Source organism: Dermacentor albipictus, unplaced genomic scaffold (genome assembly GCF_038994185.2).
Source record: "Dermacentor albipictus isolate Rhodes 1998 colony unplaced genomic scaffold, USDA_Dalb.pri_finalv2 scaffold_22, whole genome shotgun sequence".
In the NCBI taxonomy this organism is placed as follows: Eukaryota; Metazoa; Arthropoda; class Arachnida; order Ixodida; family Ixodidae; genus Dermacentor; species Dermacentor albipictus.
In genome coordinates this window covers 3,665,500-3,924,301 of record NW_027225576.1, presented here as the reverse complement: position 1 = coordinate 3,924,301, position 258,802 = coordinate 3,665,500, and the positions used below count along the sequence as shown (strand labels likewise).

The 258,802-nt window shown below is 46.2% G+C and overlaps 2 protein-coding genes and 2 long non-coding RNA genes across 7 annotated transcripts; 1 reads left to right on the top strand and 3 right to left on the bottom strand.

Annotated features, from left to right (window-relative positions):
• Positions 1–21,719: 21,719 nt before the first annotated feature.
• LOC135915745 (zinc finger MYND domain-containing protein 19-like) lies at positions 21,720–111,086 on the bottom strand. Of its 2 annotated transcripts, XM_065448866.2 has the most exons (6): positions 110,727–111,078; positions 95,812–95,871; positions 78,071–78,177; positions 72,686–72,935; positions 41,303–41,363; positions 21,720–29,416 (listed from the first exon to the last, which is right to left on the bottom strand). In XM_065448866.2, exons 1-6 carry the CDS (start codon positions 110,808–110,810, stop codon positions 29,217–29,219), a joined length of 762 nt encoding a protein of 253 aa, XP_065304938.1. In that variant the 5' UTR covers positions 110,811–111,078; the 3' UTR covers positions 21,720–29,216. The 2 variants fall into 2 exon arrangements, with proteins under 2 accessions (XP_065304938.1, XP_065304937.1); XM_065448865.2 differs by lacking the exons at positions 21,720–29,416; positions 41,303–41,363 and adding an exon at positions 53,799–56,475 and having other exon boundaries at positions 110,727–111,086.
• Positions 111,087–111,624: 538 nt separating this feature from the next.
• On the bottom strand, positions 111,625–139,001 carry LOC135915763 (uncharacterized). 3 transcript variants are annotated; one of them, XR_010568737.1, is made up of 4 exons: positions 138,807–139,001; positions 133,624–133,981; positions 129,763–129,937; positions 111,625–112,276 (listed from the first exon to the last, which is right to left on the bottom strand). It is a non-coding gene; the product is annotated as an uncharacterized lncRNA (long non-coding RNA). The 3 variants fall into 3 exon arrangements; XR_010568738.1 differs by having other exon boundaries at positions 129,763–129,805; XR_011509863.1 differs by lacking the exon at positions 111,625–112,276 and having other exon boundaries at positions 129,420–129,937.
• Positions 139,002–193,659: 54,658 nt separating this feature from the next.
• On the top strand, positions 193,660–196,434 carry LOC135915729 (uncharacterized). Its single transcript, XR_011509885.1, has 3 exons — positions 193,660–193,801; positions 194,671–194,703; positions 196,376–196,434. It is a non-coding gene; the product is annotated as an uncharacterized lncRNA (long non-coding RNA).
• Positions 196,435–197,028: 594 nt separating this feature from the next.
• Positions 197,029–213,012, bottom strand: LOC139052425 (uncharacterized). Its single transcript, XM_070529520.1, has 10 exons — positions 212,930–213,012; positions 210,876–210,902; positions 210,680–210,805; positions 210,009–210,168; positions 199,304–199,461; positions 198,759–198,973; positions 198,128–198,298; positions 197,945–198,059; positions 197,758–197,857; positions 197,029–197,094 (listed from the first exon to the last, which is right to left on the bottom strand). The coding sequence occupies exons 1-10, from the start codon at positions 213,010–213,012 to the stop codon at positions 197,029–197,031; spliced, it is 1,221 nt and encodes a 406-aa protein (XP_070385621.1).
• Positions 213,013–258,802: the final 45,790 nt, after the last annotated feature.

Genomic DNA, 258,802 nt, shown 5'->3' with positions numbered 1-258,802 from the left:
CATGGATCATGGCAGTTAGCCCGCCCAGTACACATGCGGCATGACGTGCTGCGCTATCACAGGGACAAAGAACTGGCGATAATCTGCTGCAGAGGGTCGCGCTTTCGCCGAAAGCCCCTGCAATTCCATTGAATAATTTGTAAGGAATTATGGTGCCTCGGAGGAGCCATGTTGAAGGGTGGCAGGGCGAATGAGAAGTGTAGAAGGTGGGACTGCGAGTGGAGAGGCCATTGAGAGTCCAGGAATAAGGTTAGCTAAACGCCCCTCAACCTTGGCCATGACGCCAGATATCACCCTATCCATTATACCGGTAATGGTAGTTCAATCATAGTCTGGCACTGTGCAGTGACCTGGGCAGTAATGCGCTCTGTGAACTGGCTTCTAGGTTTTGGGCGAAGTCCTGAAATTTGGATTCCAGGTCTATAGGTTGCGCTGGGCTCTCATCAGGCCTCCTCTTTTTCTGAGGAGGTTGGTGGGACGGGGTGGATGAAGTAGATGGGGGTGGTGGAGTGGGGGGTAGAGCATGGGTGGAGGTTGAGAGGGCTGCCTTGAGCTGCCTTACCTCATCCCGCAGAGCCTTCACGTCCGAGTCCTGGGAGGTCATGATGTTCGTCTTGGCAGTCTTGGAAGCCCATGTAGATAATATAATAATATTTGGGGTTTTACGTGCCAAAACCACTTTCTGATTATGAGGCACGCCGTAGTGGAGGACTCCGGAAATTTTGACCACCTGGGGTTCTTTAACGTGCACCTAAATCTAAGCACACGGGTGTTTTCGCATTTCGCCCCCATCGAAATGCGGCCGCCATGGCCGGGATTCGATCCCGCGACCTCGTGCTCAGCAGCCCAACACCATAGCCACTGAGCAACCACGGCGGGTAAGCCCATGTAGAGGTAGACAGGAAGGTCGTGCTAAGCGGGGGAAAGTCCTTCTTGGTAGGGCACTTTGTCTTCTGGGGCGGTGGGCTGCGTCGTTTGGTGGTGGCATTTCTCGCCTCGCACGAGCCGGTGCCCGTGAAGTGCTGCCCCCACAGAGAATGCAGATCGGGATGTAGGAGGGAAGATCTTGCGGCTCATGCTTGTCCCCGCACCGTGGGGAGAGATCACTCTTAGGGTGGGGGCACACGTCGTATTTGTGGCCCGGTCGACGACAGTTTGTGCACGCGTCTGGACTTCCCTTGTACGTCGTGCATCTATACACTACACACGTGTAGCGCATGGTGTGAGGGACTGGGGCATGCGCAGATGTGATCAATATGGAAAGGGTGCTACCCAATCTGCGGGCTGCGATGATATCAGCTTCCGGGCTGCGAACCTGGAGGTCCTGTAGCATCTCTTCCGGTGTTTCCGCCCAGTAGGCTTGCGAGATGACTCCGCGCGAAGCAGCGGGCGGCGGTGCGATGTAGGCGGCGACGCGGTAACTGGTCTCCCGGAGGACCACTTCCTTGAGTTGGACGAGGTGAAGGGCAGTTGACTCGTGAGGTGCAGCGACCCTGAAGGTGTTATTCGTAGAGCGGATCCGGAGGTGAAACTCTCCTAGGGCCCGGTCAGCGGCGGTGACTCGCAAAGCTTGCATGAATGGCTGCGCCATGGCTCTGTTCAAGGCGAGGCCCGTTCAAGACTCCCCTCAAGACCCCTCCCCTCTCCGTTCAAGACTACCCTTATAGTGCCGGGAGGGAGTGAAGCAAGTTGCTTACTTCGCAGTGCGATTGCATGCGTCACGCGCAGCTGTTGTTGAACGCGGTATGTCGGCTTGAAGGTCGCAGGGGCAGCGTCGGCCGGAGCACGGACGGCGGACGCGGTAGACTTAGCTCGAACAAGGGCTGCATGAGGAGGCACAACCAGCGTTTCCGGGCTTGGTTTGCCTCCCTTGTACGCGCGGAGTATCGTGGTCCACTCACTGGGTCTGAACGTTGTCGGGTCGAGGTCTTCACCCTGCGATTGCACCTCCATGGCTGCTGGGGGTCGGTGCGCTACCAGTGATAGGCCTAGCCTCTGGCGAGGCAAAACCCAGCGCGGCGGCTGGCCAGGAGCAGACTTTCCGACATCAATACGGTCCAAAAAAGGTTCGGATGTAGGTTTAGTGATCGGCAGCGGTCCAAACGGACGGGATTCGTGCGTGTTCCGTGGTGACTGGCACACACAGCGCACGGCGCCTCGGAAGGCCCAGGCAGTGGGCGATGGGCAAAGCTCACGCCTCGGGAGGTCCGGGCAGGGGGCGACGGGCAAAGCTCACGCCTCGGGAGGCTCGGGCAGGGGGCGACGGGCAAAGCTCACACCGGATCGTTTCGGAGTGCGCGCCGACGGCACGTACGTTCTGTTCGGGTAGATTTCGGGGTCTGGAGCCGCCGATGGCACGTCCGTTCACTTCGGGTGGTTGTGGTGTTCTCGGCCCTGACGTCACTCTCAGTGAAGCTCAACGACGCCGGAAGTTGGACTCCTCTATCTTGCTGGGGCAGATTGTCCTTTCTGGTTTTAATTCGGATCGGAACGGAAAAGATTTATTGGGCTCTAGAAAAGAGATCTTCGCGGCTTCAGACGGCCTCTTCCGTCTACTGATGGATTCTTCTGTCTGCAATCACAGGGTTGGTGCCTTAGTCCAAGGCTCCACTGAGTATGGCCAACCCGCGAGCTCCCTCTACTAGGCGCTTTTGGCCGTTCAAGCTTACGCTGGAAAGCATACTCTCCCACTGTTCCGCACTCTGGTTTTTAATTTTATAGATAGTTGGGGACTCAATATTTTGACAGGCCCATGATATGTGGTATAGATCTCGTTTCTCTTTGCACCATGGGCACTTAGCCTCATACTGTATAGGGAAAATTTTATTGAGAAGGTTTAGATTCGGGAAAGTACCCGTATGCAGTTGTCGCCATGCAACAGCATCTTCTCTGCTTAGATCCTTATCTGGGGGTGGGTACTTCAGTCTGACCCCTTTATAATAATTTAGGATATCTGAGTAGCCCATGGGTACTGACTCGGATTCCTCAAGGCTGGATGTGTCGGACGCCCGGTTGGTATGCCCTCGAGCTATCCTATCCGCCTCTTGGTTCCCTGTTATGATTATGGTTATGGTATGATTATGGTTTTAATTTCTCGCCTTCGGCGCGCAACCACGCCTGGCTGCGTTGACGTGCGCGCGCCTACGTGATCCGACCGACGGATCCAATCGCGGTGTATACCATCGCCGATACCGTTGCCTAACGTCCATGTATAGCGCTCTAGCGTAGAAAGGAGTAACTCCGCAAGTAAGAGTGTGAGGCCGGTCCTCCACTACTTTTGCAGGCTTTTGTGAAAACAAATCGTTAACCTCACTGAACTTCAAGGATGCACAGGCGATGACAATATATAGAGCCGCTACGTGTCACGAGCCAGCGCTGAGAAAGAAGCTGTGACTGGATCGCGCGCTCGGCAAGAGGCGGGCGCTGAAGAAGTGGAGGCTGAGGACGCTGGCTTGCGTTTTTGCACGTCATCTTGTACAACCGTCTGTCTCGCTGAGGCCGGGTACGCCTTCCATTGTCTTTTCGTGACAACATATATATGGGATTTTACGTGCCAAAACCACGACCTGATTATGAGGCACGCCGTAATGGGGAACGTGCACCTAAATCTGAGTACACTGGTGTTTTCATATTTCGCCCCCTCGAAATGCGGCCGCCGTGGCCGGGATTCGACCCCGTGACCTCGTGCTTAGCAACCCAACACCATAGCCACCAAGCAACCACGGCGGGTTCACAGGCCATGACCGGCAGCACACACTACGCACATCACAAACTGTGGCTAGCCCATCTGCAGTTTATGAGCACAAAGACGTACGCTGGTCTTGGCTTTGTAGGAATCGTTTTGCTTTACTTCAACAAGTTTCGGGCGGCCGTGCACCGCGGACGTGACGAGACACAGCGCGCCGACGAAGAGGCCAGCAGAGCAGAACGTCGTTACCCGTTTAAATACGCCGACTACGGCCTGAGGCACATTAATGCCATTGCAGTTATATTGTCACGTGGTGGTGACGTTGAAGAACGCAGTAGCAATACTGTGAAGGACAAAACTAACTTTTATTGGGCGAACCTGTGCCCACAAAAACAGGCTACACTTATAGCACAACGATAGCGGCGAACACGGTCGGCGATCGTCGAAAATCTGATCAGCGGGTCAGCGCGTCCGCTTTTATAGAGCAGTCGTCGAATATTCCAGACTAATCGTTGGGAGCCGCGTGCCTTCCACAAAGTTCGACACCATTCGCGTCAGGCGATAACATCAGATAACATAGGGTTCGGCGACAACAGGCAGCGGATAGAAGCATCGATAACTTTCCAGAAACTTCGGATGCATGCAGGCGCGTCCCGCGCTGTGCGATAACATTTGTTACGCGGCGAAACGTGGTTGCCCGATAAAGATAAGTACGCGTGTCATTACTCCCCCATAACTCCCCTCTTAAAAAGCATCGACCCGATGGTGCAAACAAACGAAATAAAGAAAAGCACTCGTAGCAAAGAAAACAACAAAATAAGGAAGTTCGTCAGCGTCCGTAAAAGGGTTCAAGGCGCACCACGTGGACCACTTCAGATCGTGCGCGGCGGCGCTGTAGGGGTTGTAGGACAGACTTCGGGATGAAAACCAAACTTGGGAGGGTTTATTTTACATTATTTACAAGAGGTGAGACGTCAATGTAACATTTGTACAGTCATTACGGGCCGGCAGCAACTCGGACGCTGCGGCCCGCGGCAAGAAGTTCGAGAGAGGTGAATCAGGGAATCAGGGAATGTCCTGGTCTCTCTGGAAGGCTTCTTATAAACCCTTCGAGCACTGTAAGTCACGTCATGTTTGACCAATACGAGAGTCCGCTCAGATGACGCCATTTTCAGCCAATGGTAGGCGCCCGTGTCGCGGTGTCACACCTGGCGGCTCTCTGCGGTCTTGCCTCACAGACTGGCAATGCACTTCTTCTAACGAGGAGAAGGAGGGGGGTGCTCATGCTCCATTGCACAAGGGCCCACCTGCTCCCGGTGGCTCGGCCCCTCACCGGTAGCAATTGCCTTCTTCAAAGGCGATGAAGAGGTACGCTTGGGCCTTCCCGGCATGTCTGGCTGTCACGGCGCATTACCGCCGTCTTGGTTTGCACCTGTCTTGTGGCCTTCAACTTGTTTGCCTGGGCGCTCCTCTGGAATGTGCTTTCCTGCTTCTGCATTCCTCAATTAGCTGTGCTGCGTTTCGAAGTGGTTTGGGGAACTCGAAGTAATCGCAGGAAACAGCTCCATATCTAACAGCGCTGTGAATGGGAAATGCCGTCTGGCACGACTTCATAGTCCAGTGCGCCAATACGTCGGATGACCTTGTAGGGTCCGAAATAGCGTCGCAGTATAGTTTCTCACTGAGTCCTCTTCGGCGTATCAGGGTCCATACCCAAACACGGTTGCCGGGCTTGTACTCGACGAAGCGTCGTCGGAGTTTGTAGTGTCGGCTGTCGGTCCTCTGCTGGTTCTTGATCCTTAGGCGGGCGAGCTGTCGGGCTTCTTCGGCGCGCTGGAGATAGGTAGTGACGTCAAGATTTTCCTCGTCAGTGACGTGCGGCAGCATGGCGTCGAGCATCGTCGTCGGGTTCCTGCCGTAAATCAGCTTACACGGCGTGATCTGTGTTGTTTCTTGCACCACAGTGTTGTAAGCGAATGTTACGTACGGCACGACGGCATCCCAGGTCTTGTGTTCGACGTCGACGTACATTGCTAGCATGTCGGCGAGGGTCTTGTTCAGGCGCTCCGTGAGACCATTCGTGTGCGGATGGTAGGCAGTTGTCCTCCTGTGGCTTGTCTGGCTGTATTGCGGAATGGCTTGCGTGAGCTCTGCTGTAAAAGCCGTTCCTCTGTCGGTGATGAGGACTTCTGGAGCACCATGTCGCAGCAGGATGTTCTCGACGAAAAATTTAGTCACTTCGGCTGCGCTGCCTTTCGGTAGAGCTTTAGTTTCAGCGAAGCGGGTGAGATAGTTCGTCGCCACGACGATCCACTTATTTCCGGAAGCTGATGTCGGAAACGGTCCCAACAAGTCCATCCCGATCTGCTGAAAAGGTCGGTAAGGAGGCTTGATCGGCTGTAGTAATCCTGCTGGCCTTGTCGGTGGTGTCTTGCGTCGCTGACAGTCGCGGCATGTCTTGACGTAACGGGCGACATCGGCGGTTAGGCGCGGCCAGTAATACCTTTCTTGTATCCTCGATAGCGTCCGGGAGAAACCGAGGTGCCCAGCGGTTGGATCGTCATGTAAGGCGTGCAGTACTTCTGGACGCAGCGCCGACGGAACAACAAGAAGGTAGTTGGCGCGGACTGGTGAGAAGTTCTTCACGAGTAGGTTGTTTTGAAGCGTGAACGAAGATAATCCGCGCTTAAATGCCCTATAGGGACAACGTCGGTGTGCCCTTCGAAATACTCAACGAGGATTTTTAGCTGCGGGTCTGCTCGTTGCTGTTCAGCGAAGTCTTCCGCGCTTATTATTCCAAGCTAGGCGTCGTCACCTTCGTCATCTTGCGGCGGCGGGTCAATGGGGGCGCGTGATAGGCAATCGACATCTGAGTGTTTTCGTCCGGACTTGTATATTACGGTGACGTCATATTCTTGCAGTTTGAGGCTCCACCGCGCCAGCCGTCCTGAAGGGTCCTTTAAGTTAGCTAGCGAATACAACGCGTGATGGCCGCTGACGACTTTGAATGGCCTGCCATAGAGGTAAGGGCGGAATTTTGCTGTAGCCCAAATTATGGCGAGGCATTCCTTTTCACTCGTAGAATAATTGCCTTCCGCTTTTGACAGCGACCGGCTGGCATATCACCCTTTGAAGTCCGTCTTTCCTATGGACTAGGACGGAACCGAGGCCTAGGCTACTGTTTGGATTTCAGTATCGGCGTCCTCGTCGAAGTGTGCAAGTACCGGCGGCGACTGCATGCGTCGTTTGAGTTCTTGAAATGCATCGGCCTGCGGCGTTTCCCACTTGAACTCGACATCACATTTGGTTAGATGCGTTAGCGGCTCCGCGATGCGTGGAAAGTCCTTGACAAAGCGCCTGTAGTAGGCACACATGCCAACGAATCTACGCACTGCCTTCTTGTCGATGGTTTGCGGGAACTTCGCGATGGTAGCTGTCCTCTGCGGGTCGGGGCAGAATCCAGATTTACTGATGACGTGGCCTAGGAATAGAAGTTCATCGTAAGCGAAGCAAGCGACACTTCTCCGGCTTCAGAGTGAGCCCTGATGACTTGATGGCCTCTAATACTGTCACAAGCCGCTTAAGGTGATCGTCGAAATTTCCGGCGAAGACGACGACGTCATCCAAGTAAGCAAGACAGGTCTGCCACTTCAATCCTGCTAAAACCGTGTCCATCACGCGCTGGAACATTGCAGGCGCCGAGCACAGTCCAAATGGCATAACCTTGAACTCATAGAGGCCGTCTGGCGTGATGAAGGCGGTCTTTTCGCGATCCCTTTCGTCTACTACTATTAGCCAGTAGCCAGACTTGAGGTCCATCGATGAGAAGTATTTAGCATTGCAGAGCCGTGCGGATGGACCCGCACCTCGCACATCTCTTGGAAGCTAAATCCTCTATTTTGAGGCGATGGAAAACACAAAGGCTTAACCAGAGGTTGCGAAAGAGGGTTGCCGCACTTAACAGGGAGATTGAACAGTACTGCACCGAGTTAGCTAGGCTACAATGGGATGAAATCTGTTCAGCAGTCGATGCGCGCATGCGCACAGGCGGAAAATGGAATCTCCTTAAACACATGCTAGATGACACGCAAACCAAAAGCAATCAAAGACAGACATTGTGCCGCCTGATTCACAGGCACAAACAAGGAGGAACCGAACAAACGCTCTTAGACGAGGTAGCCAATAGATATCTCCCCCTAGGCGCAGCACACTCAGAGGAATATCCCAACATCGAATGTGACACGGTAAAGGAGTTCGATGACCCCTTCTCGGAGTCCGAAATCAGAGCAGTACTTCACAACTTAAATAGCAGGTCGGCCTCAGGTCCGGACGGCATCTCAAACAGACTGCTGAGGAACCTGGATGATAGATCAATTGAGCTGCTAACGAAAGAGGTCAACAAAACTCGGGAGAACGGGTGCGTCCCGGACGAGCGGAAAGCGGCCTCGGTTGTGCTTATCCCGAAACCCGGTAAGCCCCTAAACCTTGACAACCTAAGGCCGATATCGCTAACCTCTTACTTAGGCAAGGTAGCGGAGCATGCGATCCTGCACAGGATATCGGATTACATAAAACGCAATGAACTGTTCCCGCACAACATGGTCGGCTTCAGACCCGGCCTTTCCACACAGGATGTAATGCTACTCCTTAAGAAGCACATTTTCGATAACAGCACTAGGGATGTTAGGGGCATCTTAGCCCTTGACCTGACCAAGGCCTTTGACACTGTATCTCATCGATTTGTCCTGCAGGCCACGACCAGCCTAGGTCTGGGAGCAAGGTTTCAGGCTTTTGTTAGATCATTCCTCATTAACAGAACAGCCACCATCAGGATTGCAGAACTCAAGTCAGATGAGTTCGCACTAGGGGCCAGAGGCACTCCCCAAGGAGCAGTCATATCCCCCTTACTGTTCAACATGGTCATGAAGGGCTTGTCGGAGAGGCTCAGATCCCTTCCTAATATAAGCCACTCGCTATACGCAGACGATATCACGATTTGGTGCCCCGGAGGTTCACTCGCAGAGGTAGAGCATTCGATACAATCAGCCCTAGACGCAACGGACTCCTACCTCGAAGACACAGGCCTCCAACTATCCCCAAACAAATCTGAATTGTTACTTTACAGGCCGGCCAGGCAAGGTGTTAGGGGGCTCACCCCCCTAAACGAACTTGCCATATCCCTCTTTGCAAGAAACGGGCAGCCCATTCCTCAAGTCGAATCTATCCGAATCCTAGGATTACTGATTGACACGCGTGGATGTAACGCCAAAACGCTCACGCGCATCACGGCGAAAACCGAGAGCATTCTGAGACTAGTTGCTTGAGTATCTGGACGAAAGAAGGGACTAGGTGAAGACAACCTCCTCAGGATCCATCACGCTTTCCTAATGAGCCACATCAACTATGTGGCCTCGGCCCTTAACTGGACCAAAACCGAAAAAGAATAAGCTTAACATTCTCATGCGCAAGAGCATCAAAAAGGTACTGGGGTTTCCAGTAACCACTTGCTCGGACAGGTTAAGCAAACTCGGTATGCACAACAACATTGATGAAGTGATCGAAGCGCAGGTCACCGCTCAAGTGGTCAGGCTCTCGTCAACCAGGGCAGGGAGACGCATCCTAGACGAGGCCTGCATGGCTCCAAGAATACTCAATGAAAGGAAAATCACCTTATCCAAGGAGGCACGGGCAACCTTTGTGGTCAGCCCATTCCCTCGGAATATGCACCCGCAATACAATGTAGGGAGGCGAAAAGCCCGAGCACGGGCGATTTTACAGAAGGCCAGCGAGAATCAAGATTCGACTGTCTTTGTCGACGCGGCTCAGTACGGCAACTCTAGCACGTTCGCGTTGGCAATCATTGACGGCAAAGGGGAATTACGCTCCTCGGCCTCAATTAGGTTTGCTTCGAGTGGAGTCGCGGAACAGGTCGCCATAGCCCTGGCCATGACCGACCCCTCGCGCACCAACGTTTTCACCGACACACGAGCGGCCATCAAAGCTTTCGAATCGGGTAACCTAGCCAAGAGGCTGCCTCCATTCTGGAAAAGAGAACAAACCCTGGTACTCACTTCATCTCTTGGTTTCCCGCCCATATGGGTGCGGACGTTCATCAGAACATACCTAACCTCAACGAGCTTGCCCATGACCATGCGTGAGATCTAACGCGCCGCGGCGGGATGGAGGCCTTATGGGGACAGGATGAAATCCAGCAGAACGATCCATTCCTTACTTTTCACGATATAACATCTCACTATCGGCTTAGCAGAAGGGCCTATCCTCTTCCTCACCCGAAGTTAGACAGGCCTCAGTCAGTTTCACTTAGAATGCTCAAGACGGGCTCATTCCCCTCGCTCGGCTTTCTCAGCCGTATCGACACAGACGTCGATTCGAGCTGTCCGGACTGTAATGAGTGCTATTGTTCCTTAGCGTACATGCTCTGGCAATGCCCCGCGTTACCTAACGGCCCTCTATCCAGCGAAGCCGACTGGGAAGAGGCACTCCGGAGCCCATCGCTCCAGACCCAACTAGAGGCAATCCAGAGGGCCCGAGAAAGGGCGGAACATCACGGTATTCCTGCCCCGACTTGGACGCGGCCAGCGGCTACCGCGGGTTCCCGATAGAGGCCTCCGCTGAAGCTCCTCAGGATCAAATAAAGTTCACTGCCTGCCTGCCTGCCTGCCTGCCTGCCTGCCTGGCCTGCCTGCCTGCCTGCCTGCTTGCCTGCCTGCCTGCTTGCCTGCTTGCCTGGCCTGCCTGCCTGGCCTGCCTGGCCTGCCTGGCCTGCCTGCCTGCCTGCCTGCCTTGCCTGCCTGCCTGCCTTGCCTGCCTTGCCTGCCTTGCCTGCCTTGCCTGCCTTGCCTTGCCTGCCTTGCCTTGCCTGCCTTGCCTGCCTTGCCTTGCCTGCCTTGCCTTGCCTGCCTTGCCTGCCTGCCTTGCCTGCCTTGCCTGCCTTGCCTTGCCTGCCTTGCCTGCCTTGCCTTGCCTGCCTTGCCTGCCTTGCCTTGCCTGCCTTGCCTGCCTTGCCTGCCTTGCCTTGCCTGCCTTGCCTTGCCTTGCCTTGCCTTGCCTTGCCTGCCTTGCCTTGCCTTGCCTTGCCTGCCTTGCCTTGCCTTGCCTTGCCTGCCTTGCCTGCCTTGCCTTGCCTTGCCTTGCCTGCCTTGCCTTGCCTGCCTTGCCTTGCCTGCCTTGCCTTGCCTGCCTTGCCTTGCCTTGCCTTGCCTTGCCTTGCCTTGCCTGCCTTGCCTGCCTTGCTTGCCTTGCCTTGCCTTGCCTTGCCTTGCCTTGCCTGCCTGCCTGCCTGCCTGCCTGCCTGCCTGCCTGTCTGTCTGTCTGTCTGTCTGTCTGTCTGTCTGCAAAGCCGATCCAATGCGTCGTCTATCCGTGAGAGGGAGTATACGTCTTGAACGAAAAAACCAGTCAAAAACACAAAGGACAAGAGAAGAAGTGCACGACACAACGACTGGACTATCAACTGTGGTTTATTAGAATCGGTGTAGTCCCAGCAAGGGCAGCAGAGCATGCGCAACCGCATCATCACTTATCACATAGCATGAAAAGAGAGCACCGTTTCTATCGGGACCGACTTAGAAATTCAAATTCTTTTTCTTGTAAGCGCACCGACGTTGTACTAACGCAATCATCACCTAATAAACTGATGAAGTACGCTTCCAAGATTTCACGCTCTTCTTTGCCCTTGCCCCTACCAAGAATCATCACATTGCTAAACAATGGATAACAACCACATTCATTGCAATGGCGAGGCAAGTTTGCACCGTTATCTGACCCCAGGGAGGAGTGGTGCTCACGCAGGCGGTCATTAATACATCGACCGGTTTGGCCTATGTAGAATCTTTCGCACTTGAGAGGGAACTTATAAACAACCCCTGCAGCACATGCCGTGAAACGATTTTCATGCTGCGTTGTGCAAACATGGTTCCTTGCCCTGCCTCGAGAAATGCGCGAACACAGACCCGAAAGCTTACAAGGGGCAGAAAAAACACATACTCCCTGTTTGGCGGCAACTTTCTTAATACTGTGGCTCACTTTATGTACGTAAGGCATAACTTCAAGTTTCTTACGTTCAACAGCCCCACCATCTACCGGCTCTGTACGTTCCTTCTTTAGCCTCTGAAGCAGCGATTCAGCCACCGCTTTCAAAAGAGGCGGAGGGAACCCTGCGGCTTCTAGACGTTGGGATTGTGCGTCAAAGCTACTTTTAATGGCGTGGTGACAGCTTCTTTCAAGTGCATTGCGGAAACAATTAATTGCAATTCCTCTTTTTACAATCTTTGAATGTGCAGATCCAAATGGTAAAAGAGCTTCCTTGCCCCTAGGTGAAAACATCCAGCACAAATGCCCGTCGTCAAAGAAAGTTAGTTGCAGTTCTAGGAACCTGATGGAATGATTGCTTCACTCATGAACTTCCTAGCAATCATTCCATCAGGTTCCTAGAACTGCAACTAACTTTCTTTGACGACGGGCATTTGTGCTGGATGTTTTCACCTAGGGGCAAGAAAGCTCTTTTACCATTTGGATATGCACATTCAAAGATTGTAAAAAGAGGAATTGCAATTAATTGTTTCCGCAATGCACTTGAAAGAAGCTGTCACCACGCCATTAAAAGTAGCTTTGACGCACAATCCCAACGTCTAGAAGCCGCAGGGTTCCCTCCACCTCTTTTGAAAGCGGTGGCTGAATCGCTGCTTCAGAGGCTAAAGAAGGAACGTACAGAGCCGGTAGATGGTGGGGCTGTTGAACGTAAGAAACTTGAAGTTATGCCTTACGTACATAAAGTGAGCCACAGTATTAAGAAAGTTGCCGCCAAACAGGGAGTAAGTGTTGTTTTTTCTGCCCCTTGTAAGCTTTCGGGTCTGTGTTCGCGCATTTCTCGAGGCAGGGCAAGGAACCATGTTTGCACAACGCAGCATGAAAATCGTTTCACGGCATGTGCTGCAGGGGTTGTTTATAAGTTCCCTCTCACGTGCGAAAGATTCTACATAGGCCAAACCGGTCGATGTATTAATGACCGCCTGCGTGAACACCACTCCTCCCTGGGGTCAGATAACGGTGCAAACTTGCCTCGCCATTGCAATGAGTGTGGTTGTTATCCATTGTTTAGCAATGTGATGATTCTTGGTAGGGGCAAGGGCAAAGAAGAGCGTGAAATCTTGGAAGCGTACTTCATCAGTTTATTAGGTGATGATTGCGTTAGTACAACGTCGGTGCGCTTACAAGAAAAAGAATTTGAATTTCTAAGTCGGTCCCGATAGAAACGGTGCTCTCTTTTCATGCTATGTGATAAGTGATGATGCGGTTGCGCATGCTCTGCTGCCCTTGCTGGGACTACACCGATTCTAATAAACCACAGTTGATAGTCCAGTCGTTGTGTCGTGCACTTCTTCTCTTGTCCTTTGTGTTTTTGACTGGTTTTTTCGTTCAAGTATGTACCAACTGGCCCAGATTTCAACCCTTCTGCAGAGTATACGTCTTTCTTCGTGATTTTGTTCAGTCGACGATAATCGACGCAGAAACGTAGGGTTCCGTCCTCTTTCTTCACTAAAACAAATGGAGACGCCCACGGGCTTTTCGACGGCTGGATGATGTCGTCGCGCAGCATTTCATCGACTTGGTGTCTTGCTTCGCGTTCTCGCGTCGAAACTCGGTAAGGGCTCTGGCGGAGTGGTCGAGCGCACTCTTCGGTTATTATGCGATGCTTTGCGACTGGTGTCTGTCGAATCCTCGACGACACCTTGTATCGTCGAAGTAAACTTCTGAGCTGTTGTTGCTTAATCATGTGGAGACTTGGATTTATGTCGAAGTCTAGTTCGGGAACTACGGTCGTCGGGGCAGATGCGACAGAATCCGAGAGAACAAACGCGTCGCTGGTTTCCTGAATTTTCTCGATGTATATGCGATCGTCGTGCCCTTGTTGATGTGCTTGAACTCCTGGCTGAAGTTTGTCAGCAACACTTTCGTGTTTCCTCCGTGCAGTCGAGCGATCCCTCTTGCGATGCAAATTTCACGGTCGAGCAGTAGACGTTGGTCGCCTTCGATGACGCCTTCTACGTCAGCGGGTGTTTCGGTGCCGACCGAAATAACAATGCTGGAGCGAGGCGGGATGCTCACTTGATCTTCGAGCACACTCAAGGCGTGGTGACTACGAGGGCTCTCCGGCGGTATCGCTTGATCTTCCGACAGCGATATTGACTTGGACTTCAGGCGATGATTGCGCCGTGTTAATTCAGGAAGTCCATGCCGAGAATGACGTCTCGTGAACACTGTTGCAAGATAACGAAGGTGGCAGGGTAAGTCCGGTCATGAATGGTAATTCTTGCCGTGCAGATTCCACTCGGCGTGATGAGGTGTCCTCCAGCGGTCCGAATTAACGGGCCTTCCCATGCAGTCTTAACTTTCTTCAATTGGGCTGCGATGGGTCCACTCATGACGGAGTAATCGGCTCCTGTGTCTACTAAGGCGGTGACTGCGTGGCCGTCGAGAAGCACGTCGAGGTCGGTGGTTCTTTGTCAGTTCGACGAACAGCAACCGCACCTCCATCGGTTGCTGCTTTTAGTTTTCCGGATATGGGCTGACGGACCGGCCCCGTGCTGGGCCAGTGTATGGTCGGCGCTGCCGCGACAGGTAGCGGCCTGGTGACGGCGAACGGTATGGTCGTCGAGGGCTCCACTGAGTAGCGGCGAGGTAGTCGGCGATGTCACGAGGGCGTTCACCTTCCCTCGGGCGCTGTGCGTTGACGGCGAAGCCTCGCAATCCCAGGTCGCGGTATGGGCATCGGCGGTACACATGACCGGCTTCGCCGCAGTGATAGCAGAGCGGGCGGTGGTCGGGTCTCACCAAATGTCCGTCTTTCTCGCGTAGGTGCGCTGGGCGACGGGTGGGCGTAGTGGCGGCAGCGGCGGACGACGGAATTGCGGCGTTACAGGGCCCTGGCGCGGTCGCGGTGGGGGGCCTTGACGGCGTGCGACGGCGGCGTAGGTCATCGCTTCTGGCTGGGGCAGCAATAATTGAGGTTGCACCTCAGGAACTCCAAGCGATCGGTGCACCTCTTCTTTCGCGATGTCGGCGATCGAGGCCACTTGAGGCTGCGACGATGGCAAGACCTTGCGCAGTTCTTCGCGCACAATGGCCCTGATGGTCTCGCACAGATCGTCCTTGGCCAGTGATTGAATTCCGGCGTAGCTTGTTGGCTTGGTGCGTCGGTCAAATTGCCGGTTCCGCAATTCCAATGTCTTCTCGATGCTCGTCGCCTCACGAAGAAACTCGTCGACGGTCTTCGGTGGGCTTCTTACCATTCCGGCGAAAAGTTCCTCTTTTACACCACGCATCAGTAGGCGGACTTTCTTCTCCTCGGACATTTCTGAGTCGGCATGGCGGAACAAACAGCTCATTTCCTCAGTGAAGATAGCGATCGTCTCATTCGGCAGCTGCGCTCTGGTCTCCAGTAGAGCTTGGGCTCGCTCTTTTCGCACGACGCTTGTAAATGTTTGCAGGAAGCCGCTTCGGAAGAGGTGCCACGTCGTCAAGGTGGCTTCTCGATTCTCGAACCACGTCCTGGCGGCGTCCTCCAATGCGAAATAGACATATCGCAGCTTGTCGTCGCTTGCCCAGCTGTTAAACGTAGCGACCCTCTCATACGTTTCCAGCCAGCTTTCCGGGTCCTCAAATGTGGAACCGCGGAACGTCGGTGGTTCCCTGGGCTGGCTGCAGCACCATGGGGGACACTGGGGCTGCCATTAGTGTTGCCTTGGTCACTATCTTCTTGGTCTTCTCCGGTAGAAGTCCGTGCTCCGGGGGCAGCTGTTGAAGACGGCGGCTTGCTCGATGGTCCGGGACTACGTTGGTGTTTTCTTTGCGGTCCGGGCTTTGATCACGGCTTGTCGGGGGCGTCCGGTACATGAACAAAAAGCAACTCCACAAGATGTCACGTGGTGGTGCCGTTGAAGAACACAGTAGCAATACTGTGAAGGACAAAACTAACTTTTATTGGGCGAACCTGTGCCCACAAAAACAGGCTACACTTATAGCACAACGATAGCGGCGAACACGGTCGGCGATCGTCGCAAATCTGATCAGCGAGTCAAGCGCGTCCGCTTTTATAGAGCAGTCGTCGAATGTTCCAGACTAATCGTTGGGACCCGCGTGCCTTCCACAAAGGTCTACACCATTCGCGTCAGGCGATGAAATCAGATAACATAAGGTTCGGCGACAACAGACAGCGGATAGAAGCATCGATAACTTTCCAGAAACTTCGGATGCATGCAGGCGCGTCCCGCTCTGTGCGATAACATTTGTTACGCGGCGAAACGTGGTTGCCCGATAAAGATAAGCACACGTGTCAGTATGGATACTCCAAGGTAATGTTTGCCGTCGTCGTCGCCGTGTGGTTCCGTATACAGGTTGTCCTACATAACTTGAGCCAAGAATTTCAGAATCAAAAGCGCGTCGGAAGCGAATTGAGCCGAACGCATACTATTCACAACAGCCTATAGTAACTCAGACAATTTTTTTTGTTTTCTCCGTAACTCACTAATTAAGTTTAATTACCAAAATTTGTAATTATTGGCTGAGGACCTCAAGTATGATGAGCAGATTTGTAGAGCACCTTCAGAAACCACCGACCGAGTTGTTTCCCTTTACGATACATCTCACGCAGTCTTTTCTTCCGGGTTGCAAAGAAAGCCCGCGAAATATGAAAAAAAAAAGCCGCGTAACGGAGTGTTAGCGCTGTGGTATTGCGCTGCTCTCAAACGTGCGTTCGGTGAACAAGGTCGGCGGCATCATGATTGGCGACGAGGAAGTGGCAGGGCGTTCTTTATCTCATCGGCAGCGCTCGGCCAGCAGCACGCATTTTCGCCATCATCCCACGGGAGCCGACCTTGTTCACCGAACGCACGCTTGAGAGGAGCACAATACCACTGCGCAAGTGCTCCGTCACGTGGCGTTTTTCGTATTTAGCGGGGTTTCTTTGCAACCCGGAAAAAGGGACTACGTGACAATTATCGTAAAGGGAAACAACTCGACTGGTGGTTCATGAAGGTGCTACAAACCTGCGTATACTTGGGGTCCTCAGCCAATAATTAAAAAAGTTGGGTAATTAAACTTAATTAGCGAGTTATGGGGAAAACAAAAAGAATTGTCCGAGTTGCTATTGGGACTAGTATCCGTTCGGCTCAATTCGCTTCCGACGTGCCTTCAATTTCTCAATTCTTGGCTCAAGTTATGTGGGAAACCCGTATATTTAGGTATATATGTATGCTATATGACACGCCATGCTATTATATGACACGCAGTATGTGTGGGCTATATTGCCACAACATTTCCTCAGAATTTTGATATTGGCACCCCACAACCAAATGTCATGAAACAAAACAACGACAGCGCATGCCCTTTATCTTAAATCTTCTCAGACTTAAATATCAAAAGTGCGAAACAACAACAGGGCTAAAATTTGAAAATTATGCAAATTCATTGGCGTGGCTTTGCAGTACAACCAGGATCGGCCCAGGAAGGAGGTTTGAAACATACTCATACGGCAAAGTGGTGGCAATGTCGCCACGAAAGAGTTTGGCTTTAATACATATAAATGAAATTCTCCGATACGGCAGAATCCTAACAAAGGAACCCTAGCAAAACAGCTCGTTTTTAGAGCGATGGCTCTACTGCTACAACTACACACCCAGAAAACGCCTGGTTCCGAAAATCTGACCGTCATGCTCGGCCAACGTCAAACTGAAAAGTCGCCCGGGCCTCGTCTTCAAAGCGATCCGCGATGTGTACAAAGTGCGCCGAGTGCTGGTAGCTTCGTATGCGCTGTGCTTCGGACGCTCAGTGCGCGTTGAAGCGAGACGCAGCACGAAGGTGAACTCGATCGCTGCTGCGCCGAGCATGCAGCGTTCGTGTGTTGTCTTGCGGTGCAATTGTAGATGCGGTAGTTGCTGATGGCACCGAGCAGTCTCTGTGTCCTTTCCCAAAGCAAGCAAAACCGCGCTGTCGCTCGACAAACTTGGTTTAACCGCGTTCAACCACGGCAATTTCTCTCCATGCTTCGAAGAATGCGGGGAAGAGGTTTGGTGTTGGCGTAGTATTTTCTGCTCCTCAAAAAGATAGCGCACATGATAAATCCGCAACAGTAGGTCTCTGGCTGTGCAATTAGGCACAATGACCCCTTTGCGCCATGTGCAGATGGCGTGGCGTGTCAGTTTCCTACCACGTGCGGAAAACATTTGCACGGACCTAACGGAACGCTGCATCAATACCAGAATAAATGAACGAAAGAGGTCGCTATCCAAATAGCCACCTAATCATTTTGTCGCAATGCATTGCAGTGACTGCAGCCCTTTGGTAAGAACAAAATTTAATAAAGAAAATTTTATATCGCCACAAATTTACGAGTGCGCGCCTCTACATAGGGCCATATCACAAAGAATGACCCGACTGCCTTAGTAAGCGTTCAACTGACCTCTATGAAAAAAAATTTGGGGGGGGGTTTCTTGACTTGAGATACTAACGCGATTCTTGCCTTGTATCTCGTGGACCTTTCTTACAGCGAAGCTGCTGAGGGCTACTTTCCCCACTATCGTGTCCGCGCGTAGAAAAAAAAAAAATCCCGAATATGGATGGATGTTATGAGCGTCCCCTTTGGAACGGGGTGGTGGGATGCGCCACCAAGCTCTTTCTACTGTACTGTCTAATGTCCTACCTAACTGAAACAATAAAAAAATAAACACTGTGAACTCCTACACCCTAATTTTCTGATCCCCCATTGCTAACTGTGCTTTTGTACATTTCCGCTTTTTGTCGTTTCCCTAATTTTCGTTCACCAATCCTCCAATCGCCTCTTAGATGGGGTCCCCCTTCTAGAACACCATACTCTTACTAATGCCTGTTGCGGACATGTTTACTTTTCCACTGCTCCCGCTGAACCCAAGGGCTTCAAGGAGGCCAGTGGTGCCTAAATCGACCGCTGGGTAGACGTCTTCACATTCTAATGAAAGATGCTCCATAGTTTCCCTAGCTTTACCGCACCAAGCACATGCTTCGTTTCTTCTTATATCTCGCTTCATAGGCGCGTGTTCTAAGGCATCCCGATCTCGCTTCGAAAAGTAATGAGCTTCCCTTTGAGTTATCATAAATTGTTTCTTTCCTGATTTCGTTTTTCCCTCTTGATCAGTTACTCATGGCAGGTTTCCTTTCCATTGCCGCCACCCATTAGATTATTTCAGCCTCTCTGACTTTCCGCTTGACCGTCTTTGTTGCTGCGTTGCCCACCCTACAGACCACATACTTGATGGTAAGCTTCCTAGTTCTTTTCCTCCACTGTGAATGAATGTTTTTCCTGTATAGATACCTGAACACTCTCCCAGCCCATTTACTTTCTTCCATATTCCTCAGGCGTTCTTCATACTCAATTTTACTGCGAGCTTCCCTCACTTCAAAACTAGTCCAGCCCATATCACCCTGCACAGCTTCATTTGTAGTCTTCCCGTGAGCGCCCAATGCGAGGCGACCCACTGACCTTTGGTTCCCGTCGAGTCCTGATTGTACCCCTTATTTATAGCAAACAACCGCATTTCCAAAAGTAAGTCCTGGAACCATTACACCTTTACACATACCTCGAAGCACCTCGTACCTATTGTATACCCATAGCGCTCTGAGCTTCAATATGGCTGCATTTCTCTTTCCCTTCACTGTTATTTTTTCCTATGTTTCCATACATCTATTGCCCTCATTTATCCATATACCAAGGTATTTATATTCTGTTATCCGAGGTATTTCCTGGCCCTGTATCTCCACTGTCTGTTCACCGTTTTCATTTAATACCACAACACCTCATTTTCTAACACCGAATTTCAAACCTAAATTGTTGCCTTCCTGTCCACAGATATTAGCCAGACGTTGCAAATCACTTTGCTTGTTAGTTAGCAACACAATGTCATCCGCATAAAATAAATCTGGGAGCTGCTGCTGTACTACTGTACCCGTCTGTTTGTATGAGAGATTAAACCCGATATTACCGTATTTTCGCGATTATAAGCACCCCCCGATTCTAAGCACCCCCCTCAATTTTCGCGAAAAAATTGGGAAAAAAGTTCGCATGCGAATCTAAGCACCCCCCTATTTGTTAGGAAGCGCGCGTAGCCAAGGCCGACAAGCGCGCTTGCGCACTCTTGTCATCGAGCCGGAGCCGTCGGAGTCCCGAGGTACGGCGTCCGCGGCGCGAGTACGCCGTACAGCGTGACTGTACGGCTGTACGGCGAAAGCTACAGAAAACGTACCCATCAACCATCGCAAAGTGGATTTCGGACGCTTGGAAGCGGGTCCAAGTGGACGTTGGAGTCAAATCATTTAAGAACTGCTCGATCACAAACCACTTCGACGGAACGGAAGACGACCTGCTATGGGATACCAAGAGCGGCGGTTCCAGCAGTGCGATGAACTCGAGTGGCAGTGATAGTAACTGAGCATCCGACACAAGCGGTGGGTTCACTGTGTGCACAGATGTTTCTTTTGAATGTTTGCAAAATAAAATGTGATTTCTCGCACCTGTCTCGCCGTGATATCGCAGCGAAAAGAAGGAGGCGGGGTCATCCTAGATTTTTCGAATGTAAGCACCCCCCCCCCCCCTCACTTTGTTCATCGCGATCGTGAAAAAAAGGGGGTGCTTAGAATCGAGTAAATACGGCACTTCCTTCTAGCTCCCTCTCCACCTTCACCATGTACATCATAAACAGCAGCGGGGATAAAGGGCAAGATATGAACTTTCTCCTCGCTTTTTATCCTTTCCCATTCAAGGCAAACGGTATTTTCTAGGTAAATCTCTCTCAAAAGCTGTAGACAATCTTCACCTAAGCCTTCCCCTTCCAGGATATCCCACAGTATGTTGCGGTCTACGTTTTCATAGGCTCCTGTAGTGTCTAAAACGGCCACATATAACGGTATGCTTTCTACTTTTTATATTTCAATACACTGAGTAAGAACAAATACGTTATCTAAACGCCTACCTATTCTTAAGCCATTCTGAAGTTCTCCCAAAATGCCATTATTCTCTGCCCAAGCTTGAAGCTTTAATTTGATTGCCTACATTGCTAGCCTGTATATTACCGATGTAATGGTCAACGGTCTACACGAGTGAATTCTTTCTCCCCCTTGCCTTTATAAATTAAATTCATTCTATTTTGTCGCCAACTGTCTGGTATTCGTCTATCTTTTGAAGATTGTTCCACTGCTTTCACCAGAGCTTCCTTACTAAGATATGGCAATGCCGGGCCGACCCCTGGCGGCGGTGCAGTTCGCCATTAAGGGGCCCACATACACTGCTTCGCTGGTCATCCTTCACAGAGCGGAAAAGCACCTTTATCATTTTTTTTTCAATTTTTGCTTTGTTCTGCTTCTTTTCTTTGCTTGAGAAGGGTAGACATTCGGCCTTGTTCGGAACCAGCGCGCCCATCCGTTTCTTGCGCTTTACGTTCACTATTTCTTCGCGAAATAGATGCATGATTTCATGTGCTATTTAACCATGGTTCTTCCAAAATAAAGGTTAGTTGGGAGCCAGTGCTTGTCTACTTCTAGTCTCACTTGTTTGCACTGTTCACATCCATCTAAAAGGCTCGAATCTGCTCGGCAACGAGCTTCGCTCACGAACAAGATTACAATGCTGTTGGTGTCAGAGTAATTTGATCACAAGCAGAAATGGAACAGTGCTCCAGTTAGATCCCCAGGTTTTCAACAAGTACAAATAACTGCATGTATGATGCTGGTATGGACAACATTTGTGTCCATGTGGATGTTGAGAATGTGAATAGCATTGAACATGTTGCAAATGGGCTGCATGTAGTTTGAGTACAAAACACTTGCACAAGCATTTGTGACCTGCTTTCGCTGCATCGCCTGTCTTGTGTGACAAGATCTCCTTGACGAAAAGGAAAGAAAAAAAAAAAGCCAACATTAGACCTGTGGTGACAAGGTTTATTTTTGTGGTCCACAAATCTAAGGATTATCAGTAAAATTCAAATTTTCCTTGTATAAAATCAAATTCAGGCCAGGCACAGGACAGTAAGTATTACAAGGTACAAAAGCTTGGACAAAAAACTGAACACAGCAATTAAAAATCCAGCAACACGTATTCACAACCTAAGGGGTGACGCCAAACATTCTTGCTCTCCAATGACGAAAATTGTACAACTGATGCAAAACTTTCAGAATGCAAGAAAAAGGGAGGAAAATACAATACAAGCAACATTATGACCACTCACGCCCACTGGATACTTTCACGGTAATAAATAAAAGTTTGTTTAGCAAAATTAAACAAGAACGGTACGAGAAGTAGAGTGAAGGAACTTAAGATGCAGATCAGATAAACAATGGAGGGAAAGGGGAATGCTCAAGGTTTGCACAAAGTGAGAGCTTCAAGGTTCTTGAGGGTGAAGCAACAAGACATCAGTAACAATAGCCAAACATTGGCACCACGGTGCTTGTTCTGTGAGCCACAGTCCTCAGACTTGTTAAAAATTTTGCTTGAAAATGGAGCATAATATTTTTAGCTATGCTGCAATTGAAGTGCAGATGACACTGAAGTGACATAGGAGCTGAACAACCAGTGACAGTCGGTTTAGAAATGCCACAATGAAGATGCAGAATACTGAAAATCGGACAAACGTACCCAAGGGCTTAGTGCACAAAGTATTTCAGTCTGTAAATTTCGCTCTACCTATGGGAAGCAAGCCTACGAACACGTCCAAGAAACTTTTTCAACTGCACTTAAACTTTGTGCAAGCTGCCCGAGAGAACAGAATGAACCTAGACTGGTGCACAGGAATCCTGTCCTGCCACAGCCCAATCCATTCTAGGAACTGGGGAAACGACGCAAAAAATAAAAGTGCGACAGGGGCCCCGCACTCCTTCCTTGCCACGATCATTTTTTTTTTGCACCGTCTTCCCACTTACAGAAAATGAACTAACTAGTCCAAACGTTCACCCTTTCACAGCCCATCTATTCACACAAGGATGATCAGACAGCTAAGAATCTAAGTACCATTTGTGCAAACCTTGTAAGTACTCTGACTTACGAAAACTTGGAAGAAGCAATGCGGGAATGGCAAAACAAAAACAGGCCAGTGCGTAGCAACGGACTAGATCAATCCACCACAGCAAAAACAATAAAGATCACACCTAAATACCGTGCACCGTAGCACAGCAGGTGGAAAACATGCCAGCGGAACCCTGTTGATGCAATAACTAAAGCGCCATAAAAGTGCCCTTAAACAAACAGGGGCGGGGAGGACATGTTGCATGAGAAACCCCAGAATGAAACTTTACACACAATGGTTGCAGCATTTTCAAAATCGAAGTGTGGCAGAGAGAGCTGGTTCTGGTTGCCACAAAGGATTTGCAGAGAGACAGTGCAGATTAAAAGGAAAGAAAGCACAAGAAGACGTTTTCAAGAGAGAACAGGGCTGCTGTAATGCATTGATTCCTTCAATTGATTCTATTCCTTTCTTATCATTGAGCGCTCGCAACTGGCAGATCTGAACAATAAGATAGATGGAGCACCGTTCTGACCACCAACAAAGCACAAAAAGGAAAGTAACATTTGGCATAGCATCATTACATCAGTCCAGCCCTGATAAGGGCAGGGCTCGAGTACATGACTTATTGCTCAAGCTTAAGAGAGTGGGCTCAATCCAGTGCAGTGGCTCACACGTGACGGTAGGTAGCGATGCAGAGGCAAGTCGCATTGTCGTTTTGGGAGTGGGCAACACCGAGGTGGATCAGTCTGCACAGTACAGACAGCTAGCCAAAAGGCCCCTCATACAAGGCATCTCTGCCCACTTTGGTAGAAAATTTGGAGAATACAGAACGGCTGCCACAGTTCTGTGTCATCAGTCTGACCTACCCATCACACTTTAAACATGAGCAAGGTTGTGCAATGTCAGCTCTACTGCTTGACAAGTGGCAGACTATGAAGTGCAATTCCAATGCATGTTTCACAACTGATGATTAAAAGGCGGCTCTTCACAATGAAGCAGCAGCACCTTACATCCCCTTAGAGATTGTTGTCTCGGCATCTCGCTTTATTCTCCATAACTCAATGTGTAAATCAGTTGCCAACCAAAGGGCAGAGTCACATGTGACGTACGTCACTCATTGTGCACTCTGGCTGGCATGTTGAGATCGCGCGCTCATTGTGTTCACTCAGCCAGACTAGAACGCAGAATACATAGGCCATGGTGCGACACTCAAAAGAAACAACTGGTTACAAAATGCCTATGTTTCCAAGCGATGTTTTACAGAGCCAAACAGTGGATGCAGTTGATTAAGAATATTGGGTATAAAAGACAATGTACCGTCATAGAATACTACTGCCCCCTTTGGCATACTATGAAACAAGCCAGTGCATAAAGCTCGTTGAGGGCATCTTACTGTGAGCAGCGAATGTTGCACACAAAACTACCTGTTCCTGGCATTCGCTGCAAAGCTGCTTTGCAGCCAATGAGAACTGTCGCTTGCTATGCAACCCTCTTCTTTTTTGTAACGACACGGAAAAGAAAAAAAATTTTGCACACATTTGGGTTATAGATGATGCACTTGCCAACGCAATGAATGAGAGCCCATGTTTAACAGCGCATGAATGTGCGAGCCATAAGCAAGCAAGCTACTAGGTTTCAACATGTTTCACAGCAATGTCAGCTAAAACCCAAGAGTGCCCACAGAAGCACACCAAGAACAGCCCAACATCGCAAATGGCACATGAGAGTTCACAGCCTTGCAAAAGAACATGCTGTATGTGAAACTATAAAACTAGGTCAGTGTCTTAACTGCTATGTTATGTGCTTCTTTTATTGCCCAAACAGCCTTCTAATACCTGCCAAATACTTCCCTTTATTTGACAAGTTTCAGAACTGTTAACGTGGTTTCATCAATTCATTCACACATACACACACATTGTTTTCTTGCTGCAGCATAATTTTAAAATTGGGAAGATATGAATCATGCTAACGTTACGTTTCTCATTCGAGTGTACGGATTGGCAGCCTCTAGATACATAGCAATTTCCGTGATTACGTACATAATTAGCAAAGTTACGGTAGTGAACTTTCTAATTATCAACAATAGATGGCTACAGCAAATGAGTACTTTGAAGCTCGTTCTCGACACTACCTATCCCAACAATTATTTCTCCTTGGCAGTTCCCCTTGGCCTTTTGTCACGTCTTTGAGGTCACTACTTGTCCGGCCCCGTGAGCAGCATGCGTTATCTCCTTGCTGTCTGCAGCGTTGGCCTAGCGCTTCAATGCTGGCCAACCGCCAAATTTACTTAGTCATTCCCTTGGGCCCCTGAAGCGGCATTTCGTCGTTGGAAGTGAACACGTGGCGCCCAACGGAATGACTAAGTGAAGCGCTAGGCCAAAGTCGCAGACAGCAAGGAGGTAACGCATGCTGCTTGCGGGGTCGGACCAGTAGTGACCTCTGAGACGTGACGAAAGGCCAAGGGGAAATAATTGTTCGTGTAGCTCCAACATGGAATCCGCTATTCAAAATTTAATCGCTGGGATAGGTAGTGTCGAGAACGGGCTTCGAAATACTCATTTGCTGTAGCCACCTATTGTTGATAATTAGAAAGTTCACTACAGTAACTTCACTAATTACGCACATAATTGCGGAAATTGCTCTGTATCTAGAGGCTGCCAATCCGTACACTTGAATGGTAAGCATAACGTTACCGTGATTTATATGTTTTTAATTTTAACAATTTGATGCAGCTAAACAAAAAAAAAACACCCTGAATGTATGTGTGTGTGTATGTGGTTCCATGAAGTTGGAATTAGCAAAATGACCAGCATTAGAAAATGGAAAACAAAGGGCAGTAGGAAAGCACAATTACGTGTCTAAGATTATCATTTTCTCTTTTACCAGCAGCCATGACATGTTAACTGGTACTGACAGTTGCCATATTTTTAAACACTATCCTAGCATAGTTGGTCACTGATAATTATTTCCGATAATAGACTAAAAGCAACCATGAGCAGTGAAGCTATCTAAAACGAGACAATTTCAGAACTCCATGTTAAAAAGCATTCACAAAGGAAACTATGATTTGAGTGGTCAAAAAGGATAAAAGGCATTGGCAAACATGTAAATGACAGTGTTTCACACCGGTCTGGGAAAAAGTTAACAGACCAGTATGTTAGTGAGCAACAAAGCTGTCCAGATGCATCTGCTCACTACTGTAACTGCTTCATATAATTTGCAGTTTGCACAAAAAAACAAATAAGGACTGCCAGAACACTGTTGCTGCATGAACGGCTACAACAGTGTCAATGCTAACAATCAGACCAAAGATATCTCTGAACTGCAACAGAGGGAAGATCCACAGTACAGACATGTTTACATAGCTCAGAAACTCCAGCCTCCAAACAACTCTGGCCTGTGAATTACAGTGGCTCTTGACATTTTTTGCCACAAACCTCTCAGCCATTAAAAAATAAATTGCAATGGAACATATGGAACCCTGTATTCCTTTTTTTTTTTTAGCCCCAGGGGTGCAACTACTGGGAAAAGAGATGCTGCTACCTTCCTCAGATACAGAAGAGAAAACGTGCACAAAGAAATTGTTGCAGTAGCCCTCAAAAGTAGGTTTGAATGTGAACAGGAGGGAGAAAACAACCACAGCACAGTCCACACCACAGGTGTGAACCACACATCAGAGAGGCCAAAATATTGCGGAACTGAAATTGTATGGATTGAACCAGCTGGTTCTAGGAGCACTTCTGATACCCAGACCTCATGTTTTCAGTGCTGTGTAATAGGCAAATGCCAAGTACTGTGAACTGCAATGAGTGGCAATCATACATGTAAAAGGTGCCTCAAGTCCAGCAGCTATTCTTGACCAATGGGTTCCCATTTCCTGTGGTTGCCAGGTTATGCTTGCAGTTGGTAAGGAGACAGCACAAACCTGTTACACACCAATGCTTCAATAATGTGTGTGACAAGAATGAAATCAGTCACTGCTGAAGTGTAGAAGGTTTTGGCTCATTTCAGAAGGCTTTGAACCTCTCGCCACATAAAACCAACTCCAACCCCAGAGTACAACTGGCAGTGCACAGGAACCATCGCCACACAAACATGCGCAAAAATTCTGAAGCTCAACGACAGATAACAAGGTGGTTCATCCCATACAACACCCATACAATTGTCGAATGTGCACTGCTGCACTATACACATTTCACCACCACCACCCCCCCCCCCCAACCCCCAAAGTAGAGCATGCAAAAGCTATCACACTATTCAAACTGCATTCTCGCCCAGTGTGCTGCAGACACAAAGCCTTGAGACTGCTAACCAAAAGGCCTGCACATCACCACCAAAAAGGCAGCAGTTGCATACCACGCCGCCACAGTGTTGCAAGTGAACACAAACAAAAGGCTTTGGCAAGAAATGTAGGTTACAAGGCCCACAAGAACAACAGATCTGTACAAGTTATGCGAGGGAGGTAGAAATCTCTGTGGTGCTCTTGCTCAAGAAAGCAGGCCTCACAGACCAAGTGTATGAGTAGTGCTGACAGAATTTGCCAGTGGGCACGGACGGCATGGAGGTGCAACTACTACAACAGAACTTCAGTGGGAAAGCCTGAAGCAACCGGATCCCTTCAAAGTTCCTTGCAACACTTGCATCTGGAGCTTCCGGTGGAAACAAGCGCCACTGATGGCACAAGCACGATTCTGGTGGCCTTCACTGGTACAGAAACTTTAAGGACGCTGATTCAATGTCACCAACAGCAATCTGTGCAAGCTCTTGCACCAAGCAGCATTAGCATGGCTACACATTACCAAACGCACTGGAAAGGGCATAACACCAAGGGCAAAACCTAAACATCTGCACCTTCCATGTTTCTTGTCGCATTACCCTTAGATTGGACTACCAGCTAGCCTGCAGATTGGTGTGTTTACAGTGGCAGTTGTGGGCAGGTTAGAATGAATATTTGAAAACACACTACCATCTAACACCAAAGGTGCAGAGACTGCAGATAGTCTTGGGGGCCCTGTTAAAACACTGTTCCTACGAAGCATAGTTGACTGGCTCCAGATACAATTGGCAGTGTACCCAACAGCTACATTGGGGCAGTAGTTAAATGCAGTTAATACTGCAAGGGAGTGATTACTCTTCATTTACTGCTTCATTGAAATAAGCTTGACATTTCCTTGGGTACTACAAGACACCTCTATATTGGACCCTCAAGAAGAGTAGGTGGGGGGGTGATACTCTGCTATGACAAAATACACAGCAAATTAACAAGGCTTTCTAGCAGCTAAACTTGGCACTTAGAACTTGGTGAAAATCACTCTTGCGAGGCCTCACAATGCAATTTTCAGTCAGTTCCAAGCGCTCTTGTTCTTCACATTAGCAGAGAACTAGAAGGACTGTGCTTCCAGCCACTATTTTAGATAAAATGAAGACAACTTCTCCTGACATGGAAACTGCTTGCAGTTGCAGGCTCAGATGCTCCAGCTTGAAATTAAACCTGGGAGCCACATCATGCCAATGTAGCATCCCAAGAAGTGTGAGCAGGTCAAAAAGAGTGCAGAGTGCATGCTCACACTAATGGATACAACAATAATTTATATTAGCCCACCTGACAACTGCAAGAAACAAAGCTGGACATATTGAAAAGAGGGAAGCCCCCAAGGAATGTCAACGACATTGGAAGAACATCTCAACACTACCACTCTCCTGCACAACCTTAAGTGAGAATGAGCCTGGGAACAATGCAACCCAAACCTTAGAAGTGCCAACAACAAAGCGCACTTTCGATGGGCAAACACCTGACAGCAAAACAGAGAACCAATGACAAACCAGAGGGAGAAGACATGGGTAGGTAACAGCACCAGTTAAAGAAAGGACAATAAGTACGATAGAGGCATTGACACAATTGAGCAAATGAGAGGAAGGGACAACACATGTGCATGCACTGTTTTAATAGCCAGCGCCACAGAGTACGAAAACACTCAGAAGTTTGGGCAACGGGCACTGCAATAAGCACACACATGATCAAGTGGTGGGAGCTGACGCCTCTACCATTCTCAGCACAACATGGCCACTGCCAAGAGCAAGCAGCACCCTACTGTTCGTGTATCATTAGCGAGACCTCTTCCCATGACGAGGTAGAGCCGTCACTGCCACCAAAGCTCACAGATGCCAAGTTCTGGAGACCTGGCATCGCCTTTGCAGTGGTCACACATGTGCAGCAACAGAGGGAGGCACACCCTCTGTCCCCCGCGAAACTGGGCAGACGAAACAGCACTGCTCAGTCGACAGGGCTCCCACAGGACTAAGCCTGTTACCACCTCTAGAGAGCAGGTCCCATAGTGCTCTTCTTTCGAACCGCAGCCAGCAGGTGCAACTGGAAATCCAGAGCTGGCAGCGAAAGAAGGCAGCGGTCCCCAAAGTGGAAAAGCGGTGCAGAGCTCCAATGACGGGCCGCCCCAGATTAACGTGGGAACAATGAGACCACGTCATCGCTCTGGAGGTTTCTCACGATGCGCTCGTAGCCGGGGGCGGCAGTGGCGCTTGTGCAAGGGCCAGTCGCGTTGCTGGCAGAAGAGGCCACAGTAGCGGGCTGCTTGGCAGCGGCCACAGATGCTGAACTCGCGGGGCTCCCGCTCCAGGCTACTGCAGGGTGGATAGTGGCACTCGTAGTAGCAGCCACCCTCCTCTGAAAAGAAAGGCATGTGAGTTAAGAGAAATGCCTAGAAATAAGTATGGAACTGCATGCAACATCAGTAGTACCAAACACCTGTTAGTACCAAAGGCCTAGCGCAAACTGCGCGAGCAGCACATGCCGTGCTTGTACTAGAAGGGAGGCTAGAAATGTATTCCAACCTTTCCAAACTTAGCACTTGTGAATTAAATCACTATCAGTGTTTTGCTCTTCACTCTTCACCTGGCAAACGCATCGAGAAGCGGCTTGTGTTTACCATTCAGTAACATTCTTCGGTGCGGTCACCGATTGTTTATTTTCTGCCTAATTGCTCAAGGGTGTGCTCAGTTGTGACAAATTTGCTCTTGCTGCACACAATGCTTAGAAAGTGGATCTCTCGTACTTTCTAATAGCTTATAGCAAAGATGTATTATCGCTAGTTACTCACTCACTCTGAGCCCTCGCGAAACGCCCAGCTCCAAAAATTCATGTGCTGTCAGTGTAGTCGCCGCCACCATGCTTCGGTCCATCGATTCAAGAGTGCGCCCATTCACTTATTCTTGATACGTTGGTAATACAGTCTACGCTCATTACAACGGACCCATATATGACAGGCTTTTGTATATAACGGACCATATTTCAGCCTTAGTTTGTTCTGCCTATTTCATTAATGCAACGAAGTTCCGATTTTAATGGACCATGCTACAACGGACTATCAGCTACAAAAGATGAAATTGAGGAATTTTTTTTTTTTTTTTCCAAAATCGGGTGTACAAAACCTACTTTTGCCTTGTCGACACGGGCTGACAACTGACTTGTGAGGGTCAGCTGATGCTCATGGCACAATATTGCATGCACGAGGGTGGAAGGCGGGTGGAAACAGTCTTCTTTTGTGTGCGAGGCATGGGTTGGGGTTGCTCCAGCAGCTGCTGCATACGGCGCGGCTGCTGTATCTTGAAGGTGATCTGCGATAAGCGCGCCCACTGCCGGTAGCTTTGTATGCGCTGTGCTTTCTACATTTACTTCACATTAAGCAAGAGACAGAACAAAGGTCAATTCGATCACTGCTGCTGCTGCACTTGTCTTGCCTAATTTGCCATCGCAATCGATGCTTCACCTTTTGGGCAAAACTGCGACTTTTTTTGTTCGTGTTTCCTCTGGATGTTAGTCACTCATTTTTGCAATAAAGTTGTTAGACGTTGCGACAAAAGTTTCAGAAGTGAGGTGTTTCGGACATTATGGGCTTCAGGTAAAACGGACGTTTCTTTGTCGGATTATCAGGGTCCGTTGTAACGAGAGTCGACTGTAGTGGGTGTAAGTTTGCACGTGTTGGGGTGAATGTGTGCAGATAATTAGAGAAAAGCTTTCTATGCCAGGAAGTGGCGCTACTCCCTATGTCTCTGTTTAGCAAGTGCTACAACTCTTGCCGACGTTCCGTGGTTGAAGTTCTTTCTTTGGGGGTTAGCAATCATGCTGGTGAATGAGAGAGGATTTTTTTTACCAATGAGGAATGCCGTGCATCAGGAAGGGCCAGCCGCACAGGCAGTCCTTAATGCAGCAGCGCACCGTGAACTTGGCCCCACAGATTCATTCTATTCAATGCATCAATCTTTGCAGCTAACTACTGCACACACTTTCGGTCTACCGTTCCCCATTTTGAGCATAAATAGAGAACAGGGATTTAGCGAACACCCAGTAGTATTTCCAACAGCTGATCACACAGTTGGAAGGCAGAAGCGGTAATGGTTTTGTTTTCGTGCGCTTCCACTGGGGCAACGTGCACAGCGCTGCCGAGAGCGCCATCTCGTTCCGATAGAGCAAACTGCTCAACAAAGAGGGTATGTGGGACTAAGCACTTGGCCATGAGTATTGAAGAAAAACAAGGCAACCCAGAAAACTGCATATTAAGCTCAAATGAAAGTGTTGACAACTAAAGCATCATGTGTGGTGTGTTGGGCTTATTAATTAGCAAAGAACTATTCTAAGCATGCCTATGCTTGCAAACAAGGGATCCACATGTGGTGCACAGAGCTGGCCATTTTGTGGCATCAACTGCAAGAAGGTCGACATATAATCAATACAGCAGGAATTGTGATTGTCCCCATCCTGAGCCCAGACAAATCAAGATGGCTGCAACTATGTACACAGCCAATATTACATTAAACACTGACTAGTACTTCATGCACACTTCTTATCGCCGACACATTGTCTTCCTGTGCAGCACGGTACCCGATTGTCTCGAATTGAGCCTACAAAGCCTGTTAACTCATTCTTTAGTTGCCATTTCTTTTACAGTCGCCGATTATAATGCTCTCTAGGACAGTGGGGGCACTGAAATAATTAGACCCGACAACCTCAATATTGGAAAAAAATACTGCAGTTGTAGCCATAAAATACTACGAAATAAAAATTAAGCTCTGGTGTTGTACATGCCAGAACCACAATATGATTTGAGGCAGGCCATAATGGAGGACTATGGATTAATTTTGACCACCTGAGGTTCTTCCACGTGCACCCAATGCATGGTACATGGAAGTTTTGCATTTTGCCCCTACTGAAATACAGCAGCCACGGCCTGGATTTGATCCCACGTCCACAGGCTTAACAGTGCAACGCTAAAGCCACTCAGAGTAGTAGAAATTTTGGCTGCCATTATACATTGGTTTTACAAAAAGCTGGCGCTGCTGCAAGTAACCCCACATAATACAGCTGATAAAAAAGTGACACTCAAAAGTTGGCTGGAGACTAACTATTCTTTTAAAATCTATTTCGCCCTTAAATGAACGCAAATCAAGCTTCTTACGATGAAATTGTAAAAGCTGGTGAGCAACTGTGCAGGTATAATATTGGTTAGGGGGAGGGGAGAAAAGCAAATAAAGGGTTTTTTTTTTTAGATCACACATAATTTTTAAAAATCGCATGTGGCAGCGAACGTAATTGTAGTCCTTGAGCTAGATTATTCGACATGGTGGACATTATTCATGAGCAATCAAAGTGCATAATTGAAAAATGTGAAAACATTTCACTAATTAACTTTTTGATCACAGTCCACTTCTGTTAATTCGACCCTGACGGGACCGACTAAAGTGATTGGCGGGGTGAATTAAACAATATGCAAGAATGTTAAAACGCACCACTGATTCATACATCCACTATTTGCTCGATTCTAAAACGAAACTCATGCCCGCTTTCTATGCGTCCAAAGTATAAATTAATGTAGAAATGATGTTAAAGCTCCTTAACAAAGTAGAAATCTAACACGTATCCAATTTATTAGCAAGAAAAATGGGCAAGGGTCTAATACATGCTGCACAATGGCGGCTCGTTTCCCAAGTCACCTTTACCGCAATCGGCTGCGTTATGTAGTAAAAAAAAATTCAATTTTCACTTGCCACCACGACTCACATTTGAGGCTCGCGTTCTCAAACTTGGCAAGAACGCGAGCCAGTTTCTCCATCAGCCTACACTTCTCTGAACGCTGTCATGACGGTCAACACACTAGCCGCGTTGGATATGGAAGAGCCATCATCCACATAGTAATCCACGAGGATGACGTGGAAGTGCTAGAAGGTATGGGAGCAGGAAACACATGGTTTTAATGTTTTGACGTCACCATCAGTGGCAACTGCAGTCTAAGAAAGGTCCGTGTGCTGCAGTTTCGCTATCTATGGTCTGCACGCACAACATTTTGGACTCCACACTTGTATGTGCCAAAAAATGGAGTAAATACTATGCACTAACCGTTTGGCATGCGTCGACTACGGCTTAATCTGTTAGCCAATACATTGGATTCAATGGTGACAGGGCAGGGCGATTCATTGCGACTATTTTTTTTTTGGTGCAACCCAGTTAGTGCAGTTCACTTTTAACAATCGGATTTCTTGTTCTTTTTGATATCGTTATGAAAGATCATTGCTATATCTGGACTGTAAAAAGCTACCAACCATACCCCTTTGTAGCTCCAAACCCCAATTTACTACTTTTGCTAAAAAATAAAACATAGAAAGTGGACCGTGAAAAATAATACAGTCGAACACGGATATATCAAACTCGAAGGGGATCGCGAATTAATTCGATATATCAAAAATTCGATATAAAAAATACAGGCCCAGAGAATTTACCTGTGGCGGACGATGACCTACCGATCGGCGCATTCAAGAATGACAACTATTTCCGCACACACTACGCAACGTAATGCTTTATTTGCGTGAAAAAAAATCGCTTATGTTGGTCTGCTTCTTCGCCTTGCAAATGAAATTAAAGACGCCAACCTCGATCTTATCGAGGCTGTTCAGGTGCGAAAGCCCGGTTCCTTCCATGTCGCCGCAACAACGGCGAATCAAGCTGAACGCTGCCGCTACTTCAGCGGCGGAGTACGAGCGTGTAGTCGCACCCTCGTCCGGACGATCTTCGTCGCCACTCGAGCTGTCAGCCTGGGTCCCTCCGACTGCAGCTACAATATCCTCGTCGGCGTGGCTCACAACAGCCTGAACATTGCCGTCAACGTTCACATAATCGTCAGCAGACACTTCGGCTGGAACGGCAGCCGCGAAAAGGGACGACAACTCGCGAAACGCGCGTCCATGCACTCGTTGTCGCCGTCGCCGTCTTCGCAGGTTTCGGGAAGTTTGGCTGTCACGAGGCCTGCCTTCCGGAAGCAGTTGGCCACAGTATCCTGCTTCACGTCTCTCCAGGCGCCCGTCATCATTTGAATGGCCCCCAGCAGGTCAACCTTAAGCTCGGTGCCCATGCGGAGGTTCACCAAAAGCCTATCAATGAGTCGCCTCCTGTAGCCGACTTTGAACGACTTAATGATGCCCTGGTCGAGCGGCTGCAACTTTGCTGTCGTGTTCGCCGGCAGAAACTTGAGTGCGATGTTTTCGAGCTTGCAGGTGGTGTGATGGGCCGAGCAGTTATCAACGAGGAGGCAAGCGTGACGCCCCGATTTGCCCAGTTCGGCGTCCCACGCTTGCAGCCATTCTGTGAACAGCTGACGCGTCATCCACACCTTCTTATTGAAGGCGTAGCGAACGGGGAGCTGCTTACAGTTTTTGAAGCAGCGCGGTGCCCTTGCTTTGCCAATCACAAAGGGCTGGAGCTTTTGAGAGCCATCCATGTTAGCAGCGAGCAGAACGCTCACGCGGACTTTGCTCATCTTGCCCCCGTGACACGTGCTGGCCCGCACGTCGAGCGTCTTGCTGGGCAGCATCTGCCAAAACAACCGGGTCTCGTCGGCGTTGAAGATTTCCGCGGATGAAAACTTCGCGCAAATTTCCGGCCATTCCTTCGAAATCCACTGCTGGATATCCTGGCTGATGACGGCTCCGCTTTCCCCAGAAATGGTTTTGCCAACTATCTTATGGCGGTTCTTAAACCTCTGCAGCCACCCTGTGTTGTCGGCGAAGTTATCATCACCGAGTGCAGCGGCAAACCATTTGGCTTTAGCCATTAGCATTGGGCCATCCACCGGAATGTTCTTAGCCCGCACCTCTAAAAACCACGCATAGAGGGCCTTTTCAACTTTCTCGTGGGCAGGAGCGCGCACACGACAAGCTCCCGACGTTCGTAACTCCGCCGCTTTCGACTTTATGTCCGCCTTGTTTTTTAACAAGGTGCTTAGAGTGCTCCGAGGAATCCCGAAGTCGTCTGCCACCGTCGCACTTTTCTCGCCCGCCTCAACATGCTGAATGGCTTTCAGCTTTGTCGCAAAGTCCAGGTTCTTGCGCTTCTTGACGCTGCTTGTGCTTGCTGCGGCCATTGCTTCCGCGTCAGCTCACCATGATCCAGTCACACGTGTCGTGAGACGCACGCAAAACAATAATGAACACGAAACACAAGTACGCGCACAAAACACAAGAATTCACGTGCGCAGCCACCGCCAACAAAGCGCTCGCGATGGCCACCTCCGAGGGCGACAGCGACGTACGAAAGGCACGAGCTGTGGTTGGCTGAGCAAAACTCGTGAAAAAGCAACAAGAAAAAAAAAAGGCAAAAGGAGGAGGCCACCGCCGCCTTCGTTCCTGGCTACCTTTTCCGAGCCGATCACTATGGTTACGCGGGGGAAGGATGAGAGACATTGGGAGAGAGAAAAATAAAAGCAGTTCCGCAAGCAGGGTGTTGCCGCAAGTCGGAGAGCATGCGCAGCGGGAGTACCGTCTGAGCCTCCCTCCCTCTCGCTCTCACATTTTCCGAGCCTTTCGGGGGAGGCGCGGAGCACGCGGGTGCAGCGAGTGCCGAGATCGCGCGGCGTTCTATATATCCAATGGCGGGTAAAAATATCGTTCAATATAAACGTACGCATTTCTATACTTTTACACAGAATTTTCAAGGGGATAATTTACGAGTTCGATACAGACAACAATTCGATATATGTGGGTTCGATATATCCGTGTTCGACTATGTTAATTTATACCTCAAAATAGTGTGTAGGCATGCCATAACAGTAAAAAAATCTGCATTGGCTTTCGCAGCAGTTTCAGATTTATAACTGTGGTGTGCATCGCGTCCAGCAACTGTGCGAACACTGGAGGCAATCCTTTAGCGTGCACGAAACCAATGAGAGACTCAAATAGACGACAGGACAACAGCGCACTTTGCGTGAACATGAGGGTCATGGTCAAAGACAGGCCACTGTCAATCTCGTCGTCACTGCCATCATCACCGCCATCTGTTGCGACAACAATCACCTTGTCAGAGATCTCTTTGCAGAACAAGGTAGCACTATCTGCACTCAGGAACTCCACCATCAAAGCATCAGCTGTTTCATCATCAATAGCGACATGCTCCCAGAGCTCGGTAATACCAGCAGCTTCTAGTGTTGGTTTTGTTATCATGGGGGGTTTTGCCCTGGCACACACAGCTTGCCTTCTTGAAGCAGTCGTTCATGGTGGAAAAGGGTCACTAACCCTTCTTCCCATTGATCGACAAGGCTACGGGCTCCAGCCTTCATGATCGCAGAGCTCCAGGTTTTCAGAATTCTCAATATCGTTGACTGCGAAAGCTCATACTTTTTTGAGTCTTGCAAAAATTGTAGCTTCGTCTCAAGTGACACAGCTTTGCACTTTGTCAGTGCCATCTTCTACAAGCTGGTCTGTCTGCTGCTTCGGGGCTGCTTCCACGGTGCATTTATGCGTTCGCTAAGAGTGATAGGGGAGGCTCCACCACACTGCTTTGCTTTTCTTTTGTCTCTCTCTCCTCCGGACGCGTATGGAGCAGACCACGATCGTAGGTGACGTGTACACGAAGCAGCTGGCACCATCTTGTGGCGCTCCTTGTGGTGTTCACAATCGGTGTGCAGGCAGGATATGCTCCACAGTAATGGTGGCAGATACAACTTGCCTAAGTAAACTTTTCACCCAGTCTGTGCATCGTTCGTTTAGGGGAATTTTGCAGTGCTAATTTCAAGCTAAGTCTGCATGGAAAATTGCCGTCCAGAAGGAAATTTTGGGTCATATTTGACATACAGTTGTAAGTTTTCTTGCATAGCCTTAACTGCATAAGTTCATACCCTTAAGTCGACTCATCACTACAGTCAAATCTCGTTAATTCGAACATGCTTATTTCGAATTTCTGGTTCATTCTAACTGATGCTGTGGTCCCGTCAATGTTGGGTGTATTCCAATGGGCAAAAATGTTTGGCCATTCGAACATACTGCGCTCCGACAATGCTCTCAGCAGTGCACCAAATCATGCGACTGTGCCTGTGACCAACATTGCTCTGACCCCACCATATAGGAGAAGCTTAGGAGAGCCCTCAATGCTGTGCGTGAAGAAAAATAAGTGTGGTGGAAATTTCACCCTCTCTCAAATGGCAAGGTTGCCATTTCTGCGTCACGCTGTAATGCCCCAGCCACACTAGCAGCAAAATGTGCGTCACGAGCATGTCACAGCGGCAAATGAGCGGCGAGCGGAGGAGACCAATGACAGCGGGGCCCCCTACAGCGACATACGTGCGGGAAATTGGTGTCATGCGGACCCACCCAACTGCTCTATTCATACTCGCGTTTGGTTCAGCCGGACCACTGGTTTTGCACTATTGTCTACTCACTTCAGCTCTGACTCACGCTTGTTTTTTTTACAATGACGAGTCTAAACAGAGACGTCCTGATGGAAACGTCGTCGGAGAGTGCGTTATCAGATTCTGTACTACAAGACAGGCCCTAAATACAAGGACACAGAGGCAACACCCAGTAAGTCATTCTCCTTGTCTTTTGAACACCAAAAGGGAGCACACCCACCAACAGGATTATGATCAGTGGCACCGACTTCGTCACCTTGATAGACTCGCATTAAAGGGACCCTGAAACGATTATGACGATTTCCTACAAACATACTGAGTCGTTAGAGTAAGTCCTTGTCCTTAATTGATGCATCTAAGTGCTCCGCGTAAAGCGTGTAATTTATTATAAGGTTTTAAAAATGTATATCACTGCCAATCGCAGTACACTGCTCAGCGGAATGTTCAGCCGCCCCTACCCATATGACCTACATCACCGAATTGATGTCAGTAGGGGGAGCTATCCGATTGGCTGCCCAGGGTGTGACATTGATAATTTTTCCAACTTTATGGCAAACAAATGATGTTCGTAATAGTTCGAATGTTAGTTAATTTGTTGCTATAAAAAGAAACAGAAAGAGAATGCACACGAACAATTTCTCACTACACTTAGGCACTTCTGGCACACAGCAAGCGTCATCTGCTTGTGTTACAACGGGCTCCGTTTCGACGAGAGCTCCGCGGTCAGAGTCGGTCTCGGTATTTTTGGAGCACTATGATTCGACTTTGTTGGGCTGCGGACTGCAAACATAGTGACTGGCAATATGTCAAGCTGTGACATGTCTCTCTGCGAGGCAGCAGATGGGCGGATTGGCTGCAGCGCATCGGACTGCTGCTATCCGATCGGGGCCAGGATTTGCGCGTTTGCGGCCGTCACTTTACACCAGAAGATTACCAACACAATAGCGTTTCGCGAGTCCGGTATTAGGGTAAATGCAAGCACAAGGGGACAGGGCCTGGCCGTTTCCCCTTGCATGTTGTTTCACGCAGGAGCGCAAATGTGAATGGTCTGCATGGTGCAGCCACCTAGTGGCACAGAGCTCAACCACACACAGTAGCAGTAACAAAATGTATTCTTTGCTGCTGGTGTAAATTTTTAGCAGGAGTGTAATCATTAACACATTGTTTTTGTAAATGTTTAAAATGTTTTACACTCGACTTCAGCAATATTAGCGCTTTGTTTGGCTAGTTAAGCTGTGTGCAAACAGGTGGCTGGACCGTGCAGACCGACCAGACCGCGCACGTACGTCTACGCTAAAGTTCCTTCATCAGCTTGAGTTTATGCCTCCACCCACCCGTCGAAAGGCCCAGCTCGCCTGTGGTTACCGGAATACCAGACACGTTCAGCACTGCAGCAGAATGCTCGCAACGCACGCTGCTTCGATAGCTCTCGCTTGGGGTCGACTGCCGAGCAGCTGGCGGAGAGTTTGGAGAGGCTTCGCGCGCTCACTCCTAGAGAACCGGAAGTCGACGACACGACGTGCCATCATGATGCAGAGCCAGTGAAGGCAGAGCTTAGCTCCGATCACTTGGCGAACGAGTTGAAGAGAAAATGCATGACTGTGGAGGAGGGTAACTTGTGATCGTCCGTAGCTCTCTTAATATGAGACGTTTCACACAAATTGTGGTGCGTATGATTAACTTTAGCTGTACCCTACGCGTCTACAAAATTTGTCCGTTTCAGGGACCCTTTAACCTGTTCACTGAAGTTTCGTTTTCTGCTGTTATCGGGAAGTGAGCGGTGGCCGGCATGGGCAGTTTCGTGGTCCTCGCTTGCTGCATGCTTGTGCACCGCAATATTTAATGACTAGCAACATTTGTGCGTTGTGCTATGGTGAGCGAATATTCCAAGAACAAGTCCTTTTAATTCAAACCTCTTTGAATTCAAAAAAATTTTCGGGCCCCTTCCAAGTTCAAATTATAGATTCAACTGTATAACCATGAATGTTACATGTGGTATTCTTACCAATGGGCTGCACTGTAACAATTATTGATTATAGTAATGGAATTTTCAAGGCACATGATTATTGTTACAAGTTCATTTGACTGGTCTTTCATAAGAGTTCCATGCTTTAAGTTGGGTTTTAACATTTAATTCTGTGTACAAGTTCGTAATGTACACCGTAATGTACACCACTTCCTGTAGACAAAGCTTCTGTGTGCACACATACCGTATTTACTCGCATAATGATCGCACTTTCTTTGTCAAAAAAATTGACGCAAATTCAGGGGTGTGATCATTACACGGGTTAAATTTCGCGTGAAAAGAAACATTTTCTTTTTTCATCCCACGTTTGCTGCGGGATCACAACGGGTCAACAAGCAGGTGGCTGTCGCTGTCAGTGCGGGGGCACCAATACAAAAATGGCGGCCGGCGGAGCAAGCTGAACACAACGAACGCGATTATTTTTCTTCTTGTGAACACATTACACACATTGAAACAGTTTCTTCCATATCAGTAACGAATAACATTGTTAATATCGGCAAGTTTGCGACAATAATGTAGCCATGTCCATTTTGAGGGGACAGAAACAGATGGGCACGCTTAGCTGCCAGTGACTTAAAACACATGCCTTTACAGCCACCGCAGTACATAACAGGCATTGCAACCCACTATACACGCTGACAGGTTTATAACATTGTACTGCACTACTAAACATCATTGCTGGCGCTCTTTGGCCGTTGTAGCCCTTGCGCCATAAATACTAATTAATTAATTAATTAACTTAAAACACATGGCAGGCATGCTGCTGAAACTATGGCATCTGTCTTCACTCCTATCTTAATATGGCACATTTCCACCAAGGGTGGGCGAATACCTTAGCTGCATTACAAGCGCCGGCATATGAATAGGGTACACTTGTAACAAATCAGCGTAAACGTGGCCACTATCGTTGCCGCTCACGATTTGTTGCATGCCCACGAGTGCAGACGAGAAGAATTGAAAGGCGCCTTTTATGTTGTTGACCAAAACCATTATGAAGCCTACAAATAATAAAGCCGAGGCAAGTTTGGTTGTAGCTTTTTTTTTTTCGTGGAAGTACGGAAAGTGATGAAAGGAATAAATGGGGCATCTGCTTAAGAATGTTGGGTGCATGCAGATCACTGGGTATGTCTTCAAGAGACGTTCGCATAGCATTTAACAGATGGTAAGCGCGATCATCATTAGCTAAACTTGGCACACGACATATCGCTGCGACAAGTTCAGGGTGCGATCATTACACGGGAAAGAAAAAAAAATCAAATTTTGATGACAAAATTCAAGGGTGCGATCATTACGCGAGTAAATATGGTATTAGAGTTGCTGTATATTTGGGAGCTTACAAAAATTTATGCCAGGATCTTTCACCAATATTAGTACTCGCACTCTTCATTAGTTGCCACACAATATATGCCTACCAGTTTATCTTTTGCTCAAAAAATTACAGGTGCCATTTTTGTTGTAAATGGGGTGCTACCAGTAAAAGACAATGTATTGTTTACTAATTTTTCACATGTTGGCGCTGCTATACAGTTTTAGAGCCCCTCCATTAATGGACTCTTTATGCTGAAAATCACACTGAGTGAAACAGTACATTATATTCGGGAAATCCAATGGTGGGTTTGTGAATCGAAGTGCATTTGAGAAATTATCATTTGACTCACATGTTTGGGTATTCCCACACCTTCCATTAGATACCCCTCCATTTCCAAAACACTGCTCTCCAATGCAACAATGTGGCAGTAGTGAAAAGGGGCCTGCTAAAGCTTCTAGCAGGGAGTTGACTGTTGGGCAAAGTGCTTCTGTATTATAAATATTCAGGTTTCTGGTCGACAATAACTTGAGTGGTCATCGCATTACTTACCGTCTTCCTCCATAACTTCGCCATTGGCGTTGTAATACTTGGTGACAGCAGCATCTGCAAGCTGACGAAAAAAAAAAAAAAAGTAACAATTATGCACCCTTGCTGTAGTGAACCTCTAGCAGTAAGCAAGTGCTCGTTTAACGGCTGCAGATAGCACTTCTTTTTTTTAAGTTTAAGTGCCACATGCCTTTTTCTGCAAAGTTAGACGCATCCATCATCACTGCAAAAGGACAATCCGTTGTGCCCTGTATTTAAAAGAATAAGAACATCGCTAGCACGTGCCTTGACTATACCATCATGCTTACTGCAATTGACAAGTGCATATATACATTTTTTTAAACCCAACAATTACCGCATTTTCACGTGTAAGGCCCAAACTTGCACACATTGGAGCAGGAAAATTTTTGAAAAAGTTTCACAGAGCGTGAAGCACATACCCGGGTGTGTGGCCTCAGAGTTCTACCAGCAAGCCATTTCGATCTCAGAGGCTGCACCCCCTGCAGATCAATTCCCACAAGCCACTACACATGGCACCAGTTACTGTCCTGCCATCGATGGCATCATCATCACTGTGTGCCACAGGATCACAATCATGCGTCATAGATTCGGCGTGCTTCAAGGCTATGCTGAGGAACATTGTTTAGCAAGCTTAGCTTCATTGTGCTTTCGAGTGCATTAAGAGGGCATTGCTGAAAGATGTTTGCATGTGAACTTTGGAACACCCAGTGTGCAGTTTCGTTACAGCTTCAAAGTGATGGGAATCTCGAACAGTAATGAATAGCATGAAGGATTACCAGCTTTGGGAGAGCACCAATAGGCAAGACTATCAATGTTTTTATTTTGACGACTAAAGAAAGTGTTCATAGTCAACTGCTAGTAGTTGCGTTATTCTGCATAGTAGTCTCAGCGAAGTTTCAGACTTCAGTGAGTAGTCTAAGCTGGTCTCGTGTAAGGCCTGCACTCTGTATAAGTGGAAGTGCGGGCCTTAGTTCCAATCAAATCAGTTTATTCGGACATGAACACGTCTACACAGACCATGCCCACGGAGTGAGGCAAAAAGTCAGTAGCATACTTCCCGACAAGGTCCCACCCCGGGTCCCACATCAACAGCAGAAGCAGTTTAGTTTTGGCGTGGTTGTATATTAATCAAGACACATGGCTTTATTAAAGTAAGAAAATGGATCAATAACGCTACAATGCATGATACAAAAAATAGAAAATAGCTTCTTCATTTTCTTTTTAAATTGAAATATAGTTTTACAGGTTACAGTGACAAATTATTGAAGGATACACATTGCATACTGTAACAATATGGTTATCCACGTGTTGGGCCATAGTTGGTCCAGGCGCGAGTAGAAATGAGAGAGGCAACCCGTAGACTATAGCTTATATTTCTGTTCAGGTATGTTTCGAAAAGATGTAATGCCCTGCTTAATTTTATTATAAATATGAACAGCAACAGAATAGTTATGGCACTGTTGGAATGGAAGAACATGAAAAGCCTGAAATAAGCAGTCACCCATGGGTGGATTTGGAGAACACGTGCACAAAGCTTTTTTTGTAATGACAATTATCTGGCTGAATCAGTTTTGTAGCATGTGACCCCGATTAAATTGCAGTATACCAGTTGTGAAAGCATTCGAGCGAAATACAACTGTGCACAAAGCTTTTTCTGTAATGACAATTATCTGGCTGAATCAGTTTTGTAGCATGTGACCCCAATTAAATTGCAGTATACCAGTTGTGAAAGCATTAGAGCGAAATACAACTGCTTTTTAATCTGCACGGGCAACAGTTACCTGATGCGATGGATTGCAATAGACCGAGCTACATGTAAACGGACATTATTTACATGGTCACCCCAACTTGGGTCACTACAAAAAAAAAAAAAAAAAACCCTAAGTATTTACAAGACTTTACGGATTCAATCAGAATCTGAATATGTTGAACTGGTGTTAGGATAATCTGCAGGCTTATTTTTAGGACGAACAAGCATAAATTTTGCTTTCTTAACATTCAATTTGTTCACCACAAGCCACATCAGTTCGTGTAGCCAGAAGTTGGAACGATGCTCGAGTTCGCGAAGATCAAAACTGGATACAGAAGTAAATATGGCAATGGTTTTGTGACCGAGAGTCCAGGTTCTTCCTCAGAATTGAATTCATCTACCTTATGTGTGGCAACTTGCCACATGAAATTCAAAGGCAGAGTCTGTTAGTTCAAACAATGCAGTTTGCCTGTCCATTTTAGGCTGCAACAGCGCAGCTTGAATGTATTCCAGGTACATTATGCATGTCAGCAAAGATGCCGTCACTCCCGTGAAGAGACAACACTGCTTTTGCAAACGTGCAAGGCATACAATGTTTTTGTTGCAAAAGAAGTATTTTCTGTTTTGAATCCACTGAATATGCGGAATCTACTTTTTTTTTGTTGTTACAAGTTCATGTTGCCAAGTTTAATAGAATTCTAGGATTTTATGCGCCAGAATACTGATTTGATTAAGAGGCACGCAATGTTGCAGTGAACACTGCTGCCACATTCAAGTGTTTTACATAAGGCAGCCTTGACAAGAACGCAAACTGACAGCGATTATACACTGTCAGGTTGTGTTTATGTCACCATCCTCCCTTCACGAGATACGTTACACGACTACTCGGATGTTTAGTGGCGTGCCAAATGGTTTGTACATGAACAAAGTGAACCATGAAAAAATTGTTTCACAAGCAATAGCACGCACTGCAACAGTTTTTCATTAAAAATTTATCACATACAGAAAAAACACCATCTGGAACCAGTTCCTGAATATTATGACAGGATGTTATCATTTACAACCTTGTTTTCCAGCACACAATACAGGAAGTTCTTAAGGATATACATAGCTGCTATACAAAGTTTATGAATATCGCCTGTGTCAGTAACGAGTCCTTGAACTGGATTACTCAGAGGCAGACATTACATGTGTGATAAATCAAAATGCAGAATCAACTAATTATCAAAATTTTGCTAATTTCTTCAACTTATTACTTTACAACCCATATTGAAATTTACAAATGGTAGCTGGTGAAGTCACAAGGTGCATCATACTAAAGCCCCTCCATCCACCACCGCGGACCAGGTTAAGTACCGCCAACCTACCCTCCTCCTCCACGCTCTTCTCCCACTCACCTCCTTAGCTTCCGGCGTCAAGTGGAACTTGCGTAGCTGCAGCTTCCTGTTCCGAGTGGAAGTGATGCTATGTTTTTTAGCCTTGTTTACTTTTGCGTCGATGGAGAGGCTTTAATTGCACTAGCTGCAGTTTAAACTGTGAATGCGATTCCATCCAAGAACCGCCACCTATTGCAATCAGCGATCTGGTCGTGTTCGCGTCAACCTGCGACGGGTTGTGCCACGAGAGACAACATACAGTGGAATGTAGTGCCTGGACGCTTGGAGACCACTGCAGTTTTTCGTGCATTTGGAAAACAGCAACCGCGAACTACTACTTCAGCGGAATAGAACAACTTTGCATTTTTCTTATGGCGACTGCCACAGCTCTGCTAAGCACGTGCGGGCATCTCAACAACGTCTCATCATCATCATCAGCCTAGTTACGCCCACTGCAGGGCAAAGGCCTCTTCCATACTTCTCCAACTACCCCGGTCATGTACTAATTGTGGCCATGTTGTCCCTGCAACCGTCTTAATGTCATCCGCCCACCTAACTTTCTGCCGCCCCCTGCTACACTTCCCTTCCCTTGGAATTTAGTCTGTAACCCTTAATGACCATCAGTTATCTTCCCTCCTCATTACATGTCCGGACCATGCCTATTTCTTTTTCTTGATTTCAACTAAGATGTCATTTGCCCGTGTTTGCTGCCTCACCCAATCTGTTCTTATCCCTTAACGTTACACCCATCATTCTTCTTTCCATAGCTCGTTGCGTCATCCTCAATTTCAGCAGAACCCTTTTCGTAAGCCTCCAGGTTTCTGCCCCATATGTGAGTACTGGTAACACACAGCTGTTATACACTTTCCTTTTGAGGGATAGTGGCAACCTGCTCTTCATGATCTGAGAATGCCTGCCAAACGCACCCCAGCCCATTCTTATTCTTCTGGTTATTTGAGTCTCATGATCCGGATCCGTGGTCACTACCTGCCCTAAGTAGATGTATTCCCTTACACTTCCAGTGCCTCGCTACCTATCGTAAACTGCTGTTCTCGTCCGAGACTGTTAAACATTACTTTAGTTTTCTGCAGATTAATTTTCAGACCCACCCCTCTGCTTTGCCTCTCCAGGTCAGTGAGCATGCATTGCAATTGGTCTCCTGAGTTACTAAGCAAGGCAATATCATCAGCGAATCGCAAGCTGCTAAGGTATTCTCCATCAACTTTTATCCACAATTCTTCCCACTCCAGGCCTCTGAATACCTCCTGTAGACATGCTGTGCATAGCATTGGAGAGATCGTATCTCTCTGTCTGATGCCTTTCTTCATTGGGATTTTGTTGCTTTCTTTGTGGAGGACTACGGTGGCTGTGGAGCCACTATGGATATCTTCCAGTATTTTTACATATGGCTCATCTACACCCCGATTCCGTAATGCCTCCATGACTGCTGAGGTTTCGACTGAATCAAACGCTTTCTCGTAATCAATGAAAGCTATATATAAGGGTTGGTTATATTCTGCACATTTCTCTATCACTTGATTGATAGTGTGAATATGGTCTATTGTTGAGTAGCCTTTACGGAATCCTGCCCGGTCCTTTGGTTGACAGAAGTTTAAGGTGTTCCCGATTCTATTTGCGATTACCTTAGCAAATACTTTGTAGGCAACGGACAGTAAGCTGATCAGTCTATAATTTTTCAAGTCTTTGGCGTCCCTTTTCTTATGGATTAGGATTATGTTAGCGGTCTTCCAAGATTCCAGTACGCTCGAGGTTATGAGGCATTGCGTATACAGGGTGGCCAGTTTCTCTAGAACAATCTGACCACCATTAACAAATCTGCTGTTACCTGATCTTCCCCAGCTGCCTTCCCCCTTTGCATAGCTCCTAAGGCTTTCTTTACTTCTTCTGGCGTTACCTGTGGGATTTCGAATTCCTCTAGACTATTCTCTCTTCCACTATCGTCGTGGGTGCCACTGGTACTGTATAAATCTCTATAGAACTCCTCAGCCACTTGAACTATCTCGTCCATATTAGCAACGATATTGTCGGCTTTGTCTCTTAACGCACACATCTGATTCTTGCCTATTCCTAGTTTCTTCTGTTTTTAGGCTTCCTCCGTTCCTGAGAGTCTGTTCAATTCTATCCATATTATAGTTCCTGATGTCCGCTGTTTTACGCTTGTTGATTAACTTAGAAAGTTCTGCCAGTTCTATTCCAGCTGTAGGGTTAGAGACTTTCATACATTGGCGTTTCTTGATCAGATCTTTCGTCTCCTGCGATAGCTTACTGGTTTCCTGTCTAACGGCGTTACCACCGACTTCTATTGCGCACTCCTTAATGATGCCCATGAGATTGTCGTTCATTGCTTCAACACTAAGGTCCTCTTCCCGAGTTAAAGCCGAATACGTACCTGTTCTGTAGCTTGATCCGGAATTCCTCTAGTTTCCCTCTTACCGCCAACTCATTGATTGGCTTCTTGTGTACCAGTTTCTTCCGTTGCCTCCTCAAGTCTAGGCTAATTCGAGCTCTTACCATCCTATGGTCACTGCAGCGTACCTTACCGAGCTCGTCTACATCTTGTATGATGCCAGGGTTCGCGCAGAGTATGAAGTCGATTTCATTTCTAGTCTCACCATTTGGGCTCCTCCACGTCCACTTTCGGCTAACCCGCTTGCGGAAAACGGTATTCATTATCTGCATATTATTCTGTTCTGCAAACTCTACTAATAACTCTCCTCTGCTATTCCTAGAGCCTATGCCATATTCCCCCACTGACTTGTCTCCAGCCTGCTTCTTGCCTATCCTGGCATTGAAGTCACCCATCAGTATAGTGTATTTTGTTTTGACTTTACCCATCGCCGATTCCACGTCTTCATAAAAGCTTTCGACTTCCTGGTCATCATGACTGCATGTAGGGGCATAGACTTGTACTACCTTCAATTTGTACCTCTTATTAAGTTTCACAACAAGACCTGCCACCCTCTCGTTAATGCTATAGAATTCCTGTATGTTACCAGCTATTTCCTTATTAATCAGGAATCCGACTCCTAGTTCTGGTCTCTCCGCTAAGCCCCGGTAGCACAGTACATGCCCGCTTTTTAGCACTGTATATGCTTCTTTTGTCCTCCTGACCTCACCGAGCCCTATTATATCCCATTTACTACCCTCCAATTCCTCCAATAACACTGCGAGACTCGCCTCACTAGATAACGTTTTAACGTTAAACGTTGCCAGGTTTAGATTCCAATGGCGGCCTGTCCGGCCGCCATCTAACGGCAGCCAAAGCGGAAATTCCCGCAGCGCAACTCCAGGAAGCGGAAACGCCAGAACCGTAAATTTTGAAACGGGAAATGGTGGGAGGGATTTGGTGGGAGGGAAAAAGGCGGCGCACAACAAAGGTTGTCGCTACTTAAGAAAGCAGCGGTGGCGCGTGGATGGAGGGGCTTTACATCATACGACTTCAACCAAATTCCGAGGATGACACGAGTTGAGATATTAATTCCCAATGTGAGCGACGAAATACACTGGCAGTCTAGTTACCTTTGTGGTTAAATGAATGAAAACATTTTGTTACAAAAAGTGAAACAAGCGCGATTTTTACTGCAAATTTGATGGCGCTTATCTAGAAAGCAGTGCCATGCTCAAAATTAATTCCAAGTCAACATGCCTTCAAACTCGCCAGCTAAAATTTACAATATGTGGTGTAAAGCAATCGGTAAAATACAGAATTACCGACAGTTTATTAATTAGAAAGTAATGTCTGCCTATTGAAGTAATTGAGTTAAAGGATTAGAATTGTGCAATCTGCCACAAGTGACATCAAAAGTTCTGTATGGACGAGGGGGAGAAGGGGAAGAGAAAAAACAACCTGTAGATGTACACAATTAACCGAATTTTGTTTATGACATCCCTAATGCAAGTTCTTATTCGGTATTTCACCAGAGGCCGTTTAACTTAATACGATTCCATTCAGATTTTATTCCGATTTCCTGATGTGATATTTATGTAACCGCAGACGCAAGCATCGGGTGGTGACCCACAGCGTTGTTTGATTGCCCTACCAAACGTGCTCATTGCTTATAGGAGGACACTACTGTTTGCTTTTAAAGCCAATAGCATTACCTACCATTAGAGGTTATTCTTATCTACCATATTCAAATCTAGGCCATCCATGATTCTAAGCTGACCCCTGAATGTCCGAAGCCAGAAAAAATAAACTTACCTCGAATGCTCACAAAATGAAAACGGCATTTATTCAATATGAACACGCCGAGCCCACTCTACGTCATCATTGTAGCTCGTGTCCACGCACCCACGGATACGCAGACAGCGAGGCAAGGCTCGTAAGCGCCTAAACGCGGTGTGATCTCGGTGAACAGCTCCCTATCTGTTATCGCACCCTTATCTTCCTTATCACTGTCATCTCCTCGTTGCAGCACACGCAAAAAGTGTCTTCCGTTGCCCCCTCCAATGATGGATGTTTTTCTCATCGATGCTGAAGTCTTTCCCAGCTTGAACGTTTGAGGATGCCTTTGTGGCTAGCACAACTTTTCGTTTGAAACCGGCACTACAGTGATTATGTTAACGCCACGGCGACGTCGCTTGTGTACTTCAGTTGGCTTTTGGCGCATCTAGTAGCAGCTGTGGTACAGTAAAACCTCGTTGAACCGTACCTGCTTGAACAGTAGGTTCTTTTTGAAAGTAGTAAAACCAAATCCCCTACTCAGCAGCCATTGAACATTATGTGTTTTGTATCCGCATAAACCATTTCAGCTTATTGCGTACGTATCGGTTAACAGGTAGCGTTTCTACTTTTCGTCGCGCAAACACGGCGGTGCGTCATCTTTACTGGGTAGCCTGGCAGAACAACGAGCATCAGAGATCAGAACGGCCTCCAAAGGCCATGTGCGTTTGTGCGTGAAGCCACATCAACATCACTTTGGCGCTGTGCCAGAGCATTGTGGCGTCATGCGAAGGACTCGTGTCATGCCGAAGCTTGGATAAAAAGGACGCCGGGTGCTCAGCATGGGAGAAAAATTAGACATCGCTCGTGCTATCGAACGTGACACAAAGGTTTCGGCGCTGGCACACGACAAGGATCTACTGTTAACTACAGTGAGTGGCATCTGGAATATGAAGAAATTGCTCGGCAGCGCTGTTGTGACCACGAAGAGATGTCGGCTATGAGGTTTGACTTTTCGCCATCATTGCCTATGTTGTTGCCAAAGTGTCGACTAGCAACAGTGATGAGGACGAGACGGAAAGCGACAGCCTGAGAGTGGCAGAAGTTGCACGTTACGTCAGCCTCACGAATGCAATTGTTGCAACGAGAACAGCACATCGCAATGAAAAAGGCGCCTCACGACTTCTGCAGCGCTACTGCCGCGTGCACGAAGAACATGCAACGCAAACAAGGAATCTGCCATGCAAGTGTTTGCCGGGAAGAGGGGGCTGGCTGAAAAGCTGGCTCACAGCTTCAGCAAGTTTGAGGCCGCTGCGGCATCAAACAAAAATAACACTTTTGTCGCGCAAAGTGGATAAATATTGCACGTTTTTTTCCCTGTCATCGCACTCTCTCTCCAAGTTGCATTTTCGGCAGGTAAGTCGGCAATGTCATGCTATTTCGGTTAAGAGGAAGCTTTAGCTCGGGTGCTCCTATCTAAATACATGTAAAAGGAGAATTCGTTTTTCTCGGCAACCACTGCACTAAATTTGACTGGGTTTGCTGCATTTAAAAGATAAACTTAAAATCTAGTGACTGTTGGTTTCAAATTTTTGAGTTAGGCCGTCAATATTTTATAAAAAATTTACAAAAATTGCAAATTTTCAGAAAATGAAACTATCAAGTTTACAACTCTAACTCAACAAGAAAAAATGATATCTCAATTCTGTGAATTGTATCTGATAGCACATCTAAAGCGGACAAATTTGATATGTTACACATGAACCTCAAAAAATGTAATAATATGTAATTGCAATTTTTGCAGAACCCACGTAAACAATGTAACAAATTCACGTAAGATGTAAAATGACATGATATTTGTCCGCTTTGAATGATCTAATGGGTGCCGTTTACAGAACCACGACATCTGTTCTTGATGCAGAGCTATTAGTTTGTAAACTTCATGCTTCTATTTTTTTCAAACTTCTGAATTTTTGAAAATCTTTGTAACAAAATTCAAGCCCTAAATCAAAATTCTGCTTCCATCAGTCACTAGAATTTATCTTGCTCTCTCAAATGCAACAAATTTCATCAAAATCGGTCCAGGGGTTATCTCATAAAAACGTTTTTGCGTTGTTGCATGTATTTGAATAGGCCGTGTCGGAGTTGGGCCCGAATTAAAGCTTCCTCTTAAGCAGTACTACTGTTTAGTACATACTTTTTACAAGCTCCAGCCAACTAAGGTTTAACGAGGTTTCACTGTACTGACTTTTCTAGATGGTGCTGGTTATGCACCACACTTATTTTCAATCACGAAATGGTGTGTTTTTTAATATCCCCGAACCTAAGCAGACCCTAGAGTTTGGGATACGATTATCTGAAAAAAAGAAAACTACCGGCCTAGATTCGAATAAACTCGGTAATTGGCTGACCAGAGGCGAGAAGTGCGAAAAAGTGATTGAGCCGAGCTAGCGCAATGAAAGCAAATAACTGGGTGAGGAGAGTGGTGCTGGCATCAGCAAATTGGTCCACTTTCCCTTGCTTAGCTTGCGCTGGCTTGTGAAAAAGCACTGCAGCAGCGTGTAACGGGGAGTTAAAGGGGCCCTATACCACTTTTCCAACTAATCATAGAATGATCTCGCTATTAAAGGACGTCAGCTCACGAATGTCATGCAGCAAAAATTTTTTGAATCCTTCAAATACAGTCGCCGACAGACAAATCGGATACCGACAATCCGGACATGTTCAATAATCCGCCTTTTTCATGGCACGACGGCGCATGCACCTTGCCCTAGCAAATGAGTCGCAAGCCACTAAGGCAAGGCGCATGTGTCGCCGCGCCATGAGAAAGGCGGATTACGAAGCATGTCCGGATTCTACGTATCCGATTTGTCTATCGGCGACTGTATTTGAAGGATTTTCCAGAAAGTCCCCTGAAGAAAAAAAGGGCATGCCCTGCTGCTAACACTCGTGCCATACATTGTGTTGAAACTCCTCTGGTAGCATGATGTCGTTGCAGTACCGAAAACGTGTGTAGCACAAGACTACAACTCCACTTTAAAACAAAGCAGCCAGGGCTTTGTCCGAGTCGTTTAGACTGCACAGTGAGCCAGGTAGTTGTCGCCTTTCATTGATGGCTAGAAAATTTACTATTCAGTACAGCGCGTCACTGAAAGAATTTTATCATACCAGCCCGGCAACGACGCAACTGACAAGCGCGAGTTGTTGACCTGCGACAGATTTTCTTGTTGACGGCACTGACAAAATCAGTGTGCTGACCATCGTTCGACTGAACCTTGAGCAATCAGCTGCCGAACCAACCACACCATAGTGACAGCGTCTTCACTTGCATATATATGGGTCATTCCACGCCAACTGTCCCAACCTTGGTGCTCAACCATCGGCGATTTCTTTGGAAAAAAAATTGAGGACTATCTATTTAAAGCAAGAAGTCTTTCTATAAAACATTTTTGCGAAAAAAAAGTTTTTCAGCACCGCTAGGAACATGTGAAGTTTTTTAGGAACATGTGAACCTCGAAAGGATGAGTCGTAAAATGCACTGTCAAAAAATGTTCTCTTTAATTAGGTGAGCACACGATTTGCCCATGAGAATGAAGATAGGCTTTTCATTTGAAAAGGTTCTATCGATCTTTACGCTTCCGTAAGTTTTTTATACGGCACTAAATATGCAAAATTTGGTGCATATTGGGAATTTTTTGCAGAAACATCACTTTTACCGAAAGGTTGGATTTCATAGTATCTAATTGCCAGCAAGTTTTACTGCAAGTGAAAAATAATTTCGGACGAATATAACATGAAATGGCCTGTACAGCTGGCGACAAAGTTGCAAAAAAGTTAGTTTTAGCCTATGTTTAGTCCTAAATGTAGCATTGAGGCGGTCGGGGTAAAAATATGCTAAATAGCGTATTTATTAGAAACATCCATTTTCTACAAACTGAGAAACATTTTATATTACCTTTTGTTTTAAGCAAGAAAGATTTTTGAATTTGTGTTATACTGGTCTCTGTGCTTGCACGTGTTTTCCCTTCGTAGGGAAGTGCCCTAGTGGCAAGTAGAACTTGCGCGGATGCAAAATTTGCCGAGTTGATGGAGGAACATCTAGACAAGATAATCAGCTCAGTGTTTGTTCGAGTGCTTTATTCGAAATTGGCCTAGGCAATAAAAAATGCAAGCCCCAACAGAGCGCATTTAACCGGATGTCAGCCTGCACATAGTGTCGTCACGCGGCATTGGAAAGTTACGCCGGTGAGTACAGAGTGCAGTTATGTACATGAAGATTTAGAAATGGGCGAAAACATTTGAATAAGAAAAGAATATGTTGCTTTATTACGGCAAATACGTAGCGAATATCAGCCAACACAATTGTGTTTTAGCGACCATGTTGGCAATGTTAGAGGAATGATGTCGACTCGTCATTAAATGCTTTGGCATGCTTAAGTTCAAATGATTGCATTTAAAAAGATGGAAAGAAATGCATTTAATTACTCGCCCTCTCTTTCTCGTTAAATGTTAAATTCATACCGAATGAGGCAGTCTGCTGACCTTTGTGAAGCGCAGGATTTAATATCCAGTCTGCGATCACGGAAGAAAAAATGGGAAGGCTCGTTCGAGCTATCGACTGTACAAAGGTTGCGGCTGCAATTCTAAAATGCACTATTTTTTTACACAAAACCTAATACGTTTAAATGCTTGCACTTCCCCTGGTGGTCTTCTTGCAGCAGTGTTCAGAATAAGGCAAGAATGACATCTCTTAGGCATTAACAGGCCAGAATAATTTCTTTAAATAAAAGGAGGGAGATTTCAAGTGCAAATATTTCCAGTACCTACAGCTACAATGTATTTCTGTAGTGGCTCTAGCAAGACATCAGAACTTTTATTGGCGATATCTGCCAGAGAAGTCAGACTATATATGTTGAAGCGTGGAAAGACTAATCCAGATCCGCCTAGAGGAGTACACTTTTGACTTACTTTTACGTTACAGAATAAGAAGAGCATCAGATACTTTCCTTCGCAGTTGTGCTTAATAGTCTGTGTATATGAGTGTTTAGAGTGGTCACACTCATTCTTTCATATGTCGGAACGCAGGAATAAAAAACACATGCTATTGATTTTGACACGTTTATTGCATCCGACATGGAGGAAGGAAACCCAGGAGAGGCTCCGACCAGCACGAACGTAGAGAGTGTGGCGGAAGTCATGTGCTGTTTATCGCAAAGAAGCACTGGGATGGGTATCCAAATTTCAACATTGCCATAGTAACCGCGCTCCCGAAGCTTTCGCTGCTGCTCTCGGTCTCTGAAAAGCGAGATAAGATTTTTCCGCCGGTATTTTTCTCGCAGCACATTTTATTAGCGAAAAAAGCTGACTTTGGAGTATGGTGTGTAAGTTTGAAAGTTGTGTTTGAGTCTGTAAGGGTGAGTGTCAGCCAGGAACATACACTCAAGCAATCACGGTGCGGGTCTTCGTCGTCATCTTCAACGTGCCACGGAAAAAAAACAGGAGCGCGTCTGTTTTACTAAAGCTGCTACACAAGTTTCGCAGGCTTTGTTTTGACGCACGTAGGCAGCACACCACTTCTGGCAGTTAGTAACAATGCAAGTTCAAACTTCGTGCCCATCCGCTGTCGAGCTGCAGAACCACTGATTGGAGGCGCAAACGAAGATAGCACACCAACATGGCTGCACTTCCTCCTTCGAAAACATGACGTCACGCCACTCCTGTTTTGTTTCTTTCCTCCATGGTATCTGAGGTCTTGCAATAACAAATGCACCTCCCAGGGTGGACAACTTGTCTCATTTGGAAACGAGAGCACAGAAAAAACGAAACTGGCCTGCGGTGTGCAGCGCATTTAAGAGCAAGAAGTGCAACAACGTACTCAGGCGATTGTGCACTGCTTTTGTTCATGACAAACTGCTCCTTTTGCAAACACGCTGAAACCATCGTGTGTGGACGATGAACAATTCAAGCAGTTGAATTTTACCTGGAGATAATGATTTCCTCAAGTTTTGAGCATGAAGTCAGACCAACTTGAAGAGCGTGGGAGGTGGGCTTGAAGTGGTGGTACTTGTGAGTATTCTTGATGGAAACTGCATGATTGTACCTTTAAGCAAGGAGCAGCTTTGTTGTATCGATAAGAGTTTTTGGTACCCATATTGCCCTGATGCCGAGAATATTATTTTGTCCACGTTAAGAGCTGGTGCAGTGTCAAGATCTGATCTTCGTATGGTTTTCGTAGGCTTGCTTTCGCTGCTAAATGTCTCGCTGTTCCTCCTACGCCGTCGTCACAAGCACTCTTTCCATGGGACGTTGCGAAAAAAGTTCCACTCGGCTGAAATTCCAAAATATGTTTTGCAGTGGCAAAGATTGATGAAGTTCTTTGTTTTTGTATTGAGAAGCAGCCCCATCGGAAAAATAGGGAATGTGTTTGATTGCAGGAAGATCTTGTCCGACTATTTTTAGTATTGCTTCTTGGAACGCAAAGACGGCAGTGGTGTCGTGATCGAGACTATCAGAAATCCCAACAAAGGACATGATGGAAACTGGATCACAGCTGCCTTCCGTGGCTCGATAATAAATAACTACTGGATGCAACGATGCCTGCATATTGGCCCAGTGAAACTGCTGTGGTGCATCCTGTACTACAACATGATAATGTTTGGCCAAATCCGTTAAAACAACTGCTTCATTGTTGGTTAAGTTTGCTTTCAACTGTCTGAAATAGTGTGCTTGTTTGTTAATAAAACGGTGACCTTTGAGTTTCTTCAGCATCTCCAAGAACCTTTCAAAGAACTCAAGTGAAAGCAGAAGTGACTCGAGACTGCACCGCGTGCCGCTCACCAACTGCTTAACCACTATGCTTTCGTTCTCTTTGGCGTCAAGATTCAAGCTGTTCCTGAGCAGAGTTTCGATGTGCTTTGTTCCTGGACAACTGCTGCAGTTGTCGAACATGCACGGCTCACTGTCCAGTTGGCACACTGTTCCCAGTAGCTCCTCACAGGTCTCTCAATCCAGAAGTGTGGAGCATAAGCTTAAAATTTTGATGCTGCATACAGACGCGTACGGTGTGTGTGCCACATCCCCCTGCTAACACGCAATGTGCGGGTCGAAGGCTGGCAAGAAAAACCACAAGTCATTGTTGAAGTTTCTTTCCAATTCTTGAACATTTCTTTTAAATTCATTAACACCAAACGCTTTTGACGACCAAGCAACAAGTATTTTTTTCCCGGAAGGCAGTGGGACACTGAATCATCCTCATAAAATTGTTGGATCGAACAAGTAACTTCTTTGCTTAGAGGCCGACCTTTCTTTGGTGGCGGCACGCTCAGGACTCCGGAATTGGACTTGAGTTTCAATGCCTCACGTACCCGTCGCTCAGACGTGCCAAAGAAGCTCGTAATTTTATTCCGCGACCAGAATTGTGGAGCCAATGTTAGAATCTGGGTTTTGTTTTGGCGGGGGGCATCTTGCATTAATTTGTTCTTTAGTTCATTCATTAATGACACATAGTCATCGAGAAGAATGTTCTGTTTTGTTTCCTTCACTGCTGTGGATGTTTCGCTTAGGCAAAGATAGGTCGCATTGTTTCCTTCAAATTCACCTGCAGTTGTTTTGCTTTGTTCTGTGCATAAAATTCTGTGCCCTTGTGCCCGCTTTCTTCTAAGAAGCTCGCGCCTACGGCTACGAGAGCCTCATTGACAGCGTCTGGAATTTTCGCCGGTAGGTCATCCGCTGGAGACTGCTGCCTGATCTTGAAGTTGCATATCAAGCCCCAGCGATTGTTGCTCTGGGGTTTCTCTTGGTCTTGAGTGGTAACGACGACGGAGACTGCGCTGACAGAGCTTCTCCCCTGTAATTAATCCCAAGGACGGTTGCATGTTCACAAGAGACATTGTGATCACTGAAGCCGCCAGAAAATTCATTGTATGGTCCAGAAATAGATTTGAGCACCATTTTGATGCTATAAACGACGTGTACTTCTTTAAGTACACCATGTAATGATGGCCACACACTGTGTCAATGCCTTGCTTCTACTTTGCTCAAAGAGTAAGTAAGCGGCGTTGAGGCTCGGTGAGGGCCCCGAACATTGACTAAGCACTTCTGCTTAGTCAGAGTTATTTTGAGGCATCCATTAGGTCCGAGGGAGCACAGTGGAAGTGAAACACCTGTGAAAAACAGTGACGTGTATAATTTTTATGATATATTTATCTACTCACTCTTGTTATTCAGCGAATACGAGACAAAGTTATAATCGCCTTTGACTTCAGTAGCACGCAAAGTCTTGTGACAAGACCTAATGAGTCAGCTTTGTTCATTCTGCTGAAAACCTTGCTAAAAGACATGGCTACATGCAGGAACGACTTGATTGTGGGGCGTGCAGTAGGGGTACTACTGAATAATTTTGACGAACTGCACAAGTGTTCATGCATACTGCCTTCATTGAAATGCGGCCTCTACGGCAGGGGGTCGAAACCAAGACCTTGATTGAGCTCAACTGGGCAATGCCATAGACACTAGGCTGCGTCCCTCTGCTATGGATACAACAAGTGCAATTTAACTACTCAGTTCATGTCATCTACATATACATTGAATGCTAGAATAATGTTTAGCACCTGGGTTCAGAAAGGTGCTCTTAGACAAGAGCACGTCTTCATTGGCAGGCATTCGGTCAGTCGCCGCTCGAGATAACAGTTTAAGCGATAGCGAGGACACTGTTACGGTGATGCTACTAATTACAGAGCCCAGCAATACATCTAATTGGGCTAGTTGTGCATTCGTTCATACTAAGAGGTGGGCCATGCACAAAGACGGTACGCAAATGTGCGTAATGTACTTCTACTCTGCGTTTTCTGTTCATGCACTGCACCCCTTCTCGTATTATGAACTAATCACGAATGGCTACGTGAGTAATTACATGTGCAATTACAGGTAATTATGTGTATAAGACTAGTGTACAGAATGAAACAAAAGTTCCATCTGTTTTCGCAACAGAATAGGCTCATGTGGATGCAGTACTTTCTGAAAATATAAACCATACAATAAATGCCACAGTGCAGAAAATTTAGACGGAGATGCCAATAAGCCTGGTCCTTAAAAGAAAACACGATTATTTGAAAATTAACTCTTAAATATGTTTTCAGGCTTCTACTTTTTCTCATTGGTCCACTGCTATGCCAGTCATAATTACTATTATTGAGCGTAACTATGTGATCAATACACAACATACTCCCTTGAACAAGTGACCGACGCCGTCCAGCAATATGCAAAAACAAGTGGACTCCGGTGCTCCCCCGAGAAGTCAGAACTATTAGTCGTTCGACAGAAATCATGAAAAAACTCAATGAACTGCCCCACATCACACTCACCCTCGACGACAAAGAAATACCCACAGAAAAACCGCGTCCGCATTCTTGGCCTCCACATACAACAGGACGGCAGAGGCGCATACACCATCCAACGTCTCAGGCAGACCACCTTCCAAATCATGCGAATGGTCAGCCATATCACCACCAAACAATACGGACTGAAAGACGACGACATAATACAGCTCGTCCAGGCCCTGATAATCAGCCGCATTGCCTACGCTGCCCTGCACTTGCCCCTCACTCAAAAGGAGATAGATCAATTAGACGTACTTCTCCGGAAAGCCTACAAGCAAGCACTCGGCCTACCACTGGGAACAGCGACACTCAAGCTTGAAGCCCTAGGAGTCCACAATACTATAAGAGAAATTATAGACGCCCACCTCACAAGCTAACGAGAACGCCTAGCCCTCACACCAACAGGAAGAACAGTCCTAGCGCGCCTAGGATACCCCCCACACACGGCAAAGGCCACAAACAAGCAATCCATCTGGCCCCCAACTTCCGGGAGCACATCAAGGTAGCCTCTATCCCAGAAGCATGCACCCGGAACATCATGTCGATCGTCACCAAGCTCACGCGAAGACTCTACAGACAAAATATGGCAGTCTCCCAACCACACTATACACAGATGCCGCACAGTGCCCCCAAAAAGCAGCCATGACGGCCAGCGTTGTCTACTATAACCTACAAGAGGTGGTCTCGATGACGGTCCGCACTGCCAGCGCCCTCGTAGTGGAGACGGCCATCGCCTTGGCCATGACCTCCAGTCTGACCAACGAGTACGTCACAATTATTTCCGACTTCCAGGCAGCTTACCATAGCTACGCGAGAGGCAGAATATCTTCAATCGCCCACCGACTCCTCAAACAAGCCCCCCTATTCCCGGACGTTGAAATAGTGTGGGCTCCAGGACACAAGTCCCTCCGTGGAAATCGATGTGCGCATGCTGTAGCCCGAGCTCATGCCTCCCTGGCGCCACAAGAGAGGGATACGGCCGCATCTATGGAGCCTGCACCTTTACAATACAACGCCATACTACAACACCACAGATTGAACAGACGACAATACCCGCCTCCACACAAGACCTCACGTGAAGACGCTGTAACATGGCGACAACTAGAAACAACACATACCCCCATTTAAGCAGACTACACGCAATACACCCTACACTATATTCATACAAATGTTCCCTTTGTAACGATTACGCCTCCCTATACCATACCACATGGGCGTGCCCCAACGTGAAAGCGACCCCGCAAATACCCAACCCCCACACCCAAGCAGTGGGAGGCTGTGCTGACTAGTTCGGACCCTCGTAACCAGCAGCAACTGGTGTGGCGGGCCCGGGAGACTGCAAGAGCCGCAGGAGCCCTGGACTAAGGACGCCGCACGCACAAGCAGAAAGACACCTGCTTGTCCTTTATTTTTTTTTAATAAATGTTCCTCCTCCTCCTCCTTTACTTATTTCTGTTTAATGACTTCATATTATGTCACTCCATTAACACGACGCTTTGATTTATTAAAAATGTCATTAGTGGACTCATAAAAACAACAAGCAATCAATTTAAAGTAGGTACTTAGTCTCTTTTGGGCTTTAGGCCATTCTGGATTTTATATGCTGGTTTCACAAAGTAATAGATAGGCGAATGCTAAAAAAAAATGAAACCTCGACGTTCGACATAGACCACTTCAAACAATAAGCAATTGTTTATGTGCTATTAAACAAAAGTCAGCGCAATGCCTTAAGACTTGAAGACCAGAGATTAAGCATAAATTCATGTACTCAATAGTGTAGGTTTCACCGAAAGAAAATACATACCTTCGTTAGCGACCTCATGGCATGGTGTTGAAGGACAAGTAGACGCTTCAATGAAAAATACAAGGGCCTCCACAAAAGTGTGACAAGTACAGGTAATGCCATGAATATAGCTTCTCGAATGGCACAACTGCTACATATTGCCAACTGAAGAGCCGCCTTTCCTCAATGTGCAAGCCACATAGGGGATATCCAGCACTTGTTTGCAAAATTTCACAGCCTTGCTTTGGAATGATCCAAGCCCGTCTGCTAGGACGTCTGCCTACTAAGGCATCGTAGAGTGCTTGTTTTTTGCAGAAGAAACATGGTCACTAAAACGTGATTGTGTTGGCTGATATTTGCTACATATTTCCTGTAATAAAGCAACAGATTTTTTTCTTATTCACAATGTTTTCACCCATTTCTAAATCTTAGTGTACATAACTGCACTCTGTACTCCCCGGCCTAACTTTCCGATGCCGCGTGACGACGCTGTGCAGGCTGTCTGTGTAGGGCGACATCCGGTTAAATGCGCTCTATTGGGGCTCGCATTCTTTAGTGGCTAGGCTAATAATTTCTAATAAAGCACTCAAAGAAACACTTGAGGAGCTCATTATCTTGTCTGGATGTTCCTCCATCGACTCGGCAAATTTTGCGTCCGCGCAAGTTCTACTTACCACTAGGACACTTTCCTACGAAGGGGAAACACATGCAAGCACAAATTCAAAATTTTTTTTCTTGCTTAAAACAAAAAGTAATTTAATAAACGTTACTCATTTTGTAGACAATGGATGTTTCTAATAAATGTACATCATTTAGACTATTTTTACCCTGACCACCTCAATGCTACATTTACGACTAAACATAGGCTAAAACTAACTTCTTTGCAACTTTGTCGCCAGCTGTACTGGCCATTTCATGTTATATTCGTCCCAAATTATTTTTAACTTCCAGTACAACTTGCTGGCAATTCGTTACTATGAAATCTAACTTTTCGGTAAAAGTCATCTTTCTGCAAAAAAAAAATTCCCAATATGTACTAAATTTTGCATACTTAGTGCCGTATAAAAAACTCACGGAAACGTAAAGATCGATAACACTTTTTAATTGAAAAGCCTATCTTCATTCTCAAGAAAAAATCGTGTGCTTGCCTAATTTAAGAGAAAATTTTTTGACAACGCGTTTTACGACTCATACTTTCGAGCTTTCTAAAAAACCTCACTTGTTCCTAGCGGTGCTGAAAAATTTTTTCCCGCAAGATTTTACAGAAAGGCTTCTTGTTTTAAATAGTCAATTTTTTTGACAGGAATCGCTGATTGTAGAGTGCCAAGGTTGGGACAGTTGGCGTGGAATGACCCATATATAATTATATGCTCTCAAAATGAGTCAAAACATGCCTATGAAGTTGAAATGCACAAGCTTCAACCCTGTCAAGCCATGCACATGAAGTTTGAGCCAATGTTCATCCTGTTCAGCAAAGGTTAAGCCTGGTGCCATCGTATTGTGCAGCTGCTACCAGCGGAAATGTAAGCAGTTAGGACAAAGGAAACTGCTGTGAGTTCAGTTCTGTCCTTAGCGATTTGGAATCAACTACACTTCACTTTGCATGGCGTGTACACAATTAGTGGCAAGTGGCGACACAGCGATGTGCCAATATCTGTATGTCACCATACCCGGCTGCCGGTCGCATTCGCCACATAAATAGGTGGGTCTGTACGTGTTATGCTGGCACACTTCTAAATTCCAGAGATTTACTGGTTACCTCTGTATCAAACAGGAAAGAAGAGACGAGTGGAGAACAAGAACAGCTCTACATTTGATTATCCGGACTCCGTCTGTGGATGTAGTGTATGCTAATTCTGCTGCCACTATCTTCTTTGGCAACCTCGACAAGACATCAAGTACAGCCTCAGACATTACAAGCTAAACGATAATTTCTGCAGCCTTGCCTTGGTCGCTGCTCTACACCTCCGTGATTTAACTGCAAATGCTGATCTTGGAGGCTTTGTCTGAATTTTGAGGTCACAGCAGCATCGCGATCACCACATCCTCTTTCGGAACCTCCATGCATTGCCCGCTGTGATCATTAATTAAATTATGGGGTTTTACGTGCCAAAACCACTTTCCGATTATGAGACACACAGTAGTGGAGTACTCCGGAAATTTCGACCACCTGGGGTTCTTTAACGTGCACCTAAATCTAAGTACACTGGTGTTTTCGCATTTCGCCCCCATCAAAATGCAGCCGCCGTGGCCGGGATTCAATCCCACGACCTCGTGCTCAGCAGCCCAACACCATAGCAACTGAGCAACCATGGCAGGTCTGCTGTGATCATTCTTTGTCAAGTTTGCATTGTGGACAGTGTTTTTTTCCACAGCACGCAGGTTATGCAGCAACCTGACGATACTATCGGAAGCTGGCAGAGTGCGCATGTGTTATGTTCCCGATCTGGCAACTCTGTGCGCCTCGGAAACAGAGTCGAGTTCGCTATATTCGACAGTGTTTTTGCCAGTCAAATTTGGCACTCAGTCTAGCAACATTCAACCCAAAGTCTGGAAACATGCTTCTACCACACCAGTCGGAACGTTGTCGTGCTATGCTGTGCTTGCTTGTTTAGTTTGCATTCCAGACAGCGCTCTGCTGGCTCCAAGAAGTCTTTTCCTGAAGTTATAAATAGGCTGTGTCAAATGGCACCAACGGTGCCCTTGCAGTCCGAATGAGCCCGACTCCAACAGGAGAGCCTGAACCGACGCCTACCACAATGAGCTCAAATGCAGACATCATTGACAACCTGCTAGGCTGTGGAGAGCCGATTCCTGCCACCGTTAGATATGAAGACTTTGCAGACGTTGACAGTATATTTTTGTCGTGTGCCCAACTGAATGATTAAATAATTGAGCTAGTTCTCCCACCTTCAAACAGCAACTTTGACACGGAAGATGATGTGCTGTGTGCTCCGGAGCCTTCCTAATGTGGATTTGACTCAAGCCTTTGCAGTCCTTGCATCGGTGTACAGCAAAACTCGAAACTGGCAGAAATACAGGGCGACTTGGTCACACATAAGCGGAAGTGCATGCAGCAACGCATCGAACGCTTGTTCCCTGCACAGGGGCCTTAAAGGGCCCCTGAAACGGTTCGGACAAATTTTGTAGGCGCATAGGGTACAGCTTAAGTAGAACATTCGCACCACAATTTAAGTGAAGCGTTAAGTATTAATGGAGTTACAAGCGATTAGAAGTTACCCTCCTCCCTAGCCATGCCTTTCCTCCTCAACTCGCTCGCCGAGCGAGCGGCGCTAAGCTCCGCCTTCACTGGTTCTGAGTCACGATGCGACGTCACATCGTCCACTTCCGGTTGTTGGAGCACGCCTCCTCCCGCGCGAGACCTCTCCGCTGGCCGCTTGGCTGTCGACCGAGAGCCATCGAAGCAGCGTGCGTTGCGAGCATTCTGTCGTAGCGTCGAAGGTGGCCGGTATTCCGGTAACCACAGGCAAGCTGGTCATTTCGGCAAATGACTGGAGGCATAAACTCAAGCTGATGAAGGAACTTCAGAGTAGACGTACGTGAGCAGCCTGATTGGTCTGCACTGTCCTGACACTTGTTGGCGCAGCGCTTAACCAGTCAAACGAAGCGCTAATATTGCTCTAACCAAGTGTAAAACATTTTAAACATTTATAAGAACAACGTGTTGATGATTACACTCCTGCGAAAAATACACACCAGCAGCAAAGAAGAATGCACTTCGTTGCTGCTACTGTGTATGGTTGAGCTCTGTGCCACCAGGTGGCTGCACCGTGCAGACCATTCACATTTACCTTTCTGCTCATCTCATGGCTCATCCCGGTGCAGTCAAGCGGCCAGACCCTGTCCCCTTGCGCTTGTGTTTGCCCTAATACCGGACTTGCGAAACGCTATTGCATTAGTAATCTTCCGCTGTAAAGTGACGGCCACAAACGCGCAAATCCTGGCGCCTATCGGATAGCCGCAGTCCGATGCGCAGCAGCCAGTTCGCTCGTATGCTGCCTTGCAGAGAGACACGATTTCGCAACTTCACATCTTTCCAGTCGCTACGTCTGCAGCCCACAACGCAACAAGGGTGATTCATCGTGCTCACGAAAAGACTGATCGACACTGACGGCGGAGCTCTCGTCAGACTGCGCACGTTGTAACACAAGCAGACGACACTTGCTGTGTGCCGGAAGTGCTCAAGTGTACTAAAAAACTATTATGTATTCTCTTTTGGTTATTTTCTTTTTACAAAAACAAAGTAACTAACATTCCAACTATTACGAGCATCATTTGTTCACCATAAAGTTGGAAAAATTATCGACCACGCACCCTGGTCAGCCAATCAGATAGCTCGCCCATGTGACGTCATATGGGTTATTTGCATCATATGGGTAGGGGCGGCTAAAAATTCCGCCGAGCAGTGCGCTGCGATCGACAGCGATGTGCATTTTTAAAACCTTATAATAAATTACACGCTTTACGCAGAGCACTTAGATGTGTCAATTAATGATCAGAAGGACCTACTCTAAGGACTTAGTACGTTTGTAGAAATTCGCCAAAATCGTTTCAGGGTCCCTTTAAAACGTAAATAAAGTGATCGTTTTTGGACACAGTTTTAAGACATACGATAGTTCGGACTAATTTACGTTCCCCGTGGAGTCAAAATTATCGGTCGTTGACTATGTAAGCGGAGTTATGATAGAGATATCCGGTTTCCTCTATTTTCGTCTCCGCTAACATGCTTGAAGCTACACAGTGGAGAAACCAAGAGGGCAAAACCCCAGCTAAAAAGTGTCACGGTGGTGAAAGGGTTCGTTGCAGCACCCCTTGGCAGCCACAGTAGACTACACCACGGCCACTGGATAAAAAAGAAAGGTGCGGTCTGCCGTGTGCATCGAAAACACTGTCATCCGCCGCGGCGCTACCAGTCGGGGCCTTGTCCTGGATTGGCATAGAAAATGCACAAGGAATGCGCTTCGAACGCTGTCACCCGTGGAAACCGATGTGTCCAGTCCCCGAGAGCTAGCGCCGTTCGGCCCAGCCAAGCGGCCGAGAATGCAACTACGGCTGAGACATTCGCTCTCATTGCAGCCCGCCTGACGTGGCAGGCCGCACCTTTTTTCTTTTCTTTTTCTTTGTCCAGCGGCCATGACTACACTATGCAGATCGCTCATGGCATCTTGGAAGCCACGCATAGCAGACCCAGCTACGCGCAATACAAAAATGAAATGATTTTTTTCTGCCTTTTTTGAGATCGCTGGCAGTACACATTTTTCATTTAATCCAGAGTTAGCAATTATGTTTTACTGAGAATGCTCTTGCAATAACAAATGAGCCAATAGCGTTGGTGGGTCCAGCTGCTTTCAATGATGCTGCATGATGACATTGTGGAGGCAAGAGCATACAATGTTTTGCTGTTTGACAGGAGATTGTAAATTCTATGCTGCATGCAGTGCCGTAATACTTGGCTTACATGTTCCCAGCAACCTGCGCGACAGATTTTTAGAAACGTTTTCTTACTATGGTCAAAATGTGTTTCAGAGTCCCTTTAAGAATGCCATTAAAACGAGTCCTCAGCGAATAAAAGTTGGTGGAGCAATGCCATATACATGCCGGAAGGGCTCAACATTATAGTCGCTGACCGTTTATTCGGACCTCACGGGGACTGCGAAAATGTCCGAATAAACAAGTGTCCGAAAAAGCAGATAAAGAAAAAAAAAATGAAATCCTTTATTTCCACGCACTTATTCGGGCTCGGCAGTAGGCTTGGAAGAAATCGTGAATGCGCCATTGCACGCTGTTCCGTTTACGCGCTATCAGATAAGCCCGAATCTCGGAGAGGGTCGTACGGTCACTACAGTGAAAGCTCGTTAATTCGAACTTCAATAATTCGAATTTATGGATAATTCGAACTGTACGATTTGGTCCGGCCAAGCTCCACAGAAGTCTATGTATAAAAAAAGTCCGTTAATTCGAACGCGAGAAGGTTCCCTCACGGATAATTCGAACTACGCTCGCCTTGCACACGGCCAGAGGAAGGCGCCTACTGCCTACACACAAGGCTGTATTGCCTCCGAAACGGAGAGAACGGCGAGAGAAGGCAAAATCGGACAAAAATCTAACCGATGCGGGGTCAGCCAAAAGGCAGCGGCGGCTGCCGCCTCTCCGTTCTACGTAACCTCGGAGACTTCTTGCCCGTTGCGAATCTCGGAGGCTTTGTAAATCTTGTACAGCTGCTAATGTTGTGCGGAGATGGCACGGAAAGCTCCAAAACACAGCGAATCAAGTACGTCGCAGCTGCACTTGCAATCAAGAACCAACGAATCAGTGCCTTCGCCACCTTCACATGTTCAGCGTCTTTGTCTCAGCAGTGTTCATTGGTTGTGCACCTCTGTTTTCAGCTTAGGAGGTATCAGCCGTCGCGATTCATTGGGATGGTGTTAAGCCTCGGCTAATGTTCGTTTCGGTGGACATCGGTGGTGTGGCACAGTCGGACCCAGAGCTTCGACTTGAAGATGGCGTGTGCCCGCGGCACACGCCATCACTCTGACACGCCAAATTTCTGACATGCCCTACTGCTTCCAAATCGCAGTGTACTGTTAACCTCCTTCACTTTCGTTAGTTCGAACTTTCGTTAATTCGAACTGAAGCGGCTTCCCCTTACGGTTCGAATTAACGAGCTTTTACTGTATTAGCGGCTGAAAGTACAGTCACTGTTTGTACACGCTCCGCATGCCACGGCAGCGCAGCACATGGTGCATCATCTTACGACTCGTCATCGTCCGGCGGTGCAGCAGAAACCTGACGAATGATCTTGCCGTCGTCAAGTTCTGCGCATGTCAATACAGCAGTGTCAGCACCTATGAAACCGTCAAATGAGACGGTGTCCGGAATAGCATTGCAGCCACTGCGCAGGCCTTGGCAGAACATTTCCCGCGTCAGTAGGGAGCACATCGGAAGGCGACAAGTCTTAGGCCTACCGGCACCCGCTTGCCGGCATTCCCCAGCGCAGTCTGCGCCGGCCCTGTCGACGCCATTAGACCCTTGACGCAATGTTTACGTATGCCGCATTGGATCACCGAAACCTCGACACAGCACACAAAGCAAACACCACCGTGCCGACACCAGTCACACAAACGAAAAACGCGGCCTGCTCGCAGCGTCTTGCACGAAGAAACAAATCCGCTGCTGGATTGTCTTGACATGGCTTACTAAGCTGAAACCGGAACTGCTGGAGAGCCACTCTATCTAACCAGGCAGAAACGATGATGAGCGGGGATTTCCACTAGCGCCACTTCGTGGGGCAGCAAGGAAGCTCCGTTCAAAATAAGAATGGCGTTCAGCAAGTCGAACCATGCACCGGTCAGAGTCGGTGCATGGTGCTCTCAACCGAGTTGGCTCAAGGAGTGTCCGAAAAATCAGACGAGAGGTTGCAAGGTGTCCGAACTTTCGGCAGTTGTTATACATTATGGTCTATGGGGAGAATGGCGGTGCCGCGAAGCTGACCGAATAATCTGGCATGTCCGAATTTTCAGAGTCCGGAAAATCGGTCGGCGACTGTACTGCCACATAAAGAAGTTTATGTGCGAAGAAATTCTTCCCAACAGCTCTGAGCAGTCAGCACCAGAGCAATTGGCGGGCAACCACCTTCTATTCCTTTCGAAACAGGGCATTCTCCAGTTTCCGAAAAAAAAAATATATAATAAAGTCAGCTTTGTTTGGCATAGTAATGAATCTTTAGTGTGTACACATTACTTTGATGTGGAGAATTTTAGCAGTCTTGCGACATCACGTGACAGACAGGTGAAGAGGGTACAGCCCAAAAAATTTTTAAAAATCAATAGCAGGGGCTAATGTTGAAGAAGGCGTAGAATTGAGAATACGGTATAATCTTGTTAGAACGGATCTGCTTACAACAGGCTGATCTTCCTATCTCTTCCACTGATCGAGCCTAGTATACAATGGATTCTGGTATAACATACATTCGGATATAGTTGACTAAATTATAAGGCCAGCAAGCTGAACAACACTTCTTCACAGCAGACTTCTGTGCCATGGACTTTCCAAATTCAATAGCTTGCTACTTCAAACATCGCTTGGCATCCTTTCGGGGCGGGAACGGCACCAGCGGGATCAACACAGGCAGCGGCCATTCTTAGGTGGCCTTATTTGGCTTGGATTCAACTGGCTTGAAATCAGACTGGCTTTGACTATTTTTGATATAATGACATACGATTTGCTATGATTGCAGTGTGATCAGAAAAAAAAAAAGAGACATTAAAAATTTGTAGCGCACAACTGCATACAAGCAGTCATTTGTTAATAGTGGATGTATTTAATACTTAAGAACCATATAGCTTCTTGCTATATTACCTAGAAGGAAATCTGGCGCTGCTGCGCTGTGGTATGCATGGGAATGCCAGTACATTGCCACTTCAAATCGGCATTGTTCTCGAAGAGCAGGACACCTGCCCGGGAAGCACTGTTCAGTCTGTCACAGCGATTCATTCTCTACTAAAACAGCATGTAAAAGCTTTATTACTACACAAAAACATGTTTTGTGCAACTATGAGAACTTGCTATTGCATGTACAATTACACGAAATGTAAAAAGTATCAGCGGGCTGCTAAAGTTGGAGGACAGACGACAAGATTCCTGCTTGCTTTGGAACAGTTTGTCGTCTGTTCAGCTTTACTTCGCTTGGTTATGTATTGTAGGTGAGTAAACTTCACCGGAAGATGTAATATGCATGAATGAACACCTCTTAGGAAGATATTACTTTAAGAACGCGTTATTTGTGTAGCCATATCCACATTTTCGACGAAGCCTCTTACAACACCAGCCAACAAGCCTTGCAGACACAGATACCGTCATTCCTATGACGGCACAGTGCCCCTTAGAAAACTCCCATAGACGGTGGAGCCAGATTTCCCTCTAGGTGTCGTAGTGAGAAACTATGTTAAAAACGGAGGCCACCGATCTCCGTTCCACTAATGATCAGCTTGTTGTCGGACAGAACATTTTCAAACAGTTGGCCATTGACTCAAATCGCAACAAAAAGCAGTATAAAATCAGTATTTACCGTATTTACTCGCATAATGATCGCACTCGCGTAATGATCGCACCCCTGAATTTTGTCGTCAAAATTCGATTTTTTTTATTTCCCGTGTAATGATCGCACCCCGAACTTGCCGCAGCGATATGTCGTGTGCCAAGTCTAGCTAATAATGATCGCGCTTACCATCTGTCGAATGCTACGCGAATGACTCGTCTGCACGCACCGAACATGCTTAAGTAGATGCCTCATTTCATTACTTTCATCACTTTCCGCACAACCAAACTTGCCTTTATTATGGGTAGGCTTTACAATGGTTGTAGTTAACAAAAACAAAAAAAGCGCCTTTCGATTCTTTTCATCTGCACTCGTGAGCACGCAACAAATCGCGCGCAGCAATGATAGTAGCCACGTTTACACTGATACGTTAAAAGTGTACCCTGTTCATACGCCAACGCTTGCAACACAGCTAAGATATTCGCCCACCCTTAGCGGAAACGTGCCGTGTTAGGATAGTAGTGAAAACGGGTGCCGCAGTTTCCGCAGCACGCCGGCCATGGGTTTCTGTCACTGGCACCTAAGCGCGCCCATCTGGTTCTGTCCCCTCAAAGTGGACATGGCTATGTTATTGCCGCAAACCTGCCGATATTAACGATAGTATTCATCACTGACACGGAAGAAACTGTTTCAATGCACGTATTGTACTCACGAGCAGAAAAAAGATCGCATTCGGCGCGTTCGGCTTGCTCCGCCGGCCGCCATTTTTGTTTTGGTGTCCCGCACCCGCATCCCGCACCAAATGCGGGATGAAAAAAAAATTTTTTTTTTCGCGGGAAATTTAACCCGCGTAATGATCGCACCCCTGAATTTGCGTCAATTTTTTCTGACAAAAAAGTGCGATCATTATGCGAGTAAATACGGTACTTACCACTTATACTTGCATAATACTTTTGCCGAAAAAAAAAAAGTGATCGCTCAGCGACTTCTTTTGGAATACAATGTTTCATGGTGTTAACGTTCAGCACAACGTGTGCTGTTTATACCATTTATCCTGTCAGCCTGCGCATGCAGACGTACTGTCGGGACTTCAGTGGTGTAATGGAGCCGAATGGATTGGCCAACGCCATGCATCGCAAAGCACCAGAAGTGACGAAGCATAAACAGATTACTCTGAAGGGCAAGCTTGACATCATCAAGCAATTAAGGGCAAGAAGCAAGTGGACGTTGCCATGGTCTTCGGCTTATCAAAGCAAACCATGAACACTATCATCAGCATCAAGGAGGCAAAGAAAGTCTCGGGCAACTTGCAACCCAAGAGGTTTCGATTCTGCGAGGCTTTATTCCCCGACGTTAAGGAGGCCCTACTGGTGTGGCTTCGTGACGGCCGTTCGCAATACAGTCGCCGACCGTTTATTCGGACCTCATGGGGACTGCGGAAATGTCCAAATAAACAGATGTCCGAAAAAGCAGATTAAGAAAAAAAACAATGAAATCCTTCATTTCCACGCACTTATTCGGGCTCGGCAGTAGGCTTGAAGAAATCGTGAGTGCGCCGTTGCACGCAATCAGATAAGCCTGAATTTCAGAGAGGGTCGTAGGGTCACTATAGGCGGTGCTTGTGCACGCTCCGCATGCGACGGCAGCGTAGCACATGGTGCGTCATCTTCCGACTCGCAGCAGAAACCTGACGAGTGATCTCGCCGTCGTCGAGTTCTGCGCATGTCAGTACAGCAGTGTCAGCACCTGTGAAACTGTCAAATGAGACGGTGTCCGGAATCGCAATGCAACCACTGCGCAGGTCTCGGCAGAACATTTTCCGTGTCAGTAGGGAGCACATTGGAAGGCGACAAATCTTACGCCTCCCGGCACCCTCTTGCCGGCATTCCCCAGCGCAGTCTGCGCAGGCAGTCGGCGCCATTAGAGACTTGACGCGATGTTTCCGTACGCCGCGTTGGATCACCGAAACCTCGACACAGCACACAAACACCACCGTGCCGACACCAGACGCACAAACGAGGAACGTGGCCTGCTTCGCAGCGTCATGCGCGAAAGAAACAAATCAGCTGCTGGATTGTCTTGACATGGCTTACTAAGCTGAAACCGGAACTGCTGTATGGCCACTCTATCGAACCAGGCAGAAACGATGATGAGCGGGGATTTCCAGTAGCGCCACTTCGTGGGGCAGCAAGGAGGCTCCGTTCAAAACAAAAATGTCGTTCAGCAAGTCTAACTAAGCGCCGGTCAGAGTCGGTGCATGATGCCCTCGATCGAGTTGGCTCAAGGAGTGTCCGAAAAATCAGACGAGAGGTTGCGAGGTGTCCGAACTTTCAGCAGTTATACATTATGGTCTATGGGGAGAATGGCGGTGCCGCGAAGCTGACCGAATAATCGGGCATGTCTGAATTTTTGGAGTACGGAAAATCGGTCGGCGACTGTACATCCCTGTGAATGGTCTGCTTCTAAGGAAATGTGCGGAGCAACTTGCCGTTGTTCTAAATCAAGAAGAGTTCAAGTGAAGTGAAGGTTGGCTCAACAGATTTAAATTAAGACACAGAATCGCCTTCAAGTGCCTTTCTGGTGAGTCGGCCAGCGTTGATGACATTGTTGTGGCCGACTGGAAAGCCAAGGTGGCAGCTTCCACAACTTCAGGTCAGAAAAGTGGCATATTTTCCACCATGCACAATGTTAAAAGCGCACGCCAGAGCATCGTGCACTCAGTGAAGTCCAGGTACCACGCACTCCTTGCCAAGCTTTTGCTTTTTGACATGCAAGCGAAGCGAGACTCTAACTGACCCGAGATTTGCAGTGGAGGTTCTTTCTTCTGTGTGCACAGATTCAACAAAATATTGCTTTAGGAAAGCTGGTTTTTCATTTGGTGACAGTGACTGCTCAGACCCCATGTTGCCACTGGAAGACCAACCAGATCCAGGTCTCCGGGCAGCTGTCGAAGAGGCCTTCGGGAGCCAGGAATTCTCAGTATGTGATTGCGGATGATGACCTGGTCAACACAGAACAGTTGAAAGATGAAGAAATTATAGCTCAAGTCCGCAGAGTGCCTACTGCAGGTCAAGACAACGAAGAGGAAGAGGAGGAAGGTAGCAGAGGGGTCGTAGCTGAGAATAACTTCTCAAGCCTTGGAATACATCCAAGGCCTAAAGAACTATTTTGAGCACGATACTATGGCAGCAGATGAAGTGAACAGTCTTGTAATAATGGAGAGACGCATAGTGTCCAAAGCTGTTCACCGTTCAATGCAGTCAAAGCTGACAAGCTTCATTCAGGAGACTTAGAGAGGAATAAATTCCTTCTTTGACAACGTTTGTGACTTGTAATTCACTATGGCTATAACAAACCCATTTAGTGCTTACATAAAAGTATGTTGTAACAATATTACTCTTACAACATACTTCTCTTACAACAGATTAAAATCATCTTCACTTTCAAGGTCTGTTGTAATGAGGTATTACTGTACTTTCTTTTTGTTTGGCCTAATGATGCATAATCAGTGTATACAAGTCATATCAGACGGGGAGTTTTCGCAGTTTTCACAATGTTGCATGACAGACAGGCAAAGTGGGTGCGGCCTCGAAATTTTTGACCAATCGTGGAGGGCTAATGGCAGAAATGGAATAGGAACAGTTAGGATTAGTTTTACGTTATAGCGCCCTCAGCCATGTTTTTTAGTTTTCGACTGTGATGCGCACTGCAGCGCACAAGATCTTCAGTATCTGCCAAGATAACGACCATGTTTCACGTATAAGTGTTGCATGAGAACTACCTTCTAATTCGTGAAACGAGCCTACTAGTGCAACCAAGCCACAGGGAGGAGACGCACCTCTTCAACCAGGTGCTCCGGTGGTAATTGCTGGATGGCAGCCCAGTAGAGCGACTGCTCGCGCTGCTTGTTGGGCTGGGACTCTGCCAGTGACGAGGTGGGGACAGCTGGCATGTGCACATCAGCCACATGGGGTGCCAAGGGTAGGCATATCCGCTCCAGTGCCAAGTTTTCCAGCCGGTTGTCCATGGTGACCCCATTCAGGTGCGCCACCCGGAACCCAGGAGCCACTCCGCCAAAGTGCCGTTCCCTGCACACACCACCAGAAAGTTGTCTCCTGCCTCGTTGAAGTCATGCCATACAATGCCACACTTATGCAGTGTGAAAGATGCACAAAAAGCAGACGGCAGCATTGACCCACCATGAAGGAATTTGAGGACGAATATGCACACAATAGATAATGCACATTGCTTCACATCAGCTAATATATGGGGCATAAAGTAGAACCATGACTAATATCATTTTCAGGCTGTGTGCGTTTTTTAATTCGGGGGTTAAAAATCTGGTGTTATATTTCAGAGGAATACTGGAGCAAACTCGGGTTTTTGTTATCTGGCAGACCAAAGCTTGGGATTTTTCTGGTAGCTGACAAACGATGGCCTCTTTTTGGAGACATTTAAACAAGCAGAATCACTTATGGGAACATGCAATGACAGAGAGCAGCTCGCAAGTAATGTGATGAACTCATTTATAAACATTCTTGTTGGCAGGCATTTATACATTTAAAAGAAACCACACAATTAAAAACAACAAATAGAGACATGCTTGGCGATCCCTTTTTTTTTACTTCGATCTGTGCGCTTTAACAAAGAAAAAATGAACACAGTCAATGTCCAATTTTTCGGACTCCCTCGGGGCCCCGAAAACGTCCGAAAAAACAAATACATGCCTTTTACTGCCCCCCAGGGTTCAAATCGCCACAGGCACGTCCGAAATAGCTGTGAAGGCGTGCCAGTACACTTATTAGGCGTATTGGTGCTTTCACTGTGACAGGAGAGAGCAGGTGCACACGTGCATAATTAAAGAATACATACTGTGTCTGGTGACAATTGCTCCTTCCCCTCTTGTTGTGCTTAACTGCAATACTTGGCATATGCTTCACCACATAAATTTGCCGTATTGAGGCAAAGCCGACTTTCGTGAACCGACATACAATGTGGCGTGCTTTCCAAGCTTCGAAGCCATCGGCAGGGATTGCATAGGCGGAGTCAATGCCATTGCTAACAGCGGCAAATTGTTGAAAAACATGGCACCAAACAGCAAGAATCTTGGGAGCGAACGTTTAAGTAGCTAGGCCTGGCATTGCTGCGGCGGTGGCTATGGCTGCCAGTGGATCTGCGTGCAAGAGCGCCTGTTCGAGGTGCCAAAATAATAAAAAGGCACTAATGGTGGCTTTAATCAATGCAGTTTCGGACCTGCGGTGATGGCGAAAGGTTCGGAAAATCGGATGGTGAAGAGTATTTGGGTCCGAAATTTCAGATGTTCTTGCACATTCACTCTGCGAGGTACCATGGCGATGTCGCAAAGGCATTGAATTATTGGGAGCTCAGAAAATCTGTTGCCAACTGTATGGTAGTGTATATGGGTATGCTTCGCAAAAAGGAGAGATGCTTTTTTCCTTGTCTCGCAAACCCTTGGTTGATGTACATTGTCATGCACATTTTGAGAATTTCTGTCCATCCATGACAGACAGGCCTCTTGTCCTTGCAGTCATGTTCTTACTGAGATGCTCTATTTACCATTGCAAGAAAATTGAATAAGTAACTAGCGTAATCTGTCACCATTCTTTTCACATACTTTAATGGGGAACATGTCCTCTCAATGTCACAGCTGCCGTATGCAATGAAGACGAACATGAGCATTGCATTTGCTTCCTAGCGCATCATGGCCATTTATATGTGCACAACGTGCGGGAACTGTGGTATGCGATTGTCGTATTCATGTACTAAACACAGCTGCTAAAAGGGCAACAAGCTTTCACTCACTTCAGGCCAGCAGGCACCGAGTGTATTATAAATGCAAGTTTTTTGCACGAGCTCTGAGATAAAGAGGAACAACATATATTCATACTCTAATAATAATATACTGTACCTTGTCCACTTGCACACACAAGTCGGGCAGCATTCAGTGGTTTTTAACACCTGCATTTCCTATTGCACTGGTTGATGAAAGGGTACAACTTTGGGGAGAAATCAGGTTTAACCCCATTTTCATAAAGCTTCAGGGTGCGAAAATCGGGAATTATCAAGTCCTGCCTAACTTTTGTAATGGCTTATGTTATACATTTTATAGCTTATATGGACTATTTTATGGAAGTGTTTAGTGCTGCCGTTTTCTATGTGACCTATCAGCTCATATCAAGAGAAAGCACTATCCATGAGGCTGAGGAAGTGAGCAGGGCATAGAACACCTTGAATACACAGTGACCAACATGAGCAGCCTATTTTATGTACACATTGCGGGACAAAGGTTTCTCCCGGAGATCTTAGTCTAGCGGAATGAACACCACGCGAGGTGCAAGTTTCCCAACCTCATTACGCCAACTAACCCTGTTCCACCCTCAACTTCCTTAACTGTGTTTTCCTATCTGCAGCCACTGAATGTGTCAGGCAAAAGATAATATTGGAAGGTATATTTGAACAGCAGCACTAGCAATGACATCCCAAAATTAAAATTTAATGAAGTGAGGTTTTATATGCCAAAACCACGATCCGATTACGAGGCATGCTGTAATGGAGGACTCCGGATTAATTTTGCCCACCTGGGGTTCTTTCAACTCTTGTTACCACGCCTACTGAAGTCAATCACCGGTGATCGATGCTTAGATCACCGATTTCGAAGTGTTGAAGCCGTTTCTTATTACTTAAGGCCATCCAGTAGTTAGTACAGGCACTGAACTTTTAAAATCAGTTTAAATTTTTACGCTCCGGCGACGATATTTTTGACAGACCTTTTCGAGAACTAATGTGCCTATATTGTACCAAAAAAAGGCGCGACTTCCACCTTCTGCCGCGCTTGAGAAAAAAGCATGCCGCTCACGGTTATGCTGCACTAGCATCAAAATTTTGTAATAAAATTACTCCTAGCAAGTCAAGAATTCAATTATATCGCTGGCTTTGCCGTCCGACAGTGCCGAGTGGTAATCGAAAATGATTATTACCAGCGAGCTTTGGTTTGGAGTCCGAGTCGTTTCATTTCGCGAAAGTATTTCTGGAGGTCTACCGCATGTTCAACAAGTGGACCTGGCATTTTCAACCAGTCTCAAGAGTTTTGGTTTCGCTTCTCTTGTAAAATCCAGGCAAGGGGCACTGCTGGTGTCGCTGTGCAGTTATAAGTTGCTCCCATGGCATTGTCCCGTGCGGCTGCATCGCGATAAAACTGTTGTACTTGAAACATGCTGCACCTGCACTTCAATTTGATAAGGACTCGAGCTTTGATTCCAAAGATGACAGCAAAGTAGATTCAAGCTCTCACGGTGACAATGTTTTCAGTCGGCATGGGACATCTGCAGCTCTTCAATGGAGAGTTTTCTTTATGGCCTTGAGCGGTCTCCTTTCTTGTGCTTGCTTACCTGGCAATCCTTTTGCACGACCTGAGAGCTCTACTGATTATCTTCAGGGTGCATACTTTGCTTGTTTACGATGTGCTGTCATTGGCAGCAAAGAAACTTCCGTTCACGCCAAGAAGGCCGCCCATAGCCCATCTCAGCCCGGCACTACGGATCAGCGGAAGACAGTTTACAACGACATGGGATTTCTTTCTACTCTTCTCTGCAGAGGTGATAAAGGCAATCTGCAAAAATGCAAACAGATATGCTTTGATGCATAATCTTGCAGTTGCACAGCTACGCTGAGAGCGATCGGTCCTGGAAGAGGTGCACGACTCTACACGAACTGGTAAGTACGTTCCTTGGACTTGTCATCAAACCATCCTCAAAAGATGCCAAAAAGGCAGAACTATAAAATGTGTTATGACGACAGCAAAGTTGGACAAAAAACTAGACGTTTTATGGGAAATGTGAAGCATAGGTGCACTCCGCACAAGATCTAGCAACTGCTTCACCGCATGGCAAGAGCGTTGAACTGGTCTTCGTTTCTTTTTTTTGTATCCGAAGAATGGCGGAGTACTGAGCATTTTCTTTTTCAGACGCTATTCCTGGGTTATTTACCTTTGAAATGTACAATCTGAATTTTTTTTATGTTTTCGCAAATGTTTTTATTGTTTTCATCAACTAGCAGCAAAAATGGCATTTTCTAGAATTTTTGTGTTTTACCTAATAATTTTTTTTTGTTTGGCAACATGTTTTTGGTAAGAGCATTTGATTATGCACAATATGCTAGGCTGCAATGTATGCTGGAATGTTATTTGTAGTGGTAAATAATTTTTTTTTCTGAGACCTATAAAAAATGACCATTTTCTTGCGGTAATGGAAGAGTTAAGATGCATCCAATGCACAGTACACGAGCATTCTTGCTTTCTGCCCTTATTGTGATGCGGCCGCTGCTTCCGGGATCGAAGCTTCAACCTCATCATACGATGCAATGATTAACTATATAATGCATTAGAATTGTCAGTTTTTTACAATGAGAAAACTGGCACAGCCAAAGCAAGGCAGCAAAGTAGAGACCAAGGCAGAAAAAGTGTTGTCTTGGTCCCTTGACTTTGTCCACTGTCATCCTTTGCTTGTACCACTTTCCTCATAAATCATGCAATAACTAGTCTAGCAAATATAGCTTTTAGGCATAGCTCTATAGCACAACACAGATTCCCCAAGAACATGCAAGAATACCTTTGCAATAACTATGCAGCTACTGAATCGCCTATGCAGTGTTCCTATCAGTGGAAAGAAGCTCACTATGGCAATGAGAGTGCTGTATACTTTGGTTGACTATGGCATCAGATGATGGTGCCACCAGCACTAATGTCAGTGACTGCCTTTTTATATACATGCTATCACTACTCTAGACTTGTATGACAGTGCGTTTGAGCCTTTGGCGAGATGCAATAAGCTTACCTCATGTAAAGCCTGCAACCAGCAAAAAAAAAAAGAAGTGTGGGCCTTACACGAGTAAATAAAGTAGAAATTAAGTGAAAATAAAGCTGATGGTTCACAATGTGTGCGCCAGGAATTCACAATTTCAGGCAATCCACAAGTCAGAAGTCTTGGGTTGATTCTACAAGTGGCATAGTGCCTGTGCTCACAATCACATACCATCATCCTTATTTTCATTGCATTCAGCAGGTCTATGAGTATCCCTCAAATTCCAAACCAGGCACTACAAGCTTAGCAGCACACAACTGAGGAATTTGCACAAGTGCCAGCAAATGCATGTGGCTTGCAAAAGAGAAACGGCAAAGGAAAGGACAGAGGAAAAAAGTTTTCACCAAAGCAGTTGGTGCAGGTACTGCCCAGTGCTCTTTCCCTGGTTCATCTCGTAAGCGTAGGCAAATATCTGGGCCCCATTGCCGTCCTTGTCCACTTCCACACGAGCCTAGAAAAAAGAAAGAAAAGAAATGGCACAAAAAGCTGAGCAGCTTGCCAACACACAGTAATACTGAGCTTTGCATCCAAAAGTTTCCAGGACATTGACCAGTTGCCACGCAGACAACACGTGCTCAAGTCCTCAAAAACTGCTATAGTATAGACTAAGTGCACTGGGACATCGCCCTTGCAGGAATGCAAACATGAATGATGCATAAATGGCAGACCTCCAGCCACAGATCGACATCAAATGCATAAGCCATGACATTTCTCTACCAGACAGCATGGCTGATGCAGGTGTGCTAGCAATGAATGTCTGCAGTGGTCACTGCAATCTATGCGGCTGCTTACGAATTCCTTTTAGCCTTAGATACGAGGTCAGTGCAAGAGTGGAAAGTTGGGCTTATGGGCAATTCATAATTAGACATACAGTGCAGGAGCAGGAGATAGGAGCAGACACATAGCCCTGACTTACAAATCTTATTGGAAAAGGCAAGCAGCATGTATACATGCATCATCACTGCCATGCCAAAACAACAGTGCACACACAAACAAGGCATGCCAAGCTGTAGAAGTTTTGCTCTTCTAAAATGTTTTGCAGACATGCATGCGTCTAGCACATGCACTGTCTACTGGAACTCTTCGTGGTGTAGTGCACCACGATTGTGACATGGGAGTAATTATGAATCCATATGCTGTACCCCTTTTCCAATACAATGTGTGTTTTATGTCAATGCTGTGTGTGTCTGCTCCTTTAAGTCTCATCCTACTGTGCTGTACAGGTAAGCCCACTGTTTGTGTGAACAAGCGAGTGCGTGGATAACGCTCAATGTAGCGCTAGGCGAAGAAAGCAGTAAAAAAGCGCACATATAAAATGCTGCAAAGGCTGCACTTGCCGTGTCTACTGTACCACCACTTCACTTCACACCAGGTGCATGGAAAACAAATTTTGTTCACGGCCATCCGCAAGACAGAAAGAACATAGGTACACTCAGTTCTCCTATGGTAGGAAAAGGAACAGTTTGATTGTGCTTTCTTAAAAGTTACTTTTTGGAGCTGGTATGGCATTTCAGGCCTGCTCCAGCAAGCCGCTGCTTCACTTTTTTTTCAACACTTCAAGCTTCAGGGATGCCCCGATTATCTTGGACAGAAGTGATGGGCTTATTGGCAGTAAGTACAACCATTTTGCAGTCTTGCTGCTATGTTGTCACTTAAGACCTAGGCTTGTGAGGAGCTCCTTTGCTTGCCTCTGTAGGCCTGCTCCATCCTACTGACTGCATGGAGCAGTCGATTCACCAATGCTGAAATGGCACAATGGTACCCTTGCAGTCAAAGCTTCACAATCTGCCGTGTTTGGTTGTAGGGCATCCTAGGCCACTGTGCCCATTTGAAATTTCGCACAGCAAAAAGGCCATTTGGCAACACACTCTCTCACTGGTAATTCGGCAGAAATAAAAGGGTAATACCTTCGAAAGACTCATGTTCCCAGTAATTTCACAGATTGCCCACGCCGGGATAGAAGTGGCAAAGTGAGTTTTGAAGCAGCTCTGGGAGCAAACAATTTAGCACCTTGGAGAGATAACTGACCCATTGTATGCTGACAGGCTTTGAAGCTACTGCTACTAAAGAGCTTTTTGTTTTGCTGATCAAAAGCAGCTAATATTTAAGTTTAATTAGGTAACGTCATTGAACTCGCTTATTGGATAAGGTATCGATGAAAAGGGTGGGAAGGACATTGAGAAGTAACCAATAACACTGTTTAAAGCAACCCACATATTTTTGTGTGGTCTTTTTTTTACGAGAGACACAATAAACCCAAAATTTTTAAAAATCTGAGGATGCTTAAGCACTTGGGAATGCAAAAGCATTAATGCCCAATTAAATACCACTGAGTGGTCCTTTGAGTTATGCACTCTTAATGGGCAAACGAGCACAGTGAGATGCTTGGCATGTTCCGATTTGACCTTACCGAGGCACAGTTAGAATGCAAGCAAGAGCTTGTGTGGACAAAGAATGCACGGATAACACAGGCTTCCGAGAGCGAGGGTGACATGGCATCGCGGTGATGCCCTCTCTCCTCGTGCAATACCACAGGTGCTCCCTTTCACCAGCTTTGCTCCGTCGAGGAGGCCTGAGCCAGCGTCCCAAGCCTGCGAGGCGCACCCTGATGCGGTGTCGCAGCCAATGTGAAGTTAGGCGCCGTTTCACTGCCACAGATGCCACCACCTTTCTTGCTCAATGGCCTATTTGATGCTTTCACATTAAAGAAAAATGAAAACCTAATGTGACAATGCGTCACCACGCCAATGATATATCAGCAGTCTCAAACACAAACGGCATCAAGCAAGTCATGTATATTACATACGTGCAAAGCAGGGATGCAGTCTTGTAATGGTTTGGAAGGCGAATCGTGGCAAGATGGCGCTGCTTAGAGATAGATACAACTCTATTGCCTGGATGAAGTCCAGGAGCAGCCAGTGCAGGGGTTCGTGCATCTAGCGTGTTAAGTCAGGTGGTCAACCCGAGTGATAGCCAAGGCCGTGAAGGTGGCGGGTGCGGGCCTCGCAAATATCCGAACAGGTCAACAGGAGGTGATCCAGCATTGCCTCAGTGGCTGGAGCAATGCAGAAGGGGGCAAACCAGTGGGGGAGGCTGTGCACCGGACGTCCAAGTGGCCCAGATGGCAGGAGTCAAGGCAGCGCCCACGCAGATCCTCCTGGGCACAACCTCCTCTTGGCGAGTTAAGCTGCCGGGAAGGTCCGATTCACGTGCAGGGATGAGTGCACGTGTGGAGCACCAGAGTGATTCTTTGTGCAGGAGCAAGTTTTCCTTTGAGGAAAGATGAAGTAGAGGCAGTGGGTTTTGGACTTCCACTGGATCGCAGGCGGCATTTGCGTTCAGTTGGGCAGGTGAAACCGACGGTCCACACTACCCGGACAGGACAGGTGCACAAGTCGATCAGGTGGTGTATGTCGGAAGCTATATCAAGGGAGCCGGTCACTTTTTGTAGCTTTCGAACAGCCCGAGTGGAGTCTGTGTATATAAGCAGTCTACTTGGCAACAAGTAATGTAGCTTAGGTATCATGGCTGCTAAAACGTCCTGCGAAGCTGCGGGCTCCGCCAATATAGGAGCATACTTGTTGCTCATTGGGTAGCATGGGGCATACGAGGCTGGTGTGCAAAACACAGCCATTGATTGATAGCTGCATCTACGTGTATCTCTAGTGAGTCGCCGGTGGCTATGAGGGCGGGCTCCTGTGATACCTGACGGACTGTCGAAGGAGAGTCAGTGGTCGGTTGTTCCTGGCCTGTACTTTAAGCCAAGGCAGAATTTCTGGCAAGGGTGCGACAGGCTGTGGCAGTGTTGGATTGTAGTAGTGGGCTGAAGGTGCCGCAGCAGGTGGAGCTTGACTAAGCGGAAAGCCATACGACGCTGGTGCACGATTTCATCGATCATGTTTAGCTGCGCTTCCACCTGGAAGGTCGGGACAGGAGTGAGGCGAGGAAGGCACGTGATCATCCGCATGGCGTCTTGGTTCGCGATTTTAAGCAGGTCCCAATCTCTCAATGTGAGGCGTTGAAACTGAGCTTGATAGACAAGACGAGGTTGACGGATCGACTGCACCAATACGTTGGCCATTCTGGAGCAAGCACCCTCGGTCTTACAAGAAATGCGGTGGATACGATGCAGGGTATTAGCACTCTTCTGACGTGCGCAGCGAACCCATGCAGTCGCAGAGACAGACGAGTTTAGTGATTCGTCGACACAGTGGCGAGTGCTTGACCGTTTAGGCTGCTGGAGGAAACGGCGACCTCGTCTGTTGAGGATGGACATGAATGCAGTCTTTGTAGCAGAAAATGTCAGTCCTATGCCGGCACACCTGTCTGAGGTCTTGTTGAGGGCAGTCTGGAAACCATCCTGCTGGCATTGCAGGTCTGTATCTAGTGTCCACACGGTCACGTCGTCCGCGTACAGAAGGTATCTGGAATACTGGCAAGTTGCCACATGAGGGGCAATAGGGCAATGTTAAACAGTATCGAAGCCTGCACTGAGCCCTGTGGTACGCCCCGCTTCCAAACGTAATGTCCGGTTCTTTCCTTGCCAACTCGGACACAGAAGGTGCGCTGTAACAAAAAGGGCATCACAAAGTCGCAAACATGTGGCAGAAGCTGGAGCCATTGCATTTTGCGAATGATCACTGAGTGATTAACGTTGTCGTAGGCTCTATGAACATCCATGGTGAGGAGGGTTTGCATGCTGCTTGTTCTTCCTCCTAGAAGCATCATGGACTTCAAATGGTCTAGGCCATCTTCCGTGCCCAAGTGCAGTCGAAAGCCAATCTGGGCCGGATGGTACCAGACATGCTTTTCCAACCACCAGGAGATGCGAGATACCAATATGCAATCAAGAAGCTTGCACAATGTACAAGTTAGAGTGATAGTCCGAACATTAGGCAGCTTGTCTGGCGACTTTCGTGGCTTCGGTATCGGCACAACTTTGGCAGGCTTCCATGATTCAGGCAGCACTACGGTCATCCAAATTACCTTAAGCAAGTCAAGCAGCCACTGCAGCTTAGGGTCATCAATGTTCTTGGACACTTCATAAGAGATCCCATCTGGGCCTGGTGCCTTGCATACTTTTGCCTGGTCAATGGCTGCCTGGAGTTCCACCATTGTGAACGGCGCTTGCATGACTTCGATGTCTGACTGGGAGTCGCTCCAACTTCCGGGGGGAAGGCAATACGGATGAATTCTGGAGGGGCCTGATCGTGTGCTGGGAAAAAGCAGGGTGTCTACCAAGTTGACATTTCCAAATTCCCTGAGTTTTCCAGGTTTTCCCCGAGTGCCTTTGCAATATTCCCTGAGTGATGCAGAACTAATTTTTATGTCAAGACGGGCTGAAACCACGTCACCAGATGCTGTCACTATCTAGTAAGGATATGAAAAATGCTTTTAAAAAATTGACTTAATTCAGTTTGAATACTAAGGAGTAGTGTGTATGTTATTCAAAATGAGGGGTTAGTAAAATGCACAGCAAATAAAATTTCTTCGAAAAAAATTGCAAATCGAGTCGGGCATCCTCAAATACGAATAAAAAGGAGATTCATACAGAAGCAAATATTTTCGAATAAGAGCTATTTCTATCAACTGATAGCAATCTCAGTGGTACGAGGCCCAAACTTTGTCACAATTGAGATTCTCTCCCAACAGCTCATAAGTCAACCACAACTGTCCCAACATACTCTCAGCACGCATACAACACCTCAGTGTTGGGAACATTGGTTGCGCTTACTAGACAATCACATGAAAGAAGACAGGACAGGCGCGATTGTCTAGTAAGCGCAACCAATGTTCCCAATTACAATGAACCAACTTGCCCAACAACGCATCCTGCTCAACCTCAGTGTTGTGTTTCACTGCTTTAAAGAGTTTATTTTGGTTGGATGAGAGACACCTGCATCTCAGCATCAGCCAATACTTTTTTTCTTCTGCGTTCAAGCTCCTTCAAAACAGCGGCAGCACGCTTCCTTTCCTGTTCATTCCTGAATATGTAGGTTTTTTATTTGTTTTTGTCCTCCTTCCGCCACTCGTTCGCCCCATGGACCATTTGAAGCATCTTCTTGGTCAGTTGCACAGTCCAAGCCAGATTTTTCGAACTCCCTAGAGGCTGTGAAAACGTCTGAAAACTCAGCCAGTTGGAAAAAATAAATGCATGTCATTTATAGCCCTTAAGGGGCTCACAAACTGCCACAGGCACACTCGAAAACGCTCTGAAGGCCTGCCGGTACACATATTAGGCATATTAGTGCTCTTACTGTAACAGGAGATACCGGATGCATGCGGGTATAAATAAGCAATACATACTGTGTCCCGTGGCAATAGCCCCTTCCCCCTCTTGTTATGCTTCACTGCAATACTTTTTCGTATGCTTCACCAAGTAACATTTCTGTAAAAAGACTTTCAGGAACCGGCACCATGCGACACACCATGCTTTCCAAGCTTCTAAGTCAATCGTGAGGACCACAAAGGTGCAGTCGGTACCATTGCTGACAGCAGTGAATTCTTTCCATGAAAAACACATCCCCCAACGGCAAGGAGCTTAATAGCGAATGTCGAAGCAGCTAGGTCTAGCATTGCCGCAGTGGTGGCTACGGCTACCAGCGGATCTGCATGCGAGAGCACCGGCTTGAGGCGGCGAGGTAATCAAAACGGCAGCGGTGGTGGCTTTGATTAATACCATTCGGACCTGTGGTCACTGCAAAAAGTCCAGAAAGTCAGATGGCGAAGGGTTCTTGTGTCCGAAATTTGAGACTTTCTGATACATCGACTCTATAGGGTACGTGGTGGTGCCACGAAGCCGTCGAAATTATCGGGCATCCGGAAAGCCGGTCGTTGACTGCACGTTGGAAACTCCTCCAGCCTTCGACAGGACGTAAAAGACGCTTCATTACGATTCCTGTATGTCACTTGAATTACCGAGACTTAACCCTTTCAACAAGATTACCGCTGATTTTCTCTGATAGAGGTACAAATTCCCCGAGTTTTCCCCGAGTTTTCCCCGAGTTTTTCCAGACTACTCAAAATCTCTGAGAATTCCCGGTTTTTCCGGTTGGTAGACACCCTGAAAAGGCCCTGGCTACTCCTCGTGCAAAGTGGCTTGGCGTACATCCAGAACTGGCTGCTCGGTCCGGCGTGTGACCACCTAATTCTACAAAAGGATAGACAGTTGGGCAAGTTGCTACGGTAACATGATCTTGGCTTGTAGCGCGAAGCGAACACGGACACAGAAAGGAGCAGACAGGACGAGCGCTCGTTTTGTCTGCTCCTTTCTGTGTTTGTGTTCGCTTCGGGCTACAAGCCAAGATCATGTCACCTCATTCTATGCTCCAGAATGTTTGCTAGATCGAGGCGGATGCAGACGATGGGCCCAGCGACGTGCACCAGTCCATCCACCGTTCCTGGTCGAGGCACTCCTCGCAGCGATGGGCTGAGGCGGTGGGCGAGTCTATTTAGGTTCGCACAAAGCTCAGTGGCGACCACTTCTCAGTTTAAGGCTAGTTCTGCACAACGGCATGCTGCCCACAGACACAACAGATGTAAATTCAGCGGTTGTCTATTCTCCAGCCAGTTGGACTGCATAGCGTCCTGCACAACTGTGGTGAACACCAGCAACAGGTTAGACGGTGTAGCTGCGATTGAGCCATTCAATTCCTTGCGGAATAAGTCCCAGAAGTTGTTTAATGATTAGAAAATGTAGAGAGGTCGGCCGGAAAATGGAGCATCTGGCCTGCTACTGTACGTAAGAGAAGGGGGAGAGGGGAAGAAGAAGGGTAACAATGGGGGATGATAATGGGAGGAACGAGGTAAAGAACACATTGCATAAATGTTACCACAAGCGTGACTCCAGGCCCGTGTCTCCTAAGAAACGTGGAAAAGCATGCATTGTCTCTATCGTCTGCCAACTCTGGCCATGCGCCTAGCAAGAGGACCTCTGACAGTGGTCCATTGTGTAAATGTCTCAAGGTATCTGCCATTGTCAGTATTTCACGCGCATACTCAGGGCACACCACGAGCACATGGTCTATAGTCTCTACAGCGCCACACACTGAACAGTCCGGGGAGTCTGTCCGTCCAATGATGTGCAAGTATTTGCACGTGAAGGCGACGCCTAATCGCAGTGTTTGTATCAGGCATGTATAAAGGCATGGAATTCCACGCAGAACCGGAAATTGCATATCGGGATCCAGCCTTTAAAGGCTGGACCCCATGAGCGTGATTTCATGCGCGACAGCGACGACCGCCGGATCAGGCCATCGCGTGAACAGATCGCTCGGTTCTACAAATCTAGAATTCGTCGTCCGGAAGTGCTACGAGTGACCAGCCAATAGCGCGAAGCCGGAACTGTATGCAGATAACTCAAGTACTTCTGATTGTCGCACGGAACGAGCAAAGGATTGAATTTTTATATGTGCAAGGATAAGAACCTACTGCATTACTTTCAGAAACATCTTATGCTGCCTTTTACAGTAAAACACATCAACTTAAGTTAATAAAGCACGCGTCACGCTAGTTTCTGCACCTATAATGCTGCCCTCATACTGGCAACACTGGGGAGACGTCGCTCAAAGTCATCGCTCGCATGGGGTACGACTTGTAGGCGACGAGCGAACGCGACAGCCATCCATCGCGTCGCTTGTCGTGTGCAAGATCGCTTGCATGGGGTTTATACATTAAGGCGGATGTGACGAGCGTCTGGCTGGGCCCAGTATCTTCTCGTCGCACTCCTCATTAATTCCGACAGGAGGCATGTGATGTCCAATCTGGAGAATGACACTACAGTTCGCAGGCCATTTGCTGAGGGCGTGCCTTGCTGCAGCATCGGCCATCTCATTACCATTGAGCCCACGGTGTCCTGGGATCCATTGGAACACTATGCGGTGTTTTTCTTGAGTGCGTAAAAGTAGCTCGGTGACCTGCAGTGCCAGAACCTGGTATGAGGTGTGGCGCAGGAAGCATCCCAAAATTTGCAGCGCGGGTTTTGAGTACGTGAAAATGCACCACTCGTGAGGTTTTTCCCTGCAGATGTGGCGAATTGCTTCCCGAATAGCCACAAGCTGTGCAGCGGTTGATGCAGAATTATGATCTAGAATGAAACCTTGAGTCACCTGTTAGGCTGGTATCACCACAGCTGCTGTCGATGCATTCGGCGATGTGGAGCCGTCTGTGTAAACATGAACATGTCTGGTATTCTGACCAGATGTACGCGAGAGCAAGTTGTTTTAGTTTACTGACGGGAACCAATGATTTCTTTAGTATGCCAGGGACATGTACGCATACGGAAGGTTTAACCATCACCCACGGTGGTTCGACGGGGTGATATGGAAGGGCATAGCCTGATGTTATGTGGGGTAGATGGCAGCGGAGTGCACTTGTGAAACTGCTGTCCGGCCGCTCATGTAGAACAGACGTCAATGGATGGCAATGGTGTGATGTCAGTAAGCGTAAATATACACGAAGTGGTTCGTGGGACAGGTATACTGATAATGGGTATATGCGGGCTTTCTCAATTGTGCCTTTGTTAGAGGCACGCCGTGGCAAGCCAAGGCATATTTTAAGTGCCTGCGCTTGAACGCTCTCTAATGTCCGTAAGCAGAAAATGCTGAAGTGTTAGGTTATAGAGAGGCTGTATAGAATGTAGCCTACGAATATAGACTGATAAAGTCGTAGTAATGAGCCTTCCGTGGGGCCCCATTTCATGCCTGCTGTGAAGCAAAGAAAATGGCAAAACAGATTAAGTTTTTGCTTAATATTATTAACATGCCTCGACCATGACAAACCGCGGTGAATGATAATGCCCAAGAATATGTGGTGGGAGACATAAGGTATTATAACACCATTAATGGAGATCGGGTAGCTGCTGAGGGATTTGCACGTGAATGCAACCACAGCACATTTTTCAGCAGCTAAGAGCAAACCCTGACGCCGTATGCATCATGAAGTAGATGACACAGCCTGTTGTAATTTCGCACGTAGTTGTGGGCGTGTTGTACCAGAAGCCCAGGTGCAGATGTTCTGCATATGCACTGATGTGGATGTGAGCTGGAAATTCGCTCACCAGGTCAATCAGTGCCACATTAAATAATGTTGGGCTGAGAACTCCTCCCTGAGGAACTCCACGGCATACCTCATGATGATTAGTCTCTCCGTCAAGCGTGGACATGTGAATGAAACGGCCGCTGAGGTAGCTCACAATCCATAGGTAGAGCCGACCGCCAATACCCAAGTCATCTAGGGCATCGAGAATGGCTTCATGAAGGATGCTGTAGGCCCCTTTGATGTCTAAGAAAACAGCGGCAACGAGTCGGCGTCTACATTTTTCATGTTCCACTATCGTAACGAGCTCAATGACGTCAATCGAAGAACGATCCCGCCGAAAACCGGTCGTCATGTTCGGATAAAGATCATTTCTCTCCAGAAACCATTCGAACCTCGTCTGGACCATTTGTTCCGTAACTTTTCCCACACAGATGGCTAATTCAACTGGCCAGTATGAGGCAAGCTCATAAGGAGTCTTTCTAGGCTTTAAGAGAGCAACCAGGTGGCAGATCTTCCACTGCTCCGGAACAATACCGGAGAGCCATCTGTCCTTGTAATAAATGAGCAGCGTAGTGTGACCAGCCCTGTTAAAGTTAGAGAGAGACGAGTACGAGATCCCGTCAGGGCCAGAAGCAGATGAATGCCGACACGACGCAAGAGCAGCCTCTAATTCAGGCATCGTAAAGAGCAAGTCGTAGCGGTCACTTGGGGAAGGTGGCGCAATCACTTCGAATTGGATTGAGGCTGGCTGAGTTGTGCCCACAATCATTTTGCAGAAGTCGTCCGCTACGTCTACATCAGTGTGGCGTTGGCAAAGGGCCAGAGCACTGAACGGGTACCTTTCTTGTGGGAGGAAAATGTAAGCTCCTGACTACATGCAAATAGGTGACAGCGGCTTGCGAGGATCCAGTGAAGAGCAGAACTTTCTCCAGCACTTCCTTCCTAATTTCTCGAGGTGGCGCCTTGTTTGCATACCTGCCAACCTGCCGGGATAAAAAAATCGGGAAACTGTATTCGCGCCAACAGGAAGGGGGGGGGGGGGTTGCATTTGCTGTTTCAACTTCCGGTAGGACCGAGAGGGGGGGGGGGGGGGTCGACGAGTCCTTTTGCTGGGACCTTGCAATAGCAGGCTTTGCTCACTTCAAAAATTTGTCCGAGTAGCGTTGCTCAAAACAGTCCAGACTGACGGCCCTTCACTAGCAGCAGGTGTCGGAGGGTTGTGTTGCACATTGATGAGTGGAATTCAGTCCTAGTTTTTCGAGCCACGCTAAAATCCTCTCACACTGTTTTGCTATGCGGTATCACGAGTAAATCGAGCATCACCTTAGCAACTCGGCGAAACATGTTTTCCATCAGTGTTTTTTCATTTTTACAACAATAGACCACTGAACGTCCCACTTTTCTTCATTCATAATGTGCTCTTGAAGACTGTATGCCTGTAGTGTGGCAAACTCAGCTTCGAGAGCATCTAAAGCGTCTTCAGCAGATTCATTGGAATCTTGGGGCAGCAGCTGAGCGAAACTGAATAAAAAAACAAAGACTCGAGAGCGATGCCTGTCAAATGAATTTCAAGTTCGCCACCTCCGCATTCTTCCGAGTTGCATTTCAGGGTTGCGTCGACATCCATAACGCTTCGCCTCATCGCATTTCAGAAACATTTTCCGTAGAAGCCCCCAACGTGGTCGCTGACACTAAGGGGTAGGTGCTGTTCGAAGAGGAATCCCATAAACAGGCACTCCACACGTATGACACTGTCGTTGCAGTTGTTCCGGAGAAAGTTCACTATGTTGTCTTGCTGCTCAGCCATGCACCATGGAAACGTGCAGTTTCAAGTCGCCTTTGCCACCATGTGCTGACGTCGCATCCGCACATTGCACAAATTCTCCTTTTCTTGATGTCAGAAAGCACGGAAATTCAGAAGTATAAGATCGCAAAAACTTCTGCAAGTACCTTTTCTTGGGGTTTGATAGCGCCATGGCATCAAGCACATGAGGACTACAACTTTACACGGTGCACCGCATACACACGGCCTAGCCAACACTAGTCATACACACAAGCAGCAACAAGATGCACCATGGAGGAAGGCCTGCATGAAATTCAAGAGCTACATTGGCTCTGGCTTTGGTCGGCTTACTAGGCACCGCAGTCGGCTGCTTAGTCGATACCGATAGTGCTAGTGCAGCCGTTGTTGGCGATGCTGACGATTTCGATGTGGCTTTAGCTTTCGCAGTGCCGGTTTCACAAAAAACATTACTTTGCCAACAGAGACCACTTTTCGAGAGATATAAGACAGCGACCGTACAATCGGAAAGTTCAGTAAAAAAATTGGGAGTCTCCCGGGCAAATAGGGAGGTTGGCAGGTATGTATTTGTCGTTGAGCTCGGCGACAAAGGGAGAGATCGTACGCCGATTTCGTCCTTCTGTATTTCCTTTTAGCGCGCCGTCAAAACCTCTCGAATTCCACGTCGATAGGAGACCCAGCTGTAGGTGCACATATGTTCCATGTGGCCTCACCGAGGGCGGACGTGATCAAGTCTTCTAATTGGGTTGGTGACTCGAGATCTGCACAGGAATTATCCACGAATGTCTTAAAAGTGGGCCAGTCTGTGCACCGCACATGAAACGAAGTGGTAGGTACGAACCACTTCACGCAGATATACATTGGTATGTGATCACTACCATGTGCTTCCACGTCACTGAACCAGCTAATAGAGAACTGTAGTCGTGAGGAAACAAACGTCAGGTTTAAAGGGAAGCTGAAACGGTTTTCAATTTCCATGAATTGCTGGGATTGAGAAGAACAGACCTAATAATTTACGGTTCCGAAATTTTTTTCTTCGTTTTGTTAATATAAGGGGCGGAAATCGCTTTCTAAATCACCTCCGCGGACACGCCCCCATCGCTTCCCGGAGCGCCGGGTGAGTTGGTTGCCAGAGGAGAGAACCGGCGAGAGTGACGTCACTGGCGGAGACCGAGCTGCCGGACCGGCGTGCTGGCATGCCTCTTTCCGTCCTGCGCTTTACTGAACGACGCTACGAGAGATTTGCCGCCGCCGCCGCTCACGTTTGTTTTACGATTTTCGTAAACTGTTCTTTCCTTCTGTGCTGCGTGAGTGCCTACAGCCAAGGGCGCCCAACATGCCCTCGTTCTGTGCAGCATTCGGCTGCGCGAACACACGCGGGCGAGACGATGTGGTGTTTCACAGGTTCCCGAAGGACAAGAAGCTTGCAGCGCAGTGCGGTGAGGAGAGATAAGTCCGTGCCGACGAAATCAACTGTGCTGTGCTCGGACCATTTCCGCGATAGCCGGACAGCCTTACGATAAATGCGGAAACGCGTTGTTCCTGGTGTTGCTATATTCCGTTTCATACATCAGGTGCAACGCTGTGGAGGCTTGAGATACTTCTTGCAGTGGCTGCGTTCGCACTTAGAAAAAAGTTCGGTGTTTCTTGACCCGATTTTTGAGAAACCTTTTCATATATAAGCTCAGTTCTGAATGAAAAAAAAAAAGAATTTACCCATAGAAACAATCCGTGTACTTATACGGCTGCTGACACGTTCCTTTAAATCAATTTTCTTTTCGGCATTCTTTAATTGCAGCCCATCGCGGCAGCTTCACGTGCATGCTCGCGCGAGCAAACGCCGCTGGTACGCTGCGAACCATAGACGGAAACGCGCGCAGTAATAAATTTTGGTAACCGGACTTCGTGCGTAGCTTCCACAGCGTTGCACCTGAGGTATGAAATGGAGTATAGGCTTGCCTAGTGACATTCGACGTACGGTTGCAGTTATGTTTACCACACGGCGGTGCTAAAACTGCCTAATATCTTTATGACAACACTAGCATGGAGCGCGCATACCTATTCTTGGTCGAGCCACAATCGCAAAGTCGTCGAACCATATTCTGAATATTGCACATATAATCCCCCTGGCCATCTCGATCTGGATGTGTATGATAAGCAACTTCCATGACTGTACCTCGCAGCACTGCATGTGCGCTCTTTGAAACGCGGCACTTATGTTCGCGATCGTGTATCAACGCTCTAGACAAGCAGCGGCAAGGTGCTTGACATCGCGGGAATTGTACCCGCGTTTACAATCGAATGAGAAGTTAGTGCTTCGGCATTCTTCCAGCAGCAAGTTCCCAGTGACACTTTAGCGCATTTTTTCTCCCGTCATTGGAACGTGCAGCTGCATGAAAAAAAAAAGCATACGTAACAGCTAAGATTTCCAACGCGCGAGAAGGTGCGCACATCGCTCTCGCTTTTGGCCCACTCAACATCGTCGTTGCCGCCGTTTTCCGTATCGGCTGTCGGTTAGAACATGTACGCCGAAAATACAAGCTGTCTGAGACAGCGAGAACGTTCCATAATGCATACAACTCAGCTATGAAGCCAGAACAGAACAGCGTGCTACGCTCTGAAACGGCGGCGCCGGCGGCGACTACCGCCATTGACGTCACAGCGGCTCCGACCAATCACGGGCAACAGCGGCGTTCGCGCGATACCCTGAGGCGCTGGTGCGCGTTTTCATGAAAAAACAGCCGCTTGCGCTTGTTTCCGCCCTTTTTGAACGTGATATTCGTGTTCAGGGGACTCAAAACTGTAGAATGCCGCAGAGAACTCATTTTTTTCGAAAAGTGTTTCAGCTTCCCTTTAAGCAGCTACTATAAGACGTGCCACTCAAATGTACAAGAGCACCGTTAATACTGACGAAATTCTGTGAGTGCATAAAGTCAGACAGGGCTTTGCCTCGGTTATTCATTACTGCACTTCCCCATTGGGGGTGATGAGCATTGAAGTCGCCCACAATAAGATGAGCTGTACAACACTGGATTGCTGAAGACAGGTATGAAAAATCAATGTGATCTCTGGGTGGAATGTAGCCGCCGAGTATCGAGAAGACCCGTCCTTTTAAGCGTTAACGTCAAGCAAATGTAGTGGTTCGTGTTATGGGGCTGGAGGACATGGCAGTAGTGTGAAATATCTCGGTGTAGGCGCACTAACACCTTGCTGGTTTTATCAGCTTCTCGAGACCATAGCAATACATATCCAGAAAGGCGGAAAGCAGAAGGTATGTTGGGCTCACATATCACAATCACAGGGAAGGGGTATTTCTGGACGTGCTGTCGGAAGTCACTCGGGCAACCACGCAGGCCTCGGGCATTCCACTGCATCACTACACTGCGACGTATGTGCATCGACACAGAGGAGGGGCTGTGTGGTAGCGCCATAAGGAAGTACTGCAGTGCCACCAACAGTCTGTAACGTAGCATAGGCGGTGAAGGTTGACCGTGGTGGCCGACCATGGTCAAGCTGATAAGGGGTGGTGATCACTACCCAAACAGTCCGGCGCTGTTCCAGGAAACAGCATGCGTACCCAGCCACCACGAAAGGTCCGGCACATACGGTGGGGCACTGGGATTTCAACAGTGAATAAGAGTGTCCGGGGTATTCAAAAGGGGCAAATTGTGCGTCTGTAAAAGTAACACAATTCTGGCATTGGAATGGCATTGTCCCTTCTATCTGGTGTCATTGAACGCTGGCAGTGCTTGCTGCTGCGGTGCGCTTTGATAGCCTTCTGTTTGACTGGACTTTCTTTAGATGTTATATCACGATTGTACGTTTGGCAGAGTTTGCATTTATATGTAGGCGTCTCGGGCAACTCCATAGAGGCGTCTGCGGGTTGTGGACACGAGGCTCGCATGTGAACGGGACTGAAACGCGAACAGCTGAGTACCATCCCGGGCTTATACACATGAAACTGCAGGATGTATCCACAGTACGTAATACAGATCAGTGGAGTACGAGGACCTGAACGAGTGACCAGGCACTTGCGTCCATGACCCATATAACGCACTGTCATGACCTTGTGTATGGAACAGTTAAAAGCGCCGATAAGGCTCTCCCACGACTCACCCCAGGTCAACATCCGAAATTACGTACCGACGCAAGTCCGAACCAGAAATCAAGTACGCTTGCACTTGTATGGTAGAATCAGTTGAGAGTGGCAGGGCTTGCAGGTGAGTGAGGCGGTCTACATCCGCTAAGCAAACGCACCTATACGGATATGCTGTTTCTGGGATGTTGAATCGAGAAGCCTTGAAATGCAGTGGTTACGAGGCAAGCGTTGAAGGATCACTGAAGGAGGTGATTTAGCAGTTTTGATACGTTGAAGCATTCTTTCACCACTACTTTATACTTCGACTCTGAGCCGGATGGTACAAAAGCTGCCGAGGAGAGGCATTACTGCTTGCTGGCCGGTGTTTCTGAAGCAGGCGATGCAGCTTCATCCATTTGTGCATCAGCCATGCGCTTCGCATGGCCATCGGTCTGGAGGCAGGTGGTGGTGGTTTCATCATTGGCCCCGCTGCAGGAACTGGTACTGTTACACGTGATGAGTGTGGGCATGTTGACGCCGCCAGACGCAAAGGGCGAGCCGCCGGGGCTGTCTTGGCGAGCGTCCTGCAGACAACTCTGAAGCGAGCAGCGCCAACGAGGAGACGAGAGCCAAGGGGCGACCCCACAGCCTCGTCGAAGGCTTCTGGCAGACCGCTCCTTTGCCTGCGGGGCCAGGCCTGCCAGGCAGCTAGTCTTGGTAACGTTCAGCCATAGGTGGTGCCGTAGATGACGCAGCAACGGCCGGTGCGGCAATGGCTTGCGAGCATGTCTGCTCTTATTGGCAGCTGCAAGCAAGCCTCAACACCAGACAACGTGCAGTATGCGCCACCTTTTCAGCGCGCTTGCATGTGCTTTGACCATTTCTTGCGTCTGGCGCTGTGCTAAGCATGAGCCACATGCCTACATATTCACACTAACCATTGGCTGACCTGTACACAAGTGAATCCCCATATTTCAAGCCGTACCTTTATTGCAAATACTACACCTATTTACTGGTAAGGGTCTGATAAATACAACCACACACATTATGATATTGCTGAAATAAATGGCCAGCCTTAGAAATGGAGAGATACAAGGCACCAGAAAACTGACCCTTTGGCCTGGGCACACTTTATGCTCGAACAGCCCACATTCAAAATTTTCTTCAACATGAAAGCACCTCTCATACACCCCTAGAATGCTTGGCCAACTTGGGGCCATAACAGCAATCTGTTTGTAGTAAAAGAAATTAATTGTGCTACAAGTTTGCTCATCATATTATAAAGGCTGCAGCTGCTGCAGCGAACTGCAGCAATAAGAGCCCCCACTTTTGAGGAGGTAAATAAGCAGAACCAATTGAGCAAGTTAGTAAGCATTCAAGCCAAAAATTTAGCAACGAAGACAAACATATAAGGAAGAAACAATACAAATGAGAAAAAAGGAACACTATATCGCTTGTATTTATCCATGACTTTCGCCTTGGTAATACTTCACTGAAATTGCTAGTGGGCTTTGGTAATGCCGTTGGCTCTATTTTTCTGTGCCATGTCATACTGTACAAAACCACTATACTCAAGTGAAAGTTGTGGGCTCTCAGCACTAGCTGCAACACACTGTCATGCCTTGGAAATTACAACACAAAATAATGTCTCGGATGAGAAGCAAAATGTATGTGCAATAAGCATTGTAATTTCCAAGCCATGAATCAGTTTAGCTAGCCCAATTTTCCATTTTGTTGCAACAATAAGTTTCACTGTCCTTGAGGATCTTGTATAGATCCCACACAGCATCGGAATGAATGTTATGCAAAGCATTTTGTGGGTATCTGGCTGTCTAGCCTTGCTGAGAGCCATGCAAAGTGTTACCAGATGGCAGAACGCGTCTGTGAAAGGGGGGAGCAATAGCATGTGTGACAATGACGATGGGATGTCTGCCATTATATGTGCCACACTTCACAATTGCCCCCAGCCCAGTTTTAACCCCACAGTGTTAACGATGGCATGGGCACTAGATTAGGATGACAAGACTAACAAGATCAGTAATATATTACGAGATACTAAAATCTTTCTTTGTACTAGGTGTAAATCGCGACATGACTGTAACATGCACAATAAAGAGCACACAGAACACAAGAACAGACGATGCCCAAGACAGCTGTTCGAGGCTTACCTCAAACGAGTACTCGTGGACCAGTGTGATGTCTCTCTCATCAAGTAGAGTATACTTTATCTGTGAAATAACAGAGTGAACACAATTGGCAAGGGCAAAACAGATGTCACACAGCAAATGCTGTAGCTGTAGTGACGCACGTTGCTGACAAGATGTCAAGAGTAGAACAAACGCACCTGGCAGAGGCACAGACACGTTACACAATACATCAAAATAAGAATCAAGAATTATTAAATTTTCCACATCTCGCCTGCCAGGTGGCTAAACTAATAAACAACTGCCAAGCAATTTTGCAAAGATGGTGCATAAAGTCAAGCTAGATACTCTGTGATAAGTGCAAGACATTTCAACAGGAGTCGCGGGAGTGAGTCAGTTGCAGCTAACTTTAATGACATTGTCACGCCATTTACGAACTGACAAGTGCGTTGGAACGAAATGAAATAAAAAAATGAAGAAAATATATATATTTTTGACCAGAACGAATATGCAACCAAAACACTGTTTTAGAATGAAACAAATATTTCTTATCAGTTTTAAGTTCAAGGGTGATGTCTGCAACCCGAAACAATCGACGCCAGGCAACGTCGGGCAACATCAGCATTAGCAAGTATCTCACGGCACATCTTGCACATCTCAGGCGGGGATAGTGCGAGCGATAGCCTTTCGTGCGCTCCACTAATCTAAGCCTGCCTGCCGCTCAGTGCACTAGCTGATCAGCATCGTAGCAAAACCCAGGGCTGTGTGCACGCTGAAGAGCTTATTGTTTTGGTTCCCACGGTACAACCCTGTAACCAAAGTTTCATCATTTAAGTTTGTTTTATCAGAACAGCAGTCTCGCATTTTTGCAAGTACACTCGGAATTGATAATTATGGAAGGGAAAACTTGTGATCCACCTGAATGTAGTACAAAGCTGCAAAGGAAACCCATATGGGTTTGTCAGAAAGCTTCGCAGCTGAACTAAAATTCATCCTGGTCTAGGATGATCCAGGAAAGTCGGTCGTTCACTGTACAATGGCAACTCCAGCAGACGACATGGCGTCAAAGACGATTCCTTACGATTCCTCTGCTACTCGAGCCACTATTACCGCGACTTTCACTCCCTTTCAGTAAAATTGGATAATTTTCCATGACAGAAGCACGAATTCTCAGAGTTTTCACTGAGTATTTCCAGACTACTAAAAATCCCTGAGAATTCCCGGTTTTTCCAGTTGGTAGACACCCTGTTAATAACTCGCATCTTATAGGAACTGAAGCTAATTAGGCCTGCCCATTTTCTAGGAATCCCAAAGACTAGCACCAGGTTGAACATTCATAAGAAAATAAGCGACACAACATTGTTTCATGCTTTGTATTGTAGAGATAAGGAAAGCTTTGCTTTGACTTGATTCATTGACACCTCAGGTTGCATGTTTGAATAATGGTACTATGCTCAGAATTTCTTCAAAGTGGACAACCTTGCATGTTACCCCGCATCATTTCCAGAATTGCATGTGTGCCTGATTCGTCAATGAATCAGGCACTCATTAGACAACTTTGTTTGGAAAGAGCTAACTGGCTACTACAAACCCAATGCTTACAGCCCATGAATAGTGCATTGACAAAACTTCACTGCACCATTTTCAAGTGCTTATGCACTAAATCATCTGTTCTCGTACCTTCCAGGAAACCTTGGTATCCCATACCAGGGTGCGCTGTATTGGAACAATAACGCACCATCAACAGTGGCATAAGCATACGGAAAGTTTTGGGGTCCAAACCACTCCCAAAATTCACCGTGTGCCTTGAGATGTTCATGCCATCCAGTTAAAACCTGTCCCAAATCAAAATTTTATTTTTACATACCGCAGCCCAGTCAGGGCTTTAGCAGGAGAGGGAGACGTTATACTTTAGTAAATAAAATGAAAAATAATAATTCTACAACACACATATCACGTAAGATTAAAAGTGCAGCAAAATAAATCACTTTAAAACATAGTTCAGGGTGTCTGCCAAGTTGACATTTCCAAATTCCCTGAGTTTTCCAGGTTTTCCCCGAGTGCCTTTGCAATATTCCCTGAGTGACACAGAACTTTGTTTTATGTAAAGACGGGCTCTCTACATCATGTCGCCCAATGGTGTCACTCTCCATAAGCCCGTTAGAAAATAAAAAAACAACTTAACCCAGTTTGAATAGTAAGGGCCAGTATTTATTTTATTTAAAAAAAACAGAAGGGAGGGGAGACCAACACGTCGAGTTGGATACCAAACTAGCACAAGAGCGCCTGGTTCATAGTTCATGGCATGAAGGCACTGGTCATAACGGCACTTCTGGTGTCTTTGAAGCAGAGAGACGAATGCGAGCAATCTGGCGTGCTTGGGTCGCTGTGGCTATGACATCCCGAGTGAACTCTGTCGGTGAGTCGAGTGTGGTCGAAAGGGGAGTCTCGAAACACAGTCAGCTCACGGCCGAAGAGGAGATAGAAGGGTGAATAGCCAGCTGTGTCGTGGCGCGAGGAATTGTAGGCAAACGTGACAATATCTTCGAAAGAAATAGTAAAACCTATTGCAAATTGAGTCGAACATTCTCAAGTACGAATAAAAAAGATGCATACAGAATATTTTCGAATATGAGCTATTTCTATCAGGTGATAGCAAGCTAACTGGTATGAGGCCCAGACTTTATCACAAGTGAGATTCTCTCGCAACAGCTGGTAAGTCAACCTCAACTGTCCTGACACACTCTCAGCCTGCACACGTCTCAGTGTCGTGTTTCCCTGTTTTAGATATATATTTTTTTTTGCTTGGATGAGGGACACCTGCATCTCGGTGTCAGGCAACGCTCTGCTTTTAGAGTGCAAGCTCCTCTAAAAAAGCAGTGGCATGCTTCCTTTCCCGTTCATTTCTGAATGCGTAGGTCCTTTGTCTTGTTCTACGGCTGCGCTTTCGCAACACGGACTATTTGAAGCATCCTTTTGGACAGTTGTACAGTCAGCATCCGATTTTTTTTACTCCCTCGGGGCCGCGAAAATGTCCGAAAAAATTAATGCATATCTTTTACAGCCCTTAAGGGCTCAAATCGCCACAGGCACGCCCGAAAAAGCTCTGAAGTCCTGCCAGTACACTTATTAGGCATATCGGTGCTCGTACTGTGACAGAAGATGGTGGGTGCACGCGTGTATAAGGAATAGATACTGTATCCCCTGACAGTTGCCCCTTCCCACCCTTTTATGCTTCACAGCGTAACATCACTGTATTGAGGTGAAGATGACTTTCGGGAACCGGCATTATGCAATGCGCAGTGCTTTCCGAACTTCGAAGCCAATCGCAATGATCACAAAGGCGGTGTCTGTGCCATTGCTGACAGCAGCGAATTCATGCAATGAAAAACACGGCACAGATGACAAGAAGCTTAACACCAAACTTCGAAGCAGCTATAGGCCTAGCATTGCCGCGGTGGTGGCTACGGCTGCCAGCACATCCGCATGCGAGTGTGCCGGTTCGAGGCGGCAGTGGTGGTTTGGATGAATGCCGTCCCAGACCTGGGGTCACGGCAAAAAAGTCCGGAAAATCGGACGGCGAAGGGTTCTTGAGTCCAAAATTTCAAACGTTCTCATACATTGACCCTACGGGGTACGCAGTGGTGCCACGTAGTCGCCTGAATTATTTGGTGTCCGGAAAGTCGCTCGTTGACTGCACTCTGGCAACTCCTCCAGCCGACGACGCGGCGTCAGAGACCATTCGTCATGATTCCTCTGTTACTCGGGCCAGCATTACCGCAACTTTCAATCCCTTTCAATAAAATTACAGCTGATTTTCCCCGATAGAAGCGCAAATTCCCCGAGTTTTTCCAGACTAGTCAAAATCCCTGAGAAATCCCGGTTGGTAGACACCCTGTAGTTACTTGTAGTGAAGTGTGGACACAAACTTGCAAAGCAGCACAATGAGTACTGCTGCTTAAGGAGTTCCAGAGCTCAACTGTTCGGGGAAAGAAGCTGAATTTGAAGATGTTAGTTTGTACAAACATAGGTATAACGTTTAGTCCATGATGACACCGAGTTTGATTCCTTCGCAAACTTAAGGTGCTTTAAGGCGATAAGAACAATTTGCAGTATAATGTTTTTGTAAGATTCGTTATCCTGATGTTGAGAAAGAGGGGCTAGATTCAGCGAGACTAGAGCTGCGGATGTAGAAAAGTCGTGTTGCCTTCCTTGGAATGGATTCATACAGATTCATTTCGTATTGCTTATGAGGAAACTAAGGTATTCTCCATCAACCTTCATCCCCAATTCTTCCCACTCCAGGTCTCTGAATACCTCCTGTAAACATGCTGTGAATAGAATTGGAGAGATCGTATCTCCCTGTCTGACGCCTTTCTTTATTGGGATTTTGTTGCTTTCTTTGTGGAGGACTACGGTGGCTGTGGAGCCGCTATAGATATCTTCCAGTATTTTTACATATGGCTCATCTACACCCTGATTCCGTAATGCCTCCATGACTGCTGAGGTTTCGACTGAATCAAACGCTTTCTCGTAGTCAATGAAAGCTATATATAAGGATTGGTTATATTCTGCACATTTCTCTATCACTTGATTGATAGTGTGAATATGGTCTATTGTTAAGTAGCCTTTACGGAATCCTGCCTGGTCCTTTGGTTGACAGAAGTCTAAGGTGTTCCTGATTCTATTTGCGATTAGCTTTGTAAATACTTTGTAGGCAACGGACAGTAAGCTGATCGGTCTATAATTTTTCAAGTCTTTGGCGTCCCCTTTTTTATGGATTAGGATTATGTTAGCGTTCTTCCAAGATTCCGGTACGCTCGAGGTTATGAGGCATTGCGTACACAGGGTGGCCAGTTTCTCTAGAACAATCTGACCACCATCCTTCAACAAATCTGCTGTTACCTGATCCTACCCAGCTGCCTTCCCCCTTTGCATAGCTCCCAAGGCTTTCCTTACTTCTTCCGCCGTTACTTGTGGGATTTCGAATTCCTCTAGTCTATTCTCTCTTCCATTGTCGTCGTGGGTGCCACTCGTAGTGTATAAAGCTCTATAGAACTGCTCAGCCACTTGAACTATCATCCATATTATGATGATATTGCCGGCTTTGTCTCTTAATGCATACATCTGATTCTTGCCAATTACTAGTTTCTTCTTCACTGTTTTTAGGCTCCCTCCGTTCCTGAGAGCTTGTTCAATTCTATCCATATTATACTTCCTTATGTCAGCTGTCTTATGCTTGCTGATTAACTTCGAAAGTTCTGCCAGTTCTATTCTAGCTGTAGGGTTAGAGGCTTTCATATATTGGCGTTTCTTGATCAGATCTTTCGTCTCCTGCAATAGCTTACTGGCTTCCTGTCTAACGGCGTTACCACAGAGTGCTATTGCGCACTCCTTAATGACGCCCATGAGATTGTCGTTCATTGCTTCAACACTAAGGTGCTCTTCCCGAGTTAAAGCCGAATACCTGTTCTGTAGCTTGATCCGGAATTCCTCTAGTTTTCCTCTTACCGCTAACTCTATGATTGGCTTCTTGTGTATCAGTTTCTTCCGTTCCCACCTCAAGTCTAGCCTAATTCGAGTTCTTACCATCCTATGGTCACTGCAGCGTACCTTGCCGAGCACGTCTGCATCTTGTATGATGCCAGGGTTCGCGCAGAGTATGAAGTCGATTTCATTTCTAGTCTCACCATTCGGGCTCCTCCACGTCCACTTTCGACTAACCAGCTTGCGGAAAAAGGTATTCATTATCCGCATATTATTCTGTTCTGCAGACTCTATTAATAACTCTCCTCTGCTATTTCTAGAGCCTATGCCATATTCCCCTACGGACTTGTCTCCAGCCTGCTTCTTGCCTACCCTGGCATTGAAGTCGCCCATCAGTATAGTGTATTTTGTTTTGACTTTACCCATCGCCGATTCCACGTCTTCATAAAAGCTTTCGACTTGCTGGTCATCATGACTGCATGTAGGGGCATAGACTTGCACCACCTTCAATTTGTACCTCTTATTAAGTTTCACAACAAGACCTGCCACCCTCTCGTTAATGCTATAGAATTCCTGTATGTTACTAGCTATTTCCTTATTAATCAGGAATCCGACTCCTAGTTCTCATCTCTCCGCTAAGCCCCGGTAGCACAGAACGTGCCCGCTTTTTAGCACTGTATATGCTTCTTTTGTCCTCCTAACCTCACTGAGCCCTATTATATCTCATTTACTACCCTCTAATTCCTCCAATAACACTGCTAGACTCGCCTCACTAGATAACGTTCTAACGTTAAACGTTGCCAGGTTCAGATTCGCTGATGATATTGCCTTGCTTAGTAACTCGGGAGACCAATTGCAATGCATGCTCACTGACCTGGAGAGGCAAAGCAGAAGGGTGGGTCTGAAAATTAATCTGCAGAAAACTAAAGTAATGTTTAACAGTCTCGAAAGAGAACAGCAGTTTACGATAGGTAGCGAGGCACTGGAAGTGGTAAGGGAATACATCTACTGAGGGCAAGTAGTGACCACTGATCCGGATCATGAGACTGAAATAACCAGAAGAATAAGAATGGGTTGGGGGGGCGTTTGGCAGGCATTCTCAAATCATGAAGAGCAGGTTGCCACTATCCCTCAAAAGGAAAGTGTATAACAGCTGTGTGTTACCAGTACTCACATATGGGGCAGAAACACCTGGAGGCTTACGAAAAGGGTTCTGCTGAAATTGAGGACGACGCAACGAGCTATGGAAAGAAGAATGATGGGATAAGGGATAAGGAAAGAGCAGATTGGGTGAGGGAACAAACGCGAGTTAATGACATCTTAGTTGAAATCAAGAAAAAGAAATGGGCATGGGCCGGACATGTAATGAGGAGGGAAGATAACCGATGGTCATTAAGGGTTCCGGACTGGATTCCAAGGGAAGGGAAGCGTAGCAGGGGGCGGCAGAAAGTTAGGTGGGTGGATGACATTAAGACGTTTGCAGGGACAACATGGCCACAATTAGTACATGACCGGGGTAGTTGGAGAAGTATGGGAGAGGCCTTTGCCCTGCAGTGGGCGTAACTAGGCTGATGATGATGATGAGGAGGAAACCAAACAACACAAGCATACACCAACACTGGTTGTGTCAGGAATGTTACAACAGTTTAAAATTCTGGCTATGCTGCTGATACTCAGTGTCAGATCAACTGTGCCGATTGTTCCACAGCAGGCTCACATTTAGATATTTATTTGCCTTTCCTTTATAGTTTATATAAATTGCCTGCATAAAAAGCTACAAAAAAAAGCAAAAAAAAAGTGCCGATTGTGAATTGTCAGATTCTGTTCACCATCACGTCTGCCATTTCTAAAACAAATTGTCACTGACATCAGCATGAGAAAAAGTATATGGAGTCACTGAAACCCATTTAAGAGGAGGAAGATCCACCATTCATTGCAGGATACACCTGGGTAGGGTGCAACAGGAAAGGGAAAGACCGCAGAGGAGGAGGCCTTGGGGTACTAGTGAAGGGACAGGACTGGGAACGGGTAAGGGAGAGCTGCAGTGAGCACATGTGGCTCAAGGGCAGCACAGGGAATGTAGAGACAATCCTGAGAGTTGTGTATATGAAAATGGGGAATCAGTCGAAAGAGGAGAATGCAAAACATTTCAAATGTATGGCCAAGGACATCAGAGAGTTAGCTATGAAACAGGAGATAATCATCCTAGGGGACATTAATGCACATTTGAAATACTTTGACGGGGCGACAGATGCAGCCGGGTAGATGTTAGTAGATTTTTGCGAGGCCCATGATTTTGTAATAGTTAATACTGAAATTAATTGCAACGGGAAGATAACATGGGAAAGAAATAACTCCCACTCGACAATCGACTACTGCCTAATGTCCCACAAGCTGTATGAACGGTTGGGAGGTATGGAAATTGATGAGGAAGGTACAAAAAGCCTGGGGAGTGATCGCAAACGAATCAAAATCAGTTTTGGAAGGACAGTACCACTGATAGAAACTAAAGAAAGGGCAGGTATGAGCCAACTGAATGACAGGCAGCTACAAGAAGTGGCAAAAAACATTGAAAACATGGTATCCAAGCAACCGCAAAGGGCATGGACATACGACGAGTTAATAGGTATATTTAAACGAGAGCTAGAGAAGGGACAGATTAGTAAACTAGGAAGTAAGCAGGGAAAACAAACCGAAAAGCTGGTGGGTGCAAGAAGTTAAGGAGGCCATAAAGCAATGCAAAGATGAGTGCAGAAAACATAGCAGCAAAGGGGAGCCCCACCAGAATAGGTGGAGACAAAATGGGAGAACTACCTTGGAATGAAAAGAGAAGCATCAGCATTAATTGAAGCCAAGATAGCAAAAGTTGGAGTACAGTGGTTGTTAGAGATACGAAAAAAAGACAGAAATGCCTCTAAGAAGTTTTGGGAACACATAAGGCAACAGAGTAAGAAGAAAGAGGTGGTTCAGCATTCACTGACCACACCAGAATGAACAAAGGTAGAGGGAGAGGAAGCTCAGGAATATATTAGGTTAACAATAGAGGCAGCATTTGCAGAGCCAGAGGGTAGCAAAATGGAGAACAATCACAACAGCAAGACAGAATTAGAGGAGGAAAACAGAGGGATGACAAGTAAGGAATGGGACAGAATTGAACACAAGGTCCCCATAGGAACAGCGACAGGACCTGATGACATACCTATGAAATTGATAAGCATATTAGGCCAGAAAAGTAAATTGAAATTACAACTTATTGAACAAATAGTTGTAGAGGGGAGATGTTCTACAGGACTGGAAATCAAGCAGAGTGATATTAGTTTACTAAGGTAAGGGAAGCAAGGACAACATTAAATCCTACAGGCTAATAACGGTCCCATCAGTCATATACAGAGTAGCAATGCAGATGGTGAAAATGAGAATGGAGGAATGGGCAGAACATGGAGATCTTGGGAGAGCTGCAGAATGGATTTCGAAGGAACAGAAGGCTAGATAACTTATTTGTTATAACACAGTGCATAGAGATAGCAGCAGCCAGGCAGAAACCGCTATGGATAGCTTTTTTAGACGTTAGAGGAGCCTATGATAATGTAAACTGTGAAAAGTTATGGAGCCAGTTGAAGGAATATGGTCTAGATAGAAAGGTGGTTGGATTCCTACAAGTTTATACAGATAATGAGGTAGAGATAACATGGCAGGGGTTAACTACAAAGCCAGCTAAAATAAGAAGTGGTCTCAGGCAGGGCTGTCCATTGTTGCCCCTGCTTTTTATGATTTACATGAGCCAAATGGAAAAGAGGCTAGAACAGAGCACAATAGGAACCGACATAAGCTATGTGCTGGAAGGGCAGAAGGTAGCTCAAGTACTAGCTGGACTGATGTATGCAGATGATATTGTACTGCTTGCTGACACCCGATTAGGGCTACAGGAACTAATGAGGATATATGGAGAGGAGGGAGAAAAATTGGGAATACAATTCAGTAGAGAGAAGTCTGGGATAATAGTATACAATGAAAAAAGGGGGGAACAATTGGAAATACAAGGCACTAAGATTGATCATGAGGAAAAATACAAGTATTTGGGCATATGGCTAAACGAGGGCAAAAAGTACCTGGAAGAAAATGAAAAAATTATGATTGAAAAAGTGAAAAGGAACTCAGCTGTAATGAAACACAAGGCACTATAGAACTATAATAGGTGCGAGGTGGTTAGAGGGGTATGGAAAGGGGTTATGGCACCTGGTCTCATTCGGAAATTCAGTACTGTGCATGAAATCAGAAGTTCAGACATGCATGGAAACAAGACAAGTGTAGGCAGGTTGGCCTTAGGAGCGCATGGGAACAACCCTAAGGAGGGAGTGCAGGGGAACATGGGATGGACATCAATCGAAGGTAGAGAGGCAATAAGTAAGCTAAAATATGAACAGAGACTTGCAGCACTGGGGGAAGGTGTGTGGGAAAAGGGTACGAATACCTATACATGAAAAGTTTGAATACAAAGTGGAGACTTAGAACTAGGAAGCTGAGGATTAGACACCTACAACCGAGGGAGGGGGTCCAACGTGGTTCTAGTGTGGGAAAGGAGGTGAAGGAGACGGAAAGAAAAAGGCGGGAAGAAAGAATGCTCGGAAAGCCAGCGCTATCTATGTATAAGGCAAAAACAGGAGATTAAGAGAGCTCTCATTTGATAACTCGCGAGGCAGCTCACTATTATTCGAAGCTAGGACGGGGGTTTTGAGAACGAAAACATGCAGGGCTAAATTTGAAGACGTGGACCTTTTGTGCACAGCTTGCGGAGCCGAAATTGAGACCACAGAGCATATAGTGCCGAGATGCACAGCCCTTTGCCCGACTCTGGCCGAGGGAACAGTGACAGATATGGAAGGGGCATTAGGTTTTCCCGGGGAACGAGGGCAAATAGACGAGAAAAGAGTGGCAGTAATGAAGGGCAGTAATAATGAAGTCATGGAAGAGATACCACAAATCGGAGAGCTAATGTTTTCTATACTATTTTAGATATTTATTTTGGGGGGAGGAGCGGAGTGAAAACTAGTTTAAGGAGAAGGGGATATAAAAAAAGGAGGGGGAGCAAAAGGCTAGGTGGCGCCAGCCACCGCCCGTTACAAAGGGTGTAGCCGCCATTCATCCATCCATCCATCCGTCCAGTTGCAGGCGTGTACACAGCAAGTTGTTTGCAACAACCAAAAAGTCATGTCATTTAATATCGATAGTTGGGAAACTAACAGAACCTGGGCGGTTCACCATCCTTTCTAGTAAGAATATCGGACTGTTCATCTGGCCCACCAACCACTGAAGGCCGAACAACCCAGCCGTTTATCTGCTCGGCTGACGATCTCTGCGTGGAGCGAGTTCACTGCTCAAAGGCTACAATGGTGACACGGTCCGCGTGACGGCACGTCTTCCGCAAGAGATTCGAATGCGAGAACCTGGCACACCAATGGTGGCTACACAACGACGTGAACGGCTTCGATCGCGAGCCCCAAATTCGCTAGAGCTTAGTACCACGCTAGAGCGTAGTACCTCCGCGGCCAAACGGACGCAGGCCAAAGCCAGCGCACTGGGTTCAACGGCGGCCGCTTGTATCGGAAAAAGACCGAGAACTCTTTAGGAGCGCGCCCCTTTGGGCTTACCGCTATCTTTCTGGTCCAACTGTGTGTGGAAACGACGGCAGATGTGCGTTGCTCGGCCGGCAACAAGACAGCGGCGACCAGTGGGCGAGGTTGCTGCTGCGGATTCCGGAAGTCTGGCGGCAACAAAAACCGGCCCGCCATGGATCAAGTGCTAGCCATGGCTGCCCGCTCGCGCGCTTGCTTGCTCTCTGCCCACGCGAAACAAGGGGAGGAGACACTGACGGACGAGCCCCAGCAGAGGTCATCGTTTAATCCGGGCCATGCAGCACCAAACTACTCGCCTTGTCCGCCGCTTTTATCGTCTCCCGCAGCGCGAGACGTCGGTCGTGCAAGACGCGGGGTGCTGATGGAAACGATAGGCGCGCTGTCTGCACGGGACTATCGATAGCGAGCCGCTTTCTCAAGACCTCACGCGTGGCGTCCGAAATTTGAGGCGCTGACCCCCCCCCCTCATCGGAAAGGGATGGGAAACAAGAGGAAACGGTCACGTCGGGCTAATTCTGCTGCATGAATCCTTAGCTCCCTGTGGCGTAAAAATTTAACCTGCAAATAGGAGCACACAACTGTCAGCACCTGTGATAGTCTGTTCGTTTATTTGACGTTGGCTATATTCTGCAGCTAGCCCTTGGTGTCCCGAACTGCAACAAGGTTCCAAACTGGGCCAGGCATTATTAATGGCACCAATGCGTTACGCAAGAACGTCGAAGTGACCCTCTCGCGATTTTGTACTGTGGAAAATACAGCATGAAATCGCGCGGAGCTGCGATTATCGCGCAAGCACACTTCGCTGGCGGCGACTTGGCGAGGCGGCCTCCGGGGGTCAGCTCTATCAGAGCGACCGCCCCGTAATAGTGATAATGCTGGTGTCACACGAGCACTTTCGATCGCGATCATGCTTGATCCGGATCGAAATTCTTGACCCCGATTGGCTCCCTCGCGTAGCTTGCGCTAAGTAACCAATCGCGACACAGAAATTCGACCCCGATCGGGCTTGATCGCGATTAAAACTGCGTCGTGTGACACCCATTTATCCTGGGTTTCCTTTCAAGCAAATTGTTCAACTGGAAAGCTTCGGAAAAAACCGTAAGGTCTGCCTTTGTAGCTCATGCGCCGCATCATGCAATGTGCCGATACAGTTTCGGCGTATTGATTCGCCGACGTCTCGCTACGGTTTGACAGCATACAAGCAGATAACATCACCCGCAATCCTATCGGGATCTCTGAAAACCGTGAAGGGGATGTGTGGCGCGCGTGCATCATCAGCGATGTGTTCTTGATTTTCGGCGCTAATGTGGGCACATACTCCTTTGTAGCAAATCCCATTGGTGTTCGGAGCTTGCATGTTAGTGCCGCATTCTTCTCATCGCAGAAATCGTAACCAACTACAAAAAGTGAATTACGCGTCCCAATCTAGAGCTGAACAATTTAAGAGACAACAGCCGACTTTCGGCAGAACCATAGAGTTTCCTACAAAAATCTGTAGGAAACTATGGGCAGAACGTACGGAAAGGAAAGCTGTAAACGCTGAATGTAGTACAAGTGAATAAATCGCTAGATTTGTCCAGAAACGACGGCCGGCTTCGAAGGACCAACAGGTGCGCGCGACCTCCACTGTACCACGACAATCCCCAAGGGCCCTCTCGACGTGAAAGCCCTCTTCCCCGATGTGAAACGATCCCCGTTCACAACCCCCCCCCCCCCCCCCTCGCCGCCGCCGCGCGCCACAAAAGCGTCGGGCCTCAGGAACCGGCTCACCCTCCCCAATCCCGAAAAGCGAACGCGGCAGTTGCTCAACGAGCCAGCAGCGTCATCGTGGGTTTCGTGTACACCCCGCCAAACCCCGGTCGCCGCGAGCAGCAGCTGTTCGCATGCGCGGACGGCGGGGTCGCGAAGGTGTCTGGCCGTCTGGCGATGAACGCAGGAAGAGCGCGCTCGCCTTTGAAATTGTCCCCTCTCCCCAACGCTCTCGAGTCAGCGAAGCCGCGCACACAAGAAACGGGCGCGACACATGCATAAACGAGAGACGCACGGAGCAGGGGGGAAAGAAGCAATCGAAGAAGCAGCGTGGCGGCGAAGGCTGAATTTCTTGCACGGGTGCTGCCTTTTGTTGGCCGGTGACCGGTCAGACGAGGGTGGAGGAGGAGGCCGACCTTCGGCTTTCGAAGGTGCACCGGCCAGCTGATTCACTCAACGCCGACGTCGCCTCCCATGCGAACGCTTTCCGCCCCTGTTATTCGCGTTCACATGAAAAAAAAAAGAAAGAAAAAGCAGATCGCCACAGTACGCAGACGAATACAAATACAAAATGGATGGATGGATGTTATGAGCGTCCCCTTTGGAACGGGGCGGTGGCTTGCGCCACCAAGCTCTTGCTACTATGCTGCCTAATATCCTACCTAGGTTATTAGGCAGATTATTAGCCAGGCCGCCCCTGCGCGGCTGGCGAGCGAACCGCCACCGCTAGGACGACTCGGGCCCTTATTGATTGCCGAAAGGCAGCACACCCTTGAAGTCCGAGTCGTTTCCGCGTTTCGATGATATCAAGGCTTGACGTCGCTCCTCGGTCCGGCGCTGACAAGGCAGGACCAACGGCCAGGACGGCAAGTAAATACAGGCACATCACATGGAGCGATGCAGACGCCGCCAGCTACCGTGCACTGCCGGCGTCAGGCAAGCTCACTGACGCCCTGATGGGGACTGGTTATAAGCAGCAATTTCTCTATCAACGCCGCTGGAACACGGCCAACCAAGAACGTGAAACCGTGTGCAGCTCAAATTAGACAGTGCCGGCTTCATCCACGCCGTCCGAACGTGCGTGCTTCGATTCCGAAGCTCTGGCCAGTCACCATTCAGGAATATCCCATCCACGGCGGAAACGCGATTGAACTAAATGGGGAGCACAAGCAACACCTACGGAATAAGTGAAACGCTTGCTCAGCGAAGGTCAATGCAGCTTTCCTGCAGTGACTTTGCTGATTGGCGTATGTCAATGCAGTACCGAATTGTGCATGCTCTCGCAACACGGCGCTCCGTCGCAACAGCGTGAACAGGGCGTTATGAGGGCGTTTGCAAAGCTACCGAGTCTTCTGCGATGGAACTACCTCGCGCGTCCTGCAAGAAACGCGTTGACGCTTCGATGGCCATGAACTACATGACGGGGGAAAATATTAAACAGTGAATAAACCCCCTTACCCGCGCCTTGAAATCGTGCATGTCCAGACAGCCCGGAAGGAGGAACAGTCGGTCCACTTTTCCTTTTCACTTCCTGACCGATAATAGCAGCCCTTCCGATAAGTGTCTTTTCGGCTTTTTTTTTTTTTTTTTCGTTTCTCCACTCTGCGGGAGCTGTACGCGCTTGGGGACTCGGAACTTGTGCCAAACCGCGGCGAAACACGGCAACCGAAGATTGCGAGAGCACGTGTAGTACACATAAAGGCCGTCCAACTATACCACGGAAATATTGCACCAGCGGTACCGAGAATATATTGGCAAAGCACGACAACCAAGACACGAGTCGGGGCAGCTGGAGAGCGCACCTCGTATACGATTCACACAGGCACGCGTGCGTTCAAAGTCTGCAGATTACGCGGAAACAATGAAACCACGCCAGCATTCGGGGCCCGTCGCAAGCTGCAGAAGGCAAATTGCGACGCGCCCAGAAACAACGGAATAACGATAAACGGAAGCGGTGGAAGCGGGAAGAGAGAGGGCCTTTGTCTGGCGGGGCCAGTAAAACGCGGGCTGGGGTAGACATACTGGAAACCGGAAGAGTGCGAAGCACTTTCCCTTACGGCAGTGCCCTACCTTTCCAGCTGCACGGCCCAGCCTGACGATGCCCAATTTGACGCCGGACACCCAGGAATCCGAAGGGCCCGCCTGGTCCTTCATTTTGTCGAGCTCGGTGCAGGCATAAAGGCGCCGCCGTAGGAACCGATGCGGCTCGGTGGAACGGGCGACGCTGAAGTGGTTGCAAGGGGCTTCGATTCGGCCGCGAGGAACAGGAGCACGAGCTAACCACGCGAGCTCACGCAGAAGCAGTACTGCTCACAAGCGCGCGAACCACGAAGGAAATGGAAAGCGACGGGCTGCGGCAGACGCACCCGCTACGCCTCCCCCGTCCGCGCGACACTGCGAAGAACACGTGAGCGACCGACCACCTCGAGAACGCTTTCATACGGTTTTCCGAACACCCACATCAAAATTGGATTTAACCGCTATTTCTGCGCATGCGCTGGGAGCAGAGGTTGCGAGCGAGAAATGTGGGGACTTTCGGCGTGCTTTCGGTCCTTGGGATTTGTCTTCGCCTAGGTACTACGGGGGAAAACCTTGGTTGCTGGGAGCACAAAATGGACCGAATGTGTGGCTGGCGCTGCGAAGAAGTCGTGCCCGTGATTTGTTGCAACGGTAACATATTAAATTCTGATAGTCGCAGGGGGATACGTTTGGAGGTGAGGTGTCTTCTGAGGTGACTTAAATGGCAAAGCATTACATTGTGCCGATGCATTGTTCATTACTGTCGTTGAGCAGTTAAGGAGATTCGCGCGGGAATGGATGCAGAAGCGTACGCATTTGGGCTGGTTGGTTCATGATTACGAGCAATAAAAACAGCGCTAAACGACAGGACGAGTGAAGGGACACAGACAGCGCTGTTGTCTGTGTCCCTTCACTCGTCCTGTCGTTTAGCGCTGTTTCTATTGCTCGGAATGGATGCAGTTTGAGTTAAACTGTATGTAAAAGTAAGAAAATTGAACGTCGCTGAGCACTTTATAAGCCGTAGGCCATTGTGCCGTCTGTACAGCAACACTGGCAAAGCCACGACCTACTGTATAAAGTAATACAGTAGGTCGTGGGCAAAGCATTACGCTGCGCCGATGTTTACCAAAACGCTTCGATGAATTGAAACACATTTCGTATCCTGTATGCCGAACCACAAAAACATGGACATCGCCATGTAACATTTCATAGCCTCATATAAACCCTTGTGAAAGCTGTAACACTGATGACTACTCGGTACAGATCCGTAGTCATTCTGAGGCGCATGCGCGCTTGTATACGTAAAAGCAACGCGTACCTAATTCCCGTTACGATCTTTGGCGTACTGTAGACGGGCGAGACAAGCGCTCAAATCACCACAGCCACGTGCGAAATATCTCGGAAGACCTGTCAGCACATTTATTAGGCGCCTCTGCATTTGCATTGTGACAGGAGACGTGGCGGCGAGCGCCGAGAGTATCACGCGTGACAGCAGCCCCTTTAATCTCTTGGTATGCTTCACCGCGTAACATAGGTGCATTGCGGCGAAGCTGACAGTAGGAAACCGGCATCGTGCAGCGCTTGAGCGTTCTTCTCAGTGACTGCGCATAGAAAACACACACACGTTCGAGAGATTTTCGTCGTTCTTTACAACTCTTTATTGAATGAAAAGAATAACGAACGCCTGTGTCCGTGAGTTAAAAGATTAGTAAAAGCTCGGGGCACTTACTTGCAGTGTCCACGCTCCTGTAAGATACAGCAATTCAGTAGTGACCCTGTGGAGCTGGATCCGGCCTTATGGAGACGCGGCCGGCTCATGAGTCACAAAGTAGGAGCTGAAGAGCACACTCTAAAGCTGATTGTTAGTGCTTGATTTGTGGTAAGCCAGTGACAAAGGCGTTGCACTAAACATTGAGACTACGTCTTAATACGCAGCGCTTCAGTGGTGAACAGGAGAGCAAAAGGTGAGAACGATGTTTTGAGACGAGGCAGAACTACCTTCATCTGTGTAGTGAAATCATGTTGATTTGTGTAACGTCGGTGCACCCACTTTCTTAAGTCTAACGTATACTGCAGCTTACAGCTTCTGTCGGTACAGGTGCTTCTTTACTGGAAACAACTTTTGATTTCTCAAATAAAGTTGCCATTTTGTAGTTTTACAAGTTTTCCTCTAGTCTTTTAGTCTTCTGAATCTGGAATATCTGGCAAAACGTAAGTGTATCACAGTTTATCCTCCATCATATTTAAATGTATATTTCACCTCAAAGTCGCAGACACACTTCCAGAACTACAGGATAGTACATGTGGTTCAGTGCAGATGAGCATCGCGAATTCAAATATTTTTATGAGACACTTACCTCTTCCTCCTGCTCGCTCTTGCTACTAGTGCATTCTGCAGCAGCTACTGAACGCGTTCCTGTGCACATGTATCCCCATGCACTGCCAAGCGCCAGAACAATTCATGTGATGCTGATGGCACAGACGCTTGGTGCGTCACATACTGATGAATGTGCTGTTTTGTGGCGCAAGGGCCAAATGTGGCCAAAGAGCGCCAAGTCGGTGGTAATGTGTTCGCAATGGGGGTCTGAATAACGAAGGGCAGATGTTACGGTGGCTGTAAAGGGGCCTAAAAACAGTCGGTCTAAAATGCATAAAACCTATACAAGATAAAATTATGCCGATGGTTAATGGGCTGTACAATGGACATGAAATACACATTGTGAAGTAATGATGATTTAGTGATATATCTCACAGATATACTTTTTACAATAAGCACTACTGCCTTACAGAGTCCTTGGGATGCAAGGGCCTGTAGGCATGTGCTATGCAAGACTACCATCACAGCGTCACATACTAGTGTGAGCAAAAGATGGACATGACGGCAATTGCTTCCTTTCATGCCATGTAGCACTGTGCCTGGCAGGCATGAGATATTTCTACTGTATAAAGGCACTTAGCCAAAGCAGTGTAGTTGGCATGACAGTACCTGGTTTTAGACTGCCCTGGCATCGAAGTCAGGCCATCCCTGCACACCAATGGATGTGCGAGCACGGCCTCTCTGCCTACCAAAGCAAGTGTAATATTCTAAGTGACATAACATTTTTAGTATTCTTCATTACTGTAGAAAAGTGAATTGCTCCACATCCTAGAATAACCCTAGGCCTTTACTTTGACACTGTAGGCCACTGTATAAAGAAAAAGCTTTTGAACCGAAAAAATTTATCGCACAAATGTTTATCACTTAAATAGGCGATGCAGTCTACTTGATTTTTTACAATGCTCAATTCCATTCGTGGTATCCTTGCACTATACCATGCACAAACCGAACAGCATATCCAAACAAGGAAATGGCTAGCACATCAATTTCGGGTGTCGCGCTACTTGAAAATTTGGGACACTTTACGTATGGGACGGGTGATGGTATCCCAGCTTATCATATCACCTTTGTAGTGGCAGCATTGATGCTATATAAGCATGTGGGAAGAGCAGTTTTATTGGACTTTGGTGCTTTACACGCCCCTTTGTTCAAGCACACGGATGTCTTTGCATGTCGCCTGTGTCGATATGAAGCCACCGCAGCTGGCGAGCAACGTGCATGCACATGGCACTGGCTACGTCCCTTTGGGAAGCCATCATATTGCACAATGTAGTGAAAGTGAAGGCCATTAAAGCAATGTCTGTACTTGAGTTTTTATTTACCTTTCACCTACTGTTGCTAACAGAAATGGGGTCTTCTGGTAAGCCTGTGAACGTTGCAAGGCAGTGTCGGGCAACCTTTCATAATCTTCAGCATAAAACTGCAGAAAGCTGCTTTCTGGTTTGTTTACATGAAATCAATAGGAAAGCAAGCTAGACAAATTAAAGACTGGCTGTTGTACAGCTCTACATAGTCTGTACTGCTTAGAGCAAGCTAGACACATTGGTCATGGGACATATAGCAGTGGCATGTGTCGTTATTACTTGATTTATTTATGTATACTGCAATTTTTAATAGAAATCACAGCAGGTGTGATACATAAAGAAGTGTTTACATAAAAATGCACAAACACAATAAAATAAAAACAATACGTATATAATAAGAAAACTAATGAATAACACAAATTATTTGTAGTATATTGTGTATCTATATAATCTTTCTTTGAAAATATGTTTAGTTACTTTTTACTAACTTTAGCTCATCAGGACATGCACAATCACATAAATTTCTTGGTCTTTCAATGAAACAATTGAACATTTTCTACATAATAACCTTTATTCACCAGAAATATGTAGTGATGATGATGATCAATTGAGTTTTATGGCACAAGGGCCACAGAAGGCCAAAGAGTGGTAGACAATGGCATGATGCATTGGATGTAGTGGTCAATGTCAAGTGGTATATGTAACATAGCTGTAAAGTGGCCTAAAAGCATTCACTGTATAATGTGTAAAATATACATTTAAATAAAATTATGACAGTGATGTATGGGGCATAACTGTGATATTTTGGCCGAAAATAAAGGATATGCTACAAAGAGGTGATATACTAAAATATGTGAGCTATCAGAAGCACTAGCCTCATCAGAGCCCTTCGAGAGTAAGGGCCTAGAGGCGTGCGCTGTACCAGATGCTACCATTACAACAGCATTTTGTTAAGAGAGGCTGCGCTATGAATTGTTGGGGCTGATATTGCGTAGCAAGTGGACTTCATTGAAAAATCTAATACTGTTTTCATGTTGAACAGTGGTTCCTTACCAAAAAACATTGCTGGAAGCAGAGAGAAGTGTTTTGTTCCTTTCAGCATCTGTTTCTTGGCACTAAAGTAAGACATGGATGGCAGTCAACCTCTCACTACATTTACCACAGATGGGAGGTCCATCACTGATCAACAAGTGGTTGTGTGCGCTGTACGTGTTTCCTATTCTCAGCTGACTTAAGAGGACATCAGCTTTCCGTGATTTTGTTGTTGATGGCAAAATGCCTAACTTTCGTTTAATTAGGTGAAGCATATTAGGCATTTCAGCATCCCAGAGGTGCTGTCCATAAGTGCTTAGTTTTCTTTGCAGGAAAGGTTAAAGTTTACTGCTGCGACAGCTACGGTAGTGTTGCGAGTTCTCGTTGCTGTGGGTGTAGCTAGTTCATCAGCAAGCACATTACCCCGAATGCCTCTGTGGCTAGGAACCCAGCATATCGCGATATCTTGCTCAGCTGCATAGCTTGTGCACAGAAGTGAATAAAGTTCAATTATTACAGCATTTCTGTGCTTTTGTAGGGACATTAAAGCCTAAACTATGCTTAATGAGTCTGTAAATATAATTGTCTTCTATAAATTTATTTGCACAATGTGCTTTACAGCCAAGAATAACGCATAGGCCTCAGCCGTAAGGATGTTGGTTAGTGGGTGTAGTGATTCCAAAAATGATAATCCAACTGCATGCAGCGTAGGACACGCCCGCATGTGACTTTGATGCATCTGTATAAAATTCCGTGCAAGAATAGTGTGCTCGCAGTTCTAGAAGTGCATTCAAATGTGTGCGTGTGGAGCATGCTTTCAGACTTCTACAAATGACGTGTCACATTCTATCTCCCACTGCCACAGCGGTAACGTCCAAAATATGTAGCAGTGTTGACCTGTAGAAGGGTACACAATATCGAAATCACTAAAGCAGAATGTTCAAAAGATGTTAAATTTAGGTGGACTGACAAACTGGACTGTGCAACACAGATAATATAAGGTATTTGCAAAAGACTTCCTTGATGACCTAGTTCCTACAAGGTATTCAGAACACAAACAGTGCAAACTGATTGGCAAAGGAAAGCAGACAGACACAGCAATGACTTGTGACTTCACATTTATTTTGTGTGTGGCAAAATATGTGCACGGAAAGGATTGGGTTCAAGGCAGGGGCAACAGGAACAAAATATGAGGTTGAATATGGGGCAGGAGTGAAATGTCTAAACCAAGGCAGCAAGCTAACCTTGGGAATGCCAGGGGAGCTTCCATGCCCTTCATAAGTGCATCTCACTCGAATGTTGAAGTGTCTTTTCAACGTCCCCTTAATTTCCTCTGTTTTCATTCTAAAAGGGCAAATGCATCTCCGGTCATTTACCAAATGATGCACATTTTTGCCAAAAGAGAAAGCTCACTAATGCTAGTTCTTTCTAGGTCACCAAAGCAAAATGGCATTTCGTTCAATCAGCATTGAAGCAAGCTTCCAATCACTCTCATCATGAAATACAGTAGTTCAGTTGTTCACCTTGAGCAAGGCAGTTATTAGCTGGTATAATGCCAAGATTTGTTTATCATTTACCGTTGATGACCTGCTGGTCCTGGTGATAATGTAGCTAGAATTCTGTTGCAACCACTCACAAAGCTTGAAAAGGAAAATAACTATTGCATTGTTTCACGCATCATTTCCTCAGAGTCTGAGTCTTTATTCCAGACATGCATACATAGGTACATGGCTGAGAAGGGGAAAAAAGCAGCTAATTTGCAGCTTCACAGTGCTCCCTTCCCCCATGTGTACATTGGTGCAGTGGTATGCACAAAAAAAGACAGCACAGGGCAAATCTATTTACAAGGAAGACTCAAAAACAAAGAACATGCGGTGCAGCATAAAATGAACCACACAACAAATACCATAACATCTCGTTGCAGACATTTAATACATACATATAAGAGAGAAATAGAGAAATAGAGAGAAAGAGAGAAATAGTAAGAAAAAATTAACGAAAGATGTCCCGAAGGGGATTATATGAAATTTCACGGACTGAGGTGTAAGTTAAAGCAAACTTGCTTAGTAAAGGCAAATTATATTTTAGAGTTTGAAAATCGTAGTTCATGCGTGGGTGAGACACACACCAGTATTCATGATGTCGTGTAGGGTGGTAGGGAATGTTGGTGTAGAAGTTAGCAACTTCGGATAAAAATAACATGCTGTGTTCAATCTGTGAATTGTGTAGCTGTAAAAGATGGTAATCGTACATGTTCGATAAGCACATGATGCGATAGCTGGTAAACAGTGGTTCAGAATCTGTTCCGTAAGGCACAGCAGCAATTGCTTTAAGCGCATTCTTCTGCATAACTGAGAGCTTCATGATGTTTGTCTGTGTTGTACTGCCCTACACTAAAACGCAGTATTTGAATTGCAATGCAAATAATGCGTGGTACAAAGCAAGGTTTGCTTTTATAGGTAATAACTACTGAAATTTTCTCACGATTCCAACTACATGGGAAAGTTTACCTTGCAGATGTTCGGCGTGAGCATCCCATAACATAAATTCATTGAATGTACTCCCAGCATTTTGACTGTTTGTAATTTCTACGGCATTTCTTCCTAAGGTAAGAGTAGCGCTGACAGAAAGAGCCTTATTTTTAGTTCTGAAAAATGTGGTTTTAGTTTTGTTCGAGTTTATAAGGAGAGAATGTTTATAGGCCGAGAGAGAAACTTATCTAAAAGATGTCCCCCTCCCCCAATTGTAAGCAACTATTGCCATTTGGTGGGCATGTTGGTAAACTGACTTGGAAAGCACATTTAGCGCCAGCGAACAAGGACAGAAGGGAGACAACACCACAGTGCACTTTTTGGTGTCGTCTCCCTTCTGTCCTTGTTCGCTGGCACTAAATATGCTTCATAAGCAACTACTCTTCTCAATATGCATATCTCGTCTGGTTTTTATTTCACTTTTTCTGTACTGTGTTTGGCTGGCTATTATAGCTTACAACACTGAAAAATCGATCAGTGACATCAGCATTGCTGCTGAAAAATGACATCACCTCTGGGCTGCTCATGATAAACAAAAGCATCTGGGGACATTCTCTCAACACTCTCTCGTTTCCTACTTTCAGAATAAAGCGAGGCTGACTGTCAAATGTATAATCTTTTTCTATTTGCTCACTCTGTCATGAAATATTGCACACACATGTTAAACGTTGTGCTTCCATGAGCAGAGATGTCTTGAAGACCAGACAGCTCGAAGGTTGTGTTCATTGCTAAAGCTCTGGAAAATTGTTACTTCATTCTGAAAAGTATAAATGGTGGCCATTTAATGTATATGCTAATGTATAAAGGAAAAGTTTCACTGTAATTTGCGAAGTCTGCGTGACTGACAACTGAATATAATTTATCAGTTGTTTCATACAATAGGTGCAATAAATCTTAAAAATTATGGGACAGGCATGAAACCACGGGCTCTCAACTATTTAACTCCTACCGAAATATACAAAGCAAGATGTTCATGCAGCAGTGCTAATCAGTGAAGCATTCGAGTGCCTAAAACTGCAAAATACGCTAAATTCCACAGTAAAGTTGCAAAGGAAACAGCAACTTGAATTCTTTATAGGGCATAAAAGATAAATATAAATGCCAAATTTCAGGCAAGAATTAGAGCGTTGCAGTTTTAAGTTATTTTATATTCACTCTACAATATGTGTGCTAAAGAGTATGAGGGAGTGGCAAGAGAAAGAAGAGGGGAGGTGCTGGTTGCGCAGCCAACCCAGGTGCTGAGATGCCAAGTGACGCCACTGAGCATGCATATAGTTACAATTTCTCTGAAGATACCTTCTGGTCAGAATTTGTCTTGCCGTGTAAAGAAGGCTATGTCCTTCTATACAGGTTGCATTCTGTGTTCTGAGAGGCTAGGCAATTTTCATGTTTGGCAGTTTTCAACAGGCATTGTTTATGGCTGCCAATGTCTTGTGGACTTGTGTGTGTTGACCAATTTGGTCACTGTGTTAATGCACAGTTAAAGAACTACTTATCATCCTTGAATGCTTTTGGGGCAACTGCCAGCACATAACAGGCGTACCATGTCCTCACACGACGCCCTCTAAGCGGCTTGAAAACCCTCTTGCGGACCCCCACTCACACGGCTGTGCCCAGCAACGCGTCGGCTCGCAGTTTGGCTTGAGATCTCGCGCGCCGAGCCTCGTCCGCGGATACGGACGGCGTGAATGAGGAGGAGAGACACAAGAACCCTGCGAGACTTATTATGAAATAGCCTATCAGTATCGCTTGAGGCATCGCGCGCTCCCACCACCGGCCAAGCAACTTGACAAAACGCAAGCGGTCGCGTTTCGGCGACGTCAGACAAACACATACTCACACCCAAAATACATTAACAAAATCACAGGGGGCAGGGAAAGCAACAAATGTAGGCTCTGTTCTGAAACAGGAACACTCAGACACATAATGTGGGAATGCACCTCGCTCCCGTTCTCTCATCCCCCCGTCAGCAGCGAGACTGACTGGACAGCCTGGCTCAGTTCCGGGGACGTCGACCGACAACTTGAACTGGTGGACTGGGCGGAAAAGGCCAAGCAGGCCCAGGGCCTTACTTGAGCCCTAACCCTCAGCCACGTCCCTCTTTACCCTTCCTCCTTTCAATAAAGTTTATCACCACCACCAGGAGGAAATGTGGATGCATATAAACAGAGAGGTACTGATTTTGTTTAGTCACCACAACCAAAACACAATGGAAATATTGGAGGTCTCATATTAAAAGGGAAGAGGACAACTACACTAGCAAGCCACCAACTGCATTTAGTGGAAAAGAATTGTAGTTTATAGAAGAGCAAACTTTTCTTTAGCTATTCCTCTCAAGATATTTTTCTGTTTACCAGTTTTTTTTCCTTCAGTTCTGTGACTCTTTACAAGGCACCCTCCACACACACAAAAAAAAAGAAGCATGGGCTATCTTGAGAAGCATGATTGGCCCCACAAACACCAAAATGTTAGTCAACACCACCCTCCAACATATAAGCAATGAGTTCAAAAGAACAGACATGGAACACATAGAACACCTCAATAATACTTATCTTAACACAGAACAGACATCACATACAGATGCCGCGTCACGGACATACAGGGGCATCAAAAACGACAAACTCGAAAGCCCCATAATGGCGGCAGAGGTTTATGCGGTGGCATAGTCTTTCAGAAAGAACACTGCCCCAGGTAGTGATCAAATCATGAATGCTACGATTCGCAACTTAAATCATGGCACATTAGATTACCTAATGGACTTTTTTAATGGCAACGTATGGAACCCTGGTACAGTGCCACAGGAATGGAAGGAAACTAGCATAATTCTCGTACCAAAATATCCAGCATCTACGACCTACATCACTCACTTCATGCATAGGAAAACTTTTCGAGGCAGCAGTCCAAACCCGCCTTAGGATGCATATTAAAGACTCCATGTTCAGCTTTTGACCACAAATTTCAGCGCAAGCCATCTTCCTACTCTTAAAAGAGAAGGCACGTACTCAACCCACCAAATGGAGGCGAGGAGAGTAAAATCCTAGCCATAAACATCACAAAATATTTCAGTACCATCTCCCATCTCATTATTCTCTAGGAACTTGAGAAAACTGGATGTGGAGAACGAATGTACAATTACATAGGATCTTTCTTATCAAACAGAACGGCAACAATAGGTATAAGGTCAACGAGATCCACACACATCACACTAACCAGCAATGGAACTCCACAAGGCGTCATCCTATCTCTACTCCTCTTCCAATATAGGAATGCAGAAATTAGCACTAACTCTCGGGGAAGACCAAGACCTGGGGCTCACCATATACGCAGACAATATCACGCTATGGGCAACCAGAGGCTCATATGGGGAAAAACAGAACACACCGCAGAAGGCAATTGAGAAAGCAGAACACTTTTTTCAAGAGACAGGCATGAAATTTGCACTGAAAAAATTTGAATATATACGAGTGAAAGCCAAATATTCAAGAACTGAGCACCTGGACTAAGCTTAATATTGTACGGACAGCCAATTGATGAGACACAATAACTTAGAATACTAGGCATGTGGATACAAGACAATGGCAGGGTATCACACATGCTAGAAACATTGAAACAGACCACACCGGACCTGACACGAATGATTCACAGGGTCACAAAACAGGTGATGCTGATTTAGTTGCTAGCACCCTGGCTTTGAGGAAAGACTAAGCGTGAATAGCACTTCACAGTTGCGCATCTACCAGTGAAGCAACCTTTGTTCTGAGGGACCCCAAGGCACAATAACGCAGAGATTCTGTGTTTAGTCAACATCATTTAATCTATTGCATCGGTTCATTTGGCCATGTTCATAACATTTGAAGCAGGCCCTACTCATAGCTTTTCAAAGAGACTCTTGAAAGAGCTTTCCGTTGACTTTCCCGCTGCTGCTGCTGTCTGGCACACTGCGTCGGGGGGTGTTCAGAGCATGTGTACACATGACAAGAGCGAGTCAGAGAGGAAAGATGATGCGAGAAATTCATTTGGACCCCCCATGTCGAGTGTGCACAATGCCCTCTGGAGCTCCACAGGTGCCACCACATTAGCCTCTTGACAGCTGTAATTATCCGTGACCCTCCCCCAAAAGCACTGCAGAAACTGCAGCGTTTTTCTTCCTACTAATGTGCGAGTTCATAGCTAGAACTATAGAAAGGAGGGGGGAGGTGACATAAGAAGGCAAGGAAACCCTACCACTATACGACAGTGGTTGCGGGGAAACTGGTACAGTAGAGTATGCTTCTGCTATTTCTGAAAAATAAACACCATGCAAATGTGTCAAGCGGACAAATTACGCAGAGCGTGCAGAAGCAGAGGCGCATTAATTAAAGCACACCGCAGGGTCCAGGTGACACTACAGCAGTGGTCGACTGTCAAATAAATACTTCTGTGCCCGCTGCGGTAGCTTTGCGGCTATGACATTGCTAGAGGTCGCAGATTTGATTCCGATCACGGCAGCCGCATTTAGAAGGGGGCCAAGTAGAAAACGCACTTGCACTTAGATTTTGGGACATGTTAAAGAGCATCACGGTGTCAAAATTAATCCGGAGTCCGCCACTATGGCATGCCTCATAATTGGATTGTGGTTTTGGCATGTATAGCCACATAATCCAGTTCAAGTTTAATACTTCTGTCACAATGCAATGTGCCATGTGAGGCAATGACAATGCTTATGGAATATGACAAAGGTTATGAAATATGGTGCACAACAACGCCTCAAGCAAACACCTCTCCCTGTGTGTTCCATGTACTACACAGACAAACAGCAGTGGTGCACACAAGTAACATTTAAGATCAACTCTCCACTCTCGTGTTAGACTAAACATTGAAGAAAATAAGCTTTCACTGTCAACATCACCATGAAATATCATTAATCAAAGCAACCAGCACAACAAGCTTTGCACACATCGATTTCCACAGTGCGTGGGATCTGCATAATTTTTTTATAGGTGATTTGGCAGGGTGCGCACATGTGTGGGAGCTTGTACTTACAAGTAATTAATGAAAGTGAGAAAATGCCATGCACTCGACTGCAACATCTAGCAAAAAAGGAAACTCGTACAAGTTTCTCTAAAAAGAATGCTTCATAGTTGATGAAAAATAAATTCTGGCCCTGGGTTTGAACTTGAAACCAACGCTTTCATGGGGCAGTAGCTCTACAACCTTAGATAACCAGGAGGCTGGCAAATTAGCGAGCAAAACTGAATCAATTGACAACTTGAAGTACAGGCACGTATAATACAGCAAATCTGTTCTGCAGAAGACAGCAAGGCGACAGAAGATTCATGTAAGGGAAAACTGTTAACCACCTCAATGGAATCGAAACAAAGCAGGGGCTTCTGAAGCTGCAGGACAGAGCCTTCGTCCTGCAGTGGACATAAAGCAGGCTGATGATGATGATGTTGATAATAGCATTGTCTACAGATCAGGTATCTTACATTGATCAAAGAGGCCCTGAAACACTTTTCCAACTAATCATAGAATGACACCATTATTAAATTATGTCACCTCGTGAATCTCCTGCTGCAAAAGTTTTTCATATCCTTCAGGCACAAGTGAAGTTAGAGATGGTTATCGGATCGATGAGTGGCTTCCTCTGTCCTTTCATTTACATTGGCATGCTAGAAGCTACACAGGGGAGACAGCAAGGTGGTGCAAGAGAGCAGTGCCCCACCCAGACATTGAATGTCGTGGTGGTGAAATGGATCATGGCGGCCGTGGTATCTATGCTACCCTTTTCGTTACAGATGCCACATGCAGCAGATACACAACATGCAGCTATCGTGTGTAGATTGACTGTGCAAAGATGAAGTCGTTTTTCTGTCTTTTCGAGATTGCAGACACATATAAACTTTTCGTTTATTTAACTCAAATAAGCAATAATTGTATTACTGAAGATGTTCTCACCATTATGACATCAGCCAATAGCTGTTGTAGGTGCAGCTGCTTGCGATGACAATGCACGACGACATTGCGGGAGCGAGAGTAAATGATTTTTTGCTATTCTTGAACGAGATTGTAACTTCCCTTCTCCATGCAGTGCAACAATATTTGGCTCACATGTTCTCAGGAGCCTCATTAGCAGATCAACAATGTTTTCTTATTTTGTTCAAAAAGCCTTTCAGGAACTCTTTATGAAAGTGTTTCAGTACCCCTATAAATCATAGGCTTATATGCAGACTTGTACATGTCACAGAAAAAGTAACCAATTACAATTACCTCATGCAACAATGTAATTGATTACAGTTATCAATTACTGCCTCATTAAAGTAATTGAGGAATTACTCAAAAGTAATTAATTATTTTGAGCCTACTATCCTCTGAACTTTAATAACATTGCTCAGATACCATATTCAGAACGAGCTGGCCTCGCTCACTTAATGTGTCCTCTGCAGCCCTTCATATATTGCTTACTTTTACTAACAATCACTTAAAAAAATTCAGCAGTCATATTCCCTAGATTTTGTCGCTAAGACATCAGCAGTGACACTGAAAGCTTGCTCTATGCAAGCTCTGGGGAGTAACGTGGTGTACTAACATATGGAAACCTTGCACACAAGATTATCATTCCTCAGCACCTCGGTCCTGTGTGAAGCGCAGTGCTTTACTATTGCTAGGACATGACTATACTCCCGGTTGGGCCAATGAAAGCTTGTAAAAATTGACCATAGGTAACATCATAGCGTTAATGTCCCAGGTGGCCGTCGCTGTTTAGACATACCAGCACCAGTTTAATTTACTGGCCAACATTTGGTGGAGCGTCAACACGAAGAAACATATACTGTGCTCCAGGGTTTGCCTGTGTGAACTAGCTGCTGTGTGGCACGATCTCGGATATTCTACTGCAGTACCCACCAAGTACAGGTCCACAAAACTGCGTCACCTGCTACACGTTGTCTTGTAAACAAAGTAATAAATTACATGTAAAAGGTTAGTGAAAAAAAATTAAACTGCAGTGCACGTTACAGTGTAAAAAATGTAATCGTTAAATTACAACAATACCAAAACGTTTAATAGCTAGATTACAATAATTATTGGTAGGTGTAATTTGTTATGTGCAAGTCTGCTTATATGGGAATGACAATGAGCCATACAAATGAGAATATTTATGTTAGGCTAAAAATTTTGCCGTATACTTTCTGCCGCTGGGACCCCTACTCATCTCTTGTGATTCACAGTACAGCTGTACGGGAGAACTACGGGTATCAACTGACATAACTTTCAATTTTGAACTTGGCCATGATATTCAGGCATTGCTGTTGAAAAGTCCAAAACAAGAGATCACTGTTGCACTGCATGCCCCACTACCCTAACAATAGCCACTGATATAAAGGAATTATAGTGTAGCTACGATCTGTGAAGCAAGGCAAGCTTGCACTGAGTGGAGCATTCAGCTGTCCCGAACAGTGCTGCACCATACGGTGCCACTCACTAGTTTTATTCAGCCAGCGAAGCAGGCACCAGGGCAAGGCAGTCCATAGCTAAAACATAAGCACAATGTATAGCCTCAGTGATTTAAAGCTGCATTCATGACTTATGGCTCTTCCACCATAAAAGCGGTATTGTAAAACAAATTGTACAAGCTTTTTTAAGATTGTATTTTGCAAGGTTAGAAGGAAATTACATGCAGTAGACTTAACAGAGTCACCTCTTTGCACCTAATTTACACACTTGGGAACTACTCCTTTTTGCTATTTCGCATGTCTGCTGGTACATCTACCAAAAATTTTGGACCGTCCTAGTAAAATACATTTATTTCTCCCACCTTATGGTTTACGCCACGTGAAAAATAAACAGATTCAATTATGGCAGCTCATAGAGCAGGCAAATGTGAAAAGAAAAATGTGCACTTGTTTTCTAGCATTGAAAGAGAGCTTTCTGGTGTTTAGGTCTGAGAAGAAAAAAACGCTATGACATAATAGATTACTTGGTCTTGCCTGTGGCTTTTTTTTCTTCTTATGCGACATCAGCAATGATACTACAGCAGACGTGACCACCTATAGACACTAGCCATTGAGTGATCATTTATGACCATGAATTGTGCTCACACATGCGCACCCTTCCAGACATTGTAGGGAATAGGGAAGCGGTGGTTGTTAAACAGTCATAAAGCTAGAAACATCAACAAGTCTGAATACTGCTGCCGTGTACACCCATTTTGTCTGCATGTACTATCATTGTGCAACTACTGGTCGAAACTATCACTACATGCATTTTACTAACACCATCTAGAAGCCCATAAGCTGTTCTAGCAACTAGTGTACCAACAAAGAGACAGTCACTAGCACCAACTCTCGCACTTCAAACACTGCTTACCTTAAACCAACCTGCTGTCACCTAATATGCCAGCACCAGCTATCTGTAGCTGTGTTACCACTGATAATACAAAAGCTGAATATCCACAAATACTATTTCAGTCTGACAATTAGAACCTTTTGCCGACTACAACCGACAACCCAACCATACCTGCTGCGTGACTGTGCCATACAATAACTGGGCATGTTACTGTGCTACTGCATCGAGCTTGTACTGTCTGGCAAATAGTGGTGGCAATTTTATACAAGAAACTACATTGACGCTACCAAGTCCATGCACATGTGCACGAATACTTTGCTGAAGAACATTTTACACGTACCTCTACTTTGTTTTCACTAAAATTTGTAGAAACACTGCATTTGTTGCTTTATTTAAATATTTAAATATATATTTATTTATTTTATTTAAATATATACACCTGGCATCGTTACCTGCGTCGTACATGCGGACTTTCAACAGGTAGCGAAAACAGCACACGCACCTGCAAGCTTCTCCGATGGCAAGGTATGCGTTAAAGACGGTGATAATTTTTTTATTTGCGAATCAAACAAAGCCAACAAGCTTAGTAAATAATGAACTATGTGAACCGAAATTAAACAAGAACTGAAGCAATAACTCTGGTTCAAATTTCACTTTTCGTCATGCCCTAGAGGAAGGACAATGTTGGTCATATGCAGCCGTATGCCGATAAAGCATGTTGTTAATTAAGATTACAAATAAATATTGGCCTTGCCACGAAGATCGTGGCAAGTTGCCGCAAGTGACAGTGACGGCTTGCCTACCTCCCGGTATGACGCATATAAAAAGATTCACACAAGTATCGATGCACAATTTTCCGAGGTTCCCAAAAGACTTCTAGCGTAGACACATATATATTTAATAGCACTGCATTGTGAACAACAGCACAAGAAAGCTTCGAGCCTCAGCTACTGCAACTCTGAAAGTCAAACAGGAAGCCACCATGACACCTTTTCTGCAGGAAGCAGGCGGTGCTTTGAGTAGAAAACGGAAACGGAAACTATTTTTCGCATTAGTTTGCAGCCAGTATTTTAACATGCTGTCACTGCAAATTGTGCAGGCAGGCTGCAAATTGCCTGCAAATTGTGCAGGCAATCTAAAATGCTCAAACTAGCCGAGCTACGCTGCACAGCTGCCGAGAAGCGATGACTTAAACGAGACAACTGGGTGACATGCGAAACTGTTTTATACATCTTTATTGCACGCTTTTTAAGTACATAATCAGGTATAGGTGACGTAGGCACATGATGTCAGCAGGCAGTTAGTGCCACCTGTCTGAGGAGGCATGCACAAAATAAAGACGCATCGCTTTATAATCTCGGCCTCATACTTGACAATTAACTTGTCCAGTATGACCAGTTCTTTGGTACAAAAGTGAAATTTCATCACACAAGGTTAGAGACCTTCCTACCAAGAAATAAAAACTAAAAGATAATTCCCTTAATTTTGATATGCTTGAGATTCAATGCCTTGTGATTAAATTGTCTGTGGCAGCTCTAGCAAGTCATAGGTATGTACACTTAATGGCAGTGACTGCCACAGAAAATAGCAGTGGCGGGTTCTTACATGAAGAAAAAATCAAAACAAGAAAAGATGGGTGTGGTGGCATAGGGTGAAAAAGAAAAAAAAACCATGGAGCAAAAGTGATGGACACACAATCATGCATCATGCATGCTAAGCAAGAGGTTGTGGTTTCTGCAACTGTTTGCACAGGCCTTGACATTGTACAGCCTGTGCCAAAAAATGCTCCACAAGTGGACGACTCAATCACTTTGCCATTGTTCTAACCTTGTGAGCAACGAGAGCAAGCTGCTTCATAAAAATAGTTGAATTCGCAGTGCTCACCTGCACCAAACCCTGTGTATTATCCTGTGGTTCTAGAAGTGTGTCGGCTACCTCGTGGTGAAATGTATCATTAAATCAAATGCAGGACAAACTCTGATACACATACATTCAATCAGACTTTCTCGATTAAGAACAAGGCTAAAAGACAAGAGGAAAGCTTGTAAAAGTACAAAATGGCAACTTTATTTGATAAATGAAAGGTTGTTTCCAGTAAAGAAGCACCTGTACAGACAGAAGCTGTAAGCTGCAGTATATGTTAGACTTAAGAAAGTGAGTGTACTGATGTTGCACCAATAATAACCATGATTTCACTACACAGATGAAGGCAGTCCTGCCTCGTCTCAAAACATCGTTCTCACCTTTTGTTCTCCTGTTCACCACGTAAGCGCTGCACATTAAGACATAGTTGCAATGTTTAGTGCAACGCCTTTGTGACTGGCTAACCACAAATTACGCACTAACAATGAGGTGCATATATCAGCTTTAGAGTGTACTCTTCAGCTCCTACTTTGTGACTGATGAGCCGACTGTGTCTCCATGAGGCTGAATTGCAGTTTCTTACAGGAGCAAGAACACCCCTGCACACACACACACACACACACACACACACACACACACACACACACACACACACACACACACACACACACACACACACACGCACACACGCACACACACACACATATATTACACACTGCAAGTAAGTGCCAAGAGTTTTTATCAATTTTTTAACTCACATACACGGGTGTACATTATCCTTGTCATTCACATCGCAGGGGCATCTGCATAAGCAGGCATTTGGTGTGTTGTGACACCATGTACCCGAGCACACAAGGGTTAAGCCGATGCCGGGTGTTCGGACCTTTAAACCCCCCTCCCCCCCAGCGGAGGCAACACACCTGTTTGGCCTCTCCTTCACATCTTTTCTTTTTTTTTCTCTCTCACTTTCAATCTCTCCTGATTTCTACTCACTTATTCTTACTTCCAAATTTCCGAGCAGCAAGGGTTAACATTGTGTAATATATTCAGCCTTGGGTATATACATTAGGTTAAAGTAGCAGTGTATAGCTGGCGTCTGCAGATTTCTTGGAACCTGTAGCGTTCTCTTGTTGGGCTCGGTGGTTGCGTGGCTACCACCGCTGCCGAATTTTGAAACCATCCAATGGCAGAAGCGTTCCTCTTTCAGATCAGCCTCTGAAAAGAGGTCGCACCGAAGCAGCTTTCCAGTTCTTTTTGGAACCAAACGAAGACGCATTTCCAAAATACTGTGTTCTTCACAGTGAAGGCAACACAACCGTAAGAAAATTGTCAACATTCCTAGTTTCTAAATGCCTAGTAAACATGATTGGACCTGGCTACAAAGCCTCAAAGATGCCTAGTGGAGACCTCCTCCTTGAACTGACCAAGATCAACTTGAAAAGCTCACTGAACTCACCAGTACCGGTGACATTAGAGATAATCTCTCCACATCGCTCACTCAACACAAGGAGGAGAGTTATTTCAGAAGAAGACTTCCTGAACCTCACTGACGAAGAACTTCTTGACGGATTTCAGGAGCAAAACATAATTAAGGTACAAATAATAACACTATGGCGAAACGGCCAACAGATCCCCAGAAAATACATAATACTCACATTTGGTTCTAGTACTGTGCCCACATGACTCAATGCAGGATACCTGAAAATCAATGTCCGACCATACATACTGAACCCGAGGCAGTGCTTCAAGTGCCAGAGGTTTGGGCATGCATCACAATCATGTAGAGGAAAAGAAACATGTGCGCGAAGTGTAGTGCCAATGACCATCCATCTGCAAAACAAAGCTTAACGTTGATTTGCAGCCAGTTGACATTGAACGCGCACACAGAATTGGCACTTTTGATGTAAACAAAACAGGACCTATAATTGTCAAGTTCACGCGCTTCAATGTTAAAGAGCACATTCTGGCAAACTCTGGTAAACTTAAAGATACTGATTTCAGTGTGTCACCAGACTATTCACCAAATACTCAGCTCGCCTGCAAAGAACTTGTTGCATTTGCGAAACCTCAAGGAAAACATCATAAGCTTCGTTACAACAAGTTAATAATGAATAGCACCACCTATGCATATGATCATTCTATGGACAAAGTAATCAAACATGGTCGTTGGATTGCTTAGCTAAAAGATTATAGCTAAAAGATGATCCTGGTGAACAACAAAGAAAAAGTCTTCTTTCGATTTTATATACCAACATTAGAAGCATTTTGCCAAAGCTCGACTCAGTCTCTAACCTTATTTCCACCACATATAGCAACATTCTCATTCTAACGAAAACTTGGTTAAACACAACTATTGACAACACCAAAATTCAAATTGCCTTAACTGACTTCGATATCTTCCGTTGCGATCGTGATGTGAGGCGAGGAGGAGGAGTGTTAATAGCCATTAACCGTAACCTTCATTGTTTCAGAATTGATATCTCCTCTCCATTGAAAATACTGTTTGTGTGCACTAAAAATTCTCAGACACCCTTTATATTAGGATCTCGTTACGGTCCTCCTGAAGCCAATTCAAGCTTTGTTGCATGCTTCCATGAGGCACTTTACACTCTGGCACATTCTTTTCCTAACGCACCAATCATTCTGTTCGGTGATTTCAACTTTCCAACAATAGTATGGTCTGACATAGCACTAACATTGTCGAAGCACAACGCAGAAAGTGAATTTCTTGACACGTGTCTTACGTTTGGCTTATCTCAGCTCGTCCTCAACCCAACAAGGGACATAAATCAATCGTCCAGCTTGCTCGACCTCTTGTTTGCCACGCATCCTGACAGCTTTTCTGAGCTAACATTTTTGCCCAGGCTTACTGATCATGCTGTAATTCACGCTACTTATCAATTTCACATAGCATATCCCACAAGAACAAGAAAGATCATAACGCTCTATGACAGAGGTGATTATGTCACGTTCAATGAAAAGTTCACTCAGTTCAGTTACTCCTTTCTTGAAACGTTTATTTGTCATTCCGTTGAAGATAACTGGTTAATCCTTAAATCCAAAATACAGGAACTAACGAAAGCCCATATTCCTGCCATCACTGTAACTGAACGGCCCTCATCCCCTTAGTTTAATAACGCCTTATTAAGACGCCTGAACAATAAAAAGAAAAGTCTCTATAGTATCACCAAGAAATCTAAGATGCCACGTGCATGGGAAAAGTACCGCTGCATTGGCAAAGTGTTTCAGTCACAAGCTAACGAAACTAATCGATCATTCTTTCCAACCTCACTTCCTGATATGCTACGTAATAACCCTCGTCAATTCTGGAAGGTTGTCAATCCATGCCCAAAGATATCAATAAAAATACTTGACCAAAATGGCGTCCCTCTACTTGACCATAAAAATACTTGACCAAAATGGCATCACTATCCCTAATACTGAACTTGCAACAACACTTAATTCAACATTCTGTTCAGTTTTTAAAAAAGGATCTGAAGGCAATCTTCCTTATTTTCCTAACCCTAAATATCCTCTCATGCCAGCCATCACGTTTGAACCTCATGGCATTTGTAGTCTAGTTGAATCTTTGAAGCTAACTTCATCAGCTGGTATTGACGAAATTACCGCGAAAGTGCTTAAATATACAAAAGATGTCATTAGTGTCATTTTATCACACATTTTTCAAGTCACTCTCGTCTGTAGTGGTGCCGCAGTACTGGAAGACAGGTAAGATCAAAGCAGTCCCCCCCAGAGAAAGCTTCTTCAATGTCATGTCTTGACTACCGGCCAATTTCCATTACCAGTGTTTGTTCCAAACTGATGGAGCATGTCATCTTTTCCCACATCATGAGATTTCCGATTCCTAACAACTTTTTTCATCACAGTCGGCATGGATTTCTCAAGAATTTATCTTGCGATACTCAACTTGCACTCTTTATAAGTGACATCAGTTCCCAATTAGACCTTAATGTACCTGTAGACTCATTGTTTTTAGACTTCGAGAAAGCTTTTGATAAGGTATCCCACAATCGCCTTCAAACTTTCAGTCCTGAATCTCAATCCCCTAATTTACAATTGGTTGCGCCGTTTTCTGACCAGCCAGAAACAGTTCATTTTTGCAAATAACTTTTCATCTCCTCTGTCTCCTGTGCTTTCTGGGGTTCCTCAAGGTATCCATCGTCACTTACAGCGCATACATAGACGAGGGACAAAAAAGGACGACGAAGACAAGTGCTGACTTCCAACTGATTTTTATTTTGAGAAACAAACATATATATATATATATACTGAGACACCAAGACAAAAGTCAGCGCTTGTCTTCGTCGTCCTTTTTTGTCCGTCGTCTATGTATGCGCTGTAAGTGACGATTGATACCACGGAATACCAACTAGCCCGTACCCAAACCTTGTTCCTCAAGGCTCTGTTCTCGGCCCACTTCTTTTCTTAAGCTACATTAATGATCTTCCTAGTGATATATCTTCTAACACACGCCTATTTCCGGACGACTGTGTTATTTACCGACCCATTAAGAATAGCTCAGATATCCCTGTCTTACAGCGTGACTTACAAACAGTTGAAAAATGGTGTAAGACATGGTTAATGTCATTAAATGTAAATAAAACCTCATTAGTTTCTTTCTATCGTCGGCATTCTTATGTAGCACCCTCATATCTCTTAGGTAACTCAGTAATATCATCTGTGACACGCTATAAATACCTAGGGCTTACTTTAACGCACAATCTTTCATGGTCCTCTTACGTCGCTAAAATAACTAACAAGGCTAACTGCACCTTAAACTTTCTCCGGCAAAATCTGAAATTTGCCCCTCCTTCGGTAAAAACTCTTGCGAACAAATCTGTGGTAAGGCCCAAACTTGAATATGCATGCTCAGTTTGGGACCCTCATCATACTAATCTTTCTAACATGCTTGAATCTGTCCAAGACCATGCAGCCAGATTTACCTTCCGTGACAATTCTTCATATACTAGTGTCACAGCACTAAAATCTAATGTGAATCCTTCTAGACTAGAAACGAGACATCAGGTGTCCAGGCTCATTCTATATCACAAGTTTTATCGTGTCCCAATTGGTAACAGCGTCATATCGCCCGCTCACCACCATTAATCCCAGACTAATCATTCAGTCAGTATAGCCCCCGCATGCGCACACATCCCCCCTGCATTTGTTTTTCCCACGTACAGCGAGAGACTGGAATGATCTGCCTGAAGAAGCGGCGGACCACTCCAGCGCGATTGAGTTCAAGACTGCCATCAAACACCTTTTTCTTTGAAGCTGCCTACCCCTCATGCAAAACCCCTCTCAAGGGGCATTTAAGGAATAAATAAATAAATAAATAAACTGCCATGCTCCTGCAAAATGTGTCCATTGCAAGGGTGATCATCTAGCTTACTCGTGGAGCTGCCTTTCCTGGAAAACAGGAAAAGAAATCATCGCAATCGCTGTAAAAGAAAAGATCTCATTCTATGAAGCAAGGAAAAGGCTAGGGCACTTACCTGAAGTAAGCTATGCCAGTGTGATCCACCCGGGGGCAGCGCCACACTGGTTCCAGGAGTCTACAGGGTCCCCGTCCAGTATTCCTGTAGAAACTCCAAACGCCCCCTCGGTGGCTGCAGCCAGTGCTGCTCCATCATCATCGAAGACCGCAGTGCCAGAGGGCCCAAAGTTGAACAGAACACTAGGGCTCGAGATGCACGTCTCGGCACTTGGCTCTGGATCATCCACTGCCTTGGAGAAGGCGATGGAGGTCGATCCGAAAACCCAGACGTCATTGACGCCAAAAGATCTGCACTGCTTGGAGCACGCCAAGAAGGACAAATATCTTGTAACTGCACCAAAAAAGGGAGAGGTAACCTGAACGGTTACCATCCTTAATGAGCGTAATGAACTGAAATTTTCAATACATGTAACCTACAACTTGTAAGCTCACACACATAACTAAGTTTTTCAAATTCCACTAAAATGGCTTTCATCATTCATTGGAATCGCAGAGGCCTAATCCAAAATCTAGGTGACAACAAAGACATTACATATAAAGAAGTTATCACCAGTAGCATTCTGCCTTGAAGAAATGAACTTAGGCCCCAAAAATACACATTTTCTTAAAGGTTTTATTGTGATACGAAAGGACCGCGAGCACTCCAGCCGGCTATCAGGAGGTGTTGCTATTGTTGATTAAGGCGGCATCCCCACACGGAACATTCTATTAAATACACCGTATCAGGCTGTAGCTGTCCCCGTTTTATCATTTGAGACTGTCGCCATCTGTTCATTGTACATACCTCCCCATACCCAATTCACGACTCGAGACCTGGAAAATTTATTTGACCAGTTGCTGGAGCCTTTTGATTTAGTTGGAGATTTTAATGCTCATTGGACTTTTGGGGCAGCGATACAAATGACCAAGGAGGACAACTTATAGAAGATTTTATTTTAACAAACAATATCTGTCTTTTGAACTCAGGTGCACCAACATATTTTTCACTGAGTTCACGTAATTTTAGTTGCCTTGATTTAGCATTTTGCTCACGTGATGTTTTTACAGATTTTAAATCGGATGTATTGAAGACTTATGCGGCAGTGATCATTTACCTGCTATAATCAACCTCACATCAACGCTACCCATTATATCCGAGAAACCGTGCCGTTGGAAATTACAAATGGCAGACTGGTATGTTTTTACAGAAAGTGCCAGGCTGGAGGAGCTAATATTTACAGACCTAAGCATTGATAAAATTCATGAAAAATTTACTAATTGTATAATTTCCACAGCTGAAAAGGCTTTTTTGCAATATTCTGGCATTGTTTGCAAAAAGCTGAATCCTTGGTGCACACATGAATGCACCGAAGCAAAAAAGCAGCAAAATAAGGCCTGGCGAATCTTCCATAGATACCCAACACATAACAACTTTCTGAATTGCAAACAAGCCAAAGCGAAAGCTCGATATATTCGGAGTCAGGCCGAAAAATTGTCATGGCAGAAATACATATCTACAATTAATAGCACCATCACATGCAAAAGGATGTGGGGACAGGTCAGGAAGTTTAGGGAGAACTACTCACCATGCATGATACCCTTACTTACACCTTCAGGCACTCAGACAACACTACAAGAACAAGCGAATATACTTGGGGAGTATTTCTATAACATCTCTAGCTCGGCGAACTATTCAAACACGTCATTAAAATACAAACTGTAAGCAGAAAAGGAGTAATTACCAACTGATCGTACGTCAAAGGAAGAATACAACGCTCCCTTCCTTTTACAGGAACTTAACAGGGTACTGTGTGTTGGCAAAAAAACTGCAGTAGGTTTTGACTGGATCTATTATTCCATGCTTGCACACCTGTCCCAAGCATCTGTAGATGCTGTCCTTAAATTTTTCAGCAATGTATTTCAATCTGGAATCATGCCAAAAGATTAGAAAAATGCAATAGTTGTGCATTTTTAAAAACCGGTAAATCCCCCCATCCCCAAGCAGCTTTCGACCTATTACCCTGACAAGCTGTTTGGCTAAATCATACAAAAGTGTCATAAATGCGAGATTAACATTTACTCTTGACATACGGAACCTAATTGATTTTCATCAGTGCGGGTATAAAAAAGGCTCAATGACTGACCACCTCGTCCGACTTGAACAATAAATATGTGAAGCATTCTTACACAAACAGCACTGCCTGACAGTGTTCTTCGATCTAGAAAAAGCGTATGACACCACTTGGAGATTTGGAATCTTACACGACCTTGCTGCTTTAAGAATCCGTGGCAAAAGGCTGAACTGTCTTGCTGATTTTATGTCCAACAGAACATTCCAAATCCGTGTAGGCACTGTGCTCTTGTGAATATTTATCCAAGAAAACAGCATGCCACAAGGTTGCATACTTAGCACAACACTCTTTATAGTAAAAATGAACTCTATTAACAAAGTCACTACCCCCTCTGTTATGCACTCTATATACGTCAATGATCTGCGAATAGCATGCCGCACCTCAAACTTACCAACATGCGAAGGGCAGTTCCCCAGATCACAATACATAAACTAATACAATGGGATGACAAAAATGGCTTCCGCTTCTCTACTAAAAAAAAAACGGTTACAGTGCTATCGTCGCAAAAACGAGGATTGTACTCGGACCCGGTTTTAAAGTTGAATTATGTCGCGCTGCCGGTAAAACAATATAAATTCTTGGGAGTAACCTTTGACAAAAAACTAAACTTTTTGGCCCACATAAAGACAACAAAAATTAAGGCAAACAAAGTGTTAAATATCGTCTAAGTTTTATCTCATAAGCCCTGGGGTTTCGACCGAACGTGTCTTTTACGTATCTACCGGTATCTTGTGCGCAGCATTCTGGACTACGGCTGCATGGTTTATGGCTCAGCCAGACAGTCTTACATTCAATGACTTGATACAGTACATGACTTGCGACTGGCAAGTGGTGCCTACAGAACATCACCTGTTCCAAGTTTATACGTTGAGTGTAATGAACCTCCCTTACAGCAGTGCAGAGCATTACCCACTTTCTCCTATGTTCTCAGAGTTCAGTCACCACCGCAACACATGCTACATCGTCACACAATACAACTCAGGCTTACAGTATACAAATAAACCGAACTTGATTAGGCCGCCTGTCCTGCGATATGAAGAATATTGTCGGGAGTATGACATTCCTCATGAAGTCCGCCAGGTTGCCCCAAAACACCAATGATTGCACCCGTGGTACGATTTCACACAGTTATTTGAGTGGGCATTAACACGTCTGAAGAAAAGAGACACACCACACGAACATATTATACAAGAATTCCGTGCTCTTCAGGACAAATATCAAATTAATATAAAATTTTACACTGATGGCTCTAAAACAAAAGAACATGTGGGTGTAGGGGCCATAATGGAAAATTGGGAAACAAGTATTCGGTAACCAAAACATGCTTCTGTTTTCACTGCTGAAGTTTATGCTGTATGGGTTGTACTTAAAAAAAATTATCACTCACCAACACCCAAAAATACAGTCATATACACTGATTCCTTAAGCAGACTAAAGGGCTCTACATATATCTGAGTGGGAACCTTAGCAAGGGGATATTCTAAACATGGTGACGCTAAACAAATACGGGAGACAAATGCGTTTCTGCTGGGTCCCAAGCCATGTTGGGATACTGGGTAATGAAGCGCAGCTGATAGATGTGCATCGATGGCAGCGTACAAGGACATAACAAATGCAACACTTCCATATAAAGATAGTATCTGTGCGATTAGGAAGGCCTTAACGTCAAAATGGCAACACGAATGGGACCACTAGTGCAGACAACGAGTTACACCTTACTAAACCCGTACTTGGCGAGTGGAAGTCACGTAACCACCAGGAGCGGTTCTTTGAAGTAGTTTTATGCCGAGTACGCATATATTGGGCTCACACACACCTCACGCACAATTATTTACTTACGAAAGAAGACGCGCCAACATGCGAGAAATGCCAAGAACCACGAACAGTTATGCATACATTACTGACATGCACACATATTGAAGTACGCAGACAAATTAAACCTTTTGCATAATTTACATAATTAAATTACACATACCTTACAGCCGGCCTGCTTTAATTTTAGGAGATGATCTGATAGTTCCGTTACCTGACGTGCGTAAATTTCTAGATGACACTGGCTTTTTACATAAAATATAGATCAACACAGCCTTTTTCTTTTTAACTTGTGTTTGGCGCAGAATAGCCTTAGCCGTTCTTGCACCACTAAACCACATTTAACTAGCTAACTTTTTCATTAAGTAAAGAGGTGTAAAGATCGACGAAAAGCTCTTGAACGTGTATGTGTTTTCTATGCGCAGTCACTGTTAAGAAGGCTCAAACGCTGCATGATGCCGGTTCCCTACTGTCAGCTTCGCCGCAATGCATCGATGTTACGCCGCGAAGCATAGGCAATGTATTGCGGTGACGCATACCAAGAGATTAAAGGGGCTACTGTCACGGGTGATCCTCGCGGCGCTCGCCGACACGTCTCCTGTCAAAATGCAAATGCAGAGGCGCCTAATAAATGTGCTGACAGGTCTTCCGAGATATTTCGAACGTGGCTGTGGTGATTTGAGCGCTTGTATCGGCCACCTAACACACCACGCGTAATACAATTAAGATCATAACGGTAATTGGGTACGCGTTTCTTAATTATATAAAAGGGCGCTCACGCCTCAGAAGGACTACGAATCTGTACCACGTAGTCGATCAGCGTTGCTGTACAGCTTTCACAAGAGTCTATATAAGGCTATGAAATACTGCATGACGACGTCCATTTGTAGCACTTAAGCGTACAGTATACGAAATGCGTTTCAATTCATCGAAGCGTTTTGGTATACACATCGACGCAGCGTAATGCTTTGCCAGTGTTGCTGTACAGACGGCACAATGGTCTACGGCTTATAAAGTGCTCAGCGACGTTCAATTTTCTTACTTTTTAGATACAAACAGTTGAACTCAAACTGTTTTCGTTCCCGAGCAAATCTCCTGAAGTGTGCGGTATGCTCGACACTAATGAACCATGCATCGGCACGATGTAATGCTCTGCCATTAAAATCATCCGAAAAGACACCTCACTTACAACGTATCCCCCTGCGACTGTCAGTATTTAATATGCTACCGTCGCAACAATAAAACGTAACAAACTCACCTTGGACACGGCTTCGCCGTGCCAGCTACCCAACCTGTCGGTACTGTGCGGCCACCTCGGCTAGGGACGGACTGAGCAAAGAACGTTATCCCCAGTATTAACACAGAACACTTATTACATGGCAGTACCTAGGCCAAGACATATCTCAAAGACCAAAAGTCCCCACATTTCTCTCTCGCAACCATTGCTCCTCAAGCATGCGCAGAAAGAACGGTTAAATCCAAATTTGATGTGTGTGCTCGTCTTTTTTCGTGCTTCAACGGCTTTGCAGCTGGCGCGACCGCTGCGCCACACACTTCGCTCTACGCTTCCTGGCGGCGCAAATTTCGGCACAGCGTGAGAATGCGTCTTATATTCGGAACGCAAAATAAAACGTGTCATTTGACCAAACCGAATCATATATACCTACGTACGTAGCGGATGTTAATAGCTTAATATTGCGGAAAAGTAACTTTCAGATTACGAACACTTCCTAATTGCGTTGTATCGTTAACGCGTTGCAAGAGGCTTGTTAACTGCAAGAAAATAAAACGTAATACTATAGTCAGTGCTAGCAATTGCCCACCAATTGTACTAAATTATTTTGAAATAGAAGTAGTTACAATAAAAACTAAATGCTGTTACAGATGGTGTCGAAATTCTCGAAACCCCATTGGGTGACGCCTTTGCACTTATAATACTGGTGCTGGTCGAATGTGGCGGGACCATTGAATTACTATGCTGATTCTCATTTCCTCCGTGGGAGGAAATGACTTAGTAGGTTCTCCTTTTTGCTGTTTTTTTATTTGCTGTAGCGGCCACGCCTTTCGGGCCACAATGGCGGCTTTGTTGTGGTCGCTCACACGTGTTGCTCCGTAGGTTTCGTACCGTGGCAAAGGCGCCGTGCAGGCAGGTTTGCGTTGGTCTCCGTGTTTTGTTGCGGTGTGTTATCTGGACCGTGCTCTCCCAGATGTTGGTGTGGCCAGGTGGGACAGGAGGAACTAAAGTTCGTGAAATGAACGCGCCGGCTCCTAGCGGCGAGGTGACGAAGCTCCCAAGTGTGGATGCCGGTGGCCCGTCGCCGCTCCAGCCGCAGTGTGCAGCGATCGTAGTTCGCGAAATCACGATGGATGTTGACGAGGACGGTTTGTTCGATGGTTAGTAACCTCTCAACCTGTTATTCTTTCATTTTTGTAACGGAAATTCGTAAAGTAAATCGCTGTACGTTTTTAGTGTACTGATGCGAAAAGCATTTGCTTAACGCGACCACACCATGTGCGCTCGTCTCCTGTCAACGTGTTGTGAGGTTAACATGCGTTCTTTTTCCGTTTCACAGCACCCTTGCCTCTAAGCACAATTCTCAATCATGTTAGGGACGGTGTCAGGTGTCTCGTCGAAGGCGACCAAGTCGTTGCGGCGGGCCACATCATTGAGTGTAGTGCCGTCGCTTCCGCCTGCTGCTCTGACCTGTGCACGTTATCGCATTCGTGCTGCAGTCGTCCGCGCTTAGTAACGACCCACACCGAGTCGACCTCAATTTGACCGACGAGACAAAAATAGCAGAATTGAACTGCACATGCCCTGCAGGGTAAAGTATTGCCTCAAGTTGTTCGGATGTAGTTGGTCGCGGCGCGTATCGCGATTTGTTTACATCACACTAAGCTGACTCGCTGATTTGCGATGTGTTTACGTTATGCGATAAATTTAGAGTACTTATGTTGCTTTGTCGATTTTTGTTTTTAGCCAGACCTACGAAATGGAGAGTTAGTTTCAGAGTGTTACTACCATTGTAAAATGTTTTCGAGTCGCTTTATAACCAGTTGCAACCGTTACACGAAGCTCAAATAAAGCATGCAACGTATAATTTATGTTGTATCATAATCATTAGATCCCTTTAATTACTTTCGCATGCAGGCACTTGAATTTGCAGTGGTGCTTGAATGCAGTGCATCGGGCTTCAATTTTTTCCGCCCCCCTATAAAAGACAGAAAAAAATATATCAATATGAGCAGTAGCAATAAATTCGCTCGCGCAGGTTCGTTCATCGCTTAATGGACCATCCGCTGTTGGCTCGCGAAACGACTGTTTAATCTGTACGAGATCATGCGTACACACTTGCCGTGTTTCGGTGCTCGTATTTACACTTCTGAACACAGAGAACAGTTCCAGTGGCTGAGGAAAGACAACGAAAAACGTGACAACTAGTCACGCTCGGTGACGGTCGTTTAAACGGACTCGCAGCTGAGCGCGAACCTTGAATTCACTGCGCAGGCGGCGCATGAAGTTTATAAAATAAATTGCATGCGTGGACACACGGTTAATTTACTTGCGGAAGTATATAAAAGCACAGGCAACTCATTACTGGCATCCCAGGCCACGCCGACACGAAATTTCGCGGACTGCAACGATCTTCACACGCACAGCAACCACACAGCAACTACGCATGCAGCAAACATTAATGCCCAGATTGCCGATTAGGATTCCCAAACGTGATATCATATTGGACTACTCGCCATCCTTTTTCGTCAGCGAACGCTTGAACGCACCATCGTCGAAGTGCTTACTGCACACCATCGCATACTTGGAAGGCGCCTTGCCGTTCCGAAGCCTGACGAGCCATTCTCGGCGACGTGCCGCGTCAACGGGATAGTAGTGAAAGCTTATCCCTGGCTCTGTGCAATATGTGCTGCATTGCGGAACCGAACAAAATCTCACGATGGTAAATGAAGCGTTTTCTGCGGGCACGGAGCACAGAATCGCGAAATGAAAACAGTAGCTCCCTACACTTCCATACACCGCACGGGCGACGCATCCACACTAACGGGGCGACGGTGCTGCCACCTATAGGTCGATCTCGCGGCCAATAGACGACCGCACGCCAAGTTTCATCCTAGACGCCAGCGCTCGTTTCTCCCCTGGCGGCGCGATTCCATCTCGAACGGGTGTAGGTTTCCGTCGCCGCTTCCCCTCACGGTCGCGCCCGCGTTCAGTTCGCGCTGCGCGCGAAACGTCCCTTGTTTGCGACGGCGCCTCTTCGGATGACCGGAAATTATTATTGTGTTGTTAACTGTCACGACAGCAATGTAAACATGAAAAGGTTGATGCCACCAGTGAAATTCTGCCGATTCACAAGAAAATGGTACGAAAGAAGCAGACGACAGACATGGATTACTGCGGTGCGCGGAGCGAAGTAAACATCTGGCAAACGAAGCGAGCTCGTTCATTGATCACTCCTGAGTGTATGACGGTTTCTATATGTAACCCACGTGAAATTAATAATTACTCGGTACATAATCCTTTTATTCATATAAAAACTTTAAGTTCAACGAGCGCTTGTCCTGTCTTCTTTCTCGTGTTTCGTTTGTGTGTGCGCTGTCTAAGAATGGAAACCACGTCTGTTGTATGCGCTAGCAGTGGCCGAAGTTCACGCGTGCCGAGAAATTGAATATGTGCATGATGCATTGAACATGACCGGAGTTCATTCCCGCTTCACCACTGCACCGATCGATCGGGTTACTGGACGATACACACCCGCGTCTTGGTCGCGCCGGCATTGCTGAAGCAGGAATGATTAATAATACTTTCAACTTCCGTCTCTTGAGTACTGTTAAAAAATGACCAAGCTGTCTACATTGCTGCCTCTATTCCATATTGTAGGGGACGTATTAGCTAAAGTTGTGTGCGCATGTCGTACTTGTGCTATGCAGCGATATATCTTGTTTATTTCCGCACAGTGTGGATAGAAGTCCGTTGTCGCCATCAGAGACAACACGGATTTGTAGCAAACATAATGTGAGAAACTGCAAAAATGACTTTAGCTCGTAGGTGCCGTATATATGTGCCGCATCGTATGTGCTGACGATTTTTTCCGGCGGCACATACGATGTCGTTTCCAATTACCTGCTCAGCGTCCTTTACATGGTTAAGCAGACGCTGCCCTTTCGCCGCATTGCAGCCATAAAAATAATCGTCAAGCGTACCAATCTTCTTAAAGGCAAATATAGCGTGTGCAGTTTGTTTCACACTAAGGGAAAACTCGGAACGTATTGCGTCGCGATGCGGCAAGCAATGGAGTCGTGCGGCGGCAGCAGCTCGAGCAGGCGCACACGCGCAGTGTCGTGATCTGCGTCGTCTGCTACGGCGGCGCGCGCTGGCCGCATTTTTGGGAAGCGTGGTACTGTCAGGGGCAGTGCACCGATTTCATCGGTACTGCGGGAACTGAGCTGATATTCTTTACTAAACGTTGTGCGTCGCCACACTCTGATCCTTCATTGGCGATAATGGAGTTCCACAAACTTCTTTTGACAACATGGTTCATTTGTTCTTTCGAAAGGCCGGAATACTGGGCGTGTGCACATATATTCCTTCACTGTGTGCTACCGTAATGAGCAGCGAGAAAACGCACCAAGATGTGCGCGCAACGTGCTCAGTCTTTGTTTGACTCGAAAGGAAAACAAAGCACTCAACAATGGGAGTCGAACACGGTGAAACAAACGGACACGATTAAATGAACGTTTTAGGCTCAGACAATGAGCTGGAAGTGATTTTTCTCGACAATCATTCGCTACACCAGACAGACCCTGCCCGCCGGTGGGGAATTGGACATTGTCACGCTCGGAACTTCAGTTAGTATCTCATCATGTCCCCAGTGGCAGCGATGACAGCGCTGATCCTGGAAGGCAGTGAAGTGTAGAATGACTTGATCAGGAATGTGTTCATTCGCTGCACGTTTCAGTCGCTGACGATGGTGGATCGAAGCCTATCCTCGGGCGACTGATAGAGGGGATGTTGCGCCAGCGATACTTTCAACGAGCCCCAGACATTTTAAATGATGTTGGCGCCCGGGGATTGAGGCGGCCGCTCCAAGAGAGTGACTGCGCGCTCTTCTAGCAGTTCTTGCACAGCACTAGCTGTGTGGATCGGCGTCCTATCGCGTTAGAATATATAGTCGCCTTCCAGAAACGGGCCGTCAAGAATGCATGGAATCGGTACGCCGTCTATGACTGCCATGCAGCGATGAACTTACATACGAGGTGTATCAGTGGGCGTCGCGCAACGCTTAGGAAAGAATACCGGCTCATTTCACGCAGTAACGATGTGATCGGCGCCCTGCACCTGACAGTAGAACGTTTCTCGACAATGCGGCCAGCGCGCGCCGCCGTAGCAGACGACGCCGTTCAAGATCCCGCCCCTCGAGCATCTGCGCGAGCTGCTGCCGCCGCCTGACTCAAGCGCTCGCCGCATCGCGATGCAATGCGCTTCGAGTTTTCCCCTAAATGTGAAACAGACTGTACACCGCCCTTCGAAGGAAATGTCCACGCGCACACGCCGCGCGCGGCGCGAAACGTGCCCAAACACGCGCAGTGCAGGAGGCAATCAAGGCGGCGCGAACGAGAGATGGGAGAGGGGTACCACCCGAGAATAGAATTTTGCTTCGCATGCGGCGCTCTCAACGCCGGCGCAGCAGCGCCGCTCTCGGTGCCGTTCTTGTCTATATAAACACTCTCTCGACTTTCCCCGTTTTGCCTGCGTAAGCGAATTTCCTTCACTGCGTTCTCCCATACCGGAGCCGAGGGGTCGCGCGGCGGGTATACCCTGCCGTCTTCTTTTCTTCACCGTCACCGGCGCACTTCCGGTGACGGTGTCGCGCGAGCTGTTGCGCTTGTCTCGTTTCCTGTAGCGGACGATAATGCGCGCTCTAGAGAACACGTGATTAGCGGTATAAGTCAGTGCCCCAGCACTGAGGCAAACGCGAGAGGATGAAAGAGCATGATCGCAATGCTGGAACACAGTAGACAATGACGTATAGTTTCGTTCTCTGCGCGCGTGCAAACGTTGTAAAAAGGAGACGAAACGGAAATTCATCTCTCTTGCTACAGTGCGAAGTAAAACAAAAGCACCCAGACATTCGGGTTGTATTTTTCATTATTCCTCCAAGCTTTAATTACACTGAAGCAACAGATTCAACAAATAGCTGATGCTGCCTTGAATCTAAGTCACGTGTCGCGCTGAATGACATCACAGCACAGCCTGTGCTCCTCCTATGCAGCAGCAAAGTTACAGGCATTCATCTGCTTGCTGCTGCGATAACATTATGACACTTGATCTCAGAGGTACGATTTTTGTTGTGTGAGGTTATAGATAGCCAGTAGACTACTTGTCTGATGTTAAATGCTATGACCCACTGGCAATCCACGATGCACTCAACGAAAACGTTTTTATGCTGTGTGCGGCGTGACTCGCAAGAATTCTCGCTCTTGTGTTGCCATCTGAGGTTTGAAATTGCAACTAATATATCTTTTTATTGCATTGGACATGGGGTGGCATGTTTGTTTCGGAGAGTGGAGTGGCGGCGCATTTCTCAGTTGGGTTTCTTGCAAACTTTTTGCCGCAGTTTTTGAAATACGTGCTGTTGGAATAAGTACCTGCATTTTTCTTGCTACTCCCAAACTTTTCAGCATGTCTAATAGATAGATCCTCATGCCCCTTACGGATGCAAAAAAAAAAAGCACAATGCAGAGGAAACAAATAAACTTAGTTTTGGGCCATAAGAATGCACCAGCAACTTCGCGATCACCAGCGGATGAGTCAAGTGCTTCAGTGTCACATGTTCAGCAGTGGACAGACAGTGAAATCAGTGACAAAGATAGTGTTTACGAACCATCACAGACCTCAGCCAGCATGTCGAATGGAGAGTCAGACCTGACTGATGATTCTGAGGTGAATGATTCAGGATACGATGCTCTCATTTCTCTCAGCCCATCTCTAGAGAAATGGACACCGGCAACAACCACTAAAGGCTAAAGGTTGATGTATATGCCAGAAAGTGTGACTGAACAGTGGGCATCGGACACGCCGAAGATGTATGCTTGAAACTCCTGCAAAATTACAAGGAAGCTGTGTGCCCGCTGTACGTAGACAACTTCTGCATGAGCTTGCCGCTCACTCTTCGCCTTCTAAAGGAAGACACTTTCATTTGTGGCACAGTTCGCTCAGTGAGGAAAGGGCTGCCAAAAGATCTCACTGAAGTAAAGGTTGCAAATGGTAGTGTTACCGGACTTCAGTCCAAAAATGGAGTGAAGGCACTGAAGTGGATGGACAAGAGGCCTGTTCTGATACTCACATCTGTCGCCAAATGTGAAGCAACTTTGGTGGACAGTGGGAAGAAAACAAGGGACGGTGCACCAATCGTGAAACATCAGGCTTGTCTCGATTACAATGCAGCAAAAAAGGGCGTCGACTATAGTGACCAAATGACGTTATATGACAACTGCCTTAGAAAAGGACTCAAGTGGTACAGAAAGGTAGCTGTTGAGTTGCTTGTTGGAAGTGCCATCATAAATGCGTGGAACATTCGTGGCATGCTTGAAGGAAACTCTACGCCAATTATAAAATTTCAAGATGAACTGGCTCATTCATTGTTCGGTCCTCGTCAAGACATCGAAGAAACTTGTGGGAGAAGTGTCCACATGCTAAGAAAAACTGGCACATCGGCACACGACACTCAGTGGCACTGCACTGGCTGCTATGCGGCCAACAGTACCAGCAGTAGCCCAAACACTACGGTGAGAGTGAGAAAAGTGACCACTTTCTGTGGATAACGCCCCGGCAAGCCATTCATCTGTTTGTTGTGCTTTAATACTAAGCACAAGTAACCTGAGAAGCAAGCTAGCTTCAACTGTAAAAGGAGTAGGATGAAAACTTCAAAACATGGCTAATGTTCATAGTAAATTTTAGCCTTTCTCTAACTAATAAATATTTCTAACACAGGAACTGACTTCTTGCCTTTTCTAATGGCAAGCACTTTGTAGTTCAACATAGGTTTCTAGCATCTTGAATCCATTGAGGGGCTACAGAATGTATTAAAGAAAGATAAAAATGCATAATGTTGTGCTGAATGTGATCAAGACACATGTACAAGAAACTATAGTTATTAGTTCGATGAGGACAGTAATGTGCTTTAGCAAGTTAGAAATTTGTTACCAACTTGCCCACATTCACATCTTAACAGATTTAACAATGTTTCCACTAGGTGCAGAACCTTGATCTACAGTGCTTTTATCATCCTGAAGAAGGTTGGTGTTCCTACTATAACACGTGTATTTAAGAAGCTCAATCTCTCAGAATTTCATGTTGTTTTACTTGACATAAGCTTACGAGGCTTACAGATTACATGCTCATATCTCAACGTAAACACTCACTTCCTTTTCAATGATTTTCATTTCTGTAAAAGCACAGTAAATTTCATCAGACGAGAAGTGCAAATGCGTTTTTTATTCTTTCATACTTGGTGCTTGCTATTATACAACTTACTTATATTACAACTTGCTTGTTTAGAAAACTCATAAAAAACACTATATATACCCCCACCTTTCTTTTTCTTCTTTTACTTTCCATTGACTCTGACTTTGATTATGTTAATAAACTTCAGAAGAGCTTGCTCTCAGGCTAGTTTGTACACACTACTAAGAATGAAAAAATGGAGAAAAAAAGGGACAAGAAAGAAAGGCCTACAGAATGTTGATTTGCGCGCGGCAATTTATATCAAGGACGGGTGCTGGACCAGAGAAGCTAGGAAGCCGCCACAACAAACTAGGGGAGCTAGGTGAATGGCTTCGATGTTCACACAGAAACATAAATATAGGAATGTTAGAGAATGCTGTGTCATTCAACAACCCCGTGAATGTTGAAAAGTGCGACAGTGATTAGCTGAAAAGAGTTTCAGAGAGCTCCAGGGAGTGGGGAGGTGGATACGGTAAGGGGGCTAGGGTGGTGACGCGCATTAAGGGTATCAAGAATGAAGTTAAGTGAAAAATTATGGAACATAGGGGGATTGTCTTATCACTGCTCGATCGCTCAACACCAGATGGCCGTGGCCAGTTGCCTTAGCTGAGATCACCTACCCTGTCATAGCATGTGCTGTGCTTGCTGCTCTGCAGTCTTTAGAATAGCCAGGTGTCAGGGAAGCATGCCCATAATGCCTGCAGTTGAGTAATAGGCGACTTGCAAAATAGTGCCTTCTCTCTTCCATACACAGCCATGGCTGAACCACTCACTAGCAAATCTGGTAAAAAAATAACGCTGACCTCCACTGTTACTTGGGCTGCAACAAGTGTGGGCTGCAACAAGTGTGGGCTGCAAACAAGAAGACACAAGACAGAGCGCTGTCATGTTTTTAGCACAGTTCGCTTTCCCAAGTAATGTACCAACGAGGTCATAATATACATTATATAAGTACATCAATTTGTAAACAAAATGTTATTTTTAATATAATCATTTTAAAAACAGCACAAGGATGATAGCATAATTTTAAGCGTAGTGGCTGCATGCCTTAGCAATGAAAAACTTTTGCCAGAAGTTAAGCAAAGTTGTTTTTGCAACGTAAAAATGTGCATCCTCATTGCTAAAGCATTCCTGTCCGGGGAGTGCTAGGAGTTTGTCTTGGTGTGATGTAAAACCCTCCACACATTTATATAGTGCGAGAGAGAGAGGTGATGGGGGAGTGGTAGTGGCCAGTGGAGAATCCTTCCCTGAAATAAATTTCTGGCTACGTCACTGAATGTCTGCAATGCCTTGTAATAGCAATAGGTCTTGAATGGAAACACTATAGATGATACCAGTGAACCTATTGAGCCTATTCCTGTTTAGTGGAGTGATGGATGTTTTCCCAAAGAATTATAGAAACTGTACAATGGAATATTTTGTACCACCTGTAATAACCATGCTGTAAGAAATCAGAAAGGCTGAGCTTAAATGTTGTAGGAAACCTCTTAAGAGGCTCCAGGATAGGTAAATATGACTAACTCCCGTATTCTCCACTCAACACTCCACCTGGATTCAAATGCACAGCAGCCCCGCTCCATGACAGAGGCGGTTGCTTAGCTTTAATTAAACTTCATGTCAATTACTGAGAAACATAGACCCTTTTCATGCTTACAAACATAGTTCCCAGAAGACTTCCGCTTAAATAGTCCGGAGAAACGTAAGTTATACAATAGCCTAAAAATTTATAGGACCTTACATCTGGCACCAGTTTTGTTGCAGTGTAGGAGTGTTTGACAAGTTAATTGCAGTGTTAAATGCAACAAAAAACGCGTATACATGAGCTCGACATACGGCGCACGCTTTTTATATCTGGAAACATCAAGAACATGTGCCTACATTATACTATGCGGCAAAACTTGACTTTCGAAAATGACTGACCGGAAGTTCTGTGGGGTCATGCATGCACTGCAACCACACCACAGATGAAAAAGGTCTATTTTCTGCCACATGCAAATGACACAAAAATATCTTAATAAAATGATTGTGATCTAAGTGGTACACACTCTCTGCAAGGTGATTAAATGTTTGTAATAAAAGAAGCACTACTCATGTGCTGGTCAGCATCTGCAGCAATATGTTCACCAAAACATTTTTTGTCTCAATATATTCGGTATTGTTGCAAATTTAAGAGGTTTTGCAGCTAACATGTAGCTGTTTACTTGTGTCTCGAGAACATACAGCTTTATGTGAGAGGAGCGCTATGTTGCATGATACAAAGGAACATTTTTAGACTGCTTGTATTATTTTTGCGTGAAAAACAATTGTGAAGGTTTTAATTGCAAAGTAATACAGTAGGTGTTGGCAACGCAAACAAGCCATGCAAAGTGTATGCATTAGAAATGAACTATCCAGATGTGGACCCCCACCCCACTGATATATGTCAATGCTATAATATCAAATGCTGTGACATTTAACACATATGGTGACTAAAAAAAAGGATAACTAAAGCAAGAGCAGCAATAATAAAACAACAATATCAACTGCAAAATTTATATAATTTTTCTCAAAACTTTCATCTTCGCATAAACTGTGGCCTCACACACTGTGGGCACCTGTGCCAACAACCTTCACATTTCATTAGTACTAATTCCAGCTTCCCTCTAGCTTCTAGCTCAACGGCAATGTTTTGAACGTCAGGGCATGTGCAAGTGAAAATTAGTTTGTGATGGCTATGTGGATCTGTTTCTCTGCCTGAATAATAGGGAGAGGAGGGCAATATAATTGCCTTGAGAACTATTAAGCAGAAGCAGCATGGTGGATGAGGAGCAGTGGCCGGGATAAAACATTTCAGGAGTTCAATATTAAGGATACAGGAGTAATATGATTAACGTTGCAAGAATAATACGAGGCCATTATAACACTAAGGGAAACAGACTGGCCCATCACAATGAATTTTCAAATATTGTAACTGATCTAGAACACCTTGCACGGCTGCTGTAATTCGGAAAAAAAATGTAGCATTATCTTAAAAAGACAGGTTTTTGTTTGTTTACTCTGCTATGCCACTGTACACATTCTTACTATTACTTTTTTCCTTTGGGAACAGAAAGTCACCATATGCCTGGAGGTTTTAGATCACCTTCTTGGTGTGCTCCCAATATATGAACAGTTCGAAAACATTAACATTGTTGCTTGGTTGATTGCCCAAGTAGACCGGCATGTAACGACTGACTAAGGAAGCAGGCATGTGAATATGCATACCCTGCATCCAATCAACCCCTATATTAATAAATTTTGTACAATTAGACATGCATATATTGAAATTTAATGTAACAAACCGTTTTACTTTGCAGAACTTATTTGGTGTGCATATAGAAATCTTCAATTTATTGAATTCTGTTTATCTGCAATTTCAATTTACTGAAATCATAAATTCTTCTAAAATTTAAATGAGGATATGTGTTGCATTTGAACTGTAAATTGTATGAACGTACAAGCGCTTTTCGGGAGTAAACCTTCACGATTTCCTTCCCAAGTTTATTCGACTGCTTTCATACGTCCCGAATGATCAGAGTTTCGTCAGAGTTGGTGCAAGCACGGATCCGTAGATAAAACGGGCTCCCACCGTGCATTGCCCAATACTTCGAGAGCTGACGCCTACACGACCTCCGCGGGAGGTTATAGCACTTGTTTCTGCTCTGGTCGTATAGTAACAGAACACCTATACAAACTGTGTGTTCGAATGATGTCGCGGTGACGACCTTCCACAACTCCAGAACATCACAAAAGACCGTTTGCACATGTACTAACCAGCCAAACAAACTAACCACGGCAGCGAAGACCACTTAAATCGAAAATACAACGCAGAAACACCTCGAAAAGGTTTCACCATAGAGAAAAGTTACACCCTGTTTCACAGTCGCGCACAAGAAATCAAAGAAATGTCCAAAGCGCACTACCACCATCTTTTAAAAATCCAACGGGAGCCAAGCCAAATCAGTATTAGTTGGCTATTTGGGTGAACGCAACGCACCAGGGTTGCCAGATTTGGCTACTTTGCGCCAAATTGGCTACTTTTTGAGGCTGTTGGCGGGGAAAAAAATGCCTTGGCTACTTGGCTACTTTTTTGGCTACTTTTGAAATAGCTTGATTATTGTAAAAATTAGATAGAAACTTGTGTAGTTCATATTATGCAGCAACATTAGCAAATATTTAGGCCTACCCGCAACAACGACACTTCAAATATTTTCAAGCTGGTCCGTCATCATTGTCAATGTGACTCTGGCGCATTCATTTCATTCAAAGGGTTTCGCACTGGTGACGTCACAGCGTGTTCCATCTTCGCATTGACGTTCTGCGTCAGGCCTTCCACCTTCCACACATAGGGCTTCTTCGATTTTCGGAGTTCTGGCAGCCCGCTGGCAGCCGGACGGCAGCCAGCTAGTGCCGGTCCTGATGGGAAGGCAACGTGAGGTAACCCGAAGCTGCCCGAAGTTTGCAAAATCGAACACTTGGACAGCTGGTCACGGGATAAACGTAAACATGCTACCAACATGTCAGCGGTCGGTCGGGCCAGCGCGCTCTCGGCGTAGTCGGTCCATTTATGTTTTCCCAGCTTGAAAATATACAGCTGTATTCTGGAATACGATCACTTTTGCGAGATTACGCGCGACTCTGCATCTCACTTTGCAGAGCGTAACAAACGGCCTGCGACGCGTCCGATGCCAAGATGCAAAATCGCACGTAAATAATCGCCAAAGCGATCGCTCGAGGATGCCTTGAGCTTTGACCTTCTTCGAGAAATGTGCGCCAAGATTAACTCATTTACACTGTGATTCTGATTTGTGATAATATTCTAGTCATATTACATGCTGATCAAAGCGCTCTTAGCTGTAGTCATTTATACACGTTTCATAATAATTTTTGTATGTTCCTACATTTACTAAAAGCAACTTTAAGTATTGGCTGTGATAATGTCTTCAGAGCTGCATAATAAATGAAAATGCAACGTTTTTCATAGCATGGCTACTTTTTTGGCTACATTTCTCTATGTGGCCAAAGTTGGCTACTTTTCTGGCTACTTTTCGAGATTTTTTGGCTACTTTTCACATTTTGTACCTGGCAACCCTGCAACGCACCCGTTCGAACCACCGGGTACGCGCAACGCCGGCCAAAATGACGAGTTTACAAAGTCACAAAGTCGTTTGAAGCCAAAAGGACGAAGTTTAGGGCTGGGACAACCGCTTCCATTGTAGGTCACGTAGACACTAGCCCCAGAGTTCCCTCTAGTAATTTTGTAAGAAACTCTATGTCTGCTCCGGTTCCCGCTGTGTGGAGTATACCACTTTTGCTCGCCTCCTGAAGTCATGTGTTCGTGGCACTTCAATCCACGACCTACTGGAACTCCAGACCTGCACAGATATCCGGCTTCTATGGGAGCAGCTTGCGCCCACTTTCGTTCAACCGACTGCCGTAGGTGGCGCTTTTATAACCTGTTCGTCTGCTACGAGGTGGGCTGTTGTGCGGCGTTGTAAGTAGTACGGCAGCTGTTGTGTTGCCACGAACCGCTTCTCTAGTTGACGATTTTTGCTAACACAGTGACAGAGATGTCACAAGGCTTTGATCGGTCACTTGGCTCCAAAAGTTGACTCACCGAACCTAAAAAATGTCGGAGCGTGTAGTCCGCTGCTCTCTAAAATAGCGTTAAATAGCCGCTCCCACTGCCTTTTTAAAGGAGATTATTATAAATCCCATTGTGTATAGAGTTCGCAACGTACCCAACAGTTTCATTGTACACGTTGTAAAATTCGCGTCTGCGCTCTTTAGAAACTTGAAGCCACCGTAATGTTCGACGACAGAACGATTACCACTCATTTTAACTCTTAAATGTCCGTGAATGCGTCACGAGCTCAAAAAGTGAATTACGCACACAGCTTCACTGCGTACGTATCTTCAGCACCACCGTTATGCTGCCGCCGTACTACGCGGAAAAGCTAGCTTTACAGTTTGAAAAGAGTTCCGTGACACGATTTTTAAGGCCTGCACTGCAGCACGTTTTAAAGCATTGGGATCGCTTAATTTTTTGCGTGCTTTCTACTGCGCTAGACATCCAACGATATTAAAAACAAGATATGCTCACCTTCCCTTGAAGCAGAATTGATCAGGCTGTTGCACATATCGGGTGGAGGACTTACTAGTGATTACTTTTACCAGATCATCTTCCTTTCACTACGGCACACAGTAGTAAATCCTAATGTCATCTACGACATTAGGCTGTCTGTAATCAACTAAAGAAAGCTAGATTATCCTATGAATCTTTTTAAACAATTTTTCCAGTCTCTTAAGGAGGCTAGGAAAGGGAAATTTATGCCGTTGATCTAGCATTGCAGCGGCCACCTATGCTCGTTGTTTACATTTCTTGCACCGCTCATCCTCTTCTAGTTTCACTATTCAAACGCAAAGCATTCGCAAATATGTCTTCTTTTGTATATTTGTGAATTTATTCATTTACCGCCAAAACAAGCGCTTTGTGCCTGCCGAAATGGCAAGACAAGCGCTGAACAGATCGCAGAAGCAGACGACAGCGAACAGGTTATGACTAGCGCCACTCTGCTCGTACGTTCTTTCCCTAGCGGCAAAAGGGGCGAACTAGACCAGGCGTGCTGGAGGAGGGAGATCTGTGCAGGTCTGTAGTTCAGTAGGTCGTGCTTCAATCATTCTCTCTCTGCTGTTAATGAACCAATTTGAAAAATTCTTGCGGTAGAACACTTCTTAGAGGGCACGTAACAACTTTCAGCGTATAACCAAAATTTGTTATGTAGCCTGTGAGGGGCCCTTTAAAACAATCTCGGTAAAAATCGGGTGTACCGTGGGATGTTGTTACAGCTGCGTCGAGCTTCACAGCCCTCTGCACAAGCATTGCTGTGAAGCCTGTGGCAGAAATAGAGTTTTATTAAATAAAAGGACTGCATAGAGCGCGCTCTCATGTTGTGCGACGTGAATTAAATCATTCGTTTCCTGCCTGCACAAACGTTTGCATCTCGAGTGGATTTCGAGCACACCGTATAATAATGGGCAGTTCCGTCGTGCTTCGCAGCACTATACACAAGCACTGCCGTAAAGCTAGTGGCAAAAGTACGATGTCATGAAACCAGATCAATGCATATACCACGCTCTTTTGGTGCGCTGCGTGAATGAAAATGTTTGTGCAGGTTTGTCTGCCTGCACAAACGTTAGCATCTCGAGTTAATATCAAACAGACCATATAATATGTGCAGTTTTGTCGAGCGTTTCACCGCACTGCATGCAAGCATTGCCGTAAAGCCTGTAGTATAAATAGGGTTTCATGAAGTAAAATGAATGCGTAAACCTCGCACTTGTGGTGTACAAGGTAAACAAAGAATTCGTTGCCATGTCTCCGCAGCAGTTGGTCACGTTGATTTGTGTGAGCATATAGGTTCAAGTGCCCCACATACCTATGTGATGAGAAAATAAGCAAGAATATCAGCTGCTATGTGTCGATGCACATGCTTTCTATTACAAGGTGTAGGAGCAGTACATCTTACTGCATGAGTAAACCACTCATGGAAACATTACGTTCTTTGAACATTGTAGCTATTTAATAGCCTAGGAAGCGCGCTATATTGGAAGTTGCAATTTTTTTTCTGTTCGCAAAATTCAATAACTCAATGCTTTTTCTAAAAGCTAATTTCGCAATGATACGTGTGCTGCGTCAGTAAGTTAAGTAGGCAGCACATAATGAGGCTAAACCAGAGGAATATCTGCAGTTAGGGATTTATACAAATGTAGAGAGTATTTTTAAAAAATGTTTTCTCAAATGTTTTCAGTGTGGAGTAAGGAGTTGCATATGCGTCCAGCGCTGATTTCCAGCGCTTAATTTTTGTTGAACCTTGATGTAACAAAGACGTAACACTCAGCACTGTACTTTGTTACATCAAAATTTTTTTTTACAATGGAACACTGCATTCTACTATACGTGCCGCTCATACGCCCCAAAATTTTGGCCCCTCTAAGGAAGTCACTGTTTTAAGTCACTGTTCTTTAAGTTTCGTCCGAAACTTAGATAACGCTACTTCCAACACTCGTGAAACCAGCAGCCACGTCGGCTTGCCGCCTTTACACCGGCCGCAAATTACTTTTTAAAAATGTGGCACGCGCGGGCCGTGTATGCACTCTGCGGCGCGCGGACCGCCACATGCACGGGCACGGCCGGGCAGGAGACGTCGCGCGCTCTCCTACCCTAGCGCGCGCTTGATCACGGGACGTGGACAGCGCGCATAAAGCTGCCATCCTTCTCGGCTCACCCTCGCACCCTTTCATTCGCAATTAACCGCAGCATGTGGGATGCAACGGGGCACTATAATTTTTGTCACACTTAGACTTTAAACCAAACATCAGGGCGATGGCGAAAATTCGCTTAGGGTGTCCAAAAATTGCTATCGCAATAATACACTATGGAGAAAGGTATTATGGAAATTATATGTGGATGGGTCAAAACCCCCTAATTTCCCAAACACGCACCCATCCACTGGCACGCTGCACACATGGATCCCGCGCGGCACGCTGCATCATTAAGGCGTATCGTTCTTCTCTAGCTCTATGATCATTTCTGCAGTAGGCACTTGGCGAGAAGCTTAATTTCCAACCTATGCGCAAGTGTCGTACCTGAATTTCGAAAGTACACGGACCATATATGTTGGCAAAATAATCGGAACTCACTATTTAGACTCGCCAAAATTATACTTAGCTGCTTACTTGAACTCATAAGAATATACTACTCAGCCGTGCTCACTCGGGCTCAAACTCGCCAAAATACTGCTCAGCTGGGCTCACTCAGACTCATGGGATGATCTGAGGGAGTTGACTCATCAGTGAGTTTGCCAGCGTATGATGTGTGCTGAACCACAAACCTGGGTTTCTTGAATAAAAACAGTTGGTCGCTATATGGATGCACATAAGTGTAATTCAGAGAGCCCGGCATTGTAAAGGCTGCCACAGTTACCATGCCATGCTGCAGCTCATTTCAATCTTGTCAAATGCAATACCCCTGCCAGCTTTTAGTCAGTCGATCAAATGTGATTGCTATTTATCTCATCACAACACCTCATTTTCCTGCCTAAGGCTTTGGGTGAATTTTCCTTGGCATCCATTTTGTTACTCTAACAGGTTACCAGTTATCTGTTGCCTATACGAAATTTGAAGTTGTGCACATGTCATGTGGACTCCATGCCAAACTCGTAGTACTGCATGCGTTTTTGCAGTTACGTCTAGAGTAACAGAATCGCGTGTGGGAGTTACTTTAGTTAGCAACTGTAGCTTTGGAACAAACATGTGCATGAGAGGGTGCTTAAGTGTTACCTGTCAAGACTGGGAGCACCAAGGCAACTTGTGCAGTAAAGGCATAGGCAGTACGAGCCCACAGATTTTACTAAGTGTGGCTGAGGTGATGCGTCTAGACTTCACTATGAAGAGAGCCAAATAAAAGATTGCCTATCCATCATATCTATTCTGGAGCCTTTTCTTGAGCTTCTCTAAAACATTAAGCTCAGCGTGTACACTTTATCACAGCATAATTATTACATGTGATATAAAACATTATATTGTGCAGTTTCTCCAACTCTTCGATCGTGAAGGCATCTATCCATAGATTAAATAGGAATAGGCTCAATGTTGACATATCTCCACAGTAGCATCTCCAGGACCTCCTGCTGTCACAATGCATCACAGACATTATTTAAGTGAACTCCAAAAGTGAAGCTCTTCGTTAACATTGCCTAAAATTGTATCTTTATATTGTCACGTGGTGGTGACGTGAAGAACACAGTAGCAATACTGCGATAGACAAAACTAACTTTTATTGGGCGAACCTGTGCCCACAAAACAGGCTACACTTATATCACAACGATAGCGGCGAACACGCTCGGCGATCGTCGAAAAATCTGATCAGCGGGTCAAGCGCGTCGGCTTTTATACAACAGTCGTCGAATGTTCCAGACTAATCGTTGGGACCCGCGTGCCTTCCATAAAGTTCTACATCATTCGCGTCAGGCGAATAAATCAGATAACACAAGGTTCGGCAACAACAGACTGCGGATAGAAGCATCGATAACTTTCCAGAAACTTCGGATACATGCAAGCGCGTCCCGCGCTGTGCGATAAGATTTCTTAGGCGGTGAAACCTGGTCGCCCGATAAATATAAATACACGTGTCAATACCCCCCTCTTAAAAAGCATCGTCCCGATGCTACAAAGAGAGCGAAACACAAAGGGACACTTATTAAACGTAAGTAACAAAACAACGAAAAGAAATAAAGTCCAAAGGTCAGTTACGCGAAGTGCCAAAGTTCGTCAACGCTGGTGGTACGGCTTGAGCCGCACAACGTGGACAATTTCAGGTCGTGAGCGGCGCCGCTGTGACAGCGAAATGCCGTCTGGCACGACCTCGTAGTCCAGTGCACCAATACGTCGGATGATCTTGTACGGTCCAAAATAGCGACGCAAAAGCTTCTCGCTCAGTCCTCGTCGGCGTATAGGGGTCCAAACCCAAACACGGTCACCGGGCTGGTACTCGACAAAGCGTCGTCGGAGGTTGTAGTGTCGGCTGTCGGTCCTCTGCTGGTTCTTGATCCGCAGGCGGGCGACCTGTCGGGCTTCTTCGGCGCGCTGGAGATAGCTAGCGACGTCGAGATTTTCCTCGTCAGTGACGTGGGGCAGCATGGCGTCGAGCGTCGTCGTCGGATGCCTGCCGTAAACCAGCTTAAACGGCGTGACCTGTGTTGTTTCTTGCACCGCCGTGTTGTAAGCGAATGTTACGTACGGCAGGACCGCATCCCACGTCTTGTGTTCGACGTCCACGTACATCGCTAGCATGTCGGCGAGGGTCTTATTCAGCCGCTCCGTAAGACCATTCGTCTGCGGGTGGTAGGCCGTTGTCCTCCTGTGCCTTGTCTGACTGTAGTTCAGAATGGCTTGGGTGAGCTCCGCTGTAAAGGCCATTCCTCTGTCGGTGATGAGGACTTCTGGGGCACCATGTCGCAGCAGGATGTTTTCGACAAAGAATTTCGCCACTTCGGCTGCGCTACCTTTCGGCAGTGCTTTAGTTTCAGCGAAGCGGGTGAGGTAGTCCGTCGCCACGACGATCCACTTATTTCCGGTTGTTGACGTCGGAAAGGGTCCCAACAAGTCCATCCCGATCTGCTGGAATGGTCGGCAAGGAGGCTCGATTGGATGTAGTAATCCGGCTGGCCTTGTCGGCGGTGTCTTGCGTCGCTGACAGTCTCGGCATGTTCTGACATAACGGGCGACGTCGGCGGTCAGGTGCGGCCAATAATACTTTTCTTGTATCCTTGATAGTGTCCGGGAAAATCCTAGGTGTCCAGCGGTTGGATCGTCATGTAGGGCGTGCAATACTTCTGGACGAAGTCCTGATGGGACAACAAGAAGGTAGTTGGCGCGGACTGGGGAGAAGTTCTTCTTCACGAGTAGATTGTTTTGAAGCGTGAAGGAAGATAATCCGCGCTTAAATGCCCTGGGGACAACGTCGGTGTGCCCTTCCAAATATTCGACGAGGCCTTTTAGCTCCGCGTCTGCCCGTTGCTGTGCAGCGAAGTCTTCCGCGCTTATCATTCCGAGGAAGGCGTCGTCATTCTCGTCGTCTTGCGGCGGCGGGTCAATGGGGGCGCGTGATAGGCAATCGGCATCGGAGTGTTTTCGTCCGGACTGGTAGGTGACAGTGATGTCGTATTCTTGTAGTCTGAGGCTCCACCGCGCGAGTCGTCCTGAAGGATCCTTTATATTCGCTAGCCAACACAACGCGTGATGGTCACTGACGACTTTGAATGGCCTGCCATAAAGATAAGGGCGAAATTTAGCTGTAGCCCAAACGATGGCGAGGCATTCCTTTTCGGTCGTAGAATAGTTGCCTTCCGCTTTTGACAGCGACCGGCTAGCGTAAGCTATCACCTGTTCGACTCCGTTTCTCCTCTGGACTAGAACGGCACCGAGGCCTAGGCTACTGGCGTCAGTATGGATTTCTGTATCGGCGTACTCGTCGAAGTGCGCAAGTACCGGCGGCGACTGCATGCGTCGTTTGAGTTCTTCAAATGCGTCGGCCTGCGGTGTTTCCCACTTGAACTCGACATCACATTTCGTTAGATGTGTTAGCGGCTCCGGGATGCGTGAAAAGTCCTTGACAAAGCGCCTATAGTAGGCACACATGCCAAGGAACCTACGCACTGCCTTCTTGTTGATGGGTTGCGGGAACTGTGCGATTGCAGCTGTCTTTTGCGGGTCTGGACGGACACCAGATTTGCTGATTACGTGGCCTAGGAACAGAAGCTCATCGTAAGCGAAGCGGCATTTCTCCGGCTTCAGAGTAAGCCCTGACGACTTGATGGCTTCTAGTACTGTCGCAAGCTGCTTGAGGTGATCGTCGAAATTCCCGGCGAAGACGACGACGTCATCCAAGTAAACGAGACAGGTCTGCCACTTCAGTCCTGCTAATACTGTGTCCATGACGCGCTGGAACGTTGCAGGTGCCGAACACAGTCCGAATGGCATAACCTTGAACTCGTAGAGGCCGTCTGGCGTGATGAAGGCGGTCTTTTCGCGATCCCTTTCGTCGACCTCTATTTGCCAGTAGCCAGACTTGAGGTCCATCGATGAGAAGTATTTAGCATTGCAGAGGCGATCCAATGCGTCGTCTATCCGTGGGAGGGGGTATACGTCTTTCTTCGTGATTTTGTTCAATCGACGATAATCGACGCAGAAACGTAGGGTTCCGTCCTTTTTCTTCACTAAAACAACTGGAGACGCCCACGGGCTTTTCGACGGCTGGATGATGTCGTCGCGTAGCATTTCGTCGACTTGGTGTCTTATAGCTTCGCGTTCTCGCGTCGAAACTCGGTAAGGGCTCTGGCGGAGTGGTCGAGCGCACTCTTCGGTTATTATGCGATGCTTTGCTACTGGGGTTTGTGGAATCCTCGATGACGTCGAAAAGCAGTCTTTGTATCGTCGAAGCAGACTTCTGAGCTGTTGCTTCTTAATCACGGGGAGACTTGGATTTATGTCGAAGTCTGGCTCGGGAACTACGGTCGTCGGGGTAGATGCAACAGAATCCGAGAGGACAAACGCATCGCTGGTTTCCTGAAATTCCTCGATGTATGCGATCGTCGTGCCCTTGTTGATGTGCTTGAACTCCTGGCTGAAGTTTGTCAGCAACACCTTCGTGTTTCCTCCGTGCAGTCGAGCGATCCCTCTTGCGACGCAAATTTCACGGTCGAGCAGTAGACGTTGGTCGCCTTCGATGACGCCTTCTACGTCAACGGGTGTTTCGGGGCCGACCGAAATGACAATGCTGGAGCGAGGTGGGATGCTCACTTGATCTTCGAGCACCCTCAAGGCGTGGTGACTACGAGGGCTCTCCGGCGGTATCGCTTGATCTTCCGACAGCGTTATTGACTTCGACTTCAGGTCGATGATTGCGCCGTGTTGGTTCAGGAAGTCCATGCCGAGAATGACGTCTCGTGCACACTGTTGGAGGATAACGAAGGTGGCAGGGTAAGTCCGGTCATGAACGGTAATTCTTGCCGTGCAGACTCCAGACGGCGTGATGAGGTGTCCTCCAGCGGTTCGAATTTGAGGGCCTTCCCACGTAGTCTTAACTTTCTTCAACTGGGCGGCGATGTGTCCACTCATGACGGAGTATACAGCCCCTGTGTCGACTAAGGCAGTGACTGCGTGGCCGTCGAGAAGCACGTCGAGGTCGGTGGTTCTTTGTCTGGCGTTGCAGTTAGGTCGTGGCGTCGGATCACGGCTGCGTCGTGTTGAACTGAAGTTGGAACGTCGCGTCGTCAAGTCGTCGTTCGTCGGTGTAGTCTTGCCTTCCAGACTTCGTCGGGACGGCGGCGTGTCGTTATTATGTCGTCGAGATCGTTTCGTCGTCGTCTTCGTCGGCGGCGGAGGATCTTCGTCAGTTCGACGAACAGCAACCGCACCTCCATCGGTTGCTGCTTTTAGTTTTCCGGATATGGGCTCGCTGACCGGCCCCGGGCTGGGCCAGTGTATGATCGGCGCTGCGGCGACAGGTAGCGGCCTGGTGATGGCGAACGGGACGGCCGTCGAGGGCTCCACTGAGTAGCGGCGAGGTAATCGGCGATGTCACGTGGGCGCTCGCCAAGCTGTGGACGCGGCGCGTTGACGGCGAAACCTCGCAGTCCCATCTCCCGGTACGGACATCGTCGGTAGACGTGACCCGCTTCTCCGCAGTGGTAGCAGAGTGGGCGGTGGTCAGGAGCACGCCAGATGTCCGTCTTCCTCGCGTAGGTGCGCTGGGCGACGGGTGGTCGTGCTGGCGGCGGCGGCGGCGGACGACGAAACTGTGGCGTGACAGGGCCCTGGCGTGGTCGCGGAAGGGGTCCTTGACGGCGTGCGACGGCGGCGTAGGTCATCGCTTGCGGCTCACGCTGCGGCGATTCAGGGGCTACTCCAAGTTGTTGTTGGAGTTCCTCACGCACGGCGTCGGCAATCGAAGCCACTTGAGGCTGTGATGACGGGAACAGCTTTTGTAGCTCCTCCCGCACGACAGCTCGGATAGTCTCGCGTAGGTCGTCGGCGGCCAGTGACTGAACTCCGGCGTAGTTTGTCGAGGTCGTGCGGCGGTCGAATTGCCGGTTTCGCATCTCGAGTGTCTTCTCGATGCTGGTGGCCTCGTGAAGAAACTCGTCGACGGTCTTCGGTGGGCTTCGTACCATTCCGGCAAAAAGTTCCTCCTTCACACCACGCATCAGCAGGCGGACTTTCTTCTCCTCGGGCATTTCAGGGTCGGCGTGGCGGAAGAGACGGCTCATTTCTTCCGTGTAGATCGCGGTTGTCTCATTAGGTAGCTGCACCCGGGTTTCCAATAGCGCTTGGGCTCGTTCTCGGCGTACGACGCTCGCGAATGTCTTCAGGAAGCCGCTTCGGAAAAGTTCCCAGGTCGTTAGGGTGGCTTCTCTGTTCTCGAACCACGTCCTGGCCGCGTCTTCCAATGCGAAGAAGACATGTCGCAGTTTGTCGTCGCTGTTCCAGCTGTTAAATGCAGCGACCCTCTCGTACGTCTCGAGCCAGGTTTCCGGGTCCTCGAATGTTGAACCGCGGAACGTGGGGGGCTCCCTGGGCTGCTGCAGCACGACGGGGGATGCTGGGGCTGCCATTGGGGTGGACTTGGTGGCAATCTTTCTGGTCGTCTCGGGCAAAAGTCCGTGCTCCGGGGGCAGTTGTTGAAGACGGCGGCTTGCTCGATGGTCCGGGACTGCGTTGGTGTTGTCTTTGCGTTCCGGGCTTGGATCACGGCTTGTCCGGGGCGTCCGGTACATGGACCAAAAGCACCTCCACCAGATGTCACGTGGTGGTGACGTGAAGAACACAGTAGCAATACTGCGATAGACAAAACTAACTTTTATTGGGCGAACCTGTGCCCACAAAACAGGCTACACTTATATCACAACGATAGCGGCGAACACGCTCGGCGATCGTCGAAAAATCTGATCAGCGGGTCAAGCGCGTCGGCTTTTATACAACAGTCGTCGAATGTTCCAGACTAATCGTTGGGACCCGCGTGCCTTCCATAAAGTTCTACATCATTCGCGTCAGGCGAATAAATCAGATAACACAAGGTTCGGCAACAACAGACTGCGGATAGAAGCATCGATAACTTTCCAGAAACTTCGGATACATGCAAGCGCGTCCCGCGCTGTGCGATAAGATTTCTTAGGCGGTGAAACCTGGTCGCCCGATAAATATAAATACACGTGTCAATATAGCAAAGTGATCATGCATAAATCTGTATGTCATGACAGAACACTTCGTTTCTCACGGACTTTAGTTTACAATTGTTTTCAAGTTCAGGAAAATTGTGCAGTGGGCTAGTTGGTTCGACATACTTAACACTGTTGTGCGGAGTGACGAAGGGACAGGACTTGAGCAAGAAAACAACACACGAGACCTGAGCACAAACTATCAACTGGTGATTATCACAAGACAATGATTCTGCTGAAAAGTAGGAACCAAAGGAAAAGAGAAGTCGTGGAAGCATACAACCTCAAGATGGACCCACAGGGCTCATGTGTCAGCCCGCCGTCTATTTCACTCAGCAATAAAGAGATTAGCATAATCGCTGACAACAGAGGGTATAGGTAGACCGGGTAGAGGACTCCTGTGCATGCGTGTAGGCTTTACGTACGCTTCACTTGCAGAAAAATAAACCAGTTCATAGTTTGCGCTCAGGTGTTGTGTGTTGTTTTCTCGCTCAAATCCTGAACTTTCATCGCTCTGCGCAACAGTGTTAAGTTTTCAGGTTGTTCACTATGTGATGTAGGAAGGGTAAAATTGATGGGAAATCCCAATATTCTCGGGCATATTGCGAAAAATATGGCCCAAGTCAAGTGTCATTTTAGGCTTCACTGTCCCCTTTTATAGGGCAAATAGTAATAGTTTGATATCTATGGACGCTGGTTGTTTTTCTGACTTAACCTAGGCGGTGCTCAGCTCTCAGTTGAAAGGAATAGGTAAACAGGAGGACTTGCCACATAAGCAGGAGGTAGCACTCCACACAGACTTAAGCTTAATATACTGCGTGCTTCCACAGCCCTAGGGGACTAGTCTGTAAGTGTTGACTAAGTGGACTGTCCATTCCAGTACACGCTGAATGAATAGAGCACGAGAGCCCACGGTCACGATTGCCACTTGCTCTACCAGCTTAGAGCTCTACCTAATCAGTGTGTGCTGAAACAGTCCACTTAGTGGATACTTACAGAATCCTTCCCTAGACTGATGTATGTGTTGGTAGGTTGCAAATATTGCACTTTCTTTCCTTTCATGTGGGCAGTTCCCACACATGGATGTCATTTAACAAATTGTATTCATGTTGCCTTTGGTCTACAAATTTCAAATTCATGCTTATAACCAGGCCTACCAGCTCTTGTCCTGCATATTTATGTAGCCTTCTCATTTCTGCATCAACACTGCACATATTTAGAGCAAATTGGAGTCATTCTCCATTACACCCTCAAGCACTTGAAGTAGACACTGCAATAACCCCAAGGGAGGGGGGGCAGTAACACAAAAACCCCATTTGACTTGTAGTGCTGCTGAAGGATGCTCACATACCATTTATGCTACAATTCTCAGCAGACATTCCAAAGTTTGTACGAGTTCGACTTTAGCTGGCTAAATTGAATGGATTCATTTTGAAGGCAATTCTTGCAACACTTGGTCAAACTGAATGAAACTGGACAGCAGAATTAGTTGTGTTCATCTACCATTTATACGACTGCTGCCTTGATCGTTGTGCCTGTTACTTTGCCTTTCATTCCTGTACTATCAAGTTCAAGTACACATGCACTTTATCACTGTACAAGTAGAATGGCTTCAAAGCTTTTCCTGGGCATTCAACAGTCACTATTTATTCCTATAAACCTTCCTGCATGTGAAGGCAAAAGAAACTTATTAATTCATGCTGGAAGTATAAAAAGACAGGTATTTGCACAGAAAATGTTTATTTTGAGCACCGAGGTTTTTGCTGGTGTAGATATGGTGCTGGCTCCCTCCTTGTCCAAAGCATGTGCTTGCTGTACACAGCACCAGATGATGGCTTCCTAGGTCAAAAGATCAAATTGAAATAAGAGACATTTTGTTTTACTTCGGAAAGAGAAAGCAGGATTGAGACATTAACATGTATAAAAAATACTTGCCTAAAGAAAAATAATACGCAAGCAAATTCACTAAAGAGGTTCACTTTCAAGAGCAAAAGTATGGTTAGGATGAAAATTACAAGGAAGCTTCACTGCTCATTGAGGTTTCGGTTCAGTAGTTGTTGAGCCACAAGGGTTAGCATGCTACATCTTGCATATTATGTTTTGTAGAACAATATTGCACTTTGAACAATGTAGTGCCTATTTAAATGAACTGACAAGGAACGCTGAAACTCCAGGCTATTTGGTCTGCACAAGATATGATACAGACACTGTACTGCATTCATTTAGTGTTTTTGTCACTGATCTCATGCACCAAGGTCATTCACACCTATCCTACATGAAATGCAGTTACTTCTCTGAAGCTTCATCTAGTCCTTGAATTTGCTGCATGCTTATGTCCAAGGGAGTTCGTTTGGTTCCTGTTAATGTAGTACATCTAAGCAACTACTATAAAATGCCCGTAGTGTTCCCTTGCATGTACAAAACATCCTTGGCCCTTTCAATGCACAATACTCATTACATTTGACACTTGGGACTTGTGCAAGGCGCCATTTAGTATTATATGCTTGTCCACATCTGATAATACGTTCATAGCTGCGTCATTCTCATGCCAAATGCTTTGGTTATTACTGTGACCATCCCACACTTTTCCTTTAGAATCTTCTTGTCCACTTTTAAGGGAGCATCCCACGACACAATGTCTCCATTCTAGTGGTGCTATGGAGTTAACTTATGTGCTAGTTGTAGCAGATGACGTCAGCTGAACGCCACTGAAGATAAAACTCTCTGCGAGAATTCCTTTTGCACAAAATATGCAAACAATACAGAATAGTCAAAATGTAGTTATCTGGCAAGACTGGCTGCATCCATCATCTTTGTTTGGCGCAATTCTGAGGTGGCTCCATGTTACAAGACGCTTGGCGATTATTGCCATGTGACTGTTCGGGACTCTATAAAACACAAGAATGGCCTTGCTCCGGCCTTTCTCCTTGTGCAGCGGCCAATGTTATTACTCGTCCAATCGCACCATGTACTGTTCGTGTGTCCATAGACTAAATTTGTCACCACATTGTTTTTCCCGTATTTCGTGAGTGACCGATGAACTCATCTTGGGGTGGGACTTCTTATCTTTGGCATCCGCTTCTATCTCTTGTCGTCAGCGCCTCACACAACTGGATGCCACTGGCGATTCTCTTCCTAACCACGAAGAACACATTCGTCTCGTCACCTCTTCCGATTACGTTCTTTGGCCACCTAGAGAAGAGATTATAGGTGTCAACTCCTGTAACATTGTGGATGGCGGCATACTCATTCTACACTATGACCATACCCTATTTCGAGCAATTCTGATTACCCCTGGCCTTATTCGCTTCTCGGAGGGGTCAGCATTGCTTACTGCAATAAACCAAACTCTCGAACCCCAACTGTTGCCTCGTGGATCAACTGTCACTTGAGCTGTTGACACTCATGTCGTTGCAATTGTCACGAAGACAGCTCAGTGTGTTCTTGCGTCTATTACCATGCGCTGAACAAAATCGTGCGCAAAGATGTTTACCCCATGTCACGGATGGATGATGCACTAGATTGACTCCACGGTGCTGAATATTTTTCTAGCCTTGACCTTAGACCAGGCTACTGGCAAATACCGATGTCCAAATCCAACAAAGAAAAAACGCCATTTGCTACCCCTGATGGGCTCTACGAGTTCAGTGCGATGCCTTTTGAACTCTGCAATGTGCCTGCCACATTCGAATGCATGATCGATAAGTCTTGTGTGGCTTGAAATGGAAAACCTGTCTGTGCTATCTCGACGACATTGTGTTTTCAACCAAGTTCTCACAACATTTACAACGTCTTGATGAAGTCCTTGCCTGTCTTGCAAATGCTGGTTTGCAGCTCAACGCACGCACGCACGTGCACACACACACAGACAGACAGACACACACACACACACACACACACACACACACACACACAAATGCAGTTTCGCCAACAAGGCCATCAAAGTTCTGGGGCACATAGTCAGCAAAGAAGGTATTCGACTGGACCCTGAGAAGCTTGCTGCCATCCTAGAATTTTGTGTCCACTGCATCGAAAAGACATGCACAGTTTTCTTGAACTTGCTTCTTCCAGCACTTCATGTGCAACTTCGCTAAGCTTACGTCCTCGCTCCACCAACTCCTCGCCAGTAATGCGCCCTTTGTTTCGTCTGACAAATGTGAACATGCTTTCCTGCTTTTGCAACATGCCCTGACGTCAGACCCAGTACTGTGCCACTTTGATCCGACTGCGCCCACCATCTTTCACACCGACGCTAGCAGTCAGTCTCAGTGCCATTCTACTGCAATGTGACAATACATTCCGCGAACGAGTAATTGCTTATGCTAGTCGTGCACTAACCAGTGCAGAGAAGAATTACTACACCATAACCAAGCAGGAGTGCCGTGCTGTTGGGTAGCGCAAAACTTTCGCCCATATCTTCATGGCCGCCATTTCACAGTCGTTACCGACAATAACACACTGTGCTGGCTTTCATCGCTAAAGAATTTATCAGGTCACCTGGGTTGCTGTGTGCTTCACCTACAGGAGTATGATTTCATTGTCACCTACAGGGCTGCAAAGAAGCATCAAGACACCGATGCTCTCTCTTGCTACCCTCTGCTGAATCATGACGATTCACCATAACCTCTCCGTGATTGTGTACGTCCCGAGTCCTCTTCATCGGCTTTACCCATTGTAACCCTCGAATGGCTAAGACACGACAGCCCATCTGTTCTTGTGTCCCACCAACACGACCCATACTGCTGAACTCTTCTCAAACGCATGGAAGGTTATTCGTCACCTCCAAACGCCTGACTTTGCCGACAACTTAATCAATTCAAGCTGCACAATGGGGTTTTACATCGCAACATTTATCACATCAATGGCAACAAATGGGTCCCGGTCATACCATGTTCTCTGCAATGTGAGGTGCTTGAAGCCTTTCACGATCATGCGACAACTGGTCATCTAGGCTACCACAAGACTTACAACAGCATATGAAGTCGCTGCTCCTGGCCTGGCCCATCTTCAGCCGTTGTGAAGTATGTTGCACCCTACGTTCATCGTCAAAGCCGCAAACGACCAACTGCTCCTTCTGGCTCTTTACAACCTCTGCCTTGTCCCGCTTCACCTTTTGAAGTAGTTGGAATAGAACTGTACGGTCCTCTTCCCACGACCTTACATGGCAATCGTTGGGATTGTAACGGCCGTAGACCATCCAACACGCTATGCGGAGACAGCATCTCTACCATCCGGGACTGCTGCTGAAGTCGCCGATTTCCTTCTACGCAACATTATCTTACACCGCAGCACTCCGCGCGTTTTCAGTGACCGCAGCAGTCTTGCTCTCTTCTATCCTTACCGAAGTTCTGTGCGCCTCTAACACAATTCGCAAGACGACTTCCAGTTACCATCCGCAGACAGACAGCTTCACGGAGTGTTTTCACCGTACCCTCTCTGACATGATTGCGATGTACATCCGCCCTGGCCACACGAACGGGGATGCAATCCTGCCGTTCATGACATTCGCCTATAACATGGCTACGCAACGTACTACTGGCTTTTAACATTTTTTTTTCATCTGTGGCTGTTCACAAAGTTTCATTCTTGATGTATAATTTCTTTCGACTCCTTTACACCCCCGCAGGGGCGTCTGCGTAAGCAGGCGTTTGGTGTGTTGCGACACCACGTACCCGAGCACACGAGGGTTGGACTCTCCCGCGTGTAGCCGTGCGCGGCTTAGCCGTGTCCGGGGAAAAGGGGATCCTGGGGGTTGAGCCAATGCCGGGTGTTTGGACCTTTACGGCCCCTCGGCGGCGGCAACACACCCCTTTGGCCTCGGCTTCACGTAGACGGCACCCCCGGACTGACCCACCCGGGGGAAATCGGCAGTCGCCTTTTCCTGTCCTCCTCTCCAATCTTCGTCTTTCTCTCCCACTTTTCCATCTTTCCTGTCTTCTCTTCACTTCTAATTACTTCCGTATTTCCTGGCGGCAAGGGTTAACCGTGTGTATCTACCCAGCCTTGGGTACATATATTAGGTTATAGCGGCGTTGTATAGCTGACGTCTACAGGTATGTTCATAACCTCGTAACGTCCCCTTGTTGGGCTCGGTGGTGGGTGGCTACCATCGCCGCTGAATATTCTAAGAATACATGGCAAATGCATTCCCCTCCCTTGCAGATCGTCCTTACAAAAGAGGGCGCACCGAAGCAATCTTCGATTTCACTTTGAAAACCAACGCAGAAACGTTCCCACGCTACCATGTGATCCACAGTGAAGGATCTCTGCCAATGAGAAAACTATCCCCATTCCTAACAGCAAAATGCCTAGTAGAAAAAATCGGAAAACAATACAAAGCTTCAAAGATGTCAAGTGGGGACCTCCTCCTTGAACTCAAAACCAAAGATCAAGTTGAAAAGCTCGCTGATCTCACCTGTGTGGGAGACATCAAAGTCACAATCTCAGCACATCGTTCGCTTAACACAAGCAGGGGCGTAATATCAGAAGAAGATTTCTTAAACCTGAGTGATGAAGAACTCCTGGAAGGTTTCCAAGAACAGAATGTAATCAAGGTTCAAAGAATAACTCTCCGAAGAAATAACGAGCAAATCCCGACCAAACACGTTATACTTACCTTTGGTACTAGTATTGTACCTACTACACTTGAAGCAGGCTATCTGAAGATCAACGTAAGACCATATATCCCAAACCCGAGGCGGTGTTTCAAGTGCCAGAGGTTCGGCCATGCATCGCAGTCATGCAGAGGTAAATCAACATGTGCAAAGTGTAGCGCCAATGACCATCAGTCGGAGAACTGCAATGCTGCTCCACACTGTACAAACTGCAAAGGAGAGCATCCAGCATATTCAAGATCTTGCCCCTGCTGGAAGAAAGAGAAAGAGATAATTGCAATCACAGTGAAAGAAAAGATTTCCTTTTATGAAGCAAGAAAGAAACTAGCACACCTACCTCTAACAACCTACGCCAGTGCGGTGCGGCAGGGGACAGCACCGCAGTGGTCACAGGAGTCTACAGGGACCGCAGTCAGTGGCCCAGTAGTAACTCCATCCGTCCCCTTGGTGGCAGCAGCCAGTGCTGCTCCATCATCATCATCACAGACGGGCCTGCAGACCCCGGTCCCACAGGGTCCCAGGCTAAATCGAACTCCCAGGCCTGAGACGCGCGTCTCAGCGCCCGGTTCTCGATCATCCAGCGCCTCGGAGAAGGTTATGGATGTCGACACCAAAACTCCGGCGTCATCGACGCCAAAACACCAGCGCTCCCTGGAGCGCACTAAAAAAGACAAACTCACAATAACTACGCGAACAAAGGGACCGGTAACCTGAACGGTTACCGTTCTTCCAATAGCATATTCCAACTAACAAATGTCACCTACAGTTACTTAGCACATATATGTAAATTACCATTTTCAATTCTGCCACTATGGCTTTTATCGTGCATTGGAATTGTAGAGGACTGATTCGGAATTTAGGTGACATAAAAGACATAACAAATAACTTTTCGCCAGTCGCATTTTGCCTACAGGAAACAAACTTAGGCCCTAAACACACTCAATTCCTTAAAGGCTTCACCGTTGTCCGAAAGGACCGCGATTGTTCCCACCGGTTGTCAGGTGGAGTGGCTATAGTCGTGCAGGGCGGCACTCCTACCCGAAATGTCCCATTAAATACATCTTTAGAGGCCATAGCTGTCACCATTCTATCCTACAAAACAATCACCATTTGCTCACTATATATTCCACCCCACACACATTTTACTATCAAAGACTTAGAAAATCTAACAGATCAGTTACCGGAGCCATTTGTCTTGGTAGGAGATTTTAACGCTCACTGTACTCTTTGGGGCAGTGTCAAAACTGACCAAAGAGGGCAACTCGTTGAAGATTTTATTCTGTCAAACGATATCTGTCTTTTAAACTCAGGTGCGCCAACTTATTTCTCACCGACTTCCCGCACTTTTAGTTGTTTAGATTTAGCTTTTTGTTCACCCTCTCTTTTCACTGATTTTAAATGGGAAGCTCTCGACACATCATATGGTAGCGACCATTTACCCGCACTCATCAAACACCTATCATCACCACAAACCCTAGTAACTAGACCACGCCGATGGAAATTACAGCTCGCGGACTGGCAGGTATTTATGCAGAACGCGAAACTGGAAAATGTCTTTTCACCAGAGCTCAGTATTGATGACCTTAATAAAAAAATTACTGAAGTCATAATCACAGCGGCAGAAAAGGCGATACCGCAGTCTTCCGGTATTGTGCGCAAAAAGCTAAATCCTTGGTGGACAAGCGAATGTACTAAAGCCAAAAAAGAACAAAATAAGGCCTGGGGAATCCTACGAAGGTACCCCACTTATAACAATCTTCTAAATTTCAAACAGGCCAAAGCCCAAGCGCGATATATTCGAAGAAATGCAGAAAAATTATCATGGCAAAAATACATATCGTCAATCAATAGTACAGTCACATCGAAACGAATGTGGGACCAGGTGAGGAAATTTAGAGGAGAGTACTCATCATACACTATACCACTACTTACATGTCCAAGCACACAAACAACACTACAGGACCAGGCCAACTTATTAGGTGAACACTTTCATAACATATCCAGCTCAGCAAACTATTCAAATACATTTTTAAAATATAAAGAATCTGCTGAGAAAGAGAGGCTGCCTACCACTGGGGCTTCAGCTGAAATGTACAATAAACCCCTCACAATACACGAATTGAACAGAGTTCTCTCTGCTGGTAAAAAAACGGCAACAGGTCCTGACCGTGTGCACTACACAATGCTGGCACACCTATCCCAAGCATCGGTAGGGGCACTTCTTAAATTTTTCAATAAGATATGGGAGTCTGGAGTAATGCCCACAGATTGGAAAAAAGCAGTGGTAGTTCCTTTTCTAAAGCCTGGTAAACCCGCTACATCCCCTAGCAGCTATAGACCCATTGCACTAACAAGTTGCCTAGCCAAATCTTATGAGAGCATCATAAACATAAGACTCACATTCATCCTAGAAACAAGAAACCTAATAGACAAACACCAGTGCGGATACAAAAAGGGCTGTTCTACCACTGACCATCTCGTGCGACTAGAGCAAGAAATCCGTGACGCATTTCTTCACAAGCAATACTGCCTAGCGGTTTTCTTTGATTTTGAAAAGGCATATGATACCACATGGCGATACGGAATTTTGAGAGACCTGGCTGACATGGGAATTCGCGGAAGAATGCTAAATTGTCTATGCGATTTCATGTCAAACCGAACATTTCAAGTACGTCTCGGCACAACACTCTCGCACACATTCACACAAGAAAATGGCGTTCCACAAGGTTGCATTCTCAGCACGACGCTCTTCATAGTCAAAATGAACTCTGTAAATAAAGTCATCCCACCATCAGTTATGTACTCAATATATGTCGACGATTTGCAAATAGCTTGCCGCGCCTCAAACCTACCCACCTGCGAACGACAACTACAAATAACAATAAATAATCTTACAAAATGGGCTGATAAAAATGGTTTCCGGTTCTCAACACACAAAACTGTTACAGTTCTCTTTTCGCAGAAGCGAGGGTTACACTGCACTCCAGGTCTCACTTTACATGGTACAACGCTGCCCGTCAAAGAACACTATAAATTTCTAGGCGTAACATTTGACACTAAACTGAACTTCCTGTCCCACATTAACGCAACTAAAACTAAAGCAAATAAAGCGCTAAATATCCTTAAGGTTTTATCACGTAAGCACTGGGGATCTGACCGAACATGTCTATTACGTATATACCGGTCCCTTGTACGTAGCATCCTCGACTACGGTAGTGTAGTTTATGGAGCAGCTAGGCAGTCCTACATTAAGCGACTTGATCCGGTTCACAATCTTGGCCTACGACTGGCGAGCGGTGCCTACAGGACATCGCCTGTACAAAGTTTATACGTTGACGCTAATGAGCCTTCATTACAGCACCGCAGAGCACAACTCACACTTTGCTATGTACTAAGAATTCGGACATCACCACAACATATATGCTACAACATCGTAACACAGTGCCAATCACGAATACACTACACAAATAAACCAAACATGATTCGGCCACTCATCTTAAGACACGAACAATATTGTCAGACCTATGATGTTCCTCCCGAAGCCCTGCAGGTTGCCGAAAGGCCAGCAAGATTGCCCCCGTGGTGCAATGTTACACAGCTGTGTGACTGGACGTTAACACATATAAATAAAAATGACATTCCACAAGAGCATATAATACAAGAGTTCCGAGCTATCCAAGAAAAATACAAAGATTACACAGAATTTTACACTGACGGCTCTAAAACACAAGAATACGTAGGTGTCGGGATCGTAACAAAAAATTGGGAAAATAGCATTCGCATAAATAATTTTTCTTCAGTCTTTACCGCCGAAGTTTATGCGATATGGATGGCAGTTAAGAAAATTACTTCCGACAAGCAGAAGAATGCTATCATCTATACTGACTCGTTAAGTGCCCTAAGAGCCCTTAACTTAAACTCCGCGTCTGAGCCCCTGCTTGGCGATATCTTAAACATAGTATTTAACAAGAAATACGAAGGAACCATACGATTCTGCTGGGTCCCAAGCCATGTTGGGATAGCAGGGAATGAAGCTGCAGATAGAAGCGCATCCATGGCAGCGCACAAAAGCATCACACACATAACACTTCCATACAAAGACAGCATCAGAGCGGTTCGTAAGGCCCTTGCATCAAAATGGCAGCAAGACTGGAACTCATGCGTAAATAACAAGTTACATATAACTAAACCCCTGCTTCGCGAGTGGAAATCATGCACTCACCAAGAACGATTCTATGAGGTAATGTTATGCCGACTTCGAATTGGACACACGCATCTAACACACAACTTTTTACTTCGAAACGAAAGTCCACCAACATGCGAGAAATGTCACGAAACGCTCACAGTAACCCACATCATTATATCATGCCCACACACTGAAACACAGAGACAGAAACATTTCAAAAATCTGTATCACTTACATATACCTCTGCACCCTGCCTTGATATTGGGCGATGACCCACTAGTGCCATTCACTAACCTGTTCCAGTTTTTATGTGAAACCGATTATCTGCATCGACTTTAAGGTAATACAGCTATAACTACCTTAACATTAGATCTTATACTGTCCTGTGACTGGCGCAGCATGGCCTTAGTCGCCTTTGCGCCATTAAACCCGAATCAACTAACTAACTAACTCCTTTACACCCATCAGTTCCTTTCTTGGAACAGTTTGTGTCTCGCCTCGCGGAGTGCAGTCGCCTCGCCCCGCTTAAGAGGAAGCTTTAGCAGGCCCCGTACACTCTCAAGTTCAACAAATGGCCACAGAGGGCGAAAAATCAATCGAGGCGCGTTTCAGCGTAAGCGCGCAAGTGGAGCTACTGTAATTTGGTCGAATACTTTAATTTGTGCTTTCTCTGCTAGGGGCGCTGAACATGCTGAATTTTTTACTTTATACAAACCATTGACATAAACAATCGAGACGTCTAAGGTTGTTTTGATACCTCAGGCAAATAGGCAGTTTATTTTTTTTAATTTGATTGTTGAAGCTGCTTTTTAGTCATAGCGTCAAGGTTTTTGTACTTGATTAACCACCGGCAGCCGGCAGCCTATTGGTATCGATGTGTTTCCTGGCCGTTGGCGTTCGAATACTGCGGCGGTAAAACCGGTAAAACATTTTCGAAAGCATGCTGGTTTCGTCTGCGAGTCATTACATTGACTTGCTGTAAAGAGGTCTACTCTTGGCAAAAAATAGTGCCTCATTTTGTTTAGGCGTTGATTATCATAATGAATGCGGCGGAGGTTGAGGGAGTACGCTTGAAGGTACGTTTTTATGCCGTTGATCTCCATAACACCGTGAGTACGCAAACCGATGTCACAGAACACCCGATGCATCGTGTGTTCTCCGTCATCGCTTGTTTGCTGTACGCCTACTAATTCTTCATTTCTTCAAGTGTTGTACCCTCCTTTTGTTCTTGTTCTCTTGTGCTTCACTTACAGTATGTCGTTCCGTCAGCTGTAATGCTCATTTGCAAAACCAATGCGTTTGATAAGACGCAGTGGTTATCATAATTTCACTACACATGTATTAAGCTGGCACATATGTTTCATATTGCACGACGTTGATGCGGTAATTAGGATAATTATGACACCCGTAAGGAAGAGGCAGCTGACGGCCGTAAGCTGTTGCGTTCTTTCGGCCAAACTACCCTGCCTGATAGTGCTGTAAAGATCCTGTATAAAAGTGACACGCGGTGACAGGGAAATTATTATACTTAGCAGCCGATCGTACGTTTCGTAGCTTCGGTCTTCTTGTGCGTTTGTGCTACCCTTATTAATGAGCCATTTTTTATTATGTTCTTGACTATGTAACCGCGTTTGTGTGGATGCGTAGACGTGTGCTTTCTGTTTGTACTTGTAAAATGCAAATAAAATATTTTCAGGCTTACTCAATCTTTGGTGTCATGTGCGTTTATTCCAGTCGAGGCCATCGTGCCACCTGGAAACCGCATTCTGTCAGTAGCCCTACACGAAATGCAACAGCTGGAGCGCGGCGGCACAACTCGGGGTAACGGCGGCGTAATAAACGAAAAACCGCTCGGGATGCCCTTAAAAGTCAGTTCAGAGTGTGCCTTAACTCGATATGACTCAGCGCTACATGTATTCTGCTGCGCCTCGATCGCGCTCCCGCCAGTTTGGTTGCTGTGTGGCAAACGTAACGCCTACATATACACATAGGCGCTACGTTTGCCACACAGCAACCAAACTGGCGGGAGCACGATCGAGGCGCAGCTGGCGCAGCAGCCAGAAACCCAGTAAAGCCACAGAACACCTGGTAAAGCGGGTGCAAAACCCCGTTTCCGTTTCCTGTTGTACAGCGCCACCGGTGGTCGCATACTTTAGTTCACGACGCCACCGCTACGCTTATTTCCGTAGCACTGTGGAAGGTACAGTTTCCCTTCTCTAAGTTTGTATAGGTGTTCTGTGGCTTTAGCTCGGGCCCAACTCCGACGCGGCCTATTCAAATACATGTAAAACGCAAAAACGTTTTTATGAGATAACCCCTGGACCGATTTTGATGAAATTTGTTGCATTTGAAAGAGAAAGTTATATTCTAGTGACTGTTGGAAACGGAATTTCGATTTAGGGCTTGAATTTTCCTAAATCGATTTTCAAATATTTGACCGTATGAAAAAAATAGATGCACGAAGTTTACAAATTCATAGCTCTGCATCAAGAACTGATATCGCAGTTCTGTAAACGGCATCCATTAGAACATTCAAAGCGGACAAATTCAATATGTCATTTTACATCTTATGTGAATTTGTTACGTTGTTTACAATGGTTTTGCAAAAGTTGCATTTCCCTATGATTAATTTTTTTTATATTGATGTGTAACATATCAATTTTGTCCGCTTTAGATATACTATTAGATGCAATTCACAGACTTGTATTATCATTTTTAGTGGTTGAGTTACAGAGTTGTAAACTTCATAGTTTCGTTTTTTGAAAATTTTCGATTTTTGCCAATTTTTAACAAAAAATTGACGACCTAACTCAAAAATTCGAAACCAACAGTCACTAGATTTTAAGTTTGTCTTTTAAATGCAACAAACCTCGTCAAATTTGCTGCAGTGGTTGCCGAGAAAAACGAATTCTCCTTCTACATGTATTTAGATAGGAGCACTCGAGCTAAAGCTTCCTCTTAACACCGGCATCTCCCAGGACGCTCGCAAGTTTCGTTACGACTTGACCCACTGTGCTGTGACTTTTTCTCCTTGTGACGAAGTTCTTCTTTGGACTCCTGTGTGCGTTCCTGGCTTATGCAAAAAATTTCTCGTTTTATTCGACTTTCCACGGTCATTGAGCAGACATCACCTGTCAATTACCATGTCTCGCTTGTTAGAACGCCACCCGATTCCCGTTGCTGTGACACAGAGATAGTGCATGTCTCCCGCTTAAAACCAAATACTTGACGCATTTTATAGTACTTACGCGCAGCCAGGCGGCCGCTTCCACAGCGAGAGAGAATTAGCGCGAGCACAACACATGCCTGACTTTGAACTTCATCATCTGCACATCCTTTCCATCTGCATATATCATCACCAGCAGCACAGTTTAATCCTCGAGGTAGTAGTCCGAGCTTGGTTAGAATAAAGCGGTTCCTTACGATATATATATATATATATATATATATATATATATATATATATATATATATATGTATATATATATATATTTCTTGCACTTCAAGAAACTTTGTTTGACCTCGAAGACTTGAGCACTGAAGTGACGGCGCTAAGTATATACAAGACCTCATAGTAGGAGCCAGTTCAATTTCACAGCCCGAGTGCCCTTGCTGGTGGAATCTTCCTTCGTGTAATTGTCGCATATTGTCGCATACTTGGCTATCACTAACACTGCTTCGCCTTTCTGCAAAACTGCAGCCTCTCTCTTTTCTTTCTGCTAGTCCGAGCATAAGTGCTGCCGCACATGACTACTGTTGATTCTGATTTCGAGTGAATCTGGCTTGGCCTCATTACGGTTACTGAGTGAATTATAGAGAGAGAGAAATAGAAGAGAGGAAAGGCAGAGAGGTTAACCAGACGCATGTTTGATTTGCTACCCTGCACTAGGGAAAGGGGTATAGGGATGAAGAGAGTGTTCCACAGCTATCATGCACTAAGATTAAAAAAAAACAGTTCCATTACTCGAAGAAAACCTAGTGCATATCGTTTCCAGTAAAGTGGAGTAGCAGCCAGTAATTCTTTCGTTACTGAGATTTAATTTGGTAATTACAGTTATCTAACTCGAGAGGTACCCTCATAATTTTCAAAGTGTCAATGAGGCATTTGTTGGCATCCCAAAATGACATCTAACTGCAGTGTTTGCAGCGACATACTAATTGCGTACAATTTTACCGACTAGAAAATAACCTCACGAACTATGAAAAATACCATGTGAGTGAACTCTCACCCGCATCATAAAGCAGTGCCCTCAAATAAGCTGATTGAAAGTAACTGCATTGCCTATCGCAAACCCGAAGAGACAGCGCACAACCCTGATAATGGTACGGAAGTAGCCCCAACAGCAGGTTTCGCAGCTTCGCAGCTACTCCTTCCTCTCTACGTCACACTTATTATCCCTCTCTCAAGGCCAACTGATAAATGATAACAAAAGCCCTTTGATAATGCAGCCAAAGTGCAGCTCTGCCCACACACGAAATGTGAAGAGCAATGTAATAGGCACAGAATGTTTCAAAATCCAGACTTTGCTTGCACCGCATCGAAAGAGTGCGGGCGAAGTTACATTTCGCACCAGAAACTTGCTTCGGACCAAAGCCAATATAAAGTGAGCGTTTTATTTTTCATGAAAGTGTACACATGCTGCAAAAACAGGTTCGTGTCAACAAATAAAAGCGAAAGAAACACACTGGAAAGCGACCAACTTGTAGAGAAAAGGCAAAACCAATGCGTTCACGAAATTAAATATACCACTTCTATGAGCAGAACTGGCAATCAGAATGTCGGCACACACACACAGACAAAGAAAAACTGTATGCTCCTACTATCTAATAATTCCTAAGCTCCCTTGAACATCAGCCTAGAGGACGTGTTCAAATAGGTCTCCTTTTGCAGCTATGCATAGGTCTCCTTTTGCAGCTATGCAGTACTGTCTATTTTATCACACCTTTAGTGGTTTTCTTGATGACCGATACCGGAATTCTACGGCAGACATCCGTTATGCTTACCTTGAACTAATCTGACGTCCATCTAATCACGTCCGGCACAATCTTGCACATAACCTCAAAGAAAGAAACTGAACGGAGAGAGGTCAGGTAACCTAGCCGGCCTATTTACAGGATCGTGCCTTCCAATCTATTGCGCATGAAAAGTAGCACCCAACCAGTTTCGTGCTCGGCTGCTGCTGCATGCAGCTGGCCCATCTTGCTGATACAGCAGAAGTGGAAGATGTGACAGCGGGACTTTGCTTAGAAACTCATCCACCACTCCTTCAAGGATTTCATTCACATAACGCTGTCCAGTCAGTGCGTGATTGAAGATGGTACTGATTATTGCACTGGTGTAAATTCCAAACCACACATTGAGCGACCACTGGTACTGGTGCCGATTGCGCTGTACTTAATGTAGATTGGAGTCCCTCCAATAGTGTGCGTGAATGACAATGAATGTATGAATGACAATGAATGACAATGAATGGGTAGGCGTCGGGCCCGCGCCCGCGCGATTCTCGACCGCACAGACGCGGATCGTGAAGCCACCGCATTTGTTGACGCGGCCCAGTACGGCAATACATCAACTTTCGCGATAGCAGTTGTGGACGGCAACGGAACGTTACGGTCATCGGCATCGGTTAAATCGACCACCAGCGCTAAAGCCGAACAGATAGCCGTAGCCATCGCCATGGCAGACCCCACATTTACCCATGTCCTCACGGATTCGCGTGCTGCAATTCGGGCTTACGAAAGCGGCAATGTACCGAAAGAGGTAGCGCATATATTACTAGCGAGCTCAAACGAGTGCAAACGGTGCCTCTCCTGGTTCCCCGCTCACATGGGGAAGGACATCCACCCGCAAAAACCCAACCTCAATGAAACGGCCCATGACCGTGCGCGAGAACTTGCCCGCCGCGACGGTCCCACGGCCTCCGAGGGGCTGGACATTCAGTTTAATGACCCGCTACTCACATACCAAGAAATCACCTCACACTATCGAAAAGGCAGAATGAAATACCCGCTCCCGCACGCCAAACTCGAGCGCGCGCAGGCGGCCGCGTTTAGAATGCTGCAAACGGCCTCGTATCCGTCACGAGGCCTATTAAGCCACTACAATTCAGAAATCCCGGCAAATTGCCCAGACTGCCCAGAACCCTACTGCTCACTCTCACACATGCTTTGGCAATGTACCGCGTTACCAGAGGGCCCTCTCTCCAGTGAGCCCGAATGGGAAGAAGCCCTCAAAAGCCCGGACCTCAAACTGCAATTCAAGGCCGTCCAGAGGGCCCAAGAACTGGCGGAGCGTCACCACGTTCCCGTCCCGACTTGGGCGTCGCCTACGGTTTCGGCCCAAGGAGCTCGCCGCGTGCGATCTCCAACGGCTTAGACCCCTCAGGACCTCAATAAAGTTCTTGACTGACTGACTGACTATGATGGCACCTGCACTGTTCTTTTGCGCAAACTCAACATGCCACAGGTTCTTAATGTCAAGATGTAAAACTTACCAGACCCGGCTTGTCAGTTAACAATATACACTATAGAATTAACGTCTAAGGTTATCACTAAGATGACTGCTAAAACCCCTTAATGCTTACATTAGGACCAGAATTCACAAGTGGCTGTAATATCAACGTGTAAGCGCTCAGAGGGTTCCTGAAGCACTGTTGAGCACATGAACATAACTTCCAGCCGGGATATACTCGTGCGATGGGAGACAATGTCACACTCTTAAAAGTCACTCGTTACAAAGCAATGCACAACACCCTTTCTTACAAAACCTTATAACACTAGTAAAATTTGTTGGCCAAGTTTCGATTTATCCTACTTTGAAGCAAGCACATAAAGATAACATGCCAGTCTTCATCCACGATTAGATCACCAGTATTAAATGGACCCACCTTATGGGTTATTTGGCAACAGCATGTGTATGTCCATGCTTGTATCGTTTATTGATTGTCCCGCTGTAGTAGAATGGACGACCACCCAGCCTGATCATGCACTTTATAATGAAGCTTCTTTCTATAAAATCACAAATACCGACCGCACACACAACCTCTGTCACATCTGCACAGAGCACTCGAGCGTTACGCTGCGGAGAAAGGTTACCAGAAAATGGCTGTTGACAGCGCAGCGATATTGCTATGCAAAGGCACATATTACTATGTAAACGAACGCTGTTTCCCGCGCGTGCAATGACGCCGCAAAGCACTCATTTAGCGACTTCATTCACTACCGCCCTTAGTCGGCGGACGGCAGACCTGGACCGTGTGTCAGGAATGTGCGTTTACATTGCGAGATAAATTATGGACACTCTTTATTTTCTCTAAACAGGTGCGCGCACATGCCGCACTTGGGTCATCTGCCATTTACACATTCTGCCGTGTAGCAGCACCGTAACCAGGTAATGTTACGTTTAAGTGATTGTGAAAAAGGCTCTTACAAGTTTGAAGCAACCTAAGATAAACGGTGTCGTCTAATATGCGTTCTCGGCGCTAGTACAATGTGGCACTGGCTGATCGGTGCGGCGGTCCGCGGGATGCGTCACAAGGAAAATAAGCTGGTAAGGAACCTGGAAATGAAGTATCAGGCAGCCGACAGCGTAAGTTTGCATAGTAGAGGCACATCGAATGGAAAAGTGAAGTACTTACGATAGCTTACGCTAGCACAAGCCCCAAAAAATAAATGATCCACATCTTTGTCCAGTTGCTTGAGCGTAGCTCCTCTTTGAGCTTGCCATTCTGCCGCCAAAACCAAAGACGGATGTGACATCACGGACGCGAAAATCAAAGAATGAATGCGACATCCCGGAAGTGACGTTTGGGTGAACCTAACGCCTGCGTTCCGTCGACCGGGTGAACGCAGACACTTTCCGTCATTTTCAACAGTTTATTGCGTAATGAATAATTAAATAAACATCATTAATATTGCCCGATGGCAGGATTCGAACACAGGGACTCTAGTACAGAAGCCTGATATTGAAACCATTAAGCCACGGATGCATGTATCGACCAGCGAATGAAACGCACTAATGAACTTATCGCGGGCATGCCAGTGCTTTGAGACGCTTGGCGCGTTTCGATTTGGGCACATCATAGACAAGCTCAATCGTTGCAATTAATAGCAATTGTATGCGTTCCCGGCATGTTCTGCGCTTCGAAGAATATAGATTGCGCTGAAGTATACGACAATAAGATTTATATAGCGTCATATACAAAGCCACAAGAACGTCTGAATCCATAAGCACGAAGATCAGAGAAATCCATGTACTTCCCATCATTCCCATGGTAGGACAACGACTGCAGCGCCAGAGTTCCCTCTAGTAATTATGTAGGAAACTCTATGGGAGCAGAGGCATACTAAAGACTCTTGATAATTTGAAAGTAGCGACACTCTTTGAACTCTGCCGCCGCCGTACGACCTCCTCGCCTCCTCTTCGCCCCTGGCGCGTTCCCCCGCGTCAGTTTTGCCCCCGTTTTTCTGCACGACGATTGGTCTCCCTGCCGTTGCCCTTGGAAACTCGCGGATCTTGAGTTTTGCTGGTGCTTTTCTTTTTCGTTCGCGCCATTTTCCTCCTGAGCACGGCTGGCTCGGCGCTTTAGCTCGGCGTAGCGAACGTTGTACGCTATGTTTCCTGCTCTACGTGCTAGCGCTATGCCGGGCTGTTGCGCATTGTTACGTTTCGCCTACGACGCGCGGTAAAGCCAGCGCGGATGCAACGTACGCCGGAGCTTCGTTCAAAGCGGCGGACATTTTGGCCCGTTCGGAGCGGCCGCGACGCATACCCGCCGAGCGCGTCCCGGCATGTTCAGTGCCACGTGTCTTTGTGTGTGCGTGTGTGTGTGTGTGCCCACGCTTGTCAAAGCGCGGCAGCCGGGGAGAGGAGCTCCCCCAGTGTGAAGCGAGGAGGTCTGACCGGCGCCGGCCCGGCTGATGCGTCACCTCCTTGTCCCAACGTGTCTCTCAATCCGTCCGTCGCCGCTGTCACGTGGTGTCATCTCGTGACCTTCCTTCTTGCCCGCGACGCCAAGAGTATAAGAGCAGCTGCCCCCGGACGCCAGGAGAGAGGCTCCGATTTCTTCTGTTGAGTAACGGTTCTCCCGTCTCTCTACTTCGGTCGACCTGACCGCCCGCTCTTTGCGATGCTAGAATAAACAAGTTGTTCTGTTAGCAGTCGCCTCATGCTTTGCTGGGACCTTCGGATGCTTCCAGTGTGCCCCAGGCCGCCAGGCCAATGCTACCCTTGGGGCTTGCGACCCATTTGCAACAACGGGCGCCAACGGTCCGGTTGCAACAACGGGTGTCAGCACTGAGGTTCCAACAGCCGGTGCCATCGGTGCGGATCAAACAGCATATAACTGCAGCAAGAAGCCTGAAGATGGTTATGCCGTTTTTATGATACCACAACAAAAGCGTAACGGCTTGCGTAGGAAGCCGTGGCTGCATGACATTGGCCGAAGCAACTTTGTTCTGACAACGAACAGCGTTGTTTGCGAGCTGAGGAGTCTTTCTTATAGCTCGTAGCAAAGCATCCCGTTATGCTGCATTTTTTTTTCATTCTTCGGCCTGCTCACCATCGTTTTTGTTGCGGTTGTCCTCAGTATACTTAATATTCTGGGGCGGCTCCATCACCTCACACGTCGGTTGTTATTCAGTCAGAAGTGCAGCATTATAGATTCTGGTTTGCGTCCTGAAAAAAATTAGTGGCAAGTATACCCGTGGTATTGCAGGTGATGTGCGTTAACTAGTCAACATTGAGCTTTTTTTTAAGTTTTAAGGCGAAAGCCTTTAGACCTCTGTTTCAAGGTCGCGTTGTGACCCAAGGAAGGCCAGAGTTGACCCAAAACAAGTAATGATTACCCAAGTTAATTATTGAATCATTAGTGATTGACATAACGTGGATTAAGGTTGATTAGAGTGTAAGAAGATTAAGGTGGATTAGAGTGTATTAAGAAGGATTAAGATGCCTGAATAAAGATTAAGGTGGGTGGAGAAGGATTAAGACGGATTATGGTGGATTAAGGTGAAGGGTTGATGAAAGGGTATTAAGACCGAGTATGGTGGATTAGGGTGCATGAACAAGGATCAGGAAGGATTAAGGTAGATTAAGGTCGATTAGTGTGGATTAAGGTGAATTAGGGGTGTTAAAGGAGGATTAAGGCCGATTAGGATGTATTAGGGTAGATTAAGGTGTATTAGGGACCATTAAGCTGGATTAGGTATGATAGAGGTGTATTAAGGTAGATTAGGACTATTAAGCAGGATTAAGTTGGATTAAGGTGCATGAATAAGGATTAAGGTGGATGAAGGCAGACTAAGGCGGATTAGTGTTTATAAATGAGGATTAAGACCGTATAGGGTAGGCTAAGGTGCATTAGGGGCGATTTAGGTTGATTAGGTTGTATTAAAGGGACTCTGAAACGCTTTTGACGATTTTCTACAAACGTACTGAGTCGTCAGAGTAGGTCCTTCTGATCATTAATTGACACATCTAAGTGCTCTGCGTAAAGCGTGTAATTTATTATAAGGTTTTAAAAATGCACATCGCTGCGGATCGCAGCGCGCTGCTCGGCGGAATTTTAAGCCGCCCCAACCCATATGACCGAAATCACCCATATGACGTCAGTGGGGCGAGCTATCCGATTGGATGACCAGGGCGCGTGATCGATAATTTTTCCAACTTTATGGTAAACAAATGATCTTCGTAATATTTGGAATGTTAGTTAATTTGTTTTTATAAAAAGAAAGTAACATAAAGAGAATGCACAAGAACAATTTTTCAGTACACTTAAGCACTTCCGGCACACAGCAAGTGTCGTCTGCTTGTGTTACAACGTACTCCATTTTGACGAGAGCTCCGCGGTCAGAGTTGGTCTCAGTCTTTTCGCGAGCACTATGATTCGACTTTGTTGCCTTGTGGACTGCAAACGTAGCGACTGGTAATATGTCAAGCTGCGACATCGTGTCCCTCTGCAAGGCAGCGTACAAGCGAAGTGGCTGCTGCGCATCGGACTGCCGCTATCCGATCGGCGCCAGGATTTGCGCGTTTGTGGCCGTCACTTTACACCGGAAGATTACTAACGCAATAGCGTTTCGCGAGTACCGTATTATGGCAAACGTAAGCGCAAGGGGACAGGGTCTGGCCGCTTGACTGTGCCGTAACGGGATGAGCCGAGATGAGCAGAAGGGCAAATGTGAATGGTCTGCACGGTGCAGCCACCTGGTGGCATAGAGCTCAACAATACACAGTAGCAGCAACGAAGCGTATTCTTCTTTGCTGCTGGTGCGTATTTTTCGCGTGAGTGTAATCATCAACACGTTGTTTTTATAAATGTTTAAAATGTTTTACACTTGGTTAGAGCAATATTAGCGCTTTGGTTGGCTGGTTAAGCGCTGCGCTAACAAGTGTCTGGACCGTGCAGACCGATAAGGCCGCTCACGTACGTCTACGCCAAAGTTCCTTCATCAGCTTGAGTTTATGCCTGCCGTCATTTGCCGAAATGACCAGCTTGCCTGTGGTTAACGGAATACCAGACACGTTCGGCGCTACGGCAGAATGCTCGCAACGCACGCTGCTTCGATAGCTCTCGCTTGGGGTCGACAGCCAAGCGGCTAGCGGAGAGGTTTCGCGCGGGCGGGGGCGGGATCCAAAACAACCGGAAGTGGACGATGTGACGTCACATCATGACGCAGGACCAGTAAAGGCGGAGCTTAGCCCCGCTCGCTCGGCGAACGAGTTGAGGAGGAAAAGCATGGCTGGGGAGGAGGGTAACTTCTAATCGCTTGTAGCTCCATTAATACGTAACGCTTCACTTAAATTGTGGTGCGAATGTTCTACTCAAGCTGTACCCTACGCATCTACAAAATTTGTCCGAACCGTTTCAGGGGCCCTTTAAGGTACAATGGGAGTATTAAGCTGGATTAAGGTGGATGAAGAGCATTAAGGTGGATTAGGGTAGACTAAGGTGAATTAGTGTTCATTAAGTATTAAGACCGATTAGTCTACCATAATCCTCCTAATGCACATTAATCCACCGAATCCACATTCATCGACCTTAATTCTCCTTCCATAATCCACGAAAGTCCTCCTTAATACACCCTAATCCACCTTCATCGACCTTGATCTACTCTAACGCTCCTTAATGCACTTTAATCCTCCTTAATCAAGCCTAATGCTTCCTCATTCACTTTCTTCCACCCTAATCCACTATATTCGTCCTTAATTCACCTTAATCCACCCTAATCCTCCTTCATTCACTTTGATTCACCCTAGCCCACCATAATCCTCTTTATTGCACTTTAATCCTTCTTAACCCACTCTTATCCTTCTTCATGCACTTTAATCACCCTAATCAACTATAATCGTCCTTAATGCACCTTCATCGACCTTAATCCAACCTAGTCCTTCTTTATGCACCTTCATTCACCCTAATGCACCTTCATAGACTTTAATCCACCTTAATGCTCCTTAATACACCCGAATTCATCTTAATCCAATCAGTAATCAATCATTACTTTGCTAATCATTAATCATCTCTTATACGCGGCTGCACATGCTTTCGTTCGCTTCCCGCCTTCCTTCGGTCACGTGATATTTTCTGTAGCTCACAACGGGACCTTGAAACAGAGGTGTAAGGCTTTCGCTTAATAAGCCACACACAAAGGGATGTGCCACAAGCAATACTAGATCAAACGCACGAAGTAAAGCATCTGATCATGTGGCAGAAAAATTGTCTGGAGTATCGATCTCGGCTCAAAGCTCCCTTTACATCGGTATACCCCATTCATGCGGCTTTAAGAAAAAACCAACCTCCTCATAAGCGTTGCCTCCACCATTATCGATGCTGTTATTAGCATTTCTCAAAATTTTCAACCCCTCTGGGGCGCGCAACTGGCCCAAAATAACACGCCTCCATAGAATCCTGCGGCGCGTCCGCGGGAGCCCAAGAGGAAAAGCGCGCCGTGCGCAGCCGGCGGGCGAGGAGAATCGAGGAGGAAAGCGCCGTGAGGAGGAGAGTGTCGCTACTTTCAAATTATGAAGGGGTTTTAAGGCATACCAAGGTCCCTCTATAATTTTCAAGGTAGCGACATCTGCCGCGCGCGCCACCTAGGAAGTTCCTGTAGCAGACGGCGCCCACGCTAAACCGCGGTGCCGCGGCATTCGGGAGGTGAAAAAATATTTGCATACGCGCGGAAATAAAACCTACTGGTGCCTGGCTGTGGCGAAAAACGAAAGAAGGACCCGAACTGCTAAATTTAGTCCTTTAATTTCAAATGAGCGCTCCAAAAAAATAGCTCAAGAGAGCGTAATGAGGGCTGGATCGCCTCGATTCCGCGTGTTTACATTTCGTTCATTTGCGCTCAATCACCGCGCGAGCCTTGGTGATTGCTTGCGCTTAATCCCGTATGCTCTGTGAAATCTTTTGCATGTAAGTGTGCTGCGTATACATAGCGGTTGCACTGAACGAAGAAGTCGTGTAAAAATGAAGGCTGACAGTCGCTTGGACCGAAAATCTTTCGACATAACATCGCTCAAACGTGCGATTCTCAAAGCGCGCAGCCCTCACGGCAACTGAACAACATCCGTGTGTGTGTGTGGAAACGAGTGCGCCAACAGTCTTCTTGCCGCTGAGTGTGTCTGTCGTATAGCGATTACAAGACGACTGAACGTGTCCTGTGGTTCAATGCTACGAGCCAGTGCAACTGTCGTGACATGATGAAGAGGCGGTATGGATCGTGTCAGAGTGTCTCCTCGATCGTGTTCGGGCTGCCAGCGCGATCTGATCTCGCGGCACACCATTATCAAGCGTAGTGTGTGCGCGTGTGTCAATGCGGTTGACTGTTCTCGTGAAGCGTACGACGTCGCCGCGTAAACTCGAATCATGACGCGCATTGTTGTGTTTATCTCTTTTCGCCTCCGTGCCCCTCTAAACCCCCCTAAGAATTAGAAGGCCCTTATACGAAACGCACGCGGATTGGCCCAGCTATTACTGCACTGTGTTTTGCTGGCAATCCGTGTATCGCTTGTGGCGTTTTTCTTATGTTCATTTGCAGTTGTGTGTTTTTCATCAGTAAAATGGCATTGTCGATTACTGAAACATCTTCGAATGTAAGGGAAACTTGGAACGAGCTCGCAGCTGTATGTAATGTACTTTGATATATTGTATTACGCTTTATTATTTGACGGCCAGTAGCTGTGGCTATGCAGTATTCGTTTTTAAAAACAGAATAATGCAGGCACTTAGCAGTATATTTATTCACATACGCAATACACAGAATACGATTAGGATATTGGAAATTACTTTTTGGACATGTTGTAAAGCGCAGTTAACAACGCGCGCACAAACACAGGAAAGTGTAAAAGTAGAATTCGCTGCTGAATTTTATTTTTTATCGCACGTAACGCAATGCGGATATTTGTCAGCGAGTTAGTGCGTTTCTGCCCCACTACTTACTTGCATGCTAGGTCATATTGCACTTGCTAAGTCAACGGGCTCGTAATTGCACTAAAATCAGTAATCTCCACAAACTTCGGCCATCAACATTCATGCGCGCGAATGAAATAATACTGCAGCTCTGCACACACAGGTGCATACTTTCTCTTGCACCTTCGTATCGCTCTACGTTACTTTCCTCGCATAGTCGTGCAGTTACCGACGGTTCAGTCTTTCCGTCCATTTCTATGCAACCAGAATTACCTTCTGGTTAGGTTTTGTTTGCTGCGCAGGATGCAAAATAACTTCTTGTCGTCCTCCGTCTGATCTCGGCACCCATCCGCACAGCAACAAGGCATTTCGGTCCTTCGCATCTATAGGTCATACCGATCTATTCAGCGGGCTCACAGCGAACTAAAATAAATAATCTCCACAAACTTCGGCCCTCAACATTCATGCACGTGAGTGAAATACTATCACCGCTCGACACACGCACGTGTATACTTTCTATCGCACCTTTGTATCGTTGTACGTTACTTGCCTCGCATAGTCGTGCTGTTACCGACGGTTCAAAGTCCGTCCGTGCAATTCTGTGCAACCATACTTTTCGTCTGGTTACGTTCTGGTTGCCACGCGCGATGCAAAATAACTTGTTGCCATCCTTCGCCCGGTTTCGGCACCCAACCGCACAGCAACAAGGCATTTCGGACCTCCCGGAACGAAATTATCGCAGCGATGTGCATAGCACAACAGGCGAAACGCGCGCACTTCGCCCGGCGCGCAGGAACTTTCATGGCGGCAAAGGGGCGGAGCAAGGTCACATGTCACCGATCAGGCTATCGCAGGCGTTGTCGGCTCGATCAAAGCCTGGCGGTACTTTTGAATGATTGAGGGACTTTAAGGCATACTGCATCGCAACGCCATCTACAGGCGGCATTTGGGATCCAGACAGCCAATGGGTGCCCTTTATTATCGGCAGACATGATCCCGCTGCGTGGACTGCGTGGAGTATACCACTTTTGTCGGCGACTGTACGTACCTCGCCACGGCAATTGCAACGGACGAAGGAATACCCGCGAGAACTTTTGCCCCCTTTGGCGGAATCATGCTAACGTGCCATCGCAGGCCGAAACCGATGCGTTTCAGAATCTGTACAATGAACGCCTTGCAGGTCAGTGATTCCTGCTTTTGACAGCGCATATGGTGCATGGTGCATTTGCGGCACGTAGAACGCACGTTATGAATTCATAGTTTGTGTTCAGTAACAACTTCCTTTTGTGCATATTAAAACACACCTTGCTTAACTGTTGCTTGTTCCTCGCAGTACTCGCGGCAGCACGAGGTCTTTTAAGCAGAGCGCGTTCGAGGTTCATGCGCACCTGCATAGGTGCACCTCAATACACGTGCTGATAGAGCGTTACGCAGAATATGTGCATGTTGCTGCCCTCACCGTGCGCCTGCCAGCCGACGCTTCATCCTGGAAGATGGGAAAGAAGCGGCTGCTTTAACTTAAGGAACGAATCCTCCCTACCGCAGGCGTATCATATCTGTGCACGCGAGAAGCGCAGGGAAGTGAAGGTTAGCGGATGCGCTGCAAGAGTGAGCAAGGCTCCATAGAACGTACGCCTGCGAACACATCAAACGACTGTTCCATGGTCGCACGTAGGCCGGTTATACGCGCGTACTGTTCTGCACCGTGCGCCGGCTATCGCATAACTTTGGTTCCGTGATGTCTCACTTACCGTGGTAAGTCAATTAAGAAAGGCACCTCAGGCGGAGTCAGAAATGACATTCTGCCTCCTCGCCGGCGCGCTGTCGTAGTTATGCGCGGTCGCCCGAATTTTGTTCAATAAAGCACGACGATTCTTCAAGCAAGAATGTGTTTGTGCTCATAAACTCCAAATGGATCGCAAATGGGTCGGTGTTTCGTACGTGTCTCCAGTGCGTTCTTGCAGTGCAGTGAGAATGCGTACATTTTTTGCGTATCGCCAGACGTCTAGCTCGCAAGTCCGTCTGAGAACCCCAGGAAGCCCAAGCTGAGAAAAGCAAGTCGAAGACAGCGATAAAGGTGACCTTCATTTAAAAACACGCAAGAACTGAGCGGCGGCCGGTACCTGCGGTTGATGAGAACAGTTCAGTTGGCAAACATTATAAGCCATGCTTATTTTAATAAAAACCGGTAAAAGCGGCCCATTCGACCTGACGGCCAAATTTCCGAAGTTCATTATGAACTTTCAACACGACTTCGGCAACGGTAATGCAATGAGACATCGCGATTGTTTAGTATTGCTGCGGAACGCGCGCGTCCGAGCAGCCCCTTTGCGCGCATCGGGGCGTGATTTCGCGAGAAATGTAAAGAAGAGAGGAGAGCTGGGAGCCAGCGCTGGATAGGCGGCGCGTCGAAACGATAGTATTCCTGTATATGCTCCCGCAGGGAGCAGAGTTGCGCATACCTTTTCCGGCGCCGCTCGCACCGCTATTGGCCGAGCGCAAAAAATGACGTCAAATGATACGCGCCGCCGCGAAGCCAACTTTACGGGCGCATCGCCGACTCATGCGAACTCGTCGTTTCCGTCAGTGCCATCGCCATTGCAATCAGCGGACCGTCGATCTTGCGTTGAGAGGAGCAGCTGCGGATTTCAGGTACGGTATTCAACGATGTGAAGTCAAGGACCTTGGTGAAGTGATACGAAACACATCGTACCGGCACTTGTATTCCAGTATGACGGGGTGCAGCGCACCACACTGCACAAACCGCACAGAAGTCAGCCATAGGAGTAAATGCTTCAGCCAAACAAACTAGCTGGAGACACATTGATATTATAGTGAGAGTGTTGTTGCAACCAAGTCTGGGCTTCTTGACTTTGAATGCACCCTCCAGAGTTTAAAATTGAAATGAATAATATGTACCTCTCTCGTCAACCGCAATTTCTGAAGAGCTAGGACATCTTTGCAGAAAGCACACAAGGGAACAAGGATAAAACGGGTGCTAAGTTGGCACATGCATATTTAGCTCTAGAGCTGTGATAATTGTAATATATTCCTTCTCCGTGTGAAGTTTTGAGAACAGTAAAATTGATTCTAGTCAATTTATTGTCTTGAAGTGCACAGGCTTATTTATTTTGTTAACTAATTGCTGCCATAGAAGCTAAGCCGCAATTGTATGTGTGCTAGCTTGTGAGCATCATGTATCAGCCAGTGGAACAAAAACTTGTCGTTCATTTAAACACGCTAGAAATCTACGTTGTGCGTTGGTGAATGCTGTTTCCTGTGGGTGGAAGTGGAGTGAATGCACTGTTCAATGACGTAAAATTTCCTTGCCTCTGATGCGATAGGTGACAAAGCTTTGTAACCTGGCTTTTTGGCCAAAACCTGCTTCAGTGATTTCATTGATTTAATACAGTGTCTTCAACTACTGGCTTTTCTCCGAGTGGTAAGAGATCAAGAAAAATGTGTTGTCAGATTACAGTCTGCACTGTGTGAATAATTACTCTGCAAGTTTGCCATCTTGATGTGATTAGTGCAATAAAAATAACCTGTTGTTACTCTTAATAGCTTGTTGCCTTTCCAGTTTCTTTGAATTCTGCCCCCAAGGTTCCAAGAACCAGCACACTTGGCCTGCTGCCAGCAGCCGTTCATGCATTCCCTTGTATGGGAAAAATTTGATCTAGAAGCTCTTGCATCTTGCATCTTTTTCTACTTGCAGATTTGCTGCTACTATATAGCTGATTAGTCTGCGGTATGAATGAATCGTAAAAGTAAGCTTTGCTTAAAATGTGCGCATGTGAACATTTGAAATGCGCCTAAATCTGTGTCTGCACCGCATGTATCGAAAACGTGCAGCTGTTGTGAACGATGGTTAGTGATAAATGACTCTCTGTTAACGGTCACTGACATAACTGCAGGCACAATAGCTCTCTTGGCGACGGTCATTAATCGGCTGGTTTCGGCAGCCAAAATGAGCTAAGGGTCCACCTTACGTGTGTGAAGTTTTAAACACTCTTTAAAACATTTCTTGCTTTCTGACAGTGATAAGACAACTTCATGTGCATGCTGAAAATCATTGCACCGCCTTTTGTGGCAACGTACTGCGCGTTTGCGAGCGAACTTTGGAGCTGTTCGAGCCACAGGAGTATATTATTTTGGGGAATCGAAGGCAGTCCTACCCGCTATTTGTACGTTCATGTGTGTGTTTGCATATGCGTGTTTACATAGGTACATACAAAGTTTCGGTTGGTTGGACGCCCACCCCCTCCGACTGCACGAATGACTCGTTCGAGCGTAGCCTGTATTAAGAAGTGCCCTTTGCTAAGCGCCTGCGAACAATTGGTTCTTGTAGCTCGCGACCACTAGAGAAAAAGGCGGAACACCGCGCGGCATTTGGCTCCTGCGCGCACGAGGAGTGCTTCGCTGCAGAGCTGGATCACGACGGTGGACCTATGCGCAACTCTGCTCCCTGCGGGAGCATATACAGGAACACTACGAAAAGAGTGCGTTGCACGCCGCCCTGGCGACGAAACGCGGCATATTCCAGCCACTCGACCAGACGACACGTCCGCGACCGTCACTCTGCTAATTCACACCGGCGACTGACAGAGGTCGCGCGACCAAGTTGGTCGCAAACGGTCGCTTTTCTCGAAAAGCGACCATTCTGCGTAATTTTCCAGTCGTGCGACCGTGGTCGCAAAACTGATAAACCAATCAGCGGCGCACCGGAAGTGATGTTTCATGTGTCTACATCGGGCTTCCTCCCGCGTCGCGGCAAATACGAAGTCCACGCCACCATGGAAGCTGCTGCGTATTCGCCGGAGTTGCTTATAGAGGCCCGTACCCGTACCCGTACAGCACCCGTAACCGTAACGTACCGTACGTGTACAACAAGCTGCACCCATCACTTAAAGACCGTAACAAGAAGGACGTCGCATGGACCGAGATCGGAAACATGTTCGGAATCTCCCTTAAGTACCTCAAGCGAAAGTGCAATGTGGTTTCGGATTTGTAACTATATGTGAAATATGGAAGAGGCGCATTGCGGTGCATTTTTCAATGCTAATGTATTCCCGCTTATGAAACGTCCGTGTGTGGTCAGATCGACGTTGTTCCCCGGTCGCAGTTTTATTAATCGGGACAAGCAACGCTACAAAATCGCGGCCCAATGCTTGACTGTATGATCGCTTCCTAATTATTTTGGGTACGCACGCCCTTCCTGCCAGCTTTATGTTTATATCCGCTGTTACTTGCACGTCTTTAAGGAACTTAGCTTGAACGATGTAGCCTCGCGGGTGTGTTCATGAGTGTAGGAAACAGTGTGGCAACGTGCGGTTTTGCACTGGCGTTTCGCACGCTGTTATAAAAACATTTGCGAATCTGCACAGCTAGACACATTTGAACGTTTTTTTGTGATTTACGTAAGCGTTGTGAAAAACATAAATATTGCGGCTAACACACCAAGAAGAAAAGGAGAGAAGAGGCTTCGTTATAGCATACTTCATTTCGTGTGATCTCATGTTGCTGTCAACGTATAATTGCTTATTTATTTTGCAGGAACCCTTGCAGAGAAACAATTTAAAAACTTGAGAGACATTTTCGAGAGGAAGCAACAGGAGGTGCGCGATAAGCAGCGTAGTGGTGCAGGAGCGGTTGATGTCCCCACCATCAAATGGCCCCACTTCGAGGCCATGCTGGAATCAACGGAGGTGGCATCAGAACCTGTGGTGTAAGTTTATTTTGTTGACGCAATGAAACAGTTTATTTTCATGCCTGCAAACGCACAGGCAAAGGAAAGTTTCACAGGAGACATGCATGCTCAGCATACATTCAAATGCTGTTTGCGCTGGCAGGCAATGGACAATAAAAAAATTTCTGTAGCCTAAAATTAACTTAGTTATCACAAACAAAACATTATTTCCATATACTCATTACTATAGGTTGCACCTCTGTATAGTCTGAAGTAGAACTCTTAGCAATTTTCAAAGGAAAAATTAATCTCCAAGTGACTCCGGAGTGAGACTGTATTTTAATTTGGTCGGCATGATGAAATATGATTAGGTATGCACGCTTGTACGCTAATCTCAAAATGCTATACTTAAGTTCACTAAATTTCAGTAAAAATTTTTAGGAGCTGCTAATTATAGCAGCAAAGAAAGTTCAGCCAACACTCCTCAAAGTGTGCAAAACGAACGCTTATTCGACTTCTGTTGAAGCCATCGAAGGCATCTTTCTCTGTCGCAGCTATACTAGCCAGAGCTACTTCAGCCGGCAGCATTGCTGAGTCACCGTCGTCGATGTCTCAATAACTTTTACAAGGTGTTGACCTCCCAGGCACTACTGCTGCAGCATAGAGTGCTCAGAATAGAAACCCGCCTATATTGCTTTCGTTATCGTGCATGGTTTTATGCTATATAAGTCTCGTCATTGTGCAACACGCTCGGACGAAACCTTGCAGAAAGAAACTTTTTATTGTCCAAAAAATACGGTAGCCCTTGAACACCTGCATGTCGTGGAATTAATATGTGCAAGACCTATAAATTTAATCAGCTGGATCATGCCACAATAATCAGGTTTGCGACGGTGAACTTCTTTCAGGGTACTGTGCAGCATGGAGGTCTCTCGATCAAGGTAACGTATAAATTGCAGCCTACATTTAAGATAGGCGTAAATTATGTAGTTTCTGCGATGAAATGGGTGACCGTAACGTAAACCTAACCGTAACTGGAACCTTGACAACCTTACAAAATTGTACTTATCAGGGCAAAAAGTGTTAATGCACAACATTTCAAAACATAGCTTGTATGCTGGTACATCTCATACTATTTTTGTTCTTTATGATACCTCACAGGCCCCGAAGACCATGGGCGCGAGGGACATATCAGTATAGATACTGTACAGAAATAATAAATCAGAGCAACAGTGCAATAGACGCAGTACAAGGCAAATACATAAAACGAATATAAAGTTGACTGGAAAAGGGCATAAAAATAACAATAATATGAAGATTGAGAAACGAAACAAACGCAAAAATGGCAAGTAATTATAACAAAGTACAAGTCAAAAAGTAGTAAAAATAAAACACCGTTTAGAGCAACTGAAAGAGCAGTACAACAGAAAACATTGAGAATGTTGTTTTCTTAAGAGGTGAACAGAAATACACAGCGCTTATACTACAGCATGGGCACAATGTGAGGTGAGTAGGCATGAATGACTGGCAGGCAGCTGACCACTGGTAATGGCATCTGCATGTAGCAATGTCATATGTAAAAGGTTGCTTTTCCACTGTCATCGCAGCCGAGCAGAAGTAAGATGGCAGCCAACCAGGGGCTTCCTCGGACGCCATGGAAGCAGACACGGAGAACTGCAGTTCTGCGTAAAGAAAACTTTAAATTTAACACACTGTTAACACAATCATGTATGTGCAGATTACTGCATGAGATGTAATTTCTATGTTTATTAGCTGTCTGAATTCGCAGAAGTACTGAGAAATGCACCTGGTTTTTCAGAGGTTATGCTTAAGAGGAAGCTTTAGCTCGAGTGCTCCTATCTAAATAAATGTAGAAGGAGAATTCGTTTTTCTCGGCAACCACTGCAGCAAATTTGACGAGGTTTGTTGCATTTAAAAGACAAACTTAAAATCTAGTGACTGTTGGTTTCGAATTTTTGTGTTAGGTCGTCAATTTTTTGTTAAAAATTGGCGAAAATCGAAAATTTTCAAAAGACGAAACTATGAAGTTTACAACTCTGTAACTCAACCACTAAAAATGATAATACAAGTCTGTGAATTGCATCTAATAGTATATCTAAAGCGGACAAAATTGATATGTTACATATCAATATAAAAAAAAAATTAATCATAGGGAAATGCAACTTTTGCAAAACCATTGTAAACAACGTAACAAATTCACATAAGATGTAAAATGACATATTGAATTTGTCCGCTTTAAATGTTCTAATGGATGCCGTTTACAGAACCGCGATATCAGTTCTTGATGCAGAGCTATGAATTTGTAAACTTCGTGCTTCTATTTTTTTCATACGGTCAAATATTTGAAAATCGATTTAGGAAAATTCAAGCCCTAAATCGAAATTACGTTTCCAACAGTCACTAGAATTTAACTTTCTCTTTCAAATGCAACAAATTTCATCAAAATCGGTCCAAGGGTTATCTCATAAAAACGTTTTTGCGTTTTACATGTATTTGAATAGGCCGCGTCGGAGTTGGGCCCGAGCTAAAGCTTCCTCTTAACGACGCAATGATGTTTAATCAGCTGTGTTGTAATAGTGAGTTCTTTTGCAGAGATTACAGTGAAGACATAGGAGAGGAGCCAGCGCAGATACCATCAACGCTAAAGTGAGCAAAGAGTATAAAGTTCCAGCAATCAGCAACGCTTAATAATTCTTGCATGACATCATTCTTCTTGTACAACATAACACGCTATGCTTCACTGCCTGCTGTGGTGTAATAGTGGCTGATTTTGCCGAGATGCCACAGAACAAACAACTGTGGAAACAGTAGAGGTGCCACCAGCAAAACGGTATGTGAGCAATGGTTTCAATTTTCTACCAATAAGAAACTCTTTGGAGTGGTTGCAAGAAGGCTTTTTTTTTTGTACAACCTAACACACTACGCTTTACTGCCTGCAGCCCGAGGACATCGAAGAATCGCAAACAAACTGAAGGTTCGAGGTGAGAGGCGTGTAATGTTTACCGAACATAAATCTACAAAAATTTAAGTTATCATTTAGGCAACAAAGCTACGCATGCCACCAAGTGCAAGAAATAGCATGTGCCTGGTCGAAAGTCATCATTTTGATATATCTCAGCAAAAAAAGAACCGTCCATGTCCCGAAAATGGAACTTAGTTCCGTGCTAAGAGCTGTGCACTAAAGACTGTCGCCAGCCTAATAAAATAAATTATCGGGTTGACTTTACAGAAAACATACTCTACAGTCATGCAGGTGAGAGCGCAAGCCACGATGCTGTTGCGCAAGCCTGTATGGAGAGCATCTCGCGCAACTAAGGGAGCACAAAACCACAAACAAAAGGGACGACATTGCATATTTTGCGCTGAGAACTGATGCGCGCCTGCGAGCACTGCCAATTCATGTAACGCAAGACCTGATGCGCCTGATGGAGTCCATGATATATCAGGCAGAATTGGAAAGCAGGAACACCAGCAATTGAAAGGAACATTTAACTCGGGTGCTGTTACATATTCTAGTCGTAATCATCATCAGCGTATTCTTAGGTAATTGTTTTGTATTTTACTCATACTTTTCTTTAGTACTGTGAAAACTTTTTTTTTTAAACAGTGCCTTACAGTAACCTTCTTTAGAGATCTGTAGTGAGCTTTGTAGTTATATTATCACCATACAGCTTGAAATATTAAGGAATATATTAAGCTGCTACTGCAACTGTTAAAACTTTTTTTACCAATCATTGCCTTGTATTCGAGGTGTCATTACGATATTTCTGCACGTGTGCCTTTGTCAAACATAGATGAAAATGCTATACTTTTATGTGTCCAGGTAAGACGTATGTGATATTTTAATTTCAAGGATTAACTTCGTATGACACTCCCATTGCTTGTTTCCCTGTGCATTTGTGATATTGATTGCGGAAGAAATTCCTATGTAAAATGCGAGTGTTTGTTCTGAATAAACTTATTTGACAACACACCTTGTGCAGTTCAAGTACTGGTGACCACTTTATCTTGCCAGGGAACTTGGCGACTGTGATGAAGTGGTGTGCCAGCTTGTCCCGAACTTCTTTCGCATGCCTATAAACATAATATGCCAGGTTTAATTTGCCTACCTTTCAAATTTCTAACAGCAAACATATATTGAAATACAAGTAACCTTCGCACCGAGCAGCGTGACACTCAGTAGACTTTGATGGCAAGAGGGCACCTCCGGCTGATTCCTCCTCCTTCCAGCTGGCAGGGGAAAGTCGCCCTTCCCAGTCCTCGCTGTCGGCAGAACCTGGCGGGCAGTATATGCAGCAGAAGAGGCTGATGACTCCTTCATCAAAAAATTATGCAGCACTGTGCAGGCTCCAACATATCCATTAATATTGTCGGTCTTGTCTTTGAACGGTCGCCGCAGAATTTTCCACCATTGTGCCAGGATTCCAAAGGCGTTTTCGATGACTCGCTGGGCCCTGCTCAAGCGGTAGTTGAAAAATCGCCGCCTGTGCGTCTCGGGTGAGTCTTCATGCAGTGCTGAAAAAAAAAGCATTTATCAATGAAGTCAGGAAAAATACACAATTAGTGTTTTAATAAAAATTCATCCCAATAACACAGTAAAACTGCTGCAATGCAGTATGGCATACCCTATGGCAAAAACGATATGTAACGCAAAATATTCCGAGTACATTGCACAGCACAGCCTCTCTTTTGCGACGCTAAGCCTGCCACTAATGCGCTTCTCTCTTGGAAACCTTCTGTGCACAAATGAGCCCTAGTAACACCAAAAATAACATACGTAACCTCTCATAATGTTGCTGTTTTTTCCCCTTTGAACAAGATTTGAAATTAGAGACTGTAAGTGTGGTGGATTTCACAGCTTTTTCGCACAATTTAGTTTTACCTCTATAGTCTATCACACAGATAAGTTTCTTTGTCAAACATCTAATAGCATAACAGACAGAAACATATATTCAGTAATATGCTGTGCACCTACTCAGTCGTGGGTATAGCCGCATCATGCATTCCTTGAGCGGGAAGGCCTCATCGCCAACAAGGAAGTATGGGAGAAGCCCCTCACTCCCAACAGGTCTTGGCGGTGGCAGCGCTAATGTCCCTCTGGCGATCTCTTTCTGTAGAGTGGACCGCGAAAAAATGCCGCCGTCACTGTCGCTGCCACTGTGGCCAATTTTCACGTACAAGAACCTGAACAGAAACGGCACGATCGCAAAAAACTGTTACACGTGATAAGTATGAAATAGAAAGTGACATGCAGAGGTAATTGTGATAAACACTCTGTCTGAAGTGCATCACATAGCCGCTAAAAATGTGCAACGTGCACAATACATTCAGTGTGTGCTCATGCACATGTATTTCTGCATATCACCATCTGTGATGGATATTTTTTACTGCTACGTGATACTTTATAAACATACAAACCTGTCATTACCATTTAAGGAGCTGGATGTTTACCGTCTTGAAATGCCACTTCCACTAACGTTGAGTAAAGATTGGGATGCAAGGACCCAGTCTCAGCTGTGTTGTGCGTCGCAGACAGCAATGAGTGATTTGCTGAATGAACCCTTGTAGTTATGGTGAACGGTTCCAGAGTTTGCGGGGCACTCAACGTTTACGTGCTTCCCATCAATAGCCCCGACGCAGTGTGGCATATTCCACCGCTCCTCAAACTCTGCGGATACCTGCAGCATAACCCACGAAACACGCAAGCAGCTATTTGATGTCTAAAAGATGTCTTGAACAGCTAATTCCTAGTAGCTGTCTTGATCAAGACATTTTGTAGCCATGGACGTCTAGTACTTCAGTAAGCCCTGCTAACTTTACGCTAAAAGTTGGCTAATGGACAGCTTGACAAGAACAAATGAAGACTTTTATTAGACATTCCCTCAAATTTTTGCGGCAGCTATTACAGTAACACAATGTTTGCCCACAGTTACAACCTATTTTAAACGAGGCATGGACATGAGAAAGAAAAGTTTATATTGTCGGATAGAGTGGTGCACAGGTAGTTATTTCAGATGTGAACCATGGGAATAGTGCAGTACAGCCTCATTGGTCAATTAGTGTTTTTTTTTAGTTGGACCAATCAATTGAATACCGCCTGTCAGAATTATTGCAAATAAAACAAGATCTGTGTTGTATGCTGATATCATTCCAATGTTCACCCATTGACTTAAACAAGAACATCTCTGCATAAAACACGTCATTATTGACAAAACTTCGCCCTGCTGGGTCTTCACCAAATTGAAAGTTTCTAGCAAAGAAAAATTTTCTCAGTGATGCTGCAGTTCAGGCAAAAATTACATCCTCGTTTCAGCTACAGGGGGCACAATAGCCTTACACCAGTATATGAAACAGAACACTGTGCTGCAGTGAGTTAAGAAATAAAGGATAGTACACATCTGGAAAAACACTCTGCAAACCACTCTAACGGGCAATATAAATATACTTTTTTCTGATGTCCATGCTTCATTTAAAAGTAAATTGTAACTTACTTTGTGGGTGCCTCTTGTAAGGTAACGCCACATGCTTGCACAGCATCACGAAGAAATAATGGCCAGTTCTTCGGCATACCATCCATTAGTGAATTCCTTGTACGTTGCATGTTACCAGAACTGAAAGATAAATCATAATATGCTGTTATTTTTTTATAAACTGTACGATGAGCTTTTCATGCATAAAAGACGATTGCTAGTGAAAATGCAGCAAGACATCAACTTCACACCATGTCTTATACTCATACTTTATTACCTAATGAATTAGAAAAGATGCAGATACTGTGTAATTAACAAGAGTGACAAATAGATGCAAAGGTGATCATGGTTAAATCTTGAAGATGATTGCCGCCGCTGCCAGAGTAGGCCAGCCTTCATAGGAGAGCACTTGCTGCCCACAAAAGCTTGCTGGCACAGGCCACACGTGACGGTTCTTATTGACATAGGCAAGCAATACCTGCACAGAAGAGGAAAAAAAGGCGAGGGAGGAAATGGGAATATTGAAACTGGAACTTCAATAAGCAATATGTGCTAAGTAAGAAGTTTGGCTCACATTAAAAATAAATTTAGGCACTCCTTGCTCTTAAATTACCGGTATCTTAAGGTACGTACTACATATGCGGTGATGTTTAAAATGACTAGTATATTTCCTATCATAAGAAGCCAACAAACACTGACACCAAGGACAACATAGGGGAAATTACTTGGGCTTAATAAATGAAATAAAGAAACGATAAATTAATGGAAATTAAAGTGGATGAAAAAACACCTTGCCGCAGGTGGGAACCGAACCCACAACTTTCGCAATTCGCGTGCTATGCTCTATCAATTGAGCTACCGCGGCGTCGTTTCCCCATCCACTTTCTTGGGTATTTATGTGTCCTAGTAGAACCCTGGGAGTGTTAGCCAGCGCCACAACTCAGAGACCTTGTTCCTGGCATATAGTCATTAAGTTGCATAGCAGAGTCAAAATCAGCCTTTAAATTTTTATATGGTGTGTTGTGGCTAAAAAGCCACTTATCAACCTGTCAAACAAGTCTGAGAAGCTTCCTGCAAAATTTTATCAGTTTAAAACAGTAATTCCCTTTGCAGGCAAGTGATGTACTAACTTAATTAAAAAGTTAAATAGTGTTTTATATTGTTGAACTAAAAGCAAGTTTGGCATTTTGCACTGCCTAGCTGTTGCCTTTCTTTCAAACTTAAACATGACACAATACAGAGTAAGCAGGTAGCATGCAAAGGAGGAGTGGTGATAAAGTAGTGTTCCAAAGCAACACTCCTAGCTGGATCAATCACTTTTGTTGATATATTTTCATGTGACCCTAATTGGCTTAGGGCAATACCTCACACAAATGGTGCAACACCTTGGATGATGGGTCATACAAAATTGAAAGTATCTAATGATGTGATCAAACGATAACATTGCCCACTGTCTTGGAAGTGTTAACATGCTGCTTGCACGAGAAAGTGCAAAGTGATTCGTATAGGTAGTAAATTCATCAGTGAATCTATAGCCTCGGTTAATTCTGAGCATCTATGTTGACTTGCAATTGAGAAGCCACTGCCCACAAAAAGGTGTATTCAAGTCCATGCTGAATAATTGCCCACCTAGTGAAAAGGCTAATGTGGCAGGCTAATGGGCTAAGGCAAATAGATTGCTAAATTCTGATAACACCTCCAGTGATATTATTGTAATGGGTGATAAAAAAACAGCACAGGTAAAATTGCAGTTATGGCAAAATTTTAAAAGCACCTCTGCAAACTGCTGGAACCCTCAGCATCATGCCGGTTCTACACGCACATATGTTGCAGCGCAATCTATATCTCAGACGCAGGCGCCTCCACACATCACTTTGGGATCTCCTCACAATAAGGTTAAAAAACAGTCTGGCACAAGCTACCTGATGTGATTCATTTTGCAAGCGCCAGCCAAGTGCTGATGGTGGTAGAGCGAAATTGAAGTTTGTCCTTGTATGGAAGCCTCGGCCCATGTTTTATCAATTCTAGTGGCAAAGCACACCTTTTACAGCACACATAAATCTTAAATTAGACTGCTTGCTGATGCTGTACAGTAAATTCCTGTAAAGAAACTAAATCACACAGAAAACATTTAGAATACCAAACTAATCGAATACTGACTTGAATACATTTGTGCATTAGGGAAGCAAGGTGTAATGTACACTGTTGTAGCAAATTTTTACTCATCAATGGAATACTTGTATGGCACAACAGAGTTAATTTTTTAGTTCTTACATAGCAATGACTACCTACAGGTACATTTTGTAAGGCTTAGAGAAACTGATTATTAGTAGAACTGTGTATGTACAGTGGCACTGAGAAATTGGTTATAATAGTGGCAGCTTATAATGAACCAGTGCAAAAAAATGCCCGTTTGTGAGACACCAACTAGCTATTTTGCCACGAAGCGCTCCCTGGCCTTAACCCATATAGAAAGCACTGGGAGAGCCAGAGAGGGTACAGTACATTGGCTTACACTGATCATGATGAGGTCTCGTCATCCAGCTAGCGCCAAGGTACAAGAAGGATGTCCAGCCGTCTATAGAGTAAAAGGAACAAAATAAGATAGCATCAAGTCAGATGAAAGGCAGATTTGCAATTACAAATAAGGTGACGCAGTCACAGTCATTCATTAATAAATGCCAAGCTGTCATGATTTCTCTCCGAGATGAAGCACCTACTAGGTTAAAGGTTTTGCTGCTTATCTAGAACAAAACACAAGTGAAATTTGTACATCAGCACACGATTTAATTTGGAATTGTGTAGATGAAGTAAACATTGCAGTTATATTTTTGTTTTGCTATAATGTGGGAACACTACAAACTGCATAGTCACTGACACACACGCACGCACACGCAAGAACAAAAGGACACAAAATAGGGCGAGTTCAGTCTAGTTCAGCATTACAGCCAGCGCGTCGTGTTCGAATGCACTCCCTTTCGGTTGTTTCGTGCTACGTTAACCACAAAGACTAACAAGCAGGTCAAAGTTCTGACTGATGTTGCGGAAGTCGTGGAGCGCGGTAGTGCTGAACGGCTGAACACAAGCAGAACCCTCGTATAAAAGTAATGACGAAAACTCGCAGGGCAGAACAGCCCATCTATCAAGAATTGTCGCGGGTAACACCTAAAAATATTCACATTGTGGGTGAAAAACGAAGTGCAATGTATTTCACTTACCGGAAAAAGTGTTATCCGAACGTGCGACGTACAGGGTCGTTCAAAATATGTGCGAACGCGGCGAAGCGAGGCCGCGCTCCGCTGTGCGTCAGCGCATCCGGCGCGGTCGCGCATCTAAATAATGTGGCGCAGGCGCACCGGAGACTGGTGGCGGTGCTTCGTGTCGTCTGCTACAGCGCGGAAGCGCACCGTGCTTGCTTTGCTGGGAAGCACACCTAACTGTGTGCTGGCAGCGCCCAGACGTGCCGAGATGGCATTGTCGCATTTTACTGACTGCAGCGCGTTGTTGGTTCCGCATACGGCAACTCAGCAGCATGTGTTCGCAGTGGAGCATTCTCGGTGAAATGCAGGTGTTGTTTCAAATTTCTCAGCTCGTCTGGATTGGTTTATGCTGTTAAATGCCCAAAAGTGACTCACGCTATGGTAGATGTCGACGTTGTAGAGGGATCTAGATCATTCCGACCGCCGGAGATTCTTACCATGCACGGATATAGCGCATTAAATGACCGTCTTTCCTTCCGCCTCCATCAAAACAGGGCCGCAGTGGCCCAGATCGAACTTGATTCCCCCGACTCTGAAGTCAGGCGCTCCCCACGGAGCGGGCGCAGCGAGACATTCTCAGCAGTTGACCGCGCTCTGGAGGCGGCGTGGGGTAACGGAGCACAGTTTTGTTTTCTGTGCGTTCTTCCTAAGTCGCATGAGATGTTTTACAAATCGAGCTGCTAAAGCGTGTGCACGGAGTTGGGTTCAGCCTTGCTCTTCTTGGTCCATGATCAGCCTAGGGCGAAAGAGCCCGCAGATTGCTTGATACTACTTGGAATTTTACTATAGAAAGGGAAGAAATCACCGAACCTTGTACGACTTTTTAAAATGGTGTGACAATCGTGTGACCTTTTCTTTACTGCAGATATCCTTACTTGCACAATTAAGAAGGCTGAACAACAAAGTATATGGTTTGAAGTCCATGCCATAAGTTAAAGGACCCTGATCGTACCACTGAAATGCCTTATTAGAATTGTTTCTTCTCTGTTACCGCGCCACTCACGTGTTTTTCCTGTCTCCGCTGACGCTTTTTGCCGGCATCGCTTTCTTCGAACGTGGTGCACCGCAGCGTAACACCAAGAAAACAGCCATATGTAACCGCGAGGAAAGGGCCTAATCAGGAACAAATATTTATTGCAGGAAGCTCATTTGCTATAAGCTTCCAGTCGAAAAGTCTCAGGTGGTGACGGTGGCAATAAATAGAACGCGGTGCTTGGGCTCTAGGCCAGTTAAACGCTCTTTGCAGCAGGATATTTGGGGCCAAAGACCTCACAATAAATGGCTCGAATGAAAGCGACAAAATGAAGCGTTTGCACCTAGGTTTATTGAAGGCTTTAGCTAGAATCACGTTCAATATCGGCACACAGAATTAATTCACAAGAGAAAAATCTGAGACGAAATAATTAGCTTTAAAATTTCAATGCCTCTGCGGTCATTGTTCTGGTCAAACATAAAAAGCTTATTTCATTTACTGTGGTGATTGCTCATGGCACGCGGCCCACTGCGATATGCTGTTAGCTGTGTTTTTTTTTTTTGCACCCTTTCACAGTCAAGTTCATCGCGTCGAAAAGAAGTATTTCTTTTTAGTTCTCAATAACGAAATTGCTTAGTTTTGCGGATGAAAATAGCTGCTGCTAATATTTTGCGGGGATGTGAAAACGTACAAAATGCCGGAACACATAGAATTGGAACTCCCAAATGCCAAGAATGAGAGTGAGAGTGAAGTGAGTGAAAGAGAGAAAGAGAGTGAAGTGAATTGCAATTCCAATGAAGCTCATTACGCATCGTATTACAAAAACGATGCTCTCTCTTACTTGGCAGAATATTGCTGCATGAAAAAGTAACCAACGAAAAATCCTACTCACAACCCTACTCTGCATAGCGAACTAAGGCTTCCGCTCAAGCATTGCACCGGTTCCCTTTGAGTTTCTGCTGCCATCTTTCTTTTTCACTTAGTTTACCCTGAACCCTACACAGTGTGTCCCGAAATATTATTTACTACTTTCGTCATGAGACAGAAAACGCTGCTACGTGCGTCACGCTCCCAGAAAAATGAGCGCATTCAGTTTGTACACAGTTGCGTTCATAGCGCGTCAAAAGTTTAGATTGTATCCTGCTATAGACGCCGAGGGTGTCGATGCTCCTCTACGGACATTCTACACATGGTAGGAATAGAGTACGCGTTTAAAAATCGCCAACATGACGAAACAAGCAACCATCTACCAGAATCGACCGCTGGCGGGAAAATTGCAAACCCGCACATCAGGTATGCTTTCATAGACAAAAAAGTTTGACATCAAGATAAAGCATCTAATTGAGAACGCAAAACTGATTTTATGAAATAAAATTCATTATCCACCCAGTCCGAAGAAGGTTTGCTCAGGCGTGGTGTTTTATTTTCTCGTATGTGCTGCCCTTCAAAGAGTTCCATGACCAAGGACAGTAGCAGGTCGGTTCGCCTCCTGGATTTATGACGGCTTTCATCCTGTTCTGCAAGACGGACCTGTATAGGGACCTACAAAGGCTCGCATTGGACCTCAACCGCTCCCACTCCCCTTCAGCAACAATCCATAGTGCCTCCGCTAAGCTGTCGGCCGCTAAGCTGTGCAGCTGTCGGCCGGTCTTAACGCTCTTCGTGATTCCCCAAACATTCTCAATAACACTTGGTCAGGGCACTGAGCTGGCCATTCTAGCACTGCGATGTCGCGGAGCTCAAGAAATGCAGCAACACATTTCGATTTTTGATATGGGGGAGTTATCATGCTGCAGAATAAAGTCGCTGTCCGGAAATGGTCCTCCTAGAAGGTACGGGAAGAGCACATCGTCCAGGATTGAGCAGTAGGCCTCTCCATTGAAGCGGCTCTCTGGGCGAACCAGGGGTCCCAGGCCTTCGGCGGTCACAGCGGACCGGCCGCTGGCAGCGACTTGCTCCATGTGCTCATGCATATACCTGCAGAAAATGAAAAAAATATTGTTAGCGTTGGTATAAAATGCAGGCGCAACCGGCAAGCTAGAAGGAAGAAAAATATGAATGACTATATTTTAGGGTTGTCTAGCGCTTATTACCGGGTCACCTAACAAAATCATACAAAAAATTGCGAACGAGGGCATTCTTTTAAGAATTTAGTTGTTTTGAGAGATCGTCAATTATTCCGAGACTCAAGCAAACATGACTCCTACGTATGCCACAGTGTAAAAAATAGCTCTCTGTCGGCACCTATTTCTTGATGAATGAATGAATGAATGAATGAATTTTATTTCCGTCATAATGGGGCCTCACGGTCGGGGCGCAGCAATTAGGAGGGGGTGCCTCCCAGCCGGCTCTCAGCACTGGAGACCGCGGAGACAGTCTTGTAGTAAGCTGCCTCCGCCTGACGGATGATGAGTCTTTCTGATCCGAGTCGTGGCTCCGGATCAGCTCTTCCGAGGTGGCAAGGTCTGGGATCAAGTGATACTGCGAAGTCATTCTGTGGCAGCTACTGCAGAGCTCAGGCTCCCTAGTGTCTTCATCGTGCAGTATAGAGTATGGAAAGAATCTGTGGACGTGAAGCCTCATCCAGGCCCTGCACTCCTTTGAAGTGACTGACCTGTCCGGAAGTGAGAGTGTTCTCTTATCCAACCCAGGTGTTTCGGTTATTTCTTCATACGGCATGAGAGGGTCTTTACTCCCACTCAGAGGCACTTCCAGAGCAGCTCGGATGTATAATTCTCAAGCGAGGCTGTGAGCAGCCTCACTCACGGGAATGCCCTCATGAGCAGGAACCCATATGAGGGAGACCTCTCGGCTTGAGAGGTATCTTAGTAATTCTGGCGGCTTGCCTTACTGTCAGACAAGATGATCTTGACTTTGGTACTGACGCACGCTAGGGTAATAGCAGCCTCCTCTGCCACTAACGTATTCCTAATATTAATCGATGCTACAGTTACTTTCTCCCCATTCTCATATTTCTTGATAAACAAGATGTTCTGCGCGATTTAAATGTACGCGCCAGTTTATAACATTCGATGTTAATAGATTTCAGCCGCAACTGACACGAACTCTGAAATTCCAGTTATTATGGCTGCAACGTTCGTCACGGATTATAGCTATGCCATTATTTTAGATAATTTCTTTATTTTTGAGGAAGTTTAACATAATATTTTGCTTAATGTACGCGCTTTGCAAAACTACAATTGTTAGGCCACTGCAAAAATCATTTTTTACACTTAGAACAAGCACATTAACGTTTAAAGCTTAATAACAGTAAATACTAGTGCCTAAAATGATCCTTCATTTTAGGATACGATTGCTTAAATGATTACACTTACTGGCAGTTCTCAGGCCGCCAGACTCGCTGACGCTGGTCCCACCTGGTCGTGAAAGCAGACTCGTCAGTGAAGACGACCTTTCCCCAGTGCTCCTCTGTCCATGGCTCATGGTCTCGGGCAAATGCTGGTTGCTTCTCCTTGTCCTTCTCGCTCACAAGTGGCTTCTGTGCAGCTATTCTTGACTTGAGGCCAGCCGTGCGCAGGCGACGCTTCACTGTTGCGTTCGACACACCCAGAAACCCGACAGTGTTCTTAATTTCAGTCGCACTGGCAGTGGGCTTGTCCACAGCGGCCGCAACGATGTTCATGTCGTCGTCTTCACTGGTGACTTTCGTATGGCCTGTCCGCGGATGATCCTTGATTCATCGCTCCTTTCGGTATGCCCGAACGATCCGGTTCAATGGCGAAAGTGGCCGATACGTTAGCATTAATATCCTCCTCCGAGAGCATGCTTGCAGGCATAGCGCTACAATTCGCCATCTTTCGCTCTCCAGAACACGAGACATTGCTTGCTCACCGAAGGTTCGGCCAAAAATGACACTCCTCGACTGTCACACCGTTTTTATTACTGAGGCAGCATAAGAAATAAGCAAGAAATGAAAAAAGTAACATCACTACTTTTAAAACACAGCTTGACGTTTGTCAGCCGATGAACATAAAGAATGTGCTGTGGATGGTGCTCTCACAAATCATCCGAGAATCATGCACTAGTACAGAGCAGTCGCTTAGCTTGGCACTTATTTGCAGCAGCTTATAAGCCGCGCCAGCGGATAAGAGATTGCCGTGCCCAAGCTAACTCCCTCTGCCAGTTGATACCCTTCCATAGGACTGAACAACGCGCTGTAGTCAGTGAAATGCGACAATTTTGTCTCGGCGCGTCTGTGCGCTGCCAGCACACAGTTAGGTGCGCTTCCCAGCAAAGCAAGCACGGCGCGCTTCCGCGCTGTAGCAGACGACACGCACCGGAGACTAATTGACTACTAATTGTTTCGACTACTAGTTACTAAATTACTAAAGACTACTAATTGTTTCGATGCGCGACCAAGCCGGATGCGCTGAACTAAAGACTACTAATTGTTTCGATGCGCGACCAAGCCGGATGCGCTGAAGCTCCGCGGAGCGCGGCCACGCTTCGCCGCGTTCACACATATTATGAACGACCTTGTACAAAGACGCACCAAGACACGAAGGCGGCGAACGCAGATCCCGCCATTGTGGTAGTAAGCCGTCGGCGAAAACACGCAATACAGCCGATGTCACGAACCACTGATGCAAAACACACGGCACACAGCAGCACAGCTAAATGACTCCTGTTAATATCTAGTATAAATGTACAGAACGGCTTAGAATGACACACAACTGGATAACGAACCCACGACCGAGACATTGCGGGCAAGTCGCGGGCGGCAGTGGCCGTTTTTTCAAACTTCCTGCTTCCCAGTGTTTCCAGCACAGAATGAGATGTCCGACAAATTTGGATTGTCCTGCCGAAGTGATCGCAGCGCGGTGGCTCTGTGACACCGCTGTGCAACGCCGGCGTTTAGCTCCTGCTGCTGTCACTGTCAGTATACCTGCTGCACGAGCATAGAATGGTTTCCAGGCGTCGTGTGCGCGCCCCGTATGGAAAACAATAACACGGCCTTGATTATTGAAGTTCTGGTGTGAAATTATTCAACATTAAAGCTAATTAACTTATGTTGCTTCCAACGAGTTCGATTTGTCTGTGGCCTCTTATATTCGCTAACGCCGATGGCCGACGGTAACCGCACTTTTAACACGTCGTTTGGCATTTTATGCACTTTCAGACAAAAAGATCTAGAAAACTTCTTGAGCTAGACATTCTGAATGTGTTTACCAAAACAGACTCGAGTGGCACCAGTACTGAGTTTTGTCGCAGATAGAATATATACTAGCATATTTCAAGCGCTGAGGTTATGTTTAGAAGAAATTCCATTTTCAGTCTCATCGCAGACCAAGACGTCTATAGCCGTTTGTAGCCGTTTCAAGAAGTTTTTAAGGGGTCCTGTTTCGTGGGATAAGAGCCATTCCATGGCCGTTTCATATAAGGCAAATAATGTTTGATGTTTTTAATATTTCTTTTATTGAATACACCAAACAAGTAGTACGAACAAGCAATATGTTACAAATCATTCTTATGAAACACCTAGTGAAATAAGTATCGCGTACCTTGAGCCATTTATCAGCTCCTTGCGGATGCTGAAGATACAGTGGCTTCAGCGCAGTCCACAGGGCGTCGGACACTGCTGACACAATGCGGCATGTAGTCGATATGGACACCAGGAAGTTGAACGACATGTCCCGCTGCGTCTTTCCTGTGGCCAAGAACCTGTGAAGCCGATGAGATATACTGTTTTTTTAAGACATAGGAATATAAGTCACCTTTCTTTCCGCCCTAAATCTATGAAAGCTTTTGGGAACTTCGAATAACTGTACTACAAATGTATTTTCTACCACTATTTGTATAGACATATATTCAAGATGGTGCAAAATAATGTTTATTAAAAATAATAGCACATTACAGCCCAAATCCAACTGTGCAAGGGGCTATTCAGAGGTATTAATTATGTACCTCAATTCAGAACTTTGCTATTTCCCATGAAATCAATGCATGCTCCGTCATGCAAGCAGCAACCTTGAGTGCCATAATTAACTCCTCCAGCCTAACGAAAAAAGAAATCCAACGTATAAGGTGTACTTAAATCGGTTTCTGTATAAAAAAGAAGCGTCGGAATTGCTTTGACATCACATCAATGTTCATGGCTCGTGTTGTAGCTTCTTTACATGAGAAGCATACACACACGTGATTTATACTATTCTTGAGATGACATGCATTTTACTTGAAGCTCATGGCTAGGCGATCATGAGCCGAGACTGCAGGCCTGTAGTTCGTGTCTTCCTTTGTGATGCTGGGGCGCAGCAGTTCCAGCAACGTGTCGAATGTGCTGGGCGGCATTCGCAGGAAGCTAAACAGCAGCAAAAGAAAGCACACAAGTTGTGCCCCGATTCCCAGACACCGCGAACTTTACAACTTACTCTCGATAATACTCCTCGTCCTGCGCGCTGTTGTGCCATTACCACCAGCCCGGATTCCGAATCTGCAAGATGCAGAATTTATCCTGCGAGCGCCCAAATTCTCCCTTGACAAGTCATGATGCTGAGCCGTCAGGCAGCGGTGTCCTGCGGAGAAGCATCGGCGGGCAACATTTTCAAACGTGTCACCGAGTGCCAGACAGCTCGGCGCCGCACCTCCTTTTGCCTGGAGGTCACCGCGCGCGCGAACTTTGAACCGGGTGGCCAGCGCGGTCGCTGCTTGGACCTCTCGGACGACCGTCGAGTGCTGGCTTTGTATTGGGCCGTTTGAGTGACAATGGTTCTTGGGGAGTATAAAGCCGCGAGGCGGCCGCCTCGACACCGGATCCGCCGACCCACCGGGAGCAGAGTGCCGCTCTCGACTGGAGAGAGATGTGTCACGCGTTGCAGTCTCGCCGGACGTCGCCGTGCGGGGACAGTCGCGTTTGCTGTGAGCTCTCGGCCCCAGTGCCGACCCGTTCATGTCCTGTATAATGACCTGTATATAGTGCATAAAGTCCCTTTTGTTATTCTCATCGACGCCTGGCTCGGAGTCTTCGCTACCAACGCTCTGTCACGAAACGGGCGACGAGCACTACGGGACCGCAAAGTCGTAATAGTGGTGCAGCGGTGCAAAATCGTAACAGCGCGGAGTTCGGCAGGAGGCTGCTTGCGTGGCCGGCCACTTCTCGCGAACAGAGGCACGGGCGCACCCACCAGCGTCGCTTGATTTATTTTTTTTTTTAGGCTTCCGCGCTGCCAGGACTGACACTACGGCAGAGCACATCAGCACACTGACGACGTCTTCCTCTTCGCTAGAATCGAAATCCATGGCTGTTAGCAGCAGACGAGCGAAGTGCGCGTGAACTGCGTAGATTCCGAGAGTTCTCGCTGAGAACGATAATCTCCGGGATTGAGACTCGCGGGTCGCGCTCAGCCGGGCTTGCCGGTGTGTACTACGTACATCAGTCGCCTTTGGTCGCTTTTTGTTCGCGAGTCGCAAATGGTCGCGCGGCCTCCTCATGTCGCCGGTGTGGATGAGCCCTTATAGTTCGTATGTTTCCGTTTCCGCGCCGCTTCAAGTGAACAGTTTTCGTAAAGAAGCTAGCGTTATCAAGTGAAGAAATGACGAAAGGAGCTTTTTAAACTTTATGTATTTTTCACAGTGTGTCGCGGCGAGCACGTGTGTTTCTTTAACGGTTGCGCGGTTGGGCCAGGCCCCGCACACTCTCAAGTTCAACAAATGGCCACAGAGGGCGAAAAATCAATCGAGGCGTGTTTCAGCGTAAGCGCGCAAGTGGAGATACTGTAATTTGGTCGCATACTTTATTTGAGCTTTTTCTGCTAGGGGCACTGAACATGCTGAATTTTTTACTTTACACAAACCATCGACATAAACAACTGAGCTGTCTAAGGATGTTTTTTTACACTGAACTAGAGGCGACAGTCAATAAGCTCAGCAAGGAAATGGCAGAGATCAAGAGAATGATGACGGTCCAGCTACAACAGCAGCACGCACAGCCTTTATCGCCACAACCACAGCAGATGGCAATGACCGAGGATGAACCCGAAGTAGCGGTGAACCCGAGGACAGAGAACGCGGCCTCGGCGGGTCCGGCACCCAAGAGAAGAGCAATTGAAAATCTTAAAGAGCGGAGACTCAGCGATAGGGTAGACAACCTTGAAGATAGGCTCACCCACTTTGAAGAGTATATTCGCACGACATTCACCAAGACAATTACCGACCGTTTCATAGCAATTGAACAGACGTGCCAGCAATTAACGACGACAGTACAGAATTTGGCAACGCAAATGGCTAACTTTCAGCAAACATGGATAGGACATCAACCACCGCAACCACAACAGCAGTGAAAGGCCTCCTGGTCTGGCATTGGAATTGCAACGGTTTTGCCGGGAAAAAGGCTGCACTTCAGCAACACTTAGAACAAGTATCAAGAAAGCCAGATATTATCATGTTGCAAGAGACCCTCATTGAGGAAGTAAAGCTCTCAGATTACCGGTCCCACGCCAGCCCACCAAGCTTCCGGACCGCGGCCGGCAGTAGCGGCAGGGGAGTTTGCACCTTGGTGAGGAAAGGCATCACGTACGTCGAGCACGAGTTATTGAGCAAAAGCCCAATCGAGCACACCATGGTAGAGGTGGTTACCGGGAAAAAGCAGAAGGAAAGCTCTTTTCTGGTAAACGTGTACAGTAGCCCCTCACACGGAAAGCAGAAATTCAAAGCACTGTTACACAAAGCGTGCAACGTCGCGGGGCCCGACAACACGCTGGTAATCTGCGGGGACTTCAACGCGCCGAATCAAGCCTGGGGTTACCCCAAAACATTGGCAAAGGTCAGGGACCTAATGCAAGATGCTACCGACTTGGGACTAAATCTAATTACCGACCCAGCATACCCTACAAGAATCGGCAACTCGATCACCCGAGACACAACGCCCGATCTCACTTTCGTCAGGAGTAATGGCGGTGGTATGGCGGACTTCGAATGGCGCAACACGGGCCACGAATTGGGAAGTGACCATTACATTGTGGAGGCCGCTGTCCCGCTCGGTGGTACCGACGAAGTTGGCAGAAGCCTTCGGAAACATAGAATTACTGACTGGGACGTGTTTCGAGGATTGTTACCCGAGGAGCAAACCGAAATTACGGACATTGAGAAGTGGTCCACCGAGATTGTAAACAAGGTAGAAAAGGCCACCAAGGAAGTCGAGACGGACGAGCGTGTCCACAGGGTCGACAGCCGCCTCGCCCACCTCATCGAAGCCAAGCAGTCCATCCTGTCAAGGTGGAAGACGCAGAGGACAAACAGAAAGCTACGCAAGAAGGTCGCCGAACTCAACCGCGAGATCGAGTCCCACAGCCGAGTGCTATGCACACAGCAATGGAATGAGGTTTGTAACGCAGCGGACGGCCAGATGCACTGCGGCAAGACGTGGAGTATGCTGAGGCATCTTTTGGATGCGACCACGACCAAGTCTCACCAGCACCACAACTTGGCCAAGATCATCCACAGGGCGCTGACCGAGCACGGGGAAGACGAAGTGAAGAAACGCCTCGACGACAAGTACCTCCCGGTCACTCCCACAGACACGCACCCGGACTACCTAGGCGAAGCAAACGAGTGGCTAGATCGAGACATTGAAGTATGGGAAGTACGGGTTGCCCTGAACGATCTCAACAGCAACTCCGCCGCTGGTCCCGACCGCGTTACGAACAGAGCGCTGAAAAATCTAAACGAAGCGGCGATAGAGAACCTCACGGCATACTTCAACACTTGCTGGCGAGCCGGATCATTACCTCGGCAGTGGAAAGCAGCCAAGACCATCTTGATTCCCAAGCCGGGCAAGCCACCCAACATTGAGAACCTCCGGCCGATCTCGCTTACGTCCTGTGTGGGCAAAGCGTTGGAGCATGTACTCATGAACAGGTGGCAGAGGTACCTGGAAGATTCGGGGCTCTACCCAAACACCATCATCGGGTTCCGCAAGAAGCTCGGAACTCAGGACGCCATGATACAACTGAAAAATGACATCCTCGATGACACTACCAACACGAAAGACAAGCGAGCCATCTTGGGTTTGGACCTGCAGAGCGCTTTTGACAAAGTAAGACACTCTGCGATTCTGGCCCAGGTGTCACGGCTAAACATGGGCAAGAGAACTTATGCGTACATCAAGGATTTTTTGACGGAGCGGACTACTGAAATCATCGCCGGTGACCTGCGGCTCCAAAAGAAGAAGCTCGGCAGTGTCGGGACCCCCCAGGGCTCAGTCATCTCGCCATTGCTTTTCAACCTTGTAATGATAGGGGTGGCCGAGCGCCTCTCACGAGTCGCGCGGGTCCGACACACCATCTATGCCGACGACATAACGCTCTGGGTCCCAGGAGGAAGCGACGGACACATCGAGAATACATTGCAAGAGGCGGTTGACGCTATCGACGAGCAGCTGGACGGGTCTGGGCTCGTCTGCTCCCCAAGCAAGTCTGAGCTGTTGGTGGTTCCTCCGAAAAGGACAGCTAGGAAGACGAAAGGCAACGAGCCTGCGAGAGAGCAAGACACAATAAAGATCAAGACGAGCGGTGGTCACATGATCCCGGCTGTCGAGAAGATCCGAGTGCTGGGGATGCTGATTGAGCGCAAACGAGTCAACGGCGAGACGGTCAACCGTCTGGCGGCCAAAGTCACCACGGCCATCCGCCTCATTAAGAGGGTGTCGCACAGAACAGCAGGCATGAAGGAAGAAAGCCTCACCCGGCTAGTGGAATCCTTCGCTATAAGCCACATTAGATACGTTGCTGCTTTCCACAACTGGAGGCAGTGCGAACGCAATAAGATAAATGCGCTCATACGCAAAGCGTACAAGGCTGCACTCGGACTTCTCGACTGCACAAGCACCGACAAGTTCCTGGCCTTGGGAGTGCATAACACCCTGGAGGAAATCGCCGAGGCGCAGAGGACCGCTCAGCTCGCGCGGCTATCAGAAACAAGAACGGGCAGACAAGTGCTGCGTGACCTAGGCCTGGGACCAAAGGAAATGGGACCCGAAAATACAGAGGTGCCTGTACCGGACGCAATTAGTAGACGGCTACGGGTATGTCCGGTGCCAAGAAATATGAACCCTGAGTTCCACAAAGAGCGGTGGGCGGCGAGGGCAAAGGCGCTCATCGATCTCCATGCCAAAGACAGGGGTGTCGTGTTTGTGGACGCGGCAGAGTATCCCCATGACAGAAAGGCATTCGCCGCTGCAGTCGTCGGGGCATCGACCGGTGCAACTAGAACAGCGGCGAGTGTGCGGACTCGAGGGGCGCATCAAGCCGAGGAGGTGGCCATTGCTTTGGCCATCGCCGACCCCGAGTGCACGACTGTGCTCTGTGATTCTAGGACGGCAGTGAAAAATTACGCCAGAGCAAGGGTGTGTGGTGAAGCCGCGCGTGTGCTGCGTGTGGTCGATCTCGCGAGTGAAAGTCGGTGTGTGGTGATAAAGTGGTTTCCGGCCCACATGGGCAGTGATGTGTCGGATCGCGGCAACGCTAACCACAACGAGACGGCGAACGCGGCGGCGCGAGGACTAACCAACCGTGCCGCTGCTACTACAGCCGACCCGTCGTGGTGGTGGGAAACGAAGGACAAAATGACTTCGTACAATGAAATTGTGAAATGGTACCGACTAGAGCGCAGGACTATGCCGCCACCTCATCCGGGCTTGACCCGTAAGGAGGCGGTTTTATACCGACAACTTCAAACGGGGTCGTTATTCACCCCGGTGCTGATGAGGCACGTGTGTCCAAGTGTTTATGAAAGTGATCTGTGTTGTGTGTGCCGAAAGGAAAGAGCCACTGCAGCTCACATCCTTTGGGACTGTGCTAAGAATCCGCATGAAGCTGCAACACTAACAACGATCCCGCCGCGGCTCGAGGCCGCAACGAGATGCTATGACCAAGATGTTCAAACCCAGGCCGTCCAGCAGATCTCGGCGGCCCTCGAAAGGCAACGACCGAGCGAAACCGGAGGGAGGCTGCCACCCCAAAGGAGGGGCAGGCGCGGTCGACCAAAGGGAATAGTGCGGCCGCGGCCGAAGTAGAGGCGCCACACGCCGCGAAGACGTCATGGCCGCGTCACGGTAACGCCTCCCTAACAGGGGAAGGCTAACCGTTCTGCAGGCGTTCAGAACAAAGTTTCGTCACTCACTCACTCACCTCAGGCAAATAGGCATTTGATTTTTTTTAAATTTGATTGTTGAAGCTGCTTTTTAGTCATAGCGTCAAGGTTTTTGTACTTGATTAACCACCGACAGCCGACAGCCTATTGGTATCGATGTGTTTCGTGGCCGTTGGCGTTCGAATACTACGGCGGTAAAACATTTTCGAAAGCATGCTGGTTTCGTCTGCGAGTCATTACATAGACTTGCTGTAAAAAGGTCTACTCTTGGCAAAGAATAGTGCCCCATTTTGTTTAGGCGTTGATTATCATAATGAATGCGGCGGAGGATGAGGGAGCACACTTGAAGGTACGTTTTTATGCCGTTGATCCCCATAACACCGAAAGTACGCAAACCGATGTCACAGAACACTCGATGCATCATTTTGTGTTCTCCGTCATCGCTTGTTTGCTGTACGCCTACTAATTCTTCATTTCTTCTTCAAGTGTTGTATCCTCCTTTTGTCCTTGTTCTCTTGTGCTTCACTTACAGTATATCGTTCCGTCAGCTGTAATGCGCAATTGCAAAACCAATACATTTGATAAGACGCAGTGGTTATAATAATTTCACTACACATGTATTAAGCTGGCACATATGGTTCAGATACAGATACCTGTATGCGGACTTGCACGACGTTGATGCGGAGATTAGGATAATTATGACACCCGTAAGGAAGAGGCAGCTGACGGCCGTAAGCTGTTGCGTTCTTTCCGCCAAACTACCCGGCCTGGTAGTGCTGTAAAGATGCTGTTAAAAGTGACACGCGGTGACAGGGAAATTATTATACTTAGCAGCCGACCGTACGTTTTGTAGCTTAGGTCTTCTTTCTTGTGCGTTTGTGCTACCCTTATTAATGAGCCATTTCTTGACTATGTTCTTGACTATGTAACCGCGTGTGTGTGGATGCGTAGACGTGTGCTTTTTGTTGTACTTGTAAAATGCAAATAAAATATTTTCAGGCTTACTCAATCTTTGGTGTCGTGTGCGTTTATTCCAGTCGAGGCCATCGTGCTACCTGGAAACCGCATTCTGTCAGTAGCCCTACACGAAATGCAAGAGCTGGAGCGCGGCGGCACAATTCGGGGTAACGGCGGCGTAATAAACGAAAAACCGCTCGGGATGCCCTTAAAAGTCATTTCAGAGTGTGCCCTAACTCGATATGACTCAGCGCTACATGTATTATGCTGCGCCTCGATCGTGCTCCCGCCAGTTTGGTTGCTGTGTGGCAAACGTAGCGCCTACATATATATGTAGGCGTTACGTTTGCCACGCAGCAACTAAACTGGCGGGAGCACGATCGAGGCGCAGCAGCCAGAAACCCAGTAAAGCCACAGAACACCTGGTAAAGCGGCAATACTGTGCAAAACTCCGTTTCCGTTTCCTGTTGTACAGCGCCACCTGTGGTCGCATACTTTAGTTCACAACGGCACCGCTACGCTTATTTCCGTAGCACTATGGTAGCACTGTGGAAGGTGCAGTTTCCCTTTTCTAAGTTTGTATAGGTGTTCTGTGGTTGTGCTGTGTGCCGTTGCCATGCTTGTGTGGCAGCCTGCCTCGCAAATCTAGCAGCTATGGCGCCGGTCGTGCTGCGCTATGGTTTCGGAAGTATTAGTTGGTCTGAAGCCATTCCATACTTCTCTGGCTATACATAAAAAATTCTGATGTTACTTCTCCACAGCAGTCAATGAAGAAGAAAGCTTTATCGCATCAGCTGACTCGCACAAGCAAAGGTTTGAGTGCTCCGCTGCTTGATCCGTAACAACCCTGGCCACACTTAGCAGTAATTACATAAATTTACCGGATACATCTCAGCGCCGGGTCCTCATCCGCTTGCGCATTTTTAATAACACATCGGCGGCTTAGTCGCGCGTGCGCCGGCACTATGCGCACACAACTCGTATTACAAGGCAGCTTCCCTCCCGCATAATTCTTGGCAAAGAATGGGTAATATTTACCTTTCGAATCGTTCGCTTGGTGTGGTGGTATTGGAAGGGGCTTGGCGGTGGTATTGCGAAGGAAAAATGGTTGGTACATATGGTTGGTACGAAATGCCGACTGCAGATTCTGCTGTTTGGTACTGGCTGCCACGGCTGACCGTCTTCACTATCGAATAAACCAAGCACACACGCGAGATTCGATTCAGAAAGCAGCTCGACACCACTTGAGAGGGCGACAAGACGGGAAGCTACTCCGCTCGCCTGGCTGCTTGGATCCAACGCCGCCTCCGTTCTTGTTCGTAGGGTTTAGATGGAAAGACGCAGAAGGATGCATCCTCCCTCATCCCGACGTAGTTGTGGCACTGGTATACGCAACAGTATCGTCGGCGTCCTTTTGTATTCCTTCGAATTTCAGCGCACGTAACGCCACTACCGTAGCAATTTTCGTCCGCGGGAGCGGCTGCCTTGTGCACTTTCTGACCGCCAGGGCAGCGCTGCAGGCGTCGTGAAAACTCCAGCGCTGATTCCCCGTAGGCGGAGCAACGCCACGAGCAACGCCAACTTCCGGCTTCACTTTAGCCTCACAAAGAGTGACGTCAGGGCCTCTCCTGAGTTTCCTTTATCCGTGCTAGAGGACAAGCCATAGAGTGTACGAAACTCTATGGGACAAGCTACCCATAGGACCATAGAGTTTCATATTAGTATACATAGAGGGAAATCTGGCGCTGCGATCGTTCAATGATCATGGGAATGATGGAAAGTACAGGCTTCGGATTGGCATTCTGTTGACTGGCGAACTAGTCTACAAGTATCTTTTTTGGCAGTTTTGGTTTCGCTGCCAGCGCAATTGCTATAACCTGCAGTGGGACAGTGCAACGCAAAGCTCTCTGCCTTTGTTATGTTGCTCGAAGTTGCGATGGCGCGCTGGGCCAGCGACTGGGACGATGTTTGTGTCGCGGTGTGGTGTCAAAGCCCTGACGAGAAAGCGACGGCATTGTAAACGTTGAAAGAACATGTTTTGAGAGTTTGGACCTTGGTTTGTTAAATGTGTTAGGCTGGCGCTGTAGCGTTACGTGCTTTATGAAACTTCAGAATAGGAAAAAGAAGGCACTACTGATACAAGACATATACAGTTGTACTTCTAGTGGCTTGACAATCAAATTTTATTGAGGGCTTCATTATGCATTGCTCGTTTATGTGCTCATTGAAATGCGTGTTTTAGGGCTTTGAGAACACAAACTTGTGGTAGGAAATGCTGCTGCTTCCTGGCTGTAGCCTAGTGTCGCAAAATGGGTAAGTGCAAAGCCACGCCGTAACGCTTCGGAAGCGGTACGTCAATATAACATATGATGAAGCATACACGTATAGGAGGCCACTAGCGTCCTAGCTAGCACTGGAGCTGATGTACTTAAAAGTACTTGAAGACGTTCAGCAATCATGACAGCCGACGCATCCTTTCGAAAGAGCGAGAGAGTTCGCAAATGCCTGTCGTCTGCGAGAAAAGTTTCGCGTTTGCAGCGAGCAGGCGTCGTAGCAGATGACACTTGTAGCATTCCGCTCAAGGGCGCAACACTATCTCACAATACAAAATTTTTATTTCCATAAATACTTGATGAGTATATTTATATAACTACATGCACGGTTGTTATTGCTGCCGCAAAAATAAATAAATAAATAATTATTCTCTGGCATTAAATTGGGATCAGAAGCGCACAAGAATGCATGCCCTGGTGTGTCCTGGTGATAAACCATAGTAAACCATGCTTCCATCTAATGCAAAGTTTATGTAGCGTGTTGTACATTATACTCCAACACTGTAACTGTAACACATACTGTAACATACTGCATAAATAAAATTATATTTTACGTAATATTTGAGTATAGCTTCGTTTACTGCGCCGCAAGCAAACGCCACTAGTCTAAAGATCGAAGTCAATCCGAAGCCTGTACTTCCCATCATTCGCATGTAGGTTGAGGCAACGCTCATGAGAGCCCCCGTAGACACTAGCGCCACATTTCCCTCCATTTATTTAGAAACTCTATGCATAGGACCCATGTAGAGTGTATTGATTGAGAGAGTGGGTCTCATGAGGGCTCCGCGCTGGGGCATGTTTTATTGAAAATCCGGATGGCGCCACAGTCGCCTTCTTCTTACTTCTGAAAACGCCAAGCCCCCGCGCGCGGCAGAGGCGCCGGTCGGCAGGGTCAGAGCGTGCCGAACAGAAGCGCGGCCGTCGTCGAGCGCAGCGTTGCAGTGGCGTTCGAGGATGACTGTTCCTGGATTAGCCGGAGACACGCAGTCAGATGGATCGCGTTTGCAGTTTTGTTTCCTTTTTAATTATTATGTGCGTGTTTCACTGTGTCAAGAGATAACGAAATGCAGAAATGGGGATCATGTTCAGTAATGGGATGAGGTACAGGAATAAATGAGCTGTGAGGCATAATTAGGGGTTAAATAAAAATTGATAAACCTTTGTTTTCTTCCTTTCTCAAGGCGATATATTGAATGCTAACAAAATTTCCCCGATGCCCCAATAACGGCAGCAATTTGACATTTAGGGACAATGTGTGTCACATTATTCGTTACGTGCAGCACATTTTTTGTAGGTTAATTGTGTGTTTTGAAAATATTTACGGAATGGGCGTTTTATTTCCTATTTTAATTTATGCGTCATACGCCTGAGATGTAGTTCGATTTCCAGGTCCCCTGGGTGAATAAAGCTAAACACATAGTTTATATTTGCTTGAATTAGGAAGCATTTTATCGGTTGTGTATGTCTTCGAGCTCACGCAGGTTTCCATTGTCACATGCCTCCAATCTCAATGACTTACGGTTCAAGTGAGAGCGGGAGCGTTCTCTTCGATGACCGGCCTTCATCTGTTCTCTTTCAAGTGGGCTGCTCGGGTGTAGTCTGCTCGTAGAGATACTCCGGAAAAATAAGGCAAAAGATTGTGGCTACCGCATCAGACCGAAGCGCAGGCTTTCCACGCTGTGTAGACACTTTCTGGCCTTCGATGATATGCACATAATGCCTCAGCTAGTACTGCAGTATGTACTTTGCATCAAAGTGTTGTTCACAAATGGAGTCAGTGACTTCCAAAGGGCCGATCGGTGCGGTGAAGATTGAGCTCCCGCACGCGAAGCCTTTCTTCATCATTATGGATTCTGAAGAGCGAGAGCTTGGCCCGACCTTTCAATCTACTGTATACGATTTTGCAACCCACTACACAACAGTAGTTCTGTTATCGAGGTGTGCTCATCCTTTCATTCTTCGAACACTCTTCCAAGTCGTTACAAGAGAAACTCTAGACATATGCGAGGGCAATCTGCGCCCGTAAACATCGTGCAGACGGCATCGTTTGACGGAAGCGAGGAACCTCAATGGGGAACCAGTTCTGGACAGATGGCGCCCCCAAAATAACGGGATAGCGCCGTCTGTAGTGACGGAAATACATTTTTCAGTAACACACACTGTGCGAGCAATGCTCTCATATCCGCTTCCCGCCGCGTCGACGTAGCTGTCGTGGGCCCCACGGCGAGCACGTTTTTGTCGCTTGTTTCTGTTGTGTCGTGGTGCGTTGCAACATTTTCACAAGTTTCAAGAACTGTGCCGCCACCTCCGCCGCTGCAGCATGGCACCCGTAGTGCTGCGCTACGGTTTTAGAAAAGTTGCCGGGATCGACGAATATTTCCGTGCTAGTGCGCTTGAGAAGGGCCGAAAGTTGTGCGCTGCGAAGTACGCTTACGACGTCGAGGAGACCCTGAAACGGTTTGATGGCGATTCACAAGTGGCGGCGAAGTGCCACTCGCAAGTGCGTCAAGCTACGTACGACGTCAACATGCAGGTAAGCGCGCATATTCGTTAAGCTTTTTCTTATTTCACAATGACCGCGAAGATTGGTGTCTTGCGTAGTTTGACCAGCGTTTACGGAGTTCATATACTTATTAATTTTAAGTTTTGTGCGGCGTAGCGAAGCCTCACAAACTAAACAATTTCGAGCGCTGCTTATCTCGTGTATGCCTAGTGCAAATTTCGCTACGTCCGTGCGCGGTAAGAATCACGTTTTCTGTTGTTTGACTAAATAATCACATTTTTGCGTCGGCAGCTGTCATCTCAGCGGCGAATACTGGGTGCGCAGTGCACGTGCAAGGCCGGCCTTGGTGGCGGTTGCAAACACGTCGTCCTGTTTCTCAACGAGGCCGACGCGCCGTCTTCGACTGATCGCCCTCAAGGGTGGCGTCGGCCGTCCTCTAAGCCGGACACTTCTCGAAGGGAGTCCATCGAAGAGCTTTTTGGAGGTGCACTGTACATTTTGTCTTGCAAAGATGTGGCGTGGAGAACTACTGGTTCTCGGTACAGCGGAAACTGAAAGCCTTTTGGAAACACGATTTCATTTTCGTATTTATATGCCTGTTTGACAAGTCGAAATTAACGTGGTCAAAGTGGTGCCTAGGTGGTTTTGGGCATGCTGATGTTAAGCCTATGTGGAAGGAAGCTATGTGCATGTGGAAGCTTGTGTATGTGTGTGGGTATGCAGGAAAGGGGGGGGGGGTGTCAGCAGCACTAAGCTGCTGGTCCTGTCGCTTGCGTAGGGACGCCCCTGCATTGACAGTGCAACAGTGCCATATCTAATTAGCATGCATTTTCTGAGCATGGAGTCGGTATGTGTGTATGCCTAGCACAAGTTTGGCTATGTCTGTACTCAATCACAATCATGTTTTACATTGTTGCACTAAATACTGATCATACTTTTGCATCTGCAGCTGTCGTCACTGCAATTTCTTGCTTTTAGTTTATTAAACATGTAGTTCACAGCTGTTATCTCTTGCAGGGTACAAGCCCCTGTATGTTGGTGGCAAGTGCCCAAAACAAGAACCACCATCCTATGTTCTGCACCATTTTCCCGACATAAGCTGTGTAATGAATTCGGCTTTGATAAGTGATGAGCAAGGGCGAAATGAACGAGACGTGCAAGACGTCTTAGAAGACCTTTCTTCAGTGGCAGCACTCCATGCTGACATATTATCTGTAGAAGAGGTGTTGATCTGGGAATGTAGTCTACCTCACTATACAGCAGGACAGTGTGCCTCACTCACTGCAATTGAGCAGCAATTTAGTGCCACAAAAGTGGCATGTACAGGCTCCCAGGCAACCGTGACAGCTGCTGAAACTATAATGCAGGGAAAATGCCCCAGGTTTGTAACAAAGCACTGCACATTTCTGAAATTTCGCATGTTTTCCTTTGCTTACTTTTTCTGTTGCATGAGCACATGTAGTGCAGTATACTCTTTCTTGGTCCATGCATGGATGCATGCTTTCAGAATGTGCTCTACGTTTTATAACTGGCCATGAAATTTAACTTATCCTTTTTGTGTTGCAGTTGGCACAAAGAAAGGTCGGTAAGGATATCCAGCACCATTGCACACCGCATCCTGACTAGGCAAAAGGCCTTCGAGTCCCTGACCGAGCAGCTGCAGAACTCCAAAGCACCACTTGTTCCGGCGCTGATGTATGGCAGGCACTCAATTTTTTTTCTAAATGACTTGATGGAATTAGGACATGTAATAGAAATTAATAAATTTTGTTTAAAGCAGCAGCCCTGAGCCAGTTACGGCACTAAGCACTGTAATTCACTGTAATATACCACTTTACATCACTTAGGAACACCTCAATCATGCAACTGAACAAATGTTCACATATGCAGTGCTAAAGATTGGCCTTTGCTTGAATACTACTGCAACGTGGATCAGGTTATCAGTGACAGTAAAACTTGTAGCTCTGTGTTCCGTTAAATGCATGAGTGAGGAACAGTTCCTTCCAGAAATGCACATTTTAACAAGGGAACATACAGCAAGGATTATGACAGCCGTAGATTCTTGTGCAGGCATTTGAACTCGGATGCCATGTGCCGGATGCCTACATACACCCTGTGAGCCTGTAGGCAAGCATCTAGGCAACCAACGTATTTGTGTTTGTTGCATTCACACAGGGAGACGTAGGCTTCAAGAAATTGTTTTATTTTCCGAGCTGCATACTAGCAGCATGAAAGCAACAATTGATGATAGTGCAGTACACAAACAACAATATATATACACCAAGATACAGTCATACATGGAACATCATGGTGACATTCATTAGCCAGGTCATTGTCCTGATTACCAGCTAAGAAGGCATGCAATGTCACATTTGTCTGCTGGTGAGGCCGATTTGCCAGTGCACCACAAGGCATGTGGCTGCTGTAGTGAATTAAAAGAAATGTTCATTACTCGGTGTGCTAAGGAAAAGAAGCAACTAGAGGTTGAAGTGGCAGCAATGCTTGGGTTGGTGCTTGGACGTCCGTGTTAGCATGCCATCGTTTCACTGACAAATAAATAAAGTCTTGAGAAGCAGATATGGCCCTCTGGGCATGCGCAATACACAGTTTTTTGCAAATTATTTTTCTTGTATATCTGACGTTGGCTTTGCATGTAGTGTTTGATTACCATGTTCGTAAGAGTGATTATGGCTGGCCTTGTGCGTGCACTGTACTCCACTAGGTTTTCACCAAATTTTGAGTTGTAAGCCAGTGCTTGTGTATCATGCAGTATTCCTTCAGTCCTGTCTGTATAATTGTATTTCACCTGGAATGAAAATTAGCTGTGGTGTACTGGTAGGGCACTTGTTTCAGAGTTTTGCTAGTGTGTAGATGTGCTTAGTAGACGACAAAAGAAAGAATGAGAGGCGCACAGCTGGTGTGTTACGCGTGTCTCGTCATCTCTTCTGTAATGTCTGGTAAGCACATGAACATGCACGATTGCAATTCTCGACTCGCCCAACTCCTGTGTTGACCTGCTTGGCAGTCATGAGGTTCTTTGTTCGAGCCAACGAAAAGTCATGAACCTTTTCTTCCTTTTCACGCCTGACACTTCAAGTTCGATGTTACCAGGGGCCATGATGTAAAAGGGATACACTCATAACTGCTTAGCTCACTAAAAATGTTCAACACTGCTACTGACAAGTGATCTATGGAAGGATTTCAGAGCAAAATCCATCATATCATTAATGAGCATGAGGCTCTCTTAGTGTTTCTACAGTGAACTCATGCGATGGAAGCTTGTGTACATAGCATCTGCATTTTTCTTTCTACTTTTCTGAAGGTACTGCCATGGAACCAACAGCAAGGGCAACATTCGAGAAAAAAATTGGTTCCAAGGTAACCCAGGTTTGTAACTACATTCATCATCATCATCAGCCTACTTTATGTTCACAGCAGGACGAAAGCCTCTCCCTGCGATCTCCAATTACCTCTGTCCTGCGCCAACAGATTCCAACTAGCACCCGCAAATTTCCAAATTTCGTCGCACCACTTAGTCTTCTGCCGTCCTCTACTGCGCTTCCCTTTTCTTGGGACCTATTCTGTCACCCTAATGGTCCAACGGTTATCTAATCTGCGCATTACATGACCTGCCCAGCGCCATTTTTTCTCTTGATGTCTATTAGAATATGTTTGTTCTCTGATCCAAACCGCTCTCTTTCTGTCTCCTAAAGTTATGCCTAGCATTCTTCGTTCCATCGCTCTTGGCGCGGTCCTTAACTTGTTGACAAGTTTCTTTGTCAGTCTACAAGTGTCAGTCTCCCCATATTTCAGCACCGGTAAAATGCATTGATTGTATATTTTCCTTTTTAATGATAACGGTAAGCTCCCAGTCAGGAGTTCACGATGTCTTCTGTATGCGATCCAACCCATTTTTATTCTTCTGTGAATTTCCTTATCATGGTCAGGGTTCTCTGTGATTGGTTGACCTAGATAAACGTACTCCTTCACAGACTGTAGAGGCTGACTGGCGATCCTGAAGTCTTGTTCCCTTGCTCGGCTGCGGATCTACAATTGCTCGTAGGCATAGCGGGGCGTGGCACTTGCGCAGGCGACGGATGTTTGCGCGCATGTGCGAGTAAGAGCGGTTGCAAGAGAGGAAATGTGGGGACTTTTGCTCCTTGAATATGCGACTCTGCCTAGGCACTATGGAGGAGTTTCTTAGCGCGTGTTTTATGTGTTTGTCCCTAGGCATGCCGGCAGAACTCGCGGGGTGTGATAGTGCTGAACTTGGTGTCGCAAGTTAGTGGCTGGACGTAATTATATTTATTTAATCGTCTTCGGTACTAATTGAAACAACGTGCAATTATGTCGCATTATTGGCAGCACCTCCAGGACACCAAAGCGCCAACGAGGACATCAAAGCTGGAACCCAGACTGGTCTGTGGGTTGGGGCTCGCCGAGTTATCCATGGGCCACACTGCTTCCAGCTTTGATCCCCCCGCTACCCCTTGGGTGCTCTGGAGACCTGCGCCGCCTGCTTTATTATAACCTCAGGTGCTCTCCTGAGGCCTCCGTTTTCCAGTACATGTGCCCTCCTGAAGCAGTGCTTGTAAAAAATGCAATCTATCGTCACGACGAAAAAACACCACGAGTTATACAACACCAGTCAGAACCTTGCCCCTTCAGACACAGCGATCACCGAATGGGGCGTCCGTGTTCACTGCCTCACCGCGCCGGCAGCCAGCGGCGGAGCGTAAACAAACTGGACCGCTCTCCACAATGCCGGCATGCCTAGGGGACAAACGCATGCAACACATGCTAAGAAACCTGCTCCGTAGTGCCTAGGCAGACTCACATATTCAAGGAGCAAAGGCCCCCAGATTTTCTCTCTAGCACCTGCTCATACTCGCGCCTGCGCAGAAACATCCAGCACCACTGTAACTACTAGCAATTGTAATAACGCTGCCCAGCTATTCATCATTATATTTGTCTTCTACGTATTAACCTTAAACCCCACTCTTACACTCTCTCTTTTACGGTCCTCAATCATTTGTTGCAACTCGTCTGCATTGTTGCTGAATAGAACAATGTCATCGGCAAACCGAAGGTTGCTGAGATATTCGCCGTCGATCCTAACTCCTATAGCCTTCCCAGTTTAATAGCTTGGATAGTTCTTCCAAGCATGCAGTGCATAGCAATGGAGAGATTGTGTCTCCCTTTCTTTATAGGTATCTTTCTGCTTTTTTGTGTAGAATTAAGGTAGCTGTGGAACTTCTGTAGACATTTTCCAAGGTATTTACGTAAGCGTTCTGTACTCCTTAATTACGTAATGCCTCTATGACTGCTGGTATCTCTACTGAATCAAATGCTTTTTCGTAATCTATGAAAGCCATATGGAGAGGCTTGTACTCTGTGGCTTTCTCTATAACCTGATTAATGACATGGATGTGATCCATTGCAGAGTATCCCTTCCTGAAGCCAGCCTGTTCCCTTGGTTTACTAAAGTCCAGTGTTGCCCTTATTCTACTGAAGATTAGTTTGGTAAATATTTTATATAATACTGGGAGTAAGCTAATGATCCTATAATTTTTCAGTTCTTTAACGTCTCCCTTTCTGTGGATTAGTATAATGTTTGCATTCTTTCAGTTTTCGTGGACCCTTGCAGTCGATAGACATTTCGTATTGAGAGCTGCCAGTTTTCCTAGCATTATGTCTCTTCCATCTTTGATTAAATAGACTGTTATTTCATCTTCTCCTGCCGCTTTTCCCCGTTTCATGCCTTGCAAGGCCCTTCTGACCTCATCCCTAGTTATAGGTGGAGTTTCTGTATCCTATTCATTATTGTTCCGAATGGAGTACTCCTGAGTCCTCCGAGTACAGTTCAGGTCAGTATAGAATTCTTCCGCTGCTTTTATTATACCTTCGAGATTGCTGATGATATTATCCTGCTTATCTTTCAGTGCATATATCGTGATCTGTGCTATGCCAAGTTTCCTTCTCACTGATTTCAGGCTACGTCCATTTTTTACGGCTTCTTTAGTCTTTCTCACGTTATAATTTCAAATATCACTTATTTTCGTTTCGTTGATCAGTTTTGACAGTTCAGTTTTGACAGTTCATCTGATCCCTTGAGTTGGACACTTTCATTCTTCGTCGTTTCTTTATTCGTTCCTTTGTTACTTGGGAGAGCTTGCTGGTTGCCTTGCCTCCCACTTAAATTCCTGCCTCTGACGCTAGCTTCATTACGGTTTCATTCATTGCTTCTATGTCATCATCATCATCTCTGTTCTAAGGCTGCATATTTCTTTGCAAGTACCAGCCTAAATTTGTCTGCTTTTACCCTTACTGCCTCTAAGTTGACCTGTTTTTTCTTCAGCGATATTACTCTTTTTCTGTTCAAACGGAGGTGAATCCTAGCTCTCACTAACCTATGATTATTGCACTTTACCCTACCTCTCACTTCTACATTCTGCAGTATGCTGGGATTGACAGAAAGTATGAAATAAATTTCATTTCTCGTTTAACCATTAGGGCTTTTCTAGGTCCACTTTCTGTTGCTACGTTTCCTAAAAAAGGTGTTCATTATTCTCAGCTTATTCCTTTCGGCGAATTCTACCAGCATCTTTCCTCTAGCGTTTTTAGAATCGATGCCGTAGTTGCCAATTGGCTGTTCACCTGCCTGCTTTTCCCCCGCTTTTGCATTGAAGTCACCCATTACTACTGTATATCGAGTCTGCGCTTTTCTCATCGCTAATTCAACATCTTCATAAAACTGATCTACTTCCTTATCGTCGCGGCTGATGCTCGAGCGTAGGCTTGTGCTACCTTTAATCTATACATCTACTGTCACAACTACTGCTACCCTCTTCATTAAAACTTCTTTCTGGGCGAGTTGCAGCATACTTAACATAAAAGTTGTAACAGCACCAATGCATGCATCCACAAACTAACAAGCGCTTGTGTCTCGTCCTTTGTGGATGCACGTGTTGGCGCTGTTACAATTTTTATGTCAAGTGTGCTACCCTCTCGTTAATGTTGTAGAATTCGTCAGTGTTGCCTGCTATGTCCTTATGGATTAGGAATCCTGCCCCGTATTGCTTCTTATTAGGGAGACCTTTATAGCAGAGGACATGGCCGGTATTTAGCAATCTGTAAACCTCACCAGTTCTTCTAATTTTGCTAAGGCTGATAATATTCCAAACAACGTCTGATAGTTCCTCAAAGAGTTTTGCTAAGCTAGCCTCACTCGACAGAGTTCAGCTGTTAAAAGTTGACCGGGTCAGTTTCCATTGGCGGCCTGTTCGGACCCAGAGATTCTTAGCACCCTCTGCTGCGTTACAGGTCTGACTGCCGCCTTGGTCAGGTGGACTGAGGGCTATTAATTACTTGTAGATATCAGGGAGGTTGTGGCCGAATACTGCACCAGGGAGGGCAATTGCTGTTCTAGTGGTAACTACGTTGTAACATAACAATGCATTTGAATATTGTGCAACTAACTAATCCATCAGTTTAATAATACAGACATCAAGTTGTTTTTTGTAGTGCTTTTATAGGAACTGCTAAGCGAGTTCACAACGGATAAGGGCAAGTTTAAATTTCATGCACAAGTGCACGTTACTCAGCACAGCTGAAAGAATATAAACTGCAAGAGTGGTTCATTAGTAGAGCTTGGCAGCGTTGCCCTTGTCTTTCTATCCCCCACTCCACTATGCATTATTGATATAAAAGTAAAACCAATTATTTTTCCCCTGAGCACATTTATAGATCAGCGTAATGCATTTTCATCGAAGTGCTAGTACACTGAGGCTGGCTCACACATACTGAAACTGTCACAGCCACTGCTGCACACAAGGTGATTGCTACTGATACTTGAAAGCATAACTGTTGAACAAAACATATTGAATATGGTGTTCGTGCATGTTGTACATATTATTTGCTAACTTTACAAAATATACTTTGCAGGTTGGCGTTGTGATTCACCCCTGTCAGCCATGGCTTTGTGCAAGTCCCGATGGGCTTTTGCAAACAACCAGTGGTGTCATTTTGCTTGAAATCAAGTGCCCCTACAGTCGTAACGATGACATAATCATAGATGATGCTCTGTGCGAAAGCTACGTTAGCTATGTGACATATCATGATGGAATGCTTCAGTTGCCTCGCAGCCACCCATATTATACACAGGTCCATGTTCCCATGTATCTCACTAACACTATAGAATGTTTCCTTTTTGTTTATGCAAGCAAGCAAGATATTACTATAGTTGTTGACAGAGATGAAGACTTCCTTGCTCGAAACATTCCTCGGTTGGAGGCGTTTTAATATTCATATTCCATTAAGCAGCTCATGCGTTAGACCAGATTCCTGCTTGTAGGAAGTAAGTTTGCTCTTAAAGGTACATACAGCCGCTCAGCACATGAATTCAGATAACCCTGCTTATGGAATGATTCCCTATCATAGTGGCTAAAGCAAGCCATGTCTTTCTCATTAAATTTGGAAATTTAGTTTTTAATCCATCACTAAAAGTCGCGAAAAATGACCTTTCGTGCACCACGTGGCACACACATGAAGCTGCATAAGAGCTCTGCCACGTGAACTTCTACTAGTGTACGCGGTTACTGGTCTTTTTATTAGTACTGAAATGCAGTATACTTTCTTCTATACGTTTTTCCTGACTTACAGTTTGCAGATAAGTCTTAGTTTATACTGTGCAGAAAAGTAGCGCTGCCTTCATTTTCGATGAGTTGGCCCACTTGTGGCATAGTTGATGTCATATTGTATCTCATAGGGGGGACCACAGAACTTAGGTTACTTGCATGCAAATTCGCCTGTGTACAAAAGCATCCATGTGTACCATTATGCATGCCTTTTTACCTTGTAATACTCACATATTAAAGCACCTGTGATTTTAAGGCAGGTAAAGCACAAATAAGAAACAGAAAGCGGAAAGAATTAGAAAATACATTGTGATTGCCATACATGCGTTACCAAAACATGTTACTGTCGCAATCTTCCACTGTACCAACTAGCTTGGATACAGACCTTAGGCCTGTGTAATATAAAGGCCGATTTGTAAATTATGCTGCACTTATTACCAGCTCAATTACCTACAGTATGTTGGTATCAAGGTTTCACCTCCGGTGAGAGTGACAAAGTGTTTTTCGATTTCTGTGCCAATTTAAAATTATAATTGCTACTTAAAACATGTACAGCATCCTTGTTTCTATCAATATAAATCATGGTCTTTTCCTTTGCACCATTTCATGACACATTCTTTGCACTTGCTGGGCCTTTAAGGAAGTTGCTAGAGTGTTAAACACTGTCGAGCTACCTGATGGCGAAAGCTGGTTTTAGTCTGAATCTTCCTCTGAAATTGCCTGGCCTCCAGGAACTTGCAAGTGAACAACAATGCTTTATTACCACCAATTTATTTGCTTATTGTTGCTTTATAACTGCAACATGAAAGACTGCATCAAAAAGATTCCGAACGTGTGCCATTGCTTTTACATGTCTATTCTGTCACTGAAGGAGTTGCAGTGATTCTTTCAGTTGTATCTGTAAGCCTGCAGACTGTATTTCCTAATTGAGAGCCTTTGCTGTTGCACAGTTAAGGCTAGTTCACAGTTGCAGTGTTTAAGCCCTTTTTGATGCTTGTAGTGAATGTAGCCTTGAGGCCCATCCATTCAAGAGATCTATATCAGACCAGATGTCTGATCACCGTCGACTATTAATTTTAATTGATGTCTCCCATTTTTTTTGTATGGTGGTCAAGAGCCACACCATATCTTTTTAGATATATTTGCAAATTTGTTCAGCCTAGTGCTGTCCCCTTGCTTTACAATTTCGTGTCCAAGTTTATAATTTTGCAGTCACAGATAAAGCTGCTAGCTTTCCTGGTGACCTGGGCACTGCTATGTTAGCTGGCTAAAACATCACTGCTAGGAGCAGGTTCTTCAGTGTCATACTGTGCTTAATGTTCTAAAAGTAAAGGACAGTAATTTGTTTCTGTATTGTGCTTGCCTGCAAAACAGCAGTACTGTGTTTACAAGCTAGGCACATAAGTTTACACATGTTTACACGAATGGATAGGTCCGCTTTTTATTATTGTCAAAAATGATGAAAAACATACATGACCGGAATATTTTTCAAAACCTCTGTGGGGAAGTTGGCCTTTAAATATTACAATTTTGTAAAAGGTGGTAGCAGTGCTTATGCCAAAAATATGTTTGTTACTCTGTGCTTGTGTATCATAGTGAAAATAAAGCACCTTACTTTCTGTTGCTTTGAATTATTGGACTTTGCAGATTTGCCAAAATGCGGCACATATGAAAAATCTCACTCATGGCAGGAATCAAACTGACAGGAATACGGAGCTCCAAAATTCCATAAGTTTTGATGCGCTATCTCACTCTCTCTACATGGACGCGCACTTGAGCAACATTGTACGTTGCTTGCTGTTCTGCAGGTGAGAAAGGCTGGTTGCCAGTCGAGAATGGTGGCATAATCAGTACGGCACTTTTACCTGCTACACCTGCTAGTATTCCAGGAAAACTCTTATCAGCAAGAATTACATCATGCTGACCAATTATTTCAAGGAATCCTGATTCCAGCACGATTTGTGTGTCTGAGCAACGCCCACCATAGGATTTGGGCTTGAATACATTGAACCACGATATGCTGGTTTGATAAATACCAGTAATTGGAAAGTGGTTCGCTCTGGAATTTCCCGTATGTTGGCGCCGCTGTGCAGTGTTGGGGGCCCTCTTTAAACCACAAGCACTATGTTTCAGCTAATATTGAAAGCCACTGTATTCTTTTTTTTAAGGGGGGGGGGCGTGATTTTTTTAGCGTCTAACCACAGTTCCAAAGTTATAAGTTAGCTCAAGATTCGCATGCATGTGTTTCTAATATCCAGTATGCTGTCACGGATTCAATAGCGAAAGAGCGTTGTCTTATCAGATTGCACCCGTGAAGCGAATGCTGGCGTACATTCTCCATCACATTTGACGACCCGAAATTGCGCTGCAATGTACGAGCATTCCAATCTGACGAACCGACGCCATGCCGACGCCTTGATCCGTAGATCGGAATCGGAGGAAGCACTTTGCGCGCAGTCATCGTTATGTTTGAGTGTTATTTTCTTTTACAGCGCAAGCTCACCTTATAATGAGTTACATTCGTGACTGACTCTTTTGGAAGTGCTTTGTTCTTGACATTACTACAACGTGAGGGTATAGAGGTGCGCCATCTTCACTGAGTGAATATTGAGATACAGGCTACGCCTTTTCTTGCGTCTGCGTTTACACATTTACCGCACCAATTTATTTTTCATAACTTACTTTTTAATTTAGGGGGCTGTAAAGCACAGAAACTTTTATTAACAGGATGTTTTAATAACACAGTATATTTAAATGTTTATTAGTCGGCTTTCACCTCATGGTAAGGAATTTCTATAAATATATACTTGTGATAATTAAAAGTCTATCCGTTTGACAACGTTTCATCTGAGTTCCCCTTTGCAAGGTGATACAGACTTGCAGGTGGTTCGTAACGGGGACCCCCGACTTATGTCCAACCGCCAAACAAAGGGTTATTCCGAATGTTTCATTTCAGGAAGGCATGTTACCCTCCTGTCTTTTATTCCCGTTCGCAAAAACGGATAAGACGAAAGTGCTGCGTGAAGAGCGTCGTTAGTCCAAACCAACGAGCTACCGTAACTAACCTCGCCTATATCGCTGTCATTTAGGCTTAGATAAGAAATGTATATATTTTAAATGGGCGCATCACGAATCCAAAAAGAGCTGCCCGCGACCAGCCCAGCTAAGTTTCTTTCATCTCGCACTTCGTCGTAGCGGCTAATAGTAGCTCACGAAGCAGAGCACTGAGTGTGGATATGGCTGAGAAGGTGTTCTATGTACTGTCTCGTCACCCACCGAAAATTGCCCGCCGTGCTACTGGCCATTCCTAGAAAATTGTATATGTGACGCCCAACCATTTGCAACACAGCAACTTTGTTTTGCGATGGGAGAGTTCGGGTGAGAGACAGGGTGGTTATGGAGATAAAGACACGCTATTTTCTGCAGTAACTTAGGAATGCATGAATGAATGCCTTCATTTATTGAGAAAAAAGAAGAGCAAGCATCAGTGGAAGCATGTCTCAGCAGATTGGGAAAGAAGCGGGGGACAAAGAGGAAAAGCTGGAGCCCGGGTGGCAGGCGAAGTCGCAGCTTAGGGGCGAGAGAATATAGGCAAGAGTTGGCGAAACCAGTTGAATTCCAGTGTAGATGCGTGATGTGCCGAGTAAATGATTGGGGTCACCGCCGAGCATTCGTCCTTTGTGGCAGTATAAGCTCCCGCCGTTCTTGGTAACAAACCTTTACTGGAAACAAATCTTCGCAAATACTTATTCATCAGCCATGCCTAGCCACGTATTCCTTAGTGGCAGGGTCTGTGGATTACAATTACGCTGTCCCGACAAGTTGCGACCATAACGTGACGCTTGCGGTTACGTATGCCACACTCGTGACTCTTACTGTACTACTACTATACTGCGCGAATACTAAAAACATAGGTTTACTGCACAAGTTAGTGAACAGACATTTTAGAACCTCGTTTTTCGCCTTACATACGCTCAACGCAAGCACCATTGCAGCATGTTACGGTGCGCGTCCCTTCAAGACAGAGACGCGAACGCGAACATAAGAACGTGTTAGAAGACAGGGTCTTGGGCCTAGGGGCAAACATATCCAAGCCAACAGTATGTTAAGAATCATGCCGTCGTTTCTATGCAAAGACGTTATGTATTTAAACTTCTGGAGTGACAGTCCAATCCGCCATCTACGGGAGCGCGTGAAGCCGCCGGGGGCCACACTGTCAGAGGAAAAGGAGCGCGGCAATAGCACGTGGCTGCTGTGTACGCGCGACGCAACCTGTGCTTGCGGTTCTGCGATGAAAAAATAAAATGAAACCCCTTTAGGAAGTGTATCAGTCCGCCATTGTGTGTCGCTGTTGTCAAAAATAAAATGTCATGGTGGGAGATCCGCCTTGTGTTCTGCGTACAATATGTCGCGAGAACTGAAAAACAGTCGTTTCCTGTTTTCTTCATTCAGTAACCTGCCACGGCATCGGCACTGTGATGCCCTTTCGTCGATACGTGGTGCCGGCCCGTATTGACACAACGACATGACCTAGAAATATAGCATCGTTATGCCATTTCTTTAAAAAAATCACTATTTGTGTAAATGAGCGTTTTTGGTTTAAACCTACACTCTAAAAACTAGGAAGGGTATCGCAGGAGTGAAGCGGCTGGTTCACTCTTCAAAGCGTCGTTTTACTCTCGCAAAATGTCGAGGAGAGTGAAATGCATTGTTCACTCTGTCACCAAGGAGAGAGTGAAATGTGCTTTTCACTCTCTCCTTCAGAGAGAGAGTAGAATGGCCGTTCTACTCTTGCGGCAATAGAGAACAAAACGTAGCGTAATCTTCTGCTTCAACTGTAGGTGGCTGGCCCCGAATATGGCAATGTATCATTCATGCACGCTGAGCAAAGAACACATCGTTTTGCTTCTAAGAGAACAGGCCGCCGCAGTTCAAAGGAACGCGTAGCGAGTGCTCTACTTTTTCACTCGGAATTGCTCCACCGCGCGCGCGCGCGCTCAAGATCGCGGAACAACACAGCACCGGAGAAAGGCGATCCGTACAGCGAGCAGCGACGCAGGCCAGCCAAGGGAGATCGTTTGTCAGCCATCTCGCATTGCCACGAAAACACGACAGTCGTTCGTCATGCCTTGGATATAACAACAAATCCTCCACGGTAAGTGAATTCTAACTTAGGTGCACATTCTCCGCATATGTCATGCTATCGCCAGGAAATCGTCGCTGCGCTTAGCCGACAAGATTGACAAAGGACTAGGCATACGCACTGTGTCTCTCGATGTCAATCGGAAAAGCCAGTCGTCACGATAACTGCATGTGATTTTATCACTTTGCCGTTGTCCGTAAGAGCTTTTAAGATCGCAAACGCTTCCAGAACTATGGTATGTTCAATAAGACGCCAGGCGACAGGACGCTTAAAATGGTTCGTTCACCAGCCCGTGATTCCGAGCCTATGCGGAGCGTGATTAGGGTGCGTTTTGTGTGTTTGAATTTATTCAGTTTGGCAGTCTACTGTGTACGGAACGCTGTTGAACTAAGGAATCACATAACAGAAGGCGCCATTTTGCTGGCAGCATGCTTTTTTTATAGATAAACCGCGCGCTTGACGGTGTCTCGCGCAGGGGGAATCTGCGACCACTGAAGTTACATGCAGCACCAGTGCTAGTTAGAAACTTTGCCGCAGGCATTCAGCTGCATGCTGCAAGAGGTCAGTTAGGCGCGTTATCTTGAACTTTCTGAAAACGCATGAGGAATCCATGTTTTATGCTGAAAAAAGTATAAACCCCATATATAAGCGATCTTGCGCGCGGCAGCTACAAGCGACGCGATGGAGATGGCTGTCGCGTTCGCTCGTCGCCTACAAGTCGTACTCCGTGCGAGCCACGATATTGAGCGACGCCTCCCCGGTGTTGCCGGCATGAGGGCTGCAATTACGCGTGACGCGTGCTTTAGTAATTTACGTTGATGTATTTTACTATGAAAAGTAGCATAAAATATTTCCGGGGGTCTTGCCGTAGGTTCTTATCCTTGCACGTATAAAAATTGAATTATTTGCTCGTTCCGTGCGACAATCGGTAGTATTTGAGCGATGTACATCCAGTTCCGGCTTCGCGCTATTGGCTAGTCGCTCATAGCTCTTTCGGGCGACGAGCGACGATTTCTAGATTTCCAGAACCGAGCCATCTGTTCAAGCGACGGCCCGCTTTGTCGCTCGAAGCCGTCGCTCGTCGCCGTCGCGCACTAAATCGCTCTCACAATGTTTATCCCTAAGGCTGAACTGTTTTTGCTCATGTATTGAAATGGTGTGATTAAAGGTAGGTCTGGTTTTGTCTCCTGTTGCGGTTTTCGTGCACGGTGCAAAACTGAAAGGATGCTTATGTCTACGAACTCGGTGAATTGTCGAGCAGCTAGTTATGCATCGGCATCGAATATAACGGCTGCTGTGTGGAATTACAATTGCAAGGGCGCTTTGCATACGCTTATTGTTTTGGACATGCCTGTGCATTTGCTAATATGAGTTGGCGTGTCAGAGTTATGCAATATGAATAGCTAAATCAGCCTTCCTCTGGGGGTTACAAGCGTAATGTGTGTATTTTGTTATTGCATGGCAGATCAAAATGTGTTTATCGCTTGAATATTTTTAGTAGAGAAATAATATCAAAATAAAATGTTGCTTTAATTCTGTGTTACCAGTCTGTCGCACACAGAACAATAGGTTGGTGTAATAAACTAATAACTGCGGTTTAACTGCAACTTTTACATGCCTTCAAGAATATAAAATGCTAGATTTCAAACTGCAGCAGTAGTCGGGTCTGTCAAAAATGAACTCCATTGCGCACCTCATACATGAAAATAAGTTCATGCCTTTTAGTAAGCTTAGATGCAGGCCACAGTGAACTTTCTTGTTAGTATTGAAATGTGGGTAAGCTTGCCATAACAAGCCTTGTTGCCCTTTTTTATAGGCACATCCATATATCCATTGAACTGAAGGACAATATTTTCATCCCTACTGAGCATCATGTTTGCAGCTATAATCCTCAAATTATGGCTTCAACAGTGGCACAACCAGGGATGGTGCGGGGGGCACACTGGGCGCGTGCTTAAGATGTGTCACAAGTGGTGTTTGCGATACACCAGACTCATGAGAGACCTATGATGTCTGAAAATGGCCAATATTCTATGCATTAGCAGGAGTATTCTAACATTCGTACCAAACGAGGATGAACTGTCCGTTATTTCTTTTTTGTTTAAATCTAAAATTGAAGTTAATTTAGCAGTTGACTGTTGCAGTCATTTGGATGTTTTGCATGCATTTCACTAAGAAGACTAAGAGCTAAGACTTACTTTTATTGCCATAACCTTGACTGTCTTGATGTTGTTTTGCACCATGCCCTTGTGTTGACTTTTGCATACATTTTTCAGGCACCCGCTTTATATAACGCAAGAAGGCAGCTGCAAGGACACGAGGATGTGAAAGAGCCAGTGCAGCGTGACTTCACGTAGTGCAGAGGAGCCAATGCCAAAAAATCAAAATACATTGGCATGCAATTTGGACAAGAAAACTAGTATGTGGGTATATTGGGTGTACCATTTGAGCAAATGTAAACAAAATCAAGATACAGTATGTTACATCAAGATGAAAATTCTCACGTGCTCCAGGCAGTCATCTTAACATGGTATATTTATGTAATGTCTCCGATTAGAAAGGCAAATCAAGTATGCTCTCTGAATACAAACACATAGCAGCAAGTGTCATTGAAAAGTTAGAAAAGTGTTTTAAAAAAGCTGATTAGTTCTGAGAAGTGACTGCTTTTTGTCTTGCCTCTCAACAGATACATCCATGTGATAAAAAATTAGTGGTAAAATGACATTGCATATTTGCTTAGTGACATGATACATACTTGCAATGAGCACGGTGCCTGTGTTTACTATTAAAAGCAACAGCCCATGCTTGGTTAGGTTAGGCCCACTACAACATGCAGGCATTGGTGATTGGCGCTTTTTTTTATTTCTGTGTCGTGAGGTTTATTGACGTGCGTATAGGTGCAATGGCACGCAGTATGGCTAGTACAAAAAGGGGGGGGGGTCAGATATATGTAGCTCACTGTACACGACACAGGGCAAAGGAAATCCGTGTTCAGCAACTATGTTAAATGCCATGTACGTAAATTTTACAACGCTACTCATTCGAAGCGCGCACAGGCGCATATTGAAGAAAAGTTTTCCAGGGTACCTAATTTAGTGCGTAATTTACACTAATTTTGCTCTAACCACAAGACATAATAATTTGAATATACTGCACGGAAAAACCTAAAGCGAATTAAATTGTGTGTCAGCTTCGTGTGTATACATATAGTCTTTCCTATGCATTAGGTTCTTCGCGTAATGCATTACCAGTTGAAGTTGAGAGTATGACGGAAGCCCGTCTTACTCTCAACGTCTTACAGTTATTTACTCTCAAAGCCCGTTTCGACTCCCGTGGGGGAGCCGAAACGTAAATAACTCTTTTAAACCATTTTTGGTCGGTGTCCAGACCTCTTCCTTTTGAGTATGCATTACCAGTTGACAGCCTATCTTATCATGTGTACTCTGTTTACATTACAGTTGTTTATTAGTTTACTCATTTGTTTTGCAACTTATGAAATGCCGTTGTATATATATTTTCAACATTTGACATAACCCTGTATGTTTTGTAGGGAAAACTTAGGACGTGCATTTCTCAGCACCCAGTCAACTGCCAGAAGTAACTCGAACACAGGCCACCAGTAAGTGGACATCAGTTCCAATTTCACATTATGCAGTTGGCTGCTGCCTTGTACTGAGGCTTTTTTTTAATGAGGTGGTGGTGTCGTTCTAATGTACATTTTGACCACAAAGGTGCGATCATGTCTCACAGAGGCATATATGGTTGCTATTCTCTGCGAGGGACGTGTTCTCGTGTTCGTGAAGCATTTGTGTTTGGCAGTATTGTCGCCCAATGAGTCAGATATAAACACTGTAACTCGCCACTGCCGGCAAGTAGTTGCGAAAAACACAATATATATGACGCTGTAAAGTTATTTCATTAATTTGAAGGAAAATTTTGCAGCAGGAAAAAAGGTTGCTATTCCAGGTAAACATGTCTTTTTCTCACAAGTTATTTAACCAAAGTGTGGATGCGCGAAATTCGTGACTTAGGAATAGATTTTAATTCATCCTTTAGTAATGCTTCTAAAAGAGACTAGAAATAGCATGTGACTACCTCTCCAATCAGCAGATCATACACTTACAGTCATAAGTGGTAGTTCCATGCAGTCTCGCACTCTATATAACCTTTCCTTTCAGCAGCATTGGAACTGGCGGCTGCGTTTTCAGAAGGAGTGCACTTGGCACCGTATATGTATGTGTGAATTCGGTTTTCTTTGTATGTGTCGGCTCACTGACACAAACACTGCAAAAATCAGTTGTACACCATGAGGCTGACGAGGCCTTCTGCGGCTAGAAATGTGGCACTTCATATTTTATAGTACTGCATGACATTTAAATGAAAGCTAGCACATAAAATGATCAAGAAAACTAACCGCTGTTATAGCTGTTTTTCTCAAAGAAAGCTTGTCCTTTATGGGCTTTGTTAATCTGAGCTCTCCACCGATGTTTCAGTAGTATTATCCCTTAGTGAGGGAGAGATTGGGGGCAATTAATCGTGTTAGTCTTTAAATGGTGTCCTAATTATGTGTATTTGTTCCAACAAAGTTGTCTAGATTACTTTATTGTATAGTGTAAAGCTTATGAAACCATCAGCAACTAGTGAGTTACTAACATGCATATGCATTTGTCACTATACAGGTGGCACTCGGCTTTACCACTGCAGTGCTGCAGAAATTGCCAGCACCAGCGGCTTTGCAACAGCTGTTTCACAGCATGTCGGTATGTGCTAATTTATAGTTATGTTGGGATGGGTTATTATTATGGACTACTGCTACTCTGTATTGTGACAGATCCATATGATAAGTGATGTATTGGGCACAGCGAAAACCTGTGAATGCTTTACTATGGTACATAAAAAGGCTGTCCTTTTCGCCACTGGAGCAGGGGAGAAGAGCATGCAGGCACTCCTGAATGTACATATATTTCAAAACATGGGAGAGGCATATATATATATATATATACACAATTAAACTAAAGGCAAGGACGTTCCATCTTTCACTTTGAATTGACTTGTACAGCGCAAAAGTTTAACACAGACCACATAGAAGGCCGCATGTTAACAGGTTTGATACACACAATAATTCAACAGATTTGATACTTCAGGTGTGCTATTTTACGCAAGGGGGAAGGGAAAGGGGAGAAAACCAGAAAAAAGAAGAGTGGAAAAGAAAGGAATCGTGCCAAAAAGCATGATAAACATCGTGCAGCCAGGATTGCCAGCAGGACATCTAAAAAGCACTCTGATAAAATTACATACAGGGCAAGCTTACGGATTGTTTGTTTCAATCAACTCAGATCACATGCAGCCATTACTGCAATCAAGTTGTTTCCTTATGTTATGAGGGAATGATGTGGGCCCAAAAAACTGTTTAGGGCTGAAGGATTATGTTCCATGCTAGCCTCAATACCTGCTTTTTACCATATTGTTATCAGCTGCTTATGTTAGGGACAAAAAGTAAGAGCACGAGCTTTTTCCTGATTCGCCATTCCACACATGTCTTTGTGACTATATGTACATGCAGATGATCCATAGATGAAAAATATTCAGTATAGTAGTATCTCATTACAAGATACACTTGGTTGCAAGAAACACCTGAAAATGGTTTGGTTGGTTTTCCTATGTTTGCCACGTTAATAACACTGTACACAAGAAACATCTTTGTTACTAACGATTTTTTAAGTATTCACTACTTCGAAGGGACACAACCCAGACACATTCACTTCATGCACCTTGTGTGCTCCGAAGGGCGTAAAGATCACGCAATCTTCACACAAGTCAATTGCGCATGTCTCTTTAGCATGAACTAGAAAAGGAGAGCAACGAGGACAGTGCAGGGCAGAAAGTGTCGACAGTTCAAGCTGACGAGCGTCTAAGAGCACCTCAAAGGCACTGCGAGCAACAAGGCTTGCCAAGTGAAGTGTTTAACTTCCAGATGTCAGGAAGGAAGCTAACACAATCTACAGTCACTAAAAAGCTGTGAATGTCTTCTTTAAGGGCCCCTAAACCACCGAATGTGAAATTTAGTTGCGGTGTTGCAGTTGTACATGTTAAGGCAACGAACACGTAGCCACGAAAATTTTTCGAAACGGTGCAGTAATAGTGGAGCTACGTGTTTGATTATCGAAAAGTAGTTCCCGCTCATTTTACTCTTTCATCTGGTACACGCCATCTGGACAGTATCGTCTTTTCCTCGCCTAATACACCTCCAAATGTTACGGGACAGGCCATCACCAACGAGCTTTGTTGCTGCCGCGCAGGCCCGTTGTCCTGCGAGGGGTGGCGCTAATGACCTCGCAAATATAATGGAACTGTATGGTGACTGTAGTTGAAGAGCCTCATAGGGAGACCCTTCTGTTGGCGTTTCTATTCTTTGCCCCCATTGGCTGCCCACAATGGCATCGCGAGCAACGCGACGAGGAAGAAGTAATGTGTATTTGCTTACAGGCCTTGCCGGCAGTCGTACCCTTTCGTTCGACCAATCGACAGCACCGGAAACTGGTGACATCATCAGAGACAGCCTGGTGATGTCAGGACAAACTGGGGAGTGCAGGATAGGTCCAGAGAGGCGCACGGGGTTGTTTCTTCATATTGTGGTGCGCCCACAGTGCTACGCACTGTGGCGTTTGGCATCGTCAATTGTGACGGCATTCTGATTTTGATGCGCGTGTTTACTTGAAATGTTCAAAAAATATCGAGAAGTGGTTTAGGGGCCCTTTAAGCCACCCTGAGCAATTATTCCTTCAGATATATCTAAACATACTTTAGTGATGATGCATAATAAAGTGATCTAGTCTGGCTCCTCAGTGTTTTAAAATTTTTGGTTTCGAGAGACATGTTTCCCGTGCCTCTTGAGTATCTCTTCTAATGAGGCTTAACTGTAATGTACACACACAATTGTGTAACTCCTCCTGCAAGTATTATTCATTAAGCCTGGTCACTGATGTGCAAAGCTTGTGGTTAAGTTTTGATGTCCATACTTTTTAGAGCTATGTTTATTAATTCAGGCTGTTCTTATTGGTTCTTCGATGCAGGAGACAATGCCTACGAAATTATTAGCCCTGATGACGAGAGCCCTCAAGGGGCAAACGACATCTCTGTTGCAGAAGTGAGCCCGATACCACCTGAAGTTACCGTGCCACCATGACAGGTGGCACGGTAGCAATAGATACAGAGACGGCCATGTCTACTGCAGCTGCAACAGTGTACGAGGCAAGCAGCAGTCTGTCAGCATCAGCAGCAGTGTCAGAAGGAACCTCACCAGGCCTGGTAGAGCAACATGTGTGCTATCACTGTGACTTTTTTTGTAGTGCATACAACTCATTTGCTCAACATACAAAAGCTTTTCACCACGACTGTGAGCCAGTGTTCTTGTGCAGCAAGTGCAAGACTAAGTTAGGTGTTATAGCACAGTACAAGCATCACTTTAAGATATGCAAACATATTACAGTTGTTGCCTCCCCAGCCAGCCCACATAGCGACAACAATGTGGAACACATGGTGGGACACACCTCTTCCCCATTAGAAGATAGTAGAGACTGTCAGTGTTGTTCCTAGATTAACTGGTCTTTGTAGGCAACTAGAAGGACAACACAGGTGTCATAAGATTGTTGTTGATGTTTTTGTTGAAGAGGTAAAAAAGAAGTTTGATGCAGTTGAAGTGCCAACTGATATTGAGCAAATCAAAAACAACCACCTGAGAAAGCAACACTATCAAAATTTGGGTATCTATGTGTCGCCAACTCTGCTAAGGATGGCATAGGACAGAAGTGTTATGAAAATCACACAGACACTGCTGTTCCATCACTGGTCACAGTGAGCAGTGACTTGTAGGGCAAAAGAGTCAACTGAAACGAACATAATGGCATAGTGTCATGCTCCCATGTGACCACTTTCCATGTTATTTTGCATGATACAGCTCAACCTCCAGAAACAAGACTGCAACTTATCTGTAAAAAGCTTTCACAAAAAATTATTCATAACACTATTAACACAGCAGTATCTATTTTTCTTTGTGGGTTCGAGGTTCCCGGGTGTCCATTAATGCAAAAATTGCGGAAAAAAAAGAACATGTGTCGTACTTACACCTTTTTAACAAGTACGAGGGGGACAGAACTTCTCTAGTCATGCATCTTCATCATACTATCAAGTTTTTAAATACCTTTTATAATTATTATTACCAGTTATATCTGAGTGCATTGTATGCATTTAGCAGGTGTAAAATCAGGTCAGTTGGATCAGATGCGTTATCTGCAAGAGAGCCCTATATTCAAGAAATTCAAGAATATTCAAGAATTCAAGCACTTTATTGCGTGTGGTTTAAGCATTGCGCAATACTTTTGTGGATGGCAGTTTCAACCGGCACAGCACTGCGCTTTGTCACGGTCACGTGTCTTCAAAGCGGTGTTTACCATTTGTGTTGATCTGTTTGTGTATTCATAGAGCAAGTTTCTAATCTATTTTTTTCCGCATTCTTGTGCTAGCACTAAGCTTGTATACGGCAGTTACAAAATGGGCGTCACTATAACGAACTGTTCTGTTGAGCTTACACTTGCAAATAATAGTGTTCAGATGGCCGCACTTCTATGTAGGTGCACCGATAGCTTTGTGTATGTTCTCATGTTTGTATAAAGCTTATATAAGCTAGTTACAAAATGTATGTCACTAAGCATTGTCATATTCTTTAAAGAACTGCTTGGTTGGTTTTACACTTGTGAATTAGTATTGAGGCGGTGGCATTTCCATGTAGGCCCACTGCTAGCTTTCTGTGTGCTCACGTGTTTGTATTAAGCTTTTACAAGGGAGTTACACCATGTACGTCACTAAGCGCTGTGATATTTTTAAAGAACCGCTTTGTCGGTTTTACACCTGTGAGTAATAGTACTCTGGTGACACTAGTCATGTGTAGGTACACTGGGACCATTTGTATGCATTATGCTCATGTAAAGCAGATACAATGTGTATGTCACTAATCACTGTGATATTTGTTGAAGAATTGCTGTGATGGTTTTACACATGTGAATAATAGTGGTCAGGACACAGTACTTACAATGTATAGTTGAATTTATACAGTGCCAAGACATGGGCTGTATACGTACCAAAAGAAATGTATGTCATTATATTGTTGTGATTATTACTGTTTGGATTTTATTAAACTCTAATAACATTTTTTCTTGTATCTATTGAGGTATGGCAATTTGTCATGCAACCAAACTGAGGACCTGAACTTGTGCATACAAATAAACAGCTAATTTAAGAGTATACTGCTCATATTCTGCGAAACCAGTTTAACAAATCTTGTACTACAATGCTGGAAAAATGACAGAGCTGACAGGGATGTACAGAAAGAGTTCTGCACTGGCTGAAGGACTGACCCACACTGGAGTTGGTAATGTTGCGTTTATTGGAGTAGAACAGTAAGTGCACTTCTATTAAAAATGTGACATCAATGCAGAAACATAAGGCAGACTAGCAGATGTGGCATATTTTTTTCAGGGCCCTCCATGCCTACTACTGCATTTCTAGTCTTCCTGTGCTCTTCATAGAAGCCCCTGTTCAGCCAAGGTTTTTACTCCATGACAGTTGTTCTACTGGGTTCGTAGCAATATTGAAGAAAACAATGCAATGGTTTTCAAGAACTTTCGAGGCCCCGACACAGTAACTTCAAGGACCTCGTGCAATTTTTTTAGTAGATTGGACAGGCAATAACTTGTTCAACAACATCGTTAACTTTAATGCAAACAAAAGAATACAAAACAAATCGCATTTCACTGATTTCAAACATTTGAAAGACTGCTAATTTGCCTTTCACCGCCCATCACTAAACGCACACAAGGAAGCATTTCAAGAAAGCGCTCAAGGTTTTCTACAATAGCACAATTAACTACTTGGACCTGCAACATTTGCAGTTTTTGAATACTGTTTGGTTTGACAGTGTGTGTGATGTCATCTGTTGCCTCAGCTTTTCACCACCAAATAAGCAATAGTCATTTGTAATTTCCTTTTATTGTGTCTGTAGCTCTCGATTTACTCATCACGGCTTTTCTTTGAATGCCTCAACTGTTGAGCTTCCTGCTTCTGCTCCTCCAAGTACATTTGTCGCCGGTTCCATGTGCCTAAAACAGGTATCTGCATCTCCTTTGTAATTTCAACTTTAAGGATGTCGCTTTCCTTCTATTACCTCCACAGACAATTCTCTGTGACATGCGAAGAATGTCACAGAAGGGGGAAAAAAAAACGCTTGGCAATGTCTGCTAAGTCTAGCCAAGTGTACAAATTTAAGGACTTTCCAGTACTTCTAAAAATTCCAGGGTTTTCAATGCCTTGAAAATGGCATTTTAGAAATAAAGGGTTTTCAAAGATCGCAACAAATCCTGGATTCTAGCACCTAAATAATTTACAAGCTTATTTTGGCATGGAGTTCGGAAATTCATGCTTTTTAGCTAACGCTGCACTATCTCTGTACAGTGAAGCCACGAGAGCGCAACCATTTTGGAGTAAAGAAAAATACTGAATGCTTTTAATACCACTCTTTTTCTATGGAGCTTCGTATTGCCTAGTTAAGTTTACGAATGTGCCTGGTTTTGGTGGGCGTTTCTCCTACATTTTCTGTGAGAAGTAGATGACTAACCCCCGTATTCAGAAATGTACCTTAATACAAAGCTCATGCTTGACTTTATATAAACGACGCCTGGTGCGAAACGTCCCGCAGCCGCTCACTGCCTTTCTTTTGGTGCGTTCACGACTTGCGTCATTTAGATCAAGTCAAGCATGGGCTTCAAGTTATGATGCATTTCTGAATATGGGTGTAAGCGTGCGCAATTCCGGGCAACGCATTGTGCCATTGACACTGAGAGGAAACGGGTAAACAAAGTTAACGCCCTATGGTCCTAAACTTTCGCGTACCTGTGGTGTGCGTGTATCGTGGAAGAAGAAACAGCGCAAACACCAGGACGAAAAAAAGCATCAACCACACCAGCGCTTCGCGGTGTGGTCCATGTTCTTGCGTCGTCCTTGTGTTGCGCTGTTTCTTCTAAAATGCTCCACCAACTAGCCGGCAAGTCCATCCTGTGCACATATATTGAACAGACGTATGAATGTAGATGGTCTCCGAAGCTTTTAGAACGAGCACTGCCACAGGATACGAGCAGTGCACGCGTAACAAGTGGGCACATTAGTCATTTAAACATGCTTGCCAATGCATGTGACGCGGCTATCGGCATAAGCAGTCTCGAAATGCTGGAATGCATGCTCTTCAAAACGCCAACGATCCGCTGCTAATGCAGGACAACAGCTCACAGCGGACTGAACCAAACTCTAAACTAATGCACTTGAAAAGAACGCCTAAACGGCAGCGTGAGGCACGTCGAAATGCCTGGTACTGGCGTCGCAGTTGACCACATACGAATGCAACTGGCGGAAAAAAATAAACGGAAATGCTCACCAGTATACGCGCGACTTAAATTCACATACGTGGATGGTTGGCACGATACTTTGTATCCGCGTATTTTCGGATAACATGTAATGCATGGACTGGAAAAGCACCCGATCGTGAGCTGAACGGCACATTTATTATTTTCCTGGGGTGACGACAAGCCGTGAATATTTCTCACGTCGTCGTCTACGTTGTATTCCTTCGTTAGTCGTAGCAAGGAATGGAAATGATGCAAACGCAAACGTATTCCAGTACACAACAGCACAGCACACTGCACAGAAACTCCACCCACCGCAGCCGATTCCTCAAATACATTTGTTATGTATATAACCTCCAAAAGAACACGACTGAGCGTGTGGTTCTTTCCTCTCACATGTTATGGTATCCGGTTCCTTCCTTTCAAAAATACAGCCAGTAATACACCATATGATTTGTTTATGTTATTAGGACTTTATTCATTATGGAGAAGTCGAATGATCGACAGACATGCCGAGCCGCCTCGCTCAACAAGGTCTATCTTCCGTGAAGAGACTGCTCAAGTTCGTAGTGTGGTGGCTACATATGATCCCGTCCCTGAATGGATTTCACTTCTGGACGCTTGTGTTTGTTTGCCAGAATTTTGAACTGACATTGGACTGTATACTATCTGTGAATTTGTTTCCCTTGTATGTTCATATGTAATGTAACTGCGTTGGTCTGACAGTACCGATAATTCCATGCAATAAATAAAAAAAAAAGTGGTTCTGTGGTGTAATGGTTAGGATGTGTGCTTTGAAATATATAGATGCGAGGGTACGCGGCTTCGAATCCACGTGATGTATAGAGCAATGTGGTTCTCCATAAGTATGTGATTCCCTCGACTGTTGTATTCTAATTAGATTATGTGTCTCCTGATTGTGAATTGTGCGAAAATATTTGCGGATTAACTGTTAATTAGCTTTTTTTACTCCCGCAGTGGCGTTCGGGACGCATACGCATAGGCCGATTCCGAGCAGTCACGCCTCATGGTAGGCAGCAAATAGCCAGGAAAAATGACTTTAAAATCCTGCATAACTTTGCTCACGCCTATTCTGAAGGCCGCTTGAAATTGAGCCACTGACTCTGAGGAGCCGCCTAGGGAACGGTATATCAGCGACCCTAATTTGATCTGATGTCCTGCCTGCATGCGTGGCCAGGACTTCGCTAAGAGGGTATTGACAAGAGTACTAGCACTCTGTTTGGGGGAGTAGAAGTACGCGGTCTGCTGGAGTGCCATTACCCCTGCGGTGAGAGTATTAGCACTCTGCGGAAGAGTACTAGCACTCCCTGTGGGAAGAGTATTATCACTCTGCGGAAGAGTACTAGCAATCCCTTGAGGTGGAGTAACAAAACTCTGTCAACAGGAGTTGACCTACTCTCGAAAAGAGAGTGAAATATGGGACAAGCCGCTACTCCCTCAAAGAGAGTGCCCGGCACTCTCTTTGTTTTTAGAGTGTAGAAAACAAGAAAAAAATATTCAACGATAGGTCTCATTTTTGTCCGGCGTTTCAGTTCTAGCTGAAAACAGTCGGTGAAAGCAAATTTACAACAAAGCTAAGGCGACCCACAATCTGCACGCAGCTGCAAGCCTACATGCGCTCCAACGAGAATAACCTGCCAAAGTTAAGGTCATGTGTCAGCTGGCGGCTCAAGCAATCTTTACTTTTTTTTTTCGTTTCTGCATCCGTTCTGCCTGCGTCTGCGGCAAAAACGTGAAGTGGGAAGGCAGATAAACAGAAATTGGTGGAAGCAGGTGGTAGCGTAATGGTTAGTGTGCCCATCTCCCAAATGCAAGATGGTGCATTTCAGAAATGGCCTCGAATCCCGGTGGTTTGTTTGTGAAGACAGCTTTCTGTGCTCTCTGGTGACTGCGAAGCTCAGAATGAGGCGGCATCCAGACGACAACGGTCGCCGTCAAAGTAACAGAATAAGCGGGTGTGCAAGGTCGCCCCTAAAGCCGAAAGAACATTCCGAGGAAATACACTATGCTCTTGTCAACAACAACAAAAAAACAAAAAACGTGATGAGTAACGAGCGGTGTTGTTGAGCGAGGCTGTAGACCGATAATGTCACCATAGACAGGACCACGCTCCAATCCCGGTGCTCAGCGGAAATATACATCGACAGCATGTCAACTAGCGTGTAATTGATACTTCATTAAGGTCGTTGCGTGTTTGTGTTGTGTCTAGCAGGAGCGAGTACGGTAAGAGATGACACTGGAGAGAAGGCGGTGAGCGAAGTCCGCGAAAAGTAATTGAGGATAGACATATTGAACGTCGACGCCATGTTGAATAAAGCCTGCGACTTCAGTTGCTCAGCCGCCAGAAAGGCTTGAAAGGTAACATACCGCTGGGCGTATTTGGCAACCACAGCGATAACCACACACTTTGCGGAAGTAAACAGAAGAAAGGGACGTAGTGAGTTGGCCGCCGTTTTCGAGCTCTGGCATAGATTGAAAAATGAATGTGGCGAAGTATGATGCACAAAATAGTATATGCCAACCCAAATGAATCAGCGTGGTCATACTTGCGCGACACGCCATGGTGGCCTGCCACCAGGACATGATGAAGTTGCAGCGATGAGAGTTTTCATTGGGTACTTGAGAATAAAAACGAGCACATCAGAGACGTCCGAGGGACATTTCTAGGGTACAAGAGCACATCGCCCCCCCCCCAAAAAAAAAAGAAAGAAAATGTAAATCACGAATATAAGCTTACGAATAGGGACATCATAAGATCGAGCACTACGGCGCTTGTTGATCTTGTTTAGGATGACGTCAGCATTTCATTCAGCATTTACTTCTGAGAAAATGAGTTGAATTTTCTGAGAAAATGAGTTGAGAAAAGTTGAGTTGAGAAATGAGCCTTACGGTGAATCACACTAGCTGCCTGCCAGATTTTAAACACGCATGTCACACTAACACAATAATATTCTCATTTGCGCTTATAAGGTGTGAGCGCAGGTAAACACCATTATTGAAACTGTATACAATGGGAGGAAAAAAAGGTATAGAAATCTCAAGTCGAAAGAAAATGTTTCAGGTTAATTTCATTGTAAAGATTGGTCAAGGGTTTCCTAACATAAGCTATATGCCTATTACGGGATAAGTGAAAACAATGCATTTGCAATACTATACATAAACTTCAACAAATGCATATCGCACCGCATGGCAAGCAGCCTTGAAATTAAAGAGTAAAGAACCCAAGATAGTGACAAGTACATGTCATACATATCTCATATAAAGCACACAGCCTATTTTTACAGAGGTACAGTAGCTAGCTGGGCGAGTCAGTACATCTTCAAAACTATTACACACAGCGCGCACTAAAAAACACGGACGAAGAATAGACAAACACGAGCGCCCGTGTTTGTCTATTCTTCGTACGTGTTTTTTTAGTGCGCGCTGTGTGCAGTAGTTATTTTTACAGAGCCTTAGCCTAGTTTAAATAACATAGCATTAATAAGGACGACAAACAAAAAATTTGTATATTGGTAGCATCATTTTCTTCCTAGTAGATGCCAGAATATAGTTCATATATCCGGGTTTTTCTATCAAGTTACTGGATTCTGAGATAAAGTGGGCTAAGACTACATGCATTATTCTGTGTGCGGATGACTGATGAAATGAATAACAAAATATGATGCATGTGCTGTTTATTAATGTCACAGTTTTTGTTAATGTACCAAGTATTACTCCTTTTCGCACCAGGTATAAAACAAGGCTAAGAGGTTGATCTAGTTATATAAATTACACAGAGTCAACCTTCCCTAGTAAAGGTCACTCCTTCAGGAGATACTATAACTCCTCAGTCCCTGTGTCCCTGATCGGGGACACTGCTTTGAGCATGAGCAGTCATCTAGCAAACGCGCGTTTCAACTCCGAATTCACATTTCCCGCTTCCGGAGATCCTGCTTTCTCTAGAATCCGTGAGATGGCGTTACAGGACCAGCGAGGGCAAAAAAAGGCGCGTTTCAAAATGGCATCCCCCAGCAACAGGGCGCGCTGTCGTCTACGACGTGTCTACTTTTTTTTTTACAACATTTTACTCACTGCCTCCCTATGTTATATCTCAGCAGTTTTGAAAGATGTTTCCACAATTTCAGTCAAGTTTAGTCTGCCTGCTTTGCTGCTGCGTCTCGTTAGGTGCTGTTTAACTTTCATGCCCCCGAACGGGGACTGTGGGTCTTAAGAGGAAGCTTTAGCTCGAGCATCATCAGCCTGGTTACGCCCACTGCAGGGCAAAGGTCTCTCCCATACTTCTCCAACTACCCCGGTCATGTACTAATTGTGGCCATGTCGTCCCTGAAAACTTCTTAATGTCATCCGCCCACCCTAACTTTCTGCCGCCACCTGCTACGCTTCCCTTCTCTTGGAATGCAGTCCGTAACCCTTAATCACCATCGGTTATCTTCCCTCCTCATTACATGTCCCGCCCATGCCCATTTATTTTTCTTGATATCAACTAAGATGTCATTAATTTGCGCTTGTTTCTTCACCCAATCTGCTCTTTTCTTATCCCTTAAAGTTACGCCCATCACTCTTCTTTCCATAGCTCGTTGCGTTGCCCTCATTTTAAGCAGAACCCTCTTCGTAAGCCTCCAGGTTTCTGCCCCGTACCTGAGTACTGGTAAGACAAAGCTGTTATACACTTTTCTCTTGGGGGTTAGTGACAACCTGCTGTTCATGATTTGAGAATGCCTGCCAAACGCACCCCAGCCCATTCTTATTCTGGTTATTTCAGTCTCATGATCCGGATCCGTGGTCACTACCTGCCCTAAGTAGATGTATTCCCTTACCACTTCCAGTGCCTCGCTACCTATTGTAAACTGCTGTTCTGTTCCGAGACTGTTAAACATTACTTTCGTTTTCTGCAGATTAGTTTTTATCCCCACCCTTCTGCTTTGCCTCTCCAGGTCAGTGAGCATGCATTGCAATGGGTCTCCTGAGTTACTAAGCAAGCCAATATCATCAGCGAATCGGAAGTTACCAAGGTATTCTCCATTAATTTTTATCCCCAATTCTTCCCACTCCAGGTCTCTGAATGCCTCCTGTAAACACGCTGTGAATAGCATTGGGGAGATCGTATCTCCCTGCCTGACGCCTTTCTTTATTGGGATTTTGTTGCTTTCTTTATGGAGGCCTACGGTGGCTGTGGAGCCGCTATAAATATCTTTCCTATGTATAGTATATTTACATATGGCTCGTCTACACCCTGATTCCGTAATGCATCCATGACTACTGAGGTTTCGACTGAATCAGACGCTTTTTCGTAATCAATGAAAGCTATATATAAGGGTTGGTTATATTCCGCACATTTCTCTATCACCTGATTGATAGTGTGAATATGGTCTATTGTTGAGTAGCCTTTACGGAATCCTGCGTGGTCCTTTGGTTGACAGAAGTCTAAGGTGTTCCTGATTCTATTTGCGATTACCTTAGTAAATACTTTGTAGACAACGGACAGTAAGCTGATCGGTCTATAATTTTTCAACTCTTTGGCGTTCCCTTTATTATGGATTAGGATTATGTTAGCGTTCTTCCAAGATTCCGGTACGCTCGAGGTCATGAGGCATTGTGTATATAGGGTGGCTAGTTTTTCTAGAACAATGTGCCCACCATCCTTCAAGAAATCTGCTGTTACCTGATCCTCCCTGGCTGCCTTCCTCCTTTGCATAGCTCCCAAGGCTTTTTTTTACTTCTTCCGGCGTTACCTGTGGGAATTCTATTTCCTCTAGACTATTCTCTCTCGCATTATCGTCGTAGGTGCTACTGGTACTGTATAAATCACTGTATAACTCCTCAGCCACTTGAACTATCTCATCCATATTAGTAATGATATTGCCGGCTTTGTCTCTTAAGGCATACATCTGATTCTTGCCTATTCCTATTTTCTTCTTCACTGCTTTTAGGCTTCCTCTGTTCGTGAGAGCATGTTCAATTCTATCCATATTATAGTTCCTTATGTCAGCTGTCTTACGCTTGTTGATTAACTTAAAAAGTTCTGCCAGTTCTCGTCTAGCTGTAGGGTGTTGTGCCATTACCACAAGCCCGGATTCCGAATCTGCAAGATGCGGAATCTATCCTGCGAGCGCCATAATTCTCCCTTCACAAGACAAGATGCTGCGCCGTCGTGCGGGAGAAGCCTCGGCGAGCAGCGTGTTTAGACGTGTCCGCGTGTGCCAGACGGCCCGGCGCCGCACCTCCCTTGCCTGGAGGTCACCGCGCGCGCGAACTTTGAACCGGGTGGCCAGCGCGGTCGCTGGTTGGACCCCTCGGACGACCGTCGTGTGCTGACTTTGTATTGGGCCGTTTGAGTGACAATGGGCCTCGGGGATTATAAAAGCAGCGACACGCCGCTCGAAAACAGGATCTGCCGACCCCACCGGGAGAGAGTGTCGCTCCCGACTGGGGTGAGATGTGTAACGCGTTTTCGCCGGACGTCGTCGTGCGAGAACAGTCGCGTTTGTTGTGAGCACTCGGCCCCAGTGCCGACCCGTTCATGTCCTGTATGATAACCTGTATATAATGTATAAAGTCCCTTTTGTTATTCTCATCGACGCCAGGCTCGGAGTCTTCGCTACCAACGCTCTGTCACGAAACGGGTGACGAGCGCTACGGGACCACAAAGCCGTATTCGTGGTGCAGCGGTGCAAGTTCGTAACACTGGTGGCACCGGTTGGGGGTGTCATAACACTGGTGGCACCGGTTGGGAGTCCGTAACACTGGATGGCAGCTACGGGATTGACCGGCATCAGCTACCTCGGCGCGGTGAGTGCCTGAAGTTTACCTCAAACACCAGACTTTCTCTGACACAGGTTATAGTAGCTTAGGGAAGGATTTGGTGTTGCATTGTGATAACCTTGAGTGTTTCAAGCCTAGTAAGAGTGTTTTGGAAACCAGGGGATGCTGAGGGGGTAGACAGGGCAGTGTGTGAAATACTTGCATATGTCTTACTAGTAGCATTATAGTAGCGTACGGCAGGTATATTCAAAAAGGGTAAACAGCAGGAGGACAGTGTGAACGATGGAGAAGTACAAGGTGAAGGAACTTCTCGAAATTTGTGAGGAGTTGGGCATTGAGTTGGGCTCAACCAAAAGAAAGAATGCGATCCTTGAGGTCATGAGGACTGGGGACGTAACGGCTGAGGAAGCCGCAGAGGCCTTGGCGGGTATCAATGAACGTCGGGAAAGGGAGGAAAGGGAGAAGGAACGTTGCGAGCAGGAAAGGAGAGAACAGCAACGTCGCGAGGAGGAAAAGGAGGAAAGGAGAGAGATTCGTGAGCACGAGCTTAAAATGAAAGAGTTGGAGAACCGAAATAACTCGCCGGCGCCTAGTCTCACTTCTAATGTTCCCAGAATACGCGATCAACTTCCACCCTTTGTCGTCGGAGAGGATATGGCCAAATACCTCGTGAAATTTGAGCACGTGTGTGAACGGAATAGCATTGAGCGATCCCTTTGGGCACAGAATCTGTTAGCGTTGCTTCCTGGGGAGGCATCAGACGTAATAACTTGCTTATCGAAAGAGGCGTTTGAGAGCTACAGTGATGTGAAGGAAGCGCTACTGCGGAAGTACAAATTGTCGCCCGAAGCTTTCCGGCAGAGGTTCCGGTATGCAAAAAAGGGCAAGGAGTCGAATGTTGACTTCGCGTTTCGTCTAAAAGCCGACCTGGTGGAATGGCTGAAGGGCGAAGAGGTTTACGACGACCGCGACAAAATTGTCGAATGCATCGCGTTGGAGCAGTTCTACCGTTGCATTGATGAGGATGTCCGGCTCTGGCTGCAAGATAGGCTAAAGGATGTTAAGCTAAACAAGGCAGCAGAGTTAGCGGAAGAGTATTACACACGCCGCAGCTTGCACAGCAAGGCAGTGCGCGTAGAAAAAGCTGATAGGAGAGATTGGTTTTCCGGGAAGCCCGACGAACGGAAGCAAATCACGCGTCGCGAGTTTCGGGACGACGAATCCCTTACCAAAGAAACTGTAAGGGAAGGGCAGAATACATCTCAGAATGATGACGATGGTCCGAAACAGCGAAACGAAATGACGCGTTCTTTTGAAAAACGGAAACCGTTAACCTGCTACAATTGCAAAAAGCAAGGGCACATCGCTGCAAGCTGCCCAGAGAGAATTGCTTTTGCAACGATACAGGAAACTCACAAGAACATACGTCTATTGGAGCCCTATGTGCAGGAAATTAAGGTAAACGGCAAGAAGTGCCGAGCACTGCGGGACTCTGCAGCAACTATGGACGTTGTTCACCCGTCTTTCGTCTCCTCGAGTGATTTTACGGGAGAGTGCGTTAGGATACGGCAAGTGGCCGAGAAGGAGAGTGTCTGTTTACCGATCGCAACGGTTATCATTGAAGGAGAGTTTGGGAAACTTAACACCGAAGCCGCTGTGTCAGCCGCCCTCCCGGAGCAATTTTCCTACCTCTTCTCAAATAGCTCGGAGCAGCTGCTGAGGGATCAGGGCAAATCATTCTTTGCCGACGTGGCGTACATGGCCCCCACGCGATCCAAAGCGCGCCCGCTGTCGAGGGAACTTGACTTAGCGTCGGTGAGCGAAAGGCGGTGCGGCACACGGACCGATCACGGTAACTTGAGTGGCGAGCAGTCACGGGAGAGGCAGAGCTCGGAGGCTGGCCTAGGCGAGCGGGTCCTGGAGGTGAGTGGGAGTGACGCGTGCAGTGCTAGCCGCGATAGAGACGCGACGCCGCAATTAGGCGACGCGGGCTCCACACTCGCTCCGGTTTCCGCCAGCTGGCAGGAGCAGGCGGCAGTTGAAAGGGAAACTCGGATTCGCGAACAACAGGAACATTGTTCACTAGCCGATCTGAGGAAGAGCGTCAAACGGGGAGTGAAAAAAAAGGAGGTTTCATTTGGCAAGGAATCTGGCTTATTGTACCGCCGCTACACGGATAAGCAGGGTCGCAAATATAAGCAGCTTCGGATTCCGCGAAAATATCGCCGGGAAAAATGAATGACCTCATTTGCTTCCTCAGAAGTATGTTTTCGGTCCAAGTGATTTCAAGGGGACCATTCTATTTGTAATTATTATTGCTGATTAATAATTGTTTCTATTTTGTTGAGTTGTTGATTTGAAAACTGATTGTTTGAGCCTTGTGTGCTAGATCGTACACCAGCCTCTTGTTGCAGCGGGAGCAAAAAGAGGGATAGCAATTTAGTTAGGTTGATTTGAATTATGGCCTTGTCTGGTGTTTGACGGGAGACAGAGGGCACTTGTTCGTGTTGGGTGTTGCCTTTTGCCGGTCGGTTTTGCAAGCTGCAGAACGACCAAGCGGGACCAGTGGCGAGAAGCAAGGTCTTAGGAACGACCCGAGCGGAGCTGGTCAAGGTGCCTTGGCGACGACGTGGTGAGCAGAGCTCCTGTCCTGGCGAGTCGGACCTGGGCACGTGATGTTACCTGGCGTCCCGACACTGGACGTGAACTTGGACGAGCCTGACGAACGTGCGCGCCTGGCATCCGAGCCACGTGGAGGCAGCTCGTCTTCCCGGCGCCTTATCTGAGGGCGGGGATGCTGTTGTGCCATTACCACAAGCCCGGATTCCGAATCTGCAAGATGCGGAATCTATCCTGCGAGCGCCATAATTCTCCCTTCACAAGACAAGATGCTGCGCCGTCGTGCGGGAGAAGCCTCGGCGAGCAGCGTGTTTAGACGTGTCCGCGTGTGCCAGACGGCCCGGCGCCGCACCTCCCTTGCCTGGAGGTCACCGCGCGCGCGAACTTTGAACCGGGTGGCCAGCGCGGTCGCTGGTTGGACCCCTCGGACGACCGTCGTGTGCTGACTTTGTATTGGGCCGTTTGAGTGACAATGGGCCTCGGGGATTATAAAAGCAGCGACACGCCGCTCGAAAACAGGATCTGCCGACCCCACCGGGAGAGAGTGTCGCTCCCGACTGGGGTGAGATGTGTAACGCGTTTTCGCCGGACGTCGTCGTGCGAGAACAGTCGCGTTTGTTGTGAGCACTCGGCCCCAGTGCCGACCCGTTCATGTCCTGTATGATAACCTGTATATAATGTATAAAGTCCCTTTTGTTATTCTCATCGACGCCAGGCTCGGAGTCTTCGCTACCAACGCTCTGTCACGAAACGGGTGACGAGCGCTACGGGACCACAAAGCCGTATTCGTGGTGCAGCGGTGCAAGTTCGTAACAAGGGTTAGAGGCTTTCATACATTGGCGTTTCTTGATCAGATCTTTCGTCTCCTGCGATAGCTTTCTGGTATCCTGTCTAACGGAGTTACCACCGACTTCTATTGCACACTCCTTAATGATGCCCATAAGATTGTAGTTCATTGCTTCAACACTAAGGTCCTCTTCCTGAGTTAAAGCCGAATACCCGTTCTGTAGCTTATCCGGAATTCCTCTAGTTACCCTCTAACTCAATGATCGGCTTCTTATGTACCAGTCTCTTCCCTTCCCTCCTCAAGTCTAAGCTAATTCGAGTTCTTACCATCCTATGGGCACTGCAGCGCACCTTGCCGAGCACCTTGTCTTGTATGATTCCAGGGTTAGCGCAAAGTATGAAGTCTATTCCATTTCTAGTCTCGCCGTTCGGGCACCTCCACGTCCACTTTCGGCTATCCCGCTTGCGGAAGAAGGTATTCATTATCCTATATGAACACAACAATCAGAATGACGTCGTGGAGGAGAAAATGGGCGACCTCTGTTGCGGAACTAGTCGGCAACGCCTTTGTTATCGCGTAGCGTGTCGCGTAATCAGTAGGGACGCTGATCCGCTTATTCCCTCTAGTCGTCGTCGGTAAAGGGCCAAGCAAGTCAACGCCTACGCGAAAGAACGGTTCCAAGGAAACTTCAATTGGATGGAGTCGTTCGACTCCATGCGGCAAGGGAGGTTTCTTCCGGCGTTGACACAATTCGCAAGTTGCGACATAACGACGCACGGAGCGGTAGAGACCCTGCCAGAATAACCGGCGTCGTACGCGGTCGTATTCTCACGTGGTAATGGCGGTTGAGGGCACAGCAAGAAAACTGTGAATGGCGAAACTAACTTTATTGGGCGAACCTGTGCTCAGAAAAACAGGCTACAGTCAATGAAAACGGCGAACACAGTCGACGATCGTCGAAAATCTGATCTGCTTGTCAAGCGCGTCGGCTTTTATACAT

Excerpts from the sequence above, each read along its gene's own strand:
- LOC139052425 (XM_070529520.1), bottom strand. The coding sequence starts at position 213,012 with ATGCCTTTCCTCACCAAGGTGCAAACTCCCCTGCCGCTACTGCCGGCC. Across the intron at positions 210,806-210,875 it reads GACGAGGAGTATTATCGAGA|CTTCCTGCGAATGCCGCCCA; the intron begins GTAAGTTGTAAA and ends GCTGCTGTTTAG. Across the intron at positions 198,299-198,758 it reads GCGGCTATACCCACGACTGA|CACTGCATGAAGACTCACCC; the intron begins GTAGGTGCACAG and ends TTTTTTTTTCAG.
- LOC135915745 (XM_065448865.2), bottom strand. The coding sequence starts at position 110,810 with ATGAAGGACCAGGCGGGCCCTTCGGATTCCTGGGTGTCCGGCGTCAAA. Across the intron at positions 95,872-110,726 it reads TGGGCCGTGCAGCTGGAAAG|ATAAAGTATACTCTACTTGA; the intron begins GTAGGGCACTGC and ends GTTATTTCACAG. Across the intron at positions 72,936-78,070 it reads TACCTGCACCAACTGCTTTG|GGAACGGCACTTTGGCGGAG; the intron begins GTGAAAACTTTT and ends TGGTGTGTGCAG.